Genomic DNA, 249,467 nt, shown 5'->3' with positions numbered 1-249,467 from the left:
TGGTGGGACTGCCCCTGGCTCTGCTGTGATGTGTGACAGTTAGAAGCTGAAACTAGAAAAGTAACCAAAAACAAAAAAAAAAAAAACAAAAAACCTGGATTCTACGTCTGGCCCCATAACTCTCTTGCTAAGAGACTTTGGGCCAATAGTTTAGGCCAGGGGTTGTGCTCATCTCTAGCTAGGCTGCTGCAAGATCTTCACGTGAGCCCCCTAGGTGGCCAGACCGTGGCTGGGAAGAGAAACAGGCAGCCGATGTTCTGTGTGTGAATTGGGCTCCAGCAACTAGATACGTGTTGATGAAGTGTGGAAGCTCGAGCTGGAGGCTGGCTATGGCTGCTTTGGGCTATTTTCAAGCAACAAACCTGACCACAGAAATGAAGCAGCGTTCCTCTGTTGAGTCTTCAAAAGCCTGGGTGTGGGGAGGCAGGAGCAATGGCTCTCCCGGTGCTTTGATCAGGCTAAAGTTCTTTTTGTCCTCAGCCTCCTCAGCACTGGGAATCGAGGTGGGTGCTACCATCCCTGATCGGAAGCCTTCTGCCTCTGCCTCTGGAGTGCTGGGACAGCATGTGCCACCATGCTTGATTCGATGACATGTTGGGGGACTGACCCCAGAGTTTCGGGCACAGCAGGCACCCTACCAACTGAGATGCATCCCCATCTTGGAGGCATGTTCTTAAATTCGGTGGTTCTAGTGATTTTTCTCATGTAACCCATATTCTTTTGGCTACTGTAGTTACCGTGAACCTTTGCAGCTCTGCAGACCAGTAGTCCAGAACAGTTCTGCTGGGCTAATGCTGAGGTCTGAGCAGAGGTATGTTTCTTCTAGAAGCTCAAGTGTGGGTGTGGGGGGTGGGGTTCACACCTTTTGCAGGCTATGGGTGTGTCCTTCATTCTTGGCTAACTCAGCTTGTTTTTGCATTCCATTCTATTTTCCTGCCTCCCTCTTCTAGGAAAACCTATGATGACATTGGGTCCACACTCAATAATCCAGACAATGTCTTAAGAGCTCTCATCTACCAGGCAGGCATTTTCAACCTCCTAACATCACACAACATTGCCATCCCTGAAGTTTGCATTCAAGGACCGCATAACCATGGGCTGGAGAGATGGATCAGCGGTTAAGGACACCGACTGCTCTTCCAGAGGTCCTGAGTTCAATTCCCAGCAACCACATCGTGGTTCACAACCATCTGTAATGGGACCAGATGCCCTCTTCTGGTGTGTCTGAAGACAGTGACAGTGTACTCATATACATAAAATAAAAATATCTAAATAAATATCTAAATAAAAATATCTAAAGGACAGCATAGCCGACTTACAAAAAAAAAGTACTGCAAAAATACCTTATAATGTTCAAGTAAGTCTATGGTCCCTGTGCTGGCCACATGCACAGCTATCTTGGGGCACGGGTAGTTTGTGTTGCAGATTGAACATGCTTGAATTCCTTTTGCCCTGTGAAGTGGCTTCACAGGCTTTAGGACTTCCAACATGGACATCGTTGGAGGCTGTTATTCAACCTACTACATCACCAAGGTACCAGTCTTCTAATTGGTCCATTCTGTGGTATTCCATGCCCCCAGAAAGTGTTGCTGGAGACCCAGCCTCAAGCTCCTTGAGATCTGACAATCTCCCTTTCCCTTCCTTGTACCTCCTTGTTCTTCTTTTCCTCCTCCTTTTTGGGGAACAGGGTCTCATGTAGCCCAGGCTGGCCTCAGATCTAGTATACAGCCAAGAGCCACCATAAGCTTCTGATCCTTCTGCCTTCACCTGCCACGAGCCCAGCTTATTCTATGTTAGGGATTGGACCCAGAGCTTTGTGTGAGGTAGACAAGCACTCTACCAACCGAGCTGTTTACTCTCATCTAAAGCATCCAACAGCCTATACGTTAAAGTCCTTCCTATTTGAAATTCAGTGGCTCCTACTGAGTCCACCCAACTATGACGGACACGTCAAGTGACCTGCAACACTCAACTCAAATATCGCCATGCCTAGAAAGTCTTCCTTAATTCTTCCAAAGGTCTTTGTTCCAACATCTAGGGCCCACAGATCCTTCTTGACCAAATTAGCAAAAATATGTAGATAATCTACAGGCTCGTGGCTTATCCGCCACAACAGTGCAGAGCATGACATAAATGAAGGCTGCATGGAGAAATGAGATAGGAGGGGCCGCTGCCTTGTAGTTATCCTTGGCTGAGTGTGAAGCTCTTGGTGTAGCAGAAGCAGGGAATTAGCCTGGGCTAGGAAAGCCATCTCAACCTCAAATACCCACAAGGCTAGACACAAGCCAAATCGTGTGCAATTCAACCCCTAGGCTTGTACCCAAAATGCAGAAACTAGCATGTGACAGAAGAGTCAGGACCTGATAGAAGATTATCAGAGGTTACATCTATAAACAACCAATCAGCAGGTGAGCTCTTTTCATCAAGGCTTACCCATGTGCATGTGTTTGTGCATGTGTTGTGAAGGCCAGAGGACGGCCTCAAGTGTCATCTTCAGAAACACTGTCTACTTCCACTGAGACAGGGTCACTGGGTGGCCTGGAGGTCATCAATTACAGTAGGCTGGCTAATCAGAGAGCCCCAGGGATCCACCTGTCCATTTTCCCAGCCCTGAGATTACATCTATAAGCCACTATGCCCCATGGCTTTACATGGAAATTGAACTCAGGTCCTCATATTTGGAGGGCAAGCACGTTACCAAAGGAGCTGTCTCCCCAGCCCCATGATAAACATTTCGTGATTGAGACCAGGAAAAGAAACTGACAAGAAGCTGTCCTTGCTCCCTTGTATCACAGCATGCCCTGAGTGTATATCAGCTGAAACAAGCTAAGTGTGTGACCCCAGATTCCAGAAGGACATACCCAACCAAGCCTAGGTGTAAATAGAACAGAGAAACTGCTCTTTCAGTGTGTTGGATGGAATTAGGAAGAAGGCTCAAGTAGGTGAAATGTTTGTCTCGCAGTTATGAGGACTTGAGTTAGATCCCCAGAACCCACAGAATCTCAGTGCTAAGGAAGCTGAAACAGGAGCAGAGTCTTCTCGGTGAGCCCCAGGTCACTGAGGGACACTGTCTTAGAAAAAGTGGGCAGCGCTAGAGGGATGACAGCCTTCCCTGAACCCATCCCACACATGGACACACACACAAAGACATGGACATACACACAGATACACACACATACACACACACATGGACACACACAGACACACAGAGATGGACACACACAGAGATTCACACACACACACACACAGAGAGAGAGACATGTACACACACGGACACACACACACATACACAGAGACATGGACACATACACAAATACACAAACACACATGGACACACACAGACATGCATACAGAGAGACATGGACACACACAGATACACAAACACACACACACGGACACACACAGACACACACCCAGAGTCATGGACACACACATAGATACACAAACACATACACACACATTGACACACATACACAGACATGGACACACACAGACACATACACAGAGACATGGACACATACAGATACACAAACACACACACAGACACACAGAGACAGACACACACAGAGATACACACACAGAGACACACACACAGAATCATGGACACACACACACACATGGACACACACACAGACATGGGCTCACACAGACTCACAGGGACACACATGGACATAGGCACAGATCCACCTAGGATGGGCACACACAGAGACATGGGCACACACAGACTCACAGGGACACACATACACACACACAGACTCACAGGGACACACATGGACATACACATGGACAGGCACAGAGACATGTTCGCCCACAGACATACACACAGACACACATATATGTGAACACTCACAGAGGTGTCAGATGTATGTCAAACTGAAGATACTTTGTCATGTCAGATAAAATGGATAAACAGATGGCATCCAATAGACAAAGCCATGTCTCTCAAAGGCCACCTCCACTGATGGGCAAGCAATGAAGGAAAACCCCAAATCAGAAAACCTGACGGTCCTGCTCACGTACACTGTGACATCAGACCAACTGCTGCCCTCCGCAGGCCTCTCTATCCATCTAATGGGAACAAGGGCACCTGTGCCCATGAGCATAGAGAATGAAGGAAGAGTGGTGTTCAGTGAGAGATGAGGAAGGTCGAGGACCTGGGGGATACAATCCAGGGCTGGGGCAGGAAAGGGGCTTCAGCTGGGGAGGGAAGACGGGAGGAGGTGTGAGGTGTCAGTAACAAGGTCCCAGCAGACAGGCCTGGGCATGAGCTCAGAGAACCAGGCCCCTCCTCCCTCATGCTCAGTACACTTCAAATTAATAATTAAAATGCTTCCTGTCAGATTCCAGCCTGACACATAATTAGAGCAGCTCTGGGCTTCAGGCGACGATGGGGAGGAGAACAGCTCTTGTTAGAGGGACTTTCCTGAGGACTGGCAGGATGAGGGTGGAACTCTCCGTTACAGCCTCTTCACAGGGCCTTTCTACTGTCTATATGCTGGATACATGGGATGAGGTCTTCCTTTGGGCTGGGGAGAGGCGGGGGACTTTGATGTTTGCACCTGTCCCTGGAGATTGGATGAGATCCCATTCTAGGTGGATCTGAGAGCGAAATTCCAGAGTTATGCAAGAAAGAGGGTACCGAGGAACTGCACAGGTCAGAGACAAATCTCTGATGATGGGCAGATTCTAGCCAACACCACAACCCACACACAGGACCCTTCTAGCCAAGTTTACTGAAGGTAGCTAAGCCTAGCCACAAACAAAAAAACAAACAAACAAACAAACAAAAAACCACCCAGAGCCCTCCCCACAAGCCACAGCACCCACCTTGTAGAATCCAGTCCTTCTCCAGTTCCAGGCACCCAAGCTCTGGATGCCAATTTATCTCACTTCCTAAGGACCATCGCTGAGACCTGCTGCTCATGGTTCTAAAATACAACCTTCAGTTTTGCCAGAAGGCTGGCTTGTCTCCCTAACCCCTTCCCCCATTGCTCCAAAGTCTATTTCTCCACTCAGAACTGTCAAACTCCAGGCCTGGACTCCTGTCTGCACTGCCAGGCTCGGTAACGGAGAGACCTGAGCACCTGCTTCAAGCAGCGGGGGCCACCTTCTAGAGCTGGTGAGTGGAAGCAGGTACAGGCTCAAACTACCTATTAGAAGAAAATAATTTTAAAGCGATGTTGTGTTACTTCATTGAAGTTGCCTTCATAAATATTTCAGAGGTGTTTATTAAGAAAACCACGGGAGCGGAGAAGAGGTTGGTGAGGCTGGGAAGAGAGATGGCTGATGGGATTTCAACTGTTGCTGCCGCCAATGCCATGTTTATTCCCTCAGAGGCGCCGGCCCTGGATAATAGAAAATAGGCAGGGGGAACCCATTTGCAGGGGCATTGGCAGCTCAGATCCTTCTGCTCTTGTCCTTTGGGAACAGAGTAGAGTCTCCCGGACAAAGCATTGAGTTGCGGCAGGTCCCTCCTGGATCCTTCTCTCAGTCTTGTCTCCAGTCCATAAGGATAATTCCACCTTCCTCTGAGGTGAACCACGCAGTAGAGAAGAGACGGGGTGGCCCCTTCCACAGCAGATTGATGTGTCCAGAATTTTTAAACTTTTTTTTTTCCCCACAAGACGCGGGAGCAGGAGGACGGGATTCGAACGCGCGCACCAAGAGACGCGCGCCCTCTGAGGGCGGGCGCCTTAAGGGCCGAGCCACCAGCAGTTCGCTGTGTCCAGAATTTTTATGCTGTCCTTTGCCTTTCTCTCTCATACTGCCTGCCTACTGCACACCCCTATCCAAGCCTCACCACATGAACCACGAGCAGCCAAGCCAAGTAGCCTCATCCATCAGAGCACCATCCGCAGAAGGCCCTCAGCCCGGGGCCTGCCTCATTCCACACACAAGCAGGGAAGACCCTGCCTGGGGCCCAGAGAGGTCAATAACCTGCAGGCCACCATTTTCCTTGGAGGAACGACAGGGATGGAGGCCCAAAGGCCATCTTCTAGGATGCTTCTTCCCCAAGAAAGCGTTCTTCTTCCCCAAGGTAGAGCCAACAAAGCAATTAAACTCAGAGTGTAGAATCGATTGGCAGGTCACGAAATGACATCGATCCGTGGCGCTGTTACTCTGAGGACAAGGCTGCCAGGTGCTCAGACTTCTGACTGTCACCTTTGGGTGAGCAAACAGTGGCTCTCTTTTCCACCTGCTGCCGTGCAACCCCCACTATATGACCATGCATGTTCCCTTCATCAAGTTCTGGAAAACCTCACCACTTTGTCCTGGCTTTGCCTGACACTCTCAGGACAGATTTACCCCTTTATGCTATCACATGCAGGTCACGTGGCCCCCATGAAGTTTCTGCCCATTTCAGTCATCCGGGAAGAGGGGTGCTGCTGACCCCGTTTCTCAGCTGCAGCTTACAAGGACACAGAACATTCGGTACTCAGCTCCCACAGGAATAGCACAGGTAGCTGATCCCATCAAAGGATGCAGGAGTAGGCCATCAGCCTTCTGGAGCCTTTTCTGGTAAATAATAATAACGATTTAAAAAAAAAAAAGAATTACTTGCAATTACCATATCCATTGTTCCTGGGTAAATAAGGGGCTTCCAAAAGATTTCTCAAGTAGCTTATTCCTTTAAATAGGTTAAGGGCCTAGCCTTGCTTGCATTAATATTCATTTGCTGGGAAATTCTTTTTTTTTTTTTTTTTTTTTTTTTTTTCCATAAAGATTGCAGGAGTAAACTCCAGCCACAGTCAATCAGTTTGGAAAACTGAATTAATGTGGTCTGGGTCTATGCAGTGAATGGTGAAATTGGGGGTGGGGGTGGGGTGCACAGTCTAGAACCAGCTGCTGGAGATGCGGGGTGTCTCTGGGAAAACAATAGCCAGCCCTTTGGGTGGCTGGGAGACAGTAAGTGCAGAGTTGGGGTGGGTGGAGAGGATGGGAAGAGACTTACAGGATTAAAAAGAAAAAAAAAAGGTAGAGAAGAGAGGGCAGGTGCTGGAGGCGGGAGAGCCTGGGTGGATTCGGGGAGACACCACTGTTCTGTGAATAAAAGACTGTATTAGTCAGGCTGCTGCGGCCACCCTGTCATCTTGTCCTTCATGATCCACCCCTCTATTCCCTCAGTATTGTCCCCCAGATGAAATGGAATACTATGTCTCTGTATACTCCTCCAATGCCCAAAGTGTTCAACCCGGGCCACCAGCACACTCTCCCGCTGGGCTGACCCAGATCTTCCTGGACACAGCCCACAGGACACTCAGGAGAATAGAAGACAGACACCAAGGGATTCAGCACTCTGGCCATGCCTTCCAGGTCACGAAGGTCCTGAGTCTAGTCTCCTAAAGGAGGCTGAGCCACCTCTAAAACCTGGCCAGCATCAAGAACTTGATGCAGTTGCAAAAACTGTAGGAACGTGGGACTGGAGAGGCAGTTCAGCCGTTAAGAGCACCGGCTGCTCTTACAGAGGACTGAATTCAGAGGACTCTGAGTTCCCCTGCAGCTTCTTTCATCTGGATTGTGTGGGCCTCGGGTATGAAAGTGGCACACAGACACACATGCCAGAGGAACAAGAAATAATGCACCCACTGAACTGGAGAGATGGTTCAATAGGTAACGTGCTTACTGGACAAGTAGGAGAACCTTAGTTCAGATGCCCAGAACCCACATAAAAAGCCGGTCATGGCAAAGCAAGCCGATAACCATAGTTCTGGGAGAGGCAGAGACAGCTAGATCCCAGGAGCTTGTAGTTTAGGCCTAAAGAAATTCAGTGAGAGATCCTGCCTCAAAAAAAAATAAGATGGGAAATAGCCTTCTCTCTCTTCCTGTCCTTCGTCTCAGAGCCTGGGACCTAGGACCTGAAGCCACCCTCTGCCTCATGTGCCTGAATGGCTAAGCACACTTAAATGCACACAAGAACATACACACACACACACACACATACACACACACACACACACACACACACACACACACACACACTAGTGCACAAGCAAAGCTTTGCAAACATATTGGCCCTTCTTCCTTATCTTCAACATTAGGAGAAGCACAGTACAGGGACTTTCATGGAGGGGCTATAGCTACATAGGGATCAGATGGAAACAGGCCATACCTGGACCTGGGAGCATGCTGACCTTGAACCATAGGCCCTGGAGCCTGAGGAGGAACTAGAGGCCAAAGGCCTGCAGGGTGCTGTTGCAGGAGTGGAGGCCAATTGCAGGGGTGAGAGCCAAGGGAGGAAAGATCTGCTAAGTTCAGTCACTTTGGCTACTGTGGGTCTGTAGCATAGTGGGGACCCCAGGATACTCTGGGGTAGGAACGAGGGACAGGAAGAGAGAGAGAAGGTTATTTCCCTCATAGTCCAGCACAGGCTGGAGGAAAGAGCTAGAATCAGCCCTGTGACTGTGCACATCTGGAGGCCTGGGTTTGGGGGCCGAGGTAACAGGAGAGAGACACAGAGGGAAAAGGTAGAAGTGGGAAGGAGACCCCCATTTGCTATCAGAAAGCTGAAGAGACTTGGCCGTCCCAAGTGGCACCAGGTCCCTCTTCTCTCCAGGGCCTGGTGCATGATCTAACTGATGACAGGGGCAGGGTTTCTACTAACCTCTGGGTCCCTCAACACATTTGACCACTTCCTCTGGTCTTAGTTCAGTTTTCCCAAGCTTCTGGCAGCTAAAAAACAAGAATCTCTTGGTCATCTACAGTGATGACAGAATAGCCGCTTGCTTTGGTGCCTCCCTCAAAGTTCTGTGCTGGGGAGGTGGGAGTGGGGGGAGGGTCTCTCTCTCTCTCTCCCTCTGTCTCCCTCTGTCTCCCTCTCTCTCCCTCTCTCTCTCTCTCAGAATTCTGTTTTGCATTAACTTGCAGAGTCTGATTAAAGCCCCTGGAGAATATGCATTAAATATTCAGCAGTGACCTCAACCAATTGCATCAGAACTTCCGGGGAGGGAGCCCGAACACCAGTATTATTAAAAACTCCCTAAGTGATTTTAATGCACAGTCAGAGTCTACTGGACTAAATGGAGCCTGGAGCTTTGTCACTGGGAGCAGAGTGTGCAGGATCAAGGAGGTTAATCTATTATGAGTGGACGCAGTATGATCTCAGCCAGGACCTCGATCTGGAAAGAACAATAATGAAACCTGTTCAGAGGAGGGCCAAAGATCGTATTAGCTAAGGGAAACTGGGGGTGTGGTGGGTGGAGATATTTTGTAACACAGATGCCCCCCAAAAAAGGTAGGAGGCAAAGGTCACACCGACTTTCAATCTCAGGGTTGGGATTTGCGTACCCCATGAGACACAGATTTTTGCCCTACTCCCAAATAGCCCTGCCTCATTAATAATAAAATATCATCATAATAACCTGGACCTGGTAGAACCAAATGGCAGGCTATGAACACCCTGGGATTCAGTGAAGGCAGTGCCCTTGCCCCAAGGCACCTGAATCCAGGATGCTGATAAGTTTTCCCATCCATCATAGTCAAGCGTTCTGCACCCCACGCTCAGCCTGGCATGCTCAGACCACAGGTCTGCATCCACGTATCCAGTGGGGCAGTAGATAGATTTGTCCAGGATTGAGAGCCCAGAAATGCACACAGCTCCCAGGGAGATGCTGAAGAGTCCAGAGAGATGAGAAAAGCTACGAGTCCTAGTTCAACAGGGGGATCCATCCCTTAGAGCCCTTGAGAGCCCAGATGGAGCATGGATTCTCAACACTGTCCTTGCACTTTCCAGAATCTATTTTGCTAGTGAACCTCTTGTGTGGGCCCAGCCAAAAAGGGCAGCCCAAACAGCTACCAACTCCAGCAGCATTTCCAGTGAACTCAGAGAGCTAGGGATGTAGCTCAGTTGATAGACGGTTCACGTAGCCCTGGGTTCCATTCCCAGCACTGCACAGAGTGGATACAGCAGTGCCAGCGCTTGGAAAGTAGAGGCAAGACCAGAAGTAGGATGTCATCCTTGGCTATATAATGAACTCAAGGCCCAGTCTGGGATACAAAGTGTTCTGCCCACCCCCCAATCCAAATAAAACAAAGTATACCTAGAAATCCCACTTGTAGAACCTCATAGCTGTATTAGTGGCTTCCAAAGTACAGGAACTGACAAGACACGTCTAGAATAGGCACTACGAGTTGCTACCACTTCACCTACAAAGAATGAAGGAAGTCTTTTCTAGAAGCTAGATACGAAACAGTATCACTGTAGTATTCAGCTACCGAGTTCAAGATGCAGAGCTAATCCACCTAGAAAGAAGCCAGATGGTACCCCTGGGTGGGGCTGTTGCCTGGGGAAGGACATAAGGGAACGTTGTGGGATTCCATCACTGTTCTAGATCTTGACCAAAGTAGCAGTGACACTTGGGCAAAAAAAAAAAAAAAAAAAAAAAAAAAAAAAAAAAAAAAAAAAAAAAAAAAAAAAATGCACGGACACCAAAAAAGCAACAAAGTTTAAATGCTAGATGTGTCCAGTAGAGACGGCATGCCATCTTATAACTACGCCACCTGGAGAAGAGTCTGGAAGCAAAGCAAACCCTTTGTCTGAGTGGACAGGGACGGTGAAAGGACAGCCCATCTCCACCTCTCCGAATTTGCATCTGTGCCTTCCGGCGCTCCTCATATGAGGTACCCCAGGCCTGGCTCAATGGGTCAAATGCTACACAAGAGTAAAGACCAAAATTCAGATCCCCAGAACCCTCGTAAAAAAAAAAGGGGGGGGGGGCTTGACTATAAACTCCCTGGAGCAAACTTCCTAGAAGAACTAGCTAAAACGGTGAGCTGAGTCTCTTCTCCAGTGGGATCCCGCCTCAGAATATAAGGTAGCGGGTGATCGAGGAAGACAGTAAATGTCAACCTCAGGTCTCCACAGGCTGAGTGTGCAAAAATGTGAACATGCATACACAAACACACATTTAAGAAACAAACAAACAAAAACAAAATGACAGGCTTTCCAACTGGAGCTTCAGAAATTGCTCATCTTGGAAACATCCAGGGTCTCTGATCATTGGTTCACAGGTACAAGGTTCCCATTAAGTTTCCACATCCTGGAACTGAACAAGGCCGGGCGCTGCAGGTACTCCTCCCCCCTCCCCATCCCCAGCCATCATTCAGCTCTACACATAAGCAGAACCATCTGTAACAAGTCATTAGAAGAGGCAGAGGGGGGGACTCAGAATCCCAGCCATACGATCCCTACTCTTCCTGTTCCCTCCCCATGAGTGACTGAGTGGCCAGGTCCACTAATTGGTCTTCACAGGCCAGGTTACAAATGGTGGTTAGGAGCGAATTCCAGTCACACCTCCAACCAGGCAAATGAACCCTTGCGCTGTCCTCTCTTCAATATGAATGTGACACCTGCAGGCTACAGCTTGTCGCACTGTGAGAATTATTTCTCCATTAAAATGCAGGCATTGGAGCTTTGCCCAGGAAGGGCAGCTAAAAATACTGCTCTCCAAGGCACTTGTCATCAGGGGACACGGTGGCCACTTTCCTCACCCTTCAGCTTCCAGGCCTGTCCCACGCCTGCTGGGTCTCTTCTCAAGCACTGGATATTGTCATGTCTGAGCCTCACCTTAAACCTGACTCGAAGACAAGACACCAGGTGTCTCTCTTATACAGATGGGGAAACAGGTGCAGACTGCTGGCCTAGAGTCACTCCATAGTCTACAGAATCATTGAAACAGCAACAGTGTTGCATTGACTGTAGGGCGGAAAGCCTTCGCCTCTCAGGTGCCGGCCATTTTTCCTATTAGTCTTGTTTGATTCTCACAACAAACCTTTGAAGCTGTTGTTCATCCCAGGGAACAAAGTGCACAGGGCATTGACCACGGGAGAGGAAATGACAACGCTTCTGGATCCCAAAACCCACCCAGAGCAGCAAATGTAAGACATCAAGCAAAGAAAAATTTTCTGTTGGTGGAGTCGTCAAACCCTCCGATTTTGGTTGTTGTTTTGAGACAGGATCTCATGTACCCCAGGCTGGTCTCAAACTCAGTACATAGGCCAGATGATCTTGAACTCTGATCTTCCTGCCTCCAACTCCTTGAGTGCTAAGAATAGAAGTGTACACAGTCATGTCCCATTTATGCAGGGCTAAGGTTCAAACCCACAGCTTTGTTCATGTTAGGCAGGAAGTGCCCTGCCCACTGAGCTACATCTCCAGCCTCAAACCATTCCCGTTTTGTAAGGAATGTCACATGCTTCTCACACAGGACTCTGTACCGCTCTTCAGTAAAGAAATCATCAATGTTCTGAGGGATGAGGTCACATGAGTAGCCTGAGCCCCGCCACAGCTCAGCTTCCTGTTCAAGGCTTGCTATGATCTGACTAAGGCTGGATTCTGAAGCTATTCCCCAAGGAAAAAGGACATAGGACATGTTGCAGGCTCCCCCATCCCTGAATCTGGTTCTCTACAAATAAGTTTGTCCACCCAGCTCACTATCCTCTCAGGCTTCCTAGAGGAAGGTCACCCAAAGTGACACCCAAAGGTCAATGTCTCGCTCAAGATCACAGAGCAGAGCCAGGTCCTAGGCCTATTCCCTCCAGGTCAGGCAGGGGTAGCATGCACACTCCTTCCTCTATTGTCTGCTTCATCTTGCCTTTCTGCTTGTTTGGGTTCTCGTGTTTGTTGTCTTTTCTCCTCAACTTGATAGATAGAAGCTTGAGAAGAGGGAACAGTTGAGAAAGTGCCCCTATAAGATTGAGCTGTAGGCAAGCCTGTGGTGCATTGTCTTGATGAGTGGTTGATGTGGGAGTGCGCAGCCCACTGTGGGCGGTACCATCCCCTTGCAAGTGGTCCTGAGTGGTACAAGAAAGCAGGCTGAGCAAGCCAGGAGGAGTAACCCTATAAGCAGCACTTCTCCATGACCACTTCTCCAGTTCACGTCTCCAGGGTCTCCCACTGATCTCACTTCCTGAAGGACTGTGCTTGGGATACGGAAGCCAAGATAAACATTTTTCTCCCCAAGTTGATTTGGTCATTGTGTTTTATCACAGCAATAAAAACCCTAATACATTCCCATCCTGAAGTGGGGACGTTAGCAGAACCCTAAAACCAGGTTAGACTCTGCAACAAAATGGATGAAACTAGAAAATATCCTGAGTGAGGTAACCCAGTCACAAAAGAGCACACATGGTATGCACTCACTGATAAGTGCAATTAGCCCAAAAGCTCGGAATACCCAAGATTCAATACACAGACCATATGAAGCTCAAGAAGAAGTAAAACCAAAATGTGGATGCTTCAGTCCTTCTTAGAAGGGGGAACAAAATACAGGAGGTAGAGGGTGGGAGGGACTTGGAAGGAAGAGAGGGGGAGGGAGAAAAGAGGTGCAGGATCAGGTATGAAAGGAGACAGCAATGGCAGAGGATCAGGGATTTGAATAGAGGGTCAGGGGATTTGAACAGAGGTGTGTAGTAATGGGGGATGGGGAATTGGGGGTAGCCACCAGCAAGACCCAGGAAAGCAAGAGGCCCCCAGGGCCCAACAGGGATGAGATTAACTGAAATGCCCAACAAAGGGGAGGGAGAACCTGTAGAGACCATATCCAGAGGTTAGGCATGGCCCCTGGTTGGGGCATAGGGCCACCCACTCATCTCCAAATTCTTTTTTTTTTTTTTAATTTATTTATTTTATTCCTATGAATACACTGTTGTTGGTCTTCAGACACACCAGAAGAGGGCATCAGATTCCATTACAGATGGTTGCGAGCCACCATGTGGTTGCTGGGAATTGAACTCAGGACCTCTGGAAGAGCAGTCAGTGCTCTTAACCACTGAGCCATCTCTCCAGCCCTCATCTCCAAATTCTTAACCCAGAACTGCTCCTGTCTAAAGGAAAAAGGGGGACAAAGTGTGGAGCAGAGACTGAAGGGAAGGCCATCCAGAGACTGCCCCCACCTGGGGATCCATCTCATATACAGTCACCAAACCCAGACACTATTGCAGATGCCAAGAAGTACATGCTGACAGGAGCCTGATATAGCTGTCTCCCGAGAGGCTCTGCCAGAGCCTGACAAATATAGAGGTGGATGCTTGCAGCCAACCATTGGACTGAGCATGGGGTTGCCAATGGAGAAGTTAGAGAAAGGACTGAAGGAGCTGAAGGGGTTTGCAACCCCATAGGAAGAACAATAATATCAACTAACCAGCCCCTCCCCCTGCCGAGCTCCCAGGGACTAAACCACCAACCAAAGAGTACACATGGAGGGAACCATGGCTCCAGCCACATATGTAGTAGAAGATACTACTGTCTGGCATCAATAGGAAGAGAAGCCCTTGGTCCTGTGAAGGCTCAATGCCCCAGTATAGGAAAATGACAGGGCAGTGAGATGGGAGTGGGTGCATCCTCACAGAGGCAGGGGGAGGGGGATGGGAAAGAAGGTTTCAGGAGGGGAAACCAGGAAAGGGGATAACATTTGAAATGTAAATACATAAGATATCCAATAAATAAAAGGGAAAAAAAAGAGTAAAGAAAACCAAGTGACATGCACATCAGTGGGAGGAGCCACTGGCAAAGGAACCTGATTCTGGTCAACCAACTTCACTTTCCTAAGAGGGAAATGGCGGGAGGAACCTAAGGAGGCCACTGGGCTATGGAGAGCGAGTTAACCCTGCCCAGGGCGGATTTCTTCCTTCTAGCACCAAGTCACCCCCATTGTTTCACAGATGTCACAGGCGAGAAGCTATTGAAAGAAAAAGACATTTATTCCTCTCAAAATATACCTGGTTTACAGAGTCCCGTGTTCATTATTTTTAGTCTTTGAGATGGTTTCTCTGTGTAGCCCCACTTGTCCTGGAACTCACTCAGTAGACCAGGCTGGCTCCAAAGTCAGAAATCCGTCTGCCTCTCTCAGGTGCTGGGATTAAACACCTGGCCAGAGTCCCATGTTTAAATTACCCTCAGGTTCTCCAGTACTGAATCGGGAGAAAGGCCTTCAGGAGGATATCAGTTCTGCCAGAAGCCAGGGTTGTCAGAGACAAGCCAGGCACATGCCCCAGCTCCAGAATAGCACCATGGTAAGGAGATGGCTCTTCTTGTCCTCAGGCCCTCCTTAAGCTCCAGCTGTTGAGGAGGTCCCAGCATGGCATAGGTTTCTGTCCCTACCCATGTCTGCATGGTTGTGGCCACCTGCCTTCCAGTCCACATCTATAAAGACTCTGGAAAATACCCAGTTCTCCAGGTATGGCAAGGGGCTATGCTTTCTCCAGCCTTCTGGCCCTACCCTGGGCCCCGGGTCAGGGATAGTGTGGGCTGAGGGTGAGGTGTCCAGAAGCTGTGGGTACAGGTGGGTATAGTAGGGAGCAAGGCCATGTCCCAACTGGAGGTAAGGTCTCTGATTTTCCGGCAGGACCCTAGTACCCAGCACAATGCTCACCCCTGTTGTTGGGGTACAGTCTGAAGGTGTGTCTCCGCATATTCAATTGTTAATTCTGTACCAGCAGAAGGTTTAATGCCTGCAGGATGTGGTGTTGTTATTTCTATGGCCCATCACTGGTCTCCTATTTTATAAATACGTTTCTTCCTTACCCGCCTAAGGCAATCTAGAATTATATTTGATCAGCTTTAATAAGAGCGGACGGCCAATAGTTGGGCAGGAAGTCGAAGGTTGTATTTCCGGGCAGAGATGGGGATTCTGGGAGAAAAATGGGAGATGTGCCAGCAGACACGGAGGTGGATGGATTATTCAGAATAGAGCAGAGAGGTAGACCTGGCCACGTGGCGGGTCATAGTGCCAGGATTAATCGGGATAGAGTGGTTGGGAGACTGCCCAGCAAAAAAAGCCTAAGCTTTAAAATATTAATAAACTTCTGTGTCATTATTTATCTAGCTGGCGGGTCTGTGAAAGTCCCGTTGGACCCTGTGGTTGTTCAACAGATGTTAATTTACTAAGAAAGGAAAGGTAACAAAGATTCTCAACATGGGGAAGCACAGGGTTGAAGGCTGACCCCCTGAGGAGCCAAGAACCAGGGAGACCAGCATCTGCTTCCTGTGGGGAGAAGGGGCACAGCCCAGGGCAGCCAGAGGAGACCATGCAGGGCAGGTATGCACGCGATCCAGCACGCACAGCTGCAGGTATCTGTGACCTGTGTGTGTGGATGGGGAGTGTGCCCCATCTCAGTCAGGGAGGGAGACAACCAAAGCCAGGGCCAGATCAGGGAAGGGGAGTCAGGATGAAGGCTTGCCAAGCGATGGGATCTCACCCTCATCAGAACAAAGGTTGAGGATCGGTCAGGGCCATGGGAGAAAGAACCAAGAAGTAACTATGTAGCGGTCTTCAGAGAAATAAGGCAGGGGTTCTTCGGAACAGGATGTCCCTTGGAGAATAATAGCAATTACACAGTTTGTGTGGCTTTGGAGGAGCAAGGACGTGGGGGTGGTTTGTGTGTGTCCGTTAGGAGTAAGGCAGAAGGAAGAAGGTTCATGCGGTATCACAAGGCCACTGGATGACTCTGGAGGAACATTGGTGAAGTGCTCTTTGTGTCGTGTCCGTATGAAATAAGGCCGCGGGATGGTTCATGTATCGTGTCCCTGGAGAAATGAGGCTGCAGGATGATGAGAATTAAATCCATTGGAGAAATAAGGCTGCGGGTGGCCCATGGACCACGTCCTTAGAAGAATGGGTAGATCTGTGGAACAGAACCCATTTACTGGGGGCAGGGCTCACACTTGAGGCTCAACACAGCCAGAGGGTGGGTCTCCCACCTGGGAAGGGCAGCAGCTCCCAGTCAAGCTATTTCTTGTCGGTCATCTGCATTTCATGGTGGGAAGAAAGGAAAAGGGAGAGAATGCATTAGAAGCTAGAAGTTCTGCTCCTGGTGGTACATGCCCGATTGGGAGTGTGCCCCCTAGCCTCTATCCTGGAGGCTGTTATGTGTGCAGGATAGGTAGAGCTGAGGAGTGTGTCTCTTTACATTGCTATATTGGATGTACACAGCAGCCGTATGGAGAGTGAGTCTACCGGTCTGCTTGGTCCATTTGACTCGCCCCTGAAGGCCTCTCCTCTGGCAGTGCACCTCTTTCCACTCTAATGACCTGAAGAATCCTGCTGCAGGAATCCCTTTCCCTCTGACTGTGCCTCCCTGTTGAGGAGCATCCACATCTGACATCCCTGTCCCTGCTCCACGCCTCAGCTCGCAACGGCAGTTTAGAAGGCCAAATGCGGCCCTGCTCTTCTCCCTTCCTTTGGGATCTGTCTGTCCTCAGGAAAGGAGCTGTCATAACCTGCTTCTGCAGTCATCCATCTTGGACACAGACTACAGCCGGGATGCCTCCCTGGGGAGCAGGAAAGCCCTTGCTTCACCTATAGGGCTACCCCATGTAGCAATTCTCTTCAGCCCCCCAGCTGACGCTTCTCAACAGCAGGGCTCCCAGTCTTCTGTGCTCACGGCCTCCCCAACGACAGCGAGGAGAACGCTCACATCCTGTTTCCTATGTGAGTAACAAGGACCAAGGACCGATGTACTGACTAGCCCCCTCCTATGCACCAGAAACGTGACTGCCCAGATGAAAGCTACATTTCTAGCCTCACCTGGAAAAACAGGCCACATGACTAGGTTCTGCCCAATGGGATGTATCTAAAGTGACAGGAGCTATTCTTGGCCAAGCCCTAGAAAGATGTTCCCTGCCCTCCTTCTCATCCCTTGCCTCTGGAGGGGGCATGGCAGCCACAGTAAGCCCTTAGACCCAGGGATGAGAGCTTCATATTACAGGGGACAGAATCCAGGCTCTAGGCTACCTACAGCTTTAAGGCTATCAGACAGGAGAGGTAGAGATGCCTGCTATGGGTAAGTCTGTGTAGGACAGTTGGCTGAGCTGATGCTGCTCTTCTGGAGCGGAAGCACAGGTCAGCAGCGGAAGGGTGAAGATGGCTGCCCCACCCCCCAGCTTCCTACAGACAGAAACACACACACATTCGATCTCGGGCAATATATCTTTACCTTCTTTGTTTTCAGAGTGTTTCAGAGGCCGCAGAGCTGGAAACAAAACAAAACAAAAAAACGGACAGAGCTTATGATAAGAGAAGAATCCTAGGGAGGCAGGTGAAGGGGATGTAAGGAGGGGATGCAGAATTGGATGGGCAGAACTCGGCAACATTGAAGTGCCAGGGGAGGAGCCCCAGAGCCGTTCCAAGCTTCAGTTCACAAGTCCCACCTCCACCCCCTCTGAATAAGTCCCACATGTCTCTCCTCTCTGAATCTCAGGCTCCTATTTCTACAGAATGGGGACAAGGACCCATATCTGACCAGCTGGAGATGCGGCAGCACACAGAGCCCAGGCCATAAATGAGGTGAAATGAGGATCAAGGGAGGATGGCATGGTTACAGAGGCCCAGGGTCACGTGACTGACTCTCTAGCCCATTCTCCTTTCCTCTGCCTCCCTCCCTCCCGCATCCCCCCACCAACATCTGCCTGAGGCCTGATCCCAGGTCTGTCTCCATGTTGGTCACATAGGCACCAATAGGTATTGAGTTAATTGACATGATTTACAGCAGTCCCCAGGCATGTCTCCTGCTCTTCCTTCTTTGGGGGTGGGGAGGGAGCTGTTGTCAACTGGACCAGTCTACGATGGATCATTGGAAATCTGCCTTTCTCAGCCTGGTCACTCCTGGTCCTGCAGCGGTGGGGCACCAAGGACCTCAGCATTCACCCTAAGACCTGATCTCAGCCCAAGACCCTCAGCAAAGAAACAGCTTCTCTGAGTTCTGGCGAGAGCTTCAGAACAGCTCTCAGGTGCCATCAGAACAGGGCCAGGATGGTATTTTACAAGTGAGACATGGAAGCCCAGAGGAGCAAAGCACTTTGCCAGTGTTGCATAGCCTCTAAGGAGAACCAGGCTGCCCACAGTCGTCTGCTTATCACAACAGGCGCCACCATAAGCTCTTAACTAGACACCAGGCATGGTACTGTCTTCTGTATAAACTATCTCATTTAATCCAATGTAGAAACACCTAGAGACCTGTTCTCACACGCATTTCTTACACATGGGAAAACAGACCAAAGAGACAGTTATTTGCTGAAGATTCCTTTGTTTATAAGAGACTTCCTCTCTCCTGAAACTCTCCTCTCACCCCAGGAAGTCCTCAGTTGGTATAGTCCTGATGGATGGTCAAGGCAGGCAGGAGACTCCTGAGTGGTAGGCAGCCCTGGGTTGGGGGCCTCCATCAGAGGGTATATCAAACCTCAAAGCATGAAGTCTTATCTCCTGCCTCTGATGCCTCCCCAGTTAAGAGGCCAGACCCACCTGTCTTGGATCCTTCTCCATCCCCGTCCTGGTCCTCAGCACCTAGAAGGGTAAATAACAAGCTTTCTCAGTCCTCTGAGCCCCAAACTCCCACACCTGGTGACTGAACGGATTTGACTTCTTGTCTGAATGCTGGATTCAAGGTTAGAGCTTGAGACCAGACCAGAGCCAAACCTAGGACGCAATGAGAGGGCTGCAGTGGGAAACTCAACACTTCCAGCCTTGTAGCCCCTCGCAACCCAGCCCGAATCAGCACACATGCACCCCACTTCTTTTATTTTTATGTGTGTGTGCATGTATGCGTGCTTGCTTGTGAAGGTCAGACCTTAACATTGGGTGTCTTCCTCAGTGACTCTCCACCTTATTTTTTGAGACAGGGTATCTCACTGAACACGGAGTTCACTGATTCAGCTAGAATGGCTGGCCATGAACTTCAAGGACCTTTCTGTCTCCCTAAACCCCAGTGTTACATAAGCAACTAACACACCAGGCTTTTACATGGGTGCTAGGGATCCAAACTCAAGTCCTCATGCTTGCCCAGCGGCCACTTTACTGACAGAGTCACCTCCCTAGTCCCTCTGTACCCCACTTTAGTGTGCCCACCCATCCTCTATTTGCCACACACAGCCCACTTAACTATCTAAGACCCAAGCATCACTTACCCACAATCCACTAACCTCTGCTCACATTTTCCTCACACTTAGTCACCTTCCAGCCTCCACTACCTGTCTGCTCTCATGCCTCAGTTTACTCATGTGACACTTACCAACATCCACTCGCCAATTTACAATCACCAATACCAACTCAGAAGCGCTCACATCCAGCAGATGATGGCTTTGTGAGGCTGTACACACTCCACACTCCAAGGAAGACACACACTCTTCCAAGTGACACACGAACTAAATGTTCACAAGGCTGGACATCTGTTCTCACTCACAGACACACCCACGAGACTTAATACATTCAGTTTCACACTTGTTTCCGCAGACACACTCATTTCCTGTCACATGGCAGCCTTACACACCCACCCCCTTCAGGAAACATTACACTCCTGTTTATACCCACTAGCCATGCTTACACACTGACAGGCAGGTTCACACCCTCTCACACTGGACGTTAGCCTCAAGGTCTAAGGCTAGACCCCTCCTGTTCATTCTGTCACAAGCACAGCAAATGTCTGAATGTCTGTTTTCCTTCCAAATGCACACTGAAATTCTGCTATCATCAAACCGTATCAAGGGGGTGGGACTTCTGGGCTGGAGAGATGGCTCAGTGGTTAAAGAGCACTGTCTGCTCTTGAAGAGATTCTGTTCTCAGCACGCACATGGCAGCTAATAATCACCTGTGACTCTAGTTCTAGACATGCATGCAGGCAAAACACCCATACACAAAAAAACTTAAATTTAAATTGGGATGGGTGCCATATTGCTTTCCAGCCTCTAATAATCAGCAAGGCCTCTCCAGGTGCAGGAGGTACCTGGACATGATATTGACTTATTTACTTTGTGGATGTGACTGAGTGTGAAGTAGTCATGCATGTGTGCACACCTGCTTACATGTGTGGGTGCACATGTATGTAAAGGCCCAGGGCTGATATCAGGAGTCTTCCTTGATCACTCTTCATGTTATTCATTAAGACCAGGCCTCTCAGTTGAATCCAGAGCTCACGGATATGGCTAGTGTCACTGATCAGGTTGATCTGGGGGAAGCTCTGTCTCCTCCTTCTCTCCTTCTAAGAGCTGGAATTACAGACAAGCTGCCATACCCACTAGACATTCATGTAGGTGCTAGGGTCCCAAACTCCAACTTTCATTCTGTGGCAAATGCTTTCTCTGCTCTCCCAGCTATCTGGATATGATTCTCTCAGCTTGAGAAGCACAAGCCAGGAAATTTCTGTTGTTTACATGACCCCGTCTCAGGTATTCTCTTACGGCAGCACCAATAAACTAAAACATGCCCCAAGACACGCAGGCATGTATGTACACCACACGCACACGTACACACGACTCACTCTCGCTCACCTGCATTCTCCTCCTCGCAGCTCTGTTTGATCTTTCTCCAGCACACGAAGGCCAGGGCCACCAACAGTACCACAAGACAGACAGAGAGCCCCACGGTCACCCACAGGGCCTCAGGGGGGAATGTCATGGGTTGCCCTAGAAGGGGAAGAAAGAAGCATGAGACCATCTTGTTCTATGGTGTGAACAGGGCCTCCCAATCTCACTGCACACCACCAAGATAAATGATGCTCACACAGGCTCCCATGGCCACAGTTCTACTCACCCCACCAAACCCTGTCATTGTGGCTATGGGTTTGCCTCAAAAGGGTGTAGGGGGAGCTAAGAAGCCTGAAGGTGACTAATAACCATGGATAGGACCTCACTGACCTAGGACAATCTTTCTGTCTTCTAAGAGTAGGGTTCCAAATACCAGCCTTCATTCTTCTCTGGCAAGTACTTTCTCTGCTCTACCAGCTGCCTGGATATGATATTCTCAGCTTGAGACGCACAAGCCAGTAAATGTCTGTTCTTCTTTTTTTTTTTTTTTTAAGTTTTATTTATTTAATGTATAACTGCATGTACACCTGCATACCAGAAGGGGGCATCAGATTTCATTATGAGATGGTTGTGAGCCATCATGTGGTTGCTGGGAATTGAACTCAGGACCTCTGGAAGGGCAGCCAGTGCTCTTAACCGCTGAGCCATCTCTCCAGCCCAAATGTCTGTTCTTTACATGACCCTGTATCAGGGATTCCCTTACAGCTGCACCAAATAAGCTAAAACAGTGATACCCCAAGACCAGCAGGCATGAATGGCTGGATCTCTAAGCTGACCCAGCTCCCAGCTTTTCTGTCTAATGTCGCCACAGAATCATTCTCTACAGAATCACCCCTGACTCCTTCCAGGATCTACACAGTCGCTGTCATTTTCCCTTCCTAGCAGAGTCACCTCTCCAGAGGCCTCCCTGACGGTTGCAGTCCCACCTGGTTTACATCATCCTGAAGGTCAGGCATCAGCCAGCTACAGCCCATGAGCCAGACTGTGGCCTGCTTTTGACAATCCATGAGCTAGTATTAGCTTTTATATTTGGAATGGGCTACAAAAAGAAAGAAGAAAGAATGAAAGATCAGAAAGAAGAGCTACAGTACTCTGGAGATGTATCTCAGTTGGCAGACTGCTTGCCTAGAACACATGAAGCACCCGGTTCGATTCCCAGCAGCATATGAACTGGGTATGGTTTCCCACTCCACCTGGGATCCCAGAACTAAGGAGGTAAGTTCAAAGTCAACTGAGACAATGAGATCCTGCCAATCAATCAATCAATCAATAGTAAAATCAGCAGCAAAGAAATGGAACATGGCCCACAAATCACTCTCTGTCACTCACTGCACAGAAAGTGTGCCTAGTTCTAAACACAGATGAGGGCCTGGAGTAAGAGTCTAAGTCACGCAAGGATCCATACAGATCTGGGGGAGCCTCACCAAGAGAATATGCACATGCAACCCTGAGGCTCCCATTAGATACCTTGTGTCAAGCAGTGAGTGAGTGGAGATGAGAAACTCAAGGTGGGGGTTGGGGCCAGTAGCTGTTCTGAGCACATCCCTACATGACTCCAGGATAGCTGTAGGGATGATATTTAGAAAACGGCTTGTTCCCAGGCAGCCATCAAGTTCCCACTGCTCCTCGGCTCTGACCAGGGCTCCGGCTAGCTAGATGCTCAGGCCCTGGCACCCACACTGCATCCACAAAGCTCGGCTGAACCCCAGACAATATCTGCCATCCTCGCAATGCCCAGTAGAAATGAGACTCTTAAAGCTTAATGATTATCTGAAGGATTTATATATTTAGAAATGCTCAATCAACAAGATGCTTACACAGTTAGAGTTGTTACCCAATATCTAACCTTTTGATAGAAGTTGCTACCCAGGACAGCTTTCGACCCATCTGTGGTTCTCCATGGCTGACAGCCTCCTTGTTCTTCTCCTCCCCTTCTTCTTTTTCTCCCCTCCCCTTCCTCTCTTTCTCTCCCAGCTCCACCTCCTCTTCTACTGCCTAATCACCGAGCTCCACTGTGAATACAATGTAGCAGAATAAATATCCTGCTACATGTAGCTACCACTCTGAGCCCAGTGCCACACTGGGTCCAGGGCAGAGCCTTAGGTGCTTGGCTGGAGGTGAGGGGGGCACTAACAAAGACAACTGATTCCTTATGCTCTCTGGAAACTACAGGTAGTCAGGGCATCAGCAGCTGCAGTGGAGTACACAGGCAGTGAGACCCGCTACCATTCATCCAGGAATTGTGTAGGTAAGTCCTTGTAGTAGTTATGGGGTTGAAGTGGGGACACACTGCTGTTCTGGACCCCAGAATCAAAAGAAGCCAGCACAGAGGCAGAAGGCCACAGCTGAAGTGGGTGGCTAGGTCAATCTAGAGCCCATGTGAGGGTCTTCCGGAAAAGTCTAAAATGTTTCTACAGCAATGGACAGGGCAGATCAGAAATGTTCAAGGAACTCCATCCCTCCCTAAAGAACTACAGGTAGCTAATGGTTGCTAGGGGGAAGGACAGACATTTTCTTCTGTGATAGAGCCACTTGCTTGATAGAGCTTGGCCCCTCACTTGTGCCCCTGTAAGCAGTCCTAATGAAAACCACAGTGTCACAAAATATATAGAGAATATAGACGTTAAGATGGCAGGTGGACACCAACATGGCTCAGCTCTACTGTGAATGCCTGACGACCTGAGTTCTAGCCACAGAACCAACAGTGGAAGGAGAGAACCAATTCCTGAAAGCTGTCCTCTGACCTTACACACACACACACACACACACACACACACACACACACACACGGTTTTAAACAAATGAAATTAGGAGACTAGTTGGGCAGAAGAAAGGGATGAGCAGGAATAAAAGGGGGCATGAAATGATATTGGGGGTGAGCATGATCAGAATGCATTGTATACATATATAAAATATAATATATATTTCATATTTGATATATAAATAATTTAAGCTAATAAAAAACTGAAATACTCAAAGGGAAAGTTCATCCTGACACTGTGCCTAAAGCGTGGTCAGACTTCCTTCATTCTCCTGGCCAAGGACACAGTCAGCTGGGGCTCAGACCTACATCTCCAGTGTTTGCTCTAGAAAGCCCTCTCTCTCCAGAGATGCCTGGCATAGCGCACTCAACATCACTAACCCCACCCCTCCATCAGGTGGAGGGAAACCAGGCAGAGGACTGAGCATCGAAATCCCAGAATGCTGTACAAGACAGAGCTGCCTGAAGCCAAATGCAGGCCAAGGGCTCCAAGGTAAGCCAGCTCTGCTCTAATGGAAACAGGAGGCCAGCCGGCGGGGAGGAGAGAAACTGGGCTAAGAGGCCAATGCTGGATTCAGATCCTGGTTCATCTGCTCACTGCAGAATGCGGCAAAAGGATGCTCAGATGCATCCTTTTAGAGATGCTGGGAACCCTCCAAACTTCCAACAAACCATTTCTTTTAGCACTTGTCAGTTTTCAAAGCGGGGCCTGGCTCCCAAAACCTCTGGAGCCACTGTGCTGGTCTGTGGTCTTGGGAGAGTCCCTTTTTCCAGGGCCTCTGTCCCTTGTCTGAATTGTGCTAGCCCTTTCAGTCAGGGCTACCTACTGAGGCAATGTTGTCAAAAGTGGGGCAACTGTTCTTTCCACATACAAACCCTTGCTTCACAGCGAGCATACTACAGATATCCCAGCCCACCCTGTGCAGGCTGGCCATGAGTCCTCTGTCCTTCCTGATAACCTCCACACCTCTGTCCATCTTACATGTCACTCCAGACGCCTTGGTCTTTCTTATACAAACATAACATAAAACAAAACAAAACAAACAACCTGTGTGTTTTTTTAAAAGAAAGATTGTGTGTGTGTGTGTGTGTGTGTGTGCGTGTGCGCGTGTGTGTTCACACATGCATGTGAGGGTACCCACAGAGTCCAGAAAAGAACATCTGATCCCTTGGAGTTGGAATTTGGAATTATAGGTGTTTGCAAGCCACATGATATATATATATGTGCTAGAATGTAAACTCTGGTCTTCAATGATAGAGCAGCAAATCTTTTTAACCACTGAGCTCTCTCTCCAATCTCAGTGAGACATGGCATTCTCTATGGTGTTCTCTGTAAGATCATGGTGGTACCTCAGAACATGAGAGAGCTGAGGAAGGGACTCCCTTAGAGGATGCATAGACTGGCTCTCTACAAGAGAAGGTGGGCTCAGTCTTGGGGAGGCCTGGGTGACGCCTTAAAGAGTAGGAGGAATAAGACTTACTCCTGGAAGACAAGTGTAAATGGTGGGCACTGGCTCTGAGTTCTGGATAGAACCCCACCTAAGGACCAGCATGCTCAGCACGAGAGGGAATCTGCAGTGCAGCCTAAGATTTACACAGACACTGGCAACCACTGGACGTAGAAAGCTGGGTGGGCTGGGGGTTCCAGGCAGAAGTTGTGGGAAGAGAAAAGACAAGGACCAGTGACCCTGATCTCAGAGACATAGAAAGTCTCTGGGAAAGCTCACACAGCCCAGAGAGAGGAACTGGAGAGCTAGACCTACCAAAGGACTGAACAGAGACATGTCAAGGCCAAACACAGAAGGCGACTGTCTACCTTGGCATGAAGGTGAGCCTGAACCCTCTTTACACCCCTAAGCACTGAAGGTGCCTACCTGGACTAGTGCTGACCTGGAAACCAGAGATAAAGTGACTCCCCCAATGTGAGTCTCAATCTACCATTTGACCACATGAGGGCAGTAGAGACAACCCTGGCTAATCTAATCTGACTGTGGTACCCTAGACTGCAAGGAGAAGGGCTGCCCCTCGTCCAGGTGAGATCTAACTTCGAGGCTCCAAAGTCTTCCAGGGCTTCACAGTTGGACAATATGATTTTTTTTTCACAACAAAGAAGTGCCCACTGGAAAGACAACCTCAGTCAGTGTGTCTTGTCTCTAAGCAAGCCTGTGTCTGCCCCAGAACTCCACCCTACCCTTCTAGAGTCCAGGAAGGTACTTTGTGGGTCAATTAAGAGGCACAAGTGCCATGGAAAGCAAATGTTAAAAACAATTTATCAGCTCAATAAAACAAGTCCCTTAAAGACTTCTCTTTAAGGGAAGGCTTTGGAATACAACGATATTCCAGTTTAGGGCCTAGAGAAGAGGTAGCTGCTCCCTCAGCTTTTCCTCAGCTGACCATCTCTCCCTTTACCTGTGATGGTGACTGAGCCGTGAGCATCTTGCTGCAACACCGGGTTGCGTACCAGGCAGCTGTAGGTGCCGTTAGCACCCAACACCACCCTCAGCACACTGTGAACATCGAACAAGCCCTGCTCGTTGGCCATCTGGGATGTGGTCACGTTGTCAGTCAAGGGCAGCCCCTGTCCATCCTTCCAGAACACCTCAGCCTCGGGATAGCCCTGGTAACTGGAGCACGTGATGGTCACCATGTTCCCTGGACGCAGGTCTTTGCTGGGCTCCAGGGTCATGCTGGGCTTCGAGTAGGGGGCTGGAAGGTAGCAGAGGGCAGAGAGCAGAGAGCAATGACAGTCAGCACAGGCGATCCAGTATAGGAAAGGACACAAGAGGCCGAGGGTCAAGAACCAGCTCTGGGGCTTTGTAGCAGCAGTGGGAAGGGGTGGGCTGCATGCAGACTGGACAAGGAGGGGGACATGCTCCTGCCTGCGATTCCGCTGCCACCTGCAGGCTGGTAGCAGCATTGCAAAAGTCCCGGATGCCCACTGTCCTCATCAGCTACATGGATGCACTGAACCCTCAAGAACACACTGACCTATGCCAGCAGGTCAGGGAACAATGCTGTGCTGCCGGGATAGGCCTGCCCTGGACCCAGCCCCAGGGGAAGACGCACACCAGCTATTTGGTGTCTATTAGTTTCCAGATGAGATCAAACTGTGCCAGGAAAGCCAGGCTCAAGGGAGGAGCAGCATAGGGTGGTGTCCCTGCTCACCAGGGTCACCACAGGGTCTTCAGAGACCTGGACCTCCATGCCTCTTGGGTCAGAATCCCAGAGACAAAGCATTAAGAAGAGATAGGACCTCTGCAGCCATTCTTCAGGCTCATCAAAACCCAGGCCTTCCTTCTCATTATCTCGAGACAGACTGAGTCTCCTATCTGATTTTTCACAGCAGGCTGGTCTTGTCTGACAAAAGCCATCCCTGGGATCCAGACTTGGGGCAATAGGATCGTCGAGAGTCCCACAAGAACAAACACCTTCCCCGGCAGAACTCCTTCCCCTTTCCTGTCCATGACCTGCTGACCCAGATGCATCTCCATCTTTCCAGGAGATTTCTAAGCACTGGAGTCTGGGGAGTCAAGAAGGCCTCCGATCAGTGACTCCTCACTACCTGGAGTGCCCTGCCCCACCATCCTATCATATTCAAGCATCTCGATTGTTTGGAGACTGGAGATAAGGAACTAACTTCCTTTAACTTCAAGTGTAATTGATAGACCTATAGCCCTCCCCTTTAAGGTGACACTTAAAACTAACAAGTAAAAGCCCGTGGGGCTTCTGTGGATTGTGACGATCCTACTGTAACACCAAATTGAGTACCAGGTATCTGTAGGTGGCATTAGCATCCTGGACCACCCTAAGCATGCTGTACACATCAAACAAGCCCTGCTCCTTGGTCATCTAAGATGCGATCACAAGACCAGTCTGGTGAGCCCTGCCAGAACATCGAAGCCTCTGGGACAGCCCTGGGCGCTGGAGCATATGATGTCACCTGGTCCCCAGGTTGTTGGGCTCTGGAGTCATGCTGGGCTTTTTGAGTAGAAGGCTAGAGGGTGGCAGAGGACAGGGATCACCAGCAGCATCAGTGCAGGAGATAGTGGAAGATGCACGAGGCTGTTAGTGCGGGAGCTGGCTCATCTGTGGTGCAGCAGTGTGTAAGAGGTCACTTGGAGAAGGATGAAGAGTGGAAGCAGAGAGTGCCCCTCTCCACACTCACCGGCCACTTGCAGGCTAACAGCAGCGCTGTCAAAGTCCTGGATGCTCACAAAGCAGGTGTAGCTGCCCTCGTCGGTTACTCGGACGCGCTGCAGTCTCAAGGACGCATTGCCCTGCACCAACAAGTCAGGGAAGAGCGCCGTGCGGTTGGCATAGGCACTGCCTTGGTCCCGTCCCTCAGTGAAGCTGTGGACCAGCTGTTTGGTGTCTGTCAGCTGCCAGATGAGGTTGAGCTGTGCCAGGCTGAAGCCAGGCTCTGGGGAAAAGGAGCAGCGTAGGGTGGCATCCGTGTCCACCAGGGCCACCACAGGGTCTTCAGAGACCTGGACCTCCACAGCTCCTAGGGGTGAGTCGGAAGAGGCAGGGCAGTTAGGAAAGATGGGGTTTCTCGGGGTCTCTATCCTTTTCCAGCTCCCTCCAGGCTCTGCACACACTTCCTTTTAGGTCTGAGGCTCAGAGTAAGTTCCTATCTACGCTCCTCATTGCGAGCAGCTATGTGCCAACATGAATTAGAAATGCAACAAGGACCAAGACCCGGGTCATACCCTAGAGCTCACTTACATTGGAATGGAAGACAGAGGCAGTTTGTGATGGACACAGATTTCATCAGCTTGTAATTAGACTCCGTGTGTGTGTGTGTGTGTGTGTGTCAGTGTTATAGCATTGCCAAGCTTTGGATCCACTCTGTTCAAAACAAACAAACAAACAAACAAACAAACAAAACAGGGAAGCTGGGAGTGGAGAAGAAGAAAGAGGAAGTACTTATAAAAGAAAAAGAGAAAGAAAGAGCCAAGAAAAGCCAGGGACCAGGCAAGGAGGCAGCTTCCAAGCCTGGCAGGTACTCTCTACCTTGCAGGTCCTTTGCATTTTCCTACAAACACATACTATGTGTACAGGAAGGGTGCCTGCAAAAAGTAAACACCACTGTTCTTAGTGATTTCCTTCGGGTGAGAGAACTTCATGGGTTCCCTTTCTTCTCTTCATGAACATACTTAACTTCTATGCAAGAAAGAATGCCCATGTCTTTAAATAAGGTATGAGGCAGGAGCTCTATGAAACACAGAGCCCATGTAAGTGTGTGCCAGGGAGAGAGACCAGCAGGTACAAAGGCCCTGAGGTGCAGGCCAGAAAGATCACATGGGAAGGTAACCCAATGGGAAAGCCTACTGGAGGCTGGCCAGGGCTTTGAGAGATGCTGGAAGAAACCTGGGATTTCCCACCTTCGAGAGAATGTCATTATGGAGGGCACTGATTATTAGATGTTATCTGAGTAGCAAAGCCTGAAGCTCGCCCTGGCTCATCTATAGAGGGAGATATATTATAGAAGGGTGAGGGGGTAGTCAGGAGACCAGATCAGAGGTCGTCATAAGAAGTGATGGTGACACAGCAGTGGAAAGGCCATGTAAAGCTGTTAGCACAAGTCAGCTAGAGGCTAAGCACTCAGGAGGCAGAGGCAGCAGAATCTCCATAAATTTGAAACCAGTCTGGACAGTTCTAGGCCCTGGAGTGAAGAACAGCCATAGAGATTGAGAGAACCAGCCTGATCTGAGATGCAGTCTGAAGAATTATCAATGTTTGCTGGTTGATAGGGGGTGAGAAGGAAGGAATGTGGTGGTTTGAATGAAAATGTGGCTCCCAGAGGCTCATAGTTTAAATGTTTGGTCCCCAGCTGACAGAACTGTTTGGGAAAGATTAGGATGTGGCCTTGTAGCCGGACAGTGGTGGCGCACGCCTTTAATCCCAGCATTTGGGAGGCAGAGGCAGGCGGATTTCTGAGTTCGAGGCCAGCCTGGTCTACAGAGTGAGTTCCAGGACAGCCAGGGCTACACAGAGAAACCCTATCTCGGAAAAAAAAAAAAAAAAAAAGGATGTGGCCTTGTTAGAGGAGGTGTGGTGTCACTAAGGTGGGCTCTGAGGTTCCAAAAGCCTGTGTCATCCTCTCTGTTTTGTGCTTGTGAATCAGATGTAATCTTTCAGCTACTGCTCCGGTGCTCTGCCTGCCTGCCATCACATTCTCCACCGTAATGGTCATGGACTCACCCTCTGACATTGTTAGGCAAGCCCTCAAAGGAAATGCTTCCCTTTATAAGTTATAAGAAAACGGGCCCTGGAACAGGCTCCTCTGTTGGTCCCTGTGCCTTCTATCCTATAAACTTTCCAGCACAAACAGTCTTCAAGTGAAGCCATCTGAATACAGCACCCATAGAAGGCTTAGAGAAACTGTATTTGTTTTGTTTTGTTTGGGTTTTGTTTTTGTTTTTCGAGACAGGGTTTCTCTGTGTAGCCCTGGCTGTCCTGGAACTCACTCTGTAGACCAGGCTGGCCTCGAACTCAGAAATCCGCCTGCTTCTGCCTCCCAAGTGCTGGGATTAAAGGCGTGCACCACCACCGCCCAGCATTTGCTTTGTGATTATTCTTTTTACTATGAATTCTACACATACTCTTTCTTAGCATGTGATGTCTAGAGGTTGAAGCTGGCCCTGGATATCTTCCGTCAATCCCATGGAAACTCAGGCCAGTTTTCATCCTTGCCAATTAGACCTACATGTCCCCTTACAGGGGACAGCTAGGACATGGAACTTAGTCACCCAAAGTCCATTCTAAAGAAGTTAAAAACAGGCCAGGTGTGGTGGCATACACCTTTTATCCCAGCACTTGGGAGGCAGAGATAGGTGGATCTCTGTGAGTTTGAGACCTGTCTGTCTACATAGTGAGTTCAAAGACAGACAGGGACACACAGTGAGACTCTGTCTCAAACACACACACACACAGAGAGAGAGAGAGAGAGAGAGAGAGAGAGAGAGAGAGAGAGAGAGAGAGAGAGAGAGAGAACCCACAAGTAGAGATGGTGTGTTGTCTCTGGTGACCACTAGATGGCACCAGACACTCGGCTTTGTTGTCTCCATAGGGTAGATGACTTATCTAGACAGGGCATTTACTTAGCCAAGCACTAGGTGGGAAGTACCTTCATTTGTTTATCGTGATGATTGAGCACTGTGTACATAGCAAGCATCCAACAGTGCCCAAGGTTAGACCCTGCCTTCTGAGCAGGATGACAACAGGCAGTGAGCAAAAGAAGCCTATGTCAAGTGAAGGTAAATTCTAGGAAGAATGTAATAAAGCAGGGGGTGGGTGGTGAATAGAGAGGGAGGAAGAGTGCTATGCTGTTTTATACAAAGTGTCACAAAAGCATGCTGAGGGGCTGTTATTTGAGCAAAAAGTTTGCAGCAAAATAAAGAGTGGAATCATGCCTCTGTCTGAGGACAGAAAGTTCTGGGCAGAGATCCTTCCTGGAGCCCAGGAAGGAGTAGGCACCCCCACATACCCCCATGACCACGACCCCTCCCCTCACCTGTGAGGCAGAAGCACAGCATTCCCAGTGCTGTACACATACACACACCCACACTGGGGCCACCCCATCCTCGAAGCATCTTCCTGGGAGACAGCTGACAGCTGAGCTCTCCGTGGCCGATGGCTGCTCCTGCCTGTGGAAGAAGAAGAGGGGCCTTTGTCTCAAAGTTCCTCCAAAGTCATCAGGACCACCCAAATCTACGTGGGAAGAGGCTAGGCAGCCAGCCAGACAAGGCTGATGAGCCTGGGGTCCAGGCTGTGCCCAGGTAACTTTGGCTGATGGGAGAGTAAAGGGGTCGGCTTTAGACAGACTTGGGGTTCAACTTGAAAAGTTTACTTGACCCTAAAGGTAGCCAGGAGCTACTGAGGGTTCTGGATTAAAGAAACAGCATCGTCAGGGATGCTCTGATAGCATCTTCAGGGTGAATGAAAGGAGCCAGAGGAGGATAAAGCAGGTAGGTAGAGATAAGAATGGCAGCATCTGAGAGCCTAGGACACGAGAAGGCAACAGTCAGGACACTTGGTTCTGAGGCCTGGTTACTGGGGCAGAAAATGTGGAGCATTTGATAAAACGTTAGGTTAGGAGCATGTGTGCAGAAACCCCAGGGCAGAGTCGTAGGAGCAGCAGAAATGTAAGGATGTGGAGTCTGGAAGAGACATCTGCTAGTTTAATACATGTGTACCAAACAACCAAGGCCCAGCAGAGAAGAAAGAGGCCAGGGCAGAGCTGGTGTCAGTGTCAGGCCTCAGCAAGAGTTGGATCTGTTACAACAGACCAAGTCTGACCCCGGGGATGGGGGTGGGGGTGGGGGTGGGGGCAGACTTCCCGGGTTTAGCTTACAGGTGCCTGACTCAGGCAGGCTGCAGGCTCCACTTTTCGGTCTCTCGCTGTTGCCTGCTCAAGCCATGTGACCCACATCCATCCGTCCCACCTAACAGTAATTAGCAAGAATATGAACACATATCCTCATGACCACTTCCAGAGACAGACTGTATGCCTTGGTCACGTTTAGCAGGAGAAACAAATAAACAAATACAAACATAAAAAAGCCCAAACACAAGAGCTGCAAAGAGCCCAATCCTATGGTACTCTTACCTCTGATGGAGCAAATGCTGCCTACAGCCAAGCATTTGGTCTAGCCTCAGGTACCCAGGGACAGCCTTTCCACCCTATGAAACACCTTTTTCCTCCCCCCCCCCCCCCCCCCGCCTCATGTCAGGCAGCTGCACAGAGGGAGTCCCTCGGCCAAACCCTGCATCCTGGCCAGCCACCCACTTCCCTGGCTGTCCATGCTTCATTGCGGGGAAGCCCAGGGCAGCCACTTCCTTTCCAGATGCTTCCCGGCCAAAGTCTGGTGGCCTCAAAGCCTTGCTGTCTGGGTGCTGAGTCAGCAGTTCCAATTCATAGTGGTATCCTTGGGGACACCACTTCCTGCCTAACAAGGGCACCGTCAGCCTGCAGGAAAACCTAGCAGGCAGCTGCCCGTACTACTGGCTATGTGCCACGGGCAGCTAAAGCTACAGAGCTGCCAGCTTCTAAGTCTTCTGTCCTCTTTTACCCCTAGTCAGAAGTAAAACCTGGGAGCTGGGGTGTGGCCCAGTGGGTGGAGTGCTGTCACAGCAAGTAGGAAGCTCCTGGTTCTACCTCTGAGCCCTCTTAAACCAGGTGTGGTGGTACATGCCGGTAATCTGAGCGCCCCCAGATAGAGGCAGGAAGACCAGGAGTTCAGGGTCATCTTTAGCTACATAGTGAGTGAGTGCAAGGCCATCCTGGGTTACGAGAGATGCTCATCTCAAAACGAAAACAAACCCCAAGTCTGTCAGTGTTTCTTGGGCCCTGTATCCTCCACCCCTTCCACTCTGCTGCCTGGGCCTGCCATCTAGGGCCACCTGGGCCCTCTTCCCTGACTCCACATGTCACCCCAACCAAACTCGTTCTCTCAGGTGCCTTCTCTTAAGACCTAAGACAGGAATCAGCTCATGTCCTCCCCTGCTTAAGAATCTCCCACGGCTCCCCAGTAATTACAAGAGAAGACCTACATACCTCTACCTGACACTCTTAGGATGCCTTCTTGTGCTTCAAGCTATTTCCTGTGACTGGGCTTTACCCCTAGGATTGCTTGTGAATGTCTGTTGAACATGTGGGATCAAGGAGTCCCTCTCCTGGTCAGGCTAGTTGAGGTTCCCAGAGCATAGCTGTTCCTCACTCCAGAATGTCCAGAGTGGACCTAGCCTTGTCCCCTCTGATTCTTTCACTCTGTTCTGGACTCAGGAAGCACATCATTGTAATCCAGCCTTGAAACTCCAGGGAGTCTTCTCCCAACCCGCCAAAAGACTACAGAGAAGAGCTAGCCACTCTCGAGTTGAAGCTACTGCAAGCATATTCAATCAATCCCAAAAGATTTAGGACCCAAGGACACTCCCAAGACATCACTCAAGACTCATTACCCCAAACAGTAAAAACAGCAAACCTGACTGCCAATGCGGTCTGAGCCAAGATGCCCTGGACCTGAAGGTTCTCAAGAGGGATTATACCCCCCACCATAACCAATAGCATCGTCCCTTTTATAAAGATATTATTATTATTATTATTATTATTATTATTATTATTATTAGGATATTAGATCCCATGAAACTGGTGGTTGTGAGCCACCATGTAGGTGCTGGAGACTGAACTCTGATCTGCTGCAAAAGCAGCCAGTACCCTTAACTGCAGAACCATCTCTCCAACCTGATTTCTTTGTTTTTGATTATGTGTTGCTGTGTGTCTGTTTGTACAAGTGTGGATATGTGCACAAGGAAGAAGTGCAGGTGCCCAGGGTCTAGAAGAGGGTGTCAGATCTCCTGAAGTGGGGGTTGCAGACAGCTGTTGAGTCACCATGTGAGTGCTGGGAATGGAACCTGAGGTTACCTACAAGAGCAACACACGTTCTTAACTACAGAGCCACCCCTCCATCCCCACCCCACAGTCTACCCCACACCTCCAAACCTCTCATAATGGGGACAAAGATGAGAGAGTTGTGGAGCTTTAGAAATACCAGCTAAGTTCCTGGATCCAGATATGCCAGAAGCAAGATGCAAACCTAGATGGGCCAATCTTTTCCTCGCTTAATCCAGGTCCAGCTAAGTTTCTGTGTGCAACTGTAGGGATCCTTATATATGTAGATTCATCTATGTATTGGACAATTCCTTTAATAATGCATGGAATACCTGTAGCAGAGGCCGTGGCCACAAAGGTGACTAATCTGTGTGTATGTTTTCAAATAGCAGACCCAATACAGAAGGCGACATGCCTTTCACTACAACCCACTTTAAGATTCCGTGAGGGATTCTGGGTGGCATCTGAGAGCCATCAGGGCCTCCAAGTGTGTCCTGAGGACCTGAAGCAGCTCTCCAGGTAAGGCTAGGAAAGGCGAGATTCGTCTCAGACACATCTGCTGTCTCTCAAGCAGATCTCCTTGATATCACAGCATATGAAAGACCAAGGCCTCAAAAGCAGGAGGAACTGAGCTTGATCATCAGGAGGAAATACCAGGCATGGTGGTATTCGCTTGTAGTCCCAGGACTGGGGACATGAAGAAAGATGAATCCTTAGGCTCACTGGCAAACCAACCCAGCCTGCCTGGTGAGTTGTGGACTAGTGAGAGACTCAGTCTCTAAACAAAACCAAACTAACAAAAAACCAAGGTGGGTGACAATTGAAGATCGGAAGTCAAGGTTGTACTCTGGTTTCCACAGCTAGTACCCACACGGGTACACGCACATGCACATACACACACACACACACACACACACACACATGCACATACACACTGGGGCTCTGACACTGCACTGTATAGCCTTAATAAGGTCACCCAGAGTGGGGGTTTGAATGAGGATGACCCGCATAGACTCACACTGTTGAATATCTGGCCTCCAGCTGTTTAGGAAGGATCAGGAGGTGTGGCCCTGTTGGAGGAGGGGTCAAGCTTGATGTTTCAAAAGATAGGTGCTATTCCCAGTGTGCTCTCTGTCTCCTGCTTGGTGTTTTATCACAATAAAAAAATAATAATAACTACACCAACCTTTCTAAAAAGAAGAAGAAGAAGGAGAAGGAGAAGGAGAAGGAGAAGGAGAAGGAGAAGGAGGAGAAGAAGCAAACAGCAGCAGTAGGGGAGGGGGCTGGAGACATGACCCAGTGTCTAAACATATTTGCTGTTCCTGCAAAGCACCTAGGTTTAATTCCCAGCACCCACACGGTGGGCCACAAACCATTCACAACTCCAGTTCCAAAAGATCTGACCCCCTCTTCTGACCTCTGGTATCAGGCACTCCCATGGTACCACACCCATGAAGGCAAAACGTTCATATACATAAAATAAAATAAATGGCTCTTCTTTCATTTGTTCATTCATTTACATCCATTTACCGAAGTATTTAATATTTTAAATGTTTAAGCATTGAAGTGCATGGCACAGCCATGTACAGAGGTAAGAGGTTGGCTTGTGCAAGTCAGTTCTCTCTTCACCACATCGGTTCTGGGGATCGAACTCAGGTTGTCAGGCTTGGAAAAAGGCCCCTTGCCTTGCTGAGCCATCATCTTACTGGTTCAACTTCCCCTCTCTGAGCTCCATATTTCCAAAAGGAAAACATTACTAAACCTAATGGATCGACTTCCCGATATCAATCCTTAGTACTATCATGCAAGTGACACTGAAATACAGACAGCCGTGTCACCACAGAAGACACCAATTATTCCCTTAAATCTGCTCTCCTCTTCTGTAGCATTATTAGTCAGACACGGGACCGCTCAACTGAAGACTACAGATCCCAGACTTCCTCTCTTCTGGGCGTGGCCACAGGATCATTTCCTGACTAATAAGATTTCAGAGGAACTAACTTGTACAGTTTCTGGGTCATGTCCTTAAAGATGGAGGACACACTCTTTTTTTTTTTTTCCTCCTCCCCCCTTCCAAAGCATAGACCAGAAATGTGGCAAGCCTTGTAGGACCACACCGGGATAACACCCTAAGAATTACAAACCAGCAAGACAGAGGGTCCCTGGGACTGTGGTTTCCACCCTGAATATAGCTAGATGGTCACATGGGTGACAAGTAAGCATCTGCTCTAGCATAAGTCACTGTTATTTTAGTCTTTCTTACAGCATCTCAATGAACTAATTTAGGGAGCCATCCCTCTCTGTTTATCTCTTCCTTCTCTCTCCACCCTAGGAAAATTGCTATGCTCAGAGCCACAAAAGAAACCGTCTAAAATAGTTGTCTCAAAATTTGAGCTACAGACAGTCTCAACAATCACCAATGGATGACAGAGGCCAGTAAAGAGATGTTTCAAGGATGGAAGTGCCCCAGAGTGTGTATGAAAGGAGCAAAGACTGATGCTTAGAACAAAAGGGTGAATGTGGGTCCACAGAATAGGATGCGGAGACAGGGGAGTGAGGCATGCATGTTTCAGGGGAAGAAAAAAAAAAATCACACTGAAATTAAGCTGGGTTCGTGCCCCTGCAAAGTGAGAGACAGGGGAAGTCATTCACACAAGGTGACTACAGAAAGCAAAGCTGGGGTCCCCTGGAGAGACCAGAGACCAGAGTTCCTACAGAATGAGAAGAGGCCCCAAGGGCAAATTCTGGAGTAACCTCAGAAGTGGATGGCTAAGTGTCAGAACAGGAGACTTTTCCCAGGCCACCCTTAGCAGCTTGTATTCTCTCTCTGAGGATGGGAACCAGCTATCCCCAGGCAGTCTGCTTGCTTTGAGGCAGATCACTGATGAAAAATGCTTCCTTTACCCTGAGCCAAAAATCTGTCTCTCAAGACAGCTTATATTGGTCCTCATGAAGTCCCTACAATAGCACAACAAGCGTGTGTCCTTTCTCATGGCTCTGCAAGTATTTGCAATCCCTTGACAAGGTCACCACCAGGCAACTGTGTCACTTAGTTCACAAAAAAGAAAAAAAAAATAGATTATCAAAAATTTGCCCATGTCTAGTCAGTCACCTGCTTCCGATGAAGCTAGGGAGGACTGGAGCTTCAAGGTTGTTCCATGTGTTCTGACAGTTCTGACAGGGCCCATCCAAGTCCATCCCTCAACTTCCAAGCTTGATTAGGCTGGCTGGCTGACAAGTCCCAGGATCTACCTATCTCTGTCTCCTGCAGTACTGGGGATATAGGGAACCCCTGTACCTGGCTTTTACTTGTGTTCTGGGAATTCAAACTCAAGTCCTCATATTTGTTAGGCAAGCACTTAAGGCAAGCACCATCGTCTCAGCTCCTAAAATGACACATTTTCATAAAAAATATAGGGGAAAGGTTTGGAGAACAGGTGTATAACCAAAGTATAATATGACCAGTCCTTTGGTGACAGTGCATACTGGTGACATTGGGTAAGGAGGATTAACAATTCCCTGACAACTTTCAGGGAGGCTTATGAAGGACTGTTCAGAGAAGGGGACATCCCTCCGCCTGGGAGAGGATGTGGCAGAGAAAAAGATGGAGTGAAGAAGGAACATCACCACATATTCTGGGAAGACGGCACCCTGGGAGAGAGATGCTGCGGGAAGCTGAGGCAGAGGTCACCTAAGGATTCCAGGTTGCTTCTGTGCAGTGGGGAGCTGAGACACTGTGGCCTACACCTCCACCTCCTCTCCACGTTCTACCCCAGACTGTCTTGAAATATCCCTGACAGCTTCTTGGAGGCAATGACTCTTAAGTTTGTTCCGCATAAGGACAGCCAATCCCATGGGCCAGATGCAATTAAAACAGATCACCACTTTCCTCACCTGACTTGCTTAGTTCTCCCTGGCCATCTGTGCTTTTCCTCCTTGGCAATGGAGTAACACATACTCCAGGCATTTGCGCGCGTGCACACACACACACACACACACACACACACACACTCCTGAGGGGCTAGTCTCCACATGGTTGCTTATTTTCTCCGCAGTCCTTATTGAATTCCTCTTTTACTTTCAATGGCTTCTTCTGATTCCAGGGATCAGCCCCCTTGTAGGGAATCTGCCCTATATGATGCAGGGAGGTTGTGGCTCAACCTCAAACCTGGGCTTGTGACCAGATCTGACTCAGGGATAAAACCCTTGTCCAACTCCCAGCTCAGGGACGGGAAGTGAGCCAAGCCACAACCAATCAGAGTCTTTGCTCAGCTTGACGGTCAGTCTTCGCCTTCCACTTTGTTTGAGGAGAGGTTAGCTTCTGGGAATTACTCTATGTCCATCCCCCACCTCACCACAGCAACTCTGGAATTGCAAACACATCCAGCTTAGTGGGTTGTGGGAATGCAAACTCAGGTCCTCGGGCTTCACTTCCCACAGAGCCATCTCCTCAGCCTGTTTTATTTATTTATTTATTTATTTATTTATTTATTTATTTATTTTGAGTCAGGGTCTCCTATGGCCAGGATTGGCTTCAAATTCATTACGTAGCTGAGACTGGCCTTGAACCCCTGATATTCCTACCTCTACTTCTCAGTTACTAGAATCATAGGTTTGTGTCAGGAAGCCCTCCTGCTAAAATGGAAGTGTGACATTACCGGACAGCCCTGAGCTCGAAGCAACGTGGCAGCTCCCTGTGTCAGCAGAGCTTCCTCTTCTCTGTGGTATCCTGGACCCCACACCTGAGGATGTGGTGTAGTTCTGCACCTGAGATTCCTGGAATGCTTTCCCATGCTAATGAGGCATCTCAGTAGACTTAAGCCTTTACCACTGACCTTCCCCCCCCCCATGTCCTTACCCTCTCCACCAAAATATATAACCCTTGGTTCACCCCAAATAAAGTATGCATAAAACCCACCCTGAAAAAAGAAATTGCACAAGCTATGTTCCTCTCAGATAGCTGTTTGAAGATCCTCAGAGAAGGCCTTCCCTCCCCACTGCCACCCCGACTCCCTCCCAGCAGGACCAGGATCCGGCCCATTTCAGACTCCATTTCATCCCTCCAGCTGCATCTGAACACCCCGAGAGGAAGAAAGTGGAGGACCCACAGCTTTGCATCATATACCCAGCTTCACAGAGGTAATTGTTGTCATTACTGCGATGACAGCCACAGGCATGACCTAGGCCTTCTGGCTCCTTCAGTTCAGGCTTCTCCACCTCTTCCCAGGCTAGACCTCGTCTGTAGAGCTGTGCATGTAGCCTGCAACTGTTAGGCTTTCTGAGTGCCCTCCTTTCCACCCAGACCCCACCAACCCTGGACTCCAAAGCAGCAAACACACAGCTCAGGTCTGGCTCCATCTCGTCCTTATCCTCTGCTCATCCCAGAAACTGGGTCACAGCCCTACTCATTAAGAGCTCCAGTCCCCAATGCCCACTGCTGTCACCCCCAGGTCAGGAAAATATTTCAGTGTTTCCCCTGGGAAGGTGAATGCCCAGAGTTATGAAGGTGTGGTAGCATCTTTCCCAGGGCCACAAAGAAACGGAGAAAGAGCGTGCGTCTGCCAACTTGAAAACTAGTCAGAACTGGAGGGTATAGGAGGCTCTCCTCTCCAGGAGTGAAGAGCACCATGTGACAAAGACTAGGCCTCTGGCAGCATAAGAATATTCTATCAGGGACCACAAGTCTCTGTGGTCAGGTCTGTCCTTCTCCCTGGCTCACCAGATGAGTTCTGTCTGCCCAGTGGCACCCTTGGCACATTTTCCAGAGTCCAAATTGTGAGGTCAAACATGAGGCTGCCTCTGGAGTGGCAGAAAGAGCCAGTTTTGAAGGCAGACAGTAGATTGCCCTCACCACCTACCCATTCTGTGTCTCTGGGCACGTGACCTTTCACTTTCTCCTCAGTGATGTTAAGACAATCACAGGAGACGATGGTCATCTGGCACAGCCCTACCCCAGTCCTTCCCTGAACACTGCAGGAATAGCTGGCTGACCTATGATGGTGGCAAAGGCTGTAATAACAGAATATGTGGTTCTCTCCCAACGTGTGACCCATACTGAGCCCTCTCCCTAACCGCCTCCCCCCTTTTTGCTGGTAGATTTCCCTGCCACTCCTGCCCCAGGGTGTGGGGAAAGGGACAGCAGTGAGAAATCCCCACTCCTCAGAGGATAAGCTTCTGGACAGTGACATCATCCTCCATGTCCCTCTTCCTTCTTTCCCACCCTATGACTCAGATCCACAGCTCAACAGCCCCCGTGTGGTCATAATCTCAGAGGAATTGGTTTGCTTTCTGCGGAGCCCAACCCAGAAGCATCCGGCTAGATGTCAGACACTCACTCAACACTTTCTAGGAGTCTCTCTGAGGATCCAGAACACCAGCTCGCAGCTCTGGGATATCACTGCATCCCTAACTGGATTTCTCATCTTGGTGTCCAACCCAAATCCCACCAAAAAGAGTGAACTCTAGAGATCAGCACTGGGGGGAGGGTGACTCCCGCAGAAAGCTTCAGGAGTGGCCTCGCCAGAATAAGGATGCTGGCTCCCCAGAGGCCTGTTCTGAAAGGCCACCACTTCTATAACTGTTCTGAAGATAAACATGAAAGCATCCAGCCCAGCTGCCAGGCACCCAGCTGCCAGGCATCTGAGCATCTTGGACATTCAACCACCCTGTTCCCATCAGGTACCTGAACAGAACTTAAAGGGGACAGAGATGGGGAAGAGAACCAGGTCGAAAATCCCAACTCACTTCTGAAACTAGGCTTCTTCCCTTACAAGATGTCCTCTTGTAGCAGAGTCTGGAGCACACGAGCAATACTCTGCAAGCAGGAAGAAGCCACCACGTATGCACACAATACAGAACCCTATAGATCAGTCATGGGACCAACGGACTCATCACTGGAGGTATTCTGTGCATGTGCAAACATTCTCTTTATGGTTTCTTTGCCTCTTGGAATTTTGAAAAAAAAAAAAACAAAAAAAACAAAAGACGATGTTCACAGTGCCAACCTAAAGTGACAAAGTAATGCAAACGTTTTCCCTTTTGACCGAAGTCTCATGTATCCCAGGTGAGCTTTGAACCATATAGCCTAGGATGACTTCTGATCCTCCTGCTTCTACCCCTAAACGCTGAGATTACCCGCCATGAGCCACTACGACCAGTTTATGCATTGCTGGTCACTGGGGATGCAATTCAGGAGTCATGGGCGCCAGGCAAGCACACTACTAACTGAGCTATATCCCCAGCCACACGATGAAAAATTCACTGATAGCAGGACAATGTGTCAGCTAAGTGTGATGTATTTGTAACACAGGGGAAGCCGTGCATGTGCCACAGTTAACCAAGAGTTAGCGCTGGAGCTTGAGAACACCAGCTACCAGGAAAACACACACATCCAAAATACCCCCCTTCCCAAGCAAGGTGGAAATAGGGCACTGCTCCACATCCCTTAGCTCCTGGCTGGGGACCTAAGGGACATCTGGCCTACCACTCAGTCAACAGAGCCCATAAGACAGGTTTAGGTTTCAATTCAAGTACCGATTTCAGAGTCACCTATTTACAGGTCTCCAAACTACTCAGAATGTCGTTGATAAACACTAGGAGTCCTAGGGATTTCTGGGAGGCTCAAGTAAATAAATAGCTCTCAAACTGTTCAAACAATTTCATTAGCTTCTCAAACTGAAAGTAACTACTACACACTCAAAAAAAAAAAAAAGGTCTTTGAGCCTGGCCTGGTGGTGCATGCCTTTGTCCCAGCATCTGGGAAACATCGGCAGGTGGATTTCTGTGAGTTTAAGGTCAGCCAAATCTATAGTGATATCCTATCTTTAAGAAACAAAACAAAAGCCCAAACTATTAAAAAAAAAAAAAGATTTGGGTTTTAATTTAATCAATACTCATTTACAGATCGGCCACAATCAATTTGAAGGAAAATAGTTTTTCACAATTAAGTAGGTGTCTCCCCGACACATACACAAAAGCCCCAGACACACACATACAAACTTCGGGTTTAATATTTGCTTAATATTTCCTTTCAGTGATAAGCTCTCAGGTCTGAGTCATCCACCATGGGTTTCTCATTAGGACAGGTTTGGCTTAGAAATGAAAACTCCCTATCTGCCAGTTCACTGCCTTAAGCTCCGAAATCTGCGACTGGTTGACTGGGGCCTAGTGAGGAAGAGCCCTGGGGAACTGGATTCAATCTTCTAGTCTCTGTGTCCCACCCTGGGACAGCTTCTCCCCACCTTCCTTCGGGATTTCTTCTGCACCTCCATTTAGCTAAGACAGCCCAAACTGTCCCATCCCTAGCCTTTAAAGCTATTCCCGGAACCTGTTCCCTCGTGCTCTTCTGCAGACCTGGCCCACCCCACCCCCTCACCCTTCAGAGCCAAGAACAGGGGACCACCTAACTTCGTGCTCCCTTCCCCCGCAGCTTCCCCTTTCAGAGCTGGCATTCATGGTGTTTTCCTCCTCAAAGTCGGGAGAAGCCTTCCCTCCCAGTCTTGGCTAGCAGCTTCCTTAAGATTTGTGAACCATCAACCCAGTGACCTACCTGCCTGCATTCCCACTCCACACCCAGGGCCTGAATAATCAGTCACCCACCCCGTTTCGGGCCCCACAAGTTCCAGACCTGGGAGTCATCAGATCCCACAAATCCCAGCGGGTCTCAGCCCCCCCCCCAAGGAGGGAGCGGCCAAGCTGGGGTGCTCCCGGCTCCTCGCGGCCCTAGAACCCTAGCGGTGACCGTGGATCAGGGTGCCGGTGCCCTGCGGGAAAGGGCCGCCGAGTTCCCACCTCCCTGCACCCGGCGCCTGAGCGCGTGCGGTCCAGGCGCGGCCGCACACAAAGGCGGTCCCAGCCCACGCCGCCCCGCGCCACGCAAGCACTCACCGCGCCGCGCCGACTCCCGGGACACGGCGGGGCGCAGCCCAATCGACGCTACCGTTGGTGCCGCCGCCGCGAGGCCCGGCCAGACTGGGGCCGGGGGCGGGAGTGTGAGGGGCGGGACGGCCGGAGGAAGCTGAGGGCCCGGAAAGGCCGCCCGAGTGCGCCCCAGAGGCTGGATTGGCCCTGCAGCGGAGATCCGAGGGTGAGGCCTGAGCCCGCCTGCTGGGCAGGGCCCGGGGTCTGGACCCGCCCAGACCCAGACCCTTGCAGGACCCCGGCGGGGGAAGACCTGGTACTCCGAGGAGGAGGTGTCGGGCTACTCGCTCCCCATCCCCCCACACGGATCCTAGCATTTCCAAGAGCCGAAGTTTCTTTTGCGGTGAGAGGGGACAGGTGACGGGCCATTGACCACTCCCTCCCTCCGAGCTGCTGGCTCCAAGCCCCGCCGCAATCCAGCTGTCCCATTCAGTCCAGAATTTCTCCCCCTCGACCCTAGGCCCGCACCGCGCACCGCGGCTCGGAAAGGGTTAACTCGAACAGCGAAGAATTCCGAGTTGCTGGGAGCTCTCTATAAATACAGTGTCGTGGGCGCCCCGAGCCAACCACAGGGCAATTTCCACTGAGATGGTTTTCCTCTTTTTATTACACCCACAGCAACCGAACTGACGCTGCCCCCAACCCTTTTGCCCCAGCCGTATGCCAGCTGTTGGCCACCCCAAGTTCCAAGGAGAAGAGAAAGCCTGGGTGCCCCCAGCCCTGACCCCTTTCTTTGCCACCTATCTAGTTCCATCTCCTTGCACAATGTCCTTTAAAAATCGAGCTGCAGGCAGCGACAAGAGGAGGGCAGAGGGATGTTTAAGCTTGTGTGGAATTTGGGAACATCCCTACACCTGTGCTTGTAACTGTCCCTCACACAGACAGGAAACAGCAGCAGGTAGAGGGCCTTCTGTGGGCTCAAGTTTAGGCAGAACGCTTTCCCTGCTGCCTGCATAGGTCTTCCCAAGGGTCCCACCAGGTAGATATTATTTCTATTTTGCAGATGAGAAAATTGAGACTCAGGGACTCCAACCTTGCGCTGCTTCCAGACTTAGCAACCAAGTGACAGCAGCTGTCAGAGAGAGCTTAGGGAATATGCATGAATCCATGCGGGTCTCTGCTTGTGCCAGCTACTATTTTAAGCTCTTCACAATCTATCTCTTTTAATCAATCCTCAAAATTCAGTGAACTGAATGCTGTTACTCTCATTTTTGCAGATGAGGAAGATTCAGACACAAAGAGGTTTTATAGTAACTCACCTGAGGGCACCCAGCTATTAAGGGGAGAGTCAGAATTATTTTATGTCCTTGAATTTGTGCGTGGAGATCAAATATAGCTATGTCTATGCTTCTAAATATAAATTTGGCATTAAAAAAAAAATGTGTGCATGGTCTTGCCCTTGAACCAAGGCTCTCATGTGGAGGTCAGAGAGGATAACCTTGGGTATTGGTCCTTGACTTCCATCTTACTTAAAACAAGATGTCTATTTTTTTTTTTTTCTGCTGTGTGCACCAGGCTAGCTGGTCCATGAGCTTCCCAACTCAACCATGATAGGTGGTGAAGGAACACTTTACGCTGGGGGGAGGCTTTTCTCATCCTTGCCCAAGAGCACAGTCCAAGAGGGAAGAAAATAATGAGCACTGGTTCTCAGTTCAAGGAGTTCTGACGACCCCAGGAAAGGGAAACAACTTGAACAAGAAGTCGAAAGTGTGTCTAAAGCACCATTCAGCTGAGATGCTCTCAGTTGGCCACAGACATAGAAGGGTGGGATGACCATTCTAGCACACAAGCGTCTCTTGGTTTAGAAGAGATTGGCTTGGAAGATGTTGGCTTAGGAAGTTGACCGTAGGGATGTTTCCAGCAAAGTCCTATCTGAAACAGAGGCATTCAGGATGAAGGGTATTCTCCACACTTTCTATCTGGACAAGGGTCCTCCCATTCCCCTTCTCTGTTTTCTGGACCAGCACTGTTGTGGTTTGAATGAGACCTGCTCTCACAGCTCATACGTTTGGATGCTTGGTTCCCAATTACTGAAATTGTTTGGGAAGGATTAGAAGGTATGGCCGGCATGGTTGGCTTTTTTCGAGACAAGGTCTCATATCGCCCAACTGGCTTCGCACTTGCTCTGTAGCCAAAGATGATTGTTAATTTCTGATCCTCCTGCCTTTACCTCCCGTGTGCTAGGATCATAGGCACGGGCCACCATCCCCAGTTTTATGCAGAGCTAGATATCAAACCAAGGCTTTGTACATGCTGGGCAAGCACCCTAGTACTGAGCTACACCCCAACCCCAAAGCAGCTCAGAGACGTTGGATGCCTCACTTGAGAACAATACTCAAAATCTATTTGTTTTATCTGCTTCAATAAGAAAAAAAAAATCAAACCTCGGCTGTGCCAGAGCCCAAAACCCTGTTTGGACATTTTTCTAGAAAATCACTGTGACACTTAGCCAAGACTTTGGCACTGGCCACCAAGCTCAGCCTGGAGTTGTTTACATTTGTAGGCCCCATGTCCTTAGAGTTTGGACCAGGGCCACCACTCAACCCTGACCACTCATGTAGGGTTCACAAGGCTGCCTTCCAACATCCAGTCTAGACTGAGGCAAGCAAATGGCCAAGACCAATGTAGGGCTGGAAACAGTAAGTGGTGGCCACTGCAGGCTCCTTCTTTCTGGCTTTCTCCTCCTGGGAATTGAGTCTTGGAACAGGTTTCAAGTATCCGAAACGCTTCCAGCTGGAAGCAGCTGGTAGAGAAAACAGCAGAAGCAATCTCAAGAAAGAATTGATCACACAAAGAGGATCATCTGAGACACCCCACTCTGCCTCAGTACACTCAAAACAGCAAACTATAACCCAGCTTGCATAGCTATTTATCTGCTTCATCTGACTCACTACCCCATTCTTGTTCACCCTCTCCTGTATCTGTCCTCCTTCCCCATCCTTGATGAAACCATTTGACCCTCCCTTGCTTTCCCCCAAGAGCTTTCCAGAGCCCAGGTTCACAATACTCCCAATCCTAGGAATCTATTTTAGACTTTCTTGGAGGTTCTGCCGCTAGAGGTTTAGGGAATCCTCCAAATTGAAGGCTGAGGACAGTGTTTTTAAAAAAACAAACAAACAAACAAACAAAAAAAACCAGAAGAACAGGGACTGGAGAGATGGCTCAGCTGCCCAAGAGTTTGCTGAGCGAGCACAAGATTTGAGTTCAATCCCCGGTACCCACATTAAATGCAGGGAACAGCATTGTTCACAATCTCAGTGATGTGGATGGAGAAAGAAGGACCCCTGGAGCTTGTTGGATATCCATTCTAGCCTAATCACTAAGCTCCAGGTTATGCTCAGGTTTTGAGACCCAGTCTCAAAACATAAGGTTTGAAGCCAGGAGAAACCCTGTCTTGAAAAACTAAAAACAAACAAACAAACAAAAAACAAACAAGGTTGGAAGCCAGACATAGTGGCATACGCCTTTAAACCCAACACTGGAGAAGCACAGGCAAGCAGATCTTTATGAGATCAAGGCCAGCCTGGTATACAAAGTGAATTCCAGGCCAGCTAAGGTCATATAATCTGATTGATGATGGTGGTGGTGGCGGTGGTGGTGGTGGTGGTGGTGGTGGTGGCGGTGGTGGTGGTGGTGGAAAGCAATTATAAAAGATGCCTGATATTGACCCCTGGCCTCCACAGGCATGTATGTGCATACATGTACATCATAGCCACATGCACAAACACACATATACAAACAGGTGCACACCCAAATCTAACCAGAAAAAAATGAAGTCCATACTACAGTACAAGGTGAGGCTTCCATGTGTGGACACTAAGTTTCTAGTAGCTTCCGTGTATGGATACTAAGTTATTCAAGCAGGCTTCTCCCTTGGTCCAACCTGAAAATGAGCACCTTCCTCAACTTTGAATTCTGGGGAATCTCACTTATTTCACAGTAGTCCTGACCTTTCTCTCAGGTTTGGCCCATGACAGAATCCAAAAAGACAGCATAGACCAGAACAAGACTGAGAATAAGTGGTTTGGTAAACAGAGATCTAGCATACAACACTGACAATGGCAATCCTCTCATAGAAGGCAGGGAATAAACCACAGGAAATCCAGAAATCCTGACCTCCAGCCAGGTGCTGAGGCTGCAGGGCTAATGTTGCTGTGTGCAGAATCACAAGGTCCCTTTGTGTTCGCTGTTTCCAGATAGGTTTGATATACTGTGCTGGAACATCTTTTTGGACAGCTTACCACAGCCTTGGCCCTCAAAGGAAAACACCAGGTTGTCCCAACAGGGAGAATATTCCCAGTCCTCCTGGAACACTCCTGACCTTGCCAGTTCTCACACACTTTCCCTCCTACCCTACCACGAGAAGTGGGGGGTCTCTGTCCACTGGCCACGTCAGTTACCACAACAGGTGTGGAACGTTACTAAGTAACCACTTCTGCTTCTGTGGTTAGCAGTTGATAATGGATACAATCTTAGGCTTATTTTCCTAAATTGGAACCTTTAGTACAACAGTGCACTTGACACTTCCTCCTTCCTCGTTTCCCATGAGGTCATTCTTTCTAAAGAAATTCTCACAGTCACTCTTTCAGAGGAAACATGGCACTCACTAGGTAAGCAGTGGACCTCTATCCTCCCAGGGAGAACTAGAACCAGGCATGCGTGGTAGACCCTTCTTCCCTAGCTCCAAAAATCTCCCAGTTAGGGAAAGGGATGCAGTTTAGTTGGAGGACTGCTTGCCCAAAGCCCTGAATTCAACTCTCAACACTACATAAAGATTTCTAACATACCTGCAACTTCGGCACCTGGAGAATAAAAGTTCAAGGTCATCCTAGCTACATAGCCATACCAAATTCAAGGCCAACCCCATATATATATATAACCTCATCAGTCCTTTGATACACTCTTAGAGTTTGTATTGCCATCACAATGTGGCTTCTCCATTATTCCTCAACACTCTGACCCCACCATAAATAACACAGTCCACTTCCTCTCCCCTGAGGGTGGCAGTCTGTCATTGGTAGGCTCACTAGCTGGATAAATTCACTCCCCTCCCAGACATCAGGGAACAGGCACTGTCTTAGTCTATTGCTGTGACAAAACACTAGGACCAAGGCAACTTATAAAGAAAGCATTTAAGTGGACTTACAGTTTCGGACTGTTGAGTCTATCATGGCCAACCAAAGGCATGGTGGCAGCAACAGCTGAGAGCTCACATCTTGACCTGAAAACCAAAGGCAGCAGTGGTGTTAGGGGTTGGAGAGAGTACTCCAAAGCCCAAGCACCTCCTGCAATAAGGCCCTATCTCCTAATCTTTGCCAAACTCCCCCCAGTTCCATACTAAGCATTCAAACACATGAGCCTATGGGAGCCGTTCTCATTCAAACCACGACAGCTGCCAACGTTACCCCTGCTCTGTTTAGGTATGTAGTGCCCAGGGTCCTCTCTTCTGTGCTATTCATGTGACTTATCTTTCAGCATTTGGGAAGGGAGTGGGGTCAGGGTCTGGATATATAGCTCAAACTGATCTTGAACTCACTATATAGCCTAAGCTGACCTCAGGCTCAGAATGATCTTACTGCCTCCGACTCTTGAGTACCGGGATTACAGGGGTTCGATAGTATACCTTTGGGCATTTTAATAACCTCCTGGCAAGATGGTTCGGTGGGTAAAGGTGCTTGACTTCTCGCCTGACTACCTGGAGTCTGAACTCCTGCTGGACCCACATGGTGGAAGATAAGAAATGACTCTAGCAAGTTGCCTCTGACCTCCACATGTGTCATGCATGACATACATACATAGTAGTTCATGTGCACACACAAACCCTACACTAAATAAATACATGACTGTTTGAAGGAAGAAAAAATTCCCTGAATACAGGGACTCTGGCTCATCTTCTCCCTCCTCCCTCCTCCCTCCTCCTTCCTCCCTCCTCCTCCCCTGCTGAATACTGTAGCTGCCTGAAAGCTCAAACTCTGGAGGGAATGCCCTACCCCTGGCTGGGGGAAATGGGGTGGAGGGTAGGTGGTTCAACAGTCTGGAGAACAGACTACTAGTCTCACCTGACGGGCCTGCTATGGAGGAGTTACACGGCCAGGAGAGAGTAGCTGAACTCTGCTGGGTCCCTGTCTCCTTTTCTTTTGTGCATCTTCCCCAGACTTGCCTGCAGTCTGTTGAGCCACTGACTGTTTCTCTCCAAGAGCACTAGAAGGGTAATTTCCTTGGCCCTGTAGGATAGCCCAGTGTGCAGGCAGACTATTGTAGGAGGAGCTAATGTGGAAGGAGTAAAGAGGAAGAGGAGGAGTAAGGGAGGAAGAGGAGAAGGAAGAGGAGGAGCTAGGGGGGAGATGAGGGGAGAGAGAGGTGAACATGGAGGTGGATGTTCACATGTCTCTGCCAGTCAAAGGTAGTTGGTATATCTAGGTTGGGTATTGGGTTACACTTCTGATTGTATGGGCATCTTGTTATTGATCATTACCAAATATATAAGCCTTTGGATAATCTAAGCATTAGAGTCTCATCTGTACTGAGCCCATGTGGTTGGCAGGATGGTCTGGGCAATGCCCAGCCTTGCAGAGACAGCGTGGAAGACTGGCAGAACCATCTCCCATGCTGGTGTCTTGTGGGTGACAGGGCTGGTGCTTCTGGCTGTGGCCTCTGGCCACTGAACATGGCGGCTGAACTAGCCAGAGCCGTCACAGCCTAGACAATCGGCTTTGCCAGCGGCCTTTTTAAAAAATAATTACTACAACAGACTATACTGCCAGGAAGAGACAAGGAGTTTGCTTCCAACTTTCCCTCCAAGTTCTTGCCAAGGCTGCCCAGGGTTCTTGCTCCCATGAGTTCCCTGATGGTGATAAGTTCCCTGGTGGTGAAACGCAGCTGAAGAGGGTTCTGCCTCACCCATGAGGACATCTTGCATCTGAAACTCAGTCATCCTTTGCTTTTCCATCCACCTTCTAGTTTCCTGTGCTGGGTGGGCTCTTCTCTCCACAGCCTCCTAACGTTGGGGATTCCCAGGACTAAGTGTACTCAGATCTCTTTTCTTCAGGGGGTTTGCCCACCCCTCTGCCATCTCATCCTGTCTGATGGCTTGGACTGAAATGCACACTACAAGACTAGTCTGAAACAACTCTCCAACTGAGACTGAGTCCTTGAGATTTGTGTAACTAGAAGGCTATTTACATTCTCTCTCAACTTTTGTTTCCCGGAACTTTCACACCCCAACCACTGTTCACGAAACAAAATGAGCCATTTGCGGCGAGCCCTCCCTGCCTGGTGATGGCAACCCCATTCTTCCAGCAGCTCCAACCAAACACTTTGTAGCCATCCTTGCTTTGTCTCTTTCTTAGCAAACCCATATGTGCCAGGCTGCTGTACGGCTCTGAATGGAGCCTGGGTAGGATGATTGGTATAAAGGCCATGACCCAGGGCTGGGGAGAACCACTACTTACATAGGTTAGAAGGAAGGATAGAAGATGTGTAATAGACTGTGAAAGGAAAATTCATAGGTGTGACTGGTAGCTTGCTTTCTCTTTTCTCCTCTGTTACACATAGGCAGGGTCATCATCTATCGAAAGGAAAGGAAAGAAAACAGGTTTGAGATTGGGAAAACATGAAGATTTGGGTAGCAGCTCTAAGAAATAGAAGGAATTGATCTCCCACAATACATAACATGCTCTTTTATTTTTTTATTTTTTTTTTTTTGACATAGAATCTTGCAGTGTAGCCAAGGCCGGCCTCAAATTTACTCTCCTTCCACCTAAGTCTTTCAAGTGGTTAGTTTGACAGGCACGTAACGCTGCACCATCTCAGGACATGGGTGGTTAAAAACATGTTTTATAGGTCTGGGTATTTTTTTTTATCATGCCTTGTGCCCAAGATGGTTGTTTGCCTAGCATTCAAAAACCGTAATGCTCTGAACTCAATCTCAGCATTCAAAGGAGATGGTGGGAGTGGAGGACACTTGTACTAATAGATGAAGACAAAAATACTAGTAATGATAATGAAAAAGGAACACTGTAGGCTGAAACTTGATTACTACAAGTTGAAGATTAACAGAATCCAGTGCAGCGGAAGTCTACAGAAGCAAAAATCAATTCATGGAGATTGAAACAAGAGGGTTCTTTGGAAAGTCGGTTAGATGGTGTTTTGCCGAGGCAAACATGTGAAGGACTGTTTTCCTAAAATGGACACATGTGAAAGACTAAGGCAGACTCCTGAAGGAACGTCTAGCTGAGGCAGACACAAGAGAAAGATGTTCTGCTAAAGCAAGCACATGAGAGGACACGTGATGGAGGATAGTTCGCTAACAACACGCATGTCTTTGTCCACCTTACACTGTATAGTTGAGTTTCATTTGTTGGGACTCCATAGAGAGAAATGCACCAAAAACCTTCTGGTGGTGTGCTGCAGTTTCTTGCCACTTTCACAGACTCGGTCTGATTGGCAGAGGATGTCAGCTGAGACAGATGCACGTGCTGGGGCAAGAGGACATGAGATGTTTGGAGGGTCTAAATAGAACCTGAAGGACAGTGATGGAGGCTGAGCTTGGCTTGCTTATAGAGCTAGCTGAGCAATGCTTGTGCGTCTTTGATCGCGCTTCCCTGAGAGAGGCACCACAGAGAACTTCTGACATTCCTGTTGGCCCTGGTCCCTCCTGCTGATCGGTGCCAGGGCCGAGGCCTGGCTATCTCTGTTAGGTCATGTCACTACTATTGCTAACCGGACTCTACCAAACTGGACTGCTGGTGTATCTGTGAAGTGTTTGCAAGTAGATGGAGCGGACACTGCTGACCTGTGAACTGAACTGCCGATTTCCAAACACAGATGGGAGTTGCTCCAAAGAACCTTTCTAAACAGGTACAATTCCCGTGCGCGCGCGCGCGTGCGCACACCTGCACACGCGCACACACACACACACACACACACACACACACACACACACGTCCCCTTCCAATCCTTTCTTTCTCACTACCTTTTGTGCTAAAAGGGAGGTTAAAGTATTTAAGAACCATCATTAAAAATAGGATTTGAAAAAATTAAAGTTACAGGAGATGGTATTAATGAAGATGCATTTGCATGCTAAATAGATAATAGCCGCTGGGCAGTGTTGGCACACCCCTTTAATCCCAGCACTTGGGAGGCAGAGGCAGGTGGATTTCTGAGTTCAATCAAGGCCAGCCTGGTCTACAGAGTGAGTTCCAGGACAGCCAGGGCTACACAGAGAAACCCTGTCTCGGAAAAAAACAAAACAAAACAAAACAACAACAACAACAACAACAAAAAAACAAAAACAAAAAAAAAAAGATGATAGCAAAGAGTTAAATAACTTAGAGACTGTTTTCTTTGTTTTTAGATTATTTGTTTTTTTTCCTGTATTCGAATGCTTTGCCTGCATATGCGCATGTGCCTGGTATTCACAGAGGTAAGAAAATGTTAGGTTCTCTAGAACTGGGCTTTATAAATGGTTTTAAGATGCCACGTGGCTACTGGGAACCTAAACTGAGTCCTCTGCAAAAGCAACAAGTGTTCCTACCTGCTGAACCATTCCTCCAGCCCAGATTCCCCCCCAAAGAACTTGAAGAGTCAGTAAGGGCCAGAAACAAAAGTAGAACCTGGAGTCATTACTTAGAAATGTATTCTGAAGAACTGGCCAGTCTCTCTCTCTACTACCCCTCTGACTGGAAGCCAGTTGCAAAGTGAAACCAACACTACAGGATCCAGGATGATTGGCAGTCTCTACTCAGATTGGAGAATCTGCCTGACAAGGATTCTTTATCAGCTATTGAGATCAAAGAAGCTGATCAGGCCGGAGACAATTCTGTGATTTCAAAAATATAAGTGGAGGAAAAGAAGAAAAGAAAGGAGAGAGAGAGAGAGAGAGAGAGAGAGAGAGAGAGAGAGAGAGAGAGAGAGAAGTCTTCTCTGTGAAGCCTTCCCCTTTAATTACCTGTTGAGAGCTTAACAACTGCTTCTGCCCTCACGCTGAGAGCCCTCCCTCAATCTTGCCATTAAGGGAAAATGCCTGTTGGGAACTGGAACTTTTACTGTGAGAATGAATGAATGGAGTTAACTATCAGCCTAGTCAGACACTTAGGAAATACAATGGGTGAGGAGCAGCAGGGAACTGGGTGTGGTCTCTTGTCATCTGAGCACCCCTTAGCTGAGGCAAGTAGATTGACCCAAGTGTGAGACCGGCCTGAAATAACCTGTGGGTTCCCAGGTGTCCTGGGTGTAAGGTCCTGTTTCAGAACAACAACAAAACCAAACAAGCAGCAGACATTTTAAGAAGCAACAATATAATAAGGTGAACAAGTAGAGACTCAACCTGGAAAGACCCAGAGGTAATTCAGTGAACAGAAAAAACTGATTGATATATGTGTGTGTGTGTGTGTGTGTGTGTATGTGTATATATATATACATATATGTTAATATGTATATATATACACATACACACACACATATATATATGCAGGCAACTAATATATATGAGGCAACTATATATATATTATATATATAACAATATATTATATATATAATATATATATGCAGGCAAAGCACCTGTACACATAAAATAAATATATTTATATATATTAATATTTATAGATAATATTAATATTATATTTCATAATTATATAGTATGGTAGTATATGTCATATTTATATATTTATTATTTATTTTATTTATATTTGTGTATTTGTATATTTATATAAAATATAAATATTTTTTTTTAAAGCTGAGATTGGAAGTGTAGTTGAGTTGGCAGAGTACCTGCCTATCTTGTGTGAAGTCCCGAGGTTCAGTTCCTAACAGTAAATATATCAGATGTAGTGGCAGATGCCTGTAATGCCAGCATTCAGTAGTTAGTCATGGGAGCATGAAAAGTTCTAGGTCATCCTCAGTTACATATTACATTTAAGGTCAGTCTGATAACACATGAGACTCTGACTCCAAAAAAAATTGTTTTTAAGAGAATTTATATCTTTGGAGAGAATAAGGGGAGCTTGCTGTTATGAAAAGGTAATAATAGGGAAACAGGAAATACTGACATTTGAAAAATGAATTTCATAGCTGGCATATGCCTGTAATAACAGAACTTGGAAGGCAGGCAAAAAGAGTACTAGCTAGTCCCAGCTAGCTCATGTAACAGGATATTTGAATATTGTACATAGAAAACCTAACTGTTAGCAAAATAGACAAGCTTAGAAAGATAATTGCGCTGTCAAATGCAGCTAAGTGTCCTCTAGAGATGCAGTTTGGGGGTGCCCCTAAAGCCTTTATAGATCAGAATGCTAACAAACGCCATATTCCTGCTTATTCTAAGGTAAGTTGCTTAGGAAGCCTTGTGGTCTTTGCTCTATGATCTGAAGCAAAGTTGAGCTATCCCGCCATAAGGGTAAAATAATTCAACTCTACTGACCTGTCTTGGAGCCACCCATTATCACAACATCATACTATAAAAATAAAAAGCAAAGCAAACCCCAAAATACCCTCTAATTTTTTCATATTATTTTATAAACTATGAGGTATTTTTTTTGCTAATTTCATATATATGTATATATACATATATATGTATATATATATGAAGCATAGAAATCAATATATATGTATACATATTTAATATAAGGATTAAGAAACACACACCCTTTTGAGTTTTATTTATTTTTTATTTTATGTGTATGGGTGTTTTGCCTCCATATGTTTGTGGGTCACATGCATGCAATTCCAGAAGAGACCAGAAGAGAGCGACGCACATGTCTAACCCTAGCACTTTTGAGATGGAGGCAGAAACACTAGGAGTTTAAGATTATCCTTGGCATCAGCCATAGCCAGTTTGAGGCCAGCCTGGTCTAAATAGTGGGTGCCACCTAGTTGAGGCTACAAAGTAAGATCTATCTCAAGAGGCTGGAGAGATGGCTCAGCAGTTAAGAGCACTGGCCGCTGTTGCTGAGGACTGGGGTAAGATTCCCAACACTAATATAATGATGACTCTAACCCTGACCTCAGAACCAAAGAAAGACCACCATAAAGGAAAAATAAACTCTATAGAACACTCCCATTTTAAAAGAAATAGAAAAATTACAAACAAAATGTTAACAGATAATGTTGCTTAGCAATTAAGAACTCTTGCTGCCTGTAAGTCCAGCTTCAGGGGATCCTACACCCTCTTCTGGTCACTGCAGGAACCCACATTCAGGTGTGTGTGTGTGTGTGTGTACTATTGAAAAATAAAAATAATTTTATAGCCAGGAATAGTGGTGCATGCCTTTAATCCCAGTACTTGGGAGGCAGATGCAGGTGATCTCCGTGAGTTCAAGGCCAGCCCAGTGTTCATAATGAGTTCCAGGACAGCCAGGGCTATATATACAGTGAGACCCTGCCTCAAAAGCTAAAATAAAATAATAAAAAATAAATCTTTGAAAACCTAGGAGCAATGGTAAAGAAGCCTTACACAGTTTGCCTTTTCCTGCAACTGAAACTGCATTAGCATGATAATAAAGCGAATGAACTTTGCACCACAGAGAAAGAAACTGATACAGGAAGCTGAGGAGGAGGCCATACTCCTGGCAGAGCCACAGGTTTGCAGGTGACAAGGTAGAGAAGAGATGATGTGGACATCTTTCCATAAACATCTTCCTGAGATGTCCCTGATGGCTACTGCCCCTTGCTACCTTTTCTCACTTGGAAAGAAAATACAGGTTTCTAGGTGGTGGTGTTCTGACTCCATTTCTGTTGCTGTGATACAATATCCAGTCAGAAAGCAAATTATGAGGGTTTGTTTTACAATCCCAGGGACTAGTCCATCATTGAAAGGAAGTCAAGTCGGAAACTCGCTAGTCACATCCAAGAGCAGAGAGAGAATAAATGCGTGTCTACCTATTTCTTGTCTTCTTGTGCTCAACTAGATTTCTCCGACTGTATACAATCCGGGGTACCTTGCCTAGGGTGCTGCTCACACCAGGCTAGGCCTTCCCACAACAATTAGCTTCTCCTCCTGCCCCACAGACAGGCTAAAGCTACCCTGACAATTAATGTCACAATAGATAACTATCTCAGAACAAAGTCTCCTTCCTAAGGCATTTCCTGTGGGAAGCTTAAGCCGAATGCAGTCTTTTCTTTCACAAAGCTAAATAAGACCAGGTTCTGTTTGAAACAATTGTAGCAGCCTGGAGAAGTGGGTCAGAGGTTAACATTGTTGCTCTTGCGGAAGACCTGATTCAGTTCTCAGCACCCACGTGGCAGCTCACGACTCTCTGCAATTCCAGTTCTAGAGGATCAGACGCCCTCTTCTGGCATACACATGGTATACACAGATACACATAAAAATAAGTAAATTTATGAAGAAGTGACTTTGCAAAAATTCACATCTCTCCAGGATCAGTTCTTGGAGTCAAAACATGATTCCTTCATTTTTTCCCCCCTAGAATCCGCACTGTGCTGTATTAGTTAATCACATAAGATTGTAAGTCAAGCTCTGAGAACAGGGTGAGGCACAGGACATTTCTCTTTAGGAATAAAACCCCAGTGAGACCCTTATGTGCTTGCTTGCTTTCTTGCTTTCTTGCTTGTTTGAGTGTGGCAAGAACCTTTCTGCAGAAATAAAACATTTTATCTTATCAAAATACTTTGGGCTGTGTAACCATCTTCTTCAGACCCCAGAGCCTCTTCTTACACCACCACCATTCAACCCCAGTGCCACTCTTTGAGAAATAACAATCCTTGTTCATAGAACCTCTGGCATTTTCTTTACAGTGACATAAGATAGAAAAATAGAAGAAAAAAAAAAACAGAAAGAAAAATAGACCTATACTCATAGAACATAAAGGGAATGCATACTATCAACGCAGGCAAATCCATATGGTTCCTCTTTTATAAATATAAAAAAGCAAAAGTAGACCACTATACAGACAAATATAAGAAAAGCATTATGTTGAAACATTTTTTAAGCCGGGCAGTGGTGGCGCACGCCTTTAATCCCAGCACTTGGGAAGCAGAGGCAGGTGGATTTCTGAGGCCAGCCTGGTCTACAGAGTGAGTTTCAGGACAGCCAGGACTACACAGAGAAACCCTGTCTCCAAACAAAAACAAACAAACAAACAAAAAAAAAAAACAAAAAAAAGGAAACATTTTTTAAAACTTCTAGTCCAAAAGAAATAAAGAATATGAAAAGCAGAAAAAAATATGCAAAACAAAAACCTTTACACTTTTTATTTCTAGAATGATTTTTAAAGTGGTAGCATATCCAGAAAAATGGTACAAATTATAAGATAAAAGAACAGTAATGGAGCAATAAATTGCTCTTAGAATTTTAAGTATAATTGCTGAAGTTAGAAATGTCATAGAAGAATTGGCAGCTAAAGGAAATCTTTTAGAATAAATTTAAAAAAATAAAAGGGATGAGAATTATGAGATAAAGATAAAATAAAGAACAATTTCAAAAAAACATCAAACATTTCAGAAAGAGAACAAGGAACATGGAATGTCAAGATACGTTTTGAGTATTACACATTAATTTTCAGATTAAAAGATCCCAGCAGTATTGAACAGAATAAATGAGAAGAAATTTGAAAGCTAGTCAGGCTAATTCACGTTTGTGTTTACTTTGTGTGCCTGTGTGTGGGCCCACGTGTGCCCCAACGTGTGTGTGTGTGTGGGGGGGGAACAGAGGACAACTTTCAGGATTTGGTTCTCTCCTCTCACCTTTGGGTTCTGGGGAATGAACCTAGGTTGTCAGGTGTGGCAACGAGTGCTTTTATCCTCTGAGCCATCTCACCAGACACTCAAACAAATTTAAATTTAAAGTGGGGTGACTTCCAGGTAGGGCAGAGGACTAGAAGCTGCCTCTCTGTAGCCCAATAAAGGAGACTTAGAATAATAATAAATAAAAACGTTTGTTTCAAAGAGAGAAATGTAGGAAGATCTTTAGGAATAACAAAGGTAATGGGATACCTGGAAAATATGGAAAACCCAGCAGGTGATGTATCAAAAAGATGTAAACCAAGACATCCAACTTCCGATGCACACCTCCACAGAGAGGATAGGAAAGTCTTATCTAAAAAGTAAAGCAGGCAGGTTTTGGGGAAAACTGACAGGAAGTCCTACCTTACAGGAAAAGCCCACAGCCCTCATAAACCTTAGATCCAGATTCTGCCCCAACAGATGGATCAGAATCCTATTGTCACACAGCTTGTCCTGGAAGGCAGTGATCAGGGTCATCTTGACAGAGAAAATGTTATTTAAAATTGAGCTGGCTTGATGTCCTGAGAATAGGAAACACTTGCAGGGTGGGGGACCTGAACTTAACCTGCTGCAGTGTCAGGGTAAAAGGCAGCTCTGAGAAGCAGTTGTAAAGAGAGGGAAGGAAGGCCAAGCAGATGGCCACAAGAGGCTTCCATTAGTCAATGACATACATAAGAAATGGTGGCTACTGGGGTCAGGAAGGGGTCTCATCAACTGACGACGAGCTTGGAGTGTGCTGGAGCTTAGAGTGTGATGGTTCTGAGCCTCTGGAGCCCTTATCTGCTGTTCTCCGATGTAGAACCTGAACACTCAGAAACTGCAGTGGACTACCTGATATCCATAGCTGCATGGGTCTAACAGGTGGATGTTCAGGGGGGTTTGAAAGCATGGAGAAAGGCCCACTGCTACAGAGACTGCAGTGTGGCCATTGCATTCTGTACTCCCAACACTCTCAGAAGATAACTTCAGCCAGAACCTTAGCTTCCTCAGTGGTAATGATCTTGGAAATCTTGGGAGAGTGAGAGAACCTGCCAAGACCACAGAGTATGGCTGGCAGAGTGCTTAGCTTCACAGAACATTCCACATTAGTTTTGCCATGATCTGGTTTGTGTTCATTGATGATGTGTTTTTTTTAGTGGTATGGGATTTAATCACTTCTAAGTTCTTATCTTAGATCTTATATAAGATATAACCATATAAGACTTATACTAGATCTTATATGGTTGGATGTTGCTGTTACAGTAGTTTGTTGTCTCCTCTATGAGTGATCTGGAAGATTGAGCCCTCAAGAATAGTTTACTCAGTGAGCCAAGTAAAAAGCACAGTCACAAGCATAATCAAGAGAGCTGACAAAGCAGAGGAAAAGATCAGGGATGGAGGACAAGATCAAAGAAATACTACATTCAAACATCAATAAAGAACAATGCTATATTCACTGCTGTGTGCCAGTAATGCCGATTAGAGATTGGATACAGGAAGATGGGGAGTTTGAAGCCATCCTCAGCTACGAAGTGAGTTCTGGTTCAGACTGGACTCCATGAGATGTTGTCTCAAAAAATAAAATAGAAAAAAAAAAACAAAAAAAAAAAAACAAAAAAAATGGGCATGACCACAACATTCAAGAACTCTGTAACACAATCAAGAGACCAACCCTAATAATCCATGGGATAGAACAAAGAGCTGAGAGAAAGAAAAACAAAATTCTCATGGGGTAATGAATCTTTTTCATGAAATTATAGCAAAACCAACCAAACCAACCAAACAACAAAAACCTTCAAAATCTAGAGAATAGAACCTAAACACAAGAAGCATTTAGGGTTCCAAATATACATGACCATAAAAGAACCACTCCGTGACATATTATAATCAAATATTAAACATACATGGCAAAAATATTAAAAGCCATAAGGAAAAAAGCCAACTCCTCTACAAAGGCTGGCATATTAGAGCAGTATTATCTCTCTTATTGGCAACCAAAAAGCTAAGAAAGCATGGAACAGTATGTTTAAAATCCCAAAAGTAAATCAGTACCAGCTGAGATTGTTTTATACCCGGCAAAGCTATCTTTAAAATTGGTAGAGAAATAAGGATATTTCAAGGCAAAATACAAACTAAGGCTCAGGTACCCAACCCTGTAGCTGGTCTTTATTACTTTGTGGGTTCTTCTTTCTTCCACCCTTCACCCTATATTCACCCTTTCAACACCCTAACACTAGAGAGGAGAGGAAAAGGGTAAAAAGGAGAGGGAGTGATGTTATGGTTATACTACTTCCTGTTGACTAGGGGCATCAAGTTCCCTGAGGCAGGTTTGATCCTCACTGTCAGGATATCTAATTTCTTCTTCTTCTTCTTCTTCTTCTTCTTCTTCTTCTTCTTCTTCTTCTTCTTCTTCTTCTTCTTCTTCTTCTTTCTTTCTTTTTTTGTGCATGACGATTTAAAATATGCAACCAAAAACCTACACTGTCTCTCAGGGCCCTAGCATTTATATAGCCTCTGAAAAATTCCCAGAATTCCAAACATCACACAATTGCAGAAACTATCTACTGCTGGCAAAATCACACCCCTGCTAGAGCAAGAGGCAAATCATAGTCAGCTTCTGTGGACAATCTAAAACAGCCCCGAATCCTATGCCTGGGATTAAAACTAAAACATATTCTTATAATATTTCTGTGGTTCTTAATAGAAACTAAAATGCCAAAATTATCACTACACATCCCTAACAGAAAAGGTATCTAAAGAAAAAAAAAGTGGGCACCAACTTACTCTTGCTAAAACAGACTGTGATCCCATGCAATGCCTGAGGTTTGGTTCTCAGTGGCACACATCAGGCGTGATGGCCCAAACCTGCAATCCCAGCAATATCAATGCCACCGAGAAACTTGTTGTGTATACTCAGGCCCCAGCCCAGGTCAAGTGAATCAGAGGCTCAGGAAGCAAGGCCCAGCAATCCATCTTTGAACAGTTCTCCATGTAATTCTATAGAAGGTTCAAGCAACAGGAGCTCGAGCTACTGTTCATGGATAGAACATTTTCTTAGCACGTGTGAAGCCTTGAGTTTGATCCTTAGCTCTGCATAAAATATTTGAATGATAATACAAATCCATTTGAACATCTATTTTTAATTTTGGCTATGAATTGGAATCAATTAGAGTCTTAAAAAAAAAACAGTTATTTATGTGTATGGGTGTTTTACCTGCATGCGTGTGCCTGGTACCCATGGAGGTCAGAAGAAGCCATTGGGTCCTGTAGAACTAGAAACTTAGATGGCTTTGAGGCACCATGTGGATGTTGGGAACAGAACCCAAGTCTTCTGCAAGAACATCCAATGCTCTTAACTACGGAGCCATTTCTCCAGCCACATCTGGAGAAACTTAACAATACACTTCCCTCCAAGATTCTGATTTAATTGATAAGGCCTAGAGATTGAAATTTTTTTTAAAAAGACAGATAATATTTTATTTATTTATTTATTTATTCACTTATGTGTGTATGTGGTACGTTTGCATGTAGTGTACATTTTCATGTGTGCATGTGCAAAACCAGATGAGGATATTGGGTGTCCTAGTTGATATTTGATCACTCTTAGTGTTAATCTCCTGAGACAAAGTCTTGAATTGAAACTGGAGCAAAGGTGGCAGCCAGAAAGTCCTAGAGATCCTCCTGTCTCTGTCACCCACAGGGTTACAGGTACGTATGCATCTAGCGTCTGGCTTTTTTTTTTTTTTTTTTAAATATTTATTTATTATGTATAAGGACACTGTAGCTGTCCTCAGACACACCAGAAGAGGGCATCAGACCCCATTACAGATGGTCATGAGCCACCATGTGGTTGCTGGGATTTGAACTCAGAACCTCTGGAAGAACAGTCAGCGCTCTTAACCACCGAGCCATCTCACCAGCCCGCGTCTGGCTTTTTATGTGGATGCTGGCTGGGGATTTGAACTCAGATCCTCATGTTTGTGAAGCAAACACTCTTACCTACTGAGCTACTGCCCCTGCTCCAGGATTGAAGTTGTTTAATAGTTCTCTGGTTGTTCTAAGGTGCAGCAAAGCTGGAGACGCAGAGCATTTGCTTGGCAGCGCATTAGAGATTGTTATGCATCTACATAAACTGGGCCCCACCCCAGACAATGGAATTGAATTCTACAGAGCCTGGGATCCGAATGGTGGTGTGCGCATCTCTTTTAGCGGCCCATTTTATTTATGCTCCCCAAGTGATTCTAATGTGTAGCCACAGAGGATCACTTCATTAGCGTTAACTTTCTCGGCTTCTCTTTACTCACTTCTCTCCCTGAGGGCTCAAGAATGAGGTTTCTGGTGAGCCACTGTGGGAAGGAATTGAGCAAGTTTGAGACCTGCCGCCTAGAGAGGGCATGTAAATGTCTGGTTTTGCTCCTCCCTCGTACCCTGAGTTCCCCAGTAGTAATGGGAAACAGCGTGTTCACACACTGCTGTTGCCTGTGTCTGCACATCTGCACATACATGTAGCATTCAGGAGCAATGTGTTCCCAAGCTGGTGTGGCTAGCAGACTACTGGAGGCTATCCAGTATCACCTTTATAAGGGGATGCTTTAATCTCTATAGGCATATGCATGTCTTTCATTCAATAGTTTTCAAATCCGAGCAACGATTAACCCCTAAGATTCAACTCCAATCACAGAGAGCATAACCCAGCTGTTAGGCTGGTCTGCCTCATCGTCATCCCTCTATTAGTCATCAGAGTAGATATGGTACCCAAAGTTCTTTCCAAAAAATGAGAAGCATCCCATAGTACTGTTGAGGGAACAAACATTATTCTAACCTTAGCAGCCCCTGAATGGAGAGTTTGCCCAAGGATGTTGGTTTTTTGTTTGTTTGTTTGTTTGTTTGTTTTTTGTTGTTTTTTGTTGTTGTTGTTGGTTTTTTTTTTTTGGTTTTTTTTTTTTTTTTTTTTTTGTTTTTTGAGACAGGGTTTCTCTGTGTAGTTCTGGCTGTCCTGGAACTCACTCTGTAGACCAGGCTGGTCTCAAACTCAGAAATCCGCCTGCCTCTGCCTCCCAAGTGCTGGGATTAAAGGCGTGCGCCACCACCGCCAGGCTCCAAGGATGTTGTTTTACTCAGAAAAAGATTCATGTTGTGTGAAGAAGGTCATTCATTATAAGAGACTGTGTTCCTCTAGATCCATGGTTCTCAACTTGTGGATCCACTAAGGCCATTGGAAAACACAGATATTTGCGTTATGATTCATGACAGTAGCAAAATTACAATTATGAAGTAGCAGCAAAAATAATCATGATTGAGGAGTCACCACAACATGAGGACCGGTATCAAAGGGTCGCAGCGTCAGGAAGGTTTGAGAACTGCTGCTCTAGACAGTGTTGGGCTCATCCTAGATACATTCCGTTTGCGTTCAAATGGACTTTGATTCAAATTCTATCTTGGTTGCCTGCCAGGTGGGAGCTGAGAAGTTATTCTCCTTTCTAAGCCCTGGTTGTCTTAAGAAAATGGTTATTATGATAGCCATATGGGATAGTGTGGAAATGTGCAACCGATGAGATGTTGTTAGAATAAACTTGATATCCTAGGTGAGGAGACTGGAAGTGGGAATGTGTAAAGCTGAGCCATATCACTCATGGCTTGGTACTAGTTTTCAGTGTTACAGAGAAGAGGGAGGAGACACTGAAGGCTGGTAACCTGCCAATCTCTAGCATCTTAGGTGGAGGCAGAACCATCCCTCCCTCCTTCCCTCCCTCTGTGCTTCATCCCCTTTCCCTGTAGAGACAGCAGCCCCTATGTCATTGCCTCAGAAGAGGAGGAGACATGTTTTAACCCAAGTGACAAGTGTCCCTTCTCTCAATTCCTGGAGACTGAGTCTGGAGGAGACCGGGAAACAGAATGCTATTAGCAGAAGGGAGTGTACGGAAGAAGCATGCCGCCATCAGGCTTTAGGAGAGCACACTGAAGATTAGTGCACTAGGCAGTAGGAGGCAGTAGGCAGAGCTCTAGGTGGTAGGAGTGAGGCAGTTGGTACTTGGAACTCTGGATCCTAAACTCCCTGTACCATCTGTCTTCTGTATGTTCTAGGCTGAGACCTTCTCTCACCCGAGACAGGAAGATGGCAACCTCAAAGAAGACAAGCAAATCAACTCAAAACCGTGTTTACCATTATGGCTACAATAACCTTGAGATGATCACAGTATCAGGAAAATACAAAATATGTGCACCAGTGATCACAGATGCTGGTAATTCTGACATAAGAAGCATGTCAGGACCAGTTGACGAGAAGAGCTTATTTTTGCTTTTTTGGTGCTGAGGGTTGAACCCATGGCCTTGTGAATTCCAGCATAAAGCTATCCCCCCCAGCATCCTCCCTACCATATGTGTGTGTGTGTGTTGTGTGTTTCCTCTTGTATGTAAAGTATCTCATACAATGCTATCTCATGGCAGCCACTTTATTAGGCACTGGGTCAAGCTTCCAGCCTTCTGAAGGTTTAGAGACGCCATATGCAAGAATAGCAGATTCCAGCTGTGAAGAGCTAGAAGGAGCAATGAGCACATACAGGCTAGGGAAGGCTTCCTTGGTTAGGAGATTGTGCTGGAGATCGGTTCTAATGCTTTGATTCAATCAGGAATCTCTGTGTCCAAATGCTAAGAGTCCCTGTCCCCAATTACCTTTTGATCGTTTCAATAAAGATGCCAGTGGCCAATAGCTGGGCAAAAGGAGCCGGGGCAGAACCCTTAGAGTAGTTGCAAGGGCTAGGAGGCAGGGGGTGGGGGGTGGAGAGATGCAGAAACACCACTACTCTGGGAAGAAGGATGGGATAAAGGAGCGACAGGAGATACAGGAGACAAAGCCAACCAGCCATGTGAGATTTCAGGTAAGTGGCTACTAGCCACTTCCCCATTGGATGTAGGGTAGCAAGGAAAGGTTTAGGAGTGCCCAGCCTTTGAGGTAGCCAAGGCATTTTAAAAATAAGCTAACGTGTGTGTGTGTGTGTGTGTGTGTGTGTGTGTGTGTGTGTGTCTTTCATTCATGAATCCAAAGATAGCTCCCGGGCAGGTGCGCCTGGGAGCACAAAGCAGTATAGCTAAAAACTCCCACTACAAGATTCTTCCATTTTTATTTTAAAACTGGGGATACACACACACCCCAAAATGTTTCCAAGGTAGTTTTGTTAGAGTAGGCATACTATGTGTATGCAAGCTCTAGTTCCCGCAGATCTCCAACAACACTTGGGATCGCCAGGTTTTAGAATGATTAAATGAATGCGCATGACACACAACCTCATTTAGGTGCTAATTTTTGTGAAGCAATGATGTGAAGCTTATACTGAAAGGATGATAAAGGGATCAGATGCTGAAGATAGAGTGGTGTGACTTCCGTGCAAAACCAAACCAAACCAACCCAACCCAGCCCCCTCACCCCCAAAGACAGACAGCTAGGCTTCAAGGTTTAGAAACAAAGCTAGCACAAAAAACTGACGAAGTGGGGTGGGGTGAGGCAGCTCACAAGTAGTGATGGATAGCTCCGAACCACTGCCTTCAAGGGGTCATGTGGATCTGGGCAGTGCACACACCAGCCAAAACCAGTTAACAATGACAACAAAGTAAAATGCCAGGGCTGGAGAGACCCACAAGGCAGCTCACTGTCATCTATAACTCCAGTCCCAGGAAATCCAAAGCTCTCTTCTGGCCTCTGTGGATACTGAATGTGCATAGTACATAGACATAAACGTATGCAAAAACCCATACACATAAAATAAAAAAGCAGATGTCCTAGGGACTGCACAAAAATCAAGGGATAAACAGGAGCTGTGATGTATTAATGAATGCAAGCACTTCAGAGGCTGAGGCAGGAGGATTGGAAGTTTGAGAGCAGCCGTATGGTGAGTTCCCAGACAACCCGGACTACAGAGCAAGACTGAATCTTAAACAACCAAAACAAAACAAGCCAAATAAACAACAACAACAACAAAAACCGGTTGACAACTGCAAACCAACAGAACAACCAATCAAACATAAACCCAGGACTTTCCTATTACCTTGGGAAACAGGGACAAAGGCTCATAGTGACCAAAATAGACTCTTGTTCTCTCAGCGAACAGGTACTCATTATTGATTATACCTGACTTGGAATGGAGTAGAAAATAAGGCATTCCTTGTACGTGATCACTGTAGATGCAACTTCAGGTTACCACATACAGAGTGAGTTTGCTGGACAGGATAAGAGCCCTTTGTAGATATGAGATTATACATAGAAAATAAGTCATTCGGAGTCTGGAGAAACAGCTCAGCCACTAAAGGCACAGAGGACCTCAGTTTGGTTCTCAGCACTGAATTGTCTGCTAACAATAGTCTAAAACCCGAGTTCCAGAGGATCTGACGCCCTCTTCTGGCCTCTGTGGGCACTGCATCCACACGGTGCACAGACACACTTGCTGCTACAAAAACACCCGTACACATACAATAAAAATAAATTCGAAATAATTTATTTATTTCCATTTTATGTGCATTGGTGTTTTGCTTGCATGCACGTCTGTGTGAAGGTGTCAGACCTTGGGGTTACAGACAATTGAGAGCTGTCATGTGGGTGCTGGGATTTGAACCTGGGTTCTCTGGAAGACCAGTCAGTGCCCTCAACTTTTGAGCCATCTCTCCAGTTCCATAAAGATAAATTAAGAAAAATCTTTTCCTTCAAAAAAAAAAAAAAGAGAGTAAGGAGCTAGAGAGATGGCTCAGTAGTTAATATCACTGGCTGCTCTTCCAGGGGACTTGGGGCTCAATTCCCAGCACCCATGTGGCAGTTCACACTTGTCTATAACTCCAATCCCAGGGAATCCAATACCCTCACATAGACACCCATGTAGGCAAAATACCAATGCACATGAAATAAAAAGAAATAAAAGTTATATTTATAAAAGAACCTTTATCTTAAAAAAAGAAAGAAAGAAAGTAGCAGGCACAAAACCTCATTTCAGGGTTTAGATCTCAGGCAGGTTATGGTTGTCCCAGGACACTACTAGAGATTGAAGGGGGACGTGGGTGGTCACAGTGATGAACCACGGGCTCCAAACTTGACCAAGAGGGAAAAGTAGAACGGAACAAAGAGAACTTGGTAGGATTGGTGGGTCAGTGGCCTCAACAAGGTTGAGGAATTACAGCAAATGGGTTACTAACACAAGGAAATGAAAGGGTAGGTGTCAGTTTGTAGAGAAGACTTTCATAGTCAACCATAGAGAGTGGTTGGTTCCCGTGAGAAGGTTGTTAGAAGTGAAAAGGTAAAAGAACTGCGACATCAAGATACTCAAGGTTCTCAGCATGGTTGTTAAATTCATGTGTTGAGTGCAAAGACGGCTCAAGGATCTGGAAAAGGCGAGGTGATGATTACGTTGATTGGAAGGTCGGATGACAGCAGTCAAGATGAGTGGGGCAATATATATGAGTAGAAAGAGCTTTTAAGGTGCAGAGATCTCTGCAGGACGAAGACAGGAAACCATTAGGAAGTTCAAGGTCATCTCTAGGAACCCTATGACTCTATCGTTTTTTTGACCAATCTTAAAATGGCCAAGTGAACCATAACAAACCAAACCAAGGGAAGCCTTTCTATTTGGGAATTACAGGACTTAGCACCAGGGGGCGCTACCAACACTAGAAAAAGGACCTCCAAGGATTCCCTGGAGGCCAGGAAAGTGTTCAGGCCTGAGCTCTGAGGACCCCTAGGGCTCTTCTGATGCATTACAAAGAACTTAATCCTTGGGCACATCTGCATTTGTAGTTTTCTTAGTGGGTTTAAATAATAATCGGTTTTGTTTTAAGACAGGACTTTGCTCTCTGTAGCGTAGGCTGGTGATCTGGATCTCACTATGTATCCTAACCTGACCTGGGACTTGTAGTGATGCCTCAGCCTCCCAAGTATTGGTGTGAGCTATTATGTCTGGTAAGCCGTAAACAATAATACCCTCCCCCCCCCCCCATTTCGAAATTCCTTTAAAGAAGTTTGCTCATCAATAGGAGATTTTAGTTGTGTGTTTTAACAGCAGACAGAAACCAATAGTGTTTTTCCTAGGTAAAAAGGGTTCTTCATAACTGAGTGCTTTGAGAGTTGAATGGTAACACCCAGAGGTAAAAGATTTCTCCTGAGTCACTTTTTGTAATCATGACATTATACCTTTGGGGAGGGGAAATGTAGGTTGGAATTGGAGCTGTAGGTGTCATGATCAACATTGAAGTGCTTGTGACACACCAGAAATTGCTCAAAATATTGCACATACAATTATCCGCTTTTTCTTCTCACACTCTTTCAAGGCTGCAATGATTGTTGTCTCTGTTTGACAGATACTGTCAAGAGAAATTATTAGGTCACTGGATGCATAGATAGGTACTAGTGATGTGGAGGGGGTGGATTTTATTGTTTCTTATCCAGAAGAGTTCAGATTGTGCTATCAGAACAACCGCTGAGGAAGGGCTGGAGAGGCGGCTCAGTTGTTGCGAACATTTACTGCTCCTGCAGAGGACCCAGGTTCAGGTCTCAGCACCCACATGAATGCTCACAACTATTTATAACTCCAGTTCCAGGGTTCCAACATCCCCCTGTAGACTTTACAGGCATCGTAACACACACAGAGCACGGACATACATGCAGGGAAAACGTTCACACACATAAAATTAAAAGTTCTAAAAGTGGAAAGGAGCAAACATCCTTGAATCTCAGTAGTGTAACTCAGAGATGGTATCCGTTCCGTGTGGGTAGACAGGATGGATCCAGGTGGCCACCCCTTTCCTGTTGACATGTGTTTTCACTATCATAGCCATTACTCACAATAGTGATTCAAGTTAATCTAAGTAACCCAAGGCAAAAGAGTCTGAAACCTTGGAAATGAGTGAATGCTTCATTTGGAAAATGATGCATGCCACTTCTCACATTTCATGGCTGAGTCGGCCATATGCCACGCTCAGCTTCAAGAGGGCAAGGGGATGTGCTTCTTGAAAGGTCTAAGACTCCCCAGAAGGGGACCCCACTCGAGTCTCAGGATAGCACACACACCCAAAGACACACGAGAGACCGACTTGATGCAAGCACATGAGGCGGTTTAATCAGAGCTCTGGGCCAGTCCATATCTCCATATCTCACATAGGGGATAGAGGGACTGACCCCTCGGCTCAGGGGTCTAGGGTTTATATATGGGCGGGGTGGGGAAAAGGGGGAACTTTCATGAGGGTGCACACGATTGGTTGTTTTATTTTTTTTGAACATCAGCAGGCTATACCGGTCCATGGGTCAGGGTGTAGTTCCTCTCTTGGCCAGTCAGTTTCTGGGATGTTTTAACAGGCCTTTGTCTTGTAACTCTACCTCCTCTGTAACTAATTAACTGGGCCCAAACCTGCTGGCAGGCACTTTTAACTATTTAGGTTAGGGAAAAGGAATGGAATCACAGGGCCCTGTTATTTTTATTAGTTTGGGCCTATTTCAAAATTCTCTTTCACTTCTAAAATAAGCCCAAAAGCAAGTGAACCCCACTGTCTGCCATCGACAGACATGTTTGGAGATCCTGAGCAAAACCTGCCATGTCTTAGCCTCAGTTTCCCCTTCTATGAATGATGTACTTTTATAAGGATTCCTCATTGCAAGTATAAATAAGTAGGTCTGTCAAGGTTTCTAGGAGGCAGAGTGGTTGCATTCAACAAAAGCTTACATCAGCTGAGAATCTTGGCTGCACTAGAGGCAGCTCGGTAGCTGTCCTTACAGGATGTCAGTGGAACAGCCTTTGTCCAGACAAAAATATCTTCCAGTCTCTTCATCACACATGCAGATCTGAGGTTCTGAACAGCTTTTCTTTTGTGAACATACCACAGGGATATAGCCCCAGCCCTTGCTGGAAAGCAGTCGATAGTGGGTAGTTGGTCTAGTTCCTGGGAAAGCTGGAGAGTTTGCGATGGTGTCCTTTCTGTAAATTCTCTAAATCCTTTGAATGTAGTCAGGTCAGCAGGCCGGTTTACCGTTTCTCACTTTCCAGCCACAGAGACACCCGAGGATGTCTGTTGTGACTCAGAGATGAGATCAACCACAGAAAACACTCCTGTGCTAACCACAAGTGCTAAGGGTGGTACAGGAAAAACAAACAAACCAACTCCCCCAAGCCTGTGTTTGTGTGTGACATGGAAGAGGCTGCATGCACTTGGAGGCCAGAAAATACCCAGATTGGGTATATTCTTCACTTTTTTTTTTTTTTTTTTTTTTTTTTTTTTTTTTTTTGAGAATACTCCAGTTTTTGAGGCAGGATCTCTCACTGAACCTAGAGCTCATGGATTGGCTAGGCAGACTAGTCAGCAAACTCCAGCCCAGGATGACAGCCAGTGGCCCTGGTGGCCATCTTTTCCCTTTTATGCTGGGAAACTCAGGTGTTCATGCTTGTGTACCAAACATTTGTGTGGACTATGGCATCTCCCCAGTACTCCCTCCCCGCAAAGGAAGGCATTTCTCAAATTTCCATGCAACATGGCTAAACTCCTTTTTGATGGCCCCTTTCCTACGGGCCATTGGACTCATCCTTAACCTCTGATACACCAGGCGGAACCGTGAACGGAACGGGAACTATTGTCTCATGGGTTCTCTCTACCAAAGTTTTTGCCTGTTACTGGGCATATTGTGACTTCCTTGTAGAGCTGTATCTGTGGGCCCGCATAGGCTAGTTCTTCAGGCCCTCAGAGCTGGCGAAGCTAAAATAAGGCCAAAGAGGGGTGGGGGTGGGGAGGGCACTGGTGGAGAGGAAAAGGAGGACACTTGAAGGCTGAGGGAACAGATGTCCGAGCGGGAAAGCACAGCGATCGTAACACTGCCTGGGAGGGAAAAAAAAAAACACGAGGCGGGGAGGTTGTGGCCAGATTCCTCTAGCTTGATCGAAGTGCAGAAGGAAGAGCAGGTTTTTGATAAGGGACAATAAATAATAGGAAGCTTAAAAAGCAGGGTCTAGTGTATCCATTTCTGAGGCTTAGAGCCGTACCGCACGAGAGGCAGGATGGGTGGCGGAGAGACACTGTTTTCTCAATGCTTCCTCTAATTTATGGGCGCTAGGATGCCACAGAAGGGAAAACTGTACTCTGCTGTCCTCCCCCGTGGGAGAGGGAGCGGGTGGAGTCCCCGCCTCGCCCCGTCACGTGGCCAGAAGCGCCCTTCGCACGTGACCTCCCCTTGCGCTAGGCCAATCAGCCTCTGCAGGGGCGGGGACTTCGGGCGAGGGCCTCTTCTCGCGAGCCTTGCCGCCGGCGCTCCTGGACCGCCCACGGCCGCCAGCGGAGGTCTCGCGAGGCTTGGACGCTGCGGCGGTAGGAGGAGGACGGGGAAGGACGGAGCTCGGCCGCGGCTGCCTCCCTCGTTCACTCCCTCGCGCGCGCGCTCGCCCGCCCCCTCCCTCCCTCCCCTCCCTTCCCCGGCCCCGGCCCCGGCCCATTCGCCGCGCGCTCTCCGGCTAGGGAGGATGTCGGGCTCGTCGCTCCCCGGCGCCCTGGCCCTCTCGCTCTTGCTGGTCTCTGGCTCGCTCCTCCCGGGGCCAGGCGCTGCTCAGAACGGTAAGCCGAGGGGCCGGGGGCGGGTCGGGCGGGGGCGCCGGGCTCCGGCAACCGGAGGGGCCGGGCCCAGGCCTGAGGGGGATGCCGGAGCCGGCAGCGGGCGGCCGGGCTGAGGCGAGGAGGAGCATCGTTGAGAGGTGGAGGCGTCGCTTTGGTGCGAGCCCGGGGCTCTGAAGACAGGTCCGCGGCGTGGGGCTCTTCGCGCACCGGGAGCTGGAGTAGCGGGGGCGGCTCTGTAGAAAGCGGCGGGAGACAGGCGTTCGAGTTCGAGCTGGCGGAGGGGTGGCGTCGGCGAGAGAACCGGGCTCCGCGGGCGCTGACACCCGGGATTCGACTGGGGCCCTGGAACCCGGGTGACATTCTGCAAAATGGGAGGAGGGGGGGAGCTGGGGTCAAAAGGATCCGGTAGACTATCTAGGGGCAGCCGACTGCTTGAGTCTCTTAAGGAGAGGGGTTAGTTAAGAGATTTGGGCAACCTTGGATTTGGGGGTAGAGGGAAGGTGGGCGGAAAGATGATGGAGTGGGTTGACTGCAGTAGGGGGACCTGGAAGAGAGAGGCAGCAGTGTCTCCAAAGGAGCTGGGGGAAGAGGGCTGGGTTTTGCCAAAGAGGGTGGAGTGTGCTGGGCATTCTAGGGTAGCGGTTGGGAAAGCTAAAGGGAGTTTCTAAATAAGGAGAGGAAAATGAGCAGAGGATGCGGGGAAAGCTTTAAAACCGTGGTAGAGGAAATAACAGGGAAGTAAAGGGTGCCTGGGTATAGTGGTGGGAGTGGGGGAAGACGAAAAATAAGGGAAGAGAGTAAAATGCAGGAAGTCGGGGGTGTAATGTTGCTTTGTAGCGCGGCGGATACATGGGGGGGGGCACAAGTTGTGACAAATGCTGTATGATGTTAGTTCGGCCTTTGGGGAGGGCTGGGACACAGCCACATCTGCAGTGGTGGGATTGAGGGCCATGAGAGATGGTGGCAGGGAGATGGGGGGGGGGGGGAGTGGGCTTTTAGAACTAAAAAGTTTCAAGACTGCAGAGATGTTATTTCTGAGGAATCTGAATATGGTCTCTGGGATGTGTTTAAGGTGCAGTGGAAGTGAGAGAATGGGGTTTTGAACTGAAGCTTTTTAGAGAAGATGGTGAAAGATAATAGGATTGGGGGAGCTGAACACAACCGATTCTGCTGGATGGCGTTGTCATAGTCAGTTGTTGAACCGATCATTCCAATACAAACCTAAAATGAACGTAATTCAGCTATTGTGGAAACAACTATTAGGAGGTTTAAAGATTTCTTTTTTTAAACATGAAAAAAAAATGAGAAGTTGGTTAGGGATAGGGAGCCATACATTAGTTTTAATCTCCAAATTTCTTCGTTGTTATACTAAAACAATTAAAATTGTTCTTGTCTGGAATTGAAATGGCTTTCATTAAAACAAAATCAGTCAGAGCAGTAGAGTTCAGTATTTTGAAGACAAACCGAGCTTAAAATGCTAGAGGATACAGTGAAAATGGATCATATTTGGTATTGGAAAAAAGGTCACTTTATCAAATTCTACAAGGGAATTGTATGCCTTATGGCTTCATTACTGCATGAGTCAGAAAGGAAGCGTTTGTTTCTTATATTGAATATCCTAAGGATATGGACACTTGCATTCCCCTTTCCTTTAAATATGAAGGGAAAGGGTAAAGTTAGCTTGCTGGCTCTATGCTTGGTATGTATGTATGTGTATGTATGTATGTATGTATGTATGTATCTGTCTATATGTTTATCATTTATCATAGATGGAATAACAATGTGAATTTGATTCTTATTTCAGTTATTTGTGAAGATAGCATAGTTTCATTTTGCATTATAGGTGAGAGATTCTTGATCTTAGATACTTCATTTCTGCTGGCATAAGTTGTTTTTGATGATTTATAATATGGTAAATTGTAGTTTCTTAGCAACTAAGTCAAGGTTTTTGGATAGGCCTACAGACTCATCTGCTCTTGTTGATAATATGTTCTAAATACAGCATATGCAGCCTTTCCCTTGAAATGAGCTTGGATTTAGTCACGTGACAGGGCTAGTAAAGTGACTATGGATCCATAGTTGAGCTAAATGAATGTAAATTTAATTCAAGAAAGAAATGGTTACTTCTGAGTTTATATGGTTAAGGATGCCATTTTAAAGCTTTCTGCAACGTGTCTCAGTGATAATATTTAAGTTTTCTGTTGATTACAGTCCTGTAGTAGTATGATTTTGTGTCCTCAAGTGTTTTCACTTTTTTATACAGCGATTTAAGAAAGAGATACCATGTTCCACATAATATCTAAATGTTAGACATACTGATTATAAAAATAATGCTTTGGAAAATCAGTTGTAGAGTCACTGGTTCTGGATTGAAAATGTGGCAGTTTAGGCATGTAGAAGTTTTTGAAAAGCTTCTCTTTTTATTATTCCTTAAGTAAAGAATTGGGTGTAGATGGCCAGCAGCATCTCTTTTTAACTCCAAAAGGAATCTGACCCATTACCTAATAGGGATTCAAGTACATTTTATTTCTCATATAAATATTCAGAGTAATCACAGTTTCATATAAAACCCTTAGTTGTTTTTTTTTTTTTTTGTAGATATCACTCACCAACAAGTCAAAAATTTTAAAATATTCAAAGGGTTTAGGTTAAAATTGAACATTAAACCAAGCAGTGTAATGTGATCTAGAGCACAGGCTTTGGACACAGATAGAGCTGGTGTTTTGTTTTTTGCGTGTGCGTGTGTATAGAGGGGGGAGAGAGAGGGAGAGGTGTGTGTGTGTGTGTGTGTGTGTGTGTGTGTCTGTGTCTGTGTGTAGCGGTATTAGGGCTCAAACCTTTGTATGTACTAGGCAAGCATGCTACCATTGAGCTTTGTCTTTCCAAGAACTGGGTTGAATTCTAGTTCTCTACAGCTAAGTGACCTTGAGTAAGGCAAGCCTTAGTTTGGTCTGTGAAATGGGGATTACAGTGTTAGTCTCATAGGGATGATTTAAGGATTAAATGAGGGAATGAGTCTAGTTGGATTTTATTGTGATAATATTTCAAGTCTCAGTGTTAGCCATAATTATTATCCTTAAGACGTAGCATGATTGCTTTTCTTCTTATATGTATTAAACACTTATCAAAGCTTCTGTCATCGTGAATACAAGTAAACAGGTCATTTGAAGGTCCCTTACAGAGATTTGTGCCAACCATGTTGCTGCAATTGAAATTCTGGTGAGGAAGCTCATATTCTGTTTGGTTGTCTGGGAGATTTCATGGCATTCTTTTCTCCTGATATGCCCACAAATGAGTACATTTTCATAAGGGTCAGGTGTTGCCTTTTTATAAAATACTGTTGTTGTAAGGGAAGTAGAATGTAGTAGCTGGAAAATATTCAAGAGGTTTACAGATGTTAGCTGAATGTGGGATAGAATGTAAAAATGTAATGTGTTCATCCTGAAACTTACCAAGTTAGATAATACTGTAGAGGTAAATGAGAGAATCTAATGAGTTTTATTGTTAACAGCTGCATTTGAAGAAACCATTTTGCTTAGGTGATTCTAGATAGCTGTGGACATTATGCTCGAAACAATGCTAGTATCTGCACTAGGTGATTCATGAATCTTTTTGTCAGGTGCTGTTTGCTTCAGTTGTTTGGCAGTTTTGCTTTAGACTGTCTTCCTAGAGTGAACTAAAATGAGTATCAGAAAGATAAAACCTTATCAGTGATAACCATGGCACACATGTATGACAAAAAGTCAAGCAACAGATTTAAACATATTAAAATATTATTTGACTAGAATAAGGAACCTACCTTTGAATAAAGGCTTTCCCAAGGAAACTGTCTTTTATCTCTTTGCACACATTTGTCAGAGGTCTAATAGGAAAGGCCATTTGACTACAATAGAACCTATTTCTTGGCTTGTTTATAGTTATTGAGTCCATGTTGAGAGAGAGATTTGTGTGTGTGTATGTGTGTGTATACACACATGTAAACAGAGATTAACATATGAGTATTGCCAAAGTTTAACAAAAACTGAAAGAAAACATTTTTAAATAGAGATGTGCTCCACAGCTAATTTACTTGCCACAAATTAAGATTTGTTTTCATTGTAGATCTGATTTCCCATGAGTTTTCTTTTCTTTTTTTTTCTTTTTGTTTTGGTTTTTTGAGACAGGGTTTCCCTGTGTAGCCCTGGCTGTCCTGGAACTCACTCTGTAGACCAGGCTGGCCTCGAACTCAGAAATCTGCCTGCCTCTGCCTCCCAAGTGCTGGGATTAAAGACGTGCGCCACCACCGCCCAGTGAGTTTTATTTTCTTGAGAAATTAGACTATTACAAGAAATTTTTTGCTTTTTCAATATGGTTTTTCTGTGAAACATTTTCTTGTAGGCTCTAAGGCAGTGGTTTGTGGGCTGCAACTGAACAAACAACCCTTTTCCCAGGGGAGTCACATATTGGAAATCCTGTATATCAGATATTTATATTATTATTCATAATGGTAGCAAAATTACAGTTATGAAGTAGCAACAAAAACAAGCTTATGGTTGGGAGGTCAGCGCAACATAAAGAACTGTATTAAAGGGTCACAGCATTAGGCAGGTTAAGAACCATTGCTCTAAGGTAACATGCTACTGTACTATAATTTTAATTTTATTTAAAATATTTTTTTCTGTGCTAAGATTAATTTTAGGGCTTCTCAGATGTTAGGCAAGTGCTTTACCTCTTGATCTTATTTGTTATTTAAAGATTTCTCACACTTATTTACCTGTGTGTATGTGTTTCTGTGCATTTGTGAATAGGTATTTATTTCTTGGTATACCTGTGCAAGTCAGAGGACAAACCTTACAGTTATCTTCTTTTACCATGTAGATTTTGGGGATTGAAGTCAGGTTGTCAGGCCTGGTGATTTGGTGGCAAAGGTGACTTACAAAGGTGCTCTGTGAGTTTGCATGTTTTTAATTAAAATGTTTTTTAGAATGAAAATGTTTACTTCCTCCTTTGTTTTATTTTTATATTATATTTTGTTTTTTGAGACAGGTTTTTGCTGAGCAGCTCCTTACCTTGAACTTAGATCCTCATACTTTACCCTCCTGAGTGCTAAGATATATAAAGATTTTTTTTTTAATGCTTTGGGGGGAAGATAGGGTGCTGTAACCTGTTAAAATGAAATAAATGGAAAAATGAGTGAGTGTTGACTACCATACAGAAGGTATTCAGTGAAAGTTTGATAGTTTGATAATAAAATTACACAGAGAAGCTTTAGAAAATGGAAAATTATTTGTGAAATAATTTCTGTTGTTTAACTCATTCTCTCTTAACTCATTGTTTACAACAAGAGCACAGTCTGGACAGGATCAAACATAGTGAATGATGCTTTAAAAGAAAGAGAAAGCCAAAAGGCTGTAGTGGGACGAGGAGGAAGCTGAGTATTCAAGGAAGGAGTGATGGCTCTTTATTTGAAAGAGGTCTGGAGGGACAGAAGCCGCTAGGAAGAATAGTAGAATGGGGTGAGAGAAGTGACTTTCAGTGGTTAAGAACGCATACTGTTCTCCAGAAGATGAAGGTAGCTCCCATCTGCTTCTGACTCCAGCTCTAGGGGATCCAAAAACCTTTGGTTTCCATGGTTACTTGTACTTGTGTGCACATACACATGTAGACACATAATTAAAAATAATATTAAATCTTTAAAAAAAATTGTAGGGGGCTGGAGAGATGGCTCAGCAGTTAAGAGCACTGACTGCTCTTCCAGAAGTCCTGAGTTCAATTCCCAGCAATCACATGGTGGCTCACAATCATCTGTAATGGGATCTGATGCTCTCTTCTGGTGTGTCTGAAGACAGTGACAGTATACTCATATGCAATAATGAATAAATAAGTCTTTAAAAAAAACCCTCCAAAATCCCATAGAAAAATTGTAGGGACTTTTAAATAAATTGAGACATCAAAATTGTAAAAGTGCCCAGCACTTGGGAGGCAGAGGCAGGTGGATTTCTGAGTTCGAGGCCAGCCTGGTCTACAGAGTGAGTTCCAGGACAGCCAGGACTACACGGAGAAACCCTGTCTCGAAAAAAAAAAAATTTTTGTAAAAGTGCTGCAAAAGCACTTCCTGTGAACAACTTGACTTTGATAATGACACTTTACATAAATGTAAAAATGACATTGTAAAGTAGAGTTTAATTTTAGCCTTAGATAATACATTTTAAAACTCACTTGTAAGGCCTTTGAAGACTTTTTTAAAAAAATCTTTTTTATTTATTTTATGTATATGAGTACACTGTAGCTGTCTTCAGACACACCAGAAGAGGGCGTCTGGTCCCATTACAGATGGTTGTGAGCCACCCTGTGGTTGCTGGGAATTGAATTCAGGACCTCTGGAAGAGCAGTCAGTATTCTTAACTGCTGAGCCATCTCTCCAGCCCACATCAACAGTTTTAATCACATTCAAGTGTTTCCTCTTATTCTAAAAGTGATTAAACTTAAAATACATGTCAATACCTTCAGACCTTTCCTGGTAGAATGCTGACCAGGCCCATTGCAGGAGTGGGTTAATGTTATTGACTCTTCTTTCCTTCCCTGCTGTATTTTTAGATGGGTGGTTTTGATGGTATCTCAGCTGCCTTCCAGTTCTAAAAATGACTTAGTTCTTAGACCCAGTGTAGGTTCTGCGTCCAATGGATCTTTATAAGTTTCTGTTTTTATAAGCTTTTAGAAACCTACTTTAATGATAAATATTAAGACATGTACTGTTTTGAAATTTGACTTTCTCTAAGTATACTTCAAACAGTACTTACAGTTCTTGTTTTTAAGGAAGACAGAACAGTAACTGTTAGAGATTGCAGCTCAGTGCAGAAATTGCCAGTGTGAATTAAAAACAATTGAGAAATGAACATTCTTGCCAGGTAGGCATTTGTATTCTTTTCTTTTGGTTGAACACTGGTTAACGATGAGACAATGAAATATCACTTAACTTCATTACTTTTTAAATGTTATCCTTTGAGGAAATCTGTTTTTGTATATGACTTACTTTAACTATATATCTAAAATATACTCCAAATTAAATCTGAGGAAGTTACTAATAGCCCCTAGAAACAACACATAAAATAAAAAAAATGTTTTGTATGTATAAAGTGCATATATGGGCACTCAACGCACTTTAGTCTATGTTTTGAGGTCAGAAAACAACTTGTAGAAATTGATTCTTTCCTTTCACCAAGTGGGTTCCCAGGATTGAATTCGGGTCATCAGGCTTGTCACAGGCATCTTTACCCACTAAGATATCTTGCCTGTCCAAACTAAACCACAGTTTATGGGCTTACCTCTCATGCTTGTTGTGTCCATTTCTTTTCCATTTTTGTTAGAATTGTAAACATACAGTACATAAACTACATGTGGTGGCACATGCCTGTAACTTTAGTGATTGAGAAATGGAGGCAGGAAGATCAGGAGTCTTAACATCATCCTTGGCTACATAACAAATTGGAGACCAGCCTGGGTTGGAAAGATCAAAGTTAATCCAACAAACAAACTAAAACGAAAGAGATCATGTAGCCTCCTATGTACTAATCATCTAGTTTCAGGAATCGTCAGCTATATCTTTGTTGTTTATTAACTGAAAATAACCTAAGAAGTGCAATTTTTGCATTACAAACTAGGGTTTTTTATGATCTAAAATATACTCTGTGAAGGATTTAATTTGTAGTACAACAGTGTGTTTGATTCACAAATGTTGAAATAACTTTTAAGATTGTAAAAATTACTGTTGGCGGACAGGTTGGTATGTTTGTAATCCCAGAACCCAGGAGGTTGAAACAGGAAGGAAAAGAGTTTGAGACTAGACTGGGTTACATAGCAGAACTCTTTTTAAAAACGTGTGTGTGTGTTTGTGTGTGTGTGTGTTTGTGTGTTTGTGTGTGTGTGTGTTTGTGTGTGTGTGTTTGTGTGTGTGTGTGTGTGTGTGTGCGCGCGCGTGCGCGCGTGTGCCTGTGACTCAGATGGAAGAATAGTTTATTAGGCCAATAAGATGGCTCAGTGGGTAAAATTGCTTGCTACCTAGCCTGGTAATCTAAGTTCAATTCCAAGAACCAACCTGCAAGCTGTTCTTTGACCTCCACGTAATGTAAACTGTGGCACATGTACATGCCTCCTCCCCCAACACATGGACTCACATAAATAGTATAATAAAGTTCACAGCTAATGCAGTGTCTGGTGAAGCAGTGTAAGAAAATTATAGGGACCACCTCAGTTGATTTAACAGTTCATGATTAGGCTATGACAGTTTGAAAATAGTCTTAGTAGAAATAGTGACTGCTTGAATACTGTATTTTCTTGTATTCTTTCAGTACATCAAGATTACTAATATGTTTTAGAGTATAATGAAAAACAGATGTGAGTTGTTTTAATGAGTAATTTATTTATATATGTGTATATTACTTAAAAATACAAAGTTTCAGCCGGGTGGTGGTGGCGCACGCCTTTAATCCCAGCACTTGGGAGGCAGAGGCAGGCGGATTTCTGAGTTCGAGGCCAGCCTGGTCTACAGAGTGAGTTCCAGGACAGCCAGGGCTACACAGAGAAACCCTGTCTCAAAAAACCAAAAAACAAACAAACAAACAAACAAAAACCCACCAAAGTTTCTAGGGCATTGACTACTAGATCTTAAATATTTTTTTCTGAAAATTTACAAAATTAGAAATGTAATCTCCATCTTTTCTTTATAATAAAAAGAAATCATAATGAACCCTTCCCAAGATAGTGATAGAAGGGTAAACATGTATTTTTAAAAGCTGTAGACTGTATTTTCTATTGCACCTTTAAAGAAAGAAAACTCAGGAGGGATTCTAAAAATAAAGAATATGTGTGCTTCTCTTTCCTTTTAGGAATTCTCTTCAGAATTCCCTGAGGGAATTTTCTAGAATCTCAGTCTAAGCTCTTAAGAGACACAGGAGTCCTCTCTCCAAGGTTGTCTTTCCTCCTTGAATGCTTGCAGTGACTACATGACAGCAGGCCACTCATTGATGAGCAGCTCTGCTGGGAAGGTTCCTTAATGCAGTTGAAGCCCCCCTCCTGGGAGCTTCTGTCCTTCAAGGGAGTGCTGGAAAGAAGGAAGGATGAATCTTCCATCTTCCACTACTACTCTTGGCTGAAGTGATTTCTAGGACTCATTAGACACACTATCTCCACATCAAATGAAATCCAAGCTATAAAGTAACAAACTCATTTTTTAATTTGTATAATTTTAATTTTAGTTTTTAAATTTTAATATGTGTATAGAAAAGGTAACCTGCATTACTTTATATAAATGAACCCATAACTGAAAACAATCAGTAAGTGGTTTGTGCTGTTGCTGATTAACTAGGAAAGTTGTTCCTTTGCTTTGTGGTAGTTTGTCCCTGGGATGAAAAACCCACTTCCTTTAATGTACACCTAAAGAGGGAAGTTCTGAAGTACTGTCCCACAAAGTGTTGACCAGCACCAGTATTTGGAATAAATACAGGAGCAAAGTACAGCACCATAAGTTAATTTATAGCTTACATGTACCTAGTGTGGGAAAAGCACTAGAACTGGTTCTGTGGTATTTTTATCTTGGTCCAGAAGGGAAAAGCCTGTCAGCCTTTACTGAGATAAGTGTATTACAGTAACGTCAGCTTTTCCTCAGAAACAGCTTTGGGAAAATAGTGATGATAGGTGACTTTGAACAGTCATTTAATTTAGGAGATCTCTGAATGTAGCTGTAAATTTGGGGTTAATTTGGCTTCATATATTGGATCTTTTAAATCAGTGGCTCACAACCTGTGGGTCACATATCAGATATCCTACATACCAGATATTTACATTACAATTCAAAACAGTAGCAAAATTACAGTTTTGAAATAGTAATTAAGTAATTTTATGGTTGGGGGTCACTACAACATGAGAAACTACTAAAGGATCAAAGCCTTAGGAAGGTTGAGAATCACTGTTTTAAATGAAATAAAGTTTTTTAATGCAAAAAAAGAGAAAAATATATTTTCAGCTATGGAGCCATTTTAGAATTAATTAATTAACTGATTATTTTTGAGATTCCCCCCTCCCCTTACAGTGGCTTGGAACTTTTCACTTTTTACCCCTCTGCTAGAGTTACAGAAATATGCTTTCCCACTCAGCTTTGTGAGTTGTTTGCTTTTTTTTGTTTTGTTTTCAAATAGTGAGCAGAATGTTGCTGTGTAACTTAGGCAGGCCTCAAACACAGCAGTGGCCTTAGCTTCCTGAATGCTGGGATTACATGGATGCCCCTTCATAACTATTTTTAAAGATTTTTTATTTCTGTTTTATGTGTATGTATATTTTACTTGCATGTATGTCTGTGTACCATATGCAGAAGAGGGAGTTCACTGGACCTGAAGTTACTTAAAGTTGTGAGCTGCCATGTAGATGCTAGGGTTCTGTACAGGAGTACAAAGTGCTTGTAACTGCTGAGCCATTATGTATGTCATCTTAGTTTCAAACAATCTGGTGATTTTCACAAGGCATTTATCAGTACTGTCAGCATATACTCTTACAAATTTATTACTGGCAAAGTATAGGTTTTTCACCCTCCCTTATTTGAACCTGGGGCTGGAAGGGTAGTGGTAAAGTGAAGTCACAATACCTTTTCTTCTAGTATATTTAGTTGTCCTTAAATTAGGAATTGTGGTCCTTGTTCTCTAGATCCTCTGCCTTTTTGTTGGTGATTGAATGCAGACCTGGAAACCTGGAAGCACTGCTATCTTCTGAGCTGTGTGCTCACTGGGCTGCTGCTGCGGGATTGGAGGGGAATGGGAAGCACACTTCTAGTTGTCAGTGAAGACTTATCTTTTATGAAAGGTCTTAAGTGCAGGATAGTTTTCTTCATTTTGTGTGTTGCTACTTATAGGGAGAAATATGTTTTAATAGGATATATTAAGATGTCCTTCCTTCTGTTGGCAGCTGTCAATGAAATGCCTTTCAATGTATAATTTGAAGGAATGTGTTACATTTAACTTCATATTTTAAAATTATACAAGTTTAACAAGTCTGGGCACCATTACAGGGCAGTAAGAAAAAAAAATAGCACAGCAGTTTCAGCACTGAAATTATATTCATTAATGCCGTATCTCAAGTCATTTACCAAGGGAGATGAGTGAGTGGCCTTAATGCAAACCAGGAAACTGCTACCTGGAAAAGAGCAAGTACAAAGCGGTTTCAAATAGCTGCCAGTGAGCTGTCATTGAATTACCCTTAAACAAGCAACATAGTGACCACATAATAAATGACTGTATAATATTGATATTGTTTTCTTATTAAGATTGAACTACAAATAATTAAGAATACCTTCTATCCACATTTAGGAGAGAGTGTGGATAATTCTACATTGATGGTAGTTTTAAGATTCAGAAGCTAAACTTAGGAAAAGGGAACACTAGGGGGATGCGGTTGTCTATTAATACCTTCAAGGTAGCCGTGTAAATGAAGTGAGGGAATTAGGCAGTCTCCAAAGATGGATGGCTGTATGAAAGAGCAGAGGCCTAGAGCTTGGGGAAGAAAAACAGAGCTTTAGCATTTGATGGTTTTAATGAAACTAGCAGAATAGAGTTATTTGCACTTACCACAAGTAGGGCAAAGAGATGTTTGAAGGGGCAAAACAAAACAAAACTCTCCGTTCCAGGTAGTGCTTGTTTTGGAGCTCAGCGGGAGAACAGTAAAAATAAAAGCTATGAATATGAAATGAAATGGGTTTTACTCAGATTGCAGAGGGTCATAAATCATTGCTAGTTCTAAAATTCTGCAGCTATAAAAATTTATTAGTTTTTAGGAAAATTGGTAGTAAGCAAAACAGGATTTTGTTTAACTATAACCTTCATAAGCAACTCTTTTTTTTTTTTTTTTTCAGTTACCAAGAAACACACTTTAAATTGTTGAATGCACAGTAGCACAGCCAGTTAACTGAACCTCATTTGCGATCTACTAAAATTTTCTTTGGCGGTTAGGAATTAGGTCTTTCTTTTGTGTGGTAAAAATGTGTTATTAGGAAAGCTCTACTGTCTGAAAGGAGAACTCATAGTACTTTTATTAGTCAAAATTCTTCTGAGTTCTAGTTCTAAAAAAGAAGTACCTTTTTTTTTTTACATGTATTTGAGAAATAGGAGCTGATGTTGTAATTGTGGTAGGGATAGGAATTTACTTGTTGGAGTGGAGGATTGCCAGATAAAATGTTGGATGCCAATTTAGATATAATTTTCAAAGAGACAGTGAAGAGATTGTATTAGCTAAATGTGGTCTTTTTTTTTTTTTCAGGGGAGGGGCATGGATATAGTCTCACTGTGAAGTCAGGCTAGCTTTGAACTTGGAGGGGAGAATGAAAAAGAGAATGTGTGTGTGTGCGTGCGTGCGTGCGTGCGTGCGTGTGCACCCCCTCGAGTGTCTGTCCGTCTGCCCATCCATCCATCCGTCCGTCCATCTGTGTGTCCTGTCTGTAGTCTCAGCAGTTGTAAGGTGGGAGCAGGATTAGAAGATCAAGGCCATCCTCAACTTACATATATGGAGTTAGAGGCCAGCCTGGTCTACCTGGGACTCTCAAACCAAACCAAACCAAAACCTATACAGAACGCCTTCTAAAGTAGATTAATATGGACAAAATTATGTTATATTGCATGTTTTGAGAAATACAGCTTAGATATGTGGATTTATTTGGGTTACACTTTAGTTCTGTATGTATTTTCTTCAGCTACTTTGTTTGACAGTTGTTTTTAAATTCTGTGAAAATTAAAACTGTTTTCATGAAGATAAGCAGAGGACCCCACTGAGCTTTACCCACACTCTACTACTAATTCTGACTTTTGCTTACCTAAAATACTTTAAAATTTAGAATAATATTGCCTGAATAGGTGACAGGGCTGCTTCTGGGGCTGAGATCAAGGCTTGTCCTCTTTTACATTTTGTTTAGAGGTTGGAGCATGCTATATAAGATTATTGACTTTGAAGAAAGAAAAGTTTGTACAAACACGGCTGATCACATCCCTTTCCTTCTGATGAGTACAGAGTAATTTTTATTTGTTGAAATATAACCATCTGATCTAAAGAATCAGAGAAAGGAGTTAGCTCTTGAAAGAATAGGTAATCTCTTTGCATTTAAAATCAACAGTAAGAAACCTTGGTTTCTGAGGCGTTTTGTGGTGCTAGGCATTGAGACTAAGGGCTTACACATGCTGTACAATTGTTTTTTCACTGAGCTGTATCTCTACCCCTTAAGATTTTTGTTAGGTCTTTTGAGTAGTGTTGTATCACTGTATTTAGTTTAAGAGATCTTACCATCTTACAGTTCTAGGAGCCAGGAAGAGGATGGTGAGTATATGAATGAGTAACATTAACTTGCCAGGAAGAGTGGAATTAAGTATAACATAATCACAGCTGAACTTACACATTTCTCTTTGAAATCTATTAGGGTTTTGTCAAGAAAGATCAACCTGTGAGGTGCTGAGCTTGAGTAGAAAAGGCACTGGGCTTGGTAGGAGTCTGAAATTTTCTTTTTCTACTTTAGTTCCTATGTCAATGTAAAAAAAGGCTGACATTGAGCTTACAAAGACCTGTCTGACTCCCAAGTGGTGGGATTAAAGGTATACACCACCTCGGACCATATGAATTTCCATAACTTTCAAAGTATGTCTGCAGTTCTTATTTTAAATTAAATGTAATTCAAGAGATACTTTGTTATTTTTCTCTCTGTATTCCTCTATTCCTCAGGTACAGATAAAAGTAAAGTCTCAGATATTTCTCATTTATTTCTCTCTCTCTTTCTCTCTCTCTCTCTCTCTCTCTCTCTCTCTCTCTCTTAAAATGGCTAGTTTGTGTACAATTCTTTTTTATAATTATGAAGTAAAATTCATAAACATTATACCTATAGAATAAAAATTCCAAACTATATGACATTCTATGAGGGAGAATAACTTTTAAAATATTTAGATAAATCTTTCTTAAATACATATATGGGAAACCAAGATTGTGATCAGATGTGTGCTAACTGATAAAGTTGTGCTGTGATTCTACAGGTGTGTGGGTTTGGGTTTTGTTTCTGTTGTTGTTTTAATAGACAAGATGAATAGTTCTGGGTAATAGCCAGTCTTGCTCTCACCTCACACAGGAATTTTGTTCTTGGAAAATTGAGTGATTATTAAAACCAAGCAAGAATACTTTATTTAAGACAGGGTTAACTTCTAGGCTCCTATCAAGTTTTTCCTTGGCTTTTATTGAAAGTTGTCTACAATTCTTTGTTGTGTAAGACTTTCTCCCATTTTGTGGTATATTAAAGATTCTTGGGCACTGTCCACAATTAAAAACAAAACAAACAAACAAAAGAGAAAACCAAAAGCCCTACAAATTTCTGAAAACTATAAAAGGCAGAGTAACTTCCATTGACAATAACTCTATTTTCTCGTCTTTCTAGGTTTACACATGTAAAATCATAGCACTTAGTCCCCTGCACTGCCACTTGTCACAGCTATCCCTTTTCTAGGGACAGAACAAGGATGGTTGCTGTTTACTTGTCTTTATTCTCTTAGTGAACTGCAGTGAACTAGAGATTGCAAATTCATTTACCTTGGGATCAAAGCACAGATGTCACTTGATAGCCTGGAAAGTGCTTGCTTTGAATCAAAAGTATAGGTTAGACTTAGTCTTGATTTTTGACAAATCTTATAAACTCTTTCAGCTTCTTTTCTGTCATTTATTAGAGAATAATGTACACTTTTACAGGATGGTAAAAATAATATCATATACATAAAGTATACATTGTCCAGCAGGAATAGTGCTTGATAGAATTTCTCTTTGCCACAGATAATGCTTTTTTAATTGTTTTGTTTTTTAATTTATTTTTTGAATGCTATTAGGTGTTATATAGAAATTACTAGGAAAATTTGAAATTTTAATATAAGGAATGTTAGTCCCCCTGGCAGGGTCTCATATAGACTAGACTGGCTTTAAACTTCCATGCTTTGAACTTCCCATGTAGCTATTGTGTTTTCCAATTTTAACAGCAGATTTTTTTTTCTTAATTTTTACTTTAGTAAATAAGACAATAAGATAAATGTAAATAAGCAATAAAAGCCTTTATCCCTGTTTTAGCTCTCATTTTTTCCACAGCATGAATTTTGAGTCTTAGTCATATGTATATCTTATTTCTTTAAAAATTTATTTATGTATTTTATTATGTGAGTACTTTGTCTGCATGTACATCTGCACACTGGAAGATGGAATTAGACAATTGTGAACTGCCATGATGTGGGTGCTGGGAATTGAACTCAGGACCTTTGAAAGAATCCTAACCACTGAGCTATCTCTCCAGGTCCCATGTACCTCTTTATTTTTACAATGTATTTTTCATCTTGTTTTTCCTATTTTGATTTTATTTCCCCTTTTCATACTTAAGTGATTCCTGTTATGTTCAGTTGTTTCTAGGTAAGTACTTAAAAGAGTTATGGTTTTTATTTTAGTTGATTGTTTGAGCTAGAAGAAGACATTGTATTTACACCTGTAACAAACTTTTAGTTTTCCTCTTTGGATGTTTTGAGTAGAAGGTGACATTGAACTATATACTTACAACAGGTGTATAGTTTGTCATTGGTGTTTTGAACAGGAATGTTTGGGCATCTATTTTCTAATGGGTTTTTAATGGTTTCTTTTTTGGTCGATATTTTTCTAATATATTTTTTTAATCTTTTAATTCCCACGGGATCATAAGGTTCGTATTTCTCAGAAGCAGCTCAGCTAGCTTTTGAGGCCTAGGCACATAGAAAATTAATTCCTGATGGAACTAAGAACATCAAGGCAGAAAGAATTCCAGACAGGTCATTAGAAGTAAAAATTGTGAGCTCTGTGGTAGTAATATGAGCTGTGGACTGGTCAATTTTAGAGTTTTCCTGTGATGTTATCCTCTACTCTGCCTGTGAACTGTCTGCCATGTAGCATATAGTTTGCTATCAGTGGCAGGTAGATAGAAAAATTCAGTTAGGGAGTAATCCAGTTTTACAGCTGGAAGAAGAAAGGGCAAATTCTTATTTGCATTAGAGGAAAGAAAAATCTACTTGAGTTTACAGAGTGATACTTGTGCAAATAACCAGAGGGAAGAGTTCTTCAGCATTTGTGTTTCAGTAGCAAATGCATGTATTTTAGCATTTTCTCAAAGCCCTAATGGAAGAGTATATGGAATGTGTTTTAGTGGTAGTGAGGTGTCATTTACTCTTCTGTAACATAATATCTGTTTGTCACTGAAAGAGCTCAAGAATTGTATCAAGTCTTAAACTCTTGAAATAATACCACTGGAAAACTTGACAGGCTTGGCAGTAATAGGTGAGCTTTAGGTAACCAGATACACAAGGTTGCCAACTCAAGCTTGTGCAACTAAAGGGTTTCACCAGGCTACATCTTTAGAGTAGATGGACTTAACTGGAAATATTAGCAGACAGCAAGGATGAACTTTCTTGCATTGAGTAGTGGTGAAACAAACTTTCAACATGGAATTATTTCACTTTTCAAAACAAAGGGAAAAGGTTATTGGATTTCTAAAAATTATTAATGCAAACATGAAAAATTCAACATGGAACTTAACAGGGAAACATCAAGTACTTTAAAGTAAAATATTGAATTTCGCCGTTCTCCCTTTTGTGGGAATAAACCCTTTCAGTTTGTTGTGGTTGCTTTTAAAGCTTGTTCTGTAGACAGTCATTTATTTTTATACTGATACTTTATGTTTGATAGTTTTAACTATGTTACAGCTCATACTATTATATATAATACAGTGACATCTTCATTATATAAAGTTAGGGCAGCTCTAGAATATATTTTTTTGTTGTTATCACTGAGAAGGAATTATGTTGATAATGAGTGCATTCTTAAACTGAAATTGGCCTACAGAGAGGGCCTTTAGTGTTCCTACGGAGAAAGGCTTCATTTAGTGGAAAAGAAAAAATGTGGTACTCTGATTTTTATTCTTAGTTTTGAGCAAAAATTTTGAATGTTTATTCACACATCTAACAACTTAGCTATGTGAATAATTTCTGGGGTATCTGCTAGGTTTTAGCAAGAGCATTCTAGAAAATTTCCTGTCCTGTTTCAAGAGAAACAGTGATACTTTGTTTCTCTTGAAGCAAATATGCAAATAGTTTTGTTCATAAATGATCAGAACTAAAAGTTCCTTGGTATTTGTATTTTAATAGCAAATATGTGTATATTTTAGCATATCTGGGACACTAGGTAAGTAATAAAACTTGACCGCCCCCCCCCACCTCATTAGAGGTAAAGAGTCTATGTGTGGTGATGAACGAATGAAGGCCCCAAATAAGTGCAAATAAGTAATTATGAAAGAAAAATAGACTTGGATAGTTGAGTGATTCCCAAGGGATTGAAGAAGCAGCAGCACATTTTAATACATTTAGAATATTAGTCAACAAAACTACTTAGATATCAGTTGGGGTTTTACAACTAAATTAAAAACCCAAAGACTCTTTTCTCTAAATGTTAAACTTTTAGAGTAAAAAGGTTTTTTTGTTCTTCTTAATATTAAGTATAATTTCACTTTGTTAATTAGATAAGCCTTTAGAGTGAAAATTTGTTTTTTTTTTTTTAAACAGTATTAGAATCTTATTTAAAAGTATATCTGAGGTGTTACAGTGTTAGAAATTGAGGAATTGGATTTTTTTTTTTTTTTTTTTTTTTTTTTTTGTTTGGTTTGGTTTTTCGAGACAGGGTTTCTCTATGTAGCCTTGGCCATCCTGGAACTCACGCTGTAGACCAGGCTGGCCTCGAACTCAGAAATCCACCTGTCTCTGCCTCCCAAGTACTGGGATTAAAGGTGTGCACCACCACCGCCCGGCTAGGAGTTAGATTTTTTAATTTCAGAAATGGAGAACTTTGTAAAGTTACTCTAAATCCTTTGGACAAGAATGTTTTATATTTTTAATTCTTGATCTTCTTGGTCAATCTCGATGCTTTCATGGACAGGGTCTTTGGCATATTTTTGCATAGTTAGTGATTAAAATAAAATGTCATGACTGCACTGAGAACAAAAGGCTAAGACAAACCCTTTTAAAGCCAAGGCAGAATCTATAAAATAGCATGGAAATAATCCCAATGTAAATGGATTCAATACATTTTATTTTTAATTTTGATGGCACCATAGATTTACTTTGAGGCCTTTACATGCTAGAGAAGCACCCTTACCTATCTGGCCTATATCCCTCCACTCTCTCCCTTAATTGCTTTTAAACTTTAAAAACTATTTGGAGTATGTGAATGCTTGCTTCAGCTTGGGCATATGGAGGTAAGAGGCAACGTTACAGATGTCTCATTTCTCTACCTTATTGTAGGTTTTAGGTATTGAATGCAGGCTTGCCTGGTAAGTGCTCCTACTCACTGAGCCATCTATCTGGATGGCTTTTTTTTTTTTTTTTTTTAAACATTCTTTTATATGTATGAAAGTTTTGCCTGTATATATACCTATATATATGCCTGTATGTATACCACATGTGTGCAGTGCCTGAAGAGAGCAGAAAAGGGTATTGGATCTGTAACTAACAAATGTGAGCTATCATTTCAACCTGGGCGCTCTGGAAGAACAGCCATTGCTTGTAACTGCTGAGCCATTGTTTCAGCCCTATTTGTTTTTGAGACAGGATCCCATTCTTAGCCCAGGCAGCAGGCTGGTTTCAAATTTAGTTTGTAACCCACATTGATGTCTTGGTGTTCTAAGTGCTGGAATTACATGTGTGAGCTATCATCCCCACTCCCAGTCCCCATTTTGCTTCTTATTTTTGAGAAAAGGTCTTGCTTAATTACTCAGGCAGGCCTTGAATTTGCTATTGTTGCCTCTCAAGTAGTTGAGGTTCCAGGCCTGTGCCATTAGGACTGAACAATAAAGTAAGTGCTATTTATAAAGCTTGTCATCCTCCTTATAGGAAAGAGCTTACTTGTCTTTCTCTGACTTTGAAATCTAAGAATACCACATGATAGGAGAGTACAGACACATTAAGTCTCTGCTTGGGAAAAGGAAGAAATATTATTTTTATCCCTTCTTAATGGGAAGAATATCTTCCAAGTATAGTTTTAGCAACTACCCGGGAGATATACCAGTATGGACTCGAAGAACAACTTCAGGTTGTTCTTATAAAGAGACCCTGTCTCCAAAGTTTAAGGGAGAGAATGAGCCGGGCGGTGGTGGTGCACATCTTTAATCCCAGCATTTGGGAGGCAGAGACAGGCGGATTTCTGAGTTGGAGGCTAGCCTGGTCTACAGAGTGAGTTCCAGGACAGCCAGGACACAGAGAAACCCTGTCTCAAAAAAAAAAAAAAAAAAAAAAAAAAAAGAGAGAGAGAGAGAGAGAGAGAGAATGAGAATGAATATGAGAATGAATGATTGGGATTGATATCCAGTGTTTACTTCTGGACTGTGTATAAATACATACAGGCACACACAGGCATGAGTGTGTGGATATGCCACACACACAATAATTAGTGAAGACTGTAGCAGTGATATAACTTTTATTATAAATATATTGCTCTCTATATAATATGTATGCTGGTTATATATGTATACATAGATATGTGTGTTTGTCTCATATTACAGTACCAGAGAGCAGGTTCACTGCTTTAGTCTTTATACCGTCTCTGCATACCTCCCTTCTGCTTACCTCTTGATAACTTAGGATCTTTTCATTGTCCCCATAGTTTTGCTTTTTCACAGTGTTATATAATTGAAATCATTCTGTGTAAAAGCTTTTTTAGACTGGTTTCTTCCAGTTAACACTACACATTTAAGATTTATCCATCTCTTTTCATGACTTGGTAACTCATTTCTATTATTGTTGAATAATACTTAATTTTCTGTAAGTGTGTTTAATTTTAAGAAAGTGTTACTGATTGATTTTAGATTTGAATGGTAAATTTTGCAAGTAGGATCTATTTAATTCTTTTAATATGCGATGAATATGTGGTAAATTTGTATTTAAGGAGGGTGAAATTGCTTTATTCAAGCATGACTTACCATGCTAATAAATGAACTGTAATTATAAATTGTTGAGAGTTTGTGAAGAAATACACTTTTTATAAATAGTGTACTATACTAAATATTGCTTGGAATCTTGCTTAATTTCACTATCTAAAACTTGTTGCACTATTACAACTTAAGTTGGTAAAATTTGATATTTTGATATACTTGTTAATGTGGTCTTATACATAAAGGAGACATTTTCTCTTCATTTTATACTACTGTATTTAAGCATGATTGTGTTTAGAGGGGTCACATGTGTGGGGGTATAGGACAACTTTGTGGAGTTGGTTCTTTCCACCATGGAGGATTGAACTCAGGTTGCCAGGCTTCAATAGTAAGCACCTATGTCTACTGTGCCATCTCACTGGCTCATCATAACTTACTTTTAAACATTCAGAGTACACTAGGCTAGTAATCCCAGCTGGGACAGGAGGATAGTGATTTCAAGGAAAGTCTGTTAATCAGTTTCAAAACCAAAATTGGTAAAGTCCTGTTGTGTAGCCTCAGTTTTTAAAATTGAGAGATCATGGGAGCCTAGGAGGGGAAAGGACAAATAGAGAGTCTTCTGGTCACATGTCTGTGTCATGTCCTTTTCTTTTTGGTGGTTTGTTTTTTGTCTAGGACAGAATGGGGGACACATGAATGTATGCATGTTCTGTGAGTAGGGTACACATATCTTATGTATGCAGGTGCATGTGTTTGTGCATGCATGTGGAGGCCAGAGGACCACTTGAGGTATCATCCTCAGTCAGCAGCCACCTCTGTTTAAAGGCAGAGTCTTCTACTAGTTTGTGACTTGCCAAGTAGGATAGGCAAGCTAGCAAGCCCCAGAGATTGACTCATCTTTTGTCTTCACAAATCAAGGATATGTCAGCACTTTGTTTTTGTTTTGCTTTTTTAAAAATTTCTTTTAAAACATGGCTACTGAATATTTAACTTGGGTGCTCATGATTTCATAGCATTCAGTCACTTTAACAACTCAGTTGTCTCACTAACTTCCTTTACTTTTGAGATAGAGTTTGTCTAGTCTAAGGTGGCCTTGAACTTGAGATTGTCTGCCTCTTTCTCTAAATGTTGGAATTCCAGGTGTGTACCACCATGCCCAGCATATCCTATATTTTTCAAAATCAGATTTAGTTAGTCTTTACAGAAATATGGATGAAGCCAAAAAGGTAGAGAAAAGATATATAAATATTATAATACCTGAAGAACTTATTATCACAATTTAGTAGAAGTTACTGTATCTCTAGATATTTTCCCCTAGAAATGAAAGAATTTGTTTAGCCTTGGGCTTTAGGCTGAGATTCTGTATGTTGTTGTTGTTGGTTTTTTTTCCCATACAAGTTGACAAGATTTACCAGGCATGGTAGCCCATGTCTTTAATCTCAATACTCAGGAAGCAGAGGTGGTAGGATGACTTGAAGGCCAGCCTGGTCTATATAGTAACTTCCAGGCCAACCAGGGCTATATAGTGAGATCCTATCTTTAAAAAATGAAAAAGTGGTTTTTCTGGGAAGATAAGGATTCTTTATAAAAGTTAATAATCTGATCATGCATTCTACTCAAGGCAAGTTTAATGTTGTTTCCAGTGTGGATAATATGCCTTATAACTAAGCTATGGCATCAGGTACATGAAAAGGAAAAGGAAGAAATGTTATTAAAAGTATTGTCTAGAAAAGTAATTACCAGTTTGATGTATTTTATCCTACTGAAAGTACCTTGTATTTAGTGGTCAATCTTGGTTTTGGAAAAAATGGTTATGTAAGAAGCTCCATTTTCTATTCCTTTTGCATTCTCCCTAAATGTCACTTCTGCCCATGGCTTCAGTTGCCATTAGAGCTAACCCTCCGCTGGTCCCCTAGTGCACATTCTCAGCTCTGCTTCCTCTTGCACCTCGGATCCTTACTACTTCTGGCTGTCTCAGCAGGGTGACTTGTCTTGTATGTGTGCCTCCACACAAACCTCAGCTTCCCTTTCTTACTCCATTTACAGCATGGTCATTCTGTCTGGTAAACATGACTCCTGTTTACCATCTTAGCACCACTGCAGCCACTCTTAATTGCTTGAGACTCATTTTTTTAATTTACATTATTGAAGGAGATTCAAGATTTTTCTGAGATTGTTCTTCATTTCTGACATACTTTGGGTTGCTACCATTCACATCAGAGTCTTTGTTCATAGGAAAGAAGCCCAGGCTGCTCCTCACCGTCTACAGGATGCTTTTCATTTTTGCTTTTCTGAGAAGTATCAGCAACTAACAAGTATTTGGGTTGAAATGGTACTCAGCAAGTGATGACTCTTTCCCACCTTTGTCTAGAACTAGACATTCCTGCCTCCTTTAAACACTGCTCAGGCTGTCATTTCTCAAGACAGTCTTTCCTTTTCTTACCACTGACAGGGAAGGCTCCACTCAGATTTTATTACATTTTAAAGTTTAAAATCTCATTTTGCTGGGCAGTGGTGGCACACGCCTTTGATTCCAGCACTTGGGAGGCAGAGGCAGGCGGATTTCTGAGTTCGAGGCCAGCCTGGTCTACAGAGTGAGTTCCAGGACAGCCAGAGCTATACAGAGAAACCTTGTCTCAAAAACCAAAAACAAAAAACAAAACAAAAAACAAAAAACAAACAAAAAACCAAAAAACAAAAAAAAAATCTCATTTTATTGTATACACAATAATGACCATTATCGTTTGTATTGTATTTTGATGAGTAATGTGTACTGTGGGGTTTTTTGAGACTTTTAAAATTCTTTCACAATTTCATAAATGTGTACAGTGTATCTCAATCATTACCCTTAACTCCCCTCTTTTACTCTCCTGCCATTGTCCATATTTTCATCCCATCTTTATGCTCCTCCCTCCCTTTAAACAATCCTCTGAGTCCAGTTAGTGTTGTCTGCTGGAATGTTGAATGATTGTTGGCTTGCTTTTGTGCCTGTAACCATAGATGCAGTGAGTTCCTGAGTGCAGTGGCTATATGATGTCCAAAAGACAGCATTTTCCAGCATTCCTCTCTGTCCTCCACTTCAGTCTTTCTGCAGTGTTCTCTGAGACTATGGGCTCATGATTATGTCCCATCTAGGGCTGAGTGAGTTGTGAGTCTCAGCTTGAATTGCTGCTGTCCACTGCAGAGAGAGGCGTCTTTGGCCAGTTTAGGGAGTGGCACTGACCTGTGGGTATAAACATACATATTTAAAAGGCAGTTTGGCAATATGTCCGTTCAGTAAAACAACAGTAGTAGGTCCCTCTGCCCAGAGCCTATGATCTCCAGACTTTGACCAGGTTTATAGTATCAGGTATGAATTCCCTCTTGTGGAACAGGTTTTAGATTGAATCAGAAATCAGTTGTTTTCTTTATAGAACTTCATGTCATTCTTCAACCAGTTGGGTGTATCTTGCCTGGCATGTTGGTATTGTAGCATGCAAGGGTCACCATTGATGTCTTTTCTCCCCCAGCTGCCTACATGACACCTTCTAGTACTATGAATGCTAGTTAGCAAAGTTTTAGGTTAGGAAGCAAATTTTCAGGTGAGTTCTAGCTAAATTTCACTATGTCTTATAACCAAAATATGTTGTGTCTTTAGCAATATATCTTTAGGAGTTTACCCTACTAGTTATGGTAGACAACCAAGAACAGTAATAATGGCCTGTGTTGTTTTGGAGGCTTCTGGGTCCCCCCTCTGGTCAATATTTCGTAGGGCAGTCTCCCACACTTGGCACTGAGATTTTCATTTGATACCTGTGTCTGTCCATGCAAGGTATTTGTGTTTAAACTCCTTTAAAAAAACACATACACACATATATAAAATAAAATTATATACTACATACAATATATAATTATATATATGTAATCAGCTTGCAGAGTTATGTGCTTCCTTAGGATTTTTATAACACTTTCCAGCACATGAAAGCAAGCCGATAGGAATGAAACTTGCAGGTGACTACAGCTTGATTTCTCCATATTCTCTGACTCAAGTATTGTCAGCAGTAGGAGCTTACTATCAGACTCTTAGATAATCAAGAATACTGCATAGTCTGTGATAGTGGGCACTTTAAAATGGTTATTAGCTGTTTTTGTTTATTTTGAGAACTCTGTTCAGTACCATGACCCAGTTTTTATTTTTAAATGTTAGATTTGACTCTGTATATTTTTTTGGCAGTTGTCTGTGTGCTACAAAAACATTTTAATTTCATTGTATCCTAATTGCTGATTACTGGCCTTACTTCCTGAGCAGTTTAAGTCTTCTTCCTAAGGTCCTTACCTGTGCCTGTATCTTGATGTGCACTACCTCTTTTTCATCTCTAGTAGTGTTGGAGTTTCAGGTCTTCTGTTGAGGTCTTTGATCTCTTTGGAGGTTACTTTGTCCATGTGAGGGAGTTAAGGATTTAATTTCATTTATCTACATGTACATACACAGTTTTCTAGTATCTGTGCCAAAAATCAGGTGGCTCTAGCCATGTGGCCTTATATCTAGATTCTTTATTCCACTGACCCATGTATTTATGCCAGTACCAAGGTATTTCTATAGTAAAACTTGAAATCAGGCATAGTGATAACCCCAACAGCATTGTTCTTTTTAAGGATTGTTTTGCCTATCCTGGATCTCCTGTATTTTCATATAAATTTTAAGATTGAGTTTTTTTGTTTTTTTGGTTTTTTTTTTTTTGTTAAAAAATGTCATTGGATATTAAGATTTCATTAAATATATAGATTGCTTTTGGTTAAATAGCCATTTTCATGAGAGTAATCTTTTTAATCTGTGAGCACTAGAGATTTTTATCTTTTAGTGTCTTACTCATTTTTTCTTCAGTGTTTTCGAGTTCTTATTATAGTATCTTTTATATTTTTGGTTAGATTTATTTCACAGTTGTCATTGTTGTTTTGGAGGCTGTTGTGAATGTGATTGTTTCCCTGACTTCTTTTTCAGCCTGTCATTGGTAAGAAGGCTACTGATTTTTGTGTATTTTATGTCCTGCTATATTGTGTAAAGTGTCTACCTTTTAAGAGTTTTGAGTCTTTAGAATCTTACATGTATGAAATCATACCATCTGCAAATAGAGATACTCTGATTTTTTTTCTCTATTCCTGTCTGTATCCCTATTACTTGATTTTCTTGTTTTACTACTGTAGCTTAGACTTCCAGGTACTATATTGAGGAAGAGTGGAGAAAGTGGACATCCATGACTTGTTCCTGCTTTTAGTGGGAATACTTTGCATTTTTACTGCTTAATGAAACATTGTCTGTAGGCTTGTCCTATATAGCCTTTATTATGTTGAGATATGTTTCTTCTATTCTGAGTTTTTTCAGGACTCTTTTTTTCCCTTCCAAGACAGGGTCGTACTTTGTAGGTCTGGCTGTCTTGGAACTCATTTTATAGACCAGACTGGCCTCATGTTTACAGAGATCTGCCTCCTCAATGCAGGGATTAAAGGAGTATGCCACCACACCCAGCCTTTTCAGAGCTTTTAAGAGGATGGAATACTAGTTTTTGTCAGCTCCCCCCCTCCGCCCCCCAATCTATCAAGATGCTGTGTCTCAGATTTTAAGTTAACTGTTACTATGTCCAGTACTTGGGAAATAGTTCAGTAAGCAAACTGGATTAAAAGTATATTTCCAGTTTATAGATTAATAAATTGAAAAGACAAGACAAACCAGGGACTGTAGTATTCATTTAGAATGCTAGCACTCAAGAGTCTGAAGGAGGAAGATCAGGAGTTCAAGGCCAGTGTTGCTACATACTTTGGAGGACCATCTGAGGTGCCTTAGACCTAGTGTCCAAACAAACAGAAAAGTGAAAATACAAAGCAAAGGTTATGGCTTTGGAGTATAGTTTGGTTTTTGTTACTTTTGGCCTTGAAATGTACATTTACCTGCTGAAAGAATGGTTTTAAAAATAACTGTGGCTCTTTCTCTTACTTTCCTTCTGTCTGAACAACTTGGGCATGTAACAGTTTCAGAGTATCTTAAACAGTAGTTCTCAAAGTATGGTCCCTGGATCAGCTATCTGAACACGCTCTCAACAGGCTGTTTTAGTAAGCTCTCCAAATGATTTTGATACATGAAAATGTCCAAGAATCACTGCGCTCAAGTGTTATCATTTAAGGAACATTTTTACCTTTGATAAATAATAACACAGTTTCTGCTTTAGAAATAATTCAATAGCTGGAAAGATAACTAATATCACTAACATCCTGGAATGTAGGTAATAAATTTCCCACTGTGCAATGGAGTTGACTGGTGAATGTTTAGAAAATAACAACAATAACAACAAAAAGAGCAAGCAGGGTAGAGGTGGAGCATGCCTTTAATCTTAGCACTCTGCAGGCAGAGAGGCAAGTGGATCTCTACAAAATCAAGTTTCAGTTAGGAAAACCTGTCTCAACAGAAAAACCCTGTCTCCAAAAAAAAAAAAAAAAAAAAAAGACAAAAACCCCAGAAAACAATCCCCCCCTCCCGAAAACAAAAACAATGATAATGAAAACACAGAGAAGGGCATTTGCTACCCCCTTTGAACTAAAATGTTTTCTAGACTGTATTTAGATGATCAGCTTGAACAACCTGTCTATGCTAATAGGGGTATCATATTGGAAGACACATGAGATGAGTTATGGGGTTGGTTGGGTTTTTTGTTTTGTTTATTTCTGAGTTCTGTAACTCCAGCTGGCCTCATTCTGATCCTACCTCAGTCATCAGAATTCTTTGACATTTAATCCCTATTGTAAGTAGTTGTCAGAGACAGTGAGCTTGTTATCAGAAGTAACACTGGTTCACAGAAAAAGTAGTGGAGATTAGCTTTTGTTTTGAATTACTCATAGTTTCTAAAAATGGTTAATTTTACTTCTAAGAATTATGTGGTGATATTTGTTAAAGTATGATAAAGAAGATTTCTTCAGACAGGAAGTATAGGGACCACACTTCAATGGCACTTTAAACAGAGAGGCTTAGGTTCCACATTGAATACAACACAGACAAGTGGGTAAATTCCCACTTTAAGCTAAGGTGAAGGATTAGGGTCAGTGAATGATTCTGGGTAAACCAACCTAACAGAATAGGGTTGGGTTTTTTTTTTTGTTTTGTTTTTTTGGTTTTTTTTTTTGGTTTGTTTGTTTTTTGTTTTTGAGATAGGGTTTCACTATGTAGCTCTGGCTATCCTGGAACTAGTTCTACAGACCTGGAACTCAAAGAGATCTGCCTGCTTCTATCTCTCAGGGTTGGGGTTAAAGGCATGCCACCCTGCCCACCTTCTAACAGAATTCTCATGGAAGAAAGACCAGAGTGATTAGACCTTACTTGAGGCCTGGTAGAGGATGCCTGATTGTACACTAAGAGTTGACAGTTGTTTTTTTTTTGTTGTTGTTGTTGTTGTTAAACTGACTTAGCAGAATTCTTTGCTAAAAGTGAATCTTACAGGGACGTACATAGATGATCCTAGAAGAATCAGAAGCATGAATTAATTTTAGCCAAGCAAAAAAATTGTCAAATTGGTATATTCAACCTTTATAGCATATCATTTATATTTTGCTTGCAGTAAAGTCTAACCACAGGGCCAGCTGAAGTACATTTCTAAAATACTTGTCTACAATTTTTTTCTTTTGTTTTAAAATTGGTTCTGTTCTCAGAGAGCACCATTTTGGTCTGTAGCTATATTGGTGGTCTTTGGGAGTCAACAACAACAACAACAGCTTTTATAAGCATTTACATAAATATGTGAAGGTTTACTTTTTGAGCCAAAACTTTCTTGTCTTACAAACAGATCACAAAACAAGCTCTGCTGGGCCCAAGTGTACCAGCAGCTTAACTATTATTTGTGGAATTAAAAAGTGAATCACTTTTCTGCCAGTTGTACCACACCTATAATCCTACCACTTAGCTGTCTGAGGGAGTAGAATGGTGAGGTTACGGCCAGCCTGGGCTACATAACACAAAATTAAACCTCCCAAGAAACTGGGTTACTTAAAGTTTCCAAGGAAAACTAGCTTGACAACTGCTTGTGGTTGCTGCATTTTCTCACCTGGGCATATTTCTAGCTTTAAAAGGTCACGATCAAAGTCAGGTGGGACCTGATTTATATTTGATCTCCCTTTGTTCTGATTTTCTTTGTTCTCTGGGTTAAAGAAGAAAGAAAAGTTTCTTAGTTTCAGGGTTTATATTTAGTGGTGAAACTGTTTACCAGAAGACTGTAAAAGCCTAGATTCAGTGTCTTTGCTATTTTTGATAACTTATTAAGAAGAACATTCAGTCTTTTAGAGCTTACAACAAGGCTATTGGATATTGAGGTTAGCCCTTGGAACTGTAGTTGTAAGAAAAATGTAAGAACTCATTTTGGGCTTCTGATTCTTTTCTTTGTTACTAAAATCTTCCAGTTCAGCTAAGTGTAAAGCATAACTTTAATCCCTGTACTTGGAAGGCAGGGCAGGTGCAATTCTGTGAATTCAAGGCCAGCCTGGTCTACCTAAGTGATTTCCAGTACAGCCAGAGTTACATAGAGGCCCTGCCCCCCAAAACAAATATGAAACCAAAGCTAATTCAGTTTATTCCTTAGATTTACTGTTAGGTTCTATATTTTAAGACATTTTATTTTATGTATATTAGTGTTTTTGCCGATGGCTGTCCCTGTATTATCACATGTGTACCTAATGTCCATGGAGATCAAAAGAAGGCATTGGATTCCTTAGCACTGGAGTTATAGATGGTTGTGAAGTATCCATATGGGAAAATTGAAATTGAGTTCTTCGGGAGATCAGTCAGTACTCTTACCAGTGAGCTATCTCTCCAGCCCCTTAAGAACATTAAAAACAAACAAACAAACAAACAAAAACCAAAGCCAGAATTGATTATTTTATTTTTACTCATAATCTTTAAAGTTGGTCTGTCTTTTTGAAACATGTTGGAATTCTTTGTGCTGGTGGCTTTCAATGTTCTTATGGAAAATGGAAAAATGAAAATTCAAATAAGCAATTGGGATGGTCCAGCAATTGCTACACAAGCCTAACCACCCAAGTTAGATCTCCAGTACTCCACCATTGAAGGAGAAAACTGACTACTGAAAGTTGGTCTCTGACTTCTACACGTCATGATGTTCACACTCTCAAACATAAGTGAAGGTTAAAAACATTCGGAGTGCTGGGTGGTGGTGGCACACTTGGGAGGCAGAGGCAGGTGGATTTCTGAGTTCGAGGCCAGCCTGGTCTACAGAGTGAGTTCCAAGACAGCCAGGACTACACAGAGAAACCCTGTCTCGAAAAACAAAAAAACAAAAACAAACAAACAAACAAAAAACCCCAAACATTAAGAGCTGGCCATGTTGGTGTATGCCTTTATCCCAGAACCCAGTAGGCAGGTGTGGATCTCTTGAATGAGTTCGAGTCCAGGCTGGTAGATATAGCAAGCTCCAGGCCAGGCAGGGATACATAGTGAGGATCCTCCACACAGCACAGTCAGATAGATAGTCTAAAATTTCCCCCGTCCTGCAATGAGTGCCACCACCACCCAGCTATTCCCATTTTTCAGATGAGAAATTTGTGATTGAAGAAATGGAAGACTCTCATAGAGAGACCCTTAGGTATCTATTTATCTAACAGTACAACAGTACAGTGTAAACTCAGGGTGTCAAGCCTTGGATCTGCAACACTAGAAAGTCAGTGCTTGTATTTTTCTGTGATGAGAGAATCCTGTGGCCTTTTAGTTATATTTAAAACTTTTTCTTTGCCAGTGACTTTTTTTCCCCCCACCAAGGGTTTTACCATGTATTCTGGTTGGTCTGGAACTCATGTAGACCAGGCTGGCCTCAGACTTACAGCTGTATTTGCTTGTCTTTGTTGGATAAAAGGCCTCCACTAGGCCTGGTTGGTTAATCTTAAGCCCATACAGCTCAGAAGATTATACTTGCCTTGTCAGTGGGAATTGACAGCAAAAGTGAAATCAGAATGCTTGTTGAAGATACTTCTCTCCAGTACTTTTTTTTGGGGGTGGGGAGGGGAGGGTGTCTTTCCAGGAGTTATTTAACATGTGAGTTGTCCTTTACAGTTTTATAGAATTGTTCCACACATAAGCTCTTCACAGCATCATTCCTATTTGAAGAAACTGTTGTAAGTGCAGAGAATTTAAGTTGTGGAGATACTGACTCAAAGTTTCACACTATTTTCAGGCTGAAGTTAACTGATTTGATCTGAATAAAAATCCTACAACTCTAATTTTATCTCAAGTTTTTGTGAATTTACTGTTTAGCCTAACCAATATCTAGTGTTTTCCTGTCTCACTATTGTTAAGCCAACTAGTAATTAATATGTTGTGTTCTGAGTTGGTGAGATTGTTTACCTCAGTAGGTAAAGGCACTTGCTTCCAGGTCTGATGCCCGAGTGGATCTCTGGGACCTACATTATAGAAGGACAGAACTGACTAATGTAGCTTGTCCTCTGGGATATGGCCGACAGCACATATGCAGAAGTGTGCACATATGCTTGCTCACACACACATATTGAGGTGAATGGATGGGGGAGGAAAGAAGGCTGTTTTTAAAAATAAACCTATACTTTCTTTGTAAGAAGAATACTTACAAAGTCTTTTTTGTTTTTCTGTGTTTTTGAGGCAAAGTTTTATTTGTAGTCTGGGCTGGTCTAGAATGTTGTACTACCTCTATTATTGGACTGCCTCCATTGTTTATAATTTCTCTCAGTTCAGTGCTCTACAATTCTTAGCAACTGCCAATTACTTGTGTCAACATATGTGTATCTGTTGTTGCCACACATTACCACAGTGGTCCTTGTTTTATTAGAAAAGTTACAGTTGATTTTTTTGGTTATTTTTAAAACATGGAATCTAAGTTAAATTTATTTTGTGTTTGAAGTTCTGTTTGCCAGGCTGTTGTAAAGCAATGCCAAAGGTTGCTGTATGTGGTCTGTGTAGTATTTATTTCTTTGGAGACATATGATAATAAGTAACATTATTGAGTGCTTAGTATGTGCCATGTGCTGTTTTAAGCTGTGTTGTTTTATGTAATCCTCACAATAACCCTCTAAGGAAATTGCTATTATTAGCTCCTTTTTACAGATTAAGCAGATGAAGCTCAGAGAGGTTAGGCCACTTCTCTAAGGTCATACAGTTAGTAACAGAATCTCGTATGAACCCAGGCAGTCTGATTTTATTGTTCATTAAATTTAATCACTAAACTTTGCAGGCTTTTTTTTTTTTTTTTTTTTTTTTTTACTTTTAGGTATCAAGTTGAATATTTTTCCAAAGCAGAAAAGCTCCTTAATTTAGGCTAACAAATCCTGCTGCTATTTTGGATGGTAAAATTTCAGAACCAAGGGTAGAATTTAGTTTATAATGATCTTAATACCCACACTTTTGACATGTTTGTTTTATTGAAAGGAGCAGGCTTGACTTTGGAAAGTGCTTTGTGATGGTTGTCATCTCTACCTAGTGCTAGTGATCAGGATAATCCAATAGTTTAGCACCAGCAACCCTCCCTCCCCCACCTGCCCCCAGCATCTTCACATGCAGAGAACGAGGTTGCCCTAGTTCTACTACTGCCATGTCTTTAAGCCTGCCTCACTCTTGATTGGTATACATGGAATAACTGCCTGTGGACGTTTGACTAGTTTGGTGTTAAGTGATAGTCATGCATGGTCTGCTTAATTAACAGAAGCAAGCTGTGTAGGCTCAAGTGACATTTTTATAGCAGATTTAAAATACTCTTTCCCTGTAATCACCTTGAGCATTAAGTCTGTGCTCAGTCTTATTCTTGAAGTAGTTGATTTGAATTTGTGGACATGTATGAGAGAAAGAGAACAGACATTTTCTTGCATTTTTGCTATCATTGCTTTGTTTTGAGATATGAAGGAGAGAACAGCACGAGCCACCCACAGAAATCAGTTGTAGAGGGGCTGGAAGGGAACAGCTTTCTTTATTTTTCTTTTCCTTCTTTTTTTCCTTTTTTTTTTTTCTTTTTTCTTTTTTTTTTTTAGAAAGTGGCAAGTTTAGAAAGTGGTGGTTTGACCTTGGCAGTAGTCAGCTGAGGGACAGAAGTTATATTACCTGTACTGTGGTTCCGGTTCCCTTGAAGGCAAGTGAGAGTTTGTTGGTTAAAAATTTTCTTCCTTAGGGTGTATGTGGAGATAGTTTACAACTTGCTCTTCTGAGTTCCCTTTTTCTTTGCACTCTTTTCAAATCTATACATCCAGTTTCTCCTGCCAGAGAGCTCCTCCTTTTCCCTGCTGCTAGTCCCAGCTGTCATCTCCTATTCCCATCCCCCAACCTCAGCTATGCAGTTTTCATTATACTTTTCTGGGTTTTGTTGCTTCTGTTTTCACCCCCCTTCAACAACAGCTTATATTCCCTGCCTTCCTAAATGTCCTGTATTATTGTGCTATCAAATAAGTGCTTCTGGTGGTCCCCTAACTTCAGGCAGTTTTGTACTTTCATGTTGAGGGCACAGTTTGTTTGAAAGCCCTTGGTGATTAAAGGCAGGGCAGTGAGTCAGGTTCTGAGCTGCTTCTGAAAGCTGGTTCTTCTGAATTGGAGCTAATTTTGGATAGATAACGAGGCCAGATGATTGCTAATAACCTTCCTTGCTAATTGTGATTTATTTCACGGTGCTGGATAGAGAAGTTCCTTCCCAGTTTGGAGGGGAAATAGATCTATTTACATGTGTTTTTTTGTTTGTTTGTTTGTTTGTTTTTTTTTTTTTTTTTTTTTGGAGTATTCAGCTATCAAGGAATCTCATAGTTTCCATAGAGACAGTACAGTTTGTGAGAAAGAACCCTCAAATAAGAATTAAAGACACCTTAGTTCCAGGTATACTCAGGCTTAGCCATTTAAGTTATCTTGGTTAAGTCATTCTAGTGGAGGATGCCTACCTAGTGTTTTGTGTCTAAGAATTACCAATTAATTTACTAAATTAAATGATGAAAAGTATATCTTTAATTTATTTTTAAATGACTGCTCATTTCTTTTACTTTTGTAGCCTTGTAAGACACATTGACTATAGTTATGTGTTAAGAGACCATGCTTTGGCTTTGGGTATTTTTTAGTTCTTTCTAGGCCAGACTTTGATGATGATGGGCAAAATATCCTTAGACGACTCTCCAGTGCTAGGGATTCAAAACCATGCAAGGGCAAGCACTCTTAACATTTAGCTACATCCCTAGCTTGCAACACTTAACATTTTTTGGACTACAGGGTTTATAACACTACCTTACTTATAAAGCAGTATTGGGAATAATGTATATAAAGTGCCTGCAAATATTTAGAAAATGTCGCCTTAGAGAAGGGAGGAGTTCAAGAGCCTCCATTCCTGACATAGGAGATACTGAAAGTTAATGGCTACTGGAGGAGAGAGAATTTGTTTGTTTGCTTGCTTGTTTTAAGGATGTGGCTCCTAGTTATATGGACCATACTTCAATGGATGGCTCCACATCCATAGGGAGCTCAAAGTGGCCTCAGTGGGTTATTAAAAAGAGGTAGGGCTGGGTCTAGGAGATTAAGGAGGGGATAGTGAGAAGGGAGTAAATGTGATTAAAATGCATTGTATGAAATTTTCAAGGAATTAATAAACTATTAAAGAAAACACTGCCTGATGTCTTGATATCCTTTGTTTTAAGATAGTTTTAGTGGTCGAGAGAGATGACTCAGCAGTTAAGAGCACTGAATCATAAGAAGTGTATCTTTAATTTACCTTTAAATGACTATGGCAACTTTCTAGCTTTGTAAGACACATTGATTGCAGTTGTGGACAGTGTTAAGGAACTGTGCTGGCTGTTAAGAGCCACTGGCAGTTCTTCCAGAGGTTCTGAGTTCAATTCCCTGCACCCATATGGCGGCTCATGACCGTCTATAAAGGGATCTTGATGCCCTCTTCTGGCATGCAGGTGTACATAAAACATACAAATGAAAAAAAATTTTTTTAGAAGATAGTTCTTTTCAGTCCTTTTTTTAAAAAAAGATTTATTTTATGTGTATAGATGGTTTTGCTTGCATGTTAGCACAATATGAATGTGCAGTTCTTAAAGAGGCCAAAAGAGGGAGTCTGACTCTCTGGGGTCTCTGGGACTAGATAAATTTGGTTCTGAGAACCAAACTTAGATCCTCTGCAAGGATGAATGCTCAGAACCATTGAGCCATCTTTCCAGCCCCTTCAATTTTGTTTTCTAAAAAGTTTAAATTTGGATCTTATAATTTACCAATTCAAATAGTAATTTTGATTTGGACTTAATTCTAATTGTTTTGCTTTTGTTTCTGAGATAATATTTCTCTGTGTAGTGCTGGCTATTCTAGAACTAGATTTGTGAACCAGGCTAGCCTCAAAACACACAGAGAACCTGCCTTTGTCTCTGAGTGCTAAGATCAAAGGTGTGAGCCACCATGCCTGACCTAAGCCTTGCCTATTAGATTAACATATTTTTTCCTCCAGGCTGAGTAATCTGTTTTGTTTTATGTCATGGGAATTATGTTTAGGTCCTTTTCTCTGTTCCTTTGAGTTGTGTAATACTGGGATTTGGGGTTACACTGGAATTTCATGGGTTCTATTGGTTTGGAACATCCTTTTTATATTGGCATAGTCAACAGATTAGTAAGCAAGCTTTAGTCTAATAACTGCTATTCAGAAGAAAATAGAACACAACACAAGTCTACTAATAGGTTTCTAGGACATTGTCAAGTATATAAATACAGCATCTGAGGGATATAAGAGCCCCACCTTCATGGACAGTGTCAGAGTGAAATGTGATTTTTATTAATTGATCAAGAATATGATGAAAATAATCTTCACAGTGTTTTCAAGGATTTACTGATAACTAGTTTTCCCTGGCAATTAGACTGATAGTTAAAACCAGCTTCCTTAATCTCTCCTATTTGTAGGCATTAACTTCTGGCAGTTGGTAGCAGTTTATGAATATATAACTGAGATACCACCCTTTAGATCAACATTTTACCTAGCAGCAAACTCAGTTCTATACAGGACCATGGCAGCTCTTTTCTGTATTTATTAAACAACTTCTGTGTCTGAGATTGACATTTGTTTGGCTGGTTGGACTTGTATTCGTTTCTTACAAGGTCCTAGATCTTGTAAGAAAGATCTTATACAAGGTCTTAGAGGTCAAAGGGGGAAGTTTCAAATAACATATTCAAAGCATAACATTTAGTCTAAGCTTGTTGATTACTGTATTTCTGTATTATTCACTCTGAAAGCTAGTTGAAAGGCCAGTATGAATTTAGAGGTCTTGACCTGTACTTGAATATGATAGTCAGTACCTCCTTAGTATTCTTAGATCCTCAGAGTGGGATACTGCTTTGGTTATAAACAGGAACATTTCTACTTAGCAACCTTCATTTTCAGTTACCTAATTACATCTTTGGCTTCTAGACAATAGAAAAACTTGCATTTTGTTCACCTGTTCTCTGGAGTGTTCTTAAATCTAATATTGGCAGATTCTGACCTGGTGATCTGTTCACTGTAGGTGAGCATACTTAGCTCATAAGTCAAGCCACTCAGAGTGCCTCCTTTAAATTCTTGCCTTATTATACTTTAAGGCATTGCCTAATGGTAGAAATTCAGGGGGCAGGGGTGGGGAGGGGTACCTGGAGAATGAATGAGTAAATACTTGCCCTTTGATATATCTTTTCCACTATAGGCTTTACTCCAGCTTTTATGATATGCCTAGACTATGATGATTTAAAAAAAACAAAACAAAACTCTGCTATTACTAACCTAACTTGTCTTATAGAAAGCAAGTTATGGGCAGGTAGTAGAAGTAGTCACTAGCTTTAGTTCTGAGCAGTGCCTAAAATGCAAGTTGAGGCATAACCCTTCACCCAGCAGATTAGTTGAAGTCATCAGTATACATTCCTCATCCTCTTTGAATTGACTGCTAGTAGCCAGGCAGTTACCCTTTGTAGGAAGAGCCTGTCAGGAACCACAATTATTTCAAAGACTGGCTTTTCAGGAGATTTTATGAGTAGACTTTATGGAATCCTGAAGAGCACTGTCCCGTCTTTTCACTGGCATTGATTGGGTTGCTGTTAGTGTTGGTTCAGCTTCTGAGCTGAGCACAGTAGTTCTCTTTGGTGTGAAGTACAGGTTGTGCCTTTTTTCTGTTCCTGAGGATCTGTATTCAGATAGATGCTTAGACAGTTGGGCTGTTTGTTTGCTATGGGCCCAGGGAAGATTAGGAGATGGAAAAGTCTAAACAAAAGATAGTATCTTACATGCGAGAATTTTGCTACCCTTCAGCTGAAATTTGGACTCTGAATAATAAGGTACTAGATCAGTTAATGTACTTCTTGTTGAGGTTTAGGAAAGATACTGCATCTCTAATGAAATGTTTACCCATTCAAAAAAGATCCTGACTTGGCATAAAAACCCATTACCACTTCCTGTTATCTTCCATCATTTGCCTGAGTTTGGAAAGGTAATGGTTTTGTGCTCTATGGAAGGATATTCTTCCCAAGACCTAAGGCTTTCTCATTCCTACCAGCTGGGCCCATTGCTAAAATGCTTTCCAGTGGGCTTGCTTCTGCCTGGCCAGCACCTGGGCTGCCCCAGCTTGTAATTGGCCTGCCTTTGCTTCATAAGCTTCCCAGGGTGGTTCTTCTTCTAAAAGCTTGTATGAATTGCTATTACTGTCTCTTTATAGTTTAAAAATGAATCCTTTTTTGTTCTCTGCAACTCATTTGCTTTTTTCTTTTCTTTTCTTTCCTTTAAATTATTAACACCTGTTGATTCTTTTTTTTTTTTTTCTGATTGGCCTGTCACTGCATTCCTGCTCCCCCTCCCTCTAGCTGGGTTTGTCAAGTCGCCCATGTCAGAAACTAAGCTCACGGGGGACGCCTTTGAGCTGTACTGTGACGTGGTCGGGAGTCCCACGCCAGAGATCCAGTGGTGGTACGCAGAAGTCAACCGGGCAGAGTCTTTCAGACAGCTGTGGGACGGTGCTCGGAAGCGCCGTGTCACCGTAAACACCGCCTACGGGTCAAACGGCGTGAGTGTGCTGAGAATAACCCGGCTCACCTTGGAGGACTCTGGGACTTACGAGTGCAGGGCCAGCAACGACCCCAAGAGGAATGACTTGAGGCAAAACCCTTCCATAACATGGATTCGAGCCCAGGCCACCATAAGCGTCCTTCAGAGTGAGTCCAGCACCCTACAGTAGTAGTACTGTAGTCTTTAGAGGTGGCCCAATGACCCTTCCCTCTGCTTCCTTCCCCTCTACCCTAATATGATCGCTTACCCCATCCTGTGTCTTTGTTTTTTCAAATCCATGACCCTTTTGGTTGTAGTGTATGAAAACATTTGTGGCTACTTTTATTTTTTATTTTATTATTTTTTTTGCCGTCCTTTCTATTTCCCTTATCTCCCAACCCTTCTCTGTGTCTTTCTCCTCAGGAACAAAGAACTTGAGGAAATCCATGACTGTCCAAAGTCAGCTTCACTGGGAAGAGGTGGGGAGGGAGAACTGGGGAAACAAAACATTTTTTAAAAGCACAAATGCCAGGCAGTGGAATGAGGGTAGCGTTGAAACTGTTTTTCCCCCTCCTCTTTAATTTTGTAGTAGGTTTCCTGCTATCCTTTTGCTGAGTGCTTCTCTGGTGCCTTCCTATTTTTGTTTTTTTCCCCACTCTAACTACTTTTTATTTCCCCTGTTCATCTGTTGGAAGCTCGCTCTGAATAGCTAGCTGCCTTTACCTCTATAGTTTTAAGTTTGTGTCTGCCCAGCCTTTTCCCTCGCTGTGACTTGGTGTCATCCTGTTCTGTTGATAGGAATGTTGCCATGGTGCAGTGTGGTAGTATGTGTTTTGTTGAGTGGCATGTAAGCTTGGATATTTCCACAGCTCCAGCTATTTTTCTTTTCTAAAGCAGTGGCATGTGCTTCTCTGATAGTAGCCCTCCAATGCAACAGCACAGTTCTTACTGGGCCTATTTTCTTAACTCTCTCCCTTAGTCTTGCTATCAGGAGCTAGGTGTTCTGAAGCTGAAAATTAATATTGTTTTAAAAATTTATCACGTTGTCTTGAAAGTCAGAATTGTATCTGGTTCCTATCCACAGACAGCTTAGCTTGAGTTTGGTTTTTTTTTTTTTTTTCACAAATTTCCTTATCCTGGTGGATGATAAACTTAAAAGTAGTTTGGAAATCATTCACACTGTCTGTTTCTTTGTCTTTTAAAAAAAAAAAAAAAAAAAAAAAGGAAGTCAAATCTCAATCCAAGTCCTCTTGTGTCTATTGTACAAGTTAGGTTTGGGTGGCCAGTTCTCTTTCTGAAACCTGCATGGTAGGAAGCAGAGCCCAACACAACAATCCATGTTCTCACCAGGAAGGGTTCTAGACCTGCATTTATTTGACTTGGTTATGACTGAGGGGCATTCTCAATTTAATGGAGTGGTCTCTTACACTGTTGCATGATTTTGAGTGGTTTAGTGAGAGACCTGACTGATTTAGAGAGAATGAAGTTTAAGCAGCAAAATACACTATTTTTGTGAGCAATTTGGTGATAGCACAGTAATATGAGAAGGACCCTGAATCTATATACTTGGAAAACTGAATGTATATATGAAAAATATCAAATATTAAATATATCAAATTAGTATTTGTTTTGTATTCATTTGGAAAACTGGAGGAGGGGATGTGAAAGGGAGACAGGAGAGGCTGTTGCAGTTGGTACTGCTGAATCAGAGAACTCGCTTCTGTGAAGGGGAAAAGAAAACCTGTCTGTGAAAATGGGGAACATTAACCCAGCAGTTTTTCTTTCTTTTAATAATTTTTTTCTTTTAACAATTTTTTTCCCCTTGCACGCCTCCTTCTCCTGCCCCCTTGCTCCTTTCCTTAAACAAAAAGCAGAATTATCTAAATGGCCACAAAGGTCTCTAGAAGTTCATAGTTATAGACTGGGCATTAGGTAATTCCATTTCCAAGAATCTTAACTTGTAGCTAAAAAGAATGACTGTATGTAGGGAGTATAAGAGTAGGGCTTTGGAGTTAAGTGTGCATCAGTTCCTAAGAGCACATCGTACTTCTCCAGTTTACTTAGAAACAAGTTTCTTAATTTACTGGTATCTGCATATACTGGAGCCATAGCTAGTCAGCTTCTCTCTGGATATCCATATCAGTTGGTTAACACAAGTTAGCTGTAATGTCCTGAACTTAACTTTAAATTGTTTTGTGATCTTAGTCCTTAGAAACATTGCCTCTAGAGGGAGGTTGAATTCTTCTAAGAATGACATACTAGTACTTTCCCCAAAGCTCTTTGAATAATGTAAACCAGAAGAGAAATGGGTCCAGTTTTTAGGCTTGTTTTGCCATAATATGTTCTTTACATAAACATGCTGGTTAGGGTAAGGATCCTACCTATTGCTTCTAAATAGAAGTCAGTGACAAGTAAAAATATTTGAATTTCTAAATGTTCATCTCTCTTGGACTTTCACTGGGTAGCACTGGGCCACAGGAATAAATGTCTCACCTTCACCGTGGTGTAGAACACAAATGTAGTACTGTAGCCAAAGGAGCTCAGCATAGTGCTAGTTCCACATACAGTAATGACAGAGGTCAGGTTACCCTGCACTACAGTCCTCCTATGGGACAGAATCAACTTGCTCCCAGCTGACTCTTTCCTGGATCCTTAACATTTAAGGGAAAAAGTACTTTCTTTTGCCTTCTAAGATTTCTTAGCAGAAAGTCTACCAGATTGCTCTCATCACCTTCTTAATCTCCCTGAGCTGCAATGATCATTTGCATCGTTACAGGTAAGAGTAGCATTTTCTTTGCCTCCTTGTATATAAACATCTGGAAACTCTGGGCCTCATTCTCAGAATTCACCCTTTCTCAGTGCAATCTGAGAGGAAGAACCAGGAGATTCCCAAGTGGGATAGAATATGAAATTGGACAATAAAAATTCAGTGAAAACTTGAAAGTGTGTTTGGGTTTAATGTTGCTTTTGATATATTTTTAATTTCTCTTCTGTGAAGTACTGGTTCTATCTTTTTCTCTTCTGTTTTTGCTTGGTTTTAATTTTTCTTGGAATTGTGATGCTTTCTGCTGATGGTGTATGTGCGCCTTCCATTGCAGGGTTTGCAGCTGTTCTGCTCGACTTCTTAAAGCCCAGGGATTTGGCTTCTGTCCAGTGTGTCTTGAAATCATGGGACACCAATGCGCTAACGTGTTTACATGCATCTGCTTTTGTCTTAGTGGCTGCTATGCCTCCATTATTTGTATATAGAGACCTTGTTTGGTGTTACTAAATAGGATCAGTGCTGAATGGAAGATAACTTTTATCCTGTTGTCAGAATTGGAAATTAGTTAGCACCAGTTTGTTAATTGAGGCAATTTTAAGATTTGCTTTATCATAAGATAATAAAGACACTAACTTTATAAGCAGAAATGTTACATGAGTTAGAAAGTCATTAAGACATTACATTTTCCAAATATCTCATGACTTCTCCATTTGTCCTCTTCCCTCCTCTGAACTATATAAAAAAAGAAGCAGTTTCAGAAGAGGGAGACAGTTCTATCCTCAAGAGTTAGAACTGTTCTTATAAAATGATGAGGGAAGCCGCTGTGGAAATACATACTAGAAGTAGCCAGATATAGGGAAGTGGGAAATCAGTCATGGGTGTCTGAGAAGGGGTGTGGGGAAAAGAGGCACATACCTCTTACTGTGGATGGGGAAAGGTGATTGGTTGAGACTTCACGTGAAAGACAACATTCAATCCAAAGTAGGAAAAAAACCCTAAATCTGGGAAAAGATAAAACTCAAGCAACATAGTCCTGATTATAATATGGAAATGAAAATTTACAAGTTTCTTTAAGATAAACCTACCAGAAATGATTCAATGTATTTATAAATTTTTTTGCTTAATGGATTCTATTTAGTTAATTGTAGGTTATTTTTGTAGACAGGTGTTAAGTTATCCAAGCCCAGAATAGAAACCCAAAAGAAATGTCTTTACCTTGCATTAAGGTGAAGGTTTTGGGGGCTAGGAGGTATTGGGAATTGGGGGACAGAAATAGGAAACTTAGATGTATTTTATAGGGCCAGTTTTGCCACTGATAGTAATTTTGTTCTTGGACATGTCATTTTACTTTTCTAGCCCATAAAAGAGGAGTAAACCTTACAGTTCTAAGCTTCTAGGAGCCCATATACCAAGACATATTACACTCTAGTATAATTGTATTGTCTTGCAGTGCAATGTGTTTTAAAGTGCAATTCGAAAAGGTTGTTTTGGGAGTAAATATGGGCTGAAGAAAAAGACTCAGTGGTTTTTTAAGAAGTTACACTCCTCAGCATTTTAAAGAATGCAAGAGCCTTCCAATGGGAAGTTTACATTTAAATCTAGTATCTTTTCTATGAAATGGCTGTGGTCGGTTTGCTGTAAGATTAGCAGATTTCATTGTGGGAACAACCATATATGTATTATGTGTTGCTTTTCCAAAGACCAGTGGCTCCGTCAGGAGTCTGTTACATAAATGACACACTGCCTTTGCATTCAGAACTGCAGGGCAGAGCTCCTTTTTCTTATAGATGCTGAATTGGCTGGTGGTTCTTATTTCATAAAATTGTGGTATTGAAAACTGTAAGTGGATTGTTGCCAGTGCAAGCACATGTAATACGCCCATTCTTTCACGTCTAGGCCAGCTGGTCTTCAGGCTGTTGTGTGCGCTAGTGGTCATTTGCTTATAATCATTGTTTTTCCTTTTTTTAACTTCCACTAAAGTGGTAAAGTGAAAGTCCCAATGTAGTCCTGTCTGCCTTCCCTCTTCTAGTCTCCCCACCCTACCCCATTTAACCCAGACCAGGGCTACAGACAATGGAAAACTATGGCACTCTGTCATTACGTACTCTAATTACAGAACCAAGAATTGTCACCAGTGAAGAGGTCATTATTCGAGACAGCCTCCTTCCTGTCACCCTGCAGTGTAACCTCACTTCCAGCTCTCACACTCTTACGTACAGCTACTGGACAAGGAATGGAGTAGAACTCACTGCCACCCGTAAGAATGCCAGCAACATGGAGTACAGGTGAGAACTAACACGCTTGGGAACAAAGGAGAGAGTATGTTCACTATCCTTCATCATTAGCAATTCACATTTGTATGATACAATTATGAGTATGAAAATGCTAATTAAAGGATACATTGTGGAACTAATGAGATGGCTCAGCAGGTAAGGGTGCTTCCCATCAGGAATCCACATGGTGAAAGGGAAGAACCAACTGTGGCAAGTTGTCCTGCGTGTGTGTGTGTGTGTGTGTGTGTGTGTGTGTGTGTGTGTGTGCGTGCGTGCGTGCGTGTTTGCATATACTAAATAAACATTTTTACAAAAGAGAGATGCTGGGTGTGATGGTGCACATCTTTAATCCCAGCACTTGGAAGGCAGAGGCAGGCAGATCTCTGAGTTCAACCAGCATGGTCCACAGAGTGAGTTTCAGGACAGCCAGAATTAGGTAGAAAGACGGTGTCTCAAAAAACAAAACAAACAAACAAAAAGAAGGGTGGAGTGGGTGGGGTGAGAGACAGAGAGACACACATAGACACTTTATGAATTATTTTGTTACAGAAACTTGAACTGGCTCCTAAACCGCCTTCCATGCTTTTCTAAAGGCCTTTCATATTAATGCATCTTATCCTCATTAGGAATTTACATGCACATGTTGAAAAGATGATTTTGAGAATGTTTGCATTAAAAATTCTGTATGATCTTATTATTTCAGTGAACTGAACTCATTCCCAAACTCTGTACTTTGATTTGAGATGCATTTGGCCCTCTCGTGTGTGTGTGTGTGTGTGTGTGTGTGTGTGTGTGTGTGTGTGTGTGTGTGTGATAGAGATCTGGTCTCTTTATATAGTTTGTATTGTATTTCTGGTGTTTTTGTACTCTTTTCATATAGGGCAGGTTCCAGCTCACAAAGACCCTCCTGCCTCTACCTCCTCATTACTGGGATCAAAGGCATGCACCACTACATTTGGCCTTGGCCCTCTCCTCGATAATCTAGTATGCTATATTTGAGGCAAAGCTAGGAATTTGTCAAGGATTCTTCAATGATTCTAATGGGCAGTCATGGTTGAGAGCCATAGATGACCCTGAAACTGCTATAATTAAGAAACTGAGAACAAGTCATTTGCTCATGGAATCAATATTAGTTAATAGCTGAGTCACAGAATATAGGCCTTTTGACTTATTTCAATAGTTTGAGAAGCAAATTGAAGTCAGCTTTGAAACTGGGACAAGGGATATTTCTTATGGGTAGATGTCCTAATGAATTGTCTTCTAAGAGTAAAGTCACCATAATCTGATGAGGACCAGTTCATACTGGTTTTTAGTGATCTGGGGTGAGGTTGGTAGCCTAGACATGGTCTCTGAATAGAGGAGATATTTGCTGGTCTGAGTTATCTGTAACCCCAATGATATGGTGCCTTTTTAGAGTGTTGAGAACATTTGGCATCTCATCTTTTAGAAGAGTTTGTTTTGGGTTGCAAAGTGATCTCCAAAAGGATCAGCTAATCCTGCTTGGCAGAATAATACAATATAAAGAAATTACACTGAAGGGAGACCAGGAAAGCCTTTGGATTTAGCAGCAAAGACATTCTGCAGCATCATTAAGAGTTTTCTGCCCCCTTATTTAATTGATCTATATGTTTATAAGTTCTCATCATTGTTTTTTTTTTTTTTCCAGGTAAGGAAATTAAGGCTCAGCTAGTAGGTCCTGGATGCCTTTCAGGCCAAATACTATAGTATATTTCAACACTAATGTTAGATTCCACAACTACTTTGAATTGTTTCTGTAATACTTCCTTCCCTTCTATACCTTATCATGAAGTGGCAACTTAAATCTGTCTTTACTGTGATTTCTTCAGATGTTAAATTGAGAAAGTAGCCTCAGCAGTATTTTCATAGTTTGGAAAATGTTAATGGGTTGGAGTTGTTGGGTGATACTTACTTTTACTTCTGGTCTGTCCATTCATTTTATCGATTTTTTTAAAAAAAATGTATAATGTATATATGCATACTTTCTTTTTTATGTACAGCAGAAGAGGGAATCAGATTACATTATAGATGGTTGTGAGCCACCATGTGGTTGCTAGGAATTGAACTCAGGACCTCTGGAAGAGCAGCCAGTGTTTTTAAACTGCTGAGCCATCTCTCCAGCCCCAATTTTTTAAAATTAAAATTAAAAAATTTATGTGTATTGGTATTTTACCTGCATGTATGTCTGTGTGAGGGTATTGGATCCCTTGGAACTGGAGTTACAGGTAGTTGTGAGCTGCTATGTGGGTGTTGGGAATTGAACCTAGGATCTCTGAAAGAGTCTAATTGCTAAATTGCTGTTAACAATTGTGCCATCTCTCCAGCTCCCCTCCTTTCTTCTAAACTTTTTTTTTTAAATGCCCTTTTCAAGGAAGCAAGTGTTCAGTTCACTTGACTTTATCTACTGTGTCTTTGCCATTGCTCCCTTTTTGCCCCAGTTTGCTTGATGGTCTCCAGGCTATGGATTAGAGTTTAGACATTCTTGGGTTACTCGGGCAGTTGGCCATTGAACCATCTTTAGAAGCCTGTTCTGCCAACCCTGTAGGAAACACTTTCTGTTTGCTTCAGTTTTCTTTCTAGTAGTTAGTCCAAGGGTTTTAGGAAATCGTAAACACATAGGCATGTCCTCGAATTCAGGAGGGTGTGTGTGTGTGTGTGTGTGTGTGTGTGTGTGTGTGTGTGTGTGTGTGTGTGTGTGTGTGTGTGTTTCTCTAAGTGTTTCTTATGGAACTTCATAAGAGTCAGGCAAACCCTGAACAGAATGGCTATTGATCATTTCTCAAACTCTGGACTACTTAAGAACAGTTTATTTGTGTGTGTTTTCCTTTTGAGAGCATAGACTCAAGGTGATGGGGATATTTGTATCATATTGAGAAGACAGCCTGACTGTTCCTTTTAGAATATTGTGAGTACATAGAAGTGCTGAGTCAGTTCTTATCTGTGGTTTCTTAACTTGTCTTTCTTTCTTTCTTTCTTTCTTTCTTTCTTTCTTTCTTTCTTTCTTTCAATTATAATGAACAATATAATAGGTTAATTCATTGGGCCAGTAAGTAGTTAAGATGAGGAGGTTTTATTACATATTAGTTTCTGCAGTGGAGATTTGGTTATCTTTTAAATGATGTTCAGAAGAATATTTTGAAGCCATCCTAGCATTAAGATTTATCCTCTAATCTGGGGCAGTTGATTTTTTTTCTTTCTGCAGTTACCACTGCCTGTCTGCCTGTCTCTGTGTCTGCCTCTCTGTTTCTCTCTCTCTCTGTTTCTCTCTCTCTCTGTTTCTCTCTCTCTCTGTTTCTCTCTCTCTCTGTTTCTCTCTCTCTCTCTCTCTCTCTCTCTCTCTCTCTCTCTCCTCTGTGTGTGTGTCTGTGTGTCTGTATGTGTTTGTGAGTGTGTAGGAGGGAGTGTATTGAAGATGTGTGAGGTTGTCATCAGCTGTGAGCCTTGAGAGGAACTAATATTCTGGCCACACAGTCTTCTTACAGTAATTTCTTAACTTAGTCTGTGTCCACACCCACTTGTTCTTACTATGTTCAGTCACTCATTTCCTCATTTCTTCATTATGCTATGTGTACCAGGTGAGGGCTGAGTATAGAGTTGTGTACCAGTTAAACAGTGCCTACTTCCCTACAAATGGTCTGTTGCAGAGACAGGTACCAGTCAAACAATATGATGAATACATGGTTACAAATTGTGGTAAATGTTGTGAAAAACCACAGTGTGAAAAGTAATGGGGGAGGAGGAAATTTAGGTGGTGTGACATGTGAACTCAGACCTGACAGAAAAGGACTTAAGTATGCTGTGTGATGGGAGGAACACTATGGAAGCATTGTATGGAGATTTTGAGGTAGAAACAAGTTTGTCATATTGCAGAGTGCCTAGTAGAGCTAGAATATGGTCCCTTCTTGTTACCTATTTGATTTTCCTTCTGTTGCCCAGTTAACTCATTTCATATCTTTTCCCTTATCTGCAGGATCAATAAGCCAAGAGCTGAGGATTCAGGCGAATACCACTGTGTATATCATTTTGTCAGCGCTCCTAAAGCAAATGCCACCATTGAAGTGAAAGGTACAACCTATCAAAGGCGTCAGTTTTAGCCCCTGGCTCCTTCAGAGATACTTTACTCCGGATGTTTGGTTTTTAAAAATTCTTATTTCCATTTTGAGAAGCAATGTAATTTACAGCTAAGATGACATTGTGTACTAACTGTATAACTTTTCAAGTTCCTGACTTCTATGCTTTCATTCCTTTATTTGTAAAATAAAGACATCAGTAGCACTTACTTGATACATTTGGTGGGAGCATTAATTATAGTACACTTTGTATATAAAATTACTGTTTCACATGTCAAAAATGTTTAAGTAGTAGCATCTTATATGATCCAACATAGTGGAAGTTTCTAGGTCTTAGGTGGGCCTGGCCACATTTGTGAAAGTACATTGTGCAAGGTTAATTTAAAGCTATTTGTTTTTAAGGAAATCTTGTGGGTGTGTGGCATCTTAAAGATGAGGCTATAGCAGAGAGTTTCACATGCAAATAGAAGTATACAAATTGTAGCCACCTAATAATAATAATAATCAATCATCATCATCTTAGTTTTTATGCATTACTCACAAGGAGAAGATGAGACCCTTAAAAGTGAAACCATTGTGTCCTGTAATGAGTTTGTGTCAGGGCTAGCCTAGAGCCCAGGTCTAGACTCTCTAATACAGTATTTTTTTCATTGTTATGATGTCTGAGAAGATGTTTAAGGTACTGCTTAGGAAACAAGGATTTTATTTTATTTTATTTTATTTTGTTGAGAAAGGGCTATAGAAAGACAAACTTGTGCTAGAAGGACAGATTTGAGGAAAAAGAAAGGCCCAAACAGCTCTTCCTTAACATATTTGGAAGATTAAAAATGCAGATTGAAGAGTTAGTCATTTCAGCATCTTCTATATATGAAGGGAAAGAAGTGTGATATAGTCCCGACTTATGAGGTGATAAAGGCACTCTCAGTACCACCTCTGGCTGCTAGATCATATTCTGACTTGTGGAGTTCCAGTGGTTACAACCGATTACAACAGGCCAGGACTTGTTGCTTGATTCCTTTCAGTTTTTAGAGAATGCCTAATTTGTTTAACATGAGAATAGAAAGTATTGGAAGACATTTTCTTTATGCCTATAGTGGACCTTCCCAACTGTAAGTGAGCTGAGTTGTGTGAAGAGACTTTGACTCCATAGTTGAAGCCTTGTGTTATTCCTGCTGAGCTCTTGGTACAGTCCCAAGTACTATGTGACAGGATAAGTGTGTTTGTTTACTTACTTGGATAATTAAACACAATTGTAGGTACTGCATAACTGCAATCTTAATGGATTTGGCAATTGTGATTTAAAAGCAGCACTTCAAGTACAAAAATAAATAGTTTTTTTTTTCTTTGTTTATCTGGCTTAGATGTAGGGTTCAGGGCTGATGAGATGACTGAGTAGGTAAAAGTGCTTGCTGTGCAAAGCTGGTGACGTGGTTCAATCCCCGCAACCCAGATGAAGTTAGAAAGTGCATTAGTTCTGGTTATTCTCTGACCTCCACATGGTCACCATGCTTCCAGTGCACACAACAAACAACCAATAGTAACTAAAGTTTTGTTTGTTGTTTTTTTGTTTAAAGAGGGTGGGATTCAACAGTCCCAGATGTATAATTTTCATCTTTCTGTGGCAGATATGAAGCAGTAGTGAGGAAGGACAGAACATAGAGGGCTGCTGGCTTAGTGTTTTGAGACAGAAGTTACAACTTGTATATTTTGGGGAGTGGCTCAATAAAGTGTTTGCTATTAAAAGCATGAGGATCTGAGTTTGACTCCCTGGAGCATTAATGGTCATCATCTTCAGCTCAGATAATTATTCCTGTTCCACTGTTAGGGTGCTGCTAACCTTTCATAATAAGAATAGCTAAGGCTGGAGAGATGGCTCAGTGGTTAAGAGCACTGACTGCTCTTCCAGAGGTCTTGAGTTCAATTCCCAGCAACCACATGATGGTGGCTCACAACCATCTGTAATGTGGTCTGATGCCCTCTTCTGGTGTGTCTGAAGAGAGCAATGGTGTACTTATATACATAAAATAAATAAATAAATCATTTGCCCGTCGGTGATGGTGGTGGTGGCGCACGCCTTTAATCCCAGCACTTGGGAGGCAAAGGCAGGCAGATTTCTGAGTTCGAGGCCAGCCTGGTCTACAGAGTGAGTTCCAGGACAGCCAGGGCTATACAGAGAAACCCTGTCTTGAAAAACAAAAACAAAAAGCCAACCAAACAAACAAAAGAATAGCTAATACTGTATACTTAGTGTATACCAGGCAGTATTTGTTTCTCTCCTCTTCTTTAGTCTTCACAAGTGTATGGAGTAATTATCATCATCGTCATATCATCTACTAGTTAGGTGAGAAAATAGAAGTTCTGTGGGATTAAATGACTGACCTAGTGTGGCTGAGTTAGGGGCCAGATTTTCACCTAGGCACTCTAGCACCATGCTGCTGTGTTCAGCACAGGATAATTGAAAGGCCTCTAACTGAGAGTTAGAGAAAATGGATTCTAATCTTGTTCTGTCAGTAAGCTTACCACAAGCTTAACTAGTCCATATTTCACCTCTAGGCCTCAGTTTCCTCTAGTGTCAGATAAAGTAAAATTAAGACAGTAGTCTTTAAGGTTCCTTTATGGTTTTAAGCCTGTGTTACCTTTAGTTGGACACAGAAGAGAATTGAATACTGAAGAAAATGAATTCTGATCCTATTTTTCTCATGGCAACAACCAGCTTCTCAAGATGGGGAACATTATCTCAGTGTACCTTATATCTTTACCTATCTAATGGGACAGTTCTTTCTTACAGTCCAGAACATCTAACATTGGTGCCAGAAGTGGTTTTATTTTTATTTAATTATTAACTGGGGGCGGTGGGGTGGGTGGTAGACAGAGTCTGATGTATCCCATACTGGTCTCTAACTCACTGTGTAGTGAAGTATAATATTGTATAACCTTGAACTTCTGATTCTCCTGCCTCTACCTCTATAGTGTTTGGATTATAGGCATATGCATCACCATACCTGGTTTTAATGTACTTGGGATTGAACCTAGAGCTTTATGCATTCTGAATAAGCAGTCTACTGAGCAATGACTCTTAATAATGAGTAGTTAGACTAGTATTCTCAGTTCAGTTCATCTGAAATACCTGGACATCAGACCTCTAAAAGCACATCAGGGAGTCAGTTACACAGTTACAGTAGCACATGCAGTCTCAGCTATTTGGGAGGCTGAGGTAAGAGAATCACTCAAGTTTTTCAGTTTGAGAACAGCCTGGGCAACATAGAATCTTTCTTAAAAAAAAAAAAAGAAAGAAAGAAAAGAAAAAAACGAGCAAGGAAGAGAATGGAAGGAAAAGAAAGAAAAGAAAAAGAAACCAACTCCCAGAAAACCCAGCATCCAGGTAATTCTAGACTATGGCCAAGGTTATGAACCACTGTCTCCAGTGTGCTTTCTCAGTGGTGGTACTGAAGGCAACACAGCCCCTAGATTAGTTTGATTAGCTGCCTCAGACCAACAGGACCTAATTAAGTATTATTAAATGGCCAGCCCATATAAACTAAGATATTACAATAGGCCATTAATCAATATACTTTGCCAGTGTCTGGCCTGAATAAGTTTTAAGCTATAGTGCAAGTTTTGTTTATATAAGCAGGAAGAAGAATACATAAAAACTAGCATCTCTTTCATTCCTGCTACAATAACTTAGAAGTCCAATTCTTTCCTTTCTGGAATGATAGTTCAGTCTAAGAGGTTTTTTGCTGTTGCATTTTGGTTTTGTTTTTGGAGACAGGGTCTCACTATGTACCTTAGTGCCTTGTATCTTAACTGTGTAGACGAGGCTAGCCTCAAATGTAGTCCAGTCCTTTTGCAACTGCCTCCCAAGTTCTTGGGTCATAGGCATGCACCATTGTGCTTATCCTTAGTGTTTATTCCTGAGTTCTTACCTTTGTTAGATTAGTATAGAGATGTAATTTAATTTTTTCAAGGCCTCTGTATAATAACGTGTAGCTCTTGGTTCTGTTTTATAGAAGTAAACACTAAAATTCAAAAGATTTTATTTTACATTTTTAAATTTTTATGCTTATTCTTCTCTCATATATTACATCCTAATCCCAGTTATTAGGAGTGTTAACTAGGGCTCTGCTCATAGATTTCTGGGAGTCTGTGTTGTAGTAGGTTTCTAGCTCACCCCTGAGATACACGGCAGTTCTAGCTGTCTTCCCCAGCGCTCCTTTCCTCTCCCTGTCCCCATCCGCCCACAGTCCACCTATAATACCAAGGCTGTTTCCCCTTCCCAGGGCATTCAAGCACCCCTCCCTTGAGCCCTACTTGTTACTTAGCGTCTAGGAGTTTGTGGATTGTAGCGTGGTTATCTTTTATTTTACAGTAAATATCCACTTACAAGTAAGTACATACTTTTTTTTTGTCTTTCTGGGTCTGGGTTACCCTACTCAGGATTTTTTTTTTTTTAATTGCATCCATTTGCCTGAAAATTTCATGATTTTAATTTTTTAGTAGCTAAGTGATACTCCATTGTGTAAATTTTCTTTATCCATTCTTCAGTTGAGGGACATCTAGGTTGGTAGGATGGATTATCTTTTGGATATATGCCTAGGAGTGATAGCTGGGTCTTGAAGTAGATCAATTCCCAATTTTCTAAGACACTGTCATAATGATTTCCAGAGTGGTACAGTTGCACTCTTAGCAGCACTGGAGGAGCATTCCCCTTGCTCCACATCTTTACCAGCATGGGCTGGCATTTGAGTTTCTGATCTTAGCCATTCTGCTGACAGGTGTACGATGGAATCTCAGAGTTGTTTGTTTTGATTTGATTTCCCTGATGGCTAAGGATGTTGAACATTTGGTCAAGTACTTCTTGACCATTTGAAATTCCTCTGTCGAGAATTCTCTGTTTAGATCTGTACCCCATGTTTTAATTATATTATTTAGTTTCTTGATGTCTAATTTCTTGAGTTCTTTATATATTTTGGAAGTTAGCATGATCATCTCATTAGATGTTGAAAAGCCTTTGGCAAAATCTAACACCCTTTTATTATAAAAACCTTGGAGAGATCAGGGATACAAGAGACACACCTAAACATAATAAAGGCAGTATATAGCAAGCCAATAGTCAACATCAAATTAAATGGAAAGAAACTCAAAGCAGTTTTACTAAAATCAGGAATAAGGCTGTTTACTCTTTCCATAGCTATTCAGTATAGTACTTGAAATACTAGCTAGAGTAATAAGACAGTTGAAGGGGACCAAGCGGATACAAATTGGAAAGGAAAGGCTGAGGGGAGATGGCTCATTGGTTCAATTCCCAGCAACCACATGGTAGCTCATATCCAACTATAAAGAGATCCAGTGTCCTCTGGTGTGTCTGAGGACAGCGACATGTACTTACATACTTAAAATAAATTAAATCCTTTTTTTTTTAAGTTGGAAAGGAAGAAGTTCAAGTATCACTATTTGCAGATGATATGATATTATATATAAGAGACCCCAAAAATTCTACCAAGGAACTCCTACAGCTGATAAACACCTTCAGCAAAGTGGCTGGATACAAGATTAACTAAAAAAATTAGTAGCCTTCCTATATCCAAAAGATAAATGGATAGAAAGAAATTAGAGAAACAACACTCTTTACAATAGCTGCAAATAATATCTTGATGTAACTTTAACCAAGAAAGTGAAAGACTTGTATGAAAATAAGTTCAAGTCTTTGAAGAAAGAAATTGAAGAAGACATCAGAAGGTAGAAAGATCTCCATGCTCATGGATTGGTAGGAATATCATAGTGAAAATGGCCATCTTACCAAAAGTAATCTACAGACTCAGTACAATCCCCATCAGAATTCCAATACAATCCTTTACAGACCTTGAAAGAGCAATTCTCAACCTCTTATGGAAAAACAAAAAACCTAGGATAGCTAGAACAATCTTGTATAATAAAAGAATTTCCAAAACGGCATGATATTTGCATAAAAACTGGTTGATCAACTGAATAGGATCAAAGACCCAGACATAAATTCACACACTTAATGGACACCTGATTTTTGACAAAGAAGCCAAAATTATACAATGGAAAAATGAAAGCATCTTCAACAATGGTACTGAGTCTAACTGGATGTCAGCATGTAGAGGAATGCAAGCAGATCTGTATCAATCACTCTGCTAGTCCAAGTGGATCAAAGACCTCAACATAAAACCAGATGAAACCTAATAGAAGAGAAAGTAGGGAATAGCATTGAACAGTGACACAGGACAGAACAGAAGACCAATCTTGCAGACACTAAGATTGACAGTTATAAATGAGACCTCATAAAACTGAAAAGTGTTTTAAGGCAAATGACACATCAGTGGGACAAAATGGCAAACTACAGAATGGGAAAAGATAATCACTAACCTCAGGTTTTTAAATGGCTGGTGGTAGGTTGCTCAGTTAGTTGGTAAACTAATAGAGGCTTGATAGCATCTAGGTATCTTTGATTTCCAAATTAAAAACTTGCTTTTTATATCTCCACTGCTGGGAATCTCAGCTAAGGTTACCCACATTGGTTCCTGGGAGCTTTCCCCAGCCTGTGGTTCTCTGTGTAGGGTCGAGGCCTTATGGGCTTTTTCCTGTTCAGTTTGGCATGTTTGTTGGTATCAGCATCCCTGTTCAGCTTAAGTTTGGGCAGTTGTGTTGGTGAGACTTTACAGTTATAGCTTCTGATGGCACAATCTGGAAGGTACAATCTCACAGCAAATTTTCTGACCTGCTGGCTCATTGAATCTTTCCATCCCCTTTCTGCAAAGTTCCCTGAGCCTTTGGTGTGGGGAGTGTTTTATAGACATATGTGTTGAGATTGGGCTCCACAAGTCTGCATTTTAATGGGTTATGGTTTTCTGTAGTACTTTCTGTCTTGCAATAAGAGGTGTCCTTGATGAGGGTGAAGATGATACTGATAGGCTATACTCTGGAGGAATATATGGGAAGTCTGGGTGTGAAGTTGGTGGTGGAGGTGGCACAGTGGGTTCTGTAGGTGGATGCAAGTTCCAAATATTTTTTGATTGAAGAAATCTGAGAAAAAGTGATCAGTAGATCAGAGTAATGGCATAGTAACTTTAGAAAAGTTGCTTTTATGGAAGCAGTAGAGGCAGCCTGATACTCCTAGGTAGTAAAGAATTTTTCATGAAAAAAAACAAAAACAAAAACAAAAAAAAACCAGATACTTCCTTTGTAATATTGAACCTAGAAAGCATTTCACAGAGTGGTACTAAAGCAGACTTAAGTTTGGCAAGAACTGATTATAAATGCAGGTTGGAGCCTTACCTGTTCCATTCCTGTCCTAGTTGCCTCTGGAAATGCATGCCAGTCCATTCTGCCCTGGAAGCAGTCTGTGGACTATAGGACTTTGGATTCTTTCTAAACCAAAGAAGCCAAGTAGTTCAAAGGTCATATGTGATATCAGACCATGATGTAATATGATTCTCCAGGATTTTACAGTTTCAGTGAATGTTTGGGCATCTTCCTATTTAAGAACTCTGGGAACTAGGCAGGTACAAGAATTATCTCCATTTGATAAGTATAGATCAAAGCATGGAAGAAAGTCCAACTCAACTGGAATTTGAACCAATACCTTTTGATTAGTAGGCCAATACCCTGGCCTACTCTGAGTTTCATTGGTTTCAGATATCTTGTTAAACCCTAGTGGAAAATATCAGGATAAAAGAAACTTAAATTTAAAGAATTAGCTCCACATCAGGCTTCTTGGATCCTCAAAGCTGTTCTGAAGCAGGCACTGTATTTCTTAGGTGAGCCCTAAATGTGGAGAAAAATAGTTTCTAGCATATCTGCATCTTGGAATTCCCCAATATTGAGCCCAAGATTGCAATAAGTTGGCTAGATATGGAGTGTCATTATTTTATTTTATTATTATTTTTTTCTCCTGCTTCTCCAACATGGTCTCATGTAGTTGAGACTGGCCTCAAATCTGTTATTTTTTTCCCTCCTTCTTCCTCTTGAGTGCTGAGATTGTAGGCATGAACCACTACACCCAGCAGGTTTTTGTTTTGTTTAGTTTCTTTTTTAAAACTTTATTTTATTTTTGAGATTATAATATAATCCATTTCCCCCTTTCTTTCTTCGAAATACCCTTCCTTGCTTTCTTTCAAATTCATGGCATCTTTTTTCATTAATTGTTGTCATATACATGCATGCATGCATGTATGTATGTATGTATGTATGTATGTATGTGTATATATGTGTGTATATATTCATATATATGTGTGTGTGTGTCTGTGTGTCTGTGTGTGTATATACATATATGTTCCTCAGTCTGTATGTTACTTGTGTTTATATTTTCAGGCCCGATTGGTATAACCAGTTGCTGTTTTTTCCCTAGGGAATGCTATTTTTCCCATTGTCAACATGCCTTTGGTTCTTTGTATAGGTTTGAGGACTTTTTGTATTTCCCCATCTACTTTGACATATCTATTGTCTTTGTCCAGCTCATGTTTAGACAACCATGTTGGTGAGACTTTATGGGTGTAGCTTCTGGCATTACTAAGAGACACAATATCAGCACTCCCTGATTTTTTGGCTCTTAGAATCTTTCTACTTTCTCTTCTGCAGTGGCCCCTGAGCCTTAAATGTATGGGTGTTTTGTAGATGTGTCATTTGCTACTTAGCTTCACAGCTTTGCATTTCCATCAGTTGTGGTTTTCTGTAATGGGCTCGATCTCTTGCAAAGAGAAGTTTTCTTGATTTTAGTTCTATCCACTTAGCACAAGTTCATGATTTCATTTTCCCTTGCACCAAATAGTATTTTGTAGTGTATATGTATCACATTTTATTATCCATTTGTTGGTAGAAGGACATTTAGGTTGTTTAAATTTCCTAGCTATAGTGTGTAGAGTAGCAATGAACATGGCTGAGCAGATGTGTGTGGGGTAGGATGTCAAGTCCTTTGGTCACATGCCAAGGAGTTTTTTTGTTTTTTAAGAATTTTCTACTCCGATTTTCATAGTGGCTGCCCTAGTTAGTAATCCCAAAAGTGAGTGAGGCTCCCCCTGACCTTACCTCACCTTCAGAATTTGTTGTAGGTTTGTTTTGTTGATCGTTGTCATTCTGACTGGGTAAGATGAACTCTCAAAGTTGTTTTGATTTGACTTTCCTTAATTGCTAGAGATGATGAATATGTTTTTTTTTTAGTTTTTTTAGCTGTTTTGTTGTTTAGAGAACTTTCTGTGGGTCCTAGGCCTATTTTTTTTAATGAGTCTTTTTTTTTTTTTTTTAATTTTTTTGAGCTTATTTTAGATATTCTGTCAGGTGTAAAGGTGGCAAATATTATTTTTTGTTCTTTGGACTTTGTTTTCAACAGTTGATTGTTTCTTTAGCTGTGCAGAAACACACACAGTTTTAGGGATGCCCCACTTGTCAATTGTTGCCCTTAATTGTTAGGCAAATGGAGTCCTATTCACAAAGTCTTTTTGTGTCCTGTATCATGTAAATCCCATGTCATATGAGGTATGATATATATATATATATATATATATATATATATATATATATATATATATATATATATATATATTTTTTGGTAGCAGTTTCAGTGTTGCAAGTTTAAATTTAGGTCTTTAATCCATTTGGAGTCAGTTTTTGTTCCAGGTGATAGATACAACACACCAACTTTATTCTTCTGTATCCATTTCACAGCTCCATTTGTTGAAGATGCTGTCTTTCTCCAGCTTATGTTTTTGGCATCTTTATCAACTATTAAGTGGCTGAAGTTATGTGTACTTGGCTCTTCGGTTTTGTTACATTGATCTAAATGTCTGTTTTTGTGCCAGTACCAAATTGTTTTTATTACTGTGGTCTGTAATATAGCTTAAGATCTGGAATGGTAATTCCTCTAGCTTGTTCTTTTTATTTAATATTATTTTGGCCATTCAAGTTCTTTTGTGGTTCCATATGAATGCTAGGACTTTGTTTGTTTGAGAGAGGATATAGGTTGGGGACAATGTGTGTGTTGTTCTTTTCTTTCATCGTGTGGGTTGCAGGGATCTAACTCAGGCTGTCAGACTTGGCAGCCTGTTGGAGAGAGGGTCTTGCTGTGTAGTCCCAGGTTGCCTTTGAAGTCTCTGAATATCAGCCTCTGCTTCCCAGTAGACATGCCACCACGCCTGTCTCAAGTCAGGTTTGTTTGGAGCAGGGTTTCTCTTTGTAGCCTTGGCTGTCCTAGAACTTAATCTGTAAAGCAGCTGGCCTCAAACTCAGAGATTCACATGCCCCTGCCTCTCAAGTGCTGAGATTAATGGCCACTACCGCCAGGCCTCAAGTCAGGTTTTTATTCTGTTTACAAAACCCTTGAGGATGTTAGTTGAGGTTCCTGATTATTCTTTTCCTCACTGGTTAAGCCCAATGGGCTTGATGTTGGTTTTCCTGAAAGACCTCTGGTCCTTGGTTTTCAGTAGCTCTTAAAGCATATATCCATTTTCATATATTGTTTAATAGGCTTGATTTTACGTATCTAGATTTCAATCATTTTCTTAAGAAAATACATGCCATTTAACATGATGCATAGTTATTGTAGGTGTTTGAAGAAGAAGACTTGGCCTACATAAGTGACAATGCTTCTGTTTACATGCTTCCTGAGGAACATGTTTGGGCAGTTAGGACAATTGAGCTTGTGTATTTTTTTTAGTATTTTGGTAGAAATTCTTACAGTATTAACCCTGGTATTTCCTTGATGCTTTAGTATGTAAGGGTAGAGAGTGAAATTGGTCCTCTTACGCTATTGTGACCCAAAAGACTCTTTCAACACACATTCTTATTCAGCTTTGATAAAGACTAATAGCGTTAGAAGCAGGACTCTGAGCCAGTAGGTAAGGCTTTTGGTATCTTAGGCGGTAACGGTTTAATACTTTTTGCAGCTGCTCCTGACATCACTGGCCATAAACGGAGTGAAAACAAAAATGAAGGGCAGGATGCTATGATGTACTGCAAGTCAGTTGGCTACCCCCACCCAGAATGGATATGGCGCAAGAAAGAGAATGGTGTGTTTGAGGTGAGTAGGAGGTAGCCCTGTACCTATACCTAGATCTCTGTGCTTAATGGAGTTATTTCCTGAGGAGGTTCAGACATCTGGACCAGTTACAGCAATAACTGTTTCTTTGATATAGGCATGGCTTAGGCCATTGTGGAGTGAATTGCAGTTTGCACTGTGAATATAGAGTCTAGTCTCTAGCCAGCATTGACTGTACATAATTCGTACACAGCTTTTGCTTGTCTGGCAAGGGAATGGATTGCTTGCCTTCACAGTTGAATACAGAGCTGAAGCTAATCTAAATGTTCTGCTGTGACTCTGTAATAGACTGTTCATTTGTTCTTTGGAAGAAAAGGGACCAAAAGGTAGTATAAGTATATTCCTAAAATTCAGAAAATACTGAATAAAAATTGGGGGCACTCTGGAGACAAAGAGCAGACATAGGCATTTGTAATCTGATAATATTAACTTCAAAAAAGGTCAAAGAACATTTTTTCCAGCCTGTGAAATAATTTTTTAAAAGATTTATTTTTGTGTGTGTATGTGTGTGTGTTAGTTTGTACATTTGTGTGGATGCCTACAGAGGCCAGAAGAGGGTGTCAGATCTCTTGGAGCAGGAATACAGATAGTTATGAGCTGCCTGTTGTGAGTACTGGAAACTGAATTCTAGTCCTCTGTAAGAGCAGCAAATGACGTAACCGCTGAGTCATCTCTGTGATCCTAAATAATTTTTAAGCTTTATTTTACTTACGTGTGAGGGGTCAAAGAGGGTGTTAGGTATCTTCCTCATCAGTTTCCACATGGTGAGGCTGTGCCTTTCCTTGAACCTGGGGCTCATGCTTTCTTGGCTAGGCTGGAAACCAGCAGGCCTCAGCAATCCTTCTGTCTCCACCCCTTCTCAGAGCTGGGGTTACGGGTGTGTTGAGGATGCCTAGCTTATTACATGTACACTGGCATCAGAATTCTGGGTCTCATAATTGCACAGCAAGTGCTCCTAACTGCTGAGCCATCTTTGAGCTCCTGTGGAGTGGTTCTTGATGGTGTTTAAATAGTGCCTTGGAGTCATTTATTCTCTGACTCAGTGATTTCTAACCAGGTTTCTTTTCCGATTGGATTTGTATACCTTTTATGCCTATCCTTTTTTTATCACCAGTCCTCAGATGATTCTGAGGGCCATGTAAATCATCTAATCCAGCTTCTTTGGGAAAGTGTCATATTAACCAACATAAATTAGTGACAAAATCAAGGATAATATGTAGTTTTATTTCAAGTTCTGTATATTTCCCACTTTCTGACTTTCCGACAGAAAAATGTCAAGTATTGATAACTCCAGTGTCAACAGTGATTTTAGAAGTCTGTTAGTAAAAGGCCAAGATGAGGAGCAGGGAGGTGAAGATACTGACCTGAGTGTTTTTACGGACAGCCATTGTGTTTTCTAAAGTGCTAAGAAGGAATATCTGTTTCTCTGCTGGTCAATTGGAAAGGAAGTCTCTGGCTTTCACCAAAACTGATGGAAATTACTTGGCACTTTGATCTTTTGAGAGACGGAAATTGGCATTTCACTCTGAAGGCTAAGGTCTCCATTTCAGCTGTGTATCTGTGCTTCAGAATCCAGATGTGCTATAACTGCAATAACGTGGAGGATCATCTTCTGCTGTCCTCTGCTATCTTTGTATATTGTTAAATTCTTGCTCCTATAGGGTGAAGATGCAGGGTCGTCCATACCCCCTTCCCACCCATGTCCGATTAGAACAGTGCACAATTGTGCTCATGTGCTGTCTGTCATACTCCTGCTTTAGTGGCATGTACTGCCTAGACTTCATGAACTGTCACAGCTGCACTTCCTCAGGACCCTGTGCTGAAGTCAGCTCTTTGAAGCTTTCCTGCTCCTCAATATCTCACAATTCTCCTGCACTAGTTTTTGCTTTAAAATAAATTCTGAAGTCATTGATTCCTGTGGACGCCTATCCTGTTTTCTTAGACCATTCCATACATACTGAAGTCAGAGGACAGCTTTTGGGAGTCTGTTCTCTCTTGATATATACTAATTAGCAGACAGTTACTGATTGATTGAATAGTCATTTTCTTTAATCCCAGAGTCCTGGAAGGGAAGTTAGGGTTTTCTCCCTGCTCCCTTCTGAGAGCAAGTTTTTAGCATTGCTTCTGAGAAATTTAAAGACTTGTCAAGGACTGATCAAATGAGAAAGTAAATGTGCTGGCTCTGAAGTTACTAGAGAGGCCTGAGGTTCTCAGACATGTCCAACAATGGATATCTCTTGATTCTTAGCTGCTTACTGCTAGTGTGTGGTGCGCCCCTGCACACCCTGCTCGCTTTTGAAGCAGCATTTGTTAAATTTGTTTGTCTGAGGCAAATAATTGGCCTCCACTCAACCTGGAAGTTTGAAGAGTAGCAATATTGAAACTTATACCCTATTCTATGAGAATTGTATAGAACACTTAAAGTCATCAATTAAGTGCTCAAAATCCTTTGAACAAAGATGGTATCTCATTCTAGCTAGTATCCAGATAAGAATGAAGGATACTGTCACTTTCCCTTGAATAGCTTATCTACTCTGACATGCCTTTTTCCCCACAGGAGATTTCCAATAGCTCTGGTCGCTTCTTCATCATCAACAAGGAGAATTACACTGAATTGAATATTGTGAATCTCCAAATCACAGAAGATCCTGGAGAGTATGAGTGTAATGCCACCAACTCCATTGGCACTGCCTCCGTTTCCACCGTCCTCAGGGTACGGAGCCACCTTGCCCCACTTTGGCCTTTCTTGGGAATTCTGGCTGAAATCATCATCCTTGTGGTGATCATTGTTGTGTATGAGAAGAGGAAGAGGCCAGATGAGGTTCCTGATGGTAAGAGCATCCCAACAAAATAGTAAAGTTGGGGTTGGTTCCTTGGGTCGTTTCCAATTGCTGAGATATAAGAGGAATATAAAGACTCATATTAAGTACCAAAAGGAAAGAGAGAAAACTTTGATACTGGTTACTAATCTGTGCTCCCTACTCCCTACGATTTCTTTTTTGTATTAGCCACCTAGAGATATAATTAGCTCTCTCCCTGTTTAGGTGTTCTCCAATCCCTAGGCCTTGTCCTTCAGGCCATGTGGTGAATGGGCAGCTGTCAAACTCTTTGTTCAGCTCTGTCCTCCTTCAAAACAGATCATCAGGCATATTGAGCTTGAGGAGAATCCAAGTCAAGCCTAGAAGCCACCCCAAGATCACAGGCCACCTGTTCTTTCAGGCAGATTTAAGGTATCTAATTGGTTGTCACATGATTACCTGGCATAGTCCCTGTAGCTGACTGCCTCAGTGCAGTTTAGACTGTGTTCAGAAAGCCATTGGAAGAAGCCAGATTATGGTTCCTTTGGTTGGTCCCTTTGAAAGGTTTTCAAGGGTCTCTTACCTTCTGGCTTTTCTGTCTGTGTCTCAGACAAGAATGGTAGAGAGGATGTAGCTTACTTTCTAGGTTTAAAAGAGTAAGTACCATCTCCTCAGTCCACATACTAGGACATGTCCCTCAGCTGGCCAAGAGTGGCGGAAGATCTGGCAGGAGTAGACCTACCTTTGAATCATTATTAGAGAGCATAATAAGACTGGAAGTGTTACTTGTGGGATATCCTTAAAATCAGGCAAGTTGTGTGAAAGTCTTGTGTATTTGGTTATAGATTTTCATATCTAACCCTGTAACTAGAACAGAGAACCTACTTGTGGAAGCTACATCACTGGTGTTCCAGATTCTTAAAAGCCCCCATCTTTACCCCATGGGCTCTACTTTTGTATCAGCAAATAGAACTTGGTTGGTTAACCAGCCATGACTGCCCTTTGCCTATCACTGACTCCAAGCTCAGTGCAGAATGCCTGGGGCAATGGTGGTGGTGCTAGCTACTATCTGTGCTTGTGCTGCAGTGTCCTTCCCCAGAGTTGATGGCTCCATTATCACCAAGCAGTAGGACTACAGTGTATTGCCCTCTCTCCACAGCACATACCACACTTCTCAGTGGACAGCACTAAGTGAAGTCTTGTATTCCCTTGGAAAGAGAAATCCTCAAAGGCATAGCATGGCATTAGACTCTAAAAGGACATATTTGAGAGCAACAACTTTTTCTTTTCTTTTCTTTTCTTTTCTTTTCTTTTCTTTTCTTTTCTTTTCTTTTCTTTTCTTTTCTTTTCTTTTCTTTTCTTTTCTTCTCAGCAGCTCTTAAATCTCTTGCCTGAAGTAAGTAGTCTTAGCGTGAGTACTGACACTGGTGAGGCAGTCTCCTCACATTGATCTCTGCGGGAAGACTTGGTGGGCTCCCCTCCTGATGTACTTTTCATCAGTGAGCTGGATGGAAAGATGGGAGACTTGAGCTGGAAGCTGAGAGGCCTTTGTCCAGTTCCTTGCAACAAAGGATGTCCCCAGTTTTGCTTTCTCATTCTGCAAAGTGAAAATACATTCATAGGGTTCTCCTGGGTCTTTCTTTCCTTCACACTTTTCTTTTTTTGTGTTAAATGTTCGGATTCCTAAGGTAGAACACATAGACCTACTCAGACCTGAGAGTAAAAGGAGGAGACAAAGAGTGTTGCCTTCCTTCTATATGTTTACAATTTGGATATTTGGGAACAGTTATATTTCAGGGCCATTATCCCCTCAGAATGTTTTAAACCTTGGCAGTTAGGAACCTAGGGACTTAGAATTAGGTCAGTGTTAGAGCACAAGACCTTGAGTTTGTTCCCGGGAAGGGAAAAAATACCCTAAAGACCAGAGAGAGACTGAGAAAGATACAACACTAGCTATGCCAGATACCATCTTCAACTCTATAAAGCCAAGGAGCCAAAAAGCTAAGAAAAGGCAAAGATTTGAGTTTCAAAGCCTGGTTTTTAAGACAAAGATGGTTTTTATTTTTACAGTAATTTTACAGTAGTTATATGTTGGCTTAGGGTGTCCCCATCAGAGGCCCCTTAAATGTCTCGGTCCCAGTATGTTTCAGGTTAGACTTTAGAAATGGTTGTTAGTAGTAGTTCTGTCTGACAAGCAGATGCCTACTCACGAAGGTAGCTATCCATTTAAGAGTTCTTTGATGGTTAAACTGAAATGGGGGCAGGGGGCAGTTTTCTGAACAACTTCCTGGATGGAAAACAGTAAGCTGAATTACTGTATACAGTAAATGAATTCTGCATAAAACAGATGACTGCAGGGTAAGTGCAAAGTAAAACCTACTTGCAGTGTCTTTTAGGAGAATATTAGCATGCAAGCAGCTTTTACTTCTTTGTCGGTGGATTGGGTGAAAATCTGGGATTCTGGAATGATTGCAGTTCACTTTCTCTCCTTTCCTGACAGCCAGTGTTGTCCAGGGCCCATTCTCCATCTCCACATCCCTGCCCCACGTCGTCGGCGTTCTCAGATTCTTCCCTGTTTCCATCTCCCTCTTTGTTTTTGGCTTTTCTTCTGGAAGAGGGGTGTGTGTTGATCTTCAGCGAAGTTTCTGTGTTGTGGCCTTTCCTTTGTTAAGTTTCTCCTCAACTCTAACAATTCATGAGGATGGCAAACTCACTAATATGCTTTCTTCCTATTTGCTCCTCTCTAAATTTACTGATAGATAGATAGGTAGGTAGATAGATAGATATATTGATTTACAGTCTGTTGAGGATGAATGAAGAGGTGCACTCTATCTGATACAAATTAAGAATGTTTCAGTGATGAAATTTTACCAATAATGTCTGTTAGCCTATTTATGCCACTATGAAAATAGGAAATGTTTGTAGGTCTGGTGTGCTTTTTGTTTACCAAATAGGCAGTTTATTATCAACACTCATGGTTATTTGAGCCTCAGTGAACTAGAGAGAAATCACACAGTTATATTTTCAGTAGTCTGTGGTTATTGGTAACTTCTCTCCATAAGTAGGAAAGCACTCAGCAAACAAATAGTCCAACAGTATAAAAGAAGACAAATACAGAGTTTAATTTAAAAACATGCATCTCTTTGTATTTGTCACACTGAAAATGTCTATGGTTGAGGTTAACTGCTTTCTTCAAAAGCAGCTTTGGTCCTTTATCTCCTGAGTACTCAGGCTACTTCACAGAGGAATCAGCACCACACTATCTCATAGGTAGATTATTTACACACCTACTTTCACTTTTAGTGTTCTTAGTAACAAGTCAATAATAGAGTCAAATATCTGTTACAACTGAACTCATACTTGGACACACATTTGTGTTAGTCCCTTTCTGACTCAGCTCAGAGTGCAGTAATCCCAAGATATCTTCTGCCCACTGGGAACTGGGAGATGGAGGCTGGGGTGAACCTACTCAGTCTTGGGCCTTCAGTTCTACTAGGCATTCTAGTACCTCATAGTCATTGAATCTAAACAGCTGATTTAAGAACGAAAATGTTAGGATTAGAGAATCTTCTGTTTTCACACAGGTAGTTTTGTAAGTTGGTCAAAGGATTCTTCCTTAAGTTACTGGTGGAGAAGGTACTTTCGAATTTAGAGGGCAGAAGTTGGAGAGCACTGTTTAGTAACTGATCTGAGTTCTTTTAGACACACTAAACTGAGAAACACATTCAGTGTGCTTAACTAGAGTCAGTCACAAGTACCTGACAAGGAAATACAGTTAGGTGAAACAAGGGGAAATGATTGAAATAACTATTACATTTCTCTTGGGTTTAGTGTTAACCCTCCTGAGATCAGGCAAAATGTAAGTGGAGCACTTGGGAGGTTGAAGCAGGAGGATTTTGAATTTGATGCCAGCTTAGGCTAGGGAGAGAGGGAGGGTGAGGAGGGGTGATGCTGAGAGGATGTAGCTTACTTGGTGGGGGACTTGCCTGCCAGGCATGGTTCCTAACTTTGATCCTCAGCAACCTATTAACAACTATGACAGTACATGCCTAGAATCCTAGCACCTAGGAGATGGAGGCAGGACTGTTAAGTTCAAGGTCACCCTCAGCTATGTAGGGAGTTAGGCCTGGGACATAAGATCCTATTTACTCCATCCCACGGCCACAGGAGTCTCTCAGTGAGGCGGCTGCAGCAGCATAGGGGCTGTGACCAGAATCAGCTCTTGGCTGCTTTGAATGTAAAGCCATCACTTTATGTCCTATAGTGGATGCAGTATGTTACTTACTAGGCATCTCAGAGTGCCCTCCCCATATAATGAGGTGTGTGTCAGGGTGGGGGGTGCTGAGGGCAGCCACACTTTCACTGAAGACTGAGCATTCAGGCAAATCAGTGTGTGCACCACTCCACCAGGAACGGCACACTCATCAGACAGATTCCAGAAGCATCTTGTTTCATTCTCCCTCAGTCCTCTTCCTCTCATCTAGCCAGTGGCTGTGAGGAATCCCCAGGTGGAGAGAACAGTCTTTGTTTAAGGCGGCTTTGGCCTGAGGGTTTGGGGGTATGTTGATATTTGTCGGTTACTGTGACTTCTTTTTTTTCCCCCTTCAATTGCATCAAACCCTTAAAACATGGTGGTAAGTGAGCGATATGCATGCTTTTGGAGTTTGTTTAATCTCCGCTTCAGTCTATACAATGCACAGTTCATAATGTTAACACTTTTCTTCAAGTTTACTTCATTCACTTTCACAACTAATTTGGATTTTTAGTTTGCTGTTTAGTCCTCATTTACTTTATTTTGTGCCTTTCTCTGTAGCTCTGTTCTTCTCTCCTGACCTTCCTGTGGAGGTCAAGTTGTTCTTTTGTCTGGCCTGTATGGGAGAGTGATGCTACAGACAGTGGCTCAGTGCAGGAGAGGAGGGGGTGGGTGTCCTCTTCTTTGTGGTGTCCAAGTAGATTTGGGAATCAAAGGGGGGTTCCTGGGATTTAGACCCAGTTGAGTTGAATCATGGCGGCTCCCACTTTCAGGCATGGCAGCTATACCAGAAACACGTGCTCACATACTCACATGCTAACCTTTGCATGTGGCCAGCTTGTTCGGTTGGAAAGTAGTTTGCCCTAGACACCAGGGCAAACCCCCATGGCAAGAGAAAGGCCTGTGGTGTGCAGTGCAGGGAAAGATTGACCTTGCTGTTGTGATCCCCCCCCTCCTGCTTTCTAAAGTTGGAGTCTTGCTTTAGAATTTTGTATTTTGGGATGCACACTAAAATTAATCAGTTTGTTCCTATATCTTCTCCTTTAAATTCCCAGGGTGCTTAGCTTCTTATAGCATGTTATCTGATTTGCCTGCCCTGGGTGCTGAGCAGTAGGCTGTGATGCGGGGAGGGTTCAGGCTGGGCTTGTGTGTCTTAGTACCTGACATGTCCTTGTATCTTTCCACTGCATACACAGCAAACAGTTGTCTTGGGTGTCCTGAGTCCTAGTTTGTTCTCTGTACCTGTTTTAATAGTACTGTTGTTAGTAGTGGACTCCTGTGGACACTGGTATGTTGCTAGCCTATTGTTTTGCTGATGAGTCATTGGTTTGTGGTTGGTTCTTTTTTGTTTTTGTTTTTGTTTTTTTAATCCTGTTTTGCTCCAGTCACTGTGTGCTGGCGGTGGCTTTGCCTCTCCATTGCCTGAAAGGAACAGGTGGAGCAATGTCTTCCTGACAGACATTACTCCTGACATGTGCTCCTGCAGATGCCTACACCAAGATTGTAATCTCCATAACTGCTTCATGTGCACCAAGCCCCCTTGTGGAATCCTGCTGAGAGTTTTTCTAGAGGCCTTCAGTGAAATCAAACTGTTGACCCAACTTTTGTACAGTACAAAGGGTGCTTGTTTCCTCCCCTTGTGGATTTTTTAAAATAACATTTTTTGATTTTAATAACATTTTCTCAGTATATGCATATCTACTAAGAGGAGACCAAGTTGTCAGAATTACGAAGTATTAATAAAGCTTCTAAATACAAGTAAGAAACGCTTTTTAATTAAACAACCATATCATGGCTCTTGTTTTGGCCATCTTTTTGTGTGGAGTCTTTTTTAGAGGGTTGTCACTGTTCAGCTCTCCCTGTGATGTCACAGAACATCCTCTGCTTCTTGTAGGTGTCTTGCTGGCCCAGTTGAGCATGGGTAGCCAAGGATTAGGTTGAACTATTATGGCTTCCTCTTCCTCAGTCTCATTCTTCAGATAAATGACCTCATAAAGACTGTAAAACAGCAGGAAAAACAGTGCCCTCTGGGGAAGTTAGGATGTGTGGTTAAATGTATGGAATGTACACATCCATTTACATAGAAGAACTGCATACATTCTCCACAAGAAAACAAACAGCAGGATTTTACAACTGAAATGTTGGTTTGTCTTCTCATCTATCTAAGAGTGAACCACTGGAACTTGGGGACAAGATGAGTACAATGACATTGCAGCCTATCTGTCCGCTACAGTTGCAGTTTTTCATGATGAGCATTCAAAGTGTTAACTGAAACCATTGAAACAGCACATCCACCATTAAACTGAACTTAGAAATAACCTCATGAGTGTTTTGCACCTCCAGATGGAATGGCCTTTAATAAATGCTATGAATAGCCAAGTTTGCCACTTGCAGTTTACTGTTCTGTTTGTTCTTAGGCAGAGTCTAATGGTTTTCTCCTTTCTTCTTATGTCTCATGGATTATTAAAAACTGAACACCTCACATAGATGATGAACCAGCCGGGCCAATGTGAGTACTTCATTGGACACAATTTTATAGTTTCTGATTGAATTGTGTTGTGTTTGCAGTTTAATTAAAGGGAATACTAAAGATTGTAAGGGAAGACGATTCCCTTACAATTAAAGTTGCAATGTATACTTTAAAGCCTGAAATAATTTTGACTGGTGACCTTTTGATCCCTAGGCCAGGTCTTGTTTTTAGCCATAGAAGTTAATAGTATGCAAAAGAAATTGAAAGTATAAGTTAACTTCAAACTGGACTGTAGAATTAAATTAAATTAAAAGTTAATTAAAATTAACTTTTAAAATTAAATTATAAGTTAACTTCAAATTGGACTGTAGAATTAAATGGTCTTATTCCATTAACAGTTGCTGACATCTAAGAGTGAAATGAGTCCAGGTTGCCCAGGTTCCTAGAGTAGAGGGGAAGTTGGGTAGTAGGTAGGTGGCAGGTTAATGGTCAGATGGCTCAGCATGGGTCATTTTTTATCAGTGAAGAAATTAGTGTTCAGAGTAGCAAGTCTCTCTCACTTGCATTAAGTAATCAATAGGTAAGAAATCTAAGGGAAAGTTAAATGTGTGTTGTTTGCCATGGGAGTCTGAAGGATCTAATAGTTGAAAGTAGGAGGTAGACTATTGTTGTACACTGTTAGGAGCACAGTTTGCTGCTATACCAGGGATGGAAGGAAGTGAAGAATCTGTTTCCATGTGTTACCCTTTTCAAATGATGTGACTCCTTGAACTCACATAGTTCAATTTTTCCTCCAAAGGAAAACCAACTCTACCAACAATCACAAAGATAAAAACTTGCGCCAGAGAAATACAAATTAAGTACTGCTTTTAATGTAAGTATGCCTTCTTTAGAGACTTAAAAGTTCTATTCAAATGAACTGTGCTTCTGCTCACCTTGCTACAAATTCTTCAGTAGTTGGTGTTACATGTTAAGACTATAGATAATTTCAGACTAGCTGATAGTAATGGAACACATTCTTTCTGCTCACTGCAGTGGATGGAAAGGAATGCTGTTTCAGCTGTGTTGACCCACATATTTATGCAAGGTTCATTTCATATTAAATACCTTGTATTGCAGTCTACCTACATATTTTTAGAAGGGGTAAAAAAGAAATAAATTGTTACCTCCTTAGGCAGATTATACCCAAAGGCCTGTTAGTATTTTGTGTGGTCTCTGCTGAAGGCAAGACAGAGGGTGGCCAGAAGGGAGCAGGGCCAGAATGCTTAGAGGCACATGGAGAGCAGAGTTTCCTACCACATCCCTGAGCATGCTGTTTGAACCAAAGTTGGATTTGATGTGGCACTGACATAGTTGTGATGGAGTGACACTGCATATTGTTTTAGTTTCCTGACATCTTTCTCTTTACAGCTCTTTAGGTTCCTGAAAAGCGATGGCAACATGACCTGCTAAGTTTTCTGCTTGGACCTCTTTGGTCTCTCCCTTTCAAGTGAGCAACACCACAATGACCGTCTAAAGCATGCCTTATTTAGCCTCTCCTATAAGGGTGACCTAGCCAGGTACATTTTAAACAATGCTTCAGTGTAGAAGGTGTAAACTATTTTGGGCTTGATGTGCTGTGAATGTTGCTTTCCCTCCCTTTGTTAAAATATTTAAATAGAAGTAAAAAGGTCCTCTGAGGATCAGATCATGCATGCGCCATTTTTTACTTATGCAGCTGTTAAATTGGCAAAGCTCTAAATGCACTGCTGCCATCTAGTGATCATTTTGTAAAGTACAGCAAAACCTACAGATATATACAGTATATAAATATATATATATATTTATATTTTTGGGGGTGGGAGAAATCCAAAATAAAGTCAATGCTTGTTTCATTTTTAAGCTGCTGATACTCATTCCTTATTATTTGTCGTCAGATGAGAAAGCTGCAGTTCTGGTACAAAATGATGAGAGTATAAACTTAAGTCTGTCATTCTAAGGGCTTACTCTATAACTTTAAGAACCTGGAACAGTACACTGAGCGGCTAGAATGAATTGCAGTATATATGTATGATTGCTTTTTAAGTGACTATTTTTCCTTTTGTCAAATCATGTAAATTCTGAAATCTTTTGCACTGATGTGTCGAACCTTATTCTTGTATATTCAATCAAGGCAACTTTTATAATTTCCCATTTGTTTTCAGTGACCCTGAAATGTTAATAGCATGGTCATATTCTATGCAACTCTAGTTATACCTTTTGGTTTGACACTGTATTTTCACATTGATTTCATGACTGATGATAGATTTTATAACCTGACTGGGTTCTCATGCAGTACTAACTGTAGGTGCATGTACTTGTGTTCTGTGTAATTACTGAAGTGCAATGGTGTACAAAAAAAGTGGATTCACCTGTTTTTAACAATAAAACATTGATAAAAGGTGCTTGGAATAATATTCTTTATTCAGATACCTTTAGTTCCTTAATTGCATCCATGTGCAGGGCTTTAGTCTCTCACCCCTGTGATCTTTTTAAGTTCCTTCTCTACCTCTTCCACAAAGGCTGGGAAGTTCTGATCCATGAGGCATAGGCGTAGAAAAGGGCCCAATTCTTCTGCTCCCCATGAAGATCCTTCATAGGCTAGGGTCAGCTTCTCTGGTGCCAGGATAGACTGCAGGGTGCCAAAAGACCAGAAGGGTTGACTGTGTGAGCCCAGATAATTTAACACAGAAACATTGCCTTAAAATTTAGAACACTATGCCGGGCGGTGGTGGCGCACGCCTTTAATCCCAGCACTTTGGAGGCAGAGGCAGATTTCTGAGTTCAAGGCCAGCCTGGTCTACAGAGTGAGTTCCAGGACAGCCAGGGCTACACAGAGAAACCCTGTCTTGAAAAACAAAAACAACAACAACAACAAAAAATTTAGAACAATATAAAATGTTACTGGCTTTACAAAAATCCTTTTCTATCCTAAGGTTTCACATTTATAGTTCTGTGCCACAGTTCTTTCCTTCCTCCATCACTCTGGAGCGCTATTATTTTTCCCCTTCTTCCTTCTACCTCTCTCAATTTTGTCACTGCCCTGAACCCCAATTTGAAAAAGAAAACAACAAACAAAAACCCAAACCAAAACACAGGCTGATCTCAGAATCCATGGTCCTCCTGCTTCTGCATCCCAGATGTCTGGATTATAGACAGATACACAGAGAGTGAGCTAGAAAGTGAGATAAACTTGGATCTTTAAGGAAACACTGATGTATCTAAGTTGAGATTTAATTAACAATACTATTGTAATAACATTCTTCGAGTGGAAAGCTGGATTCTGCTGGAAGAAGTGGGCTGTTGGTCCAGGTGTGTAGCTTAGTGGCAGAATACTTGGCTAGTGTGAGTAAAGTACAGAGTCCAAAGAAACAGGGTTGGGGTGGCAGGAGGTGTTCTTTGTAATTGGTCACCCAAAATTTTCTCTTTACAGCTCTTTAGGTTCCTGAAAAAACGATGGCAACACAATCTGCTAAGTTTTGTGCTTGGACCTCTTTGGTCTCTCCCTTTCAAGTGAGCAACACCACAGGGACGGTCTAAAGCATGCCTGATTCAGCCTCTCCTATAAGGGTGACCTAGTCATGCTCTTTTTGGTTGGTGGCCATCTGAGTAATTGACAGAGACATGCAGCCTCTCCCATAATCAAGAATATAGGATGTCCTAAAACTCATGTTGTTAATTGTAGTCTTGTAGTTAAACTCTTAAGGCTGGACTGGATAGCTATGAATCTCTTCTTTAGTCTTCACTTGGCCTTTTCAAAAATGTTATGTTCTACAATAATTCATAGTGTGCAGGCCCTTTTTAAGGAGTCAGTCTCTTGATTTCTTGACAGTGAAATAAAAGTAGTATGTATTCAGTATAAATTGCACTTCAGTGTTTGGCTTTTCCTTGGGCAGCAGCATGAACTCTACTTTGGTGAGACTGGCTGCATGGTGACCTCTGGCCTCCTGTCCCAGCTGAAAGGTCTCAGCCTGAAAGGTCTACAGCTATGTTGCTAAGCTATGATGTTCCAGAGTTAGGGGGTGTAAAACATTAATATATTTCATCTTAGAATGATCTGCTGCAGATTTAGCCATACTAAGCTGAGGAACGACTGTACTTTTGGCTTCTTTCACTTAACATGGGTTATTACTAAGTGTATCTATAATTCATTCCCTTTTTTGAGATTAAATATTCTGTTGTGCAGATGTACTACAATTAATGCATTCTCCTTCAATTGGCCTAAGTTGCTTTTTGTTATAAATGTTCAAGTTTGGTTATTTTGAGATGGGCTCTTACTATGTGGATCTACTGTCTACAGTTTTCTCTGACTTACAACCCTCCTCTGTTCACCTCCTAAGTACTGGGGTTTCAGCCATGTGTTCCTCTGCCTCCTTAAATTTAGGGTTTCATCAGAGTACCCAAATACTTACGAATGGCTGGGTATCTGTTACACAGTAACTCTGTCTCACATGTGACTGGCCAGCTGCAGGGCCGTGCTGTCTGCACTCAGGGTGCAGCATGGCACTGCTGTTCCCCCCGCTTTCTTACTGTGCCTATATGGAAGTGCAGGAGCACACGAACAAACGAACCACAGTGTACATACAGAGGGCAAGGCAGGACTTTAGCAGTCAGGTCTTTCTGCCACTTTGTTGAGACAGAATCTCATTGTTTTTGGCCACTGAATCAATCGATGTTCTTTTATCTCTGCTTCCTGTCTTGCTATAGGACAGGATGCTGGGATTTTAGGGCTCCCAGGACTGAACCTGGGTTTTCAGGCTTTCCTGGCAAGTGCTTTTTACCCACTGCTATCTTACTGTCCTGTGAGTTTGTTTTTAATTTTAGCCATCCTAACAAACATGTATGGCTGTCTTGTCACAGTTTTAACTTACATTTTCCTAATCAGAAATAATACTGAGCACCATTTTGTGTGCTTATTGGGCATTCGTAATTCATACAGCTTTTGGTAACCTGCAGCATCTTAAAACCAAGGAGCTGGGAGACTAGCTCAGTTGGCAGAGTGCCTGATACATGAGCAAAGGACCCGAGTTTGATCACCAGAACCACCCACGTGAAAAAAATAGTTCGGTATACTTACAGCCCTGGCACTGAGACTGATTGTCGTTTCTTTGTTTGAGGGTCTCAAGTAGCACAGGGTGGTTTCAGACCCCTTACGTTGCCAAGGATGACCTTGAACTCTTGGTCCTTCTACCTCTACTTGAGGATTGGGATTACAGGCATGTGGATAGAACCCAAGGGTTCATATGTGCCTACACCACCAACCCTGAAAACCCAATTCATAAGTTTGCAGCATTTAAATGATAGTTTACACTGAAGTCTGTTTGTGCTTGATAGTTTGGTAGATGTGTCACTGACCAACATGGAGTGCTTGAGTTCAGCCCTGTTGAGTACACTTAATTTTGGCACTTTGGCTCCTGTGGGTGGCAGGTGCCTCACATTAATGCTGTCAGACAGGTAATTTCGTTTCTATGAGTTTACTGCTTGGCTTGGTGCTTTCTCTAAGAACAACATGTATCAATAACAGAAATTTACCTTTCTAAATTTAAATTGAGTTTTCAGATTCTGCCTAAATGAAATGAAGAGACGCCAGGCAGTGGTGGTGCACACCTTTAATCCCAGCACTTGTGAGGTAGAGGCAGGCGGATTTCTGAGTTCAAGGCCAGCCTGGTCTACAGAGTGAGTTCCAGGACAGCCAGGGCTACACAGAGAAACCCTGTCTTGAAAAAACTTAAAAAAAAAAAAAAAAAGAAAAGAAATGAAGAAACTACAAAAACAATATGCAGTCATGTTCTCCACTAAAAGCCACTGTTAAATTCTTCCAAATTTAGTATATTATAAAAAATGGAGTAGATCTGTTTCATAGCTTGAAAAAAATTAACGTACTGTGATTATTTCTCCATACAATGACAGGGCTTGGCATCAATTTGGTTTGCTTGTTGGGGGAGGTTGCCATGACACACATATGAACCTGAGAGGATAACTTCTTCCACCTCATGGGTCCTGAGAATCAAACTCAGGTCATCAGGCTTAGCAGCAAGCACCTGTAGCCACTGAGTGGCCTTGCTGGCCCTGATCACAGTTCTGTCTGTAGTAATACTGCACTTAGCTACTCAGGAGAGCATCTCTCTCTCTCTCTCTCTCTCTCTCTCTCTCTCTCTCTCTCTCTCTCTCTCTCTCTCTCTCTCTCATATTATTTATTTTATGTGAGTACACTGTCATTGTCTTCAGACACACCAGAAGAGGGCATCAGATCCTGTTACAGAGGATTGTGAGCCACCATGTGGTTGCTGGGAATTGAACTCAAGACCTCTGAAAGAGCAGCCAGCGCTCTTAACCTCTGAGCCATCTCTCTAGCCCTTGATTCCATTCTTAATTGTAAATGTTATTATGATAAACATTCTCCTATGTACACTTATGTAGCTGAAATTCAGTTTTAAGAAAATAGGATTCTAAGCTTGTTTTATATCAGTTGTCTTCCAGAAGTTTATCCAACTTTGTATTCATAGGACCGTCTGCCTAAAAAGGTCAGAGCAAACTTGTGCTGCTTCTGGTCCCATCGATGCTGTGTAATCAGGTGCTGGAACACCACTGACAGAATGTTTGTCAGAACACAGCACCTTGCCCTACTAAGATATTCCCGAAGTGCGGAAGTCTGCCTCCTGCTGGACAAGGTTTTTACTTTTCACAGTTGCTGGGGCACTAAGAGGTAAGAATTCTTTGTCTTTCTTTTCTGTGGGTACAGGCTGGGGATTGAACCCAGAGCCTCATATATGATCAGCATTTGCTCTCCTTCTGCCTTCTCTCAAATTTTTATCTGTGACTGTCTCTTTTTATCTTTAGTAAGCCAAACACACCCTCCCCCCAAGCCCCTATTTTCTTTATATACCACTATTTACATAGTTCAATAGATGCTATTTAAATAAAAGGACCCATGCTTTCACACTGATGAACATACAAGTTCTGTGGAAAGCATGTGTTGCTGGTGTAAGTCCTTGCCTGGTACAGCCAGGATGTAGTGAACCAAACAGCCCTAGGTGAATTCCAGCAGAGGGAGCAGCCAACTGCTGTGAGTGAATGGAGCTACAAGTGGGCAGGAGCTGTCAGCAAGGAGGGCTGAGAGGCAAGGTGCCGAGAAAGTCAGCAAACAGAAGGCTCTGAAGGGCCCTGTAATGTCTGTTTAAAGGGGCTCAGGCAGACGTCACTGCATAGCCAGTGACATTTGTTTATCAGCTGTGGCATATAGCTGATGGTCCATGGACTTAAAGAACAGGTAGAAGATGTGAGTCTTTAGGCATGGCAACTTACATACCCGCTTTTATCTTCTGGAGTGGTTCCATGGTTCTTTACCAGAGTCCATGTTCAGGGGAACAATAGGGATTTTTTTTTTTTTTTTTATGCCTTCCTACTTTTCATGCTCCTTAGTTGAGATTGTAGTACTAAAAGATGGCCCTGAAGGAATCCAGATTTGGGTTTGGTATTTGTTTTAGAATAGTTTATAAAACTTAATTCCAAAATTAAGTTGAATTCTTTCATTCTTTCGGGGAAGTGGTGATTGAAGTTCCTCAAAGTACAGGAAGCCAGTCTATGCATGTCATCCTTTGTGGCCTATGGGCAGGGGGCGGGGCTAATGGCAGTAACCTGTCCTTAAGTTTCTTTCCTAGGACAAGAGAAAGAATCAAGGAATACAAATTCTTGTATTTTGTTCCCTTTTTAGGAACAGAACTTAGCACAGAAATACCTGAGCTAGATGTTCCACTGAAGTCCTTCCCTCTAGAGCACCCGTGCCAGCTGCTCTACACACATGCTGCTCCAGGGTCAGGGAGGGCTGCAGACAAACATGCAGTTAGAAAAGGGGGAGGGTGGGGTGGAGGTGGGGAATGGGATGGGACTAGGTGGTCAGGAGCCCTTAGCTAAGACAAGCCTGGTTCATGCGTTCCAGTCCTACAGTTTATCATGTGTTACAGAAGTCAGACTCTGCTGCCTAGTGTCTCTATCTCTGCTGTGAATGCTTTCGTGGGCTACCTATCAGTTCAGTTCACATGGTGCTGCAGTGAGAAAGATGTCATCCAGAATACCACCCCACACCAAACAGCAGCTGAGGGCAGCCACACTTGTGCGTCTGGTGGGCTCCTGGACTAGGTGGTTCGACTTAGCAGTGGAGGGAAGCTTCGGGCACACACTAAGACTTTATTTTTGCTGCCACTGCTTCTGGACCTCTGCTTACAAGAGAGGTCTTAAGAACTACCACCCTTCTTCCTGTCCCCCCTCCCCCCCCCACCTTCCTGTCCCCCTCTCCTGCCCAGCCCTCTCCTATGGTGGTGCGGGTTGTCTCCAGCTCTCAGGTTGAGAAACACCTGTGAGGCCACAATTAACAAAATGACAAGGCTAGAGAAAAGTAAAACATAAGCCAAGAAATGACTCAAGAGCTTTAATTATTTCTATCTGCAAAAAAGGAACAACTATTCTTTACTAAAAAGACCTGGTATAGGTAAACAATATGCCTGAATGCTGCACCTGAACTTGGCCATGCCTCAACTCTAAGGTAGACTAAGAAAGCATGCATCCAGCTTTGTGTCTCAGAAGTCACGGGCTGACTTGGGAAATGTCTGGTCTAAGACAGGCTTGCTGTAGGCTGTGCTTGTGCTCAATGGCTCTGCCTTCTGCCTTCTGCCCTGCCAATTCAGTGAGTCTCCTGGTACTTTTAGGATGTTTCTACCTAGACAGTCTAGCTCCCAGCCTCCAGAGTCAGCACACCGGAGCCTTCATCTGCTGTTGTAGTTCACAGGCCCAGTCTGCATGTGTCCCATCCCGTGCAGTCAGACTGACCTTATTTGTGAATATACACATAGGCAAGCAGCACAGCCACTGGTCTGTCTGCACTTGGGCACCGTGCGTTGGCCAGCATATTTGTATTGTTCAGTACACTACACCTAAATTCCTGGTGTTAGCACCTTCCATCATTTGTTCATAAAGGAAAATCCCATTTACCTAGGGGGCTCAGAAAAGTCTTGGTTCAGAAAGGCCTGGTACCTGTGTGGCAGACACAAGTTTTCCAAGATTCTTATTACTTTAGCTTACATTTTAGGCCCAGCACACTGGTACAGACCTGGAGGCTGAGGCAGGAGGATCACAGGTTAACAGGGCAGATCCTGTCTAAAACTAAAACACACCTTCTGTTACTATCAATAAGTAGTGTCCATTGTCTGGGATGAAAGGCCTCGATTCCCTTTGAAATGCTCACTGAGAGATGCACTGCCCAGAGCTGTCCAAGGCTCTGTGAAGCGCTCTCCCTCGGGGCAGTGGTAGTTTGGCTGCCAGTGTCAAGTGTCTTGCTTGGGGCACTTTCCAGAAACAACCAGCACTCAACTTGTGAGGCCTCCTCTTCCTCTGCATGTCTTGTGAAGCAAGGGTGGTCCACTGCCTGACTGGTAGTGTTAGGAGCCTGACCCGTTTGAAGTCTTTGGTCCCACTAAAGCAGACAGTGAAAGTGGTAGATTGTGTTTTACTGTGATGAAATGATCTTGACCTTGAGGGTCCCCGGGATCACACTTTGAGAACTACTGTTCTGTGATGACACTGGAATACAGATAAGGCTCCCTGTTTTACTCCTTGGCCTTTATACAGCTTGTCTGAAATATGAATCTTGAATCACTCAACATTAGATCCTTTTAAAACTTATTTTTTGACTGGTGTGCATGTGTGTGCACGCACATGTGAGTGAGGGGCCAGAAGAGCATGCTGGGTCCCATGCAGCTGCTGTTACGGGCGGCTGTGACAGCCTCCTCACGCATCACACGGTCAGCTGTCTCTACTGAGGAGCCAGCATATCAGTACTCACCCCCTGCTGCACTGGGTCCTTCCCTTGGCTGTCACCTGCCTGCTGTGGGCCTGGGCTCTGCTGACGCTCCTGGGTGATGCTATCAGGTTCCTGAACGGTGACGTACTGGGCCAGGGTCAGCACGCAGCCACAGCAGCGCTCCAGCGCCTCTGCCTTGGACGCTCCATCAAACTGGACACGAAACATCCGACTCTTGTTCTATGTGAAAATGAAACGTCACCACTGAGTATCATGCACCGTGAGGTCTTCTAGGAAATGTTCTCTCGCTTGTCGGGCAGGTACACAGAAGCCAGGGACTTGTTTCTGTGCCTTTTTAGAAGCCTTTCCTTGTGCTGGAATTCATTTCCCACAGGCAATGACACCAGCAAACTGGATGGTCACTCCACTGACTGGAAGGTCAGCATTTTACCTTGTCAATACAGATTTTACAGCTGATATATTTTTGTTTTTAATAAATTTTTAGGTTAGCATAAACAATAAGTTTCACATTCTTTAAATAGAAAAGCCTAAAAACAATATACTACAGTCCTGGTTCACTGAAGTGTTTCTGAATAGGACAAAGGGAAGAGCAGGCTGGGCTGGTGAGCCGGCTCTGTGGGTAAAGTGCTCACTGTGCAAACATGAGGACCTGCACTGGGTCCCTAGCACTCAAATAAAAGTCAGGCATGTAGTTTTGCCTGTCATCCCTGCACTGGGGAGCCATGACTGGAGGACCCCAGAGTCTGAGTGGCCAGACAGCCTCGCTGAAATAGAAAGTTGTGATTTCAGAAAGAAAACCTGTCTCAAAACACAAGATGGAGAGTGACTGAGGAGGACAGCTCTGATGTCAGCGATGCTTACACAGGAGGAAGGAAAGGGTAGCTGCCATGTGAAATGAGGCAGGGAGCTTAGCCTCGGGGAGGAGGGCACAGGCAGATGCTTGAAGCATGTGCATGCAAAACCTCTAGTGCCCTGCATCCTTAGGACACCTGACGGCTACACAGTCAGGTCAGGGAGCTCCCTCTAGCTTCCTGTATGAATTATGTCCTTAGGCAAATTGGCAAATGTGGGGCAGGTGCAACTATAATACACAAGAAACTACAGGTAGCAGTCAGTTACTTGATTCTAAGCTTAAAACCAGACCTGGGTCATAGTAACATAAAACCGTTCAGTACCAGTTTCCTTTTTCCAGTCTAACACTGTCTGGATGGGTCAGCCCACACACAACTTCCCAGGCAGCGCTGCCTGTGTTTGCTCAGTTCTTTCCCATAAAGAAAGCTGGTGCTGAGATTAGCATGTAAACCTTGCCATGTAAATCACGTGTTAGGATGAAAGTATTCCTGACCTCAGCAAAAGTCTCAAAGTTCCTATAAACAAGCGGGTGCTTTTCCCCAGTCCGTTTATTGTGTATGTAAAACTCACCAAACAGAGCCACAGACTTGGTTGCTAGGGAGCATGTAGAACCCCTCCCCATATTCCCATTCACCTGGCTTTCTGAGGGTGTTGGCATCACTCCCATGAAGAGTACCTGGATCTGTCAGAAGTCATCTTCGTGCTCTCCCATGTAATACATAATATATAGGTTGTATTTTGTGCATATCTTTAAGCCACAGTGCTGTAGCCTAATTTTCTATTCAATGGGTGTATAAAAATAGAAGCATAGCTCATTATTTCTAAAAGCTGAAGCATATCTCTTTATTTAACTGGCCTCCTACTGACAAATATTCAGGTTGCCCCAGCCTTTCCCCTTTTATAACTCCTGAATGCAGGCTTGCCCGTGTGCCCATTCCCTGTGCATTCAGAACCAAGATGTTTCTCATGGTCATTTTTGTCACATAAGAGGTAAGCAGATTTTCAAACTTGCATTTCTCTGGTTATAATTGAGCTTGAAGATTTTTTTCCTTAAGATTTATCCATTTATTTTATGTATATGAGTACAATTACAGCTATCTTTAGACACACCAGAAGAGGGCGTCAGATCCCATTACAGATGGTTGTGAGCCACCATGTGGCTGCTGGGAATTGAACTCAGGACCTCTGGAAGAGCAGTCACTGTTCGTAGCCAGTGAGCCAGCCCTCCTCCAGCCCTCCAGCCCCCCCCCCCCCCAAGCTTGAACGTTTTTTTCCTAAGCTTCCCAGTTCATTTGTATCTTTCTCTTGTGTGTGCTTATTGCTGCCTTTGGTGTTTTGAGTCTTCTGAATGAATACTTCCCAAATTTATCAGGTCAGTAAAAGTGACCTTCGACCTGAGGGAAAAAGGATCACAGAGGCAGAAGAGGGTGGCAGAGTTCCTGAGCTGCAGTTACAGGCAGTTGTGAGAGAGCAGCCTGCTATGGATGCTGGAAACAGAACTCGGGCCTCTCAGAGCAGTTAAGTGCTCTTGTCTGCTGAGCCATCTCTCTAGCTCCAAGGAAAATATTTTCAAGTTCAAAAACTGTCTAGACAGTCTGTGTTACCTAAGCTGTCAGCCACCCAAGAGTTACAGTATTTTAAGAAGGGATTCTGGTCTTAGGTAGATACTGAATTTCAAGTTAGGTGATTTACAGGAAACTCCACAGACCTTTGAGAACAGAGGAAGCACGGCTGAGTGCTGGCCTTGCACTGTCTCCACACAGCACAGCAGAAGCTTTTCTTCCCAGGAGGGCGTAGCCTCACCAGGTACTTAACTACTCTACAGCAGAAATTGTCGCCTTCTCTGGAAGATGTCATACCCCAGTGCCACACAGAGCCAGGGAGGCACCAGAGATCTTGAGTACCCGTTGTGTTTTCCTGTTAGCTCCAGATTATTGAGGTTTAAACTGTACCTTGGTCTTGAGGCCCAAGAGGACAGTCACTAATCCGGGAATGTTGGTAGGCCAGGCCCTGAGGAGGTCATAAGGATCACAGAAGGTCACTAAGCAGAGCCCCAGTGATTAAATCTTGGGTGCTTTCTAAGCCACGGGGTGAGGCTAGACACATGCTTGGTCCCTGGTTCTTGCTATGAGATGTCTTGTGCTTTGAGACTATGTCAGCAAGAAGGCCCTTACCAAATGCCAGTCCCTTGGGCCTCCAACACTGCGGGCTATGTAATTTTCTTTATTTTTCTTTATAAAGTAACCTAGCCTGTTATTTCATTATAGCAGTGGAAAACTGATTTAATACACTGAGAAAACAAACTTCAGCATATTTGCTTTGAGGTAATCCTCAAAGCACATGATGGACAAAATCAACAAATTTCTTTAGTGAATTGCTAGGATGAGAAACAAAGATTGGCTCATTTCATCCAGAGTGTCTTTCAGATAGGAATGAAATGTCTGCCCTTAACCTACTGGCCAGTGTTCTCATTAGTGGTCAGTACTGTTTAAAGGAAGGAGACCCACCTTCAAGCCTTTTTAGTCTGTATTCTGCTTAAAGAGAGAAGAGTACCATGTTTACTATCTACAGAATCCAAATTATGTCACATTTCTGCTACAGGAACACAAGCTTTACCTCTGTCAATTTGAACAGTGTATGTTGTACAGAGGCCGAAAGCTCTGTTAGTATGTGACATCAAGGCAGCAGAGAGGAGGAAAAGAAATGTGATGTTGCTAAGTGTCAGAAGTGTTTGATGGGCCTGCAGACAGCTCAGGGGAAAGGCACTTGCTGCTAATTCTGATGACCTGATTTCTGTCCCTGGAACCCACATGCTGGAATGAGAAACCCAACTCCCCCAAACTGTCCTCTGACCTGGCTTTCCCATGCCTCCTACCCATCTAAAAAATAGTGGTAAAGCATTTGCTAGAATGCATTGTGCAATCCTGGCAAACATCTCAGTAAATAAATGACAGCTGAAGCAGAATCTCCTTGATGTAGCACAGACCTAAGCAGCAGCTAGAGATGCATTTACCTCTTGAACATCATAACCGGTACAGTTAGGGAGAGGCCAGGACGCTGGCACAGCCAGGAGTGCCAGAGCTCAGTATAGAGGCCAGTCACTGTCTCCTGCTGCTGTGACAAGTACTTGACTGAGAACAACTAGAACAAAGGAGGGTCTCCACTGGCTCAGGGGTTCATGGGGTTCTGCTCACTGTGGAACAAAAGGCGTGGGGGCTGAGGTGGCTGGTCACATGCCATCTGCAGAAAGAGATCAATGCTGGTTTTCACTAGACTTCCCTGCTCCTCCATTTTATTCAGTCCAGGCACGCAACCCACAACCAGGGTGAGTCCTGTCTCCTCACTGAAACCCTAGAGCTGGACATGCCTCGAGATGTCATTCCTAGGTGATGCTAAAAACAAGTCAAATTGTTTTTATTTCATTTCACAATGAAGAATAACCATCACAGGTGGGGAAAGTACTACAAAATGTGAACCACTGGAAATAATCATTATTTGTAGATGATAAAATCACTTTCCTAGAAACCTAAATATTAACATGTTAATAAAAGTTCAATTGACTCAACAAAATCAATATTAAGTAGCTGGAAATAAGTTGTGGATAAAGAATATCATTTATATAATGGCAAGCAAAATACTTCCAGTTCTAACTTTTAAGAACGTCCGTCTAAGGGCTGAAGAGATGGCTCAGCAGTTAAGAGCACTTACTGCTCTTGCAGAGGACCCAAGTTCAATTCCCAGCACCCACACTGGGAAGCTCACAATCACCTGTAACCTCAAGTTACCCAGGGGATACCAGCGTCTGACCAGCAGGGGAATGTGTATATACATTTAAATAATAAAAATAAATCCTTAAGAAGTCTAATTATGACATATATATGTATTAAAGCTTATGTAAGTTATTATACATGCACATACAGTGTCTAATCAAAGTTAATGTAAATGAAGTGTATGTCTGATTTACAGAAGAAACAGATGTTTGCCAGTCCGTTAATGCTGCTGTTCCTCCAGTGTTGTTTATGCAGCTATTTCCTAGGAAAGACTAACTCACAGCAGACCTCCTGGTATTCTTTCTGCCCACTTTTCTCCAGTGTTCCCTGATACAAAAATGAATGTCACTTGTTGGCGCTGGGTTGGTCTCTGCATTGTGTCCACTCGTGGTCTAGGAAGCCAGTTCTTACAGTTTCTTTTAATGGTTGTTACATTTCTTTCTGGTTATTACATTGTTAAACACTACCTGTGACCTGTTGAGGTAGGCCTTCTTACTAATGTAAGCATCAGGATTGTAGCTACCTTAGAGACAATGAGCAGAAATGGCTTCTGAGATCAATGACTGTGTGAGCAGGAAAGCTCCTGTGTGTCTACTGTGAAACGTTTCATACTACTGCAGTTTGTCGCCCACATCCATAGCAGAAAGAACTGCAAGTTCAAGTTAGAGGTCACTGGAAAGCCCTGTAGGTTCACAGACCCCCTGAACTCTGTGATGCTTTTTGGGGGGGTCTATGTTCCTAGCTAAGCTCCATTCACTAGATGCTTTTGAATTCCTAAGGTCTGACTTAAAATTAGTATCTGTCCCCTAAGTTTCATTATTATATGCTTGGCTGAGTGTTAACAGATTGGTGCTCCTTCCCTCCTCTTCCGCCCCCTTTGGTTTGTTTTTCTGAGACAAGAGTTTTTCTCTGTGTAGCCCTGGCTGTCCTGGAACTTGCTCTGTAGACCAGGCTGGCCTTGAACTCACAAAGATCCACCTGCCTCTGCCTCCCTGGTGCTGGGATTAAAGGTGTACACCACCATCACTACCTTCATGTATGCGTGTTTTTTTTTTTTTAAAAGGTGCATCATCTAGGTGATTAGTTTGCATGTTTCTTTGATATTTAACATAACTAGCAAACAAATAAAATGGAATTTAAAAACTGTAAGGTTTGCTTGCATTATTTATGTCTGTATGTGTATGCCCGTGTGTGTGTGTGTGGGGGGGGTGTCCACAGAGGTTAGATTGACACTAAGATCCCCTAGAACTGGAGTTGCAGGTGGCTGTGATCTGCCCAAGGTGCCATCCCATGGGGAACAAAGAACAGCTTACAGAAGTGGGTTCTCTTTATTTTATGGGTGTTTGCTTTTTGTTTTTTGAGGCAGGGTCTCTCTACATAGCCCTGGCTTGACTTGGAACTGTGTAGACCAGGCTAGCTTTGAAGTCACAGAGATCTGCCTCCGGAGTGCTGGGATTAAAGGCATGTGCCACCACACCCAGTTCCTATTTTTAAATATTACAATGAGAAGAAATGACAATATATATTCAATGGACCCTTCAAAAATACCTTCTTAAACATGTAACTATGCAGACCCACCGTGCCAGCCCATCTGCTCCCGGTGCTCAGGGCAGAGACGCCACACAGCACAGCCTGCATGCCAGAAGGAGCTCCTATTGCTTGGGGTTTTGCTTACTGGGGCAAACCTTTCTTCAACACGTTCTTCCAGCACTAGCTGGTCCTGCCCCAGGGGCTCCCCGCACCCCTACCTTGACACACACACACACACACAGAGCAATGGGAAAAGGGCATTAGTGTACACATGGCCAGCCATGCAGCTCAGTGTCATCTTGCCTTTATTGTTGTTCCAAACAGAAGACAGTCCATGCGTCTTACAATCTTCAGCCAGTTCTTGCTGCCAATGAGTGAAAACCCTTCCTGAAACAGCAATTAGGTGAGGTTAGTGACAGGAACAGAAAGGGACAAGTACTAGTTATAATTTGCATATGGAATAATGCCACCAAATGGCAAGTTGGGTACCTCGCCAGTGCCAAGTCCCAGCACTCGCTTAAAGGCCGGCTCTCAACCTTTTCGTATTAAAATGAAGAAAAATAACAAAGTAGTAAACATCATTCCTACTTGTAAAGCACATTTCTCTCCTTCCAGATTTGCCCAGAAGACCTTCTACTCCTGAGAAACAGGCTTCCCTGTTCTCACCTAGGAGTTTATCAAACCCACTGCTAACTGGTGAGATTCCTTGTCTAAGAACCCTGTTTTCTCAATAATGGTAAATGTGAGGCCATTTGGTCAGATCTTTCTTTACATCTGACAGAGAAAAAGGAAAAACCAGCAGAGAGAGCAGTAGAGGGCACACGCCTCAAAGAAGTGCTCAGAGGACCTAGCACTGTGCAGAGCAGATATGAAGGGTCCTATGGCCTGTGGCTCTTCAGCTGCCTGCATATAGCTGGGGATGCCGCCTGGGTTGGAACATGTTCAACCTGATCACCCACCATGAGTAAGCACTCTGTGTGGACAGCCTCTTTACCCTAGAAGCTCAAGAACTCAAGACAAAAGAAAATGCCCGTGGCCATTCCAGCCTCCCCAGTTTGCTCTTCCTAAATCCCTAGTGGTAATTTTCAACTCCCATCCAAATTCACTCACCAATAGTTTGTTTTTAAAAACAGAACAAGAAGTCAGACAAAGCCTCTATAGTTTCTTCTTAAAACTTTATCATCCTGGGCATGGCAGTGCACAGCTGAAATACTTGGGAATACCGAGTCAGGACTGCCATGTTTGAGAGCTGCTCAAGTTTCACAATGAAACTTGGTGTCAAAATAAAAACAGGACAAGACCTCCCAGATTAGTAAGAAGAAATGTGTCATTATGACACCCCCAAATAAGCCGTTGCAGGTGGCGGGCTGTGGGGAGGCACAGAGTGAGCACGCATGAGTGAGTGTACTGCTTATAAGGCACTGGTAATGCTGGCAATGCAGATGACGTGTGTATCCTCTGACCTGACAGGCAGAGGGCCAGGGATGCATGTGCGGATCACACGGCCCGCACACACACACACACACACACACACACACACACACACACACACACGGCCTGCACACACAGCCTGCACACACACGGCCTGCACACACACGGCCTGCACACACACAGCCTGCACACACACGGCCTGAACACACACGGCCTGCACACACACAGCCCGCGCACACACACGGCCTGCACACACGGCCCGCACACACACACACACACACACACACACACACACACACACACGGCCTGCACACACATCTTGACATGATGCACAGACATTACCGCATTAAAGCTTATTGTGTTTGTTTATTTAACAAGAGGGAGGAGGCAGAGGGGTGCCATTGTGCAAGTGTGGAGGGCAAGTATTTTCTCTCCTTCCACTTCCGGGGGCCAAATTCAGGTTAGGCTTGTACAGCAAGCCCTTTACCTGCTGAGCTACCTCTCAGGCCCAGAACATGCTATGTTTTTGCTAGTTAATGTAAAATGTAGTCCAAAAAAAAAAAAAAAAAATAAAGAAAGACAGAAAGAGAGAGAGAGAGAGAGAGAGAGAGAGAGAGAGGTTTAAGATAAAATATTTTATATCACTTCCACTTTTTAAAATAATATTTGAAATTCAGGTTTTTTTGGAATATGTGTCTCTCTGTGTGTGTCTGTGTGTCTGTGTATGTGTGTTGTACTTCATATCCAGCCTGTCTGAACCACAAAATGGAGGAGCCAATCTCTGACCTATTCCTGACTCTCCCTTTCTCCCTTCAGACTCTGACCACCTTTATCTTGCTGGGTTTGGACAAAGACCCTAGAGTTCCCAGGGACCCCAGAGCACGCGCGTCTGTGCAGACAACTGCACACATGACTTTCCTGCAGTGTGCACTGTGCAGACAGCTGCATGCATGGCTTTCCTGCACTGTGCTCTATACAGACAGCTGCATGCATGACTTTCCTGCAGTGTGCACTGTGCAGACAGCTGCATGCATGGCTTTCCTGCAGTGTGCTCTATACAGACGGCTGCACGCATGACTTTCCTGCAGTGTGCACTGTGTAGACAGCTACACGCATGACTTCCTGCAGTGTTCACTGTGCAGCTCATTTCCAGAGTCTCATCACCATGTGGTCCTTGACCCCAATCCCACAGTCACACTGACAGCTTGCCATGGTGGTTCATGTCTACAATCTCAGTACCTGGGAAGCTGAGGCAGGAGGACTGCCATAAGGTCAGGGCCAATCTCAAAAATTAACAATAAAAAGTCTCTGTAAACACAGAAAAAGACATCAGGAGAGGAGCAAAGGACACAAAGGACTCAGGTGCTGTGTCCACTGTGAATAAGCATGGCCAAAAAGAATACCTTTGCCCTCATCTTCCAGGTCTCTTTCCCTCATTGAGCTAGTTTCTTTAGTGGTTCAGATGCACCTCCCCAGTCCCTTTCCAGATGCGTTTTCTTGCTACATACCTCATGCTGGCCTCTAACTTGTACCCTTCTGCCTTAGCCTCCCAAATGCTGAAATTACAGGCCTGCATTTCCACACTTGGGCTCTGATGCGTCCTGGTTCCAACTCTGCTGGCCAGTGTAAGCTAGCCACTACCCGGGAAGATGTCACTGCAGGTAGGGTCATTGGTACTGGACAAGATAAATCAGCTTTAAACCCATGCAAAGTGTGACTTCATAAGCTTTGATGTGAACGGTACTTCACGTTCATGAAATGACAAAGCATTCCCACCTGCTACAAAGACCCTGAATCTGAGAGAAGCACAGGAGACGATCGCTCCAGAAATAGCTGGATGACTAACCACTGATAATCCTGAGTACCAAGCTCTGGGTGCCAAAGGCTTCCTGATGAAGGTGGCGATATGTTTAAAAATGAGATCCTGCCTGAAGCTTCAGAGGCATGTTTCCACTCCCTTCTGAAGCTCTGGGTTTATGAGGTTCAGATTATACTGAAAAGAGGAAAAAGATCCCCAAAAGTAGAGTCTTTGCAGGACACAACATCATGAGGGAAGACTGAAGCAGCAAAGGGAACTAGGGTCCTAAAAGTGTGTGCTTTCAACAGTGACAGCCAGTTAGTCAAAAAGAGCGACGAGGCAGTAAAGGTCATTTGCAGGTGGGTCCGGATTAGATCGTGGCCTAGGACTTGAATATGGGGTTTTCTGCTTCGTTTAAAAAAATCTGCCGTGTTGTGACAGAGAAGAAACACCAGTCTAATTTCCAAATGCTCACCTCACATTTCCCACAGAAGCAAACATCCTGTCTTGGACTGATGATCATAGCCCAGAGCCTGAGATGCCTGCCTCACGGAACTGCCTGGGTCTGTGTGTTGTACCTTCTTGGTGTATGCCAGGAACACAACCAGGCGGTCTCACGGAAGCACAGGCAATGTAACAGAGGCAGATACATAGTAAACAGCAACCACAAGTAATTGGCGCTGATTACACCAGCCATTCCTGCCAGTTACCGCAACGGAGTCCAGAGGCTGGGTCCCAACTACGGCTGCAGCATCTGCCTCACACACTCACCTAACAAAGCCAACTGCTAGGACTTTATGACTGGCCTCACATGCTAACTGCAGGCTGAACCAATCAGCTAGCTAGCTAGCTCTAGCTCGCTCTCTCTCTCTCTCTCTCTCTCTCTCTCTCTCTCTCTCTCTCTCTCTCTCTCTCTCGGCTCTCCACACGGCTCTGTGCCATGCTTTCTTTCAAAGTACCTTACAAAGCTTTTATTCTTCCTATTAAAACCTTCAGACACAGACAGCACAGGTCTGCTGGACTGGGAGAGTTTCCCAGAGTGCTTATTCCTCCTCCATTCCCAAGTGAAGCCTTTCTGCTCAGAGATCTATCTTCTGTTGTAAGTTTTAAGACACGGTCTCCTCACACTGTCCACCTAAACTCTCAACCTTCCTGCCCCAGCACAGGTTCTTCTTTTGTTTTCATCCTGTAATATAAATTTTGAAGTATACACACAGGAGTACAAAAAACCAGCACAATGAAATGATCTGGTTACAACTGTCACCACATAGCCCCTTTATCATACCCACTCGACAGCCACCCACTCCCTGGATCATCCTGAAGCTAAGACAGATATCTGTAAGAATCGCAGGATGTATTTCTTCGAAGTGAAGTTCTCTAGAAACATAACCACGAGCTGCTGTGGCAGTGTTGGGGGGCGGGGCTGGGTGGACTGCAGACGGGCCATGTCTGCAGGTCAGGTGCTCTGGCCCTGCTGCCCAGCATCACAGAGTGGACAGTTGGCTCCGAGGGTATCGTGGGAGGCTGGGGCAGCTTCATGAAGTCAGATACAGTAATCAGCTACTTGCTCATCAAGATAAAGTACACCAGACATGGCACCTTGAAATATCAGAGAGACCGTGCTCCTAACATTGGCCACTCTATGAACCCCTTGTATGATGGGCTGGCTCTGCTCCTCCCTAGCTGGGGCACTCTGGAGAGCTGGCCCTGCACCTTGCCTGGGCAGTGCTGGAAAGCTGGCTGTGGTGTGGGAGTGGGGCAGGGGGAGCTGGTCCTGGGGGTGGGACACTGGAGAGCTGGTGGGCTGACCAACCCAGGCTCAGATCCAGGGATGTGAATTGGCCCACACCAGTATGTACCCCATCTATGGATTGCTGGGGTAACCAAAGCTACAGGATCTCCATGACACAGGGAGCAGGCTATCTGAGCAGTCACACAAGAGATCCAGTATTGATGTGTGGCAGAAGCCAGAGGCCTGGAAGCCGAACAATGACTCACTGCAATGAACACTCACAAGCAAAGCTGTTCGGGGCAAAAGTACACTGTGTGACACACCACAGCTTCCATGGCCAAAGTTTTTAAAATTTATATTTTTGGGGGGAGTTGCAAAGGTAGGGGGCAGATATTGAGGGATGGGGAGATGCATGGGATTGGGGTACGTGATGTGAAATTCACAACAAATTGATAAAAAGTTAAAAAACATAACCACAAAGCCAAATCTTTAAAAATTAACAATTCCTTGTTATCAAATGCCTTTGACACTGTCACATTTCCCTGGCTTCTAGCTTTTTTCTCCAGTCCTTCATTTTGTGACCAGGTATTCAAATGCCATCCGCACACTGTGGCATGGCCAGGATTCCATCCTTACCCTGTGACGTGGCTGCTGCGTCCCTTTGTCCTGCAGACTTCCCTGTCTTTTCTCGTCTTCCCTTACGGTCTCTGTTGACTTTAAGTCTCTAGATCAAAAACCAACAGATTTCTCTCTGTACGGGGTAAGTATTTTAGGAGTGTGGGCCGGCTGTGCAGTCTCCAGGACCCTGTGATGTGGGAAAGCAGCCACAGGCTAACGAGTGTGGCTGCTGGGCCAGCCAGGCTTTATCATCAACACTGAGATCAGAACTGTATACAGCTTTTCACATCTCACAATGTAGTATTCCTTTCTCAATGCTTTTTAACCATTCAAAACTGTATACATTAGGGGCTGGCTAACAATTTGATCCTTAGATCCACATAAAAGGCTAGGCACAATGACACATAATCCTAGTGCGAGCACGTAGTAGGCAAGAGGACTCCTGGGCTGGCTGGCCAGCGGTCTAGCCTACGGCAAAACCAGGACCCAGTAAGATATCTTGCCTCAAAAATAAAGTGGATGACTTCTAAGGAATGCCACTCAAGGTTGACCTCTGCCTTCTAACTGCAAATGTGCACCCACGCACTGATGCACACCCATCCATACACTGATGCACACCCACACACTGATACACACCCACGCAGATACACACCCACCCACTGATGTACACTCACACACTGATGTACACCCATACACATGCACACCCACCCACGCACTGATACCCACCCACCCACACACTGATGCACACCCATACACTGATACCCACCCACACACTGATGCACACCCACACACTGATGCACACACATACATGCACTGATGCACACCCATCCACACACTGATGCACACACATGCACTGATACACACCCACACTGATGCACACCCATCCACACACTGATGCACACCCACACACTGATGCACACCCATCCACACACTGATGCACACCCATGCAATGATGCACACATACCCAGGTATTGATGCACATACACGCACTGATGCATACCCACCCACGCACTGATGCACACCCACACACTGATGAACACCCACACACTGATGCATACCCACCCACACACTGATGCACACCCATCCATGCACTGATGCACACCCACGCACTGATGAACACCCACACACTGATGCACACCCATCCACACACTGATGCACACCCATGCAATGATGCACACATACCCAGGTATTTGATGCACATACACGCACTGATGCACACCCATCCACATACTGATGCACACCCATCCACACACTGATGCACACCCATGCATTGATGCACACCCATCCACGCACTGATGCACACCCATCCACACACTGATGTACACCCACACACTGATGTACACCCATCCACACACTGATGCACACCCATCCACGCACTGATGCACACCCAGGCACTGATGAACACCCACACACTGATGCACACCCATCCACGCACTGATGCACACCCATGCACTGATGCACACCCACACACTGATGTACACCCATCCACACACTGATGCACACCCATCCACACACTGATGCACACCCATGCATTACTGCATACTGCATACAAAGGAAGGGCAAAGCTACTCACAGCCCACTGTCAATCGTAACTCCTAGACTCATCCTCACTAGGCTCTGTTCTTGTGCCTGCAGGCGAGCTTTCCACATGTTCCTGTCTCCTGTATTCCTTATAGATCACGAACTTTGGTCAAAGCCAGGCTCATCTTTCCTTGGGTTTTGCTAGACCACAGATGCATGACCCTACCAGAGGCACATGTCTCTGTCCTACGTGTGTGCATTTAGCAGATACTATAAGCACTGCCTACAGCCATTACTTCACTAGAAGTTCTGTTCCTTGTTTATTTATGAACTTGAGTATATCTGAAGGATGTGCAGCCTAGCATGGAGGCATATGACCATCGTCCCCACAGGCCTCTCAGTTTGTAGTTTCACTTACTTGGCTTTAAAGGGGAAACTAAGAGAAAAGCCATCACGCCATTTCTGCCTAAGAGGACTAAAATCTACTCCTGTTATAAAACAACGTAAGACTGAACAGCTTCTGGAAGCATCCTGCACACACAGAGAAGAAAGCAAGGGCAGGAGGATTGTGGGAGCTGGTGAAATGGAAACAAGCTGGGTGAGCCTCTGATCACCAAGGCTTTGTGCTTGGAATCAATTTCCAGACTGAAGCCGGGCACGGTGGTCCACCTCTGTGATCCCAGCACGGGGAAGAAGGAAGATCAGAGAGTTCATGCTCACTCTTGGCTACTTAGCACCTTCAAGGCTAGCCTGGGCTACATATGATTCTGTCTAAACCTTAAAAAAAAGATGTATGGATTTTTATGTGTATGAGTGTTTTGCCTTCATGTATGCATGTGTATTATGTATCATACCTGGTGCCTAGAGGTCAAAAGAGGGTGTCAGATCCCCCGGAACTGGAGTTAGGGATGGTTGTGAGCCACCATATGGGTGTTGGGAATCAAACCAAGATTCTCTGCGAGAGAAACAAGTGCCCTAAACTCCCGAGCCATCTTTCTATGCACCCATCTCAAAGACCTTTAAAAATGAATTAAAGAATCCAGACTGACAAAGAGAAGGAGAACACATTGAACATGTAGTCATAATGAACTGAGAAGAAAGAGATGGGAAAAGGCAGACGTGGCTGGAGCTGGTTACAGGATCGCTGGAAGCAGACTGCTCTCTGGCACAGCTTCAGAAATCTGCCTCAGGGGTCCTGAAGCCTCTGGCTGACCTGCAGTCTGGGCACTGAAGATATGACGACAACCTTGTTCGAGAGTAACCTCTGGAATGAGAAACAGCACCGGGGAGACAGCCCAGCAGTCCCAGGATGCCACAGGCGAGAACAGTTTCTGCAGCTAGAGTTGAGAGCCTTCCCTGGATGCAGAGGCTGCTCAGGACACAGCACACCTCAGACTGCTGTGCAATCAGCTGTAGGGTAAAGATCCCTCTGCCCCACCCTAGAGAGAATCAGAACAAGTTTCCAAAGGGTCAAACTGATAGTAAGTACTTTACTTGCTTAAAATCCCCAAAACTCTTTTAAAGGGCACAGAGAACTAATGCTTCACAATGGAGGCACCATGTCTGATCAGAAATCCCCAATATATGGAGCTCAACGGGCTAACAACAACTTTCAGTGTCAAGAAAAATGAGTCAAAAACAAGCTGGAATTGCAGTGCCAGCAGACAGGGAAGGATGAATAATAGCTACATGTGCTCAAGCATTAAAAAACAAAAAGAAAAACAAAAAAATATAAAAACTAAAAAACCCAATACAAGAATATAAGAACAAGACCTAAGCAGTGTTTTTCCTGGCCTTTTCCCGACTTGGGAAGGGTTACCTCTGAGGACAAAGGAGTTCTTTATATTGATGGTGGGGGTGGAGGGCACCCAGATGACTTTCAGTATATGTAAGTTAGACCTTATTAAAGAGAAGCTGCCAATATCTTCACCAAATCATACACTGTCACTTAAAAACCAAGTCTAGGTCCTGGGTAGAAAGAAAAGCAGGTGGTACAGTGTGGGTGAAGGCAGAGACAGACCTGTGACTGAGGAAATGCACCCAACACATGGCTGAAGGATCATGGGCAGGCTCGATAAAGAGACACAGTTTTTCAAAAGGGCCTTCACGCTATCAAAACTATTATCATTTTCTACCTTCTGACAATGTGATGCAATGGTTTGAGTTTTAAACACTAAGCTGATTGGCTCAAATCTGTCCCCAAGATTAGTTGTTGTTTAGTTCTATAAACCAATAGCAGAACACTCAGCAAGGGTAAGTCCAACCCTTCCCAAGCATAAGCACTAGGCAGTGCTCCTCAGAGCCTCCCCCCACCCCCACCCCCCCAGCACATAGAACCACGTTTCCTCTGTGCCACAGGAGTGTGCAGAGCCTATGCAAGTGCGCAAATGCACTGGACCAAAGGCTTCTTCTCACGATGAAGTGAGCATCTGTTAGCTTTGTCTGGGTAGCAGGTGCTCTTCTTCATGGGAAGGGACATTTTCCTTTTCCTTTGGGAAACTAGCTGACCCCATTCACAGGGTCCAGACAAGGCCAGCTTCTCACCTGCCCTTGCTCCAGAGGCGGACAGGTGACTGTAAGTATATGTACCTGCTTCTGACCTCTGCGTTGTATGTTATGGGTGTGCATATAAGCTAGTAAAATCTGTATACATGCTAGGAAGCAGAGGCTCTTTCCATGAGCGTTGTCTGTTTGGAAGATCAGTAAGTTGCTGGGACCCCTCTGGTGCACAGAAAGCAGAGCTGGGGGGGGGGGCGGCTAGTGGTGGTGTGTGAGCCCCTGGGTCCACTGCACTGAAATTCAGCCCTATTTCTGTGCAGTGTTGTGAGGCAGCAGGCCTTACTCATTTACAAGAACAGAAGATGGGCTTATATTACTTGCAAGCTGATTTATATCTTAAGAAGGACAATAGCTAAGCTGTTCACTTTCACTGTCCAATATCCATCCAAATTTCCCTGCCCGATTGCTCCAGCGTTTTCAAAATCCCACATCTCCTCGTTTAACTATCTAGCAGTTGACTTTAAGACTGTACTCCAGCCCGTGGCAGCAGCACAGCTGACCACTTGCCCCTCCCCCTCACAGGACATCTGTCTCAGCTTCCGTGACTCCATTGCTACCTCACTCGGTGTCATCTTTACCACACCTCAGGCTCAGTCACCTTTAAATAGCAGGTCTCCAGCAAAGAGCTTTCTAAGACCTTCAGAGAAGCCGGGAGCTATCAGCCAAGAGCAAGGGCTGATGGGATAGAGACATCAGGCTTGAGTGGCTCAGAGAGACTTCCAGCTCCAATTACCTCAGCCAAAGCCACACACACCCACTCCCACCCCTGGCTCTTTCCCGACTTCCTAACTGCAGAGAATGAGGAAGGAAGGCCACCTTCAGAAGGCGCAGCAAGCAGAACTCTTCACAACTCTCTCGGCTCAGACATGTCTGCACTGCTGCTCCCTGTCGCACACAGCGATCCCACTCCGGTTACCGTTACATGCTTCCACCCCTGCTGACACTCCCTTCGTTCTTGGTTTACTAAAACAGCCTTTGCTGTCGTCCCTCTTGCCCACCCCTCCCGCTCCCACACAACTGCACGAGAAAGTGTAACAGGCTGTCACTCACTGGCTTAGAAATCTGTCGATAAAAATAAAATCTCTTATATGATCTGCAAGGGAATACACAGGAAGAATGAAGTGGATGAACTGCATGTCTACTGACACATGGGGGAGGCCATAACTTCCACGAAGTCCTAGGAGCCTTCTAGCCCTGACGCCCTTTAGACAAGGAAGGGCCAAGGTTACAGAACAGTGTGTCTAGTGCTCTTCTAAGCTCCCAGAAGGACAGGGAATCTAAGGGGTGGTCTCATAAAACACCGGGCGCTGTTGACATCTTCCAGCACATTCTGAGTAGACGTTCCTGGTGCTGGCACATTCGCTAGTGCTCGCTCTGTGCGCTGCTCTTAGCTCACTCTGTCTCAGACGTCAGCCTGGGAGCGCTCACCTCCTTGGGAGACCTCAGCATAACTTGGCTTCGAGTTTTATGCTTTAGCACTCCCAGGGAAATCTAGTTTTATTCCAGTCTTCTAAGGTTAGTTCCCGCTGGCTTGTTTTTAGGCTATTTGTGGGTGTCTCTCTAAGGTCTTCAGATACTCAGAACACTAATAATCAGAGTGCCAATTCTGTCGGCAGCTTAAAGCTATAGAAGGCAGTCTTTATGTGCAATTCCTTCTTAATAAAATGGGCTGTGGAGCTGGGAAGTAAAGTTTAGGTACCAAATATATATATATATATATATATATATATATATATATATATATATATATATATATATATATTTCAGCCCAGCACCATGCACCCGTAAGCCTAGCACTGGGAAATGAAGACAGGACCGTCTCTGGGCTGCTGGCCACATGGACAGTCATCAGGCTTAGTGAGAGACCCTACATCAAAAAGATTCCCCGGAGCATCTGTCCCAGAATGTGGCCCTGCCTTCAAAATCTGGGACATAAATTCACATTAAAAGACAACCAATGATCTAACTCCAGATGTTCAAGTCTTGTAGCAAAAATACAAACAGTAAGACAAAACAAGATAATACACTCCCTGCCAAAACCACCAACCGCTCAGCCAAGGTCTGCAAGGAGAACAGCTTAGACAAAACTCAAGACACACAATTCCAAAGAACAACTGTAAACACACTAAATTTGTTCAAAGCCTTTGAGAGGGCACAGATTCCGGAATTAACTTTAAAAGAGGAGGAATAAGATGACTAAGGGCCAAGAAAATGAAAGTAAACAGCTGGATGAGGGGATAAGGACAATCAGAAATTGTAAATCAAATTCAACAAAGAGAAGACTAAATACAATGCAAGCTGAAATGAAGCAAGGCGTGGAGGGGTCAGTGAGGGGTCAGTGGGGGGTCAGTGGGGGAGTAAGTGGGGGTCAGTGGGGGATCAATGGGGAGGTCAGTGGGGGGTCAGTGGGGAGGTCAGTGGGGGGGTCAGTGGGGGAGTAAGTGGGGGGTCAGTGGTAGAGTAAGTGGGGGTCAGTGGGGGGTCAGTAGGGAGGTCAGTGGGGGAGTCAGTGGGGAGGTCAATGGGGGAGAAAGTGGGGAGTCAGTGGGGAGGTCAGAGGGGGGTCAGTGGGGAGGTCAGAGGGGGTCAGTGGGGAGGTCAGAGGGGGGTCAGTGGGGAGGTCAGAGGGGGGTCAGTGGGGAGGTCAGTGGGGGAGTAAGTGGGGGGGTCAGTGGAGAGGTCAGTGGGGGGTCAGTGGGGAGGTCAGTGGGGGGGTCAGTGGGGAGGTCAGTGGGGGGGTCAGTGGGAAGCCTCAGCAACAAAATATCAACACTGTAGGCAGGGTATAGAAACAGAATCACTCAAAGAAAATGATCATTTCTTTTAAACTCACGAACAAAATATGCAAGAACTTGGCAGTACCGTGGAAAAGCCAAACTATGAATTATAGGCATAGAAGAAGGACAGAACTCCAGGCCAAAGGCATTGATAGTATTTTGAATAAAATCAAAAAAGAAAAATTTCCAAATCTACATTAAGATAAATCAATTTAGGTGTGTGTGTGTATGTATGTATGTATGTATGTATAAAAAGCAATGTCACCACATTGACAGGATCAGAAAACAAATCTCCTATAATATATTATAGTTAATACTAAAACCACAGACTAAAGAAAGGGTCCTGAAAGCTGCAGGGGAGAAGAGACAAGTTACATGGAAAGACTTATCAGAATGACAGCTGATAATTTAGTGGAAACATATCAATCCTGGAAAGATTTATTTCCAGTTCTAAAAGATCACTGTCAAGAGCCAGTTAGCAAAGGCCAAGGCTGGCTGGGGCCTTCCTGAAGGTGGCCCACCATTTTTGCATGGTCTGTGATGGGGGAGCTCGATGAGACAAGGTACCAAAGAGACTTCATCTCAGGATTGCTTCTTATAGCTAACATGCCTTTCCTGTCACTATTAAATTAATATAATAACTCCTGGGCACTAGCCCACCCTGTTGAGCAGATTTTCTGCAGACCAATGTAAAGACGAACTTTCATGAATTAATGCTGTTTAGATGAATTAATGATTTTATAGAGCTCCTGATTTGATAAAAAATGATCTTAGGAAGAAAGTTTTAAGAGGTGGTTTTAGTTGTTTTACTAGAAAGGTGTAATAAACTTAGAATCAAGAATAGAATGTATACACTCCTTCATAATAGTGAGTAAAGGCTGCAAAATAAGGAATACTCACAGTGAGCTTCATGATTACACTAAAGAGAAAAATAGGCTTAGGACAAATGTGTGTTCAAGGAGAAGCATTCAGTAGGACAAATGTGTGTTCAAGGAAAAACATTCAGGTCCAAGAATGAAGCCACGGGTGTGCACTATGATAAGCCAAGGCCACATGAAACTGTTGCTCTGAACTTATAATGAGCTTATAGAATGAAACACTGCTTTGAATATCAACATCCTTCTGTAACTCCCCTTTTGTGTAACATTTTATCTATGAGGTAATTTTCTAAGAACTTTTGTCTATAAAAAGGCCAGAAAAAAAGAAATAGAGACAATGTGTTGGCTTGGGGGGCTCTCCACCATCCACCATCCATCCATCCATCCATCTATCATCTACCCATCTACCACCTATCCATCCACCATCCATCCATCCACCATCCATCCATTCATTTATCTATCCATCCACCATCCATCCATCCACCATCTATCCATTCATTTATCTATCCATCCACCATCCATCCATTCATTTATCTATCCATCCACCATCCATCCATCATCCATCTATCCATCCATCCATCCATCATCCATCTACCACCCATCCATCCATCATCCATCCATCCACCATCCATCCATCATCCATCTATCCATCTATCCATCCATCATCCATCCACCACCCATCCATCCATCCACCATCCATTCATCCATCTACCATCCATCCATCCATCCACCCACCCATCTATCCACCATCCATCCATCCATCCATCCATCTACCATCCATCCATCCATCCACCATCCATCCATCCACCATCCATTCATCCATCCATCCATCCATCATCCATCCACCATCCATCCATCCATCCACCCATCCATCCATCCATCCACTATCCATCCATCCATCATCCATCCATTCATTCACCATCCATCCATCCATCCATCTATCCACATGTCTGTTTCTATGTGTATGTATGCATGAATACTTGTGGAATGGATGAAGCAGGCATTTGGGCCCAGCCAGAATGTGTATGCATGAATGTATCTGTGTCTGTGGATAGTTGCCTGTGAAAAGAATTTTAATTCTTTTCCTTTCCTTCCTCTCTGGTTCAGTTAACCAGCCTAGCCAGGGAGAGGCTTCTGGCTGCTTGGCCAAAGAAGGGAGTGCTAGCAATAAATCTTTCACCTGATCCTCCACTGCAGGTGTTAATTACCAGATATTGGAGTTTATATAATACAGATAATAAGGAGTTAAGTTTTTAAGCACAGAATAGTAATAAAGAGTTGTTTCCCTATTGTTTAATAAAGCACAGACCAGTAAGAGTTTTTTAAAGCACAGAACAGTAAGAGTTAAGTTTCCCTAGCACTTAATGAAGCACAGAACAGTAATAGAGTTATAAAGATACAGCATTTAATAAAGTGTAGAGAATTATAAAGTAAAAATATAGCACAGAGAAATAAAGAGAAAAGAAACCAGTGATTTTCAGCCATAGAATAAGCAAGGGACTGTTAAGTCTCCAAGAGCCATCAGCTGATAGCATCCAGTACAGTTAGAGGAAGTTACAAGGCCAGAGATCATCAGTCTTTTGGCCACTGTCCAATGCTGCTGCATCCCACCTCAGCTCCAAACCCCCAAAGGCCAAGCAGGCCCAGGCAGATCGCAACTACCAACCCAGCCTATTACACCCAGTGAAACTATCCAATGAAGGACACATCCAATGAAATTGAGGCAGAAATAATTCCAGGTGTGTTGGAAAACCCCACCTCTAAGCCCACCTTTGATAACCTAGTGGCAGCAGGACACATCATCACCAGCCACTAAGACACTTTCCTACTGTAAACAAGAAGGTGTGGGTATTCAAATACCTGACAACACTGACTTCAGAATAAAACCAGTCAGGAGGATAAAAAAGGTCACTAATACCCATCAAGATGGTATTATAATTTTTAATACTTATGAACCAAACACAGGTACACCCAATTTCATAAATCAGGTACTACTAGATATAAAAACCACAGACTAACCCCAATAGAGTAAATGCTAGGAGATTTCAATGCTCCATTTTACCAGTACACACAGGTCATCTGGGCCAAAAACAAAAACAAAACAAAACAAAACAAGCAAAAACATTACAGCTAAATGGAATTATAAAGCAAATGAATCTAAAAATGACCTATGGAAAATTCTACCTGAATATTAAAGAATACACATAATTTTCAGCAGGTCATAAAATCTTGTCCATATGGATCATGTGTGAGGACACAAGATCAACAAATACAGGAAAATCAAAACAACATCCAGTATTCTGTGGGAGCACAACTAGTGAAACTCAGTACTAAACTAAGAGACTACAGAAAACCCAAGCTCTGAGAGGTTAGCAGTGAATTCATAGAGCAATAAATAGGTCATGGAAGAAATTGAGAAAATAAAAAAAATCCTAGAATTTGAATGAAAGTAAAAATACAACATACCAAAATTTATAAGATACAATAAAAGCAGTTCTGAGAAGAAAGTTCATAGCATCAAATACCTGCACTAAAAAATAAAAAAATGAAACAAAAAAAAAAAAAAAGAAAAAACATAGAATGCTGTCAAATAAGTGACTTAATGGTGCCCCTTAAAGCCATGAAAAACCCAAAACAAATCAAACCCAAAGCAGTAAACACGAAGAATTAATGAAGATCAGAACAGAGATTAATGAACTAGAAATAGAAAAAAATACTAAGAACTGTAAAACAAAGAGTTGGGTTTTTGAAAAATTAAGAGAGACTGACAAACTTTTAGTCAGATTGACTAAAGGGAGAAAAATGTAAATAAATAAAGTCAGAGAGTAAAAACAGACATTAGAGATTAAAACCATTATAGGGACTATACCTTACAAACCTATATTCCACTAATTTGGGAAAAAATCTAAAAGAAATGGATACATTTTAGATGCAAATGACATAACAAAATTAAACAAAGACAAAATAATTTTAAACAGATCTATAACCAGCAACAGATGAAGTCTATTAAAAAAAAAGCCAAAGACCACATGAATCTGTTCCAGAATTCTACCAGAACTTCAAAAAAGAACTAACAACATCTGCTCAAATTATTTCATAAAATAGAGAAGAAAGGCATGCTTCCAGACTCTTAATGAAGACAGTATTACACTAATACCACGACTAGGAAAAGACACGACTAAACAAGATATATACACACTCATCTCTTTGTTGAACATAAATGAAAAAATTGTCTGTAACATACTTGTAAACTGAATTCAAGATTATCAAAACGATCATTCAGCAAGATCAAATTGGAATTATTCCAGAGGTGCATTATTCTAGAAATGGTTTAGCATATGTAAAAAGTGCAATCCATTACATACATGGTGTCAAAGATAGGAACCACATCATCTCAACAGATACAGAAAGGGGCTCTGACAACATCTAATGCCCTTCAAGATAAAGGTCATGAAGAGTCTTGGCAAAGAGGACAGACACCCTAACATAATTAGGACTACAGACAAAAGCCTATAGTCAGCCTGATAACAATTAGAGCAAAACTTAAGGCATCCTCACTAAGATGAGGAACGAGACAAGGATGTCTACTCTCTCCACTCTTGTTCAATACAGTGCTTGATGTCTTAGCTAGAGCAATAAAGCAAGAGATGGAAATTAAAAATACACAGTAGAAAAAAACCCATTATCAAAGTCTCCCTGTCTACAGATAAACAGGACCCTAAGAAGCCTTCAAAGAAACTCCTTGAAAATGGCAAGACACACAAAGTCAACACACAAAGCAGCAGTCTTACTATATACTGATGATACAATAAAATAAAAAATCAGGAAAAATTCCATTTATAACACTGAAGAAGAGGAGGAAGAGGGAGGAGGAGGGAGGAAGAGGGAGGAAGAAGGAGGAAGAGGGAGGAGGAAGGAAGAGGAGGGAGGAGGAGGAAGAACAATAACAATAAGAGAGAACAGCAACTTTGGAATCAACCTCTACAGTGAAAAATTTTAAACATCAAAGAGATAGGAAAAACAACATTATTATCAACAACAAAACCAACTAAACAATCAAAACCATTAGAAGACGCACAGACCTTCTATTCACAGATAAAAAGAACTAATATTGTGAAAATGGCCACCCTATCAAATGCAATCCACAGAGTCAATGCAATTCCAATGAGAATTCCAGGACCATTCTTCACAGATACAGAAAAGTCTATCGTAAGATTTACATGAAAGTGCAAAAGACCAAGGATAGCCAAAGCAGTTTTGAACAAAGACAGTACAGCAGGAGGCATGGCCATACCTGACTTCAGGTTATGCTGCAGCCAAGCTTGAGCACAAAAGTCAAACATAGTGAGGGCCCAGATGCGAGTTCACATGACTACGGCTACCTGATTGGATGAAGATGCCAAAAATACACACTGGCATGCATGCATTATGTGTATGTATAAAACTGTCAAAGAACAAAGTTAAGTAATAAAGGCATCTGGGTTTGGCGTGATTCAGTCCTGCATGTCTGCTCTGAGGAGGAGTAGGCAGTTTTTCCATCTTCTCTTACACCGAAGTGTGCACCTCCACCTCGTGGAACACTTGATGGACATGAGCCCTCTCAGGCTCCAGAACTACCTTTTCAGCTGTGACCTAAAGGCTGACAGAGGTTATCACTTTCAACTTGATGATGATGATGAAAATGATCACCAGTTATCATTAAGAACAGTCCGCTTTGGGTAGGGGCAAAAGACAAATTATACGCCATAGCGGCAGAAGCAGTGAACTATGAAGGCCGTCCAGTTAAAGTCACAATGGCAACTGTGAACATGTCTGTACACCCAACAGTTTCCCTTGGGGGCTCTGAGATCACAAGACCTGTGGTCTTAAGGTTACAGTGTGGTTCAGGGCCTGTGCACGTGGGTGGACAGCATCCAGGAGCTGTACAGGGAGATGCAGAGTCGGAAGATGATGATGAAGAAGACGTAAATCCTAAGCATGTCTGGGAAGTGGTGTATGTGTGCCCCTGGAGGTGGAAACAAGTCCTACAGAAAAAAAGTAAAGCTTGACAAAGATGATGGGGAAGACGATGATGATGATGATAATTTTGAGGAGAAAACCTGAAGAAAAATCCCAGTGTACAAATCTGTATGAGATACACTCAGCCAAAAAGTCACAAAAATCAAACCAAAATGGAAAAGACTTAAAACCATTAACACCAAGATCAAAGGGTCAAGAGTCCTTCAGAAAACAGGGAAAAACTCGACATCAGGCAAAAGTTGGGCAAACATGCAAGCAAGTATAGAGAAAGGAGGTCCTCTCCCCAAAGTGGAAGCCAAATTGATTGCTTATGGAGGAACTGCTTCTGGATGACCGACTAGGAGCCTACTCAAGACCTCTGGCGGTGGGGAAGTCTCTTTTAGGCTGTCCTTTTTATAATGTAATGTGAAGTGCTTCCCCACTGTGTCTGATTAGTGCTGTCCAGGTTCAATTCCCAAGAATATGTTGTCTAAGATGCTTGTTTAGCTTTCAAACATGGAACCCCACTCTTTACTTGGTTATAAGTACGTATGGAATGCTATGTATGTGTACATACAGGACATAGTAACGGTGGTGGTCAGATGGTAGGGAGGCAAAACTTACGTACGAAATAAACTCAATATTTCAATAAAGTGAAAAAAATTGGAAGTTTTTTTTTTTTTAATTTAAAAACAAAAAAAGAATCTGACAGCATGACATGCTAGTAGGCTGTTAGCTCCTATGCAAGTCACCCACCCACAAGTTATCTCCCATTAGGTAGCTCTGGCTGGCCTTGAAGTCTCTCCAAGAACAAGAATTTAAAAAGGGCTCCTCAAGCTAAGAATATGGTGCTCTCGTAGCTACAACAGCCAAGGAACAGCCAGAACATTTCTGTGAACTTTGGGCAGTAGGAGACAGAGAACTGCCCCGGAGTGACAGAAAAGACTGGATCAGACAGGGCAAAGGGCAGTGAGAAACAAAAGGGCCCTAACAAGCTGTGTCAGAGATGGGTAGAACATGGCCCCACACAGCAAATAGGACCCAAACCAATTTCCATGGGAACCTCAGTGGAGTTAACAATTGGGGTCATCAGGGCCTCATAATAAGACTACACATACATACATTTCCTTTGAAAACGCATACTGACTGTTGAACTAACTTATAAAAAAATTAAATTGTTCACATAAAGACTAACACAAACATAGCAAAAGTCATATCATTCACAAACACACATAGGCCACGTGCTATTACTGTAATAGCAGTTCTAAGCATGCCCAGTATTAAAACTCTGCTGTTCTCTGTCCAAACATCCACCAGGTTTCCTCCTGAGTAAAGCCTGAAGTAACTCACTTCTGAAGGGAAGCAGGCAAGCTATGTCTGTGACTGCTCTGAAGCAGCCAAGAGGAAGGGAAGCACCTGCTGCCTGTGGCAAGAAGGTAGGGCTGGGCTTCTTCCTGCCACAGAGTCCAGAAAGGGAGCCTCAGCAGCAGGCGGGGCAGCACAATCCTGATGGCAGAGGCAGGTGGATCTCTGTGAGTTTGAGGCCAGCCTGGTCTACAAACTGAGTTCCAGGATGGCCTGGACTACACAGAGAAACTCCATCTCGACAAACATGAGAGGCATGAGGAGGCCTGGAGTGACAAACATGAGAGGCATGAGGAGGCCTGGAGTGACAAACATGAGAGGCATGAGGAGGCCTGGAGTGACAAACATGAGAGGCATGAGGAGGCCTGGAGAGACGACCGGCAGCTTAGAGCACTTGCTGCTCTTGCAGAGGACCCAGGCTGGGGTCCAGGATTCACAAACATCCATCACTCCTGTGATGGGGATTGCAAGCCCTCTTCTGGCCCCTGTGGGCATCAGACACACATGGTACACATAAATTCATGCAGGCAAAATACACATACACATATAAAATAAAAATACGTCTTAAAAACATGAAGTACAAAGACATGAATCACAAATCCAACTATACACAAAGTTAAAACTTACATATTGTGAAAGCTGCCATCAACTAGTTGAAAAGCCCACTGCAGCCTGGGAAAAGGCTCCCGAGCTAGGCAGAAGCTTGCAGAATGGGCACAGAACCAAAGCAGAGCAAAACACAATTCAGAGGTGAGGAAACGGCCTGCCAATATAAAACATGCTAGAGGCCATTCTAATTGGAAAAACAAAATGGGAAAAACACGACATTCCATCCAACGCCCATCCATCCGTGCACCACAGCAGGGCAGTCCGAGCTCTTAGGAAAGCACACCTACGCACTTGTGGTCCCGCCCAGCATTCCCAGAGGGCCTCATCCATCTCTGCGGGATAATTCTAAATAAACCCAGAACACCAGTGGGCCACTCATTCTCTCCATACCCCTCCTCTCCTCTCCTCTCCTCTCCTCTCCTCTCCTCTCCTCTCCTCTCCTCTCCTCTCCTCTCCTCTCCTCTCCTCTCCTCTCCTCTCCCTCTCCTCTCCCTCCCTCCCCTCCCCTCCCCTCCCCTCCCCTCCCCTCCCCTCCCCTCCCCTCCCCTCCCCTCCCCTCCCCTCCCCTCCCCTCTTTCCTCTCTCTTCCCCTCCTCTCTCCTTTTTATATGTGGGTATATGCATATGTTCACATGTACCTATGTGTGAATGTTTAGTTTCATTAAAAGAAAAAACATGAAGGCTGAAGAGATGGCTCAGTGGTTAAGAGCACTGACTGGCCTTCCAGAGGTCCTGAGTTCAATTCCCAGAAACCACTTGGTGCCTCACAACCATCTATTATGGGATCTGATGTCCTCTTCTGGTGTGTCTGAAGACAGCGACATACATAAAATATACATAAAATAGATAAATAAATAAATCTTAAAAAAAAGAAAGAAAAAATTTTAGTCAGAAAGTCAGGCTTATTGAGGAAGAATTTATACACAGTAAAATTCACCTTACTGTACAGTTCTGAATTTGACAAATAAGTAGTTATGTATCCACAACAGTCAAGACAATATGCTTATCATCTCTCCAAATTACCTGCTCAGACCCTCTAATCAACCTTCCCCTGCTCCTCCCTGCTGCCAATCACCTTCCTGCCCCACAACTCCCCTGTTCCCAGAATGTCAGACAGATGGCATAGCACCCTTCATACTCCAGTCTGGCTCCCTGCACTTGCAAATGTGAGTGGGATTCAGCCAGGCTGTGTGTGTATCAGTGGTTCCCAGATACTGCTGAGAAGCCCAGCAAACCTGGGCTGGAGCGCTTTATCCCTGCCCAGGGCTACAGATCTGGGGCTAACACAACTACAGCCAGCCTCTGAGGAGCAGTGCTTGACTGAAAGCACACTCTGATTTCTCGTGAGTAGATATCTGAGAGCTTTCCCGCTAAGAGCATTATTAACTGACGGACTTTTTTGTAGTCACACTATTTTGTGTTTCTAATAACAAGAGTCTATGAGGTAAACTGACTGACATCCTTGCCAACAGGACTGTAGTTCTGTCTAACCTCGGCCACTCTAATGGTATGAAATTCAGTAACACTGAAAACCACCAAGTGACAATAAAGAGTGTCAAAGCAGAGTGGTGAAAAGATGCCCCCACCCCTTGAAATAATTTTGTAACGTATGTTTAACCGTTAAGTCTTCTTTTGTAGTTTCTTAAAATTTAGTCAAGTGTGTGTGGTGGAGAGAAGGGGCCAACTCAGGTTTTTACATTCCAGTAATAATTTTTAAAAAGACGATACTAGCCGGCAAAGAAGTAAGCAAAGAAAGTTTAGGAGAAAGGCTTGAAGAAATTGAGATGCAGCTTATACACAGTGTACAGAATCTGGAGATGGCTCGGTGGCTAAGAGCATTGCAGCTCTTGCAGAGGACCCAGGCTGGGCTCCTGGTACCCATCTATATTGGGTGGATCACAAAAGCCTGTAACTCCAGTCCGGAGGATTTGATGCTCTCTCCTGGCCTTTCAGGGCATCTGCACATATGTGGTACATGTACTGATGAGCAGACACACACACACACACACACACACACACACACACACACACACACACACACAATAAAAACATTATATAAAAACATTATTTTGAAATGACACAAAATGAAGGCAGAAATTCTAGGTTTTCACACTGCTTAAAAAATTAAAACCTTAGCCAGGTGGTGGTGGCACACTCCTTTAATCCCAGGACTCAGGAGGCAGAGGCAGGCGGGTCGCTGAGTTCAAAGCCATCTTGGTTTACCGACCGAGTTCCAGGACATCCAAGATCACACAGAGAAACCCTGCATTGAAAAGCCAAAACCAAACCAAACCAACCCCAAACCTTAAGTATGCCAACAGATACATTCCATGCATACATACTTATTATCATCATATCAAATCAAAAGAGAATACTTTGCGTTATGACCACAGCACTTCACCTAACCTACTGTTCCAGATACATTCTACAACTGCCATGTTTGGTTTTTACTGTTGTTGGTTTGGTTTGGTTTGAGGGTATTCACTTTTTTTTAAATTTATTTTTTATGTATACAAGTACTTTGTCTGTATGTATGCCTGCAGACCAGAAGAGGGCATCAGATTGTGAGGTGGCATGTGGTTGCTGGGAATTGAACTAGGACCTCTGAGAGAGCAAAGTAATTTTAACTGCTGAGCCATCTCTCCAACCTGGTTTGAGATTTTAGGGCAGGATCTCACTCTGTAGCCAAAACCGGCTTCACACTCATGACCCTCCAGCCTTAGTCTCTGAGTGCCGGGGTCACAGGTTTACGTCATCAGGCTTCAGCTCGACTTTCTTATGAAAATAGTACACACACACATGCACACACACGTGCACACATGCGTGTGAACACACATGCACACATGCATACACATGCACACACACATGCACACACATGCGCTTGTATTCACACACATGCACATATGCACATGCATACACATGCACATACACATGTACATACTCGCAAACACACACATGCACACATACATGTGCACACACACACATGCACACACACATGTGCACACACACACACACATGCACACATACATGTGCACACACACACACACACACACACGTGCGCATACACCCAGACACATGCATGTGCTCATGCACGTGCACACACTTTATGCATGTATTCTTGGGAAGTAGAGAGAAAAGAATAAGGCTACTCCCATTTCTCTGCCACCTCTCAGGCACCAGTGTCCATGTCAGGTACAGGGTGCTCCGGGTGAAAGCATACTATTACGGCACTTACAACCCAGAGGAGCACACAGGTAAGTGAACCACGGCATCCTAAGAGCAGGACAGTCGTGGTGCTAGGAAGAACAGAGCAAAGGGTGGAAGTCTCCAACTGAAGACTACCTTGAAGAAAAAGAAGTTTAAAAAAAGTCCAGTTGAAGACTTACTAAAAGTGCTGAGACTATGCAGTTGGGTGAGGGACTTACCAGGGATCATTGTTTATATTATTCTCTGTATTCTGTGTATGCCAGACAGAACCTTGATAAAGAGGTTTAAGACTTTTAAATTGTGTCTAAAAGTATGACAAGAAGCTAGTCTGTAAGACATTGGGGTGCCAGGCAGAGAAACATTGAAAGCAAAGATGAGAAGGCAACTTCCGGTCCCTCGGGAACCTCGGTGTCGCACTGGGAGGAGGCAGTGTTTAGACTGACACACCAAAGAGGGCCTCGCTCCATGCCTTGTCCTGCAGCAGCCGGAAGCCAGGAAGGAAATGGCGAGAAGACCAGGATCTGATTTGACTTGCACTGTACAGTGGTTACCCCAGCATCACTACACACAAGGCACGAGAGAACGGGAAAGAAAGCGGTCAGACGACAGTCACTGCAGTGGCCCTGACAGGAGACAGGAAGGCCTGAACTGACGAATGGCCATGGAGATGAAGGACAAGCCAGTGTTACAGACACTTGCTTTCCATATGATGAATTAAACCAGCTCTTTGACGGCTGAACTGGAGGATTTAGCCAGAAGGGGCTAGGTTAGATAACCAAACTGAGTTTTGGTGCATAGATAGTTAATTTTTCTTTTTTAAACATTAGATTCTGTATCAATCAAAAAAATTTTGCATTATACTTACCCTTTATAATGTGTTCACCACAATCAGAGAAGAGTCCAGCCTAACTGATCCAGACGTGTAAGCATTTCACAGTTGGTTCATGAGAGTGCTGGTCACCAGTGGTTGTCAGCAGAGTTAGGGGACCTGGTAGGCCAATGACTTGGTGGCGGGGCGGGGTTCAACAGAGCACCACACAGCAGATAAGTCAACAACCAAAGTACAAGAAGACGAGCAGTTCCAAACCCAGCAAAAGTTAAACTCAACCCAGGTCTCAAGTTCATATGGAGCACTTCCTGTCGTCTTGACATCTCAGAGGATTTTACAAATCCTCACCAGGGATATCCATCCTCAAAATTACTAGTGTACAATGATTCCCTTGTAACAGCTTCAGTACCTTCTCTAAGCTTTGAGACACACACACACACACACACACACACACACACACACACACACCATTGAGGCAAATGGCTTTCTAATCCTTTACTGCATTAGGGAACAAAATCCTAGATCCATTCACATGAGTCACTTCCTGTGAACTGTTCTCTCTCACCCAGTTTCATGCCTTTATTTGGCCATATTCATTAAAATGAAACAGAACACACGCACACATGCGCGTGCGCACGTGCACTCACTCACACACACACACACACACACACACACACACACACACAGTGGTGTGAAAGCTGTTTCCTCAGTTACAAATGTTGAACCGAGTGGAGACTCATTCACTCCCCTTAGATCTTTCTACTCCCTGTTCCCATCACCGACAGGTGCTGCTGAGGTCAGGAGCCCCTGCGGATTCGCCACCTCACGGTGTCCAGGCAGCTGACCTATTTAGCAGCTTACGAGACTGTTTTTTGCCTGATTGTTGTGACAGGAAGAAATAAAATCTTCTCTGCTAAAGACAGTCAGAGAAAAAAAAAAAAAAAAAAACCCAACCCAACTTAAATTACAAATTTAGTGTTCAATAGATCCTTCCTCTAAGTATCCGCAGCAAACAGAATGGAGACATAAGCAACCTTAGTCCCGAGGAGATATGTATTGATTCAGAAACTTAATGAGAAAAAGTCACATCAAGGACTTCTACACCCAGTGTTGTCACAGGTACCTAAAAAGGCTTCCAAGCAAAACTGGGAAAATGCAAAGAATAACAATATTCACAACACCATAGGGCTCTGTGTGCCTCACAATCCTTAATAAGGCACAGCAGAGGTAACACTTCAGACAAGCAGCTGTTGAAGAGGCAGGAGAAGTCAAGGTTGGAGGCTGGGGATGTGGCTCAGTAAAGTGCAGGAGTGAAGGCCTGAGCTCCAGCACTGAGCGCCACATAAAAGGCTGAGCGAGCTTGGAGTGTGACTGTAACGCCAGCATCCAGAAAGGGCAGAGGCAGGCGGCTCCCAGAGCTCACTTGGGCTAAACCAAACAGATGAGTCCTAAAGTCAGAGACCCTGTCTCAAAAACACACAGAAGAATGTAGAAAGACTCAACCTCAACCACTGGCCTCCTGCACATACACCTGCACGTGTGCACACGCGCGCGCGCGCGCGCGCACACACACACACACACACACACACACACACACACCAGATTTTAAAAAGCATATTTTCATAAACCACATTTGGTTAGGTTTTGGGATTTATTTTTACATAAAAGAAGAGTTGTAAAAATTAATATTCAAAGAAACCGACTACCACATGGTATTCTAGGGAACTCAGAAGTTTTATAGTAAGATGTGTGCTCTGTCTGAGACTTACCTGGGCTTCCTTCTGCCTCTGACTTTTATACCTCTGGTTCTCCTGTCATGTGTCCCTCCACGTGGAAACAAATGGCCTTAAAATGTTATACCTGGTCCTGAGAGACTCAGTTCTCTGTTCACCATAGATGATTAATAACCAAACACCAGCAGCATTCCTGGTGCGTGACATTCTCAGTTTACAAATCTATCATATTTAAAGCAGAGCACACGCCACTTCTCACTATCTATCCCTGCGGGCGCCGAGGACAGAGAGCAAACACTTCAATATTTTCCTTAAAGCTGAACTTCATGACATATGAAAAGTTCAAAACTTTGATGTTTCCGTTGCTAACACAGTGCTAGGGTCAAAACCAACAGCAATTAAGGATAAACTCTACAGATAAAGTGAATCCATGGGTCCATACTCACATCACCAGATAAGTGAAGATAGGAAGAAACAGGAGAAAAGATAGAGACCTTTATTCCAGTAGAATCCTGATTAAAAATATAAAAAGAATAACAGAAACAGAAAATCGTTTGTCAAGACATAAGAAGAAAACTACTACACGCAAAAGAAAAATCAATAGATGCTAAAATTAGTGGGCAGGAAGACACTGAGATGCTGGTGAGATGGCTCAGCAGGGAAAAGTGCTTGTTGTACAGGCCTGATGCCCTGAGTTCAGTCCCTACAACCCAAACTTGTTCTCTAATCTCCACCTGTGCATGATGGCACACACACATACAAATGACATGTATGTTCATACATATTACCATCGTCAAATAGGAAACAGGAGTTTGTATCGCAGCTTATTTCCTCAGAAGATACTAATTTCAAAGGGAGACAGAATGGCTAAAGAGTGGAGGAAGACAGTGGATGTCACCAGAATTAAGTGACCAAGGTCAATGGCACCAGCACCAAAGCATGCCAGTCTGCCCTGTATGAAGAACTAGGAAAGCTGAACATCTCTTTGTTATTCACAGACACTCAACAACATACCTGGCCAGCACTCTTTCACAGTGCCAGGGTCACAAAGAAGCAAAGATGAAGCAACTGTAACGGACTGGAAGAGCCCAAGGAACCATAGAAGGAAAATCCATGTACAAGTGTATGAACATCACCTTAGCCCACTCTATGTATAATCTGATATCTAAATGCTACTTAGATCCTGAATCTGAAGACAGATAATAAAGTAACTGAAATAACTCCTGCTAGGTGGTGGAGGTAGTGCATGCCTTTAATTCCAGCATTTGGGAAGCAGAGGCAGGCGATCTCTCCGAGTTCCAGGCTAGCCGGATCTACAGAGAGAGTTCCAGGGCATCCAGGGCTACAGAGGAACCTTGTCTTGAAAAACCAAAACCAAAATGAAGAAGAAGAAGAGGAAGAGGAAGCAGAAGAAAAAGAAAAAAGAAAAGAAAGAAGAAAACTACACCAAATCCCTCCAAAAGATTGCTACAATTTGAATCAATTAGTTATCATGAACAGCACCTTTTTACTTAGCAACCCACAGTTAAGGTGGGTCTTTCCCAACTCAATTAACCTAATTTAAATAATTTCACCAGTATGCCCAGAGGCTTGTCTCTTAATTGACTCTAGATCAATATTAACCATCACGGATAACAAATAGCTTTTCTCTAATAATAATACAAGAGTCACTATTTTAAAATAATCCAGTTGGACCTGATGTACATTTGAATACTATGGGAAGTGAGACACCTATTAAAATGCATTTTTATGCAAAAGATGCTAAACATGGGACTTTCTAACAAAAGCAGAGCACTAGAAGCCTTTCAGTGTACTATGAAATAATTAACCTTCCCATGCCTTTTAATTTGATACGAGCAAAAGGGTATAAATTAGTCCAAGAATGATTTTGTTACAGCCAAAAATAGTAAGAGAAACATGAAACTACTTTAAAGGATTCATTTTCTTCTTAACTATGTGTATGTGTATGTATATGTATGTGCACCTGCATGTGAGTCTGTGTATGTATGTGAGTGTGCATGTCTGTGCAGGTGTCCTCAGAGGCCAAAAGGGGGCATCAAATCTGCTGGAGACCATTGTGAACAGCTGGAAGTGGGTGCTGGGAACCAAACAAGGTTCTCTGCAGGAGCATCAGTGCTCCTAACCACGGAGCCATCAGCCTCACACGGGAACCTTCAGCCTCACATTGGAACTTTTAAAGAACCGACTTTAAAGCTCTGGTACTTCGGACATTTTGTTTTGGATTATGGTATCAATAGAACAATGGCTAGTAAGCCACACGCTGATGCAAACTTCAGGAAACATACAGATCAAACGGATTTAGCCCTGAAAGGAGCATTTTCCTGTCCAAACTACAAATCCGGGAAACGAAATAAAAGCTGTACAACAGAGACACAAACACTGGCAACCATGTTTGACTCCAGTCGATCAGGAGAGGAAAACAGGGAAGAATGTCAAGTGTCTACACTATCCCCTTTGTGAGCATTCAACATCCTTCTGAGAGTACCTCGCGACGTTACAACTCACTTTAGAGAGAGAGGGGATGAGCCGTCAGTATCGCTAGCTTCCCTTCCTTAAGATTTTCGTACTAAATACAAAGTAGAAAAAGTTGTAGTCCCTAAGGAAAAGAGCAGCAGCAGTTCACAGACAGGTCGGGCTGTGCATGCAACCAAACACGTTCTCGATCACAGTTTTAAAAGCAGAGTGAGGAGATAAGGCCCTGAATTCCCTATCAGAGCCATTACCGCATCAGTGAAGCTGGATACAGACACTTTCCACAGAACACTTAACAAGGCATGGGTCAGAGATCACTGCTCTAGCTACACAACTAGAGTGCCTCTGTTATTTGATTATAGCGAGTGAATTATTTACATCTGCATATATGTTCCTGACTTACATTTGATTATATATACTCTGGCCCACTCACATAAGATTGCCCATTTGAAGAAACAATTCATGAGCTGCCACGAGTCACTATGCCTCTCTGGAAGTTAGACAACTTTTAACTGTTGGTTATCCTACAGTGAGAAAGGGGGCATAGTGATCCGTTTATTTTAAGGACTAGGGAGACAGCACAGTTTAGTCATGTTGCACAGCGGGGCACAGCAGTTCGATTCCCAGCCTCATGTCAAAAAGGAGGGTGTGAAAGCATAAGCCGTAACCCCAGTGCTGAGGAATGGAGGACAGGTGGATTCCCCGGGCTTACCCATTACCTGCCTAGCCTACTTGCAAACTCTAAGCCTGAAGCTGTCCTGTGCAAAACCCAAATGTGCACATGCAACTAGACACAGATAAACAAAAGTACTGTAGTTAAAAAGAAAAAAAGGAAAGAAAACAAAAACAATCTCAATGTTTTAGACTCCACGTATGAGAACATCTTAAAGGGTGAGGGAATTAGGTCAGACAGGAAGGTGTTCACCAGACAAACAGTTTGGATCCTCAGCAGCCAGGTAGAACCGAGGCACGAAGGAGTGCCTCTGTAGCCATAGTAAGTGGAGGTGAGCTTGCTGGCCTGCCAGTCTAGCTGAATCAGCAAGCTACAGGCTCAGTGAGAAGCCCAGTCTCCAAAAACACAAAGTGAAGACTGACAGAGGAGGGCATAAGAAACAGTACCTCACAGGAAAAGAGCACCTAAAACACGATTTCTCCTAAGAAAATTAACATGTCAATCAGTGCTAGGAGCTGATGTCATTCATGTGACAGAACTGTTGAAATGAATTATGGAAAAGACGGCAAGAGTCCAAGAGTTGACTAGCAACTTGGCTTTGGGGAAAGGGGAGTGAGAAGGGAGTGTGAGGTGAGGAGGTGCCTGCAGGAGTATTGTTAAGGAGAGCTGTGGGGGAGGGGCATGGGCAAAGAAAGCAGCTCTCCATTTGTGCTGTGTCACCTGTTGTATTACTGTCACTCATGAACATTTGAAGCAACTGTGTCCTAGGATGTTTGCAAACAGGCAGTCAGAAAGAGTGTGACAGAAACAATGGGCAGACACACTAGGAACGTGGACCAGACCTAGTGTGCAACTGGCTTCTAGGCTGGAAAATACTGATTCTTTACCGAAGGAATGAGAGATGGCTCTCTACTCGGACAGCCTTTCAGTCTGTTCCTCTGAGGCTTCTGGGTGGTGAGGCGCATACATTTATATTAGCAATGTCCCTTTGTAATATTTGAAAGGAGAATCCATTAGTGTCCAAGGACAGTGAGGTTATCGCAGTCGAACCTGCCCACGGGTCTCTCTAGATATGGCGTCCCCATGATAAGGATGGATGATGGAGTGAGACTGAGCCATGAGGAAGGGGGAGGAGCTGGATGCCAGAACACAAGAGGAAGAGCACACTGCAAAACCGATGCAGGGCCCATGCTCAGTCTCAAACAGAGAGAGAAAACAGTAACCATCACTTCCATCTTTTTCTTTCTTTCTTCTTCTAGTGCTGAGGTCCAAATCCAGGGCCTTAGCACTGGACTAAACAGCTAACTCCAAGACTCAGTTTTTAAAAATAAATAAAATGGAAATGAAGGTAAATCTTAATTAAGATTACCCTTTATGAAATTAAATAGATCTGTAAAGGTACAGATTTTTGAAGCCATAGATGAAGCACACCAGACCCTGAGCAACAGAGTAAAGGTAGCTGAGAACAAACAAAAGAAGAACTGGAGAACAGAGAAAAAAAAATAATAGCAGAAGTAAAAACTCTACAAAATATAACCTGATGGAAAAATAATTACTGAAAGATTTCATTTTTAAAAAAAGGATATTTTGCTGGTTTATAGTAACAACTTGTCCCTGAGCCTCTTCAGCCTTAATGAGGAACAGATTGGTTTGACTTACTCCACAATAATTAACAGGCCTGCATATAAGTGAACAGGTGACCAAAAGAGACACAGAATAAAGGCAGAAATGGCAGGCTTTTATCCTGTATTTTTTTCTTGGTGAACCCAAGTCCTCACTTGGGTCAACAGTTTTTAGCTAACGTAGCTTCTATTAAATGTCTGTTTCAGTTCCACATCACAACTCTGCCATGGGGACCAAGTCTCAAAGTATGTTATGGTGAGGACAAACCTGTCAATGTAACTTTTATTTGCCAGATGTAATTGTATTCTCAGAGGCTTACTGCTGAATAAGCTCACCTTTTCTAGTTCTTTCTGAGCTCTGGCTGGCTGGTTCAACTTAGATGTTCTGGATCAAAACTCCTCTCCAAACTGACTGACTCATACTGGCTTCTCTTGGGTTCTCACTGAATTGCTCTGCTTGGAAAAAAACTGCCTCTGAACTCTAAGGACTGAACTTCACTGACTACACAAACTCAGCTGAACTCACTGCATTCAATGGAACTGCACAGACTCAACTGCACTCAACTGAACTTCACAGAACTGCACTGCACTGTACTGAACCTCACTGTATTGACTGAACTCAGCTGAACTGCTCCCCCTACACCTCCATGTCTCCTCTCTTTCCTGTCTGTTGGGCATATCCTATCTCTGTCTCATTCTGTCAAATCTTTCTCTGATTTGTCACTGGGTCAATTAGATGTCACTTTCAAACATGGCTGTTTCCTTCTATGAACTAACTTTACCTTCATTGTTTGGGATTAAAGGTGTGTACTAAAGGCATGTCTCTATTCCAGTCAGAGGGATTAAAGGCGTGTCACTCCAGCTGGATCACATAGACCAAAAGGTCTTTGGATATGATCTCTGACAGAGCAGCCATGTTGCTGGATTAAGTTTCCTCTACACAAACCAGATTCAAATGACAGTATCCTTACTGGTTTCGCTATGATATAGATTACAACCATAGGAGGAATCATAACATATTTACCAAAATGGCTAAAATAAAAACAGAAAATTTCAGGGATGGATTGCCAAGAATATGGAGAACTCTCCCTGTGACTCACAGGAATGTAAAATAGACACAATACTTGGGAAGATTCTTCAGAAAACAAGATGTCTACCACCGGTCAGATGGTGGGCTCTTGCATTGGTGGTGCCAGCATCACCTCGGAGTTTGCCAGGATGCTCAAACCTGCTGGCTCACATTCAGCAATCTTTTAAATTTTTAGAGAGAGAGAGAGAGAGAGAGAGAGAGAGAGAGAGAGAGAGAGAGAGAGAGAGAGAGAATGTGTGGACTATAGCATTCATGTGGGAGTTGGAGGATAACTCTGTGTGTGTGTGTGTGTGTGTGTGTGTGTGTGTGTGTGTGTAATACAGCAGTCATGTAGGGGTTAGAGGATAACTTTCAGGAATTGGTCTTCATCTTCCACCTTGTATGGCTGTCTCTTTCTGCTGTGTCTGCTGCCACACCATTGTGTATTGGCTTAGCTGGCCAGTAAGCTTTGGGGCCAACCTCCTCTTTCTCTCCTATCTTCCTACGGGAGTGCTGGGATTACAGACATGTGCCACCACATCCAGCTCCTCTTCCCCCATTTTATTTTTCATGGGTGTTTTTTCTGCTTGATGTGTATGCACCATGCACCTGAAGAGGTCAGAAGATGGCACCAGATGCCCTGGGTCTGGGGTTACAGACAGTTGTGAGCTGCCCTGTGAGTGTTGGGAAGAGAACCTTGGTCCTCTGTGAGGGTAGCCAGGGCTCTGAATGCTGAGAAATCTCTAAAGCCCCCACATCCAGCTTTTTATGCAGGTTCCAGGGTTGGAACTCAGGTCATTGGGTTTGTATAGCTAGTGGTATTTGTGGGAGTTCAGGAATCGCCACCTCAAACCAAATAAACACTGATCTCAGTTAAGTAAGAATGGTTTATTGAATGCAGACCGTAATACTGGATGTCCAGGACTGCAAAAAAGACTGTGGGAACCCTCTGTAGTACTAGTCTGCTCTCAAGAATTTTTATAGGAAAAAAACAGGTTAAAAAAGTTGACAGGGCAAGGAAGGGAGCAGTTGGCTTTCTAGGCAAAGTATTATCAGCCAACCTTGATGCTGACTGGTGCTGAGTAAGGTATGGGGGTTGGTGGATGGGCAGTGAACATGAGATTTCAGAACATTGAGATAACAGAGCATGAGTGTTATAATCTTAACTTTTGGCTTGTTAGTAGCATTCTTCAGGGTTAGCCACAAAATCTATAGTGGGCTCATACATAGGCTCAGGAAGGGATTCCCAGTGGTCAGCTCTGACTCAAGATATTTTAGATATAGCAGTTCATATTGACCTTTGATTTGATGGGTCCTCCGTAAAGCTTTGTGGAATTTCTTATAATTAGCAAACCTCATACAGAACATTCAGAACATACAGAACGAAACAGGGGATGTGGTCAGCGTGTCCTTGAGCCAAGTCACTTCTCTGTGTCAGTGACTGGCAGGCATGTTACAGCAACAGCATGGAATATCTGGCAGGCATGGAACAAAGTGGCCTCAGCTATTCAGGGGGTTGGGGGTCAGAACTTAACCGACGTACCTGCTGAGCCATCTCCTCAGCCCACAGGCGCATTTTAACAAAAGATCCAAATCCTTAAGAACTCCCCAAGAAGCACTACTCCATAACTCAGCCAGTCCATCCTAGATAGTACTGGAAAACCACGTACAGTATTCACCAAAAGATACATATTGGAATGCTTGTAATAGCATGACTTGATAGTTAAAAACTAGAAATTACCCAAACTCCACCACATGAAGGATCAGCCACTGTGAAAGATTCATAAAACAGTCAACAACTGCAAACATCAATTGAGATGAGCTCAGACACAGAGGGGTCCTTATTACCCACTGCATATAAAGTACTAACACAAGGAAAACTACTCTGTGCTTAGAGGCCACAATGCCAGCTAGCCTCTGGGGAGACAGATATGCAGCTGCTGTCACTGAGGGGAACACAAGAAAGGCTTCTGGGAGACAGAATTAGTGAGGCTAGCCAACCTCCTCATGGGCAATGTGCTTGCTTCTCCAGGCATCCGGGAGGAGAATTAAACCTCCATGGCAGGCACAGGCGGCAGAACAACTGGAACTACACAGACTGACACTTAAGTAAGCATCCTTCTGGGAGAGCCAGATCCTCCAATCGCCTTAAGTCAGCACAGAAGTTTCTTGTAAAGTTAAATACTCAAATACTTACTTACTATTTGATCTGGTAATTCTACACTTAGGTATTACCCAAGAGAAATTAAAGTAATATATGAAAACTTGAAGGTAAATGTTCAGTTTTGGCTAGGTGGTGGTGGTGGTGCACGCCTTTAATCCCAGCACTTGAAATGCAGAGGCAGACAGATCTCTGTGCATTTGAGGCCAGCCTGGTCTACAGAGTTGAGTTCCAGAACAGCCAGGTCTACACAGAACATGTCCTGAGAAACAAAGAACAACATCAACAAAATGTTCACAGTGGCTTCATTCATAGTTGTCCCAAATCAGAAACAACCCAAACATCTACCCACAGAAGAAAAGGGTAAACTGTGGTATATTCCTAAGTGAAATGAGGCCAACAGTAAAGAACAGGACTCACTCAGCAAAGTACACAAGCCTCGAAAACATACTGAGTTACGGAAACCAGACACAAAGGAACACGTCTCACTGGGCCAAACAAATCAACAGTACCAGAAAGAAGAGCAGGGAGGGGATTCTGTCTCAACAACAGAAGTAGCAACTAAAGCAGGGGGTCCAGGGGACGCACCACAGCACCCTGGGTGTTCACCACACCTCAGGGACGGGGCCCAGGGGCCGCACCACAGCACCCTGGGTGTTCACCACACCTCAGGGACGGGGCCCAAGGGCCGCCCCACAGCACCCTGTGTTCACCACACCTCAGGGACGGGGCCCAAGGGCCACACCACAGCACCCTGTGTTCACCACACCTCAGGGACGGGGCCCAGGGGCCGCACCACAGCACCCTGTGTTCACCTCAGGGACCTTAGGTCCTAGAAGCTGCATTCCAATGGAACTCACTAAGTCAACTAGAGACCTAAAAAAAAAAAAAGATTTTAAAGATTTAATATTTGTACAATATATAGAAAACGTCAATAATACCAACTATGAGCTCCCAGTAGTACTTCACAGGAAACGTAAAGGACACTGAATTCCAGAACACCAGGAAGCCTGAGATGGATGCTGAGCACTGATGGATTCTACTATACAACAATGCAGATGGAAGCCAAATGCTTACAAGCCTTCTCTCAGTTAGATGCTGACTGTAGTATAAGCCCCTCTTGGATGAGGAATAATTTCCAGGTTTAAAGGGCTGTTGTCCAGTCTAAGATCAAGTAACAATTGTGAGATCAAAAAATAAAATTCAAAGAAGCCAGACTGAAAACAATTCTTCTTTATTCTAGCCTAGGACAGTGACCTCACTTCTACAAAGGCAGCTTCCTTGAACTGAAAAAGGAACTTAATCCCAATTCCAGGGCTCTGAGTGTATTTTCCCCTTCTATTCTAAAATGTCACAGTCAGAATGCAGGACAAGCCACAGTCATCATTTGGAAGGAGTGCTAGGCAGACAAGTAAGACAACTGAGTGCCGCAGGTTAGTGACTGACACTTCAGTGGGTGTTCTGTTTTTCTTGCATTCACAGACTATGCCTCTCTTCTAGGATCAGACTGTACGCTCAGAAACTCAAGTCTCGGACTGTGTCTCCAACATGACTGTAAAAGGAGGTGAGCCTCAAAGACAGGCTTGAGTCACAAGGCAGTGCTCTTGCGACCGAGCTTAGGGAGTGGGTTCACTTGCTTCTGCTTGTCTACTCCATCCGCAGTGTAAGGACACAGAGCTCCTCTCCTGGACAGTGTTTCCACACAGCACCACCTGGAAGCAGAGGGCAACCCTGGCCCTACACCAGTCAACCCCCCATCGTCATAGGACGATCTGTGGCAGATCTTGTTTCATCGGCACACGGCTTCCTCATTAAGGTGCTGAGGGTGACCTCAGATTCCAAAGGGGAGCTGAAAGACAAGGCAAGGGACTCAAGGCGCAGGGCTCACAAACCTCCCGGGAGACAGCTGGGCCGTCTTAGGTAAGTACTGCATATAATCTAAAGCTTATTTGGATGTGGGAAAGTAGAAGCGTGGAGTAGTGAAGTGTCTCTCCTCTTGCTTACCCAGCTATCTCTTCATTGATGCGATGGTTCTAACATGTGAAAGGATGATAATGCCATGGGGATTTTGTTTCCCGGTATTTTTCAGGGAAAAGTAGCCAAAGGGAAGATTACTGCGGTGACGGTGACGGATATAGCACTCAGGAAGCCGAGGGAGGAGGATTGTGAGCTTAAGGCTAGTCTGGACCACACAGTGAAAGTCTGTCAGAAGGAAAGAGAGGGGAGGGGAGGGAACGTGCATTAATTTAAAGAGTTTAATGTGGGAATGGCTTCATTTCAAAGATTTGTACTAGGTCCTCCTACTTAGAAAATTCTCAGATTGATACCAGGGGACATTAAAAAAAAATCTAACTGGATTAAAATAGCATTTGAAGGTTAGAGGTTCACTTAAATAGGAATGTACTATTTCCTGGTGGTAAACAGAGAGAAGATTTCTTTTTGCAGAACATTAGCACTGGGCGTGAAAGATAAAAAGATGAAAGCAAAACACCAGGAACTCCATCATTTCCAGGATGAGCCAGGCTCATAGAAGACAGGACCACAACTGCCTCAAGCTAGCTCACTTCAGAGTCTCATTCAGGTGAAGACAAACAGGCAGGGGCAGGACTGACTGAAATAAAGGAGAGGCTCGAAACTGTGGCCAAAGCCTTGGGAAATCATTTCCCTGCTGGCTATTTCTAGAATGTTGGCCTGAGACCCTGGCTTCCTGACTTCTAAATGACGAGGGAGGTGAAGACAGTGTTTTTAAATTCGGGGAAACAGCCGAAAGGAGTGACAAGTGATCCCACGTATTTACTTAGATTTTTTTTACTTTTTGTAAAATTAGAGTTTTGCTTGCTAGATATATGTGTACTGTATGTGTACCTAGTGTCTGCAGAGGTCAGAAGTGGGTGTCAGAACCCCTGGAACTGGAGTTACAAATGGTTGTAAGCCACAATGTCGGTGCCAGGAACTGAACCCAAGTCCTCTACAAGAATAGCCAGTGCTCTTGTCCACTAAGCCATCTCTCTGGCCCCATTCCCTCTCTTAACAAATATGGGTTTGTGAATCTGGAAAAGATGGCAGTCCACTGGAGACATTATCACTGTTGATCTCTGCACCAAGCAGACTGAGCAGGCAGCAGTGATGTGGTGGCAACTGATACTTAAGTGTGACAGAGGAGGGAAGAGCACTGCACAGAGCCAGGCTCCAGTAAGCCACATTTACAAGTCTCTCCAACAAGAAAGACTCTTGATGCTCAGTCAAAACACACCTTGTCTACACTGCAAGAATAGACAGGAAGAAAAGACCTGAGACCTAAGAAAAAAAAGCAGCAACTTTCTCTGGGTGTCCCCACTTCTGCACATGCATGTGTGTAAGGGGGCAAATGCTCAGTTTTTCTGTTCAACACTCCCACCAAACTCCCAATCAGAAGCTGGACAGACATCTCTCTAACGAAATTCTGTAAGTGGCCAGCAAACATGGATCTGACTCAGAGCCTCCTGAGGGCTAGGCTAGCTGGAACTGACCTACAAATCCCCACTCTGAAAGAACAAAGCCAAGCACGGGGAGGACACCAAGAGGCTGGGACACTGTAACTGTTGTTAAGAACGTAAAATGGTACAGCTACCATGGAAAATGACTTGATAGTGCCTTAAAGAGTTAAATGCAGAATTCCACGTGACTTAGTGTGTTAGACTTTACTGCTCCTATGACAAAACACGAGAGAAGAGTTAGCACACAAAAAGTTCATGTTGGCACAAAATGCAGTTGCAGTCCACAGGAGCCGGATGCCAGGTTCCTGAGCCTGCGTTTTCGGGATAAGCGATATCCTTAAAAGGCATGCTCACAGCAACCTGGTTCTTCCAAAGATGCCCCACTTTCCCCAGAGCCACCAGTTCCCAACATGTAATCAAAAATTTAAACCACCAATGACTTGGGCCACTGATGTGAAGCCTCAGGTCGAAGCCTTCACGATGGCTCTGGCAATGCCCTGACAGGCACATAGGAAGGTGTGCTTTATTTAGTTCCTACACGTCTTCCAACCCAATCAGCCTGACAGTCAAGATGAAGTGCACATTCAGTGGTTCTTATGAGTGTGCACACAGAACAACCGAAACAGAGTTTTGGAGAGTACACATATACGTGGTTACAAGCAAGCATTATTCACAACAGGCAAAAGGTGGGAGCAACCCAATGTCCACTGACAGAAGAATCTGTAAATAAGATGCAGCATGTAAAAACAATGGCGTCTCACCCAGTCTTAGAAAGGAGAGGAGCTACATGCTACAACAGAGACGGACCTGAAAGACAGAGCTGTAACACATGCTACTACACGGATAGACCTTAAAGGCATTACGTTAAGTGAAATAAGCCGGTCTCTAATAGGCAAAACTGCACGATTCCACTTATAAGAAATAATCTTGATCTCTCAGAAAGTAAAGAGTCCTTCCCACTGTCTGGGGTTGGGGAGCAGAAGTTTCTAGTTAATGGATTCAGAACTGCAATTCTGCAAGATGAAGAGAGTTCTGGAGACGGATGGTGGTTATGGCTGTGCAAGAGAGATGTGTTTACTGTCACTGACATGCGTGTTTAAACATAGTTAAGATGGTTTATGTGTGGTTATCACAATTAGAAATAAAATTAAAAGCCCCAAACGGACAAGGAAGAACCTACTTAAAAAGCCAACATTGGAGGTAAAGTCCACTCGAGGCCAAGAACAAGGCACAATGCAAACACGGCTAGGCCCCTGTCTACTCGCTATAGCAACCCTTCGACATAAACGGCAACAGAGCGGCCTAGGTGGATCTGCATGGAGCCACCCTGAATCTTGGTTTGCCACAGGGCCAAATGTACAACACCAACACAGAAACCTGTAGAATTAGTAAACAGCACCCACATAATTAAACCTGGAACGAGCTCCTTGGGCTCTCACAGAGTGTAGCAATCAGAGACCTGGGAGTTTAAGGGAAATTAAGTTTAAAAGGCTGTCCAGGACAGCACAGGAAGCCCGCAGCCTTGCTGAGCTGTCTGAGTTTCTAGGAAAACACACAGCACAGCCTTGAGTCACTGCCATCAGGTTCCCTGGAAGAACCAAAAGTGACAACACAAGTGGGTACAGTGCAGCTTTCACAAAACTCTGCATTTTCATCCAGGCCAACACCTAGAGCTCATTCTAAGACAAACAGGCCCCAAATTTCCAGAGGCATGACACCCCTTTCTTACCTTATGAGAAAAATCCCAAAATTATAATACAGCTTAATTAGTATACAGGCAGAGGGTATATAATCTTAATAGCACCATAAAACTGCAACTTAAGTACATTATAATCCAAATGTTTTTGCTATTTTATGTTGTTTTGTGGATATGTAAAAACTGCTATGTATAAATTGACAAAAATTATCCCTTAAGGAGTAAATATTCTTTAAATATGTATTCTTAGCTTTACTACACTAACACACATATGTAATTTTTGAAAGTTTAATGCTTCTTATTCAGGAATAAAAATGTATATAATGGAAATAAATGTCTGCAAATAATAAATCTGACAAGAGGTTAATATCCAAAATATATAAGAAACTCAACATAACTGCAAGTCTATAAAGACTGACGCAATGGGAATTGAGTGCTTTTTATTTATTATTTTTGTTTACTGAGATAGGTTTTCCACAGTTATGGCTGTCTTAGAACTCACTATGTAACCAAACTGGCCTCAAGCTCACAGAGATCTGTCTGCAGCTGCTTCCTGAGTGCCAGAGCCAAAGATGTTTACTGCCAAGCCCAGCAAGAACTGAACATCTGTACATGTTATTATATTAACAGAATTTTTAAAAGGACCATCTCAATGGATGCTAAAAAGCATTCAACAAAACTCAACTAGTATTCAGGACTAAAAACTAAGGAACCAGAGCAGAGGAAGCGTGCAAGAAAACAAAAAGGCGCCATATACAGTGGGAGGCAATGTTTGCAAATCTGAGTCTGACAAGAAGAGGCTGACACACCCAAGAGACTCAGTGCAATACCAAGAGCTAAACAATCCCTTTGAAAACGGGCAAAGGACAGCGTGTCAGTCAGAGTTCCATCATTGGCAAATTCCCAAGGTAATCAGTTGATGAGGAGAATGTTTCTTTGGCTCCTTCCCTCACTGGTTCCAGTCTCTCACCAGTTGCTCTCACTGCTCTGGGTACAGAACAGTGGAGTCACTCAGAGGAACTGTGCCCCAGAAGCCAAAAAGAGTAAGAAGAAAGGGCTAGTAAGAGGGAAAGTCCCTCAATGACTTGAGGACTTCCCTCTAAGCTCCACCCTGTAGAGACCCCAAAGTCCCCAACACTAGCTAACACTCTGGTAAAGCCTTTAGCACACGGGTGTTTAGAGGATCCTGGAGCAAATGCTAACAAACCCAAATGCAGCTTCTCAGCATGGACTAACAGGCAGCTCGGGTGAAAGGAACCATCAAAACTGGAATGTGTTACTATCTCATGCTCTTTAAAACAAACAAAAAACCCTTTTAAACAAAATTGTGCGCCCCCCTCTCTGTATGTGTCTGTGTGTGCACACACATGTGTGGACCCATGTAAGTGCAGGTATTCAAAGGCAGCAGCAGACTTCTCTGGAGCTTCAGTTGTAGGTAGTTGTGAGCTGCTGGGAGCTGAACTTGGGTCCTCTGTAAGAGTGGTGTGTGCTGAACCTTCTCTCCAGCCCTACCCTATACTTGTTAATATATGGATTATAAAAAAAAAGATGAAAATATTGTTAGTACTGGAAACACATGGTCGTGATGGAAAACAGTTCCTCAAAATTTAAAGAATTACCATATGACCCAGACATCCATTCCACTTCTGTATACATGGCCAAAGACACATATGTATACATGGCCATGGTAGAGACACCTGCGCTCCCATGCTCACTGTAGCATTATTCATGACAGCAGAGAGGTGGGAACATGCTAAGTGTCCATTAGTGGCTAAGCGGATGGAGGGACTGTGACATATACACACGGACTGTTACTCAGCAGAAGGAATCCTGACATCTTTAACACTATGAATGAACATAGAGTCCATTAAACTAGGTGAAATAATCAAGGAACAAAGAGAGAAACATTTCAGGACTAGACGGACAGATGTCACATTTTCTCTCTCAGGTGGATCATAGCTTTGAAATTTCAGATTTATGTATTTAACTTGGAAGGTTTACAGCAACCAGGAAAATATAAAGGGGCTATGGTTGGTTAGGTGGGAGGCAGGAAAGGGGAAGCCTGTGGGGAGCCGACAGAAGGCGGCTATCATCCCTGCAGCCATCTTGAGCCATATACCCTGACAAGAGACTTGTTTTCAACAGCCTACAACAACTGAGCACACTCTGATAACATCTTGTTTTAGATACCCAGGATCTTCCCTTGGGTGTGTGAGACTTAAAGGCGTGGCTTAGAAGTGAGACATATAAAAGGCAAGAGGCAGACAGAAGAAATTATTAGACACTTAGTACTTGAGACTTGAGACAGAGAACTTGAAACTGGGAAAGAGACTAGCAACTTAGAACTGGAATTAGGACTTGAGACTTGGTACTAGGAACTAGGGACTTGGAGAGAAGAAGACTGAAGAATAAACGGGATTGAATCACACTCTGTCTGGTCTCCATTCTTTGCATCTGTCCTCACTCTCTCTCTTGCTGAACCCCGACCCATGGACTGGAGAAGCTTGGGGCAGTGTGGGCTCTAACAACTTAGCCTCCAAGGCTTTTGGCAGTGCAGGTTCCAACACTGATAGAGTGGTCCGGGACATTTCTGGCCCCCAAACATGGGGCAGAGCGGTTCTCAACAGAAGTCGACACAAGTGAAAACAGGGAATTCTGGAGGCAGTGCAGTACAATGGGTGGAGGATCCCTAAGGGGAAGGGTGAGGGAGAGGGTCCGGGAGAGGGCTCATTAAAACTAGAGATGTATGAAGAAGTCACAGGGAATCCTGTACTTTATAAGCGAATTTTAAAGATACATTTTTTAAAAAAAATGTTTGGACAGAAGTATTCTGCATGGGTGGATAATGCCCTCCCCAGAAGGCATGGGTGATCACTGCGAACCCTTCCGCCTGCAGACTAGCTCTCAGTGGTATGCAGGCAGCTGGGGGAGAAGAGCCATCGATGATCTTACCCAGTGGTGAGCCTTGAGTGCCAGACAAGCACTGGATTGTGCACACTGGTATAATAGTGACATGACTCTGGTGGGAGTAACCAACCAGTACCTTCTGCTTAGTTTTTAGACCTACTCCTTAGGAGAGAACTCATTTTGTAAGCTGCAGGGAGGGGATTCACTACTGTTGTTCTGACAGATGGAAACAGCATTTACTACCTTCTGTGTTACTCAGGGTTCTCTAGGGGAACAGAACTAATAGAATGAAAACACACCAGAGGGGGTGGTGCTCAGCTTTACTTCCAGCACTTGGGAGGCAGAGGCAGGCAGGTCTCTGAAACTGAGGCCAACCAAGACTACAATTCCAGGACTGCTACACAGAGAAAAACCCTGTCTCAAAAAACCTATATGTAGTTATGTATGTGTGTATGTATGCATACATATAGGTATATACATACATATATATGTATATATTTAAATAACTCTCTCTCTCTCTCTCTCTCTCTCTCTCTCACACACACACACACACACACACACACACACACACACTTATTAGATTAGCTTAAAGGCTGTGGTCTGGCTATCCAACTATCTACCAACAGAAGATCCAAGAATCCACCAGGTATTCAGTCCTCAGGACTGGATGTCCAAGCTGGTCCTCCGTAGATGCTGGAATACCCTGAAGAAGCAGGGAGGGACTTGCTACTGAGAGCAAGGAGGCAAAGAGAGCAAGCTTCCTTTTTCTATGTCCAGCCCAGACTAACAGATGATCTTTCCATTTCAAATGACTTAATGCAAAAAAAAAAAAAAGTCCCTCACAGGTGTGCCCGGCCATTTGGGTTTTAGTTAATTAATTCCAGATGTAGTCAGGTTGACAACCAAGAATAGCCATCACACCTTCTAAATTTCTGTGTTTAGAAATTAATCAAGGCTGTTCTAGGCCTTGTTAGAACTTTCCCCCAACAAATGGCAGTCAGTACAGACTTACAGTTGCTCAAGGTTTCTCAGTCCTAAACAGACACCTGTACCACCAAAAACCCCCAAAGCTCAGGGACGATCACAGAAGAGGGGAAAGTCAGAGTCGGATGACAGGGAGGGCGGGTGTGAAGAGCCGCCTTCTGCAGGACGCGGCATTGCTATCATGAGCTCACAGCAGCTGTGGCCAACCTGCACTGGGCCTGCTCCAGACTGGGCCGGTCAGCATTCCTCACAGACGGGAAGGGGCTCCTCAGGCTCTATTCCTCCTGAGGATCTACTGGCTGCTAGCAGAAGCTGAGGGAAGAGTCAGTTACTGTCTTCTGTGGTGTGGCCACTGGTGAGCCTCTCACGCTCCAGGGGACAGCTTCACATTCATGCTCACACAGGGCCAAATCCAGACTCAGTCGGTCATAAACCAAACCAAACAAAGAAATGTCAAAGTGGGAGGGGCTTGTAGGGAGGGAAGACGACGGAAGCACGAAGTGTAAGAGAGGGTCAGGACTTAGCGTGGTCAGAATGCATTCCCTACACAGACTAATGTTAATGTATACACTTAATAAAAAGGGTAAGTACTATATATCTCACTTATATGTAGAATCCTTTAAAAATGTATGTGTGGTTTGCCTGCACATGTGTCTTGTGTACTGCACACACTCTTAGTCCAGTTGAGGCCAGAAGACAGTATTATACCTCCTGGAACTGGTGTTACAGATGGTTGTGAGCCACCATGTGGGTGCTGGGAATTAAACTTGGGTCCTCTGGAAGAGCATCTCTCTGGCTCCAAATGCAGAATCTTAAAAGGCTGAAGTTAAGCCAGCGTAGTGGCTCCTCCTGTAATCCCAGCACTTGAGAGACTGAGGGAACCATCATTACCAGTCAAAGTCCAGCCTGGGCTAAAAGTGAGAAAAAATAAAAATAAACAAGCAAAAAAAAAAATCAATTGTCAGGGGCAGAGAGTAGGTAAGTGGCTACCAGAGGTAAGGAAAGGACAGAGACACAGTGGGAGACGCTGGTCTTCAGGTGCAGACCTCACCTACACCGAACGAGTTAGGTTCTAGACGTGTAGTATAGAGCATGTGACCAGTAGGACACGTGACATCTGCTGCGAGAGCATCTCTTCTTTTCGTTGTGTATGTATAAGTGCACATTTACACACGCAGGCACACACTTTATCACTCTGGACCTTAATCTCTCACTAAAACGGAACCTCACCATTTCAGCTGCGCTAACCAGTGAGCTTCCAGGCCCTGCCCACCTCCCCCTGCCAGTGCACACAGGCCATGCCTGCTTCTGGGAAATTGACTCAGGTCCTCTTCCTTTCACTCCAAGTGCCTCTGTCTATGAAGCCATCTCCCTAGGCCCAGAGAACAGGCCTTGAATGTTGGGACAGATGAGTGGGACCTCTCTCCCTGGGGCACAGAACAAGTGCTAGACACTGTAAGAAACATTGTTCACTGCTGTGAAATCAACATTAATGTTAGTATGTAAGTATAAGCACTCCTTCTCATGTTTACTTTCCGGTACATAAGCAAAGGCCCTGCAAGCTAGAGGAGCTGCTTCCCAATGGACAGCTACTGGGCTCTCTCTTGCTGCTCCAGCTCCTTGAAGGAAAGGCCTGTCGGTGAACATTTCCTGAATACCTTGAAGAAGCGACATTGCGATCAGAGCTGCGTGCTCCGGCTCCTGAGGGTGCAGTCAGGCTCGATGGTTTCAGGAACCTTGCTCGGGACTTCCATGTAATCTTCTCCACCCAATCCAGAGGTGGCTTGGCAGAGGACTGCAGTAACTGCTGCACACAAGCTGTCCAGCCAGCTGGTGAGCTGGCTCCAGCCTCCTCTGCTGGCCCCAACCCCACCCCATTATTGCAATGTAAAGCCTGAATTTGTTTGTTATTTGAAACAGGGCTATCCTGGAACTCACTCTGTGTAAACCAGCCTGGCCTTGAACCAACAGAGACCCACCTGCCTCTTTCTCCTGAGCGCTGGGATCAAAGGTGTGAGGCAACACCACGTGACTAAGAGTCTTCTCTTAAGTGGTCTTTCTTGCCTACATTTTCTGAAACAGGATGGAGTAGTAACACAAAAAGAATTAGCTGCTATGACTAGAGCAGAGACAGCTGTGACAACAGAGTGGCCGGCAGCCATGCTACACAAGAAGTGGAAAAGCCAGTGCCATGGAGAGCCTCAAGGCCACTAGCTAGCAGAGGTAGAGGAAGCAGCAGCAGAATCCCAATACCTAGATCCAGAAGCCACTGCCCAAAGCTGAGAAATCCTGGCCTCCTGGGCCTACACAGCTCTAACACTTGTCCAGGACTAAGAGTACCAGTACCAGAGACTGACACAAGAGCTCTAACACTAGAGGGCGCCACCCACCGCTGCTGCTCCTACCTGTCACCTGTGGCTGCTTGTTGCCATCAAATACTGGGTGATACAAAAGCCTGCCAGAGGCCAGCGATGGAAGAGCCTTTTATTTATACAAGATTTGTATTCCCATAAAATAAAGTAATAACTTTCTGCGTGTGCGTGCACACACCCACACACCCACACACCCACACACCCACACACACACACACACGCAGCAATCTCTAGCTATTATAAGACGCTGCTGTGAGAAATTAAAGCAGATATAAATAAGTAGAGTTAAAATGTGCCCATGAGTTGGAAGACTAAATAGTAACAAGTAAATTCTTCCCAAATTGATTCACAGACTCAAAGCAGCTCCAAAAACCGCAAGTAACAAGATAGTCAAAATAACTTTGAAAAAGACATTGAGGAATTATAAATGTGATTGAACGTAACATTACTGTAACCTGCGTCAAATAATTGCAGGCTAGAGTTCCTCAGACATTTCTTAACAGGGCCTTTTTCTGAATTTGGTAAGCTTAGTTTTGTAATGTCAATGAAAAAAAATCACTCCTCACATGATACAAAGAAACCTGGCCTAGGGTTTTTTTTTTTTTTTTTTTTTTTTTCAACAGTGTACAATGACAGATGAATAGAAAGCAAGCACCAGACAGGGATGGGGGTTGGGGGGAACGGTATCTGGTGGATCCCACCATTCAGCAAGATCCATGATTCTGACAGGGAGAACCAGCCAGACATCTCTCAGAAGCAAGGCTACCACCTAGAGGAGTCTTTATAGCAGCTACAAAAGCCTAATCTTTCGAAAAAACAAAAACAAAAAAAACAAAACAAAACAAAACAAAAAACAAACAAACAAAAAAAAAAACGACACTAGCCCTTAGGGTAGCAGGTAGACAGAAAACAAGGCCACTCACACCACGGCTCTTAAAAGCACAAGATGCAAAGCTGGTTCTGCGGGTCTCACGGTTACTGATGACACAATTCCACTCAGTGGAAGAATGAACCATTCTAATGCACATATATGAGGTCCTGCCAGTGTATTTTAACGGAGCTTGGAAGGGAATATGTACAAATTAAGGTCTGTATAGATACCTAGCCCGCTTGCTTATGGCGCGTCTCCTCGCTACAGTGGTAGTCCACAACGGCAGGGAATTTTGCCCATGTTGTATACTCTGATATCCTCAGGCTCCTCCTCCAACAACAAAAAAGTAAACTAACTGCTCAATAAATGAATAAACTATGATGCTGTGTAGATACTTAGTAAATATCTGTTATATGATTTTATATCTGTTACATGATCAGAGTACAAGTTTACTGTCTTCTCTTTATTCACATTGTTTCTACTCAACAGACCCTGAACTTCCCAGCAAAGTGGTCAGTGACTGAATGATTCTCCTCCCTCTCCCTCTCTTTGCTCTCACTGGTCTCTAGCTGGATAATGTAGACTACTAGCCTCTGGCTGTCTTCCAACCGATAGTAATTCTCCTGCCTCTGCTTTGTGAACACAGGAATTGCATCCATACGGCACTGCATCCAGCCTGCATATTTTATTCTAAAAATTCTACATATTTCCTAAAATGTATAATACCCAGAATAAGAAGGAGTGCTTCTTTATAGAGTCAGCATTTTATGGAGGCCCTGCCAGTGAACTGCTGCATGTTCTGTTTTCTTTTAGCTGTTTTTTTTTTGTTGTTTTTTGTTTGTTTGTTTGTTTGTTTTTGTTCTTGTTTTTGCTTTCTCAACCTGGCTAGCTTGTCTTCAATCAATCTTTGCAACTAAGAACTCTGTCATTCTGGCTAGTTGCAATCCTTTGATCTACTTTGATCACTACATTCAAAACTCCTTCAAGGCAGGAAATTATCAGTATGTTTCTGAATTTCCCACTGCTAAAACATGCTAGAAAATCCTTCATTAGCTGAACGCAATGACTTTCAGTTAAGACTGAAGACGCTTGAGGGCCCAAGAGCTACAAACAGGAAGAAAAAAGAGAACAGGCTGGGCTGTCAGCCATACAACTCACCAGCAGGGTCTGTCCTTGGGAAATGAAGAAGTGGCCTGATACAACGATCGTGAGAACAAGATACCCAGATTCCTCATTGGATTCGAAAACCTTGAAGAGAGAGAGAGAGAAAAAAAAAAAAACGTGATGGTGTTTCCATGATACACATAAAAACACTTCTGAGAGCAGATTTCATTTCTTTCTCAGCTTGAGCTACCAAGCTCCTACCAGAACCTTGGTTTTCACTGACTCTGTAACTGGTTCCTCTTGTGTTGTCAAATATATATATATATGAAAGATGGACTTTAAAAAGTAAACTTTAAAAGCCAGTATTTCAAAACACATAGAAAACCAGATTAATAGAGGTGGGTCTTGAGCTGGTTTTTTTTTTTCAGTCATGTTTTAATAAACCATCTCTTCTAAGGGTCTAAATTTCCTTTCTACATAATGAAGATGATCCTTCCCAGAGTCACTGTGAGACCTCAGGTTTCCTTAGTCAAGCAATCACCTTCCTTTCCTGGCTCCAGTGTGCCAGTGCTACTTAATGCAGGGTGCCACAGCGTGCAGCATGTCCCAACCCTCTGGGCAGGACCTCACCATCCCTTGGGGCTCGGAAAATCTTATTTTCCCTTTCTTCATCTTGAGCCTAAATAGAAGGCCTAGGACTTATCTTCATGGTACTTTATTTTGTTAGAATTACTTGGTGTGCTTTTCCAGACTAGTGAATTATGGAGAGAAAACTGAGGCACTTCTACAGAAACGTCAGGGAAGATATAACTGCACACATCTTAGAGAGAGAATCGGGTCTTAAGGGACTGAATGATTAAAAGAAGAAAACAAAACAAATAACATTGTAAACAACCTTATATACCAAACTTTACTGCCTGAAGTTTAAATAATTAACATACAAATAACTAGCTAGGAATATTTTTATAAGGTTCCACATTGTCTACCTTACAGTTTCTTATGCAGACTTCAGAATTTTAGTTACATGACAAATTCACAATTTCTTGAATTTTACTTAATTCTATATCCCAAACTTCAAAAGCCAACATTTTGGAAGTCAGGAGGGATGCTGCAAACCCTGCCCCAGTTCCTTCATTCGATACTTTCTACCCTTCCCACATTGGGCCCTAGTTATTTATAGAACACCTGCTTACATGAGCAATCTTGTATGCCTTATGACCACTTAGAAATTCAGCACGGTTTTCCAAACAATAGTCCAGACAATAAATTTGGATGACAAAACTTTAACACAACAATGTAACTTCAAATGTTTTTATTTTATGTCTATTGGGGTGTGCATGTCTGTACAACAGTGTGTGTCTGGTGTCCATGGAGGCCAGAGAACGGTATCAGATACCCCGAACCAGAGTTAGGGATAACTGTAAGCTGCCATGTGGGTACTGGGACTCAAATCCAGGGCCTTGGGGAAAGCTACCTGGATCCCCAGGAAAAACCACTGCTGTATCTCTGCAGCCCCAAAGCATCTAAAATATAAATGTACAGCTTACATCCTCCCTAAAATGACCACAGGCATGTATTGGTCTGACATACATCGGGCAGTTGAGCTGCATTTGTCAGGATGCCATAGAGAGAAACACACCAAAAAATGGTGGCGTACTGCAGTTTCTTGTTGCTTCCACAGACTCGGGCTGATTGGTAGAGTGCTGTCAGCTGAGACAAACACACACCGACACATGTGCTGAGGCAAGACATGTGCTGAAACAAGACCCGTGGGGGACACATGATGTTTGGAGGGTACAAACAGAACCCAACAATGATGGAAGCTAAGCTAAGCTTGCTTATAGAGCTAGCTGTACAACGCTTGTGGCTCTCCCATCTTCTCCGATCTTCACTTCCCTGAGAGAAGCATAGCCGAGGACTTCTGGTGTTCCTGTTGGTCCCTCCTGCTGACTGGAGCCAAGGCTGAGGCCTGGCTGTCTCTGCTAAGTCACGCCACTGCTGTGGACTCATGTTTGCTATCCCGACTCTACCAAACTGCATTGCTGGTGCATCCGTGAAGTATTTGTGAGGGGATCAAGCTGTCGCTGCCTGCTTACCCGTGAACCGAACTGCCGACTTCCAGACAACACAGATGGGAGTTGCTCCAAAGAGCAACTAAACAGGTCCACTTCCCCCATACCCTTTCTTTCCCACTACCTCTGGTGGGTGGTGGGCTACAAGAGAGGTTAAAGCGTTTAAGAACCAGCATTAAAAATAGGATTTGAAAAAATTAAAGTTACAACACCGTTATGAATATTCTTGTTAGTCTTGGGTAATTTAGTCTATTTCCTTCTAAATTACTGAGTTATGACTATGGATTTGTGGGAAATTGCTTGGACTTTCCCTGTCTCCAATCTTGTTGCTTACAATTGCCCAGACAACATCTTTATATACAAGTGTCACAGACATCTCAAATCTAACAGTCCAAAACTTGAGGTCCTTCCCTTCTCCCACACTGATTCACCCTGACTGCCACAGTTTTCCTGCCTCATAAAATAAATTATCCTTCAGTTCTTTAGGGAAAAAAACCCACCACAGAATCATCTACCTCCCCTTTTGCAATATCCAAATCCAATCCATCAGCAAATCCTTTGTGTCAAAACGTACAGAATCAGACAGTCCTTCTCAGGTCTGGTTGCTTGTATCTCATCATCGCCAGCAAGGCTACTGTAATAACGTCCTGACTGGCTTCCTTTCTGTCCCTGCTTCCTTCTCCAATACAGTCTATTTCCATCCACTGAGGTAGCCAGAGCAATCTGTAAACATGTAAGTCAAATCCTGACATTTCTAGCTCGGAGTCCTTCAATGACTCCCTTCATTCCAAAGTCTCACGGCCTCTCTGCTCTCCTGTCTGCTCTCCGACCCACGACCCACATGGGCTCCTTGTCGCTTCCTGCACTGCACCTGCTGGGCACCTTTAGGATCACAGGCCTCAGTGTTTTCAGTGCTGTGCTAGCTGAGGGTCTCTCCTGGATTCCTGCACCACTCTCTTCTCTAGATCACTACTTCAGTATTACCTGTCTGCTGAGAGCTCCCCCCCCAGCCCACCCCATCCCCTCCCCCACCTTGTTTTTTCTCCATAGCTCTTGCTGACTTTCCCCTACTCTGCTGTCACTCAGTGTTAGTTATCTACTGGGAGCACATTGTACTCTCCAGAAAGATTGAGCTGGGTCACTGCTACATACACTGTATATCCCATGGTCTCGGATAGTGCCTGGCATTTAGCACATACATAACATCTTTTTTAACTAGATAAATGACTTTGAAATTACAATGATGGCACCATATTAAAATGCACCACTTTCAAAGGAAACAAAGATGTTTCCAGAAGGAATTCATCATTAGGAGAACTATACTAGGGGAAAAAAGTTAAAAGCCGTCTTTCAGACAGAACAATGAGATCAGATGAAAACTAAGATCTCCATAGAGGAGAGGAGAGCACTGGAAATAACAATCACCTGGGTGAGTATATAGGAATTTCTTACCCACATATCATTAATAACTGACATTATAAATAATACCCAGTCCAAATAAAAGAAGAATAAGTAGAAAAAACGAGACAGTGAGATGGCTCAGTATGTAAAGGCACTTGTGGCCAAGACTAAAGACATCAAGTTCAATGCTCTGAACTGACGTGATGGGAAGAGAGAACTGACTCCTGTAAGGTGTTCCCTGACCTCCACAACCTTCTCAGTGCCTCCACCCCAAGAAAGCACATAAATAAATATAATAAAAATAAAGTTTGGATGCCTGTCTGGAAGGCCTGCACAGGCAGATGCCATGGGCCGACCAACTCGGCTGCCATCTTAGCCCAGATCCAGCACTTTGAGTTGGCCTACCCCCCCCCCCCCCCCACACACACACACACACACACTCCATGTACGAGTTGCTGGGGTGTGTTGAGGAGCAGGCATCTATAGAACTAGATGTTATAACTGAATAGGGCAGGTCCTAGGCAAGCCAGCCTGCCCCCAGCAAGGAATCACTGTGGCTGTAGCCTGTGATACTTGCCCTGTGGAGAGAAGGAGAGTGTGGGGCAGCTTCCCTGCCCACAAGCTACAGCCACAAAGTTTGAAGTCTTGGAGCTGAGGTCCACGGCATGCGCTGGGGCCAGAGACCATCTGGATGTCCAGCGGTCTGTCTTCTTGCCAGAATCCATGTGGAAGTTCATGATCTGAGCTTCCACTGACTGCAAACTGCCAGTTAAGAGAGACTTTGAAGGCTTCTGTGACAACCTCTACCCCCCCCCCCAAGTATTAAGTCTAGCCAGAACACCATCAAAGAGAACGCTTAAAAATTGTGATAAATTTAGCATTTTCTTTGACCGATGTATCAATTCCTTCTTGTATCTTCTATGCCCGAGACTCTCTCTTCCCTCTCTTCTACTGGGAATGCTGGCATCCGTAGACCATGTTCTCTTTCTTGTTGGTTTTCCATCTCCAGGATTGCCTCAGTTTGTGTTTTTCTTTACAGTGTTTTGATGTGCCAGGGTGGGCTGATACGGGGTGGGGGGGCTCCCCTTTTCAGAGGAGAAGGGGAGAAGTGGAAAGAGGGTGAGGTTATGTGAGGGAGAGACTGAGAGGAGAGGCTGCAATTCAGATGTTAAAGAAAGCAAGAAAGCAAGAAAAAGAGTAAATTGCGGTAAGGATGCTGAAGTATAGCTCTCCACAAATGATGGCTTCTTGCAGGGGTGCAGTCAGGGAAGGACTCAGTTTTAAGGGGCTGGCCACTGGGAGTTTCACCATGCTCCAGTGAGTACATGGGCAACACAAATTGGACACTTCCCCCCATCTCTTTTAACTTTTTTTTCATTCTTTGCGAGTGTCACATCATTTTTGTTGTTGTTTTGTTTTTGAGACAGGGTTTTCTTGTGTGTAGCCCTGGTTGTCCTGGAACTCGATCTGTAGACCAAGCTGGTCTGTCTGGAACTCACAGAGATCCTCCTGCTTCTGACTCTTGAGTGCTGGGATTAAAGGCGTGTGTTACCACTGGGGAAAAAAAAAAGCTTGAAATAAATAATAAATTTTACATTTAAGCCAGGAGTATTGGTGCATGTCTCTAATCCCAGCTCTTAAAAGGCAGAGTCAGGCAGATGTCTGTGAGTCTAAAGCTTGGACTACACACTTAATTTGGGGCTAACTAGGGCTATACAATATGATCCTGTCTCCAAAAACAAACAAACAAAAACAAAACACAAATAACAAACTTAATCCTCTTGATAACAATAAATGTAAATGGTTCAAACACCCAATTAATGACAGAAACCATCAGATTATATTAAAAACACTTTTTTTTCAGCCGTGTGTGTGTGTGTGTGTGTGTGTGTGTGTGTGTGTGTGTGTGTGTGTGTGATGTGTGTGGTGGCACACAAATTTAATCCCAGCACTCAGGAGTCAGAGGCAGGTGAATCTCTTCAGTTCAAAGTGATTTACAAGCTGATCTACAAAGTGAGCTCCAAAACAGCCAGGCCCACACAGAGAAACCTTGTCTCAAAAAAAACAAACAAGCAAAAAACCACCACCACCACCGCCACCACCGCCACCACCGCCACCACCGCCACCACCGCCACCACCGCCACCACCGCCACCACCGCCACCACCGCCACCACCACCACCACCACCACCACCACACGTTTTCATACAAATTATTTTGATCCTGTTTTCCTCTCCTTCATTTCCTCCCACATTCCTTCCATCTCCCTAACCATGCAACTTTTATGCTCTTTATGCTGTCTCTCTTTCAAAAGGTGAACAAGAAACACAGAAACAAAAATTAAAATAAACAAGCATAAGACCATGTCTTAGTTAGGGATCCCATTGCTGTGATGAAACACCATGAACAAAAGCAATTCGGAGAGGAAAAGATTTACCTGGCTTAGAGTTCTACATCACTGTTCATCATCAAGGAAGTTAGGCAGGAACCTAGAGGCAGGGGATGATGCAGAGGCCATGGAGGGGTGCTGCTTCCTGGCTTGCTCGGCATGGTTTTCTCAGCCTCCTTTCTTATTGAATCAAGGACTACCAGCTTAGGGTTGGCACCACTCACAATGGGCTGCACCCTCCCCTATCAACCACTAATTAAGAAAATGCCTTACAGCCTTGCCTACAGTCTGATCTAATGGAGGTCTTTCTTAAGTGAGGTTCCCGCCTCTCAGATGACGTTAGCTTGTGTCAAGTTGTCATAATCTACTCAGTACCACTGGCCCCTTGTAAACCTGACACACAACCACATTACTGTTATGCTTATCAAACTCTGAACATTCAATTCTAGCCCAAGGTTCCAAAGTCCTACCATAAACCTCCCAAAACAACATGGTTGGCTCTGTCACGTGGTTCCGTTACCAACTGATCTTAGGGTTACTTTTACTGTGATAAAACACCATAACCAAAAGCAACTTGGGGGAGGAAATGGCTAATTCAACTTACACTTCCACATCACTGTTCACTGTCAAGAAAGTCAGGACAGAAACTCAAACAGGGCAGAAGCCATGGAGGAGTGCTGCTTACGGGTTGTTCCTCAGAAGCCATGGAGGAGTGCTGCTTACGGGTTGTTCCTCGAGGCTTCCTCCGTCTGCTTTCTTATAGAGCTCAGCAATTACACCACCCACAATGGGCTAGAGCCTCACCATCAATCACCAATTAAAAAAATTCCCTACAGGCTTGGCTACAGCCCAGTCTTACAGAGACATTTTCTCAATTGAGGTCCCTCCTCTCAGATGACTTTAGCCTGTGTCAAGTTGACCCAAAACTATTCAGCACAAACAAGGAAGACAAATTTTTTTTCAAAACAAAGCAAAATGAAACATAAAGTCTACAAAAATAGCACTGAATTTGTTTTGTGTTGGCCAACAATTCCCGGGCTGAGCCCTGTACTGAGATATGGCGATGCTGACAGCGAGGCTCCACTGAGGAGGTGACTTTCCTTTGCCAGCCAGTACCAACTGCAGAGAGCGTCTTGAAAAGGGGTGGGATCCCACGTCCACTTCTCTCCCTCTCTGCTCGAGGACTTTACCTGGCTTGCCCCCTGTGGGTTTTGTGCCTGCTGTCACAGCCTGTACAGTGTACCAGTCTGACAGTGTACCAGTCCTGCTCTGTCTGAAAGACACTGTTTCCTTAGAGGTATCCATCACCTCTGGCTCATACAATTTTTCCACCTCCTTTTCTGTGTAGATCCCTGAGCTCTGAAGACAGAGGGTTGATGATAATATCCTATTATGATGATAACCACATAATCATACAATTACAGTAATACAGTTACAATGGTTACAACAATATCTGCCAAGAAATATATATATATATATATATATATATATATATATATATATATATAGTCATTTCATACTGGTAAGTGGTCATTTAATCAGAAAAACATAGTCATCCTAAATACCTATGCTTCCATAACAGCTAAAATGCATGAAACAATAAGAACTACACAAATCTATAATTATAGCCTTATTTTAATCTCCTACTTTCAGTAACTGATAAAACAAGTCCATAGAAATCACAAGTATATAGTAGACTGGAAGATGTCCCTACCAGCATGGCCTGCCTGACATTTACACAGTAACCCACCCAACATCAGCACAAAATACATTCCTTAAGACCATACAGAACATTTATCAAGACAAGCCATATCCTGGATCATAGAATATGTTTTTTATAAATTCAGACTCCACCCAAACTGTTAGAACTAATATACACTGTAATTCAGAAAAAAATTAGTGATATTTCTGTACACTAACAACAAACTAACATGAAATAAAGAAAACAATCCATTCAAATAACCAGAAAAAAAAACAGAATATTTAGAAATGCATTTAAACAAAGAGATGAAATTTCGAGTTCCACACTGACAACTATGAAACATGATGAACAAAAACTGAAGACACACAAAGGAGCACAAAAGCATTGCATGGTTGTGCGCTGGTAGCATTAATGTTGTCTAAATGTCCATGCTACCTAGCAACCTACAGATTCGACGAAGTCGATACTAAAAAAACAAAAAAACCAAAAACAAACCTATAAACAGCCATGGCAGGACCAAAACATGCGCAAGGGCCAAGGGAAAAATACAAGAACACTGAGAGAAGCCTACACTCTGTGTTACGGTCAACAGGTTTAACTGCACTATCAATGGCACTCAGTACAGAAGGGATGGGCTCTTCAGGAGAAAGTTAGTGTTCACTATCCATAGTGTTAGAGATGCCCTAGCTGCCAGGAAGGACATATTAATAAGCCTAGCCAAATATACCCCTGGAAAAATAAAATCTTGTTAAACGAAAAAAGGAATACAAAGTGGATTAAAGTCTTAAACCTAGCACCAACAGCTATGAAACTATTGGGAGCCGGGCGGTGGTGGCGCACGCCTTTAATCCCAGCACTTGGGAGGCAGAGGCAGGTGGAGTTCTGAGTTCGAGGCCAGCCTGGTCTACAGAGTGAGTTCCAGGACAGCCAGGGCTACACAGAGAAACCCTGTCTCTAAAAACCAAAAAAAAAAAAAAAAAAAAAAAACTATTGGGAGAAAACATAAGAAATGTTCTATGGGGCAGAGAAGATAGTTCATTTCCTGTGTAAGCATGAGAACCTGGGTTCAAATCCCTAGAACCCACACAGAAGCCAGGCATGGGTAGGTGCACAACTCTAATCTCAGCGCTGGATGGAGGGGTTGGAAACAAGAGAATTATTGGGGCTTGAAAACTGCCAGCCTAGTCTAGGCTCAGTCACTCTGACACCAGGTACACATACACACATGTACATAAGACTCTCTCTCTCTCCTCTCTCTCTCTCTCTCTCTCTCTCTCTCTCTCTCTCTCTCTCTCTCTCTCTCTCTCACAGAGAGTGTGTGTGTGTGTGTGTGTGTGTGAGAGAGAGAGAGAGAGAGAGAGAGAGAGAGAGAGAGAGAGAGAGAGAGAACAAAGAGTTTTAGAATAACAACGTAAAAGCACAGCTAACCAAAGCAGAACTCGGCAAATGCGATTACGTAACGCTAAGAGCTACTGCACAGGAAAGGTAACGATTCGCCTACAGAAGAGGGAAATATCTACAAACTATGTCTGATCAGGGGTCAGCTTTCCAGAGCACACGAGGAATTCAGACAACTCAGCAGCAGACACAGGTCACTCAATACAATACAGGAGTGGACAGAAGGCCTGGATGAACATTTCTCAGAAGATACACAGCACTTGAGATCCCCAACATCCTTAACTGCTAGAAATCAAGTCAGGACCCCAGTGGGGAGTCACTGGAACGGCTACCGTCAAAAGAACAAAGCTGACGGATGAGGAGAGGGAGCTCACAACCACTGTCACAACCAGTGGCACAAATGTGACAGTGTGCACATTCCTCAAAGAACTGAAATGTGGACTCCACTCATGATCAGAGACCCCACACTGAGCACACACCCCAAAGAAATGAAGTCAGTTTTGAGAAAGAGATGCTGCAGTCTCCTGTTGAGCAGCTCCCTTCATGGTGGCCACCGTCACCAGCGGATGAACGCACGAAGAAAACGGGTTACGTAAGCAACGAGACACCAGTCAACCACAAAAAGAACAGAGTTCTTGGCGGTACAGCTCAGTGGTAGAATACTCACCTAGCATGTACAAAGTCCTGGGTTCAACCCCAGCAAGAAGGGCAAGGACAAGGTAACCACAGTTAATATTGTACTGAAAAACTCAACACATCTACAAGAGAGGATTTATATCATTCTCATGGAAAGAACTGATAAATATTTGCTTGGATATGCTAACCACACTGATTGATTATATCATGCATAGTTACCAAGGCACCACACTATATCCCATTACATGGATATATGTCCAGATAAATCAAAGAATATTCTCTGAGTGCAATTAAGTAAAATAATCAGCAGCAGGGTACTGAAAGATTGCTCAAACATTTTAGAACTGAGTTGTGTTTCTAAATAGCATGTGAACAAATAGTAAGCCCCAAGCTGACATGCCAAAAGGCTGTGTGGTCAATAAGCAAGGCATCAGAAAAGCACGGTCTGAACCCCGTCATCTGTTTCTGATTCTAAAACCCAAAAAGCCAAAAACTACATGGAACTTTCCAGGTGACAGGCATCTGCGTGAAACTGACAGCTGATATGACACTTCCTGGTGGCAAGCATCTCCCAAGACACATGACGAGAAGTCCTCTCTGCATTAGCCAATATTCCTTACTGAGGAGTTGCCACTACTCTGAAGAAACAAGAAACAAAAAGCCCTCAGATGTAAAGGAAGAATTAAAAGTACATTTAATCACAGACAATGATGGTCTATACAGACAATCCAACCGACTTGACTAGAATAAGCGAACTTTGAACACCTGCATTTACAAGGTAACATGAGAACAAATCGTGTTTATCTACACCAGGTGCTGTGGTTTGGATGTAAGCTGTCTCCCAGAGATACAATATTTGAATATCTGGTCTCCAACTGGTAGTGCTGGAAGGGGCAGGTCACTGGGGACAGGCCTGAGGTCTAACAGCCCAGACCCACTTCTGTCTGTTCTTTGGTTCCTCATTGTGGACACAACTGGCCAGCACGCCCTCCCTGTCGTACAGAGCTGTAGCCCTTGAGCTGTAGCCACAGTAAACCCTCTATTTTTTTAAATTGGTTCTTGTCCTTTGGTCACAGAAAGAAGGAAAGTAACTGATAGGCTAGTAAGAAACTGAAACTTGGTTTTAAAAGCACCGAAATTTATAATATCATCAAAAGTATAAACTACTTAGGAATAAATATGTGAAAGGATGTCACGTTACAAGCTGAGATAAAGTTAAATCATAAATACATGGAGAGAGCTTAGTTCAGGGTCAGGAAGATTTCGCATTACTAAAATGCTGGTAAGTGGCTCATAGCTAGTGGTGTCCGTGTCCTGATGCCTAGAACCTGTGAATGTTATCTTACACACCAAGAGGGACTTTGCTAATGTGATTAAGAACCTTGAGATAGGGAGATTATCCTGGATTACCCAAGTGGGCCCAGTGTAATCATGCGTGTCATTAGGGGAAGGAGGATGCCAGCCAGAGAGAGAAGTGTGACTGCTGGTGTGGAGGCCAGGTAGAGAGAGCAGGTACAGCACGGGTCCCTTCGGTCACATGAAGTTAGCTCCGTAAAGTATCACTTTGGATTTCTGATCTGCAGAAGTCTAGGCTATAGTGTGCTGTGTTAGGCCATTAAACTGTGGTAGTTTGTTACAGCCACAATAGGAACCGAGGACTGGGGAGGACTGGGCTTCTCAGATTGATCCAGCCAATCCAAATCAGAATCCCGAGCCTGCAAAATGGTTCAGCAAGTGAAACACAAGCCTGATGACCTGAGTTGGACCCCAGAACCCATGTAAAGGTGGAAGGAAGGAACCGACTCCTCCCCCAAAACTGTCCTCTGTTCTCTATTTATATGGAATGTTATGGACACACCAGCACTCTCACATATACACACACAGCACACAATAATAACTAATAAAAATTTAAAATATTAATTCCTAAGTATGTAGTAACTCCTCTAATTCTAAAATCCACATAGACATGTAATAGTCTAAAGAACAGAGAATATCTATCAAGCATTTAAAAGGTTTTAAGTATTTATTTTATGTGTATGTGTGTGGACATGAGTGTACATGTGTGCACATGTGTGCATGATCCCGTGGTGGTCAGAAGAGGGTGCTGGATTCCCTGAAACTAGAGTTACAGGTGGCTGTGAGCCACCGTGTGAGTACTGGGAACCAAACCAGGGTCCTCTGCAGGAGCTGTAGGTACTCTTAACTGCAGAACCATCTCTCTGGCCCCCATCCAAGCATTTAACATCAGCATGGTACCCACCACATACAGACCCTTCTTACAAATGATAGGAAAAGAAAAAAAAAGCCTCTGACCTTAAGGTTCGTTCATTCATTTGTCTGTTCATTCAACAAACATTGCTGTAAGCCCATTAGATACCAAGCATTATTCAACATGGGGAACATCACTGGGCAAAGCAAACACCCGGTCCTCACAGACCTGTACAGCAAGGGGACCAACAGGTAGGTGAAGAGTGTAGCTGGAGAAAACTGTGACAAAACGCATCCTTCGCTGGTGTAAGTCCTAAATGCTGTTAGCCTCTGAGGGATAAGGGAAGTCAGAGGTGACTTCTGCCTGCACAGTCTTTATCCTCCTTACTGCTGTCCCCTGGGCCTGTCCCTTTTTGGTGAGGTGTGCCCCTGGAGAGCACTTGCTCTAACCACTACCATCCCCTGTAAGCTTGTCAGCAGCCTCCCTCACTTGCCTGCCCAAGGGGCTTGCAATACTGTGACCAACACTCCAGGGGCTTGTCAACTGGCGAGGTGGGGATTTCACCTAAAGAAGGGTGAGGAGGTTGGCCTGACCTTGAAAGTGCACTGAGCCCCTCATCTTTCTCCATAGCTGGTAATCCTGCTAGCAATGTAGAAGACCCCGTAGCGTGGATAGATAACATCAGCATCAGTCATAGTCTGGTGCGAGTTTATTGTCACGAGCTAGAGCTCCACTAGGGCCTGCCTTGTCCCCCCTTCTCTTCCTCAGCAGTATCAAACTCCAGCTGGTCCAACTCCTGTGCTGTGTAGGTTCTCCTGGGCCACTCTGCACAGCATCTGGTGACAGACACACCTTCCTTGGTAGCCTTCCAACTGATGAAGGCATGGCTTCTCACACTGAGCCACTTTACCACTCCCCATGGCCTGCTTGTCTCACAGGCTCAGCCAATCAATGGGAGGCCACTGCTTCTTGCTCTGCGTACAGAAGCCAAGCTGGATGCAGCCCTGCCAGGAGTGGCTACTCCGTTTCAGGAGCGGTGAAGGTGACTGCGCTGGTCAGCTACTCAGCCCTCTCTGAGTCCTGCTCTTGGCTGCTGATTAAACTCTGCTTGTGAATTCTAAGTCCTTCCAATTTAACTTCTGCCAGCCTTGGTTAACCGGAAGTCATGTATGTGACACAAACGGTTGGATAACATGGCTCTTGTAACCCACACCTGAGACATCACTTTTTACTGAGAAAATCATATTTACTGTGTGAAGGTGTGTGGGGACTGACAGGTTGCTTTTATTGTGCTAGGTGACTTCCTGATGGATGGCCTGCTCACACAGAGATGGTCAGCACCCCACTCTGTTTAAAGTGGAGCCCATGGTGTCTGGGTTTAGTATCAGGAGGGGGCTGTGGAGCCACAGTAAGTAGTCCAGGACACAGTGCAGTCCACTGTAGACTATTGGGACTTTACTGCATCTTTACATTTCTCCTCACCACGGATGGTGTCCTGTGTACTCTACATATGCTTTAACTAAGGTTTTTTTACTTTATAAAAAGGTGTGTGTATGTGTGTGCGCACTCGCATGTGCTATATATGTGTGCATGCCCACAGCGGCCAGACCCCCTGGAGCTGTAGTTCCAGGCTGGTGAGCCGCCAGATGTGGGTGCTCAGGACTGAATTCAGGTCTCCTGCATGAATATTATGTGCTCTTAACCGCTGAGCTCTCTCTCCAACGCCTATATTTGTAATGTTTTATTACAGATTTCACATATTTTATGACAGCAAATGATGAAATCGTGTATTATTTATGTATATATTTTATATTATGTATATTTTACATAGATACATATACACAACATACCAAACTTTCCCATATAGTGTTTTCAAAATTTGTAGTTCGTCCACAAATTTTTCCCAATCTCTCCCAAAGAATTTTCATATAATTGCACCTAGGAGCTTCAAGGGTCAACTACAATTGCTGCAGTAACTACTCGCCTGTGGCAGTAATCTCTGAACGAGAGATGTCCTCCAGAGTCTAGAGCATTTGAAGGTTTGGTCCCCATTTGATGCCACTGTTGGGTGAGGTTTAGGAGCTCCTGCATTGCTGGAGGAGGTGCCTCCCTGGAAACAGCTTTGAGATTTAAAAAGCCTTGCCTACATCCAATTTGATCTCTTCATTTTGTGCTTACAATTCAGGACATCCGCTCTCAGCCTCCAGCCACCACGCTAGCCACTTGCTGCCACGATGTCCCCACCATTACATACCCAAGCATTCAGGAACCATAAACCCAAGTAAATCCTTTCTTATAAAAGTTCCCTTGGTCATGGTGTTTTATCACAACCATAGAAAAGTAACTAAGACCAACGCTTAAATAATACGCATGTAAGCATCAAATTGTCATTATCCTTGAACTGTTCTCTATAGTCAGGTTTGTTTGGGGGTTCTCAATGTCAGCTGGCCCCATACACACAGACACAGCCATACATACTTGGTTCAGTAATACTTACAAGGCTACTTGCCATGAAGCTCTTCCCAGTTTCTTTTCTCCCCACACTGTTCCTTCTCCAGCCCTGTGGTACTCACTACTCACTTCCACCTTTGAAAGGTCTCACAGTGAACACAGACAGCACAGTGGTTGCCAAATTCTCATTTTAGGGGACCTTTTAGTATTTAAAACTCTGTGTTTAAAAATTCAAAACAGTGAAATGAAAAATAAATATTAAGATGGAGAATCTTTGTTTGGTTAAATGTAAATCTCAATTCATGTTCAAAATACTTTACTAAATTTGAACATTATCTCTAATGCTGAAATAAACGTATCTCATTCTGTAGACCAGGCTGGTCTCAAACCCACAGAGATCCTCCTGCCCCTCAACCTTCCAAATTCTAAGATTACAGGTATGAGCCACCATGGCTAGAGAAATATATTGTTTTAAAACCACTAATTGTAGGACCACCAAGATGGCTCAGGGGTTAAAGGAACTTGCCACAAAAGCTTGGGGCCCAGATCAAAAGTAGATGAATTCCACAAAATTTTCCTCTGACCTCTACATACACAGTATGGCTGTGCACACACACATAAACACACACAATTTTTAAAATTTACTAAATGTTTTAAAACTAAATAGAGAAAAAAAACCCATGGTTTTTATGAGTAGTTCCCTAAATTGTATCTTTTATAGACATACGGTTTTATTTAAAAAACAAAACAAAACAATTCTATTCACTAACAAGCAAATAATTATGGAAACTGTATCAGCCTGTAGCCAGGGCTCACAGTTCAAACATCCAACCCCATAGAGCACACTGCCTACATGGTTGTGAGCGCTTCACTGCCTTATTCTGTAATGTGTCCTTTCTATGCATTTAACTAGCATGATTATAACACGCCAAAAAATTCTTCAGCTGGCATAATAAGTGAATATTCAATTAATTTCATAATTATTCCTGAAAATAGTTTCATCCCATGGGGGAAAGAAAGTGTCAAGAATTATCCATTCTAGGTGTCAAATATTCTAGGTACAATACTGAACACAGTAAGTAATTGTCTGGCTCATAAGAGAAATAGAGCAAATGAAAAGACAAGATGAGAGAGGACATGAATGCCGCTATGATAGACACTGGAAGGAGGTTCAAGAAGGATTCCCAGAGACCACATCAGGTGGCTCACAATCACCTGTGACTCCAGCTCCAGGGTACACACACACACACACACACACACACACACACACAGTGTGTGAATAGGGAGGCGAGAGCAGAAGCCTCCCTGAGAAGGCATGGCTTAAGCAAGCAGCTGGAGTCGTGAGAACAGGTGTCAGAAGAGGGTGACACACTGCCCTCAAAGCCACAGCGACCCTAATACCCAGCTTCCCAAGTGCTAGGATTGCAGGCGTGAGCCTGTAATTTTTCAGATACCTGCTATAATCCCTCACTTAAAGATGCTGTGTAGTAAGTTCAAACAGTTTTAAAGTGTCAAATTCAAGAATTTCTAAGGGATTCGGGGAAATAATGGTAGCTAGACTCTGTCCTGTGGTCTCCCCTTTCCAAACACAATCCAAACACCAATTACCAGATAAAGGAGCAGGTAAAATGTTTCCCCTCTAGGAGGGAAGCTGTGAAACTCTGTGCATGGAACCCTGGGGAAGGACAATATTGCAGTGCCTGGGCAATCCTAGCCTAAAGAACAGGCACCAGACAATAGTGTGTCTCACGTCCACACTCCTTCCCAAGCTCTAGCCAGTACCCCCTACTCCTCTGCAGGAGCATCAAATCCATTGTGGTGGTTTTGAATATGTTTGGCCCAGGAAGTGGCACTATTAGGAGGTGTGGCCCTGTTGGAGTAGGTGTAGCCTTGTTGGAAGAAGTGTGTCACTGTAAGGTTGGGCATTGAGACCCTTCTAGCTGCCTGGAAGCCAGCCTTCTCCTGTTTGCCTTCAGAACAAGATATACAGAACTCAGCTCCTCCAGTGCCATGCCTGCCTGGATGCTGCCATGCTTCCTGCCATGATGACAATGGACTGAACTTCAGAACCTATAAGCCAGCCCCAATGAATGCCCTTTCTAAGAGTTGCCTTGGTCATGGTGTCTCTTCACAACAATGAAAACACTAGCTAAGACACCCATTATTTCTTTACAATTAATATATGGGGAGGAAAAAAAAAGAAAAAATCAGAATAAGGACAACCTGGAGGAACAAAACTGTTCAAGGAGACTGATGGCCGGAAAAAAAAAATTATTACTAATAACATTCAAGGAGATTCTAGGAGCTAAAACTGTTTTTATGATAATAAACATTCAATAGGCAACTGTACACTATGAGGCCAAATGGTCAAAAGGAGAAAGTTTGTAGTCCCAGGGGAGCTACGACAAGGAAGAGACCTCTCGTGACAGTGTGAGATACAATGGCTCAGAGTCAGGGTCAGGAGAACAGTATTGCTGATGTGTGGAAAACAGAGCAAGGTAAAGGCACCCACTAAACAAAAGGAAAATTCACCGAGACATGGGACTGGATGAAGACAGAAAGGAATTGAGTTCCAGGCATCAAAGGGATAGCAGAAAACAAAACAGCAAGAGCTGGTCACATCCCAGTGAAACCCTAAGTTCTAGGCACACAGAAAGGTCTTCAAAGCTCCTGGTTAAACACAAAAACAATTTAGTGCTTGAGGACTCTAGGGAACTCTTTTTTTTTTTTTTTTTTTTTTTTTTTTTTAATTAAAGTGGCAAATTGAGAGGAAGAGTCTAGCATGGTCTCCACTCTCGACATGTAATGTGACCATGTGGTTACAGGCAACTACGAGGGTCGGGCGGGGTGCAGGGCAATCCAAAAACTAAAATCAGAACAATAAAATGACTATGTCAAAACTCTACAAATCCTAATTTATGTGTGTAGGCATCATAGCTCAAGAGCAACAACATAAAGAGAAAATCAGACCAACACCACCCTCCTTGCAGAGGAAAACCATCTATGCTTGTCCCAGAGGAATCAGCTTGGATTTGATCAACTGCTACCATCGCCAGCCATGGTACTGCTACCATCGCCAGCAAGAGGTTGCAGGCGAGCAGATGAAACTGCCCCGGTTGCCCTGTTGCTCCAGATTTTACTCAGGGTCTTTGTGCTTCCATGATGAATTTTTATTTATTTATTTATTTTAAGTTCTGTGAAGAATGACTTCAGTATTTTAATGGTGATTACGCTGAATTTGCAGACCACCTTCAACAACATGGCATTTTCACTATATTCATTCTGCTGCTCCATCTCTTGTCTTTTAGTTTTTCTTTAAGAAGTTTTTCACTTCATGACTAGGTTTAGAAATTTTATCATTCCTTGAGGCAACTTGTGTTCCTGATTTCCTTCTCAGCAAGTTCGATGTGGAGCACAGAAAGGCTACTGGCTTTCTCAGTGTCAATTCTGTGTCCTGCTACTTTGCAGTGTTTGCTTATCAGGTCTGAAATTCTCCTGGTACAGCCTCTGGGTTGTCCTAAGGATGGGGTCATATCGTTGGCCACCATATTATTTTTTTCCACCTGTGATTATATTTAAATTTTACTTAGAATAAAAACCAACACATGAGCTACAGGGAGGTGGCTCAGGCTGTAAAAAGTCCGCTGCACAAATGTAAGGACCTGGGCTTGATCCCAAATGAAGCCTAGGTACAGTGACTCGCCCGCCCCGCCCCGTGATCCCAGCACTGGTGGGGAGGAGGGAGGGAAGGATGAGTTCCCGACGCTCACAGGGTAGCCGGCCTTGTCAAATCCACACACTACAGGTTCAGTAAGAGACTGTCCCCCCAAATAAAGGCAGAGAGTACTGAGTTAAGACAATGGACATCAACCCCTGGCTTCCATCACCACGAATGCAATGCACACACGCATGTGCGTACAGACACACACACACACACACACACACACACTGGAATCACAAGAGGTTTCCATGTTCTTTGATAATAAAGCAAGAGTCAAGATGAAGGAAGGCACTCATCTTATTATAAAGGACAGTGACATTATGTTTAAGATTTTAATATAATGCCCAGATTTTACAGAGAAATTTCAATGTCATAACACTTAACATAATCTAAATAGGGGTTAGGCTGCTTATTTCTGACTCTTTGGAAATACCTTTAATGACCAATAATTTAGCATTGTACTAGAAAGTCCAAGTTAATACAATACGGAAAGGCCAAAGAAAATGCTCAATGATCTAGTCATAACAAAAAGTACTGTAAGGTGTTGAGAGAACAAGGATTACCTCACCATCAGTGTTAAACCATATGTTGAGAATTGAGTCTATCACAAGCTTGTGTATGTTACATAATCAAAGAACAGCTTAAACACTGATTAATACAAACTCTTCTCATAATTTAATGCATACGCTGAAGCAATCTTCACAAGAGAAACGTAAAATAAAGTAGAAAAAGTCGAAGAATTATACAAAAGTATTTTTTAAAACTTCAAATGTAGTTATTCTAAATTACATCTTCCTGAAGGATGAAATAAATTACCTTCAGATTTGTGATGAATTAAATTATGTTCCTGATTAAGGATTTTGTTTTCTGCTTTTAAGGTCACTCAAAAATGTCACAGCTTTGTCTGTTGGTTCAAACTGCTGATTTATACATTATAAAATTCAAATTCCATGCAAACGTGCTAAGGGGACCCCACCTGCCTCCCCACTGGCTGCTAGTAGCGAAAGGGTCTCCTAATCATTTCTACAGATTTCTAGAGTTTACCAGGCTAAAGGACATGGTCCAGCCACATACTATAAACTATACAATTTGGCCTTTTATTTTACAGAAACACAATTTTAACAATAAAAAAACCCCCACAACTGTAAGACCTTTCCCATGTACCCCCAAAAGTAAGGATATGTAGGGTTTTTTTTTTTTTTTCTTTTTGAGCTTACAAAATAAATTAAGTGTACCATGGCATGAGACTTAATTCTGCATCTTTTGCCACATACTCCTAAGAATAAGATTACTGGTTATGAAAGTATCCAAGCTTCTAAACCTGGCTTCTGGAGTTAATTTAGAATATATTCACTCAAGAGGCTAGAAAATCAGGAATTAAAGTCATCTTTGGCTACACAGTAGGTTTGAGGCTAATGTGGGCTATATGACCCAACAGCAACAATAACAAAAAGAAAAAACTTAGAGTCTCCTCAGCCTGAGCTGGGCAACAGTAAAGTGACTGCTGGGTAAGCTGAAAGCCTAGAGTTCAGAGCCCTGGAACCCACACTTAAGTTGAGTATGCATGATAATACACCTTTAATCCCAGGGCAGCAGATCGGGAGGGAGACAGGGAATCACCAAAGCAAGCTGGTTAGCCAGACAAGCAGAGTGGGCAAGCTCCATATTCAGATGGCAAGTCTTCCTTGATTCCCTCGAGAGAGGCACAAACATACATATAAGAAAGTTTGTACACACTGATAAACTTTACAAAAAAAATCAGGTATAGGGTTGCATGCCTATAATCGTAACATTTGGGAAGCTGAGGCAGGAGGATCAGGAGTTAGAGGCCAGCTTTTATTATGTAATAAGACTATTTCAAAAACTGTATCAAACGCCACCACCAACTAGATTACAAAGTGGTCTTTCTCACGGGCACACTGAGGTCTGGGTAACTCTTCCATTCTCCTTTCCTATCTCCCATCCACTCACAAAGCCAGGGAAGCACCCGAAGGATCTAATATCCCAAGTGTATTTCTAAATGGGAGTTACAGATTTTACAGCAAGTCTCGGCCGTCACTGGGAACTGAGAAGACCCCTGGAGTCCACATAATCAGGCAGTTGGGCTCCGCTGGCCAGCCTGCTCAGTGTCACAGCCTTAGCCATCTCTAACAGAGCCTTACAGTGTCTGCACACAGAGGGTGGGGAAAAAGTCCCAAAGTTGATGAGATTTGACCATATGTGGGCCTCACTCTAAACTGTAACTTCCTAAGCCCCCTTAACCACTAAGCTACGATACTCCTCTTCACTCTATTGGTGCATATAAATTCCACCTTAAATCATTCCACCTTAAATCATATTGCTCAAACAAGCAATGGCCTCCATGGAAACTGCTGAACAAAATTAAGCTTTTGTTTCTGAAGAAAGAGAACAGAGTTTTGACCCCAAGGTAGAAATATGTATTTATAAACTAGAGTTTTGGGAACAAGTAATGATTCTGTCATAGAAAAAAAAAACAAACAAACATTGGAACATCACTTACAAGGCTCTTTTTCAAAGTCTGAGGCAACGTATAATGTGTGTAACGTAAGATCCGATCAGGTATCACTGTAAGTGTGAAACACTTCAGGGTCAGCTGGTTTGGGCTGGCACACACTACAGGCACTGACACTCCTCTAAAATCCAAGGTGCATCTCTCGCTCACTGCCACCTGTCCATTCTGTTCTCTCACTCCATCTCACTGCCTGACCCTTACCACACCACCAACCAGTGTGCCAAGGGAAGCAGTAAGAGCTGTCACGCACTGGCTCTGTAGGCTTCTGCCCGTGGCGTGTGTCAGTTACGCTCACATTTTTACTGTCCTAAACCAGTCACAAACCAGGCACATGTCACCTAATACAGACCAGGTGAAATCAGTGTCTGTGGGCAGCACCAAAAACTACCACTTTATAAAAGATACTATTGAAGTCAGATAGACATAGAATCAAATCTCAGCCTCATCACTTAGAAGAACAATTCTTTTTTTCTTTTTTTTCTTTTTTTTTTTTGGTTTTTCGAGACAGGGTTTCTCTGTGTAGCCACTCTGTAGACCAGGCTGGCCTCAAACTCAGAAATCCGCCTGCCTCTGCCTCCCAAGTGCTGGGATTAAAGGCGTGCACCACCACCGCCCGGCACAACAATTCACTTTTTTGATTAAAGAACAGAAATACTACTAAGCACCTTATGAACTTATGCATAGCTTGTTAAAGTGTGGGCCATGGTCCCATGGCTGAATGTGGAGGTCGTGAAAAATCTACCAACAATAATATGTTTCTGAACACCAACAACATGGTGACTCTGAAGTTCTGGCAGCACGGACTCAGGTTGCATGATGGGACTTCACTGCAGCCTTATTACTGAACACACAACATGTACACTTTGTCTTCTGTATGTACTTATACCACACACCAATAAACACCGCTTGAAACACCCTGGCTAGGATTTCAGACTACTGTACCTTATGAACTGCAGTGTGTTTACGGCACACACAGTCTCCTATTCTTAAAGAAATATCACAATTTTTTTTTTCTCTGATCAAAGCCTCAAGTTTAATAATTTGCTTTCACATATAAAGGGGAATCACAATTTAGTAGTGGGAAATAATTAATTTTAGTATTTTATTTTTGCTGTCAGTCCTCAAACTGTTCAAGTATCAAATCACGGTACCGATAGATTGATTATATTGTGTTAGAATATTTGACTTTTTTTAAATTGCTGTTGGACTGGAAGGCAGAGGCAGGTGGATCTCTGTGAGTTTAAGGCCAGCCTGGTCCACATGGCAAGTCCCCGAGCAGACAGGACTACACAGAGAGACCGAGGGTGGTCTGAATGAGAATGGGCTCCTTCAGCTCACACCTGAATGCTTTATCCCCAGTTGGCAGCCGGTTTAGGAAGGATTAGGAGGTGTGGCCTTGTTAGAGGAGGTGTGGCCCTGGGGGTGGGCTCTGCGGTTTCAAAAGCCCATACAGACCCAGTATCATCCTCTTTCTGCCTCTAGTTTATGGATCAGATGTACAGTCTCAGCGACTGCTCCAGTACCATGTTTTCCTGCCTACCACCATGTTTGCCAGCATGGTGATCACGGCTCACCCTCTGAAGCTATAAGCAAGGTCCCAATTTAAATGATTTCTTGTATAGGTTACCTTGGTCCTTGTATCTCATCATGGCAACAAAACAAAGAGAGCCTGTGTCAATTCCTACCCCCTTCAAAAAAAAATGCTGTTTGAGGGGCTAGAGAGATGGCTCAGTAGATAAGCGTGCCTGAAAGTTGGGTTCCCAACACCCACATCAGACAGTTCACACCTACCTATAACATTAGCCCCAAAGAGAGCCTATGCCTCTGACATCTGGCCTTCATGGGCCCCTGCACTTACATGCACATGCAGACACACATACATGTAATTTAAATCAATTTTTAAAATTAATTGTTTGAGAGCTGGAGAGGTGGCTTAGCAGTTAAGAGTAGTGGCTGGTCTTACAGAGGACCTGGGTTTGGTTCCCAGCACCCACATAGCATCTTGTAACTAACCATCTGTATCTCTAGTTCCAGGAGATCTGATGCCCTTTTGACCTCCATGGGCATTGCATTCGCGTGGTATACATGCATACATGCAAACACACACATGTCCATAAAATAACAAATAATTCTTTAAAAATTGATATCTGAGTTGCTGGCTTGGGTTCCATAAAAACTGTTAAGAAAACATTCACTAATGAATTATGACTTGGGATTAGAACATAATTTCTAACAAGTTCTGAAATGGCCTTAAGCATGCTTCTGCCATCCTGTGTTATTTGTTGGTATCAAACAATTCTCATCACTGATATGATTTATGATTTATTATCAGTAACTGATTTCTATATGTATTTTATATACTTATACATCCAAAGTTGCATAAAAATTACTTAGGCACAAAGGGTTGGAAGTAGAAAAGGCTTAAGAAGCCCTGCTTATAAAATTTTCAAAGATTAAATAATAGTGTGAGGTCAGATGTCAGCAGAATGCTTGGCTTTCATTTACCATTCAATAAAACTTTATGAGACATCAGCCAGGCCCCATGCCAGGATTGAACATACAGTATTTACACACTAAGCAACAGTTAATTTTATTACTTCTTCTAATCCATTTTCTGTTGACATAATGAAATTCCCCAGACTGATGCTTTATAAACAGGCTAATTTAGCTCATGGTTTTGGAGGCTCGATGTCTAAGTGGCTCAGTATGTCTCAAGGCTTCCTTGGCCACATTCTAACACAGAAAGGAAATATGGCCGAGAAAATAAGGCACCAGTTACACAGAGTGACGACCTTTAGTTTTCATGAGATAGCCCACGCTGTGAGACCAGCATTAATCCCTTCTGAGTGTGGCGCTGGCATGGCCTGATTAGCATGTACTCGGCCTCCACCACAGCAGAGACCAGGTTCCAGCACAATAATCTTTGAGGGGCACATGTAAAACATAGTACTGTCATTACAAATGCCTTCTGAATTCCAACCAAGAACTCAGAGATATGTCTTTAGAAGTGTGTGACAAACTGCCAGCTAACCTCAGACATTCATTTCTCCTTTTACACGGTAAGAGGACACCTGACCTTGAGGTATACATCAGTCTTCCATGTGGGTTTAAGCTCTGCCTAGCGTGTTGTAAGGTGAAGCAGCACACAGTGGCTTGCAGAAAAGCCCTTAGGAGACTATACATGTGCACCCTGGCCTAGAACCCAGGTTCTTTCTCAGACTGATCACTGTGTCTTCGTTACTTTTCCTGTTGCTGTGATATAACACCCTGAGGCAAAAGTAACTTAATGAAGAAAGGTTTCTTGTAGCGGGGAGTTTACAGGTCATCACAGCAGGGAAATCACAGAGGTGGGAACTTGTGGCAGCTGGTCATACTGCATCCACAGTCAGGATGCTGAGAGCTGTGTGAATGTAACCCAAGCTCATAAAATGGTACTGTTCACTTTAGAGTGGGTCTTCTCACTTCAATTAACCCAAGGAAGAAAAACCTTCACAGGCACACCCAGAAGCTAACCTAATCTAGATAACCCCTCACATGTGTGCCCAGAGGCTTATCTCAAGGATAATTCTGGACCCTGTGAAACTGACAATATTAACCATCACCATAGTCATGCAGGGCACAAGAACAAAATGAAGGAAGTCTCCGTTCCACACTGAGTGTCATCCCAGCTCTGGACTTAAGGTGAAAATTAAGTTTTCAACTTCTGTCACTCAAAGCTAATCTTAATGTAATCTGACTTTAAGAGAATGGAGGATTCTTGAGAGAAGAATAACTCTTAATAACGCTCATCTTCAGAAGAAAAGACACCATTGTAGGAAGCAGCAGCACGGAGGAGAGGAAGATCAGCGGCCTAGAGTCTAGTTTGTTTTCCATTTCCTATGTCAACATTTGACAAGCTATTTAACCTGCCAGGTTTCAACTTCCTGTCTATGCCATAGAAGACCCGAAGACTTGTGAGAAGTGCACAAAACCTCCGACAAAGGCTGCCTGCCTATCTGGAGGAATGTGGACCAAGGGTCTGCTCTACTCCACACTGGCATATCTAATACAGTCATGGCTACTGAATGGTGTTTCGGTCACAAACAAGCCACAGGACTACATACAAAGGAATGGTCCCATAAAACAGTAACATTCAATGTCATGGTTGAGCTAACTATACACTATGATGTTACTTTAACAACAAAACTGTCTCAAACAAACACCAAAAGACTGAGTAAATCCTGCAGACAATTGCACAACATCCCTGGCACCTAGCTTAATGCTAAGGGCCCAGGAAACAATTAGTGGAGAGGGGATGACCAGCGAGCTTTCCTGCTAGCATCTCAAAGAGTTGTAAAATATAAGTTGGCAGAATGTAGAAAAACACAAATTATAGAGTGTCATGCAGATGTCAACAATGTCTCTCACTGCTTGGAGAATTTCCATAGTAAAGTGCAAGGAAAAAAAAAAAAAAAACCCACTCAAGCAGGGTCTGGGGAAGTTTCTCTGAGTTTAAGACCCGGAGCTGGATATCCAAGGAGGTCAGAGAGTCAAGAGTACAGAGGACAGAATAGAGAGGAGACACCCAGAGTGAATCCCTGTCACTTCCAAAGCCTGTCCTCCAGTGCAGCTCTCTGCTCAGCACACACGGCTGGAGAAAGACCCACCTCCGAGTACTTAAGGGAGCTTTGCCTAGACCCACACAGGGCCCTGAACGTTGCCTATTGCTCGGCAGCCTGAGCAGAAGACATTTCATTTATGGGGCACTGGGGAACATTCTCTTAAGAAATTTCTCTCAGCATTTGGGGATGCAGGGTAGTCCTAAACCAGATGTTTTGCCAATATTCACATGGTTTAAAAACAGACTTGAAAGGATGCAACTATTTCCAAGTAACTTATCCTGTGGGGGAGGGGAGAGAGAGCTGGGGGGGGAGATGAAACCGGCCCCATAGGGTCATATGAAGTGGCACTATTAGGAGTTGTAGCCTCGTTGGAGGGAGTGTGTCACCTGGGGGTGGGGATGGGGCTTTGAGGTTTCAGAAACTCAAGCCAAGCCTATTGATTGGTTCACTGTCTCTTCATGCTACCTGTAGATCCAGACGCAGAAGCTGTATGCCTCCAGGCTTCTGGCCATGACAACAATGAACTAAATGTCTGAACTGTAAGCCAGCCCAATTAAATGCTTTCCGTTATAAGAGTTGCTATGGTCATGGTGTCTCTTCATAGCAATAGAAACTCTAACTAAGATGGTGGGGTAGGGTGGGCGTGAGGTGCTAGAATATTTATAGGAACACAAGAATTTCGTGGACCCAACAAGTTAAAATTCACAACAATAAGGATCTACTAAGAAATTACCCAGCATGCAAAGGAGAACTGCTATTTTGCTACTTCTCTACAATAATTTTCTTGAAAATTTACTGAAAATTAAATTGTCCTTAGGACACGAACAAATCATCTTAATCGTTCTCATCTTGGATGCTAATTTGAAAACTGCGGAAATACTAACAATTCTAAGGCAAACGGCACCATAATTAAAAGCACAAGCTCTAGAGACAAGAAAACTAGAGCCCAAATTACTCCTCACTTCTCTCTAAATTCTTAGAAAAGCCCGAGAACATCTCTCAGGTTCAGCTGATTCATCCATAAAATGGAGACAGTATTTCCTACATAGGGCTGCTGAAAGAACTCGCCCTAAATAGAGCCAGGCAAAGTGGTGCAAGCCTTTGATCTTAGCACTTGAAAAACAGACAGGCAGAACTCTGTGACTTCAAGGCCAGTCTGGTCTACACACCAAGGCTGTTAGAGTTACACAGTGAGACCCTGTATCACAAAAAGGAAAAAAAAACAACAACAACAACAAAAAAAACCAGTTGCCTTGCCACCACAGACTCAGCCAAACTTCACTAAGGATCGTATCACGTGGCAGAGAATGCTGAGACACTAGAAATACAGAAGAACAGGGGCTTCAAGTCCTTCTCTACACTGAACCCACATTCAAAGTTCATCTCAAGTACAAGTTTCACATTCTATTTCTTAATTTCTGAGTAGAGCAATTATTTTAAGGTCCTCCTACAAATCTAACATTTTCAGGTTCAACCAATTAAGGTATGTCTGAGAAATATTTAAAAGCTAAAAAACATGGAAAAGCTTTCATTTAAAAGCAACCTGCAATTAACATCACCTTTCAAAATTCTCAAATTAACAGACTGGATTATATACAGACATAAAGTGGACCAATCTCTTATTATGATAATTTCTGTCAGACAGGTTGAGCCAATAGATATAAGGAACTAAAATCAAGTTCGTTTGTATTTCATCTGCTCATCCACTTAGAGGATGACAGATGGCTGAAATAGTAACCTCAATAAGAAAAATTTGCATATGCATTTTGAATCTAACTTAGTCATAACTCTATAAATTCATTTTATGAATTGCACTATGTAGCTGCTCACTTCATTCAAGGTCACCCGCACCCCTTCTCTCAAAGCATAGTCCCTAAACCAACACCGGTGTCACCTGGGAGCTTCCTATGATGACAGAATCCATTTCCCACAACAGTCTGTTCTGACTGAGGAAGAATTTGCATTTTAACAAAATCCCTACAGGACAACTATGAACACCAAAGCAAATGGCATGGCTGTAAATTGTGGTGTTTGGGGTTATTTTGGTGTTTTGTTTGTTTGTTTGTTCACTGTTACAAAAAGTTTATTTACTTCCAAATTGTGTGACATGTAATAACAATTCAGAGACATGAATAGAATCAGCATGCTGGTGACCTTAACTTGACCTTACGTCTCAGTTGGGACTTCCAGTCTGAGAAGTCTTGCTCTATTTATCTCTCTCTTAGATGGACAGTTCTGTCAGTACGTGGGCACTGTGATTAGCATCTTCTCTGGGGCAAAATATCTACACATATGGAACCAAGAGAACAGAGTCTCTCCATAATTGGGGAGGGGGCGGTGTTTAAAAAAATCAAAATGGGCTTGTCCACAGTTGAATATGAAACATTCCATACGAGAAAAAAAAAAAACCTACTAGAATCACCTTATATTAATAAATTTCTATGTTTCACATAACACGTAGTTTTATTGTAGGTACCAAGTGTTTTTTAAAAGAAATTTGCATGGGACCTGGAGAATACAGTGTTATTATTACTATTATACAATAGTCACAGTTGCCCATAAAACAGAACAAATCTTACTTCTCTTTCATTTAAAAGGAAAACATGACAGACTTAGGCTGAAGCTGATCACAGCAGGCAGGATGGCTGGGCAGAGATTCAAAGCAAGGGACAAATGTCCAGTTTTCAAAAGCTGGGCAAACGCTAACCGCATCTCTTGTCACCGTGGCCACGGTGTTATGTCAAACATTTGAAAGCCGCTGAAAGGTGCTGTTCCTTATAAGCAGTTATGAAGAGCTTTCAAAGAGAAGGTAAAAACCTTAATAATGGTGGACTTCTTAAAATGGCCAAACGCCCATGCTCTGGGCTGCAATGTAAGAGTTACCTGGCTGAGTCTGAGCCAGCGCACCCAACACAGAGAAAAGGGTTGAAAAGGACTAAAGAGTGGTTAGGAGAAATGATCAAGGAGTCTCCTGGAGCAGTCTTGGAAGTTAAACATGTCCTTTAACGTCCCTGGATTTCTATAAGATCCTATTATAGATCCGTCACGCCGGCATCAACTCCCCCTCGCTCCATTTTGCATTTTTGCCCTATATTTTATTTAGGATACAGACTTCCACAAGAGCACAACGTATCTAATAATTTTTTACAATGGGCCTAAATAGATTGATTTCAAGTTTTAGAGCACCCTTTACGCTAATATTCCAGAATGTTATGAATAATTCACAACGTTCTATTTCTATTCACAGTCTCAGCCAAGGCTCACACAACCGTGTGCTTCGCTCTATATGTTCACCTCAGTCACTTTTCAGTCCACATCTGTCTGGCTTCTACACCCTTCCCTCATCAAAACCCTCTTCCTAACCACCATGGATAACCTTCACATAGCTAAGTAAAACGGCCACCGTCATTATTTTTTTATACTTGACAGTGCCACTCCACAAAGTTTAAGTAAACATTGTCTCTCCCTCTTGAGAGAACTCCCTGTATCTCTAACAAACCTTCATTCTCTTTGGTACTTTACAATTCTGTGGCCCTTGTCAATCTGCCAGGTTCTGGCACTTCTCTCTGACATCCAGTTGCTGCACTACCTTGGGACTAGGTCCTGGAATCTCCACTAACCCCATGACTGTATCACCTCCCCAATGCTACCTCACGCCTTCACACCTCCAGCCCAGGCCGGCTGGATCCAGAATGGTACGTACACTCAGCTGAGTACAGCTGGCATCTCCTCATGCATGTTTAGCTCATCACAAGCAAATCTGACGTCTCTGATCTGTTTTTCCTCCGGTGCACCCCGTTTCCCTACAGGTGCTTCTGGCAGCAACCGAATTGCTTTACCGTCACCTCTCACATTCCATCAATCGCTAAGCCCTTTCATCCCTATCCTCCACATCATGTGATCCATTCCCCCTCTCCGGTGTCACCTCCCCTCAGGCCCGAGGTGTCATTATCTTTTGTCTTCCCCAACTCACTGTCCTCTAATTCCATCTACAAAGACAGAGTGATTTATCAAAGAAGAGAATGATTAAAACCCTTCATGTGGCTCTCCCTGTGGGCTTCTAAAATAATATTCACAAGATGCCCGTCTTCCTGTCCAGACAGCCTCACCATGTACCATCACTCCCTGGGTTCACCAGCCTTTTGGCTTCTCTCTCTATTAGACCTGCTAAGGTTTTCTCAGGTGTGAAGGCTTTCACATGCCACGCCCTCGTTTCTCTATTTTATCTTACCCACAGCTGTTCAAGAACACATAAAACACAGTGAACATGCACACATGTCCTATGAAGTAAGATCATTATTTTACACCTGTTTTGTCTCTACCACACTTATTTAACCATAACATTAAGATAGTATTTCTATTTTTACCATAAATAAGGTTCAGAAAAGCTAAGCAGCTCAACCAAGAACAGGGAAATTCAGCATCAAAGTTAGATTTCTGGAGCTGGTAGTGTTGCTCAGTGGTAAAACACATGCTTAGCACACAAGGGGGCCTTGGTCCTGTCCCTAGTACCAACATAAAAACAGATAAAACCCAACTTTAGTCTTGTATAGGTGCTTGACTACCAAACAGCAAGACAATTTAGCTACGGATGACTTAATTATCCGTGCTACAATTTACATAGTTATCTGGGTAAATACTATGCCCTCAGGAAACTAAGATCATTGGGACATGGCTCAGGGATAGGGCACTTAGATGCCCTGTACCATAAGAAAGCAAACAAAACCATTCACGACAGCACCATTTAGACCTTGCTCCAAATTTCCTGTGGTAGAAGTCATTCCCTCGGTCCTCCTCGCAGAGGTGTGACGGCCAAGCACAGACCCTATGTGGCTGCTGGACAGGGTTTTCCCTCCTTCCCTGGGGATCTGGCAGCTGGGGGACCTTCCTGCCCTCAGGTCTCACCTTCCATGTGGGCGAGGGCGCTGCAGCATCCTCCGAGCTAGACCCAGGGGTCTCCCCATTGTCCAAGAGCATGAAGCGACCATAGCGCCTGAGAGGCCACTGGGAGACTTCTCCTGGAAGCCCGAGGCCGGAGGCCACATTTCCCGCCTCAGCCATGCTTGTTCAAGGTCCTGGAAAGCCTGCCTCCACGTGACCCCTGACGACAATAGGCTAGCCAATCAGGAAGCCAGGTGCTCAAAGCTAGCGCTTCCCCAAAACGGAAGCAGAGGCTGCCAGAACCGGAAGTGTGGTCTTCTTCGCTTTTTTTTTTTTCTTTTTAATTTTTAATTTTTTTTATTTTTTATGTTGGGCGTCCAAGAGAGATTGTCTCCCTTCTGCCTGAAAGTGAGGCTACTGTGCCTACAGTTTGGAAGATTTCAGCACTAGCATGGACCCCTCCACCTTCCCTCATGGCAGCCCACGCAAGCGTTCACCAGCCTGAGCCTTGAGAGATTTCCCAAACCAGCCAACTTTCTCATAACCACCAAACCCTGGGACGAGACTGGCTCTCTAGCGTGTCTCTGTCCTCACAGCAGTCTTGCCCGATGGTGGCATCTCTTGACATCCTACCTCAAATCCAGCACAGTGTAAAGAGCAATTCTGGAAACATTACCAGTTTCTCATCAACCTGTACCCCCTGGACATATTCCTTCCTTTCTTCAGCAGAGAGAGGCACAGATGAGTAGGGAGTGGCCAAGCAGCAAAAGGTGTGCCCCCATCAAACGGCAAACAAATTACGTTTCTGGGTGATTTATAGCCCGCAAAACATTTCCACATCTGTAATTTTATTTATCCTCCCAACAACCTTGTGGCGAGTTAAAGAAACACACATCTCAGAACTGGTAGTGGCAAAATAAGCCCTGGAGAGCAGACGTGATTTATCAATGGACACAGCCGGAGAATGCAAAGCCAAGGTCGGGCTGTGGACCCCACAGTCTCTTCATGTCAGCCCCACTCACAAAGAATCTGATATTTATACGATCTGTGTCAAGTCAGAACAAATGCATACAGGGGGTGGAGGCTGTGTTAACTAAACACATAAAGTAAAAATAAAAAGAAGACTTTTAAAGTTTTTTTTTTTAGTTGAGTTTTTGTTTTGTTTTGTTGTTTGTTGATTTGTTTAATGTTTTAAGACAAGACGTCATTTTGTAGCCTAGGTGGATCTTAAACTTGAGGTAACTCTGCCCCAGCCTCCTGAATGTTGGGATTGTAGCCAAGAGCCATTAAACATGGCTCAATGTAAACAGTTTATAAACTATACAGTTATAGAAACTGTTATGTTTAGAGAATGTTTGGGAAAGTGGTAATAATTGTACACTACAAAGCATCAACTGTCTGCAGTGTGCAAAAGAACTATGCTAGTTGGGGCTGGAGAGATGGCTCAGCGGTTAAGGGCACTGACTGCTCTTCCACAGGTCCTGAGTTCAATTCCCAGCACCCACAGGGTGGCTCACAATCATCTACAAAGAATCTGATGCCCTCTTCTGGCACGCAAGTGTACACACAACAGAGCACTCATACATAAAGTAAATAGGTTAAAAAAAAACAAAAAACAAAAAAAACACAAAAACTAGCCCGGCAGTGGTGGCGCACGCCTTTAATCCCAGCACTTGGCAGAGGCAGGCGGATTTCTGTGTTCGAGGCCAGCCTGGTCTACAGAGTGAGTTCCAGGACATCCAGGGCTATACAGAGAAACCCTGTCTCGAAAAACCAAAAAACCAAAAACCAAAAAACAAAACAAAACAAAACAACAACAACAAAAAAAAACTGCCGGTGGCTCGGCCCTTAAGGCGCCCGCAGAGGGCGCGCGTCTCTTGGTACGCGTGTTCGAATCCCGTCCTCTCACTCCCGCGTCTTGTGGGGAACCCCCCCCCCCCCAAAAAAAAGAAAACCAAAAACAAAAAAACTATGCTAGTCAGCAACTGAATACAGAAATGGTAACCTATTCTTTTCAGATGCACATCTAGCTTCTGGGACCTTCATCTCTAATAAGGAAGATGAAGCAAGGTGCAAACACACTCAGGGTAAGGTTACGTGCCCAGTGGACAGCAGAGCCATGGAAGAACTATGGGCTCCATGATACCTCCACCTGCCAGACCCACTCACAAAGAATTTAGTGTTTACAAGACTGTTGGGGGTGGGGGGGAGTGGGAGTGGGAGCTTGAAACACATAACTGACAGGTAACATGTCATCTCGGAGTTTAGACGAGGAGACTGGCATCCCATGGTGTGGAGTGAGACAGGGCTTGAGGACCAGAGATACAGAGGTGCCAGCATAGCTGCTAGGAAGTAAAGCCCTGTTTGAAAGAGGGGAGTTGGGGCAAAAGGGCATACAACAGCCATGAAGGAGTATTGATTGTACTTGGCAGGTGGTGAAGAATGTGGACGTTAGCATAAGCAACTGACACTACCATAGTGGTGGTCCAGGCAGATAAATCTCTCAGAGGCAAGCAAGATAAACTGGATTAAAGGCAAGGGGAGTTTGTTGCATAGCATTTTGTTCATCCAGTAAAGCTTATGGAAAGGCTCGGCTTTCAAAAACTGCTTCTGCAGGTCCTTAAATGACAGAGCAGTACTGTGTTTAATGTGGTACTAAACAGTTAAAAGCTTGATTTGCATCCCAGCTCTATGGCTTGCCAGCTGTGTGACCTTGGGGAAATCACTCTCAACCTCTCTGTAAAATAGGGTCATTAAAAAAGTACCTTTCAGGACCATGAGAAGATGAAATAAGAGCTTATGGGAAGAAACACTTGGTAAATTGTAACGTGTGTTGATCCTTTCTGTCCAGGGTTAAAGTGACTTTTCATGGCCCTGCTACAGGAAGGGAGGGTGGGAACAGAAGCCTGACATTGGGTCTCAGGGGTACTCACCTCCCAGGTCTAGAGCTGCAGCTGCTGTCAGACACCCTTCACAGGAACAGATGGTGCTCACAGTTGGGACCCTGTCAGTGCCCAAGGACACCCAGAGTCCTGCTGAGTTCCCACCTGCAAATTCCTTCCTAGACAATACACCTGCATCCAGCTTCTGGGCCACCAGCATCTGCCAAGAGCAGGTCACGCCTGCAGAGGGAGATGTATGGTAAAGCCACAGTCCAATGCCTAGAAGCGTGCACAAACTTACAGTATTAAGGAGAGTCCCTGGAGCATCCTGGAGACCCAGCACTGTGGAAGGTGTTTGAGATACGGTGGAGAGTAAAAGTCAGCCAGGTTTCTACCTTCTTCTAAGGCTTGCACTTGAGCGGGACAGGAAGGAGTGGGTATCAAAAGAGTGAGCAAAACATTACATCTTTTTAACAGCCAAACTGTCTTAAGAAAAAATACAAGTGAAATGTTTATCAAGTATTATGCAACAAAAAATCTCTGATGTTTATGTTTATGTTTATGTTTATGTTTATATGATGTTTATGCAGATCTCTGATGTTTAGGTAAGTTTGTATTTCGTGTTGGTTTTGTTTTTGAGATGGGGATTCTACTATGTAGCCCTGCCTGTCTTGGAAATGTCCTTATGTAGACCAGGCTAGCCCAAAACTCTCTCAGCTCCACCTGTCTCTATTTCCTGGGCACTGGGATTAAAGGTGCACACCACCGCACTTAGCCAGTTAGTTGAGTTTTAATTCCTGTGTAATTCATGCCACTACCCCCAAACGAGATATAAAACATTTTTGAAACTCTTAAATTTTTTTCTCTTCCCAGTTATTGTCCATTTCACAAAACAAACAAACAGGTAACCTGGTCTAAATTTAATCACTGCAGCTCGGCTTTTCTCTCCTAGGACTCCACATACTCGAACGTGTACATAATGAACCTATTACATCTTCTGTATTTTCCCTTTTTGAGTCAGAAGCTTACGTAGCTCAGGCTGACCTCTACCAAAGATGGCTGTCAACTCCTGAGTCTAGTGCCTCTAGCTCCCAGTGGTATTACAGACATCCACCACCAAGCCCCCTGGCTTTTATCTGCTTCCTTTGTTCTCTGTAATTTCATTTCTGGGCTCTATCAATAATTTTTTTTTAGTACCAAATAACATTCTATTGTATGGCTAGTTCACAGTTTGCTTTTTAAAAATTATCCCAGTGTTGTGGGGATGGAAGCCAGGGCCTTGTGCATGCTGGGAAGTATCTACTGCTGAGCTACAAGCCAAGCCCACACCCTGCTTATTCTTCACCTTTTGGGTTGTTTTCCAGCAGGCTTTTTTTTTTTTTTTTTTTTTTTTAGTTGTTATGAATAGTCTCACACAAGTCATTCTTATGGTAGGAAATTCTGTCATTAGCCTAGCTGTCTCTGAAGATAGAGTGAAGGGTTACTGAAGAAGGCACCTGCCATCAGCTTCAAACCCCAATAGACACACACCCCACACAAGTGTGCACCCCAGACACACAAACATATCCTCAATATATGTGCACCCCACACAAGTGTGCACCCCAGACACACAAACATATCCTCAATATATGTGCACCCCACACAAGTGTGCCCCCACACAGGCATATGCAGAAAAGATTTATTGACCATGTAAGATATGGATAAATGACCAGCTCATCTTCAGGATGATCAAGTGCCCACACTAGAGAGTTCTGACCCTGAGATAGGAGGACAAAGGAAGGCAGAAGGAGTAATGGACAGTACATCCTGTTCATTGAGGCCAAGACAGGATTTTACTTTCACTTTTAGAAGGTAATAGGTTATTGATCATGTCCCAAGAATCTATTTGTCTCTTATCCTCCTCACCCCTCAGGTGGGATAATGCTGAGACTCCTGTAATACCCTGTTTCCCAGCATTCCCTGATGGAATGCATCTCTAGTTGGAATGATTCTTTTATGTCTAACTCCCTTCTCCCTCCCTCTGAGTGTTTTCTGGGATTACCTCACAAATAAACTATTTGTACTTGAATTTGTCCCAGGTTCTGCCTCTGAAGTACACTAAGAGTGCAAGGAACAGGAACGAGAGAACTTCAGGTTTCGTTCCAATGCAGTTTTAGACAAGCAGATGGTGAAAGAGGTGTTAGGGAAGGGAAGAACCGGTCTCAGATCTGCTGACCAGCCCATGCCTAAGTAACTCGATGTAGCCACAGCAGAATCTGTAACCCAGACCACTGAATGACCCGTGACTATGAGCTAATGAATCACCCTATTACATGAACTCATGGGGAGGAATAAAAAAACCTGCCCCCACCTCAGACAAGGCACCAGTGACAGACCAAAGTTTGAGTTGGTCAGCCAATGATTTTATTATGCTTTCTTGTAGACCATGGGTAAATGGATATTTATAAAAATGTGGGTGACCCCAAAGCAGCTGCACCATGGTGGAAAGTCACCCTATGATGGATGACAACTCCCCCATGACTGCAGAGATAGAGCCCTCCACTCCAGTTACCTTTCCATAGTCCCTAGACTCTGGCATCCCCACAGTTTCAGACCATGGGACAAATGCAACCAGGGCACAATTACAGCAGCTAGCTGGGAGGTGCTGCAAGGAAGAATTGAGACAGCAGGGGAGGGTCTAACATCCTTCCTGCTCCTCCTTTTGTGAGGGGATCTCAACAATCTACTGCCCCCCCTTCCAGGGCTGTCTGCAGAAGGTCACAGATGCTCTGACAGACATAATGGCTAATTTGCTTTGGATACTAGCTCTCTACAGTGGCCCCTCCTTTTGAGACTGTTATCAGACAGAAAACTTAAATCCCAGAAATTGGAAGAAAACAATATCTATTTCACTAAATATCATTTTAATCCTTTTTATGGGTAACTATTTTGCAGGTGACATGCAACATGGAGAAGCAAGAAAGGCTTAGTGGGAGGCTTGCCTAGTATGCTCAAAGCCCTGGGTTGAATTCCCTAGTCTCCAAAAAAACTGACTGGACATGGTGGTGCATGTTGTAATTTCAGTAAAGGCTGGAGGATCAGAACATCAAAATTATATTTGATTACATAGTGAATTTAAGGCCAGCCTAGACTACCTAAGACCTTCTGGAAGGAAAGAAGGAAAGGAGGGAGGAAGGGAAGAAGGGAGGAAAGAAAGGAGGGAGGAAGGGAGGAAGGGAGGGAGGGAGGGAGGGAGGGAGGGAGGGAGGGAGGGAGGGAGGAAGGGAGGAAGGGAAGAAGGAAGGAAGGAAGGAAGGAAGGAAGGAAGGAAGGAAGGGGAAATAGAATCTGACATGTCCTTTCAAAACAGACTAGGAACTCTAGGCATCCCTTCTCCCTAGGATACTATGTCAGCAAAGAAGATGATGGCTTCAGTGTCCTCAAGTCCTTTGGATTGCAGGATGACAAAGACATCTGCACCTTTGCTCTGCCTGCTGGGTTTTTTGGCTACAGCACACGGGGTATCAGAAATGCAGAGCACTGGTCTATGGCAGTGGGGGTTTTCCCATAAAACCCTGTTCTCATCACTGTAGCATGATCTGTCTCCATAATGTCAGACCCCAGGTGGCTGTGTGTGGAGGGGTGTTCCCGAGAAACTTCACGCTCACAGCTAGAAAGCAATCATGTTCATTTCTACTCTAGCCTTCATGTACAAGGACCAGCTGTCCTATTGCAGGTAATTGAAGGGACTTCAGTGTGACACAGACAGTTCCAACTTGTTTGCAGGCTGCAGCTCATTGGCACAACGTGAAAAGAAATTAACACTGACTTTTCCCATTCATTAAAAGTCCCTAGAATAACAAGCTAGTTAGAAACGTGCTTGCCGGCTGGTAAATTTTGGAGTATGCTTTGCAAAACTATGTTAGAACCAGAGAAAGGAACTGAAATAAAGCCGGTCAGAAAGACTACAGACTCGTGTCCAGCAGAGAAGGAATTGGAATCAGAGAAACCTAGAAATCAGAAAACCTGGCATGATTTTCTACTTGGTAAAGGGCTGCAGATATTAATATGGAAGAAATGGATGATTTAAATCACTTTGAATGTACAAAGGAAGGGCTAGCCTGGGGAAAATGGCTAATACTCCTTTCCTATCCTAATATCCAGATGTAATGGGGCAAACAGGAAAATAGAAATTTAACATCTCAAAAATCTTCCCCTGATAGCTGTTCTGTCTGGGATGTTTTTAACTGTGACACCTACAACTACACTGTCAAATACCGGAGTAGAGTGAATAGACCCCTCCAGCAATCTATTCCAGTTTGATACACCGTCTGTTTCAGCCTTGCCCCTTCCCAGGAGAAATCATTTTACCCACCTCTGTACACTAGGGCGGTTAAGATTTGCAATTCACACCTCAGAGACAGAGGAAAGCATCCTGAAGAAAAGGCTTTGTGTTGGACAGTGACTCAGCAAAAGCATTTGGAGCTTTGTCGTTGTTGAGATAATTTGAATAATTTTGCCTGCAGCCACTGAAGGCACATCTCCAACAGATGTTAAGTAAGGACTGGAAGCAGCTGGCAGGTCAGTTTTAGGGGGACCTAAACTGGGGATGATCAGGTATACCTGCACTAAACATCTTGTCTCTGAGGGCTTTACAACGTACTTTAGAATAAAAATCCTCTCCCCAGGGAAAATTCTTTATATATTTTTTAAAATTACATTTTATTTGTTAATGCGTATATGTGTCACAATGTGCATTTGGAGGTCAGAAGACAATTTTCCCGGTACATTATAATTGCAATCTTGAAAATAATGACTCTCATGCTGTATAAATTTTGTCACAAGACATAAAAGTCCACCCTTCTGCACCCTCTGTTCACAAGGTCTCTGCGGCCATACTGGGGGCAAGTAGTCCCAGAGCTTACAGGATACAGGGTCTGGGTCCTGCTCATGTGCTCAGCCTGTCCTCACTCAGTGTATGACATTTGGAAACAGTCACACTAGACAGCAGGTAGGCAGCACCCTGTAATCCCCTTCAAGGAGATGCACAATCCCCTAGAAAGGTCAGACAGAAGATTTTACCTCCGTTTTGTAAGCATTATGTCTGTTTTAGAGTATGCTTACTGCTATGTTTGGTGGGGGGGGGGCTGTGCCTTTTCATTTTTGATAAAGAATTCACTGTTTAAAACAGACCCAGTGCATGGAACTACACATATTTTAACTACAGGAATATGGTGTATCTTATAGAAAAAAAAATACATGTGTACTCGTTAAACTTTATTCAGGTGGCGCACGCCTTTAATCCCAGCACTTGGGAGGCAGAGGCAGGCGGATTTCTGAGTTCGAGGCCAGCCTGGTCTACAGAGTGAGTTCCAGGACAGCCAGGGCTACACAGAGAAACCCTGTCTCGAAAAACCAACCCTCCCCCTACCCACCCCCCAAAAAGAATTATACTAAGTTCAAGTATATAAAAACGTCATTAAACAAAAATGTAGTTAAAGAGAAATATACATAAAACAAGATCATGTATTAGCTGGTTGGTGACATGGGCTTGTAGCAGCCTAACCTCGCGTTTCCCTGAGGAGCCACAGCTCAGCGTTCACCGGTCCAATGTGCACGGTGATGATACAGAGCAGACCCCCACAAATAGTGCGATCAGCTCTCCGCAGCACTTTCGCTTCGTGTGTGTTACGTGCCAACCAAAAAGTTGTGCATTTGGGACTTGGGGAGAATGACTCCATCAGTAAAGTATTAGCGAGCACAGGGACCTGCGTTGAGACACCAGCATCCGCTTACAAAGCTGTACGCAGTCACGCATGCCTTCAGCAGTTTCCGTAAGGTACTGAACATTTGCAGAGTTGGAATCTGCAGGGGTCCTGGCAGCCCTCCTCAGTGAGTAACAGGAAGATCACAATTGTATGCAGGGAAGATCCTGTTTTGATCTTTGCTTTAGGAAATATAAGCAAAAAAGAAAAAAAGGGGGTTCTCAAGTTTCACTATTACAGAAGGAAAAAGTGGGAGGGGAAGCACAAAGCACAAAACAACAACAACAACAACAAAAACCACTGCTTTATTCTTTTCCTTAGGTTTCCTTATACCCACCAGTGAGCTGAGTGAGCTATTCCCTGGGGTATGAGTCAGGGAGAGATGCTGGGTTGTGTGTGCTTTTAAATCTTACTTGAAATTGTCCTGTTACCTTCCCATATAAGTAACACTGCTCAACACTTGTCCACAGTGTAGAAAACTCCATGTTCCCAAACTCTTGTTGACAGCAATGACCTGTGGCGGTTTGAGTGAGACTGGTCCCATAGTGTTATATTTAGTCACCAGTTAGCAGAACTGTCTGAGAAGGATCAGTAGGCGTGGCCTTGTTTGGAGGTGTATCTTTGGAGTGGTCTTTGAGTTTTCAAAAGCTCATGTCAGGGCCCAGTCTCTCCCCAACCTCTGTCTCTCTGTCTCTCTCTCTTTCTCTGTTCCTACTGCCTGCAGATCAGGATGTAAAGCTCTCAGAAACTGCTCCCGGACCATGTCTGTCTGCTTCCTGTCACGACGATCATAGACTAACCTTCTAAAACTGCAAACAAGCTCACAATAAAATACTTTTTAAAATAAGAGTTACCGTGGTCAGAGTGTCTCTTCATGGCAACAAAACAGTAACTAAGAAATGGCTCATTATTATTTTTTTTACATGCGTTCTTTTAATCATTATTTCAGTTAATCATCTCATTACAGGTTCATCATTTCCTGTGTCATGCCCATCCCTACTCCCACCTCCACCCCAACCCCTCCCAACCCCACCTCCATCCCACCCCTGCCACACCCCTCACTCCCTCCACTGTGTGAATGGCTTATTCATTTCTTTCACTCACTTTCTCCTGACTCCATGTTTTTTGTTAGCACGTTTTCGTACATTCTCTATGCTATTTAAGTACCTAATAATTATATTACAAACATTGTCGCTTTTCCCAGTGTTTTGTTTTCTCATGCTACTCAGATTTTTCAAATGGCTTTTATTTCTTTGACAACTGAATACATGTATACACTATCTTGACTCTATCTACTCCCAACTCTCCCCTCCCACTACTCCAGACACGATTTCCCTGCTCCTTCTCCACTTTCATGCTTCTTTCTTCATTTTAACCCACTCAGTCCAAATGCTGTCCATGTTCACAGATCTTGTTGGCTCTCCATTTTGTGGGTAAGCATGGCTGAAGTGAGTTCATCAGCGGAACTGTGTCAAGTCCTGCAGACAGCATTTCCCAGCGCCCCTTCCATCCTCGGGCTCTCATATTCTTCTCAGTTATCGTTCATTTTTAATGTAATCAAACCTCTTTCTCTTTATGTCATTTTTTTTGGCTGTGTGCACATGGGAGGGAGGTATGTGTGTGTGGGTATGTGTGCTTGTGTGAGAGTACAGAGATCAGAGGAAGGCTCTGGTTGCTTTTCTCCATCAGTCCCCACTGTGTTCCTTTGAGGCGGGGTCTCTTAATGAACTTGGAGCTCACAATTTTTGGCTAAGCTGGCAACCAGCAAGCTCCAGAAATCCCATGTCTGCTCACTTCAGTGCTTGGGTTAGAGGGACGTATGCTACCATACCCAGCCCATCACATGGGCGCTGGCTATCTGAACTCGGATCCTCTGGCTTGTACAGAAAGCTCTTAACTGCTGAGACATCTCTCCAGCCCCACGATTTTTTTTAATGTCTTAAATTTTGACTATTTTCATTTTTCATAGCCTTTCATTTCGGTTTTGCACTTAAGTCTTCATTACATTTGGAATTTATTTCCAAACACGGCGAGAGACAGAACTGTTTTCTGGCTAGCAAGCATTGAATAGAAGCTTTTCTTTGCATTAAAAAAAAAAATGCTTCTCTGGCAACATTTTAGCATTTTCCTTAATTATATTTTTTCAGTCCTTAAAATGGTAGAATGGTAGAAAAAAGAAAGGAAAAAAGCCAGAATGGTAGAGGAATTTCACATTTCAGCCAAATGTATAGACCTTATTTGGGCAAAGCAATCATACAAAAAGCACTTTGAAAAGTTTGCCGTGGGTTTCAGCTGTCCACAGGTGGCACATTAGTGGATGTTTTTGGATTCCCCCACTTACATTAGCGTGTTGAAATAGGCTCTGGGAAATTGCCAAAACTGCTAAAAAAGAAAATAAATAGCTTCAGTCTGAGCCAAACACAATGGGAAAAGAAGGTTTGTTGTAACAAAACTACATTTCACATTCCAAGTTACAGCCTGGGGATGCTCTGCTGCTCCGGATGAAGGAGCAACTCTATACCCTGAGTCCCTGCTCCGTTCTGAGGACCATCCTGCTAAGATGTAAACTATAGAAATGAGTGAGTTCCTCTCCTTGCCTGCTTTTTTCTAGGCAAAAAGACATGAGAATATAAGTCTCTTTTCTCTGGAATAAACATGAAAATGGTCACAATATGTTTTTCAGCCTTAACTCAGAGCCAGAGGGACAGATAACTGATAGGAAGCGGGTAGTCTAGGAGTTGTGCCCTGAGAAGTCAACATTTAAAGAACTAAATCAGCACGGGACCAGGCAGATGAAGCAGTGGGTATGGGTGCCTTCAAAGGACATTTCTATCAGAGGGAGCAGAGAAATCAGACATGTGAGAGAATGATGTCCCTGGGTGGAAGGGAAGGAAGACCACCTTAAATCAATTTCTCCTGATATTCTGTCATTACTGGTCACTCATCTGTTGTTGTGATAAAACACTCTGACTAAAAGCAACCCGAGAAGGAAAGGATTTATTTGACTTACCCTTCCAGGTTTCAGTCCATCTCCGAGGGGGGAAGGCAGGACAGGACCTCAAGGCAGGAACCACTGTGGAACACTGCTTAATGGATGGTTCCCTGGTTTATGCTCACCAAGCTTTCTTCTATAGCCCAGGGCCACCTGCCTAGGGATGGTACCGCCCACAGTGGGCCCTCATACATCAATCATCAATCAAGACAATTTCTCCGAGACTTGCTCACAGGCCAGTGTGATTGAGGCAATTCCTCAGTGGAGGTTCCCTCTTGCCAGGTGACTCTCGGTGCTGTCAAATTGACAAGAAACACCAACAAACACACTCTTCAGCTTCAACGTGTCTTAGTTTCGAAAGGGAACCACGCTTTTGACAAAGACAGCAAATGCATGCTGAAATCTGTCATCCTTTACATATGTAGCTCGGTGGGTTTTGCTCATCTGATGAAACTTTTGTTAGTCATTCACTATGGACCAGATGCTAACGATCCTGACGGAGCTCCTGTGGAAAGAGAGGCAGAAGCACAGAGATTAATAGGAGGTACTGGGTACCTCCTATTAATAGTACAGGGTACTGGCTACATAAACAAAGTGCCTCGTTCTGCCTGGAAGAATCAATGAAGGGAGACTTGGCAGGAAAACAAGCTTGTCAGGCAGAGATGCTGGAAGGACCCTGTCCAGGCAGTGGCTGTGGGATGCTCTGTCACAGAACTGTCACTAGGCCCCTTCAACCTGCCACCAGCTCAGCTACAAGGAAAGCAAAGTCAGGCTTTAAAGGATGGTGGCTGCTGATTGGACTGGAGGTTTCCTCCTCATGGTTAATGACCTATAAAGTAGCCAGACAGAAAGGAGCTTTGCCCAATTACGTGACATTGGAAAAGAGATTCAGCCAATCAGAACGGGTCCCTCAAGAACTTAGAGAATGAAAATTAGTTCGTCTATGCTTCAGAGTAGAAGGATGATGAAGCCAACATTCAGAAAGAAGAAAGGAGCTGTTTGCGATGCTGGTGCCTAGGGTACCCGTGAGCCCTGGACAGCTTTCTGATACAGAATCCTGCCTCTTTCTACAATAAGGTTTCTACAATAAGGCTCCTTCCGTCTGCAGTGGCCAAGCCCTGTACCTTTGACCGTACACACATACAGTGTGCACATAAGAAGCTTGAGCAGCTTCTGACTTCGGGTCATTTGCAGAGATTTGGGGCAGTTCAAGGTCAAGTGTAAGCAAGGTCAAAAGAGTTAACATTTACAGAGTGATTACTACATTCAGGAGCCCCTCTACCCTACATGCTTCACAAGTGCAAATTCATCTCATCTGTAAAATAGTCCTGATTGAGTGGTACCAGGCACACATCATCAGTCAGGAAAGATGAGGTGAGGAAATGTCCATTTGCACAACTGGTAAGTGAGAAGGGATTTGAACTCAGTTTGGTTCCAGTCTTCTCAAACTTAGCCCCCCCCCCCCATTTTTTTTCTGTAAGGTCAGAGACGGTAGAACTGGGGAGATGCCTTGCAAGCATAAAACCTGAGTTGAACTTCCTATAACCCAGGTTTGAAAAAAAAAATTTTTTTTAAAGCCAGGCATGGTGACTATGCCAGTCCTGGGGAAGCAGAAACCGGAACTCACTGGCTGGTCTCTACTTGGTGAGCTCCAAATCAATGAAAGAACAGAAGTTGCAGTTGCATCTGGCAGTGGTATGCATGAGCATCCACACACTTGTGTGCCTGTACACACACACATGCACGTGCACACACACATGTGCACACAGTGTACACACATTTTTGCACACGCACATGCACACACATACATGCACACATGTACACACATGCACAACACATATACACACAGTGTATACATATGCACACGCACATATACATGCACACATGTACACACACACACATGCACGCACGTGCACATACATGTTTTTTGTGGAAGTAGGCAAGGGGACATACCATGGAAGACCTCACATGTCTTTCTAAGTAGTCTACACAGTTCAACGGCACGGTTCCTCATCTACCTGCTGTACACATGGTATTTCTGTTTGAAGATTTCATTGAGATACAGGCCGCTGCTTCTAGAACCACTGAGGAATTTGAGACAGAGGGTGAGTGGCATGGTCTGATTTGTCTTTCAGAAGGAGCACGCTGGTGGTGGTGTGGACAGTGAGCTGGCCGCTGGCCACATCTACCCCTAGAGACAGGGCCGCTGCCGTGGCCCAGGCGAGAGAAAGAGGTTTGATATGGGATATACAAAAGGGAAGGAGGGCGGAAGTGGGTGCGAGATGCATTTAGGAAGGAAGATTATCAGGACTGAAGAGACTGGATGTGGTAGGGGTCCTGGGAGGCTTGGCCCTGCACACTCCTAAGGACACACCTCTTACTCCACATTAATTGGCACGTACATGCTACACACAGGAGGTGAGTTACAAACTGGACGGGAACACACATCCTCAGACTATCAAATGTGTTTCTACACTCAAGGTCACATTTGCAAATTTTCTCCTCTTATTCTCTAGGAGAAAGAGTTTGATCTAAGTAGTTCTCAACCCAGGGTGTACTGCCCTACCCCCCCACATATCCTAAGCTGAACTCACCATCCTTCGGCCGTAATCCTTCAGAGGGTTGGAATTCCAGACATGCACCGCCACACCCTGCCAGACAGGTTTAATTGTTATAATGACCTGGACCTGCAATTGACCTTTATTTCCCAGGGACCAGAGATGCTAAACATTATTCAATTCTTAAAAAATGTTCTGCTTCCAATACTAACAACATCACTTCTGAGAAATACTGGCAGAACTTTGTAGTTGAGTTGCCTACGTTTGAACCCAGCCGGGGTAAGTTAGCATCTTTTTGGGCCTTAGTTTCACTATTTGTAAGAAGTGTGAGTGTGAGTGAGTGTGTGTGTGTGTGTGTGTGTGTGTGTGTGTGTGTTCACGTGTGTGAGTACTGCCGCATGCATCCGATGGTATATACGTGGAGTTGGTCCTCACCTTCCACGTTGTTCACAACAGAATTGGGAGCTGCAGTGACTCTCCTCACAAGTGTGCTGGATTCCAGCTCTCAGGGCCAGATTCTGGGAATTCACTGAGCCATGACTCTGGCCCTGTTATTCGATGTCTTAGTCAGGGTCACTATTGCTGTGATGAAGCACCATGTCCAAAAGCTAGCAGAGGAGGAAAAAGATGTATTTCATTTCTACTTCAGTATATTGGTTCATCATCAGAGTCAATCAGGGCAGGGTCTTGAGGCGGGTGCTGAAGCCATGGCGGAGTGCTGCCTGCTGGCTTTGCTCAGCCTGCGTTCTTACAGCCCTCAGGACCGCCAGCCAAGGAGTGTTCCCATCCACAATAGGTTGGGCCTGATCCCATCAATGACTAATTAAGAAAATGTCCCTACTGGCCTGCCTATAACCCAGTCTTAGAGAGACATTTTCTCAATGGAGGGTCCCTCCTCTCAGATGACTCTAGTTTGTGTTAAGTTGACATAAAACTAGCTGGCACATTTGCCTTCTTGCATGCATTTGGCAAGGTGGCAAGAGTGCCTGGCATGCACTGGGGTGTTAGGTTTTGTATGGAGACAGTGGTTCAAGAGGACACTGAGATGGCCTACTGGGAGATAGAGTTATTAACACCACGGACAGACAGCAGCAGTCTGGCTGGGACTTCAAGAAGAGTTCAGGCCCCAGGACTAGAGACAGCATGGCAGGGTCTCGGAAAGGAGGAGCCAGAGTCCAGGGATGAAAGAGAGGGTTGGCTACTTTTATAGCTCTTTGAGGATGGGGTTTTCACTGCAGGAGACCTGACTCCCAGTCAAGAGGCGGGGAAGAGAATAGAGGAGAGAAGGAGTAGGCTTTGGTGTAAACCCACTTCCTTGCTGAGATGGGATCTGAACTCGGAAAGTTGTATTCTTGGGCCCATCTCCCCGGCCCTTGCACACCTTCTGGCTGGGACTCAGGAGGTGGCTCAGTGCCTGCCGCACACAGGGTTCTTGGTAAGAATAGCTTTCTCCCCGTGAGGAGTAATTTCTTTTCTCGGCTTCCTTTTATGGGTCATGAACCAGTGTGCTAATTTCCAAGAAACAAATGTTGTTTCCACCCTCTCATGATCCCCGGCGCAAGCCTAGCCCATGTAGTCCACTTGAGGGGTATGTGATTGACATCAAACTGTCCCTTGAAATAACTCATGGAACAGCTTGTAGAGGTTGGGCTGTCAGAAAATGCAGCTCAGAAAGAGCTGTTGCCAACACTGGTGACTGTCAGCTTGTTATATTTAGAGACAGGGGCAGTGTGGATGAATGGATGGTTCAAGTCCCAAATGGGGGTGAGGCAGTGGAGAGGCCAGTGGCTCCTCCCACACTCCAGAAGTGAGAGCGCTCATCAGCCTTCAGAGCCATTTACAAGCCCCTCAGCTGTCTGGTGGTTTTGCCAGTGTGCTCTTAGGATAATGGTAAATGCTCCTTGGCATCAACGAACTCCCTACTATGTGCCAAGCCCCGAGCTAGACACCTTATTGACATTCCTACTGTGCTACAGTTTAAGTTACAGACCAGTTAAGCTTGTTCTGGAGGGTTCAGATTTGGGTCATCTAGTGGGGCATGGTTAGGTCATTGAGGCAGCATCCTCAGAAGGGATGCAGGTGTTTTTTCATGGGCCCTCAGCTAGGTTCTGAGGACATGTTGTAACAAAAGAGTGAGTCCAATCTCTAGCTCCTGTTTTTGTTGGATGACTCCTCCCTCTCACTTGTCTTCCAGCTATGATGCCATCCCTGCCACCCCTATCACATGACACAGCCAAGGAAACCCCTAAAGAGGGCCACCAGATCTTGGATTTTAGTCTCTTAAATATAAGCTAGATAAATCATCGTATCTATTACCCAACCTCTGGTATTTTGATATAGCAGTAGAAAATATTAATACACTCTAAGTTTTCACAACTGATTTTATAGGTAATTCTTTAATTCATTTTATAGACGTGAACACTGAAGATTGGTAAGGTCATTCTGATGCTAGTTTGTCTTGTCTCCGGTGCATGCAAACTTCACTAAATGTCACAGAGGAATACGGAGGATCTGGATACATTTTATGTTTACTTTCTTGAGTCTGTTAGTATTTGATGGTGGTGCTCCCCTTGAGTCTCTGTGTCTGGTGACAGAATCTGTGTTCTGGCTTTGCTGATGTGATGTGATACTCTGTGCCGTTGGTGACTAATACTGGCTGTGACTGTGGCTCAAGTCACCAGTATGGCACAAACACAAGTGATACCTCCCACAGGTTGATAACTGTACCATATTACTCATTAAATATTTTTATATCACCCTTTAGTTATAAGATTAAGCCGGTTTCAGAACGTTGGCTTCGTTCTACACATCACTAGTATGATAAGGACTTGTAGGCAGTTCTCACCTTCACTTCGTAATCTATTGGTTTCGCTCTGTGTGAACACACGCATGCACAGCATACATGTAGAAAGCTGGAGACTCTGTGGGAGTCAGTTCTCTCCTTCTATCATGTACATGAGAGGGATCGAACTTAGGCCATCAGCCTTGGCGGCCAACAGCTTGAGTGGGCTGTGCTTGGAGTGAGTTTAACCAGGATGATGAGTCAGAGGCAGAGGTGAGGCAGATCATGGACAAGGAGACTAGAGCATCAGTTGTCTCAGGCTAAGAAAAGGGTGTGTGGGTAGAGTATGATGGCACTTGGTACGTCTTGGCTGGAAACCAGCCTCTGAGGTCAAGCTGGGGTCATGGAGGAAAGCCAGATGGAGGCACCTACCTACAGGTCCCTGAAGGCTGCTTCTGAACGGAATCAACCCTAAGCTCACCCCACCTCTGGCCTTCCTAGTTATACGAGCCAAGAAATACTCCCTTATTTTTTTTTGAGAGAGTTCAGGCTAAGCTTTCCATTTCTCGAACTGAAACCCTAAGGGATAGATTACTGAAACAGGTTTAGAAAAATAAAGTTCATCACCCAGAATTCTGCCAACCAGTTTGGTCAATATTCTAATGTGTTTTCCCAAACTGTTCTCTTCCACCGTAGCAACAGAGTTTTCTCACGGGTTTATA

The 249,467-nt window shown here is 43.6% G+C and overlaps 3 protein-coding genes and 1 pseudogene across 4 annotated transcripts; 2 read left to right on the top strand and 2 right to left on the bottom strand.

Annotated features, from left to right (window-relative positions):
• Positions 1–14,676: 14,676 nt before the first annotated feature.
• On the bottom strand, positions 14,677–43,695 carry Cd276 (CD276 molecule). Its single transcript, XM_076925528.1, is given in 16 exon segments — positions 14,677–16,620; positions 16,697–16,742; positions 17,932–17,967; positions 19,236–19,277; positions 21,257–21,391; positions 26,463–26,759; positions 26,923–26,993; positions 26,995–27,106; positions 27,109–27,170; positions 27,172–27,261; positions 27,769–27,927; positions 27,929–28,007; positions 28,010–28,047; positions 28,215–28,557; positions 31,570–31,702; positions 43,333–43,695. Coding segments are annotated over 14 exon segments (1,566 nt in total). The 5' UTR covers positions 31,649–31,702; positions 43,333–43,695; the 3' UTR covers positions 14,677–16,620; positions 16,697–16,719.
• A 27,795-nt stretch (positions 43,696–71,490) lies between these two features.
• On the top strand, positions 71,491–140,748 carry Nptn (neuroplastin). 2 transcript variants are annotated; one of them, XM_076925524.1, is made up of 9 exons: positions 71,491–71,649; positions 108,447–108,794; positions 113,508–113,676; positions 117,653–117,747; positions 128,654–128,787; positions 131,363–131,636; positions 138,343–138,364; positions 139,125–139,199; positions 139,736–140,748. In XM_076925524.1, the coding sequence occupies exons 1-8, from the start codon at positions 71,559–71,561 to the stop codon at positions 139,183–139,185; spliced, it is 1,194 nt and encodes a 397-aa protein (XP_076781639.1). In that variant the 5' UTR covers positions 71,491–71,558; the 3' UTR covers positions 139,186–139,199; positions 139,736–140,748. The 2 variants fall into 2 exon arrangements, with proteins under 2 accessions (XP_076781639.1, XP_076781640.1); XM_076925525.1 differs by lacking the exons at positions 139,125–139,199; positions 139,736–140,748 and having other exon boundaries at positions 131,850–138,365.
• A 1-nt stretch (position 140,749) lies between these two features.
• Positions 140,750–232,006, bottom strand: Rec114 (REC114 meiotic recombination protein). The gene is made up of 6 exons (XM_076925526.1): positions 231,812–232,006; positions 201,850–201,939; positions 154,616–154,699; positions 148,182–148,379; positions 146,082–146,168; positions 140,750–140,975 (listed from the first exon to the last, which is right to left on the bottom strand). Exons 1-6 carry the CDS (start codon positions 231,965–231,967, stop codon positions 140,811–140,813), a joined length of 780 nt encoding a protein of 259 aa, XP_076781641.1. The 5' UTR covers positions 231,968–232,006; the 3' UTR covers positions 140,750–140,810.
• Positions 172,130–173,028, top strand: LOC143438722 (nucleophosmin pseudogene; annotated as a pseudogene).
• Positions 232,007–249,467: the final 17,461 nt, after the last annotated feature.

The sequence above is a fragment of the Arvicanthis niloticus genome, chromosome 26 (genome assembly GCF_011762505.2).
Source record: "Arvicanthis niloticus isolate mArvNil1 chromosome 26, mArvNil1.pat.X, whole genome shotgun sequence".
Lineage (NCBI taxonomy): Eukaryota > Metazoa > Chordata > Mammalia > Rodentia > Muridae > Arvicanthis > Arvicanthis niloticus.
Note: the sequence above shows the minus strand (reverse complement) of the source record. Positions and strands in the feature narration are given on the sequence as shown.

Excerpts from the sequence above, each read along its gene's own strand:
- Rec114 (XM_076925526.1), bottom strand. The coding sequence starts at position 231,967 with ATGGCTGAGGCGGGAAATGTGGCCTCCGGCCTCGGGCTTCCAGGAGAA. Across the intron at positions 148,380-154,615 it reads TGTTTGGAACAACAATAAAG|AACAAGAGTCGGATGTTTCG; the intron begins GCAAGATGACAC and ends ATTTTCACATAG. Across the intron at positions 140,976-146,081 it reads CAGTGGAACATCTAGCTCAG|TCTATCCTGGCACCAGAGAA; the intron begins GTATTTCTGTGC and ends GGCACCCTGCAG.
- Nptn (XM_076925524.1), top strand. The coding sequence starts at position 71,559 with ATGTCGGGCTCGTCGCTCCCCGGCGCCCTGGCCCTCTCGCTCTTGCTG. Across the intron at positions 108,795-113,507 it reads CACCATAAGCGTCCTTCAGA|AACCAAGAATTGTCACCAGT; the intron begins GTGAGTCCAGCA and ends CTCTAATTACAG. Across the intron at positions 138,365-139,124 it reads GATGAACCAGCCGGGCCAAT|GAAAACCAACTCTACCAACA; the intron begins GTGAGTACTTCA and ends TTTCCTCCAAAG.